Source organism: Rhodamnia argentea, chromosome 6 (genome assembly GCF_020921035.1).
Source record: "Rhodamnia argentea isolate NSW1041297 chromosome 6, ASM2092103v1, whole genome shotgun sequence".
Lineage (NCBI taxonomy): Eukaryota > Viridiplantae > Streptophyta > Magnoliopsida > Myrtales > Myrtaceae > Rhodamnia > Rhodamnia argentea.
The window spans coordinates 22,024,120-22,275,307 of record NC_063155.1 but is presented as its reverse complement, the minus strand read 5'-3'; the positions used below and the strand labels follow the sequence as shown (position 1 = coordinate 22,275,307).

At 40.8% G+C, this 251,188-nt stretch overlaps 29 protein-coding genes and 1 long non-coding RNA gene across 53 annotated transcripts; 17 read left to right on the top strand and 13 right to left on the bottom strand.

The window, feature by feature from the left end:
• Positions 1–12,226: 12,226 nt before the first annotated feature.
• LOC115734541 (L-ascorbate oxidase-like) lies at positions 12,227–17,227 on the top strand. The gene is made up of 5 exons (XM_030665389.2): positions 12,227–12,618; positions 12,771–12,863; positions 13,834–14,046; positions 14,821–15,018; positions 15,830–17,227. The coding sequence occupies exons 1-5, from the start codon at positions 12,313–12,315 to the stop codon at positions 16,799–16,801; spliced, it is 1,782 nt and encodes a 593-aa protein (XP_030521249.1). The 5' UTR covers positions 12,227–12,312; the 3' UTR covers positions 16,802–17,227.
• Positions 17,228–22,217: 4,990 nt separating this feature from the next.
• Positions 22,218–23,274, top strand: LOC115734512 (NDR1/HIN1-like protein 13). Its single transcript, XM_030665341.2, has one exon. It carries the CDS (start codon positions 22,350–22,352, stop codon positions 23,121–23,123), a length of 774 nt encoding a protein of 257 aa, XP_030521201.1. The 5' UTR covers positions 22,218–22,349; the 3' UTR covers positions 23,124–23,274.
• A 588-nt stretch (positions 23,275–23,862) lies between these two features.
• Positions 23,863–29,987, bottom strand: LOC115734508 (protein ALTERED PHOSPHATE STARVATION RESPONSE 1-like). Of its 2 annotated transcripts, XM_048280073.1 has the most exons (7): positions 29,784–29,987; positions 27,709–28,823; positions 27,442–27,513; positions 26,903–27,117; positions 25,562–25,800; positions 24,097–24,799; positions 23,863–24,057 (listed from the first exon to the last, which is right to left on the bottom strand). In XM_048280073.1, the coding sequence occupies exons 2-6, from the start codon at positions 28,820–28,822 to the stop codon at positions 24,112–24,114; spliced, it is 2,328 nt and encodes a 775-aa protein (XP_048136030.1). In that variant the 5' UTR covers position 28,823; positions 29,784–29,987; the 3' UTR covers positions 23,863–24,057; positions 24,097–24,111. The 2 variants fall into 2 exon arrangements, with proteins under 2 accessions (XP_048136030.1, XP_048136031.1); XM_048280074.1 differs by lacking the exon at positions 29,784–29,987 and adding an exon at positions 29,079–29,193 and having other exon boundaries at positions 24,051–24,799; positions 27,709–28,825.
• LOC115734510 (non-specific lipid transfer protein GPI-anchored 12-like) lies at positions 25,179–56,442 on the top strand. Of its 2 annotated transcripts, XM_030665339.2 has the most exons (6): positions 25,179–25,235; positions 25,269–25,298; positions 34,475–34,482; positions 54,573–54,976; positions 55,855–55,914; positions 56,185–56,442. In XM_030665339.2, the coding sequence occupies exons 1-6, from the start codon at positions 25,194–25,196 to the stop codon at positions 56,307–56,309; spliced, it is 669 nt and encodes a 222-aa protein (XP_030521199.2). In that variant the 5' UTR covers positions 25,179–25,193; the 3' UTR covers positions 56,310–56,442. The 2 variants fall into 2 exon arrangements, with proteins under 2 accessions (XP_030521199.2, XP_048136035.1); XM_048280078.1 differs by lacking the exons at positions 55,855–55,914; positions 56,185–56,442 and adding an exon at positions 55,061–55,156 and having other exon boundaries at positions 54,573–55,023.
• LOC115734509 lies at positions 34,743–37,550 on the bottom strand. The gene is made up of 3 exons (XM_030665338.2): positions 37,116–37,550; positions 35,735–36,062; positions 34,743–35,306 (listed from the first exon to the last, which is right to left on the bottom strand). Exons 1-3 carry the CDS (start codon positions 37,261–37,263, stop codon positions 35,096–35,098), a joined length of 687 nt encoding a protein of 228 aa, XP_030521198.1. The 5' UTR covers positions 37,264–37,550; the 3' UTR covers positions 34,743–35,095.
• On the bottom strand, positions 38,326–40,574 carry LOC115734511 (60S ribosomal protein L30-like). Its single transcript, XM_030665340.2, has 5 exons — positions 40,405–40,574; positions 40,105–40,210; positions 39,315–39,416; positions 38,697–38,765; positions 38,326–38,601 (listed from the first exon to the last, which is right to left on the bottom strand). The coding sequence occupies exons 1-5, from the start codon at positions 40,423–40,425 to the stop codon at positions 38,561–38,563; spliced, it is 339 nt and encodes a 112-aa protein (XP_030521200.1). The 5' UTR covers positions 40,426–40,574; the 3' UTR covers positions 38,326–38,560.
• On the bottom strand, positions 44,152–50,437 carry LOC115734507 (protein FAR1-RELATED SEQUENCE 3-like). 7 transcript variants are annotated; one of them, XR_004014665.2, is made up of 7 exons: positions 50,274–50,437; positions 47,000–49,316; positions 46,803–46,892; positions 46,428–46,577; positions 44,800–44,916; positions 44,377–44,528; positions 44,152–44,245 (listed from the first exon to the last, which is right to left on the bottom strand). XR_004014665.2 is itself a non-coding variant. In XM_030665333.2 (6 exons), exons 2-6 carry the CDS (start codon positions 49,220–49,222, stop codon positions 44,484–44,486), a joined length of 2,625 nt encoding a protein of 874 aa, XP_030521193.1. In that variant the 5' UTR covers positions 49,223–49,316; positions 50,274–50,437; the 3' UTR covers positions 44,152–44,483. The 7 variants fall into 7 exon arrangements, 4 of the variants coding, with proteins under 4 accessions (XP_030521193.1, XP_048136028.1, XP_048136029.1 ...); XM_030665333.2 differs by having other exon boundaries at positions 44,152–44,528; XM_048280071.1 differs by having other exon boundaries at positions 44,152–44,528; positions 50,285–50,412.
• LOC125315389 lies at positions 45,093–45,906 on the bottom strand. Its single transcript, XR_007198634.1, has 2 exons — positions 45,229–45,906; positions 45,093–45,197 (listed from the first exon to the last, which is right to left on the bottom strand). It is a non-coding gene; the product is annotated as an uncharacterized LOC125315389 (long non-coding RNA).
• A 155-nt stretch (positions 56,443–56,597) lies between the features above and the next one.
• LOC115734559 (geranylgeranyl diphosphate reductase, chloroplastic-like) lies at positions 56,598–58,348 on the top strand. The gene is made up of 2 exons (XM_048280076.1): positions 56,598–58,173; positions 58,225–58,348. Exon 1 carries the CDS (start codon positions 56,756–56,758, stop codon positions 58,118–58,120), a length of 1,365 nt encoding a protein of 454 aa, XP_048136033.1. The 5' UTR covers positions 56,598–56,755; the 3' UTR covers positions 58,121–58,173; positions 58,225–58,348.
• A 257-nt stretch (positions 58,349–58,605) lies between these two features.
• Positions 58,606–65,175, top strand: LOC115734230 (probable apyrase 6). Of its 2 annotated transcripts, none has more exons than XM_048280075.1 (8): positions 58,606–59,378; positions 59,912–60,024; positions 60,877–60,984; positions 61,730–61,784; positions 62,247–62,405; positions 62,672–62,769; positions 63,957–64,156; positions 64,664–65,175. In XM_048280075.1, exons 1-8 carry the CDS (start codon positions 58,760–58,762, stop codon positions 64,914–64,916), a joined length of 1,605 nt encoding a protein of 534 aa, XP_048136032.1. In that variant the 5' UTR covers positions 58,606–58,759; the 3' UTR covers positions 64,917–65,175. The 2 variants fall into 2 exon arrangements, with proteins under 2 accessions (XP_048136032.1, XP_030520752.2); XM_030664892.2 differs by having other exon boundaries at positions 64,646–65,174.
• Positions 65,176–65,791: 616 nt separating this feature from the next.
• On the bottom strand, positions 65,792–69,526 carry LOC115734231 (NADH--cytochrome b5 reductase 1-like). The gene is made up of 9 exons (XM_048280077.1): positions 69,481–69,526; positions 69,322–69,438; positions 69,021–69,162; positions 68,782–68,872; positions 68,597–68,674; positions 67,589–67,669; positions 67,377–67,466; positions 66,714–66,779; positions 65,792–66,274 (listed from the first exon to the last, which is right to left on the bottom strand). The coding sequence occupies exons 2-9, from the start codon at positions 69,428–69,430 to the stop codon at positions 66,095–66,097; spliced, it is 837 nt and encodes a 278-aa protein (XP_048136034.1). The 5' UTR covers positions 69,431–69,438; positions 69,481–69,526; the 3' UTR covers positions 65,792–66,094.
• A 1,257-nt stretch (positions 69,527–70,783) lies between these two features.
• Positions 70,784–79,875, top strand: LOC115734229 (nijmegen breakage syndrome 1 protein). Of its 3 annotated transcripts, XM_030664890.2 has the most exons (14): positions 70,784–71,099; positions 71,309–71,362; positions 71,671–71,935; positions 72,125–72,213; positions 73,132–73,259; positions 73,992–74,038; positions 74,141–74,249; positions 75,286–75,372; positions 76,241–76,403; positions 77,860–78,377; positions 78,750–78,811; positions 78,904–79,006; positions 79,073–79,131; positions 79,319–79,875. In XM_030664890.2, the coding sequence occupies exons 1-13, from the start codon at positions 71,063–71,065 to the stop codon at positions 79,124–79,126; spliced, it is 1,716 nt and encodes a 571-aa protein (XP_030520750.2). In that variant the 5' UTR covers positions 70,784–71,062; the 3' UTR covers positions 79,127–79,131; positions 79,319–79,875. The 3 variants fall into 3 exon arrangements, 2 of the variants coding, with proteins under 2 accessions (XP_030520750.2, XP_030520749.2); XM_030664889.2 differs by having other exon boundaries at positions 79,073–79,875; XR_007198633.1 differs by lacking the exon at positions 78,750–78,811 and having other exon boundaries at positions 79,073–79,875.
• A 3,730-nt stretch (positions 79,876–83,605) lies between these two features.
• LOC115734328 (double-stranded RNA-binding protein 1-like) lies at positions 83,606–85,737 on the top strand. Its single transcript, XM_030665063.2, has 4 exons — positions 83,606–83,865; positions 84,062–84,205; positions 84,591–84,826; positions 84,950–85,737. The coding sequence occupies exons 1-4, from the start codon at positions 83,640–83,642 to the stop codon at positions 85,535–85,537; spliced, it is 1,194 nt and encodes a 397-aa protein (XP_030520923.1). The 5' UTR covers positions 83,606–83,639; the 3' UTR covers positions 85,538–85,737.
• Positions 85,738–86,697: 960 nt separating this feature from the next.
• LOC115734393 lies at positions 86,698–97,322 on the top strand. Of its 5 annotated transcripts, none has more exons than XM_030665146.2 (14): positions 86,699–87,130; positions 87,215–87,937; positions 88,669–88,866; positions 88,973–89,284; positions 89,614–89,741; positions 90,701–91,840; positions 92,413–92,554; positions 92,656–92,812; positions 92,944–93,107; positions 93,813–93,895; positions 95,067–95,202; positions 95,896–95,957; positions 96,482–96,638; positions 96,847–97,322. In XM_030665146.2, exons 1-14 carry the CDS (start codon positions 86,960–86,962, stop codon positions 97,009–97,011), a joined length of 3,738 nt encoding a protein of 1,245 aa, XP_030521006.2. In that variant the 5' UTR covers positions 86,699–86,959; the 3' UTR covers positions 97,012–97,322. The 5 variants fall into 5 exon arrangements, with proteins under 5 accessions (XP_048136098.1, XP_030521006.2, XP_048136099.1 ...); XM_030665147.2 differs by having other exon boundaries at positions 86,700–87,130; positions 95,067–95,166; XM_030665149.2 differs by lacking the exon at positions 86,699–87,130 and having other exon boundaries at positions 87,683–87,937; positions 88,960–89,284.
• A 647-nt stretch (positions 97,323–97,969) lies between these two features.
• On the bottom strand, positions 97,970–106,474 carry LOC115734438 (kinesin-like protein KIN-12E). The gene is made up of 22 exons (XM_030665227.2): positions 106,084–106,474; positions 105,720–105,875; positions 105,536–105,619; positions 105,233–105,352; positions 104,879–104,992; positions 104,668–104,760; positions 104,136–104,225; positions 103,925–103,995; positions 103,759–103,833; positions 103,566–103,653; positions 102,871–102,929; positions 102,725–102,788; positions 102,379–102,444; positions 102,068–102,226; positions 101,879–101,983; positions 101,321–101,556; positions 101,094–101,163; positions 100,965–101,021; positions 100,813–100,875; positions 100,588–100,647; positions 100,413–100,492; positions 97,970–100,190 (listed from the first exon to the last, which is right to left on the bottom strand). Exons 1-22 carry the CDS (start codon positions 106,330–106,332, stop codon positions 98,105–98,107), a joined length of 4,245 nt encoding a protein of 1,414 aa, XP_030521087.2. The 5' UTR covers positions 106,333–106,474; the 3' UTR covers positions 97,970–98,104.
• A 2,373-nt stretch (positions 106,475–108,847) lies between these two features.
• Positions 108,848–110,447, bottom strand: LOC115734558 (probable carboxylesterase 15). Its single transcript, XM_030665414.2, has 2 exons — positions 109,667–110,447; positions 108,848–109,347 (listed from the first exon to the last, which is right to left on the bottom strand). Exons 1-2 carry the CDS (start codon positions 110,353–110,355, stop codon positions 109,041–109,043), a joined length of 996 nt encoding a protein of 331 aa, XP_030521274.2. The 5' UTR covers positions 110,356–110,447; the 3' UTR covers positions 108,848–109,040.
• Positions 110,448–111,550: 1,103 nt separating this feature from the next.
• Positions 111,551–126,207, bottom strand: LOC115734213 (ubiquitin C-terminal hydrolase 12-like). Its single transcript, XM_030664843.2, has 32 exons — positions 126,059–126,207; positions 125,641–125,710; positions 125,155–125,305; positions 124,907–125,064; positions 123,068–123,333; positions 122,756–122,974; positions 122,572–122,680; positions 122,374–122,489; positions 120,929–121,027; positions 120,375–120,484; positions 119,632–119,706; positions 118,169–118,247; positions 117,918–118,064; positions 117,473–117,553; positions 117,257–117,376; positions 116,610–116,732; positions 115,999–116,076; positions 115,824–115,912; positions 115,634–115,742; positions 115,342–115,410; positions 115,159–115,269; positions 115,004–115,059; positions 114,729–114,906; positions 114,536–114,637; positions 114,386–114,457; positions 114,137–114,202; positions 113,668–113,733; positions 112,942–113,028; positions 112,696–112,812; positions 112,449–112,523; positions 112,266–112,352; positions 111,551–112,123 (listed from the first exon to the last, which is right to left on the bottom strand). The coding sequence occupies exons 1-32, from the start codon at positions 126,086–126,088 to the stop codon at positions 112,082–112,084; spliced, it is 3,357 nt and encodes a 1,118-aa protein (XP_030520703.1). The 5' UTR covers positions 126,089–126,207; the 3' UTR covers positions 111,551–112,081.
• A 10,831-nt stretch (positions 126,208–137,038) lies between these two features.
• On the top strand, positions 137,039–141,074 carry LOC115734214 (fasciclin-like arabinogalactan protein 17). Its single transcript, XM_030664846.2, has 3 exons — positions 137,039–138,544; positions 139,990–140,108; positions 140,728–141,074. Exons 1-2 carry the CDS (start codon positions 137,203–137,205, stop codon positions 140,061–140,063), a joined length of 1,416 nt encoding a protein of 471 aa, XP_030520706.1. The 5' UTR covers positions 137,039–137,202; the 3' UTR covers positions 140,064–140,108; positions 140,728–141,074.
• Positions 141,075–142,991: 1,917 nt separating this feature from the next.
• Positions 142,992–147,944, bottom strand: LOC115734216 (protein STRICTOSIDINE SYNTHASE-LIKE 3-like). The gene is given in 5 exon segments (XM_030664851.2): positions 142,992–143,628; positions 143,931–144,098; positions 145,749–145,840; positions 145,842–146,025; positions 147,372–147,944. Coding segments are annotated over 5 exon segments (1,176 nt in total). The 5' UTR covers positions 147,701–147,944; the 3' UTR covers positions 142,992–143,225.
• A 1,145-nt stretch (positions 147,945–149,089) lies between these two features.
• LOC115734219 (methyl-CpG-binding domain-containing protein 11-like) lies at positions 149,090–170,342 on the bottom strand. Of its 3 annotated transcripts, XM_030664857.2 has the most exons (4): positions 170,305–170,342; positions 153,004–153,108; positions 150,261–150,411; positions 149,090–150,120 (listed from the first exon to the last, which is right to left on the bottom strand). In XM_030664857.2, exons 2-4 carry the CDS (start codon positions 153,085–153,087, stop codon positions 149,459–149,461), a joined length of 897 nt encoding a protein of 298 aa, XP_030520717.1. In that variant the 5' UTR covers positions 153,088–153,108; positions 170,305–170,342; the 3' UTR covers positions 149,090–149,458. The 3 variants fall into 3 exon arrangements, with proteins under 3 accessions (XP_030520717.1, XP_048136261.1, XP_030520713.1); XM_048280304.1 differs by lacking the exon at positions 170,305–170,342 and having other exon boundaries at positions 153,004–153,134; XM_030664853.2 differs by lacking the exons at positions 153,004–153,108; positions 170,305–170,342 and adding an exon at positions 150,761–152,729 and having other exon boundaries at positions 150,261–150,491.
• LOC115734220 (probable receptor-like protein kinase At1g49730) lies at positions 160,109–163,234 on the top strand. 2 transcript variants are annotated; one of them, XM_048280305.1, is made up of 7 exons: positions 160,109–160,291; positions 161,097–161,352; positions 161,618–161,685; positions 161,760–161,827; positions 162,317–162,406; positions 162,563–162,623; positions 162,726–163,234. In XM_048280305.1, the coding sequence occupies exons 1-7, from the start codon at positions 160,216–160,218 to the stop codon at positions 163,028–163,030; spliced, it is 924 nt and encodes a 307-aa protein (XP_048136262.1). In that variant the 5' UTR covers positions 160,109–160,215; the 3' UTR covers positions 163,031–163,234. The 2 variants fall into 2 exon arrangements, with proteins under 2 accessions (XP_048136262.1, XP_030520722.1); XM_030664862.2 differs by having other exon boundaries at positions 160,110–160,291; positions 161,633–161,685.
• Positions 163,525–169,574, top strand: LOC115734215 (protein IQ-DOMAIN 5-like). 6 transcript variants are annotated; one of them, XM_030664849.2, is made up of 8 exons: positions 163,525–163,894; positions 164,491–164,595; positions 164,822–164,934; positions 165,462–165,719; positions 166,513–166,740; positions 167,429–167,542; positions 168,330–168,804; positions 169,072–169,574. In XM_030664849.2, the coding sequence occupies exons 3-8, from the start codon at positions 164,854–164,856 to the stop codon at positions 169,167–169,169; spliced, it is 1,254 nt and encodes a 417-aa protein (XP_030520709.2). In that variant the 5' UTR covers positions 163,525–163,894; positions 164,491–164,595; positions 164,822–164,853; the 3' UTR covers positions 169,170–169,574. The 6 variants fall into 6 exon arrangements, with proteins under 6 accessions (XP_030520709.2, XP_048136259.1, XP_048136256.1 ...); XM_048280302.1 differs by having other exon boundaries at positions 163,525–163,905; positions 164,569–164,595; XM_048280299.1 differs by having other exon boundaries at positions 163,525–164,405.
• Positions 170,319–173,124, top strand: LOC115734217 (glycosyltransferase BC10). Its single transcript, XM_030664852.2, has 2 exons — positions 170,319–171,551; positions 172,653–173,124. Exon 1 carries the CDS (start codon positions 170,461–170,463, stop codon positions 171,532–171,534), a length of 1,074 nt encoding a protein of 357 aa, XP_030520712.2. The 5' UTR covers positions 170,319–170,460; the 3' UTR covers positions 171,535–171,551; positions 172,653–173,124.
• LOC115734303 (serine/threonine-protein phosphatase BSL3) lies at positions 170,332–192,382 on the top strand. The gene is made up of 22 exons (XM_030665028.2): positions 170,332–170,347; positions 180,658–181,306; positions 182,237–182,297; positions 182,389–182,467; positions 183,106–183,185; positions 183,267–183,361; positions 183,470–183,569; positions 183,689–183,758; positions 184,019–184,120; positions 184,200–184,281; positions 185,466–185,645; positions 186,767–187,037; positions 187,138–187,378; positions 187,483–187,653; positions 188,337–188,575; positions 189,598–189,682; positions 190,279–190,377; positions 190,466–190,665; positions 190,764–190,839; positions 191,044–191,179; positions 191,468–191,607; positions 191,715–192,382. The coding sequence occupies exons 2-22, from the start codon at positions 180,883–180,885 to the stop codon at positions 191,796–191,798; spliced, it is 3,015 nt and encodes a 1,004-aa protein (XP_030520888.1). The 5' UTR covers positions 170,332–170,347; positions 180,658–180,882; the 3' UTR covers positions 191,799–192,382.
• Positions 192,383–195,644: 3,262 nt separating this feature from the next.
• LOC115734398 (E3 ubiquitin-protein ligase PUB23-like) lies at positions 195,645–197,231 on the top strand. Its single transcript, XM_030665155.2, has one exon. It carries the CDS (start codon positions 195,671–195,673, stop codon positions 196,979–196,981), a length of 1,311 nt encoding a protein of 436 aa, XP_030521015.2. The 5' UTR covers positions 195,645–195,670; the 3' UTR covers positions 196,982–197,231.
• A 2,759-nt stretch (positions 197,232–199,990) lies between these two features.
• LOC115734399 (probable RNA 3'-terminal phosphate cyclase-like protein) lies at positions 199,991–204,042 on the top strand. Its single transcript, XM_030665156.2, has 6 exons — positions 199,991–200,253; positions 200,988–201,137; positions 201,281–201,459; positions 201,545–201,720; positions 201,868–202,081; positions 203,440–204,042. Exons 1-6 carry the CDS (start codon positions 200,049–200,051, stop codon positions 203,647–203,649), a joined length of 1,134 nt encoding a protein of 377 aa, XP_030521016.2. The 5' UTR covers positions 199,991–200,048; the 3' UTR covers positions 203,650–204,042.
• A 213-nt stretch (positions 204,043–204,255) lies between these two features.
• Positions 204,256–207,560, bottom strand: LOC115734400. Its single transcript, XM_030665159.2, has 7 exons — positions 207,240–207,560; positions 206,956–207,053; positions 206,748–206,807; positions 205,753–205,998; positions 205,235–205,396; positions 204,878–204,967; positions 204,256–204,587 (listed from the first exon to the last, which is right to left on the bottom strand). Exons 1-7 carry the CDS (start codon positions 207,524–207,526, stop codon positions 204,397–204,399), a joined length of 1,134 nt encoding a protein of 377 aa, XP_030521019.2. The 5' UTR covers positions 207,527–207,560; the 3' UTR covers positions 204,256–204,396.
• An 18,291-nt stretch (positions 207,561–225,851) lies between these two features.
• LOC115734270 (transcription factor LHW-like) lies at positions 225,852–232,602 on the top strand. Its single transcript, XM_030664974.2, has 10 exons — positions 225,852–226,608; positions 227,590–227,763; positions 227,856–227,937; positions 228,279–228,320; positions 228,402–228,461; positions 229,067–230,887; positions 230,981–231,082; positions 231,440–231,580; positions 231,660–231,785; positions 232,096–232,602. The coding sequence occupies exons 1-10, from the start codon at positions 226,514–226,516 to the stop codon at positions 232,267–232,269; spliced, it is 2,817 nt and encodes a 938-aa protein (XP_030520834.2). The 5' UTR covers positions 225,852–226,513; the 3' UTR covers positions 232,270–232,602.
• Positions 232,603–234,202: 1,600 nt separating this feature from the next.
• LOC115731486 (probable CCR4-associated factor 1 homolog 11) lies at positions 234,203–235,225 on the top strand. The gene has a single exon (XM_030662155.2). The coding sequence runs from the start codon at positions 234,334–234,336 to the stop codon at positions 235,183–235,185; it is 852 nt and encodes a 283-aa protein (XP_030518015.2). The 5' UTR covers positions 234,203–234,333; the 3' UTR covers positions 235,186–235,225.
• Positions 235,226–246,306: 11,081 nt separating this feature from the next.
• LOC115734419 (transcription repressor OFP6-like) lies at positions 246,307–246,975 on the bottom strand. The gene has a single exon (XM_030665193.2). It carries the CDS (start codon positions 246,896–246,898, stop codon positions 246,341–246,343), a length of 558 nt encoding a protein of 185 aa, XP_030521053.2. The 5' UTR covers positions 246,899–246,975; the 3' UTR covers positions 246,307–246,340.
• Between the last annotated feature and the right edge of the window lie 4,213 nt (positions 246,976–251,188).

The window sequence follows — 251,188 nt, the reverse complement described above, 5'->3', positions numbered from 1 at the left end:
ATGTGGTGTGTAGTTGAACTAGCTTAGTTAAGTATCGCTTGTCAAAATAGTTTGACTTCTGATGCGATTCTATAATCATCAAATAACATCATGCGGTTAATGTTAGTAATCCGAAGATTTTGGCAAGAAGAACACAAATACACAAGACATAAAGAGATATATTCAAGATGCTCTTTGCATATACTTTACTCGGAGAACATATATGCTTAACTATTAAAAAAAGACTTTACGACATTTTTATAGAGTGATTTCACCGCATCTTAAAGTTGCCCACTTTCCAACCAAAAAAAAAAAAAAAGTTGCCCACTTAAATTACATATGAAAGAGGCAAACCACTTGTTTATCCGTTATCTTTTTTAAGTCGGATATTAAAGGCATTCTTATCTTTTTTACGTAGATATAAGATATCATATTTTGACTAAAATAAAGAAATTAATCATTGGCAGCGAAAGAAGCCAACTTAGATTTTTTCCTTCTTTAACCAAAAGATCAATTTTAATTATCTCTAACAAAACTACCCTTCTAAATCAATACATACATCATTGATACAAACATACTTTTTCCTTCGACAAAGTCGCGAGCTGATCTCGTCTCGTAGCCATCCATCCTTTTTCCTTTTCCCACTCGTCTGGCTAGTGGCTTGTCTCCATTTTCTCGGCATGATTTTTCACTTGCCCACCTTTTGATCCCGCGAAGATGCTCAACCCTCACGACCCAACGGACGATCGGATGGCGGGGTTGCATTCGCCCTTAATTTGGACGCGCGCGCAGGCGATAACAGGCGCGCCCCTCGTCACCACCCGCGAATCAAAGCGCACGCTCAAAAGCGCACTGACGGCGTCATACTGTTCGCCTCGGACGCCCCTCCCCTCCGTAGCACGTCCCCGATTTTCCCAGATGGCTGGTTTTGGCCCCCGATGAATCTCCATAATGCCCGTTTTGTCCCCTTACGTGTTATCCATTTAGTCCCTTTACTTTACTTTTTTTTTTTTTCTTTTGGTCAAGATTTGTCCCCTTAGGACCGCATGATAATACTTTTTGAAGTAAATTTTTACTTTAAAAGCGCTTCTGGAATATAAATTCGTTTAATAATATAACTTCTGAAGCAGAAATCCGTTTGATAAAATTTTTTACTTCTGAAATAAGTTTTCACCTCTAAAATTATTTTTTCACCAGTTTAAGAAATTAAAAAAAAAATCTTAAATTCAACAAGTACTTTTCGCATCACCCTCTTTTTATTAGGCCATCACCCTTTTTTCGATTATACCCACCTTTGCCAACTTCCGCGACCACGGACCTTCGCCGACCGCCGCCCATCGCAGACCTCCACCGACCGCGTCTCACTACCATCGCCAACCATAGCCTACCCCCGCCCACCGCAGACTTCCTCCGACCGCCACCCCTCGACCGCTCCCAGTAGCCAACCGCCGCCGACCTCCGCCAACCGTACCAACGACCGCCGCCGCCGACCACCGCCCACTGCCAACCTTCGCCGGCGATTGCCGTCAACCAGTGATCTTCGCCGGCCATGACCGCCGGCCCCTACTACCAACCATCGACCACCGTGCCATTTGCCGCCGCTGATAATAATTTTTCATAGAATATTTTATGTTAATAATGTTTCAAAAATAGAAATTTTCAATATTTACCAAACGAATTTCTCCGATTAGAAATAATTTCTGGAGTAGAAGTAGAAAAATCAATGCCATAAGTTGATTTCTCAAGCAGAAGTGTCACCATGCGTGCCCTACTTGCAAAATTGATTTCCATTGAAAAGCGTGAACGTGTTAAATTCACGATGATTTTGAGTACCCCGTGTAGCGTCGGATCGAGTCGTGTTTAAATTTTTCTCGCTAAAATATGTTATATACCAATCACGCGCTCATGTTACATTTAGAAATCGTGACTCCCAGCATTGAGTGAGAGCATTGTAGCATCCGTTGCATTGTAGAATTTGTTATTGTTGATCACCAATAGATTCGAATCAAGGACCGTGCCAGCGTCAAACGATCATGATTTCATACGGTTCATTTTGAAATTAGGTTATTTGGTGAATAAGAAATCTATTACGTAGATTTCCATTCGCGCAATATCCAAATCCATATATGTTTTTATCAACCACAAAGGTCTTCGATCTCAAAAAAAAAAAAAATCACAAAGGCTCGCGATAAGATTCTCATATGTTAAATAATTTAATTTAAAAAAGGAATAAAATGTGGTTCATATGCTTTTATTTTACAAGCTAAAATATGATGGTACTTCAAGTGTGTATTTGTTTCATAAAAATGATAGCTTACATCGCCTACAAAAATAAACGAACTAAAAATATTTTCAGCGCTCACGAAAATATTAAAAAGAAAATATTTTTTATTGGTTAATTATTTCTAGTAAAATAAACGATCATTTTAAAAAATATATATTTTTAAAATTATTTATTTTTTGCGAAACAAATGGAACACGTAAATTGCATTATCGAAGGCAAAAGCACCGCGCGCGACTTAGTGGGGGGAAGCAGATGGGGGGCAAAATGGTAAATTGCTGCAACGCCCATGCATTTTGCCTAAAGGTAATAAATAGGAAAAACTTAATAATGAAGTAAGTGGGAAAAAGGTCGGTATGGGGTCGTCATCCAAAGCCCAAAGGGGCGGGTGGGGCCCACGACGTTAAATTGTTTATTTTTCCTTTTTCTTTTTGGGTCGAAAAATGTGATTCGAAACACCGACGTAAACCAGTAACGGGAATCCGAAATTTCTACTGCCGAGCCCACCTTTTTTCTTTTTCTTGTCCTTTTTCCTTTTTTTAATTTTCCTAGTGTCTTTCCTCTTTTCCCGCCAAAGTTTCAATTGGTGCTAATGGCGGAAATAATTAGACAATACTCTATTTGTACCCGAAGACTACATCAACAGGGGAAGGGAAAAAAAAAAAAAAAAAAGAGAAAAGACGAGCGCTTCTTGGAATGAGAAATTATCAGTTAGGTTGGGTGAATATGTGACATCCCGAATTTTTTCCACACTAAAAATAATTAAAAAGTAAAATAAATCTTCTTGATATGTTCGTTGAGGGACTTTTAGAATAGGCTATTCCGTAACTTTTCGAGAATTTTATTTTGAAATTTCTCAAGGAAGCTATTACTTAATTTATTTATGAAGTTTTCTAGAAAATTGTATTAGAAAATATGATATAAAGAAAGAGTTCTTGAATTGATATTTATAAGTTAAATAGAATAGGAAAGTAAATGCTAAGTCAATTGAGTTAACAGCAAGTCAATTTTTTAAAAGACAAGAATAAAGTTAATACTAAGTCAATTAGTCTTTCTAAAGGATAAGAAGAATTTCATGTTCGAGAAGTCAATGCCAAGTCAAGATAGAATAGATGTCACTTTCAATAAGTTAAAGCAAAGTCAAGAGGTAAGTGACAAATAGAAATACTATTTTTGAGCATTAAATGATAAGATAATATCAACGTCACTTTCGTTAGGAAAGTCAAAGAAAATATAAATAAGTTTGCACTAAAATATTGACAATGTCGGGAGGTTAAAATGCATTCACATTTGTAGAAAATTTTAACGAGCGAGTTCTTTAAGCATTTAATGTTGGGATAAGATCAATGTCACTTTCACTAACAATACCAAGATGTTATGAATGCATTCACAATTTTAGAAAAACTTAACAAGCAGGTTCATTAATGAAAAAACCAGGGAAGAAGTTGGAAAATTACTATGAATAGGGATGAGGTTTCTTCAAGTCCCATAACCACTGATCCTTCCTCTTTTCCCTCTCTCTCTCGCGTGCTCCCTCCCCCTTTCTCTCATGCCATCTCTCCCTCTCCCTCACGCCCACTCTCCTCTCCCTCACATGTTATCATGTGCTCGGCCACACTCTTGCTTGCATCTCATGTGTTCTCAAGTAGTTCTGCGTCAAAAAAGCTAGGGGGATTACTAGTTTTGAAACATGAATGTTAGTTTAATGTTCGTTGAAGTGGATGTGTGGTTATTCCTTACGAATGAGATGAAATGTGTATCGGAACATGTGTATAAACTTGCTAAAGAGAGATTGAGGAACAAGTCATTCTCGTGTGCATAAGTATCTATTGTATGTGGCGTAGCATTTTCTTATAAAGTTTCGATGGTATGATAATCCTAATCAAAGATAATAAAGACGACGAGTTCCACCGTTAGCGAGAAAAGCAATGATGCAGGGGCTTGAGGTAACAACATACTTTATTGGTCGTTGCTCATGACAATGGGTTTAAGTGTCGTCATTCGCTAAAAGTACTACTTGAGACAATGGCATGGACGTTGTTTATCTAATGATGATATGAAGTGAAAGTGCCGTTGTACACGTATAGCAACGACGTTGCCCGGTACTAGAAGTCTCGAAAAAAAAAAAGCCCAAAAGTGAAAAGAAAAAAAGAATGCTTGTTGCGTTTATTAAGTTTGCGCTGGACATTGTGACAAATGTCGCATGAAGTTATTATGAATGATGGAAGATTCGAGTAACAAACACTCGAAAGCGAAGAAAGAAAAGTATGCTGCATTTACTAAGTTATTATCAAATTTATGACTAATGTCGTGTTCGATGAATTTTGAGTAATGAATCACAGAATAGTTTTGTGGTTCACGACATCAAGTGCTATAACTTTTACTCTATCTTGGAACTAGTACTTTTTCTACCGGGCCATGTGCTCATCCATTATTTTTTAGGGAGTTGAGATGGCCTCGCCGCATCCTTATTGTTTGGATCGACGACTCATGTGGAATATTCCCAGCAGGAAGTTGTGAATGTAGAAATTAGCGTAAAAAAGTAGGTGGAATAATGCCCATGGATCATCTGCGCAATTTCGATGAATCGTCGGGTTTCTAAGGCGAAGCGACACCTTACAAGAGTACTTGAGTCAAGATGAGGAAGATGTCCTAACAATTTAGTAAGAGTACGGAGGGGTAGAGTGGCCATAGTCGATGGAACATTCCAAATTTTGATTGCACATAGTAAGGGAAGTTAGTGAACATTGTAAGACATGCTTGAGGTAAATGTGTAAAACTAAATATGTTTACAAATATATTGGAAGTTGCTTTGTCTGTTAAATTATGCCAGCTACTAACATTTTCGCAAATAAATAATAAAGGTTGGCAGAAAATAATAAATAAATTAAACAGAGGTAGAATAATGGGGTATAGTTCTTAGGTCGTCACAAGATATACCAAAAGCGATTCAAGAAATTAAAATTGATCGACTTATCATTATCAAAGTGAACTGACTTCTATTATTTATTTAATGTAACAAAGTTAATTAAAAAATATTTTTAATTAGATAGAATAGTTTGATACACGACGTTTGTTTTTTTTTTATTAGGAAGAAAGGCATAAAGTATTCAAAACTATGCCTGTTATGATATTTTTACCATGAATTTTTTTGTGACATGAAAAATCTAAATTTATGCCCTCGATTTTTTTTCATAACATAAAAAAATATCAAATTTGTACCTATGCGATACATTTACCCGGTCAAGGTTTTGTCAGATATTTTTTCAACCAAAGTAAGTTGTTTTTATTTCATTGGATCCACTGAGCGCCATGTCAACACAATCTTCTCTTCGGCTTTCATATTGGCATATTTTTAAGGGTGATCATTAATGGAACATTGATGGAGAGTAAAAATGTCACGCTTGTACATGTTTGTGATTTTCGGTGAATGTATCAAAATGGGCATAGTTTGAGGTTTTTTGTGACTTTTATCTTTTGTTTTTATCGAAAGTAAACATTTATGGGATGATTTGCTAGCTTTTCAATAGCTCAAAATCTTCGACCCCCCCCAAAAAAAAAAAAGAAGAAGAAGCTAAAAGTGAACATTTGATTCCAGTTCATGAAAAAGAGACGAAGAGAAATTTGGGACCTCTTCGTACTGGACCTCAAGCAAGCGTTGCATGTGCGCGTGGTCACTTTCGTGAAAACTTCGGTCGGTAGAAATCTGAAAAAACGTGAACACGAACAATTAAATGAGTATTGCGTGAGTCACGAAAGTTTTTTTTACGCATTATGATTGTGTTTGTTTCACGAAAAATTTAAAATTCAAGAAATACTTTCAGAAAAATGATCGGTTATATTTCTCAAAGAAATTAGTCAATGAAAAATATTTTTACTATAGATAACAATTTATGCCTAGTTATTTTCACGGGTGATGAACATATTATTTATTCGTTCTTTTTTTAGCGATAATTTTTTGAAATTTTTTTTCTAAATCTTGAATTTTCCGCGAAACACACGCACATTACAAGGATCGTGCTTGTTTAACATTTAGAAATAGATTGTTATCAACGATAAAACATGTTCTACTGACTAACGATTCTAAACACACAAGCTATCCTTTTACGAAGAATATTTTTCTAGTCAAACGGAATATGAACAAGAGAACTTGTTACTCTGTCGCCTTTAGAATGCGAAAACGAACGGAACTTAAATAAGAACAAAGAGATCCATGGAAGAAGATCCTCTTCCTTTCCCATTTTCGCAAGGAAATGAGGATCTGGATCCGGAAACATCACGAGTGTCTGGACGAATCCCTCGTCTCGTGGATTTGGAGGGAGACGGAAGAGTACGACGGCTCTCCTCCTTCGGCCTGTCAAATCCAGCACTTGGAAAGATTAACGTGTAATGCTGAACAACGTCAGGAAGCGATGCTGGGCAGAGCCCAGTCCGAATTGGGCGCCCAACGTTCCGATGGGCCGAGCCCAGTCCGAATTTGACGCACAAGGTTTCGATGGCCCAGCCCATTAGTGGTTCAGCTCATTTGTAAGTTCTAAGTGCTCTTTTAGATGTGTTAACACCAAAAAAATAAAAAATAAAAAATGATCATGCAGTCAATGAGCGCTTGCCCGGCATGAACGAGAATGAACATGAGAACGGGGCGCGAGCATAGACAGTCACGTGCACGGCACGTGAATTGCAATATGCATATGTCAGCTTAATCGACAAACGTAAGAATTAACATGTACGAATTACAAACATCGATATACAACGGCACCACATGTTCAGTTGTCGAAATACGACGGCGAATGATTGACAGCAGCTGATATGAGCACCGATGATGAGTATTCAATGAAAGAAATTCGAAATTCATATGCCGTTTTGAAACTTAAAATCGGCAAGAATATTGAGGCCAAAGGCGCAAGTTTCGGATGGAACAATTACCTCTTAAAAGCGAGATAACCATGGCAACGAGAAGACAAGTCGTGGAGCAGTTAACACGTAGAAAGGGAAGACGTTCGAGAACATGGATGCAAGATTTGCGAAAATACTTTTCTTGGGAGTATGGGGCACGCGTAAGGCCACCATTGCTACGAGAGAGGAGATCATGGGACAGTTCACACACTACAGGAGCAACTGTTCGAGAATATGGGTACGAAACTTGCGGAAACATAGGAGTGTGAAGATAATTGATGGAAGTTACACGAGGAGATGAAACCGCAAAAAACCGTCACAAGGTACTTAGATCATTATAAATCAAGCAAATTTTTTCTTTTATCTTTACTCACTCGATCATTCTTAGTTACAACTTTCAGATTCGCGTCGTCGATTAAATTCCGACGTGTGTCTCCTCTATTTTGACGTTGTGTCATTGATTAAATTCCGGCACAGTGCTTTTGTGTCCTCAAATTGTGCCGCCGATTAAATCCCGGCAAAGTTTGTTTACATTCGGTTACTTTATCTAGTCCGTATTATCAAATATTATTGTCGATTAGATTCTGGCACGAGTTACGTCCGTACGTTCCTGTTCAAATTAAATTGGTTGTTGTTTAATTTCCAGAGACACTTCTTATCCGGAATTAGCCTAGGTACCTCACCCTCTTTAATTAAAAGCCGAAGAATGACTTCCGGTGAAAGACACTTTCTTGCGGGAGACATTTCTGGTGAAAACATGTTGAGCAAAATGTCTCCAGCCAAAAAAGCTACTCCTTTTTCCTCTTCCATTTGGGCAATTCATGGGGTCCTGATGAGTGTGTGAGCGTTGTGTAAAATGTAAGGTATTATTGATGGTCGGGTTGCATCGAAAATTGATGGTAGCGCTTGTTTTTGAAGCATGTTGACTTTAGCATCATTCGTGACACATTCGATTCGATGATGGTCGAATCGTTGTGAGTGAGACATGTACTATGAATGGTTACGATCATTCATAATCTTAGCGCGCCAATTACATCTGCGGAGGTGGGAGTTTTGTTCTCTAAGCAACCGATCAGCCAACGCGAAAAGCTCGATTCGACTCGACACGATTCGTTCTCGAATGATTAAAGGGTCTATGTGAAAACTGCAGGTGATGATGCCAAAAGGCCACGACTCACGACTCACGACCACTCAACTGTGCTCCAAATCCGACCGCGACTCGTGTCTTTTAAGTCAACCCCCCACTCGCAAAGCACGACAGGACAGTGCAACGATCATGGATGGAATGGCTCCTCCTTAATCAGCAAACGTATGAACAAATTGGTGGTACCGGATCCTTGTGTTTGTGCGGCAAGGGCCCGACAAAACCACTACCAATACCACAAAGGGCTGCGTACCAGGAAGGGCGTTGACTTTTGTTCTCCTGTTTCCCCATTGTGGATACACATACACGCGAGGGCAACTTCTTGGTTGTGTATGATTTACTCCATTACAATGAGAGAGGGTGGACTCCAGGGATTCGGCATGTGTCCACCGGCAGCCCCGATGGTATTAGGTCCCTTAAACGTAGGATATACCTACTTGAAGGCGGTTCTACATTGAAAGGTGACGCCACTCTTACCAAAGAAGTCAAACGGGTCGGTCGGGTCGAATAAAGTTTCCCATTTTGAACTATTTCCACACAGTACAAATCTACCGACTCATATCCGACTGGATAATCCGGACCCATATTACAAAAACTTTCATATTTAATTTAATTTAGCAAAACGTATGTATGATTAATAAAAATTGCATTACTAAAACACTATGGACAATTTTATAATTAAAAAAATTAAAATAAAGAAATTGATTTTTAAGATAGTTAAGTAACCCTTTTATGATCCATTTAAAATTCATTTAAGACCCATTAAATTGTTAGTGACTCGTTTATGACCCATTTAAATTTATTAAGTAATCTATTTATGACCCACACTCTTGAATATGGGTTTTGTTAACACACCTTATTGGAAAGGAGGACGACTTATCCACTATACAAAAAAAGAGTAGCTATTTGATTATATGGCGGCCCAACTGCTGCCTAGCCAGTAACCGCCCAGCGGCGGCAAATGTTCCTACTAAGGAGAGGAAATTCCTATCGAAAGGATAAGCTCAATACGAGTTTGCATAAGACATCACTGCTCTAGCTACCAAGCTCATTCGCCCCCGTATCACTTATGGAAGCATCGGATGGTCGATTCGAGTCACAAACCCGAACACTTTTAACTTTCCTCAGGTGTGCATGTCAGTTTCTTGATCGGAGCTCCGTGAGACCATATTTGCGCCGCGTCATCTATAAAACTAGTCAGGTGCTCTAAGAGCTTCAGACATACAACAATACTACAAAATAATTACTACCCGATTATCATTCAAGAACGAGAGTTTTAATATTAAGAATCTCGAGGCTTCTCATCAATTTTATAATCGCGTTCATATTGTCGTGCGCCTCAAAGAAGCCCAAGTGTAAAGAAATACGTACGAGCTGTCAAAAAAATAGGCAAATAAAAGTACATTCGATGCTTGTGCTTTGGTTCCTTATGATAGAAATCCAAGCCAAGCTCTTGCCAGTTTGAATTATTATGTCACTTCTCGACCACAGAATCCTTTTGCCAGATGTAAAACGTTCGAACGCGCGACAACAATTTGCTGTCCCATTATCTTCACAAATCGCTTTTTCGTCTCTCCAACATTGTTTAAGGTAAACAAGACAACGCACTATTCTTTTTTAACTTAATATATGGTTGTATTTATGATCAATATTTTGAATCCGGTTCGATTGTAAACGCGATTCGGGAAAAGTGAACCGGATCAGTGGCCATCTTCCTTTGCCAAGGTGTAAAGAGAGTCCGTGTTCTTCCCACTACTGATAAAAATCATAGTATTTCTAATGAATTTCGGGGGACGGATTCCCAAAAAAAAATAAATAAATAAATAAATAAAACTTCAAAGCACGCATGTTCAAGGAGTTACGGTTGATTGAAAGCACGAAATTCCTATCGATGTTTGAATTTTTCGTGTACCATGCCGAGCTCATCACACTTTACACGTGCATTAATTTGCAGAGTTTTATGTTTGTGGAATGATGTGCGTGCATATTAAACATACCACTAATCCCACATTGAGTAATTTATGGGGAGTGAACAAGTTAATTAATTCAATTGATTCACTGTTCGATAGTTTGGATAATCGTGAACTATATCGGTCGGGGCCCATTTCCCGAATCTTCGCCCACAAGCCTATACAGTCATCTCGTGAACCTACCTCAAACCGGTCGGGTAATATGTCGATTCGGTCTAGTTCCCGAATTGAATCATCTAAAACTGGTCGGGTAATGTCGATTTCGATCTAGTTTTCGAATTGAATCATCCGAAACCGATCGGCTAATGTTGCTTTCGGTGCCAATTACTCGCTCTTAAATGCAATAAACTTTCTTGCGATCATGGTTTCATTTTCCTCTATCCATGATACTTAACCTTAAGTTGGATATAATCAAACAAAATGTCAAGCTAGCACAAGAAATTTGGCAAGTTTCAATAATTCACTCGATGATATATCCTATTGACTCTCAATATTTACTCGACATATATACAATAAATTCTCCTCACGAGTGACGCCTATAATTTTTATCATCACTAAAAATAATGTACAATCAACCACATTTATCCTTATCCGTGATACCTAACTTGAATTTAATCGGACAATAAGCAGGTCTAAGAGTAAAAGTTTCTATTTTCATCCTCCTTCACTATCGCTAGCCAGACCTACACGGTACAATGAGCCGCGTTTGCCCTTATCCATGATACCTTAACTTGATTTTGGTCAAACAAATGTCTAGTACATGAAAGTTGTCTGACTTTCAGAGGTACAATGAAAGAAAGGCATAGTTTCTTGGGCAAGAGGGAATTTCATGTTGCTTCCAATTGGAATCAAAATCTATATTACAATGTGAACGATGTCTATTGTTCACAATGTGATGGATTCGAACATTGCATCAACCATTATCGCCGGGTGAATCAATGAATTGAATCTTTCGTTCGACCAAAAAAACAAAAAGTCTCTATAGTCTTTGTGGTCCTTCCTCATTGCTAGAATTGTACACTGAATCATGTTTTCCCCCATATATCCACGATGCTTAACGTACAAGAAAACTTGCTCTCTTCCGCCCTCTTTGCCAAGTTTGTCTCTTGACGCATTAATGATTTCAAAAATCGAAAAAGCGGGGTCGAGATAGCGACATGGTCCCCGAGCTTGGGGTGAGCTCCCTTTCGAGACCGTGGCTCCGGATTTTCTGGCATTTGGTTCGCTTAAAATAAACTAGTCAAGGAAGAAATTTTCCACCAATGGAAAAAAACCACCTTCAAAAGTGGGATGGCCGGCTCTCTATCGGCAATCTTTGACCAAATGACGACGCAGAAAATCAAATGAGATTTTTCCCACCAAAAGAAGGTAAATATATTTCAGTTTATTTTCAAGTCTCGATGAAATACCGAAAAATATTCCTACTTTCCTGAAAAATGACTTTCCGAAAAGTATTTTTCGAAAAACGCCACATTTATCGCTAAACAAACGCATAAGATTAGTGTATCGTTGTCGCTAATCCTTTACTCCAACCCTGATCCAACGGCCACAATCTTAGTATATGTTATGTTCTCACGTGGCTTTGGAGCTCCAACCCAGATTTGCTCGCACGAGGACATCATAGGCAGCAGAGAGTAAACCCTTGACCGAGGAAAACAAATGCATTTTGTTTGACGTAATCGGCTGTGGTTAATCTCCCTGGGACTACTCAACAGGACTAAGATATGCGGGCCTACTTGTCTGCTTAACTAAGGAAATTATCCAAAGAGAAAAGGAAAATCTTCTAATCCTCGTTGATTAGCGACGCCTCCATCGTGCATGCTTCATCTAAATATTCCATCCTCACATGAAGAGGCAATAACATATTTAAATTTGGCACGAAGAATAGTTGTCCGAGCAAATTTAAAAAGCTCGACAACCCATGTCTGTGTATATATATATATCTGCTCACCCACCCACCCACCCACGGCGAATAGCGTCCATTGTCCCGTCCAGCTCCCAACTCACTCTTGCTTTCCTACAAGTTATTACATTGCTATCCGATGGTCGGCCCGGGAAGCGAATCGAGGCTGCCGAGATCAGATCTAGCGGCCAGATGGTGCATTGTGATGCTGATCTCAGCGGTTTTGGTTGGGCCGAGCACTTGTGCCGCGAAAACCAGGCACTTCAGATGGGAAGTGGATTACAAGTACTGGTCTCCGGACTGCGTCGAAGGGGTGGTCATGAGCATCAACGGGCAGTTCCCGGGGCAGACCATACGGGCCGTGGTCGGCGACACCATCTCTGTCGAGCTCACCAACAAGCTCAGCACGGAGGGGGTCGTTATCCACTGGCATGGGATCAGACAGGTAGGTAGTTAATCTGTTTAATCAACATGTTTGTCTATCCCCCCTCTCTCTCAAGTTTGTGGACGAATGATGGATGCTTGGAGTTGAAGTTTGAGAGAGAAAGGCCAGAGTTTGATATGATGATTTGCTCTTCTGTTTACTATATTGGTCAGCTGGGGACTCCATGGGCAGATGGTACAGCCTCCATCTCGCAGTGCCCCATCAACCCTGGAGAGACTTTCACTTACAGATTCAAAGTTGACAAGGTTATTATTCTCTCTCTCTCTCTCAACCTGCTCATTGGTAAACTTCCCTACTGAGAAAAAGTTACTGTCACGAGTTTGCGAAAGAAGAAGTGTATTTTGCTTCCGAAACTACTACGTCAACCCTTTGAAAGACGCATGTCATTTAGCAAGACGAGTCTGTATAAACAAAGCTTTACACAAAAACTACGCACAAACTAAGTACTTCGAACAGAAAAAACTCACATGGCTACGTGGGTTGTTGATTTGTTTCAATAATGCAAGTTGACATGGGCTCATGTCACGACAGATCACTTAGTTCTGTCGAGTAATAACAAGCATTTGTGCGCCGTCGTTTTGGAAATATGTCTACGCCGACACCATGATAAAAGAGTGTAAACGAAGCTTCCGGAGGATTGAGCGGATCAATGAGTAAGATCCATCTGAAGTGCCTGGTCTCAAGTGCTTGGCAGTTGGCCCCAACCAAAGCCACTGAGATCAGCACGACAACGCGCCTTTTGGCCACCACTGGATCTGATCTCAGTGTCCTCACTGTGTGCCTGAGTCAACTGGTGGGTCTGACCATTGCATATTTGATGTAATAAGCTTACACGAAACAAAGAGAAAGTTGGGAGCTGAACGAGACAACCAACGCTGTTCGACCGTTGGATAATGAGGTATCCCAGCATGTTTTAATTTGCTTGGACCATTGTTCCTTGTGGAATTTTAATGTGACCATCCCCCGGTGAAACCACTAAGGATGTTTGGAAGTCGGAACCTTGCAAAAACATTGTTTAATCACAATCATAATGCCTCGCGAAGGCGACCGATGTTTTGAGAAAGTCATTTCTAGTGAATCTCCTAACCCTATCTATAGAGGAGGAAGGTTCGGAAATGATCGGATCGGGATCTGTCTTTTGACTCCGACATAGCCTAGATTAAACGATGAATAACTTTCAAAACATTGAGGAGTTGCTGTGACGTTGGTTTGCAGGCGGGGACATACTTCTACCATGGGCATTACGGGATGCAGAGATCGGCGGGGCTGTACGGGTCGCTGGTAGTGCAGGCGGGAGAAGGAGAGAAAGAGCCCTTCCGCTACGACGGCGAGTTCAACCTCTTGCTCAGCGATTGGTGGCACAAGACCGCGCACGAGCAGGAGCTCGGCCTCTCTTCGGTTCCTTTCCGTTGGATTGGCGAACCTCAGGTAACCCTAAAAGCATACACCTCATGATCATAAGGCTAGGTACATTTTTTTTTTTTAAGCGAAGGTTACAGTGGTATATGATTTAAAGAACCAACGGCCACTACTTTGAAACGTGCAAGTTAACTAGTATATGATTTAATGGGCAATTGCCAGCTATTGTGGAATAAAATACTCAATCCGACAGCCACGCCCTACGACGACTTGCTTTATTTTTTTAAGGATTCATCCGGGAGATTGAGCCGTGATACTCTTCCCCACTACACGATAAGTCACTTTAATCTATTCGTTGCAGAACCAGAAACCAAGGAGACGAGACGACCGTTGTTGGTTTCCAAGGTCACCAGTTGTGTTGTGTCGATAGTTGTTGGAGATGGTTTCTTTATGAGATCATATCTCTAAGCGAAATTGTGGATAACGAACGTCAAGTCCGAATATCAACATACGCATGCAAACTTCTCTCTGAGACTATATTAGTAGTTGAGATCAAGCCACGGATCTGCTCACAATTAGAGCTTAAATAGACAAAGTCGGGCCAAAATCCCAATTTTGGTGCTATCTTTTTTTGAGAAATGTTTTTCTAACAGTATTGTCTTAACCGTAGATCCTCCTACCATCATCAAGTGTTTTGCATAAAGCACTCATCGATTGAGAGATCGTGTGGTCATAAATAATTAATAGTACTGTTAGACTGTTAGGCTAGAGGCTCCCATTTTTTTTTTCCCCACTGTTGCTATCGAAGTTATTTACCTAACAAATAATGGGTTTTGGATTCAGGCTCTGCTGATCAATGGAAGAGGGCAGTTCAGTTGCTCTTTGGCCGCAAGCTACAGCAACTCCACGTCCGCAGCTCAGTGCAAATTTGGAGGGGGTGAACAATGTGCACCTCTCATTCTTCCTGTGCTCCCAAACAAGACTTACAGGCTCAGGCTGGCCAGCACCACCGCCCTTGCTTCTCTCAACTTGGCCATTGGGGTACCCCCCTTCTCTCTCTCTCTCTCTCTCTCTCTCTCTCTCTCTCTCTCTCTCTCATGGTATATGAAGAATCTTACACAAGATCTTTGTGGGATAATATGATCATAATTCCATTTTGAAATACATTGTGATTTTCGAAACGATTAGGATCATCTAATCAAATGTAGGTTTTTAGGATTGTACTCATGATTGTAGCAACAATAGTCATGCACATCTTATCTTCTTCGCACTATGAGAATGAGTCATTAGGAATCACAACAAACGATGTATAACCAAAAATTATAAAAAGAGTCTTAAACATTTCGCGCTTTTGCTAGTTCGGTCTATAATCAATTTGTCTCTGCTTTTGTTATCCTCGATTACATGATTCATGACAATGGCATCGATGGCTTCCACCTGGAGATATCTCTCTTTTAGAGATATGCTAGGTTTATAACGACTAATCTAGAAAATCGATTCATTGACTGATGCGTTCGATCGTGTAAGCTTTCGAACAAATAAGTAGTGTTTAGAAAGTATAAATAGCTTACACTTCACTTAGTAAGTAAAATCACATCATAGAATTGTTTTAGTAGAAACATGGGGTATATAATTTAAAAGGGAAAATAAGAAATTCATTTAGGAAAATGATGCTTTTATGAGAAAATGGATCCTTTTTCCCCATAGAAATGCTTAAAAATGAAAATTGCCCTTGGGACAATTGTGAAAATGTTAGTCGAAAAGTAATTCCACGAGGATTATTTTTAATTCTTTATTTTCACAAGTCAAAACAGATCACGAGTGATAAATTATTTTCTTTCGTACTTGTCAGGGTCACAAGATGGTGGTGGTGGAAGCGGACGGTAACTATGTCCAACCTTTCACCGTTGACGACCTCGACATTTATTCCGGCGAGACCTACTCCATCCTAGTAACCACCGACCAAGACCCACGCCAAAATTACTGGATCGCCGTTGGCGTCAGAGGAAGGCAGCCCAACACCTCCCAAGCCCTCACCGTCCTCAACTACCGCCCCAACTCCGCCTCTAAGCTCCCCGCCTCACCGCCCCCGACCACCCCTCTCTGGAATGACTACAACCACAGCAAGTCCTTCTCCTCTAGAATCCTCGCCCTGGCCGGCTCCCCCCGGCCGCCGGCGACCCACGACCGCCGGATCTTCCTCCTCAACACACAGAGCAAGTTCAACGGCCAGACCAAGTGGTCGATCAACAACATCTCCCTCTCGCTCCCGCCGACGCCGTACCTCGGCTCGATCAAGTACAACATCCATGGTGCCTTCGACCTGAGGAGCCCGCCGGAGAGCTTCCCGGCGGACTATGACGTGATGCGCCAGCCAGCAAACCCCAATTCCACCGTGGGGAGCGGACTCTACACGCTAGGGCTCAACACGACGGTCGACATCATCCTCCAGAACGCGAACGCCCTGTCGGCGAACACTAGCGAGATCCACCCGTGGCACCTGCACGGGCACGACTTTTGGGTGCTGGGCTACGGAGAGGGAAAGTTCGCGGCGGAGGACGGCGACAAGAGGCTGAATCTGAATAACCCGCCGCTGAGGAACACGGCGGTGATATTCCCGTACGGCTGGACCGCCTTGAGGTTCGTGGCGGACAACCCGGGGGCTTGGGCTTTCCACTGCCACATCGAGCCGCATCTGCACATGGGCATGGGGATCGTGCTCGGAGAAGGATTGGACGCGGTGGGGAAGATGAAGATACCGGGCGGGGCTTTCGCCTGTGGTCTGACGGCGAAGATGGTGGCGAACAACGACGGCCATAGCTGAGACATGCCAAACGGCCACAAAAGATAATATTGCCAAATATCGTGTGGGGTTTGACAAGTATAGATTACTATTAAAGTCCTAAGTTGAAGAATTGCATTATTTGGAAAAATTAATTTAAAATATTGGTCTTTAGATTGAGTTTAATTGACGAGATACGTCTTCGGAATTTATTTTTTTTCATGGTGGAAAAAGGAAAATCTCTGTGGATCGAGATTTTCCGTCACGCATTTTCCCAACTAGGATTGAGTTCTTTTTTTTTTTTTTTTAATAGTAAAAAGAAAATGAGTGCTGAAAGTTTTTTACGGGGAATTTTTGCGAATATAGTCAGGTCGATGTTGTAATTTGTAATTTATTTGGAATTTGGGCAATTGAAAGTAGTAAAATTTTCTTATAGCTCTGTGAAGAATATTCATACGAGGCTTTTTTCCTCTTTAGGCAAAACACGATACGTAGAGATAAATCTAATTACGGGTTAGATGCGGATTTAATTTCTTTGCTCAGGCCTGTCCCGTCATTTTAATTTTTCAAAGATTCATAATATTCTCTCTTTGCAAGACGGGCCTAGCTCGGGCACAACTGGACCGGTCCAGGATTTATAACCCGGTGCCGCGCCTGGCCCAAGCATGTCGGAAGTGAACTTCGAGCCCATCCATGAGTTGTCTGGCCACTATTGGATCTAGAAAATGATGACGTCAAAAAAAAAAAAAAGACTCTTAAATATATGGTGAGGCATGAAATTAATTCCTCAATTTCTAAGTTTGTAATGAACAGGTCCAACCGTAAATTTACTTGTTTGAAACAAATTAAGTTCCCTTCACCTGCCCGGGCTTTTTCTATAATAATCATTTAATCCCCTCGAAAATGAATGATTCATTTTTGCGACGTCTCAAATTTGGTGTCACAAATAAGAAGTCCGACGAAATTATCATATAGGCCGAGTACGACATTGGACACCGCAATAATCATTTCAAGAATCCTGAATTCGATAGCGAAAGAACTTCTTGGTTTGTTTTATTGCATTGGTTGGATGATCTAAGAACACTTTAGCTAATTCTGTTCAAGCATGATTCATGTGTCGATTATATGTGAAAATAAGATTCAGTACAACTTGTGGGATTGATAGAATATTTCAACAACCTTTAAACAACCGAGTCTTCATGTCCCCGTGCAAAGGGAAAATTGTCCAAATAGTCCTAAACCTTCGGCGATATCGGATCAAAAGTACCTGGAAAAACTATCCTAGGAAGGACTCTAAGGAAAAGGGAATACTTGGCCGATCAACCCTAACTCAGCTCATTAAATGAATGTTTTTTTTTCGTTATCTCGTCACTATTTACGGATAATTTACATTTGCACGATCTCACAGTCAATCATTCATAATTGGTTAGATCATGGACATAAGTAATATTCAAATATCACATTGGCAAATCATTAAAAAAATTCAAAATAAAATTGACAAATCATGAAAAAAAAAAAGATTAAAATAGACCCCGGTCAATAGATTAGGACAATTTCGACAATTATCCCCACCACAGCCCATAGTTAACATCGAAGGAAATTCCAGAGGAAAAGAGAATTTGCCTGTTGGATACGACGAATCTTCCGTCCGCCGCCGCTGGGCGTGCGGAGAATTCCAAATGGCAAGCCAGCAACAGCTTCGTTTGTCCACTTCTTATTGCCGTCCAACCCTGATACAGCCAACAAACACGCGACGATGAAGCTTGCCCCCACGCAAAAACCCTGACTTTGGTAACGCGCTTCTTTCTATTATTTCATATTCTTTCCCCTCGGTTTTTTTTTTTTGGTCAGAAAGTGGTCATGTGGTTAATCATAAGGTATTGTTTTTAAGAATGCCCCAAGTGATTTTTTTGTTTGTCTTTTTCTTTTTGTTTCTACCTTTCCTCTTTATGAATACAGATCAATTCGCATTCGACGGGGTTGGCTGGCACAAAAAATTAATTCGGGTGGAAGATGCAACCCTAATTTGAAAAAATAACGTAAATGGTTTTTAGACTTTGACTCGATGTGTAATGTGATCTCCGAACTTTTGACTGGACTAATATGGTTCATGAACTTAGCTTAATGTGCAACGTGATCCTTGAACTTTCGATTTGACTAATGTGGTAACCGAATTTTTGAAATGTGTTCAACTTAATTATGAACTATAGGAAGTCTTTCCATTAATTCAAGTAAGTTGAACATCTTCCAAAAGTTCAAAGACCATATTGGTAAAATTAAAAGTTCAATTATCACGTTGCAAATTGGGTCAACGTCTAGGAACCGTTTGTGTCATTATCCCTAATTTTAATAAACAATTCGCAACATCCAAACTAAACATTTAATCACTCAGCTAGCACTTATAGATTATTCTTTAATCCTTACTAATTAAAATTAACATTGCATACACAACCCATGCAATTATTTTGGAGATGATGTACAAGAAAATGTCATAACCGATAAAAATGGTCCATGAACTATAAAAAATGTTCAATGTCGTCCCCGAAGTTGAGTTAATTGAAGGACATCATTGAACATTTTCATACAACCAGGGGCTAAGTTTAATGTGTTTCAAAAGTTCGAAAATCATATTAAACAAATTGAAAGTTCAGGGAGTCTAATACATATTGAGTTAAAGTTCACAGACCGCATTAAACAAAGCAAAAGTTCGGCGATCACATTGCACGTTAGGCTAAAGTTTAAGAATCATTTGTATCACTATCTCTTGCTCGTATCAACGGTACTGGACACAAAATATGTGAAAAAAGAAAATGACCACACCATCTTTATATCTAATATCTATCCAGTTACTTACATTGTTCAATTTCCAAAGTTCTTGTTGCAAGTTTCGAAAAAGGAAAAATGGTAATAGCCCAAGCTATTGGCTAATTGATTAAGGGCCGTTTGTTTAATTGAAAACTTTATGATAAAAACTATCATTTATTATGAAAATCAATTAATTTATTTGATTGTTTAGAGAAAGTAATTTCCTTTTTTGTCACAATGGGAAGCCGTTTTCTCATAATCTCAGTTTATTATTTTCAGTCAATGGAAAATATTTTTCGTAAATAGGTCACTTTTTCCATCATCCAAATATCAGAAAATCAAGAAATAATTTTCAAAAAAACAGTCCTCGTTCAAATAAACGTGCTTTCAATGTACGGTTCGAACATATCAATTCCCCTAATCAGATCACATCATGCCCCCCTCGCTCACACCAATCTCTCAAGAGCCACATTCCAGGTGGAGCCTTGCTAGACGCACGTGGGGGCGACACAAGTCGCACGTGTCCGGGGATTCATCGGGCCGAAATGTTTAGACGAAAGATGCATCCGACGCGGCCACGTTTTCTCGCTGTTTCCAGAGCGTTGATTCACAAGATTTCGCACTACAAACATCAGGAAAAAAAAAATGAAAAAATGAGGACCGCGTGCGGAATTATTTTAATGTGTTCCCGCGAGGACGCGCGAGAAGAAGGCGGACCACTTCCGATGGTTTCTGGGTTTCAGACATGTATGGTGTGGACGTCCAAGGATCGACAACTGTGTCTCCATTGGTTAAGAGCGATCCTTCTTCTTCGCATGCACACATCCTGTCCCTGATCCAGCTCCATCATCATTCCTCCACCATTGACTAGATTCGACAGTAGAGAGAGAGAGAGGAGCAGAGGAGCTGCTGCTTCAGGATCTTGATCTGGATCTCGCGACGTCTCAGGCTGTTCTAACGCATCAGGTATCGCGTTTTGCCGTCTTCTTGTTTCGTCTCAGATAAGATCTTGTTGGTCAGGCTTCTGGTCCGTCTTTCGACTTCAAATTCGTCCGGTTCGATCTCGCGCTACATTTGAAGCAACTCCATGCTCTGTTGGAGTGATTGGGGCCATGCTCTCTTTTTTTGCTCCGCGCGAGACGATGCCATTACCATATGCTGTTGAGTTTGAGAACTCTTTTGCGTTATGTGAAATGCCAAATCTAAGCTTTGTTCACGATGAAGTTCTTCACCATCTTCTTTTGAATCCCAGACTCTGAATTCAAACCACCATCTACTTTGTCTCGATGCGCTGGATACAAGTTGGGAAAATTGTCTAGAAAATTCGAAATGTATCGCACTTTTATCAATTTAGTCCTAAATCTTTTAATTTTACCAATTGAGTCCTAAGCCTTTTTCACGTTTTGCTAATTAAGTTCATCCGACTTATTTCGATCGAAAATGACTTGGGCGCCAGCTGTCCAATGTGGCACGGTTGATACCGATATGGACAAATGTTAATGTCTTTTTTGTGTTTTTTCTTTTGTTGTTTTTCTCTTTTCTTTTTCAAATTTTTCCTTTTTCCTACACCGGCCCTAGGAGGGGTCGCCCTCCACCGAGTCAAGCGAGGTCGGCCCTTCGTCGAATCGAGCGAGGGCAACCCTCGCTTAAGACCGGCGACCTCCATCAACCATTGACAATGCCCAGCGGAGGGAAAAAGAAAAAAAAGTAAAGAAGGAACAAAAACAAAAAAGGAAAAAAAAACCTTAAAAAATATTATTAAAATGTGTCCACAACAATAATTTTTGACCTAACTTGATCGAATGAACTTTGTTGGCGAAACATGAAAATGTTTAGAACTCTATTGACAAAATTAAAAATTTTATGATTGAATTAGCAAAAGTACAATATGTTTGTGACTTTTTACACAAATTTTCTCGTACTAATTCATCCGTTTGATTCTTACTATGTCATGTGTGTCTACATCCATTTTGTAAAATCAGGCCTCTCTATTAAGTGAAAATGTCATGAATACCCGATTTTAAAAGCACTTTCAATCTTTCGAATTGTCGTAAATACCGATATTTGTTTTCAACACTCATTATTTCACTTCAATCCTATCTTGCAAAACTTCACCACGTGCATTATGACCCGGCATTTTGAAATCAGCTTAAGTTTATTCAAACCTTAATCGGTACGGTCGTGATTTTACGAATTCATCGCCTTATTAATTGTCATATTTTCGTTTGAGACTTAAATTTGTTACTTGTAGTTCCTACAATATAAGCAAGAAAATTAATCAATTAAGAAATTACAAAAAAAGTATACAAATACATTTCATAAAAAGGTCAATTCGGGTAAATGCGTGGCCCAAAAAAATTCCTGGGAGACAAGCTTTCAGTCTCGGACAAGATGAAAGCCAAGCCGAAAGGAATCCAAATGCCGGAACGACTCAAATTTGATTTGAGCCACAACAGATGAAATATTTGCCTTTTCTTACCGAGTGCTTACGTGGCCTCGTATCATTGGGTCATTATGATGGTACGGACAACATGGCCAAGTGCCCTTTTCGTAATTTCACGCACACACTGCTATAACGCGTTTGTTAATGTCTCCTCACGCGCTCGACTCGTTTGGCCGCTCTATATATACAGAGTCACACACGCCACGAACAGTCTCAATATCTTCTTCTTCTTCTTCTTTAACTCCATATGCTCATACATTCTGCTCTCTGTTCGCCGCCGTATAGACTCGAGAGGTTTCACTTCTCAACTTTGACACCATAACGAGCTCAGCTGACTCAGCAATGGCCGACCGAGTCCACCATCGCGACTCGCCGGAGCCCGATTCGCCGAGGAAGCCCCTCTCCCCGCTCGAGGACACGCCGGTCCCTCCCCCGGTCCCGGGCACCTACGTGATCCAAATCCCCAAGGACCAAATCTACCGCGTCCCTCCACCGGAGAACCAAGGCCGCTACAAGCGGTACTCCCGCCGGGAGACCCGCCCCCTCCGGCGCTGCTGCTGCTGCTCCGTCGTCGCAGTCGCCGCGCTGATCGTCCTCCTCGCCGCCGCCGCCGGAATCTTCTACCTCGTCGTGAGGCCGCAGTCGCCGGACTACGCCGTCAGCGGCATCTCGATCGGCGGGCTCAACCTGACGTCCTCCTCGCCGGTCTCGCCGGCGATGGACGTCGCTGTCAGGGCCAACAACCCGAACGACAAGATCGGGATCTACTACCTCGAAGGAAGCTCCGCGGAAGTCTACTACACCGGCATCAAGCTCTGCGACGGCGCTCTGCCGGTGTTTTACCAACCGGCGAACAACGCGACGGTGTTCGACGCGGCGTTGAAGGGCGGGGCCATGGTTTTGACGAGCGAATTGCGGCAGGCGCTGGTGAGCGATCAGACCCAAGGGAGAGTGCCGTTGACGGTGAAGGTAACGGCCCCGGTGAAGCTCAAGTTGGGGGCTCTGAAGACGTGGAAGATTACCGTTAAGGTGACGTGTGACGTAACGGTCGATAAGCTGACGTCGACGGCAAAGATTGGATCCAGGGAATGTCATTATGGGGTCGATATATTCTGAGGAAGATGGTTTATTTTGTCGCATTAGAATATAATAATGACTGTTTAATTATTCTTTTGAGCGAAGCCTGTGACCTTTGTAGCTCGTCGTGTAAATTTCGTCGTACAAAAATCGACTTACGGTTAGAAAAAAAAGAAACGGATTTAATTAATCGTTTATTGGTATAATTAGTTGCTTAATCATTATGCATTTTTTGGGGTTTGACTTTGCCTGTGTGTAGTCATACATTCAAGGCGAGATTGATGGGAGATGTGACGATGGGGGGAACACTTGATGAACCGTCTTGGACGAAAGGAAGAGCGAGGAAGTATTGGCCGTTCCTAGAACAAATTTTACGCTTCGGCGTAAGGGATCGCGATCATCGGTTTTGGGAGTCGACCTGACGGGTTCGCCGTGATTACTCCCTCCTCCAAGCACTGGAGAGACCTGCTAAGAAGCTATTATAATCGGAGGCAAGAGCAACAAAAGGCGAACCTCATGCCCGGACCAATCCTCCAAAAATTCACCTTGGAGTTCATAAAAATGGTTCAGCCATTCAACTTCGACCGCAGAACTTCGAGTGTATCTCCCTGCTTATCCAGTAATCCCTTCCGTTGCTCACCGCTACGTGATTTTTCCTACACCACTTCCATGGTTTCATGGCCCCGACGAAGGTAATTAGCGCAGGGGGTTGGGGTGGGGTGGGGACGACCGCAATTCAGGAAGACGAACGGCATGCTTTCTCGAGTCATTGAAGACGTAGCCAACTGTAAAGATTTTATTATAACTTTATCAAGTTAACAAAAACAATATACAGGAAGCTCTATTGGCGAATCTCTCTTTCGGTCGACAGCATCCTAGCTAGAGCCGTAATGTAAACCTACCACCCTGTCTATAAACATCTCAACATACAAATTTCTGTAGACCCTTTTTATTTCCTGCCACAACATGGCAATGGTCCTCCCCTTATGGCTGGATCACGATTCTGTACTGAATCCTGATAACACCCTCATGCTTGGGACTTCAACTTATCATAATTACTCTTGGATTCTTGGATGGCCTTTTCAAGGGACGTGTACATATCGACAGATGACTCTGCGTACTTGTTCAACTTACCAAGAAATCCAACCAAGCTCGACCGGAAGCGGTCAACACCTGTAGTCCAGTCCTCCGAGGCGTAATCTCTCAATGTGTTAACCTCCAAATCAGCCCCATTTCCACCTTCCCAGGGTGTTGGTGGTGTTCGAGGATGTTTCGCGTTCTTTCCTTGGTTCCTTTCTTGACGTGGTAAAAACTGGTGAATTTCTGCCGCTAAACCTTTAACTGACTCTGCCACATCCTTGGAAGGCAAAGCCTCCAGCTTCTGCAGCCACAGTTCACAAGTGGCATAGATTGGTGGCCCACAGCTCCACAGAGGCCGTCGCGGCTTCCACCTTTTCCTCTCGGGAGGTTTTTGGGGAAGCAAGATGCACTTCCCGAGCCAATTGTTTATGGCCTCCAAGTACGTCTTCTGGGCTCCAATCCACTTTGTAAAACTTGAAGATAGTGAACTCAGTTCATTTTCAAGATGGAGGGTTATCTGCCGATGTCCTTCAGAGTACACTGGGATTTTAGTGTTGCTGCTGCTGTAAGCTACTGAGATTATGTTGAACTGAAGCTTGTGACACTCAAACATGACTTCCCACATCCGACCTAACCTGCATCATGAGAGGCAGCACCTGTAGATGAATCCCTCAAAAGAAGATCGAATTCATTGCAGATCACTGATATAGATACTTCGAAACGTGGAGACCAAGATTTTAGTAGGTAGGCACACAAATCAAGCAGAAGCAGCATATCATATCAAAGAGCTTCTACCAGCTACGTACTTGCACTCCTTTGCTGCACTAGAGCTTTCCAGAATCCAAAAAGATCAGTCTGTTATCAATCAAGTGCATCAGCGAACAGTCATCTTCTTATGATTTATTTGCCTAAAAGTTTATACTGTCTAAGCCATTAGTCATTATTTCCCATGTATGCTATCAGGTTAAATATTCAGCCGTCGTTCAATACAAATTATTGAGTTTTAGCGAGCAACACGCAGCGCTACTTATGGCTTTTCATATGTGCCCTCAAACTAGTATTGTGACTCCAAATTGTTTTCTCATTGTCCAAACAAAGGCATCTAATAAACAAAAGAGAAACAGTCTTCACAGAGTAAATTTATCATCTTAGGACTAATATGTCCTGGACATATTAAGTGTACTAACTGGGAGTTGATGTGATTGTTCCACCAATCCTCCAAGCACCAAGAGAAAAATAACTGACTGAAAAGCAACTATCCTCAGTCAAGCATGAGGTGGCACCTGCAACATATGACTGGCAGAGTACATTGCATCATAGTTCCACAACCGATGTGCACACAGGAAAAAGAACGCAACTACTATAGACATCAGAAAAGGAAGCCACCCAGTACATACCCTTCAATCAACTCTTCCAGCTGAGGTTGAAGCTCTTTGTCCCGGAGTTCTTCTAGTCTCTTTGAGATGGAGTCAATTCTGTGAATGGCAACTATGACCCTCGAGTGTAGATCCTTGATGGAAGCACGAGTTTTACCAATTCTTTCAGTTCTTTCCTTTGAATCCAGATGCCCTTTTGATTCCAATTGCCTCAAAAGTTTACATTTGACATCATAATCCCTCCTGATCTCATCACAAGCCTGAAATATCAAGCATTTTCATTGGACCATAATTTAAGTAAACAGCATAAAAAATTGAAGACAGGAAAGCAAAGTCATTCTCTACTAGAAGAATCCTCAAATAGCACAACAAAAGAAAACTTAGGGGACCCTTCAAAGCATGTTCAAATGCGGTAATAGAAAATAAAGTCAGTTAACATGGTATGCTGAAAAATATTTAAACTAGCAACTCAGTAAGAATCTAGAGAAGTCACTTATGGGTACTTCCACAGATAAAAGAAGAAGGAGGTAAAAAAAAGGACCATTGTTTAAAAGGCCGCCCGGGGAAGTAAAACTTCTCCACAAGTGACATTCATCACCATCAATGTGAATTAGTGAAATTGTGGATAGTTGCAACCGACACAACAGTGGTGATGATGCCATTTGCGGAGAACTCTTTCTCCACTGGGCAATGCATATTTTTAAGAAATTAGGAGACGGAGAGCTAGAAAATCAGAAATGTATCCCTTCACCTTCAAATCAGGCAGTTCAAACTTCTAAACCATATTTTGAGCGTTTATTAAACTTTCAATTTTGACCCCAAAAAAAAATTCAATTAGGTATCACAACCAGACCCAACAAAAAACTAAAAATAAAAATAAATAGGTATCACAGCAAGTGACAAGATTTGGATCTGTGCAATCACAAGAGATATACATAGTAAAGCTGCGGTGACAAAGATTACCAGCAGTCTGTCTGTTGTCAGAACAATAGCCACAGATACAACGACCAAATAAACTGTTTTACTCCCAGCACAAACATGGAAATCCAATTCAACTTGAATCAGATATATATCGGACTAGAGTCGTCAGATCAACTTCCAAAATACCATAGACAGCTCTCTGCAATTCAGTACTCATCTGTTGACCATTACACACCAATCAAGCCACCCTTAAGCATCATAATGATTATAGGAAAAAGGTATCCAAGAATCCAATCATACAGAGAAAAAATTTCTTCAAATGAGTCCACAAGCATTTACTTTGTTCTTGAGGACCACAAGAGTAAACATGCCAATGATACATATATAGGACAAAGATGTCACTATTATAGCCTAGTCACAGCAAGTAGTTCATAACAGTACCTTGACTTCATCATAGAGCTTCCTCTCCCAGGCATATAGCCTATCCAAGGTCGAGGCATGGCTTCCAGATATCATACAGAAACTGCCGATGTAATTGCCATTAAGCTCCTCAGTATCATCCTTTAAATTTAATCCTGAAGGATTCCTTGATGAAGAAGAGCGAGATGATCCCGTCCTATGCCATGTTAAGTACTTCATTGCCGCTTGAACAGGCTCTAGGTAACAAAGTTATGACAACAGATCAGTGACACATACGTAGCAGAGACAAGAATAATTAACTGTCAAAGAAGCAAACCATCATTCAACCAGACATTATAAGATATGAATAGTTGCTTTTGCTTTCTAGAACAGATCATAAAATCATCTCTACTCCATTTTTCCCCACATGTGCAGCAGTATCATGCCAAGATGGCCTACTTTTGACATACTCAACTTACGGAAAAAGATGAAAAAACAAGGAACCAATACCATTTCTTCATTAGTCCTCGTGAGTGATCACAACCTTATTCAAGGGTTACATAATTCTGAAAAGAGCATACCTTCTTGAACTTGCCGACGACCCTCCCCGCAAGAAAAACATGCCCTAAGGTAGACAGAAATGACTGGTGCACCTGCCACATCAAAGAGATATGCTGTTAGAAGTACAAAACTGCAACTCAGAAGAAAGCCAGACCATTAACCCCATTTTTTAGCTGAATAAGCATGGAACATAGACAAGATCATTGGTCTCACGCTTCACATGTTATGCTTGACATTTTTCAATTGGCACAAACAAAAAGTAAGTGGAAGAGAGAAGAGTTCTATACGTTCTTTCCCCGGAAACATTGGGCGAAAATGCAACTCGTTGGCTTCTAGCTTTCTTGGAACTTCTCTCCCAGATTCTGATGCTTTTATGAAAAGACATCCGATATCTTTGATGCTTGAAGAGAAGTCCTTTGCTGTAACCTTCTGTTCGTCACAGTTGTCTTTCACAGGAGTTCTCTTTGTCTCAGATGATGGAGCAACGGCAGCTGATTTGCCCCTTTGTGATGACACATCAGGACACTCGCCTTTGTCTCCATTCACAAATTCACCTTCTGAAGTTGCACTTCTCACTGAAGGCAAAGTAGGAGGGGGACTAGACATGGATTCATCATTTATCCGATTGACATTTTCAAATCTGCGAACCAGGGTCTCTGTGGAAGGCTCATCAAATTCATCATCCGAATCCTGAAATTCTTCAGTTCTGTCTATAGAACCCTTCTCGTCATCATCTTCCAACTCGGGTATCCCCTCCTCCTCCCTAAGCCTTTTAATGTCATCAGCATCTTCAAACCCCTGGTTCATACGCTTCCCCTCTTGAGAAGAAAATTGATGGTCGATTGGATGGAATAAACCAAAGAAATCCCATTGTGGCGCTCCAGGTGGAATGGGAGAGTCTTCAAATGCTGATGCTTGTGGTTTTTCAGTGGAATCTGGTGTAGCATTCCGTGGGGTACTAGAAAAAGTCATTGTCCCTGTGGTAGGTGATATTAACTTTTCTTGAACTTCTCTAGAATAGCTACCCGTGAATTTCATCTGATTCGCATGATAAATGGTAGAGGTAGGAGGAGGAGATGGAGATGGAGAAAGAGTATAAGCTGCATCTACACGATGCGAAAATGATGCAGAGGAGAATGAAAAATGTGAAAGGGACTTCTCCATCAATGGAAGTGGCTCCGGTGTTGCACTCGTTGATGCATACAAAGATGATTCCACATGGGCATCAGGTTCAACAAATTTCCCAAGAGCAGTTCCTGTGTTCCTTAGTGCCTGAATGTACATGACATGAGCCGCTGCAAGAGAGCACCTACCGTCAAGGGCTTGCCTAACAAACTTCCTCCTTTCCCGGCATAGCTGCAAGGCCTTATCTTCCTCGACCTTAGAATTCGTGGCCCCCATACTGCAACTGAGCAACGTAGATATGCTACTCAGCAAAATTGGATAAGCTCAAGACAACTTCCTAGAAATCCGCCCAAAAGAAAAAAGAATCTTACCATAAAAACAAAAGTACCACTTGCCAATAACTCGGCATTCTTAACTAAGTTGTACACCCTAGCTGAAAAATAAATCATGCCTAACTAGATAATATCTCGAGCCTAACTAAATAAATCACGTCATCAGGGGAATGTGTTCTAGCGATTGGGTAGTGTCATCTCCATTCCCTTTAGTAGAATTGATGGTAAATGATGTTAAAACTCGGCCTCCATGAGCCATGGAGCGTCGCCTGTATACTTTTGTTGATCTTGAACATAGCAGTTTTCACTTGGCCAAAGTTTAAAAAAAAAAAAAAAACAAAGCCTGGAAATTTGCAGAATTCGCCTCCTAAAAGAAGGAAAAGCAAGGAAATAGGGGAAATGTCCATAGAAATACACAAATTGCACCAATCCTAGGTCCAGGGCAAAACTGATAAATTGGTACAAGAAGCTACGAAACACCGTAAATGCGCAATCGGTCAGACCAAGTAATCTTTCTACACTCGAGCAATCATTTGACGAAGGGAAAGAATATTCCTGCCCGCGTGCGTACGAGAGAGAGAGAGAGAGAGAGAGGGAGAGATCACAATTCAACCGCAGCGCCCACGTAACTAATCTAAATCTGCGGAATTAGATACGCAAAGGCTACATTACATTGCCAAAATCCAGAAGACAGCACCGAGCGGGCCGAGAGAGATTCGCCAATTGCTATATCAAATCAGCAACACAGATCCCATTTCTGGTATAAAAGAGAAAAAATCAGGAGGCAAAGCACCGGGAATCCAGCGAAATTGAGGCTCCCGCAAGCCCACCGACCGCCGAAAATCGACCACGGCAAAGCACCGAAACGCGATGAGGACACCCGAAGTCGAAACGAGCTCGAGTACCTGAGAGAGGACTGAAGCTAGTCGGAGTCCCGCGGGCGAGAGCTTGAGGAATGCAGGGGAAGACAGGCCGCAGGAGAGAATCATCGAACCATGTTCACCGCCGTGAAGAGACAGAGACAGAGAGAGAAACGGAAGAACAATGAGCGGTTTCCGATTTCATGCAGACGAAGGGAGTTAAGTGAGGAGGAGAGAGAGAGAGAGAGAGAGAAGAACGACGAGTTGAGTGAGTCCGGGGGAGGGGAGTGGAGTGTGGGGGAGGGGAGTGGAGTGTGGGACCCGCCGTGGCCGTGGATCTGATGGAGATGGACCGTCACTATTCTCCTTTTATTTATTTATTTTTTTAATTTAACTTTTCGTTTGCGTTGCATGTACGTGCATTTCCTCATTTTTTTTTTTTTTTTTGTTCATCTTTTGTTTGTTTTGATTCGCCCGCGTCACCGTCGACTCGTCTGCTTCCTCGCCCACCTTTTGGACAATTCGCGGGGTCAAGACCGTACATAGTAACGTTTCTATTCCTGAAAACATATTTGGAACAGAAATATTTTTTTATATTTCCGTTCTCGACTACGATTTTCGAGAACGTAAACGCGTTTGGCAAATACAACAAAAAAAAAAAACACATTTTTCACCAAAAGGAACGATCAAGAATCGCCTGGCGTCCGCTTCAACTCCTCGCCGATGATGGTGGGCGTTGGTGGCTTGCACAAACTCGCCTTCGAGTTTTTCCTAAAAAGCATTCCAAAATTCAGAAACAAATTTTTTTTTTATTTCTCATTTTTGTTTCTTAAAATGAACACTTTTGAAACAATTTTTAATCATACGCGTTTTTGGAGTGTTACCAAACAGACACAATACTATTTCTCTCGTGATGCGACCTTCACGATCACGTCCATGTCCACATCCGCACATATTATAAAGGTCAGTCGACGTTTAGGGATTTTAGGGCCACATTATGAAAAATTAATGTTGTAAAATTTTCTCGGCGGAGATCGAAACTGCACTCCGACGGCTGAACTTGCGAAGAAGTCGCCACGTGGGAAGACCGGAGCCGAGATTCCAACCCGATGGACCGAAAAGTTTCGGCTAAGTCGTTTTCGCACATATAATGCTGTAAAAATTTTAGAGGGGTAATTATTTCATGCTGGGGACCATGCGGGGGTGGGATTTTACCGAGGGTGATCGTCTCGTAATTTAATCTCAAAGTCTTTTAAATTGGAATCGATCCCGATGCCACCCAACTTCGTCGTTGGGGCTTGGGGGTCCACATGATTTGCCCCTCTGCCTGCCTTGCAATTAGAATCTCTGGGCAATCTTAAAACTATTGTTTTGAGGATTTCTACGCAAAAAGGGCCACAAAAAAAAAAGGTGTAGTGAATTAATAGCAGAGGTTGTTTGTTGGATGCAATAACCTCAATTATCATCAATATCGAAATAGATACTGCTTGGTCGAATGGGTCTAGATTTTCTTTATGATTCGTATGAGATTACGAGTCTCGAGACTTATTTAAACTTTCTCTTATCTATACCTCAAGGGATATCGCTCTTGTTTGAATGCATGTTTGAGGGAGATCGATATCGCTATTCGTTAGAATTTCAAAATATCAAATCACGTATTTCTCTGTCATTTTTAAAACTTTTAAAGCAGTTCCATAAATTTTTGGCATTTATGGTTTAATATAGGAATGCCGGCGATATTACGAATTTCCTTCAAAAATATGATTTACTCGGTGATATCATAGCATTACATAAAATGTTTGAATAAAGCAGGAAGCAAATTAGCCTATTTCCTTCATATTTCTTTTCACAGGGAATGCTTGTTTACTCCGTTTGTTTCGCAAGAAAGGAAAGATATTTGAAAAGAATTTTTTTATAAAAATCGACCGCTTCCATCGCTTGGAATAATCAGTCAATCAATGAAGAATGTTTACATTATCGACAACAATTTATTTCCAAGCATTCTTATAAACATTGAAAATGTTTTCGTTCATTGGTTTGCTTAACCGTTCGAGGGATATTTCTTTTAATAATATTTTCAAAGTAGTTCGTCCTTTTTGCGAAACAAACGATACCCTTATCTCTCCTCTTCATCTCTCGGTGATTTTGCAACGAATCCCCCGTAAAGTCCGAACCTTTATTTTCTGGCAAAGCGGGCAGCAAGAAAGCTGAGCAAGAACACATGTAATTTTTGAAGTACACCTACTTTTTGCTTTGGTGGACAGAGCAAAAGAGGGAGAACGAAGGAGACAACTCGGAAAAGTCCCAAAGCCAACGAGGCGAGTGAATCTTTTTCATTGCACATTTCATTCGTTGATTAAGGTTGTCTTTTTTTTTATTGTTTTTTTCCTATTTTTCTCCACGGCTTTATGATGTCGGACGACCTATCTTTCCACGACCCTTTTCATCTGCCCTTCTCTCTCTCTCTCTCTCTCTCTCTCTCTCTATCAAAGCTTTTGAAACCAGTTTTGGATCGGGGGAAATTCACGAGATGAACGCAGCTTTTTTTGCCGGAATGGATGAGCTTTTCGGGAGAAATCAAAGCGGCGGGTGAGAAATTCTCTGGTCCACCGCAGGAATCATTAAGCAGAAGAAAATGAAATTTGTAATTGACATTGACACGACACATTTGGCAGATTCTCTCCCCCTCTTTCCACGTCATCGGAGAATATGGCAATTTTTTTTTGGCCATGTAGAGGATATGGCAAATTGAAAAGTATGTGCCATTTCATGACGTCGTGGGAAAGATTCTCATGCACTTTGGTCACTCCCTACATAGTCTCAAAGCACCTACGGATGGTAGAGGCGAGCGACGATGGTTCGACGGGCCGGCGAAAGGTCGCCGTCCTTTATGTTCACTCAGTGCTCGGCGTAATTTTAGTAAGCGCATTTCGTGTAAACCTTTTACATCCAAATCGAATCGGTTTCGTTCCATCCAAAGCCAAATCAAGACGAACGAGGCACGATTCATTAGAAATGAATGTTAATGGAAAATCCCTATGGTATGCGAGCGTGCCCGAACGAAGTATTGCATGGAAAGATGACCGGGTCGATTGATTTCTAATAGTTTTGACAGTAATATCACGACAATGACGTTGACAAAAGCATGATGGCTGGTGGCGAACCACGCTTACTTTTATATCTCGGAAAGAAGATTCGTCCACATGGGTTTGGCAAGTTGTCTTGCTCGACCACTTCCATTTTCTAGTCTATTTTTCACGTAGATGTGAACCCCTACGCGGGAAGGGTTGTACCCGACCGGTATCGAATGCTTTAAATGAAATCGGGTAATTGTTTAACAAGTCCTTAACCTAGAGGTCAATTTAGTTCCGAATTTTTTAATTTCGTCAATTTAGTCTTGAACATTTTGATGATTTGACCAATTTATAGCCTAAACCTTTTGAGACTTTGTCGGTGTAATCATTTCAGCTAATTTTGATCGAAAGCCATTAACGTGACGGTCGCGTCACGTCGGGCGGCCGACATCCGCACCGGCCAAGTATCAAAAGCGGCGGGAAGAACTGCATCAGAAAATCGTCAAAAAGTGTAGGACTGTATTGACCGCCGTACTAAAAGATTTAGTACTCGTCGGACAATTTTCTCAAATGAAATAGTTGATAACATTTGATGGTATGGTGTTGGTCGGAATGCCTAGGGAAATTTGATCACATCACCTATAAATCCTTGTGAAGTTTTTAGCTTCCGACGTCGTATGCCTCTTGCAATTGATAATTTGGTTTTGTGTGTGTGTGGTGTGGGGGCGGTGGGGGTAGGGGTGGGGGAAGTGAAATGTAAGTGAAAAGGCGAAGGAAGCTACGAGATAAATCTAAAAGTGGTCAGAGATGGAAAGCCGCTTACGATTAAAGAATTTTGAGGATGCATGTGATCTGAGTAGGATCCAAGCGGAAAAGGGAGAGAGAGAGAGAGAACCGCCCTGTCAGTAGAAAGCGTCGCTTGTCCGGTTTTTTAACCTCCTTAATTTATTTTATGAGCGTTAAGTGGAATCTTGTAGGCGTACGGAACAAGGGGCATCATCATTCCGAAAGGGAACGGCTAATTTCAGCAAGACTCCAACGTTAAATTAGGTCTGACTGATGCATCAGGCGAGTATTTTATTTCTCGCTAATGTTGTCACTAATTTTTTCTTGTTCTTTTGTTATACAATCGTATAAAATTTCGAGGAGTCGTTGTCGTCTTCTTCTCCTCTCTCTCTCTCTCTCTCTCTCTAGCACTGTAGGTAAACCCACCTGCCTATGAATCTCGGCCCATGTCCTTGACTTGCTGTTCAATTTAAGAGAAGCAACCATTCGTGAGTAATGCGAGATTCGAAACATGATCGACCGACTCCCAGACTAGAGGGTTTCTCGATGTAATTTCTCCACGAATGATTCGGTACGGACGGCTCTATATAAGAATTCTAATCTCCTGCGTGTAGAGAGAGAGAGAGGCATTGACCAAAAGGCATTCGGGGTACAAAGGAGTGTGGGATTAGCAACTCGAAATGTACGTCTATGTCGGTAAACTTTCGTCTTTCGGGGAACCGACCAAGATCAGCTCACTTTTGCCTTTTGTCCTTCAGCTAAAGAATCCAACCTACAAGCTGGCTTGCAAGCAGACTAGCAAAAGAAAGAAAATCATCTGCATCGTCATGATTTTTCCGTTCAGAAGAATGATTCGACTTTGTACATTTTCTCAAGCTCTCTCTCTTCGAAAGGGACTCGTGTGCCAATTTTGCAATATCATTCGGACAAGCAGAGAATTTAAGTACTTCTTCGGTTCTTCAGGCAGTAGAGGAGGGCCGTGGGAGGAACCAACCGGAGATGATCATTCTATCTAGATCATCAGCTGTATTTGTCGAAATCGGATGCGCTTCTGCCAGTTAATATTGAAAGTATTGCATGTGTGTAATAGTCGTGCCAAGTAATGCCTACCTGACAATTTCTTTCTTCCCCTAAATCACTACCATAAGCAAGAAATCATTTGGTTTACGTAACAGAACAAGTGGGACATATACATGCAACCCATTGTTCAATACGCAATCCAGTCGAACCAAATCCCGCCGTAGCAATTGGAAAAGGCAATTGAAGTTACACTTGGCTTCACTAGTATTATCACTTGAAAGAACATGGCACATGGACGTAACTAGTATTTCCCCTCCTCCCGAAAAGAAGGCACTTGAACGATTCCGGAAGGCGAGGGGAAATCAGTCTCCTAACTAGCTTGTGCCAGAACAAGCAGCAGTACAGGAGCAGGGTACAGAAACATTTTCTACACATTGCCAAATTGCAACGACATGCACAGAAAAAACGGAAAAAAAATCAGAAACCAATGACTTTCCTATGCACATGCTGTCCTCCAGAACCCACATCGGCATCATGATCGTGATGATGAAAAATGAGAGTTAAAATTCCAACCAAGCACAGAACTGAGCCTACAAGAAGCTTGTCATACCGCTCCACCCAGTGGAATTTCAGCTGGCTAGCTCCATAAAACGAGAGAGCCACCAATGAGGTCATCACCGTTATGGTGCTGCAAATCCAAATACATTACCAACAACCAGCAGTTAATCATCACTCTCCCAGATGGGGGATTAAAAAAACGAGAAAAAAGAGATTTCTACCCCAAGATACTGGCAATCTAAATCAGCCAAAAAAAAAAAAAGATATTGGCAATCTTATGATATAAAATGTCGTCAATCATCTGAATGCCAGACGATTGAATAAGCTACCGTCAGTATTCACACAGATGCACTGAAAAAAGCAAACTGACAAAAATGTAAGGCAACACCAAAGATTGTGTCACATAATTTTCAGGTTTAAGTCTCAACACCAAACATATAAAAAATTTTCTGTTTTTACTTCATAACTATTGCAGAGACCAGTTAGGTACTCTACTATCACCTCACCATTGTCAAAGGATTTAGATAAAAAATGCGAGAATTCTATGTCCAGTAATACCTGAAGAGCAGCACTACGATGGCAAGTACCATCATGGAGGACGAGTTTCCCACAGCAAGAAACACAGGAAGTGTGGTCGCACATGGAGATAGTGCTGGTACAAGAACCAGACCGGCAACAGCCATTTTCTCCATAGGTTGGTTGTGTGAATGACTGTGACCACCCTTTCCAGAAAGAAACAACAAGACGTAGCTACCACCGAGAATTACAAGCAAAAGAGAAGCAAGTTTATGGACTGTTTCTTCGCCAGCAATCGTATTTGCCATTGTAATAGCAGTGATGCCAAGAAGTGAAGTAGAAATTACATGCAAAACTGCCCCAAATGCAGCTGCAAGAGAAACAAGATTCGTTATAAGAACTACCAGCACCGTAGCAGCCTAAGCAACTATCATGTCAATAGCAAACTAGACGAGACTGAACCATGTTACAACATTTTTCAAACACCTGACATTTGTTGCTAAGAAGAACCCTTGATTCACATAACAAGAACCTTCCTGGGGGAGATTACCTCTTGCGAAACTTTCCATTTATTACCGGGCAGCCACCTAACAACTAGGCTGTTCCAGTATGCAAGAATACTATTCGCAGATTTGGTATTGGTAACCTTACACAACATTCTTAATCACAAAGCAAATCGCCGCAAATTCTGCAAGAAAGAGTGTCATAACATTCTAGATTTGTCTGCTTATCTTCACCATCAACATTCCCTTTTCAGGTTTTCCTTTCCCACGCGAAAATTCGACCATACGACCTTAGAGCCTAACCTTTTCCTATCCAAGTAGAAAATCCAAACCAAGTTCCCTCTCCATTTTTTCTTTCTTATCTCCAACAGAAACAATTCAACCACTCACTTCAAAAGAAGAACCAAGAGCCCATTAACCGTCTTCTTTGCAGCCTAAAAATGCAGTGCATTTCCTCTACGTATGTTCAGACATTCACATCTTCCTTAAAAGCAAAGCAGCAGAAGAGAAGCAAGAGAGAGAGAGAGAGAGAGAGAGAGATCGCGACGAATCTATCCCCATCCTTCACTGTGCATCTGGCACGTTCTCAAGAACGATCGATTTGGACAAGATAATAGATCCGCCATAAATCTCACCGCCATGCACAAGAATTCAACATGAAACCACAACCCAAACACGCAAGAGTAGATAAGCCTCAAGTAAGTGCCATCGGAACAGCAATAGTGACCAGAAATTGGAAAACAGCGAACTGGTGTAAGAGCTAAACAAGACTCTCTAACGCTTCTGCATCTACCAGCAACGAACTCAAACACAACCGCACGCGACATGAATCGGAATCAGGAACAGAGATCCGCGAGCAACGCGCGAACAAAAGACTCGCGAACGAAAATGGAGACACGGAGAGAGGAGATAAGACATACTGACGAGTAGAGTACGGGAGAGGTTCCACTTCTGGGCGCGGCCGACGATGGAGAAAGGGAGCCAGTGCGTGGGGATGAAGGAATGCAGGAGTGACACCGTCGCGATCCCGCCGATCGTCGACAGATCCTCGGCGCTGAAGCCTTCCATCCGATGCCCCTTTCCCCCGATTCTCCGAGATCGCTAAACGCGGAGAGTATGGAATCGCGATTGGGTCGCGGAATCGTAATGGAGTTGTTGCATCCGAGATGGGACGGGACCACAGTTCGAGCGCATGTGATAAACGACGGTAGATGTGACAGACGAGAGCGAGGCGGAGATCTATCGGAGCCGTCAGCTGCTCATTTTGCACTCCAACACGAGGAGAACGAGACAGTTCGTGTGGAGGTTCGCGACTTTTTTTTTTTTTGGAACTTCCACAGGAACAAGCAAAGGGGGTTTCGAAGAAGAAAGAGAACAGCGAGAGAGAATGAAACTGGACAAGTTATGCTCGTATGGGCCTCCGTCCGCGTTCATGGCCCGTATCGTGAAACGGGGCACGTCACGAGCGAGGAGGGATAAGTGATAACAAGTGCCGGTTGAGCAGCAACCGTGTTGCTGTTCCGTGCTCGAGACGGGGACTCCAACATCGGCTTCGGCGAGCTATAACTGCCATCACTAAGAAACCTACCGTTTGACGGGATCTAGGCTAGATAGTAACTGTGTTCCATGCTTGAGGCCCGGCCTTCCAATGTCAGAAGGGGGCAACCTATTACTGCCAGAAACAAGAGACCGATCGCCATGGCGACAACCAACATTTGGCAGGGCCAATATGAACCGAGACAGAGGAACTCTCAGTGCTAAAGGTGAGGAAATTGCACCAACAAAGCAGGCCGGAGCTTATGTCCCGATTTCTGCCCCGTTCATGTTGCATTGGTGAAGTAGACCTAATAAAAGAAAATGACCCAAGGTAAACCACCTTTAAATGAAATTAGTACTTAACAAATATTCATCGCCTTTCCTACCTCAAACGCCCGCATTCGAAGAACCAGCACCACATTTCAGGGATTGCTGATTCTAACATCGAGAATTGACCTCACAGAGATGGAAAATGGCATTCAATACCCTTAGCGAATTAAGATTATTGATACAAGAACACACCTTAACTTGACGAGGTCCTGCACGGGCCAATTACTAGGTGACGGTAACTTCCGTGTATAAAAAGGTCATGGCTGATCCAGAACTCTTAGATGATAATAATAATAATAAAGAGATCAATTGGTTCGTCCGTAAAACTCATTTAGACGCAATCCAACATCGACACATAAAAAAGCTACAAAAAGCTTCTCGGGTTTTACAATCAAACTTCTCTGATAAACATAAGAGCTCATCTGAATAAATGGAAACGCAATGCCCAGCTGAGCAAAGAAATGAAAAATCTAAAGTGACATCTAAGCATTCAAAAATCTCAATGCTCGCCAGGCATGCTCTTGATGATGTCAGAGTCACCTGAAAATCACGGTTTGTTCTCCGTCAAACCAGGTTATGTAAATCATAGAACCACAGCGGCACTATTAACCAACAGGAAGCGACCATCAACTTACCCGGGTCAATAATGCTAAGGCAGCATACCCTAAAGTATTTTCCACAGGCAGTGCCGAGGTCTACATTGTCTGATACAGCAAAGCAAGGCTTGTTCAGAAAAAATTATCAGAAGGCATGTTGAACACATTAAACAGCAGCAGTAATGTGATAATGGTCATTGCTCCTAAATAACTTGTCCATCTCTTAAAGAGGGATTCGACAGTCATCAAATTGTCTTGTTCTTGCTTTTAATTGCTAACATGCGAAACTGAACACTTCCATTCAGGTATAAAGCCTTCGCAGGAAGCATGGCGATGGCAAACAAAGATGAACCCAAGAAATGAGCGACACTCATTTACCAGCCAAAATTGTATGAAACAGACATGATCAGCATACTGCACTCAATAAGCAACCAATATCCACGACCATGTCAACCATTGAAGATAAATCTAGACAATTTAGTTCACGGGGTGAAATTGTAACCATACATACAAATCATAGCCATAAGTACTCACGAGCAAGATGCAAAAGAATACAACACACTCTCATCCATTATTTAAAGTGACTTTCGAAAGTGCCAGTGTCTCAACATGAGTACAAAGACAAGATAAGAGCAGCCTCTGAGGGAAAAGCCTTACTTCCATTGTAGTGATGCACTCCGACCTTGGCCAACATAGCATAGTACTCTATCTCGGACTTCCGAAGAGGAGGGCAGTTGTTAGCAATGATGACCAGCTTACCTGACAATCAACTTAGCTTTACATCACCAGCTCTAAATCCATAGAAAAGGCAAATGTAAAATTTCCCAAATTTAAGGGTCTGTTAGTTTCGAGAAAATAAATGATTTGAAAAACATTTTTTGAAAAATGGTCACTTGTATCTCTTGAAATAATTAATTAATAAAAAATATTTTCATTATCAATGACAGTTTAGGCCAAAACATTTTCTTTGACCCTGACATATTTTGCGTTAATTCATTTTCATATCGTAAGTTACGCAAGCGATGTTTTTCGGAAAATATTTTCCAAATCATTCATTCTCCTCAAAATAAACGGAGCCTAAACGCCATCATCTACCACTGAAATTAGCCTAAGCTAGTCAATTCACCCGGGTAATATGACTGTGAAATCTAGATCACCATGCTGTGCTACCCACAGCATTCAATCTCAAAACTATTCTAAATCATCAAATGAGGCAACAACAATTAGTATTGATGCACATATTGGGCTGTTACTAATGATTTCGTTGCTCAAACTCGTTATGCAGGTCCAGCAATTTTGCTTCTTGACACATAACAAAAGCCATTCACACGCTAATCATCCACCGTCTACAAAGAATCCCTACTCAGCACCACGGAGTCTCTCTTCAATAACTTAGGCAATCGCCATTAACATCCAAAACTCATTGATCTCCACAATGGAAACGCACCTTTGGAGTTCCTCAGAGTCTTGAGGACGGTCTTGTACCCCAACGTGTACTTCCCGCTCTTCATGACGAGAGCGAGCCTGTTGTTGATGCTCTCATGAGTCTTCTTCTGAGGATTCACAGATCAAACATCGCAGCACAAGAATCAACTTCCACCTCAAGCTCAAACACAGCGGGCATTACTCCGGCGAACAAAAAACCAAGCAAACTAACAGAAATGGTCCCCTTTCTCCCCAGTACGAACCGGTGACAGAGAGAGAGGAAATATGAAGTTTAACGGACAGAGAGAGAGAGAGTTATTACGGTCTTCTTCGCGGCCACCATGGTTGAACGGTTAGGGATCCGATCGGAGATTGAGGCTGGAGCACCGAGTCCAGTCCACCGCAAGCAAAAGCTTCGAGTATGAAGGAGAAGAGGGTGTTTATAACGCGAAGGAATTAGGGTTTGAACGGTGTTTTCCCTCTGTTTGTCTACGCAGATAGTGCGTGTTTGGAAACAGGGTTACGTGACCTGACCAAGGCTGTGCTGATCGTGGGCCGGTTTAGTGGACTTGGTATAAATGGTATGACAGATCCATAATTGTATGGCCCATCGACTCAATCCCATGTTTTTTAAATGGTTAAGTACAGATTTAGTCATCTAAAACTCCGTTTGTTTCGCGGAAAATATGATTTTTTCGAAAAATATTTTCCGGGACGTCATTTTCCAGGAAAATGACTTCCTTTTCCAGTGTTTGGCAAAAACTTGAAAATGTTTCAAAAAATGTTTTCCGCCGTTTGGTAAGGAAAATTTGTCTTATTTTTTTCTTTAAAATAGACTCTGGTGGTCACTTCTTTTAAAGTCTCCTCTCTCTCTCTCTCAGCTCTCATTTCTAGAGATAGAGAGAGAAATCCGAAAGAGATAGGCGTTGCGCATAATATAATCCCCCGCACCGAGCAATAGGGATTTTGATTTTGGAGCGCACGCAAAGCACGCCATTGATGCTGCAGAGGAAGCGTGAGGCGACGGTGCTCGAAGCTCTGGCGCCGTCTCGGCTCGCAATGCTGTTGGCGTTCACTGGGAAGTAGGTGGTCCCCGTCGATTGCGTCGCGGAGGTCTCGCGGCGTCTCCCGGAGGCCACCCTCGGCGGCGACTCGGAATTGGCCGTCGAGTGCCTCGCCGACCCGCTCGTCAACGTCAACTACGTCGTAAAATCCCACTCTCAACACGCTTCAATTTTTTTTTCCTTAAATTTTTTGTAAAATTTCTCTACATGAACTCCACACAATATGGTGTAACAACAAGAAGACGACGATACCAAAACTGGGAAAAAAAGGATGATAAAGATGTCCTCAACAAAATCGTGAAGCGTTCACGTTATGGGACGGCGGGATCTCGAAATGCCAGAGCCTCCCCATGCGCTCCACCTTGTACTTCATGCGCGGGAACTCCTCCGCGCACGCCCTCTCCACCCGCCGGTTCACGTCGTGCGGGAACACGTGCGTCACCCCCTCCCCCACCCGCCTCCTCGCCATCACCGCCGCCGTGAATATCGGCCCCATCCTCCCCGGCGCCTCCATGGCGAGTCCGCCTCCGAGGTCCGCGTGGAGCACGAGGAGTTCGATACGGACGTCATAGCTCTGCTCCTCGCTATAACTTTCCTTGCTCGAGGCCGGCGACGCCAGGCCTCACCTGGCCAACCACCGGCCATGGCCATGGCCGGCGACCAGTCGAGGGAGAAGAAGGAATATTAAAAAAAATAAAAAAGACGAAAAAAGGAAAAAAAATAAAGAAAGTAATTAAAAAATAAATTTTATCCGAAAAATAAAATTGAAAAAATAAATAAAAAAAAGAAAAGAAAGCAAAAAAATAATTAAAAAGAAAAAATAGTTGAAAGAGAGGAAGAATGAAAAGTGTGGAAAATGTTTTCCTCTTCTCAAAATGAGGAAATCATTTTCCTTAGTTTTAGAAGGTTTTTTTGTTGACTGGAAAATATTTTCCGTTGACCGCTAATTTTCCGCCCCCCAAACACCAGAAATTGGGGAAAATGTTTTTCGGAAAAATATTTTCCGTGAAACAAACGGAGCCTAACTTTTAGCGTTTTCCAATCGTCCCCTTTCCCTTTCCCTTTCCCGCCCCCCTAAAAAAATAAAAAATAAAAAATCGTTCCCTTACTTTTATTTTAGGAAAAATTCACAAAAAAAAAAAGCCTAAAATGCCTTTATTTTCTCAAATAAGAGTCCGAAATGGTCCTTGTTTTAAATAAAGCTCCGAAGTGCCCTCATTGTCTCAAATAAGGATATAAAGTGGATATTATTTCAAATAAGAGCCTAAAGTGACATCATCAATCTCAGAAAAGGGCCTGAGTCACCGGTAATAGGGCATTTTAGTCCTTTATTAAATTTTTTTTATTTTTTTTATTTTTTTAGTTTTAAAAAAAAACTTAAAAAAAAGGATGAAAACACAAGCGGGAGGGCTTGTGGCCACCACCCCACCGGTGGTGGGGTCAAGGCTTTGGCCGGGTCGACGACCACTCTTGCCTCGTGTTTTTCTTTTTTTTTTAGTTTTTTAATTTTTAATTTAATTTAACTAAAAATTAAGTTAAAAGTGTATTTTGACAAAAATATCCCCGATCGATCGGAATTTTTAGCGAGCCGGCGAGGTGAGACTCTTCTTTGAAACAGTCATGGCCACTTCAAGCTCTTTGTTTGAGACAATGAGGGCACTCCAAGCCCTTTGTTTGATACAATGACCAATTTAGGCCTTTATTTGAAAAAATGAGAACATTTGGAGTCCTTATTTGAATTTTTTTAAAAATTTTTACAATTAAGTCCTGTAACTTTTTGGATTTGGGCAATTTGGTTCTCTAAGCTTCATTTTGTGCAATCGAATCGTCTAATTTTCCTGATATGCACAATGAAGAAATTTGTTCACTCCCCATGACCAATAATGTGAAATTAAGATCTTTTATTTCCTATTTTTCCCGTCTGTGTTTTGCTCATTTGGCGCCTAGTTAGTATCAAGTGTCATTTTTCCAGACATAAACACTGCCACATCATTATTTGATTTGACAATTTAGTTAGAGTGGTCGATCGAAGGATTTGATTTCACAAATTGAGAAAATTGAAAGACTTGATTGTACAAAATAAAACTTAAAAGGATCAAATCCAACAACTCCTAAAAATTAGTGAATTTAATTGAGTAAAATAAAAATGATAACCACCAAATGACACCAATTATTCATCGAAGTGCTTTGCATCGTTCCTCTTCCTATTTGACTCAAACACGTTCAAAAGAGTCGAGACATTTCCATTTTTTTTTTGACACAGACAAAGTTATGAAAAACTTTTGAAATTATTTCAATATTGGACCTTGGACATAACATAATCCTGAGTCGAGTCGAATCTCTTTAGTAAGATATTTTATCCTATGGTAACATCCTCTGAAAACTTTTTGTTATCTAGTTAGCTATACACCAATTTATCTCATTCCTCTTCTATGACCTCCATGCGACTGTAGTGATCATTTTGAAACACATTTCAATCCAGCTTGTGATATTTTGAGTCATAAATTTTAGGACTTGTTCTTGACACCCCCCCTCCCCCCAAAAAAAACCCCCAACACCACAACCACACACCCACACAACAACCCCCAAAAATAAAAATAAAAATAGGACTTGTTTCTTCATGGCTCCTTGATTTTGTATTGCCCAATAAGAGATGGCATTTCAGAAATTCACGCTTCATGAGATTTCAGTAATCATCGTTTTGCATGTTGTGATCATGGAGGAGAACGGGGTGCCATTTGCAAGAACCTAAACCCTGATAATCAACTTGAAACCACAGGAACAGCCTCAAGAACAACAGAGAAAAGATTCTTACCATGGACAAAAAGGGAGATGGGAAAAGTGAATCCTTTGTGCATCAGAACTTAGCATGACAGGTTCCACTCTATTCTATGCAGTCTGAGCTCTCTCCCTGGCATGAAGATTGGGATAACAAGAAAAAAGCCATTGCAGTCTCATTGCCCAGCACTAAATTCTGCCCACTCCAAATTAAATTGGGAAATATGTGACAACCCCAACATGCAAACAACTAACTCCAACCCTCGGATCATATACGTTACAGGGTCCCTGAGGAATGCCCAAATTGTGCACTCTTCAAAGCTTTGGTATAGGGAAAAACAAAACAAAACAAAATAAAAATAAAAAAAGAAGAAGAAAACTAGCTACATTTACAAAAATGCAAAATTTACAAGGTTTCAATCGAAACCGAACTAGAAGAGAGAAGGCCATACCCAACTTGATGGGAGTGACTGAGCGCTGGATGAACAAACTTTGCCACTGCTGAATCACAACAGTGAGATGCCTAGCTAAGTAAAAGAAAATTCACAACTTCAACTATTCACTTCCGCTGCTTTTTCACCGGGGTGTCAGACTGGGGCTCGACCTATCACAATCCATATTGAGAAGGGATCAATAACACATACATATATGATGAGATATCTGGCTGCACATTCACTGAAATCGTCTCGGATAAATGTTTCAATATCCATATTCATTTGCTTGCAAAAAGCAACAGCGTGATGATATGCTTAAGGAATAATTGTAGCGTCGTATCTACTTTAAACATGAGGATCAACTGCGTTAAGAAGTTTGTGGTCCTGCAATTTTGGTAATTCAAACAGTGATCCTTCCAAAAAAGAAATTGAAAAGCTTACATCATTTGACAGTTGCTCGCGTATATAAGCCATAGATCTTAACATGGCACCCAATGTATCGCGAGACACTTGAAATTTAACCTCCGACTCTCCTGATGTTGTCTCTGTATCTTGGAGCTAAAAACAACAAAAACAAGTTTGTTAAGCAATTGATCGACCCGTTGAGCAATAGATCTAAGTGTGATTGACATAAACAAGGTCGTCATACACAGATAATAACCGTAGATATAAACAGTACAGTCTCAATAAGATGTGACAACAGAAGAAAATGAAACTTCTGCAATTCTCTGTTCCCCTCAGATAAGTACCAGATTGCTTAGTTCCACTCCACATTTGAAGACTATTTTATCAACGATGAGAATATTCTCCACCAAGTTACCAGTAGTTGGTTCCTTGACCTCAATAATGGGACTTATGTGAATTTATGACATCAGCAATGATGGCTATGTGACTGGAGATCCCATGAAGTAGGTTCATCATAATAAGTCACTTGTTGACACTGTAGCACCAATGACATGTTATTGGCGCTAAACTGCATACTAGGGTAATGTATTTCATCTCCCTTATGGGTGGTGTATTTATTTACAGAGTGCACTTGATGAAGTCACTCGCATGAGTGTGAAGTGAGGCTGCTCCCATGAGATTCATGGCTGAATCCTAGAGCACTCATGATTACTGAGTGCACACGCGGCCAATTAACACAAATCCACATTGAAAAGCAGAATTTGTGGAGGTATAATATGATTATCGATAACTCTAACTGACAAAATGAATCATTGGTTCATAGAAGCTATAAGTTCTCCATTGGTTCAATAGGTTATGTCTTATTTTTCCTATCTGGTTCACAGTCCAAAAGAAACTAGATTCGAAGCATAACGCTCCAGTGTGAGACTAGCAAACTTCATTTCTCTCTATTCATAAATCCTGGAGGATTGTTGTATGGAGATAGCTATTTCAAAAGGCTCATTTATTTCTTTTAACTGAAATTTTTTGGTGGTACATTTCTTGGCAGTGGAAATCAAGCAAATGAACCATGAACAAAGTCAAAAAATTTGCATCATAAGAAGCAAATTTGAGGTGGTGGTAAAGTGCAAGCAAGCTGAGAATTTGTACACGAGAGGTGGCCAAATCCGAGAAGGATGTTAGCTTGAGAAGCCAGCTAGCACCAAATGCAATCAACATGGTCATTGGCGGCATCTTGAACCATAAGAAGCAACATTTTGGTCATGAAGGCCTGTAGTATACATGGGTGCGTTTTCGCTATATAGTTCTCTTCAGAAGTCACACAAGCATATTTAGTTTAAAAAATAAGCTCAAGTGCTTAAAGAGAGAGATTTGTTGTATGTAAATAGAGAAGTGCACGTTATGTAGGTGGCCTGTTGTATCCTACAGTATAGCCGCAACACAGTCCGAATTTGTGAAGGCTGAAATCTATCCTTGAGAACAGTGTTTGCACGCCTCAGTCACATGTTTTCTACATTTTCTATTTGGAAATTCTCAAAATTTTTCGTATGGATTTCAATGATAAGACCACCCTGAAGGAACAAAGTATTCTTCAATCATTTTAACAGCTAAATTGGAAGATCTATTGACTAAATCGTTCGATGCAGGAGGAAAAAATTAAATACCTTCAAATTGATCACAGCAACCCTGTTATCCGGCGTTGAGAGCTGCTCACTTATGTATGCCATTGATCTCAACATGGGCTCTAGTGTTACTCTTGAAAGCTGAAACTTAACCTCAGCTTCTGCTGTTGGACTTCTGCTGTAATCTTGCAACTGCATTGCTTAAGAGAAAATACTTAAGTAAGATAACATCTGAAAGAAAACAAAGTAACAAACAAGACAAATAAATCAAATATAATCATACGTAATACAGCGATAACAAAATATATGTGCCAATCATTGAAAGTTTACTGTGGGGTAATAATATCCATACATTTTGACTGATAAAACAATATTTTCCCCTGGATTTTAGAGTTTTAAGCTAAATTAAGTGCATACCTTTAAGTTTATGATGGCCACCCTATTCTCTGGCGTTGAATTCTTGTTCTCCATCACCCAAGTCATTGACTTGAGACAAGGAAGAACCGCCTATCAAGATAAGGCAGGCAAAAGAAAACCGAGATCAAGGACTCAGTAGTTGGTTCTATTATCATAGAGAAAACAAATCAATAAAACGACATAGTTTTTTGTCTCACCATGTTTTCCGCATGAACGTCATCCCGATGAAGAGACAAGGGGCCCATGCGAGGTAGATTCAAATCAGAAACATTCTGAGTTGGAGCACTAGCATCGTTAAGGTTAAACCTTCTCGTCACCTCATCTTGCCTTGGCCAAAGCAAAGGGGTCATGTCTGAGGATGATGAGCTCTTACGGTCATCATAACCACCTCCACCAATCTGAGAGGCTGGGGGAGGAACTCTAGCAACATTCTTCTTCACCGCAGAAATTTTTCTCCCGCCTTCTTTAAGGGCATTCATTGCTGCATTATACGTCTCTGAAGCTATTGCACCTTCTTCTGCATATTTCAAGGCTTCCCGACATAAGTTATTATACTTTACGGTTAAAGATTCGTGTCCCTGAAGTTCACTAACGCGATCATCTAGACAAGTCTTGGCATTCCGGGTCCACCGTTTCATAATGTAATGGGATGGCAATGTAAGAACATTTGACACCGTGAAGACAGTCAAAACATGCCTACACAGAATGCCTGAGTACTGAAACATTTGGCAACTGCAATTTGCCCTCATTTCAGAATGGTTCAATGTGACAATATATGCCTTGCTGTCATCTTCAAACTTTGCGACTCTAAAAGTGCTCGTTATCCCGTCGCCCTCTATTCTATTTGCAGTATAAACAAAGGTTTCGACCAACTCTTCTTGAAATTTAGCAAACACTTTCCTTGTGTACAGATTTGCAGCCTGTTTCTCCATGGGTGATGGTGTTCTTAGTACTGGTGAGGTGCATATAGTATCGAAATCTGCCTCTATTTCCTTTTCAAGCCAGTTCTCAAAAGCTCTTTCATACTGCCGGAAGAACATGGGTAATGTCGTCTGTTGATTAACATAACCATCAAAGAAGGCACTATCAATTCCTTGATTTGGAGAAATAGCACCGAAAAAGGAATCACGGAAGTACACCGGAACCCACTGTGCACGAGCATTATATATTGACTGAAGCCAGTCATTTCTCCTAAGGTCATATTTGTCAAGAATTGAGTTCCATGAAGATTCAAATTCATCGATGGTTTCGGTCATGTTGATACAATTATACAGTTCCAACTGGAAATTTGGATGTGCATGACACACGTGAGCCAACCTCTCCTCGCCTTCTCTTAAAACGTGCCACTTACTAATACAGTGGCGGGCTCCAGGAAAGACTTTAGAAACTGCAGTCTGTATAACCCTGTCTTGGTTGGTGATTATGGAGACTGGAGGACGATCACCCATTGCAGTAAGAAAAGTCTTGAAAAGCCATATAAAAGAAGCCTCGGAATCATCTAGCAGCAGTGCACAACCAAATAAGATGGTCTGGTCATGATGATTCACGCCTGTGAACGGAGCAAATGGCACTCTATACTGATATACTCGATACATCGTGTCCAGTGAAACTACATCTCCAAAATGACTGTAAGCGGACCTTGACCTTGCATCAGCCCAGAAAACATTGCCCATGTGATTCTCTTCGTCAAGTTGAATTGCATAGAAGAAACCCGGATTTTCAGCCTGCATCTTCTTAAAATAGTCCAACAGGTTCTGAGCATCCCTCCCTAAGGTTCTCTTTTGACTAGATGGTTTGACAACATGATTAACAGTCCCAGCATTCTTAACGGGACGATTTAATTCGACACTTGGCGAACTTGTAGATCCATGATTAACCTCACGATTACCATCCATGGACACATACATAACACCACTAGGAACTACTGTTGTCCCTCGGAAATTATCAGCCATGTTTTTTGTTGCACCAGCAAAATGCCGGCGAGGTCGAAGATGGTGCACTTTACTAGGACTAACCATAGCATGGTTATGCTCCTTTACAAATTTTGTCAAGACCCATTTGAATTGACCTTTCAACTCGATTCTAATCATAGCACTGCAACTATCCACAGATTTTCTTTTCAAGCCATCTCTGGCACATACAAACTCCCGCGCAACAACTACTCCTCCAAGCTTAGACTGGCTGGATGGACCAACCTTGGAGCTAAATCCTTCTCGTCTAGCATATTCATCATAAAAGGTCTTGGCAGCATCTTCAGAGTCGAATTCCATACCCACGTGGGGCTCGCCCAACCCATTCTCATCATGAACTGTTGAGTTTTCGACATTACTATGATCAGCTTCATTTGTTTCAACATCAGCCTCGTCTACCCCTGCAGCATGCCCCACACCATCTTGCACTTCAATCATGCCAACCTCCATTGAAATTCACATATATTCCCAAGGTAACCGATCCATTGATTAGCAGCCAAACTTTATAGCAGTGTCCTGCATGGTATCCAGGAGCTTGTACAATCTGCGCAAATAAAGGAATGCTACATCACAAAGTAGCATATCCAAAACCAACAGTCTAATTGCCAAGAAATCAGAAGGCAATTCCCAATTGCACATCGCCTAAGATCTTGTTATGCTATAAAACAGAAGGAAAAGAACAGATAATGTTCGCTAAAGTTTTAAGTGGCAACCAAACCATAGCTTGCCAAAATATATTGTATACAACCTTCAGAAGAAGTTATCATTGTCACTATCAATTTCGTCCATCATAGAACCTAAAAGAGGATGTTACATGGAAGAATTACAAGGCTAGTACCAATTAATCAGCTGTATATGATCAGAAAAATGAGATCTAGCAGCTTTATCCACCCACGATTAAGAAAATCCCACGACTGGCCTGGAATGAACCTTCTCAATTGAATATATGTCAATGATCACCGCATATCGTGAAAAATGAAAGAGAGTTCAAGTTATCATGAGAAATCAACAGTAAAATTTCAAGTCGTACTTCGATCGACCAACAAAGGATAAAGCCTCCAATAAAAGCTTCCAAGAGACAGGTGCTTTCAGCTAATTAAGCCAGCCCAAAAAAAAGCCGGCAGGACAGAACCATGATCCCACTATGATCCACGGAATCACAATAAGCAAACTCCAATACGGCCAACAAACAAAAGGCACTGCCTCACGGTCTAAGCACACATGTCCTTAGTCAAATGGTTCCGATTCAAAACACGCTCGGAAGTCCCACATTCAGTATACTAGTGACCAGGACATACTAAACAAGCAACAAAGTACGCGGATGCACGACGCTTTCTCAGCTCGGAGAACCGCGAGGCCACCGAGACAGCCAACTAAAGCTCAAGGCTTCATCCAAACCAAGCCATGATGTCCCCTCGGGATCCACAAGTGATCAAGCACTAACTACGGTACGTGAACGAAGAAAGCGCGAGCGAGTATTGAGTACGCAATCGCAAAGTACCTGAAAATTACGTTTGGATTCACGCTTTCCCTTGGAAATTTTTTTTTTTTCTTTCTAGGGTTTCTGGTCCAGCACCGGCCGATTTGCAGAGCTCGACGGGGAACGAGGCGAGCGAGCGAGCGAGAGAGAGTGCGAGTCCGATGGATGCATTCCAGATGACATTAAGTGGACTCGCGTGTTCTCTGCCGCTAGATTTGGATCAGATGGTTCGTGTTCGTTCGCAACTGGAAATCACTTCGACTCCATCGGGAAGGACCCCGTGGGCCCCGCGAGTTGCGAGTGCTGTGTGATACATGTCGGTTCTCAGCTTGAACCTCGTAGCCTCAATCATTTGCGATTTTTATTGCTCTCAATGCTCGGTGGCAAAAAAAAAAAAAAATCAAAAATCAAAATAAATGGCCAGTCAAAAAATCTCAGCTCCATTTAAAATTATTAATTCAAAGAAAAGAATCATCTCCTTATATTTTGATTTTTGATTCGGATCCCATAGTCTGTGACTCGAATTTGAAAATTTGACATTGAAAATCAAGTCAAGACACTTTAACCAATTTGAGTTTGGATGATGAAATTTGTCAATTTCCATCCACTAAATTAACGGAACACGGCAAACTTGACATAGTGCACGAGAATAGGCGATTGGGAAAAAAAAAAGTTTAGATTTTTGAGGATACATCGGAAATTTATAAATGATTGGATCACCATTCAATGTGTATATGAAATGAGTAGAAGATAGTGCAAATGACATAATGCGACAGTTAAATGGGGAAATTACCAAGAAAGTCCTAAACATATTACAATTATGTTAATTCAGTTCTAAACATTTTACAACATTTTTCGCTTTTTGCCAATTCAATTATAATCCTTTTACAACATTTTCCTTTTCTTTTCTTTACTCTTTCCTCTAAACATGTGACGCCCTCGCTGGCCCTAAGTTTAAAAATAAAAGTAAAGAAATGAAAAAAAAAAATATAAAAAAGCAACAAAATATTGCGATATTATTAAAAATTATTCACGTCATCTTCGTCACGCTACATCGGCCGTGTCACATCAGCGCCGATCGCGCCAAGTCAACGATTTCGGATCAAAATTGGTCGGATGGGCTAAATTGACACAAATGAAAAATGTTTAGGAATAAATTGAAAAAAAAAAAGATTCGAGATCGAATTGACACTATTACAATAGGCTTAGAATTTTTTTTTTTGCAATTTTTTCAGAATTAAATAGGATGTGCTGGTCAATTACTAAATTGCTCCCTAAACGAACGGTGGTGCCCCCTTTTTTTGGGATTTTTTTTTTTTTTTTGGCAAATCCCATTCGATCAGCAGCATATAAAAGTCGAGCAGAGCATCCATTCAAATGATGACCTCCAATAAGAGCACCTACGTCTTTAGTGGTCGTAGTCCAATCCCACATCAAATATGTTATCCTCAATTTTGTTTATTGACATCCGGAGATCAGTGGGACTAAGAACCGAATGATGGCCGACGAGTGATGACGCGCGAGTAACGTCACTTCGTCTTTTTTCTGCCTAAAGTTTTTTTTTTTTTTTTTGTTAGATTACACAAATGGTCCATGTTAATGGATTCTCGGGTCACGCGACCCGCGCGAAGGTCGCTCTAAACTGCCCATTTCCGTCCAACTCCTTCATCTTTGCGAACTCAAAATTTGCATAGGAGGTGAACAGTCGTGATGATAAAATCAAAATATGAAATTATACGTGGGGTAATTTGTGAAAAGAAAAATCATTTACCTTTGGGACCAGCCTTCTAAAAATGGTAAAAACCTAAGGCATGACCTATCTTGGACTTTGAACTTTGTTACCGCCTTCTAAACGTGCTGAAAACCTAAGTCGAGAACTGTCTTTTTATTTCAAAGAATGACCTAATTAAAGACATTTTTGTCATTTTCTCTTTCATTTTTTTTATTTTTCCTTTTACATTTCTTTTATTTTTCCTTCATTTTCACCAGGAAGTAAGGAAAAAAAAAAAAAAAAAAAAGCAAATGACGAAAATGCTCTTGATCATGCTCTTTTTTAAAGCAAATAAGGTACTTCAAATTTTTATTTGAAATATGAGTCCGGATCGATATTCGAGAAAGGAAGACATTTCAAGCATTTATTCGAAATATAACAAGAGCAATTTAGGGAGGAGGAATGGCTATTAAAAATACTTTTAAGATATATCTTTCGTTCATTCATACTTTCTAAAAAATACAAGCGATCGATTTTTGAAATATAAACGGACCTTCCATGAGGCAGCTAATGGAAAACCCAGCATCTAAAGCGGCAACTTGTAAGGTGAAGGGCGAATGGACCCCAGCCGAATGCGGTTCCAGCGCGGGAGTCGCCCCAAATCAAACGTAGACCCCACAATTGGAGGCAGACGATAAGCTAAAGAGGAGCAAAGAGCATGTGCACTTGTAGGGAACGACATGTTACAACAGATGCGAGCTCCGAACCCCTGCACCAGCTGGTCCATTACTCATCTCCTCAACCTTCAACGCGTCGGCGCCCAACCCAACCCCACATTAAGACCGGGACATTCTCGGTTGGGGGGGCCCACTCCCACCCACATCATGGAAGCATGGCGTTTCCACCTCGCTCGCGATGCTGCCGAGTTAAATTTTGTTTAACGCGGCCAGAGGCGAGGAGGGTCGGCGAGGTAGACCTCACCGGCCTCCGGCGGAGCTCGCCCTCGCCGACCACTGGCGAAGCCTGGAGAGACGCGACCTCGCTGGCCTATCAAGAAGCTCGCCTTTGCCCGCCATCACAATGATAAAAACTGAAAACCGACCCACCGAGCTTTCTTCTCTCGATGGTTTACTTCACATGCTTCGTCTCCCAGCGTAGCTGAGCTGCGAATCCCATTCCCATGGAAGTGTGGTCACCAGAATTTAGTTTTCATTTCAAGCAGAAAAGATTCTCCACGGCTCGAAGCATTCACACTTAGTGGGACGGCGCCCTTTCTTAGTCTCATCCGCAATGAAAACGCACGTAATTCGACACGACAAACCTCCGCCGGATTCATCAATCCCACGCCTTCGGACCCGATCCCTTTTTGTGCACGACACGGCACGCTTTTAAAACTCGCGATGAACGTACGGTGTCTCCACCTGAATCTCCTGTCCTCGCAAATTGCCCTCTTCACGCAAATGAATTCCGTGTTCACCAAAATCCACAGGCCAAAACGAATAGGCATCATTATAGACAAAATCAGAAAGGAATAGTAGCGCAAATGATTCCTCCAATTTTGGTTCAATGTATGATGCCGTCTTTGAACTTTTAATTCATTGAAGTTTTTAAATTTTTATCCAGTGTGTAACGTCGTCCCTAAACCGTTAATTTATTTAATGTGGTCCTTGAACCATTAGTAGACATTCAATGTAATCTCTAGACTACATAAAAATGTTTAAAATTTTATGGACTATATTTAATATTTATCAGTTCATAGATCATATTGAATAAATTAATTATTCACAGACAATGTCACACATTGGACCAAAGATAAAAAATCACATTACACGATTTAAAAATTTAGAGACATTTTCACGTTGGATCATAATTCAAAAACCATTTCACACAACACCCTTTTAAACTTTTGATTGACTTGAATCGCTCGTCCTTGCAAATTACTCGTGCTGAGCAAAAAAAAAAAAAAAACGTGTTCATCAAAACCCACAAATCTAAAACGTATAGGAATCATTACATAGAGAGGGATAATAGTATACACGATCCATGAATTTTGATCAAAGTTGCTATGTCGTCTTTGACTTTTTAATTTGTGCAATGTGATCGATAAATTTTAGTTTAATATGTAACATCGTCCATAAACTTTAATTTGTGTAATATGATCCATGAACTATTAGTAGATATTCAATGTAATCTCTAAACTACATAAAAATGTTTAAAAGTTCTAAGGCTACATTTAACATTTACCAATAGGCCACAGATCATATATAACATATTGAATATTTAGGACAATGTTACATACCGGACAAAAGTTTAAAAATGACACCGCACAAATTAAAAGTTCAGAAATGGTATTTCACATCCAATCGAAAGCCACAAATTATTTTTGTCATTTTCTTGAGCGGAAAAGAGCATAACGTGCATTTACACGAGGACGCTGGTCCGAGCGCCAGCTGGAGGTGGTGGTGGTTGAGTCCATTTATTATTTTTCGACTCATAAGAAAAAAATGGAATTTCAATTCTGCCTTTTACCATTTCATTTAACACTCGGCTCTTATAACCCCGTTCCCGCACCCAATCCACCTACACTTTCTCCATTTTCTCTTCACGGACTCCCTCTCCCGGCACTCTCCGATACACCCCTTCTCTTCCATCGCAGGGATGGCCAAGACGCATGCCGCCGCCGCCGCCGTTCTAGCGGCCGTCCTCCTGGCGACGGTATGCAGCGCTTCGGCGCAGATGCCGGCGGCGGCTCCCGGGCCGGCGGTGGACGAATGCCTCAACAACCTGCTGAACGTGTCGGACTGCCTGACTTACGTGGAGGCAGGGAGCAATCTGACGGCGCCGGAGAAACCGTGCTGCGGGGAGCTCGCCAGCCTGGTGGACAACCACCCCATCTGCCTGTGCGACCTGCTCAGCAAGGGCAGCAGCTACGGCTTCAATATCGACGTCAACCGGGCTCTCAAGCTCCCCTCCGTCTGCAATGTGGTCACCCCGCCGCTCAGCACGTGCGCAGGTGCGTCGCCGGAGCCGAGACATCGGCTCCGGCTTCCATTCCCATGTCCCCGTTGCATCTGTAAATCGGGCAAAGTTTTAAATCCCTCTGTTTCAAACGCGAGACAGGACAAAACAGAGTGATAGAATAGAAACCCCATCAGATCACAGCCTCCGACATCTCTGAACGAAGAATGCTCCCGCACGATCCTCGCACCAGTCGAGGAACGTAATTTTTTTTTGGAACGAGGAACGTAATTTTTTTTTTTTGGTAAGGAACGAGGAACGTAATTTTTTTTTCCTTGAAAAACGAATTTTCCGCAGTGACTTTCTGGAATTATTTGTCATAACATAACGTTTCTTCCCATTTTCTGCATGACTACCAAAGATAGCATGTTAGATCTATCGAGGAAGATAGAGTTTTGGAGACTTGCTCTGTTCTGGGAGATGAATTCGATCTATTTGTTAAACATGGAAAGAGTTAACTCACGAAAGATTAAAAAACATAAACTTTAAATATTTTCTTCGCATGTTTTAGTGGTTACGGTTGGATTGGATTGGATGCGGACGACGCCGCATCACGTTACTTTCCACCGGACCCGAGAACACGCGAAAGCGAGGCTGCCGAGTTTCCTCTTTGGCCTCAGCACATGATGCTCTGCATTTATTTCCTCACCGGCCTTCGCCCCACCTAAACCACGCATCTATTACGCATCTGTACGGACACATGAAGACGGTTTGATCTGTTCCCAACGCGGACCGTTGCAAAACATGGTTTCTTCGAGGACAAATTGACTGCTGATTTGGTCTGACGACGGGTGTGATTGCTCTGAACGGCCGGTCGAGATCACGATTCGAATGAGTTTTTGACGTGGTTTTCGGCATCTTTTTGTTTTGCAGCAGTGGGAATTCCGGTCGGGGCTCCAATGGCGAGCGAAGGGCCTTCGGGTATGACACCAGGTACTTGCTCTTTTCTTTCGGGGTACGCCTTTTCGAGTGAGAAATTGATCATCGAACAGACACGTTCTAGGACACTAGAGACAACGAGCCAAGGTTCAAATTATCTCGAAACGATGGCCCGTTGTTCTAAAGTTCAATGTGTCATGAGTTAGATTTCGTGTTATTAGATAGTTAATTAGACATTTTATTGGACGACCTTCAAGTTAGATATGCTGGGCGTTGCTGTAATTGGGACACGCTCTTTCTAATAATGGAAAAATCGAAACGCAGGTTCTCTTCCGCCTTCTGCCATCGCCGCTTCTCCGACGCCCGGGAACACAGGCGGCCGGGCTTCATGGAGCACCCTGCTTTTAGTCACCAGTGTAGGCGCCGCGATCCTCCCTGTGTTCTTCTGATTCTAGCCGGAGGAATTTTCTTTACAGATTCTTGCTCGCGATTTCATGATTGTATCGGACACTTAGCCATGTATTAACGTTCGGATTCGTGGTGACTTGCAAATAATAATTTCCGTCGTGTGATTTCATTGAAGGCTTGATCATGATGATTGGGTTTGCATCTCGTCTGCTACTGCTAGTGCCTGCCTATTCCAGAGAGAAATCAGAAAAAGCTTGTATTTTAAAAATAACAATATTCTGCTAACCGCAAAAAGAGTCCGACAAGAATAACGTTGTGAAGAGTGAAGACCGCCTCGTTCGGCAACATTTTCTTTGTCTGTCCCTTTCAGTTTTCTCACTAAGCACGGCTCTCTAAGTTATTTCCGATTTTGCCCTTGCTCCTCTTCACTAATCCAGTCGGCGCTCACTCTCTAATCTAAACCCTAGCCAAAACCCCCATCCCATCAATGGCTTCCCAATCTCTTCACTACCATTTCACCTCCCTCCACCTCCACAACCAACAACCGCGCAAGACCCCGACGAACCCTTCCCCACGCCCCTTCACCATCGCCGCCTTGAAGAACCGGCCCCTCCCTGGCCGCAAGCTCCGCGCTGCGGTCATCGGCGGTGGACCCGCCGGATCCTCCGCCGCCGAGTCCTTGTCCTCCGGCGGCGTGGAGACCTTCCTCTTCGAGCGCAGCCCCTCCGCCGCCAAGCCTTGCGGTGGTGCCATCCCCCTCTGCATGCTCGACGAGTTCGACCTCCCGTCCAGTCTCGTCGACCGCCGCGTCACCGAGATGAAGATTATCTCGCCGTCGAACCTCACCGTCGACTTCGGCAAGACCCTGAGGCCGCACGAGTTCATCGCCATGCTCCGCCGCGAGGTCCTCGACTCCTTCCTCCGCGCGCGTGCGGAGTCCCGTGGCGCGGAGCTCATCACCGGCCTCGTGACGGATCTGGAACTCCCTCGCTCCTCTGCCTCGCCGTACGTCGTACACTACACGAGCGGCGGCTCGAAACGGAGCCTCGCCGTCGACGTCGTGGTGGGGGCCGACGGCGCCAACAGCCGCGTCGCAAAGTCCATCGGCGCCGGACACTACTCGTATGCCATCGCGTTCCAGGAGAGGATCAGGCTCCCGGACGAGAAAATGAAATACTACGAGAACCTGGCCGAGATGTATTTGGGAGACGACGTGTCGCCGGACTTCTACGCCTGGGTCTTCCCGAAGTGCGACCACGTGGCGGTCGGGACCGGCACGGTCCGGTCCAAGCGCGAGATCAGGGCCTACCAGAGGGGGATCAGGGAGCGAGTGAGGCCGAAGATCGAGGGCGGAGAGGTCATCAAGGTGGAGGCCCACCCGATCCCGGAGCACCCGCGGCCGGTCCGGGTCAGGGGACGGGTGGCGCTCGTCGGAGACGCGGCGGGCTACGTGACGAAGTGCTCCGGCGAGGGGATCTACTTCGCGGCGAAATCGGGGAGGATGTGCGGGGAAGGTATCGTGAGGGCGTCGGAAGGAGGGGCGAGAATGGTGGGCGAGGAGGACTTGAGGAGAGAGTACTTGAGAGAGTGGGACGACAGGTACGTGGCCACGTATCGGGTGCTGGATCTGCTGGAGAAGGTGTTCTACGGGAGCAACTGGGGGAGGGAGGCGATGGTGGAGCTGTGCGGGGGCGAGTACGTGCAGAGAGTGTCGCTGGAGAGCTACATGTACAAGAGGTTGGTGGAGGGCGACCGGTGGGAGGACGTGAAGATGGCGGCGAACACGGCGGCGACCTTGGTCAGGTGCAAGATAATGGGCCGCGAAATGCGGCGTCTGAAGGCGGCCGCGTAGTCGGAAGGAGGAGGAGATGGTGTTTCATCTCTTCTTTTAGTTCACTGGTTCCTCCAGTTTCCCCGACGATCATCTCTTATGAAGAAGCTTCGCACTATTAACAAAACAACTTCGGAAATTAGTTTGGGCAAAAAATGTGGGGAAGTTGAGAAGATCAATGGAAGTGACCAAGGTCTTAAAGTTAACATGCGGCTGAAAAAATGTTCTTTTACTGTTTTATCCCTTCGATTTTGTGTGCTAAAATAAATGCAAATATGAGCGTTTTATCGGGAAAGAAGAAGGAAATGGGCGGCGAGAATGCTCACCCCATCGCGTTTTTGGCGAAATCAAGAAATCGATATGTCGGACTCACAAATCCCATCCAACTCCGATTTCCCATGCCGAAGCATCCGACCCGTCTAATTGTCGGGCCTGTGGTTTAGATCCACAACCGCAAACGTTTCGGGCTTTTCCTGCGCATGGGATCTCAGGGTCCGGCTCATTGCCGAAACTCCCAACTCCCACTCATCTCCGTCTCTCTCTCTCCCTCCACTGTCCGGAGATGGGACGCTGCATTTCCACCGCCGATCTGCAACTTCCCAATCCGTGCGACGAGACCTCCATTGAAATGTGAGAGATCGCCCTACAGGCGCTGGTTCCATGGACTCCTCAAATCTGCAGTCCAGAGCTTCGTCTTCATCTTCGCACATCCCTCCTCACCGCACTCAGCTCCACCCTCGCATGCACTCCTTCCCTCCTCCCTTCCCTCCCCAGCCTCACCCCAAGTCTCGCCCCAGGTTCCTCGTCCTCGCGGCCTCCCTGTGCATCGCCCCCTTCCTCTACTACATCTTCACCACCGCCCTTAGCATCCACAACTCCTCCAAGTTCGCCGATCCGAACCCCAGGTTCCGCGGCCTCGTCATCGACGCCGCCCCCTCCGGCTCCCGCATCCGCGTCTTCGAGTTCTTCAACGAGGGGGCGTTCCCGTCCGTGGCGGCCGTCGACGGATCGGGGAACGAGTCCATGAAGGTCCGGCCCGGGTTGGCGGGTTTCGCGGATGACCCGGAGGGCGCGGGCCGGTCGATCTCCGAGCTGATCGAGTTTGCCAAGCGGCGGGTGCGGAAGAAGGACAGGGCGAGGACTAAAGCTGTCTTGGCGGTGAGCGGGGGTTTGGAGGGGTTGAGTTTGGGGGTGAGAGGGCGGATAGTGGAGTCGTGTAGGCGAGTTCTGAGGAAGTCTGGATTCATGTTTAGAGATGAGTGGGCGCAAGTGATCACAGGTTGCTGATTTGATTATTTGATTTCCATGCTTCGGAATGTTTTGGCTGATATTCGCTGCTGGAAATTATGAATGTGTGAACTTATTGTTTCTTATTACGAAGTTCTTTTGCTGAAGTTTGGGAACCAAAGAGCGGTAGCAATCTCTATTCTAGCTTTCTTATTTCTTAGACTTAGTATAATCCTAAAATCCAATTAGCTGAAGTGAGACCTGTTTGGAGTTGCTTTGAGTTTCTCATATTGTTATCTGGAATTGCGAATGTCCTTAGAGTTGTGGTGACGTTAAGCCAAGGTAATCTTCTTGTGCTTATGTGATTTCCTTTGGCTCTAATTATCTTCTTCGTGAGGTATTGGTTTGAATGAATGGGGTTCTCCCAATCCTTTCTGTTATACATTTTAGTATACACTGTCCAAAGCAATGTAGATTGGTGATTTACGTAGTAATCCATTGACTTTTCTTCTGAATAAACGATTAGTATTGGTGCCTTTCCTATTGGAATTTTAACATTGGTCATGGAAAATGATGTGGATGTAGGGGAAGATGAAGGGATTTTTGCTTGGGTTGCTGTAAATTACATTCTTGGCTCCTTGGGAAGTGAATCTGAAGATACCACCGGGACAGTTGAACTCGGTGGCCGTTCTTTGGAGGTTGTGCCTATTAACTTTTTCTGATTTCATTATCTCTTCGAGTGAAAGTTGGCATTTGCATTCTATGCAAGGTTGGTATATGGAGATGCGTCTTGTTGATTCTCGATAGCATCTTTCTGACAAGGACCTTTTTCATAGGAAGGTGCTGCACAATGAGGCAGAAATACTACAGTAGACCAGTTTCTTGTAGGCGACGCATGTTGTTGAATTCTTTGGTTACTCTCTTAAAAAACTCCATTTATGGCTCAGATGGATAAGCAGCAAAGAAAAGCTGCCTCCTTGACGCAGCTGTATGCAATGTAAAATTAGGGTCCTATACTAACTCACAAACACAACTTGAATTATACTTCAGAAACTCGATATAGCTTTTCAAACTCGCTTTTAAGTTTTGACCTTTCAGCATATTCTCCCAATTGATCGAACAAAGATGAGTCAATAAGGCAAGTCCGTTAACCATGGACAAATGAAAACTTTTGAATCTCCTTGAAGCAATATTTCCTATAGAATGAATTTTCTTTTTACCTGCATTGCCTGTTGCAATGTGCATTGTAAGAGGTTTCCCCCTTTGAAAGGTTATTCGGCAGTTCATTTGAAATTGAACTGCCTTTTTGAAAATGAGCTACAAATTCTTGCTACTCTGCCCTCTGGAGATGTTTAGATATAAGCTAATATAATCAATTGTGGACCATCCAGGGCTTCTTTCTGCCAATCTAGTGATTATCTGATCTTTGGCATTTATGAGCTATATAATGATGGATCATAATTCTAGCAAAGAGCATGCATACATGTGTTGTCTGCTGGATATCTGAATATGGATGACTTTTGTTTTAAGTAGTTCACTGGTACTTACAGGTTACATTTGCTCCTAGAGAAACAACTCAAATACAAACTTCCCGAGTTGTCAAATTGGGTGGAACTACCTACAATCTCTACACGCTAAGCTTGCAACAATTTGGTCAGGTGTTTCCATGTAACGTCCAATATTTTGCTATTCTTTGCCTACATTTTCTTTAGATATTTGTCCTCATATCTCGATTCTGTGTCTCCTTTATGCTTTGGGAAGTAATGGATCAGTATTCAGTACTACTCTTCTACACTGCCCTCATTGCTTTTTCTAATTTTAAGCAACCAAAATCATGATTAGGTTTTTTGAGAAGTACTGGCTGTGGAGATGCCCAAATAGGCATTGCTAGCAATCTGATCCCATTTGATCCAGCTTTTACAACATACATTCAAGAGTACAGGTTAAACAGGGTGAAGAAAAGGTATAAATGTGAAGTTAGAGATGAGACAGACACTGCGGGAGCAGTGTTGTCATTGAATTATTGATAGTTCATAGTCATGTTTAAAGTGACCTAGTATTACTTAGGAACGTTGAGGTGGACAATTTGCATTGGTGACAGTTATGGCAGGATATTGATATGTTGAGGCGAAACCTGTTATAGTTTCCAGTCCACTGTGAAAACTTTGGTTTAAAAGGTGATCCTCAGAGCTAAGTAACCTTGGTTTTCTGTTTCTTCTTGTTGTGCCGAAGCTTCCTATTGATGTGGATGGAAGTGGACATTAGTGTTATATCTCTCTCTCTCCCTCTTCTCTCTCTCTTCCCCTCTGTAACCTTTAACTTGATTGGTTACTGCTGTATGTCATTCTTTGATCTGAAGATGCAGTTGAAGTTACCTGACTGCAAATGATTATTTTTATGCAGGATGATGCTTGGCGATCTTATAATGAACTTCACAGTCCTAGGGAGCGGAGAACTGGTGAGTTGATGAAACATATATTTCTCTCGCAGAGCAGCCGGCTTCATACTGTTTTGAATTAGTTTGAAATTTGAAGAATCCATTTGAAGATGGCTACTGTGACTGGTGGTTAGTTGAAGAGGATGCAGACTGGGATGAGATATTTCCCAATTTCCCATAAATTTTTCTTGTTTCCCGGAAAGATGGCTGCTCATCAAAACAAATACCACTGCCTTATTGAAAATGTTCAATTTTTCTTGCATTACTGTACATCTTACAATTATTTTCTGCATTCCTGATTCAAAGAATAGTTTTAATAATACATAACCAGTATGTTTTTGGTTTTTCTGTGACGAGGATGAACATCTATGTATGTATATTCTTGGGATATCAATGCTTCTGTGTGATTAAGATTCTCACTGACTTAATAATGTCATTCTTTACTTTGCTGTTGAAAATGAAGATGTTTTATTTGCCATGCAGCTTCAAGTTCAAATGATAAACATGTTATGAACCCGTGCCTTCCCAAAGGATATGGGGTGACATCAAAAGTGAGAGATACAAAGTCTCTTGCATCATATCCTGCTGGAAACTATTCCGCCTGCAAAAATGATGCCTTGGCACTTTTGAGAACAAGAAAAGGTGCCGTGCCCTCTTATCTCCTAACCTAAAGGTCTAAACATTTGTGTTTTTTAACTTCTCTAGAAGAATGTTGTTGTCATATAATTATTTAATTAGACTATTTGAGATGACTCAAATAAAAAGATGGAACAATCAATTGTATAGTTACACATATTCCATTGACTTATTTATTTATTTATTTATTTTGTGCTGGTATATTGTTCTTCCTGCAAATGATTTTGTAAACAGTACGATTTTCAAGTGTCCATTTCATTTTCTGGATGCAGATAAATGCTCTCACCCACCCTGCAAATTTCTCCTTTCTTCTGTTGGGAATCTGCAGGGCAGTGCAATTCCACTGGAAAGATTCTATTATACATCTGAGGTATGTAAAAAAGTGTCGTGTTTAGTAAACGAGTCTCGAATAATTCAGTCAACTTGAGTTTCTTCATTGCTAAGTGTAACTCATAGGAAGCAAACAGAAAGCCGTAATACAAGTGTATGTGCTTGTGTATGTTTGAACGAAAAGGTGTATACTTGAATGGGATTTCCTCAGAGCTTGAGGTTTCGGAACCACTTTTGGGAGGGTGAGAACGTGGAGCATTCTTCTTGTATCCGACAAGACTTATTCTGTGACCTCTGGTCAGAATGGAGCAATTGCCTGAGTGGAATAAATATGTTAGGGTAAAACTGCCATGCGTGAAAGCTATGATGTTGACAGTGCAGTAAAAGGTAACATCATGATTGTGCATTTGGCTGTCCCAATTAAGAGTAAGGTTTGTGGTTACCGAGTCATGGTCAAACCTCTCCAACTGTTCATAGATGCATTTTAAATGACGAGTCGAAGAAAGATTGTAGTCTCTTAAAACCTTGCTTTTTGGTGCTAGCCATATTGTCCAATGAATTTCATGCAATATATATATATATATATATAGATATATAGAGAGAGAGAGAGAGAGAGAGAGAGAGAGAGAGAGAGAGAGAGAGAGAGAGAAAAAAAAAAGCAAGTATTTTGCAAATCCTGTGCAAGAAATCTGAAATCATCCTTTTCAAGATGAAGTGAGCCGCAAGGTAATGTGCAGCACTTGCTAAGTTTAATATTGTTGCCTGAACTCCAGTTTCGAGCAGTAATCCATTGCAAAGATACCATTGTTTTCTGTAGAATAGCAGAGTAAAGATGCAACTACATGTCCTCTGCTTCTTGTTTTAATGATTGGTGTATGAAATTTCACATCTCACTCCGAATGCAAGTCTATTTAGTTTTTAATTATGTAGTAAGCACACATAAGCAAATCAGAAAGAAATGGGAAGACGTCATGCAAGTATATTAACCTACCGAGTTCAAATTCATTGAGAAGCGATCAAGTGATGGATCCAGGGTCATGGTTACTCTCATGCTCTCTTACCTTTCACTAGGGTAACCCGGCAAAATATACTATAATATATTGATACAGATGTGTGCGTTTGATAACTTTCTTTAATATTGCTTCTATATTTAATTGATAGACTCTGCTTAATTATTTCGCTCGAGTTATAAGTTAGCCATCCATCCCAATATTGAACCTTCTACAGTTTTTTGGGATGTTCTCTAGGGAGGGTTTGCTTGACTTGAGGCTAGCTGGTGACCGTTATTGTGGTGATGATGATTGGGACAAATTGAGCAACAAGCGAAATAGCATGGAAGACCTGGATTTGTCCAGATATTGTTTCTCTTCAGCTTATGTTGTGGCTCTACTGCATGACAGTCTCGGAATTCCATTTGATGAAAAAAGGTGTGGTTGCTCTATTCTTCCAAACTGGATTGCTCCATATTTCTGTTCGACCACGAACGTAGAAAAACCTTTCATTTCGAAACTGAAAACTAGATCTTGCGGGTCAACAACTAAGATGTAATGTACTTCGGATGTGCTATCTTTTAGTACTTCGTTTGCAGATTGTGTTCTTAGCCTGCGCTCTCATTGTCAATCCAAGTTCAAGAAGTGTTTCCCACCTTTGTGATAGTTTTTCCTTGTTGGCCTTTACTTGGGATTCATGTTCCTTGCCGAGGACCATATCTCTGATAGGATGTTTTCTGTCAGTTCCTCTTTCTCCATCATATGTGACACAGTAGGCGGGACTTTTTCTCTTCATCTTATGAGGTCCTTTCTCGTAGAAGTTGGCTGCAATAGAAGTTTGTGTGCAACAGTACATGTGTAAATGTGCAATTTATGAGTTCCTCGTGTATAGCGTTTGATGTTCCAACTTGACTTAATTAATCACAGGGTTCATTCTGCAAATAGAACTGGAAGCATTCCAGTTGACTGGACTCTCGGAGCTTATGCGGTCCTGACAATGCAGGACACTGTTGCATATGAATCCGATAACTTCGGGGAAATTGTTGGAAATGAGTCGGTCACGTACTTTTCATTATTTGCTGTACTTTTGATAGTTGTACTTGCCGCATTTCTCGTTTCGCAATGGCAAAAACCACAGTTAAAGACAATATATGATCTGGAGAAGGGACGCTATATAGTAACACGCGTGCCTAGGTAACTAGTTAGTCTTTTTTATTTCTCAAGTCTGTACATTCTTATGGAGGGATTGATCAAGAGAGGACATAAGCAGAGCAGGGTGCTGCGTCGAACAATGCATCGGAAATTGCTACCGGGGACAAAGCAGAAAGTTCGTCCAAAGTCAGAAAAAAATATAAGGATCTGCACTCATTTATTGGTGTCAGCCCGATTTTGTGATTATGAACGAGTATATATAAAAGTTTTTGCTTCAATTCCTTGCTCCTCTCTCTCTCTCTCTCTCTCTCTCTCTCCCTCAATAAATACCACTTCATTGGTATCCCATCCATATTGAGAATCTTGAAACTTTTTATTCTACCTTAAATACAAAAGATTTACTGAAAATCCATGTTGGAGTTTTATCTGTTTTGGTTGATGCCAGTCCTTGGCAGGTGGCTACGACTACGACCGATGACTAGAGGTTGATCTATCAGTGGCAATGAGCTTTTCAAGCGGTATTATTTTTTATTGGTGGGAAACTCTTCCAATCCGACTAGTTTAGCAAACAAATATTGACCAAATCATTCTCTGTTATTTATTTCAAAAAAAAAAAAAACCATGGATTTCTGTATCTAATCAAACTCCAAAGTTGGGAAATGCTAAATTTTGGCAATGGGGTTATAGATTGTATAGACAGCCTCCCACTTGTGAAGTCCATCTTTTTGGAGAAGTACTAAACACGCACCATTGTCTCCATCACTGTCGTGCCTCACAGAACATGATAGGAAATCACGTTCATGTTCATGTTACGTTTCAGAACTTGGAGAAGCCAGGGCAAGGTTGAGGAAGCAGTGTCTTGGGTTCAATGCGCTTTGCAAGTGAGATATGTGCTAAGTAGTTGGTAAATATGCCCGTACATGAACTGTAAGATAAGGATCTCTTTATTCCATAATCCAAAAGTTCTCCAAAATAAGCGTAAAGAGGATTTCCCACAAGGGTGCCCGAGTTGCCACGGGTTAACGGAAACACTGCTTTAAGAACGATGAAAGTTAATCACTGGAAGACTGCATCAACAAGACAAGAATTTTTAATTGCTGAAGTACTGAGCCAACTTCAGCAATGCTATCATGCAGTCCATAACCTAATCGATGATCAACCTGAGATGAATCTTGTAATAGGCTTTGACGCTACAAACAGATGGAGTGGTGGAGTGCCGTGTACCTAAAACTTGAACTGCATCTTGGATGTGTATTCAAGCTCATCGAGGTAAGCAGCCATCGCTTTGGTCATCGGTGGTGGTCCGCACCTCAACACCTGAATGTCACTGGCTGGTGCAGGGCAGTGAATTTGAATCATCTCTTTAGATACGAAACCAACGCCACCGTCCCATATTTCTGGCGGCTGCAACAGCACATGCAAAGTGAATGATTTCATGACTAAAGCAGTAGCGTCAAGAATGTGAATGGTCTGATCAACAAAGTACAAGTCTGAATTTGCTTATTATAGGCACCAGAATATGCAGAACTGTGGTAGCAGAGTGAAGATACATCTTTTGTAAAATACTTCTGCTACCAAATTGTCTGTCCTGAGTTTTTCTTCTGTTCTCTTTTTGGTCAAAAGTATCGTACAGTGTTATTCATGGCTTAAGGAGACCAGAAAATCCATCAAACAACATCTGGAAAGATAGTTCTGATTCATGTCGGACGGAACTAGGAATTAGAAGTTTAGGCCCCAAGTTGTCATATCTATTAGAGAGAATGCACTCTTTGGCTAGATGCATGCCAAGAAAGGACAAAAGGAAAACCAAAAGATTAACCAAATAAATAGAGAGGCACAAAACCTGATTCAAGACATAATAGACATGGAACTGATCAGGAAAACTCTGGGCAAAATTATCCAGCTCTTCCTGCAAAACGTGTTGCTAATGTTATTGACCCACCTTAATATACTAAGATTAGATGATCTCATGCAATTCATATTTAGTGAGGTACTCTTTAGATACATATCAATTGGCAGATCGTGTGCAAGCAAAAGAGAGATCAGCAATGAAAGATTATTTCCTGAAATAAATAATGTGCTAGGCCCTTGATGATACAAGCCACTGGTATAACCCATCTGTCTTGTGGCTCTCTGAGCACTTTGTTTGCACAAAGGCTAGGTTCAATAACACCAATTCAAATCGAAAGCAAATGAAATGACAAAAGGGTTGCCCAAAATGGTTCTGATATTACAGCCATCAGTTATGGCCTAGGTTGCTAAAACTTGAAAGAAATGATTTCTGAAATGATACCCTCAAAGTAAAACTTTACTACCGTATGAAGCTGAATCACGCATTCAAAAAGATGTCTCCGACAGAAAATTAATGCCTATTACTACTATTCAACTTTATGACCAATGCCTCTGATTCCAATTCAAGATGAAGACCAGATATTGTTCACGCCAAAGATCGAAAAAAGTTCAATTTAATAAAATCGCAGAGAGAGAGAGAGATAGAGACTACGACCTTCAAAAGGATGTCCTCGTATGTGACATTGGCATAAATGAGGTGAATCTTGGTCTTGTCATGAGGATTTTCTAATATGGCTCTGGCGACCTAAGTGCATCCAAGGAAAATAGTGGCAATCATAAAAACCAAATCTTTTGGCATTCAGTATCATACCATCAGATAGGAAAACTATCTGCGTACTGCCCAAATTTGTCATCCTACATACACACCTGAAACATTGGAGTAATGCCAGTACCTCCAGCGAGCATCCCAAAAGCCCTCACTTGGCCAGGTTGATACTTGAAGCGACCCTAAGAAAACAATAAAAGTACACCGAAAATAAATCTATTATGACTATCACCAGCAGATAAAAACTTCTGTTACACTTTGATTTTCGAGCATCAGACTTTGGCAAAAAGAATCAGCAGTGGACTCGTCATCTTCGAAAGGAACAGTAACTAGGACTCTTTATGAGTTTCATTAATTTATTTATGCTGCATTGTGTACAATCATCAATATGAAAAATCTTGTCTTAACACGTGGTGTGCAGCTAAAAAGATGAGCATTCAGATATATTCAACCCAATGGGCCACAGGCATACTACAACTGTGTCAGAAATGTAAAATGTTTACCATGCGTTATCTCTAACGAGAGCAGTGAACAACACATCCAAACTCATATTTATTTTGATAAAGCGATCATGTAATTCAAGAGGCTTGACACAAACTTGACACAAACAGCTTTCATGAAGGAGCAAGCTAGCCATCTAAGGAAGCATAGCTATTAGGAATGCAATCCTGAAGCAAAAAGTTATACACGGTCTAAAATTTATAATCTCTTCTTTGGTGCTTTTGTTGTTAGCCCAAAACATGTGCTTTGCCAGGACATAAATTCTAAGTCGTAGTGAATGGTCTTCTGCTAAAGGCCCATAGTCTTTAGCGTATGACCTCAAAGGCAATTGAAAGAAACTCCTCTTAACTCCCTGAGGAGAAATCGGTAAAGCGAGTATGATATTCAAATTTTTGTGGCTACTAAGAAAATTATCTCTAGCTACCAAACTAGTACGCCAACTCCCATCCTGCTTTACATTAATGCATAGAGAATTGAAAAAAATCCAAAAGATTCTTCACTTGCCTACAGCCTGAAACCATCAACAATCGGAAACAAACTATATTCTGAAATTGATTCGGCAAATGAAAACAACCTATTTTCTGAACTAAATTCGCTTAAAAATTTACCTTAGGCCCCTTCACAGCCAAGTGATCACCTTCACGCATTTCCCGGAAATGGTGGGACATCCTTCCTTGGGGATACATCTAATCACAAAGAAAAGAAAAAAAAACGTGCGATGTTATGAATGTGTGGAAAAGGAGGGAAAGAAAGGAACCACATCTGCCTCCGAGCTAATTGATTCGGCCCAAACCTTGATAACTAGCTCAAAGCATCCAACATCAGAATCCAAAGTGGTCGGAGTGTAAGGCTTTATAACTTCTTCACCGACACTATCCTTTCCTCTGTTATGCAAAAACATAAAAAATTCTATAATCAATGCCTTATAATATCCTTGCGCGCAACTCCACAAACACATACAGAAACCAAACATAAGCCACGCATCGCGAACTTATCCTAATCAACCAACCGAAAAGGTCAACGAGCTGAAACCTGCAACTCATATGCTGTCCAATCGGAAGCCCCAAGACTGAACTCGGAGTAGGAAGAGCGAATCTAAACTTAGCGACATTGCGGTTGAGCTGCGTCCTCTTGACAAGCTGAAACTCCTTGAAGTTCTCGGGATCAAGACAGCCTGACACATTCCAAATGCTTAAGTCAGTCGGATCGAAGGACGCCAAATGAATCCTAATCTCCGAAGAAGCCGGAAAAAAAGAAAAGGAAATACAAACAGCCAACGAGCACGGGAACAGCACGTGAACCAGAGACGTGGATCAGATCCCGCAGGACGTACCTTTAGGTTTCTTCTGGAGGTAGAAATAGTAGGCGGTACCAGCTCCGACGACGACGACGGCGACGGCGATGCTCAGCATTTCGACGCGGTGAGATTGCAGAGGCTCCATTTTTTGGAGTTTCGAGAAGCTGCAACCAGAGACTTGAGGAAGACGAATCGCGCAGAGAGAGAGAGAGTCGAAGCAGAAAGCGAGCTCTCTATGGGCTTCGCTCCGTCTCTTTCGTTCGAGTTTGGTCTATTCAGGCGGCCATCAATGGTGGCATTTATAGGGCGGACTTGACACCGGTTGCAGGATAATCGGAAAAGGCACGGTTTCAGGTGATTCCGCTCTCATCCCCCGGTTAAATCTTTTTCTTAGGCTTTTCTTTTCTTGCAATTGTAGAAAGTTCTGCAAAAGAACATTTAACAAAAGTTGATGAACAATTTTGATCATTTTCATTATAATTCATGAGCTAAATTGAATAATTATTAAAATTTTAAGAATCATATTAAATAAATTAAAAATTCAAGAGCATAATTGCATATTAAGATAAAGTTCATGGATCGCAATATTGCAAATTGAAACAAAATTTATAAACTATTTGATAGTTTGTTTGTGAAATAAAAGAGGAGCTGTCTTCTTCCACTGAGTTGTGCTTTATTAACGGATGTTTTCTCTCACTTTGTTGTTACTTATTAGCCATTACTTTAAAAGGGATGCAACTTTTGCAAGATCGTGTTTTTGAGGACACAACCGTTTAGCTTTTAGAAGGTTATGTTTATTCGGATACAATTTCTTAACCTTTGAGTTTGAGCGGTTGTTTGTATTCAAAGGTTTTCACTATAAATTAATGTGTTTAATCCACAATTTAAATTTCCATTTCCATTTTCGTTTTCTTTTCAATTGTTTCACTTTTACAGTTCTTTGAGAAAATATCAGAATTGTTATATGATATTCTTAATCCAAGACTTTGTTATATTATAGAGGATTTTTTGTTGTAATTGTGAGGCAAATAATCTCTTAAAAAAGAATATTATCACGTCTCAAAATCCGATGCCATTTATTCCCATTCATTCTCTAAATTTCCTAACACTATATGTGCAATTATTCCTTCTTAAAACAAGAAAAATACACGATCAAGCTCTTCACTCATTGGAATTTTTTACAATCAACTCCCTCTGTGTTCAATTATGATGAGTTTGAGCTGATGTGACGCTGGAAGATGGTCCAAAGTAGAAGGTCAAATTTTGAAATAATCAATGAGACTGATCAGCTATAAAAAAAAACTTGGTTGATTATTGTTTTACCTTGCTGTCTGGCCGGCTCCTATTTCCCGAGATCATTAGATCATTTTGAATTTCATGCTTTCATAGAATGGGGATGGAGGGATGAAATTGAAAAAGTTGATTAACTTGGAGGCCTCCCCTGTAATATTTTGAAATTCGAGGTGTGGTCCGAAATTCTTGCCAAATTTCAGGTGATTCAGCCGTGACACCGGGAGTCTTGAACTGCTCGAGAATGCAGCTGACAGCGATAGCGACGGCGAGCGGCGAACTCGTTCATCGTACGCCGTGAGGGTGGCCAGGTCCTAAGCTCTCGTGCTCGGTGCGTTCTCAGCGGGGTTGCGACACCCGACCCGAATCTCTCCGGAGCCTCCGATTCTGCCCGGATTTCACCGACGTCTTCGCCTACCTTGGCGTCTCTGTTTCGATTTTCGAAGCATTGCTTGCCCGTAGGCACGTCGAAAAAAGAAAGAGAAAAATGGTGTGGGGACTTTTCCCCGCGGATTCACTCTCAGGTAACACGTTTCTAGTTCGTGCGTGGAGGCACTCCCAGTGTGCGAACCTCGGAGACTAGTCACTCTCTGTTAAAACAGGCTTTGTACTTCGAGTGCGATGACATAGACAATCGCTCGCGCTATCAGCGATGTGTTCGAGCTTTGATTTTGAATTTTCATGGCCGAATTGTTTCTGACGAGCGTTGTGTGTATATCTGATCGCGAGGCAGGTGAAGAGAAGTACTATGTCTTCAGTAAGGGGACTTATAAAGTGGGCCGAAAGGGTATGTGCTGTGAATCTAATTCTTGAAAATGCCTCTGAGTATGCCGGTTTGGTATTGATTATTTTCGTGTGCGATCTGCATATGCACCGTTTTCTCAAGGGGACCATTCTGTTTGTTGAGAAACACGAACTAACATTCGGCTAAGCTGTGTAACATTGGCAATCATGCATATATATAAGCATCGCATCTGAATGTCGGCGCTAAAAATCCTATCTTCATGGAAGAATGGGGGGCCATAACTCTGAAAATGTCTGTTGGCTGGTTCTGAGTTTTGTGGTCGTGATTTTTTCCCCTTGCTGTTATTACAGGTTGCGACATAATTATCAACAAGGACAAAGGAGTTTCGAGGATTCATGCGGAGATAACTGTTGCTGCAATGACTAACACGAGTCCCTTGGCAATCGAGTCTTCCGCCTCTTCTGCAAAGGTCCTGATAAGAGATTGCTCGAAATATGGTACTTTTATCAACAAACATCTTGGCTCCCCGGAAAAGGTTCATGAGTTTCCTAACAAGGAAGCGACTTTAAAAGATTGCGATATGGTTTCTTTTGGAACTGGCAATGCAATCTACAGGTAACTTTAATCTTTTTTGCTGGTAAGAAAATTTGGTCTGTTACCATTTCAAATTGAATAACATTTGCTTTTGCGTAGTCTTTTACGTTAAGGTTATGGATTAGTATTTGGAAGCTCAAGATTGACACTGTTGAAAGTGATGATTTCTTCAGCAACATTTAGTTGATTATGTCTTTTGAAATCTGGCAGGTTTTGTTTTGTCCCGCTTGTATTTTATGTCGTCTGCTCGGAATCTCCCTCATCATTTCACTTTCTGGAAGAAAAAGTATCATCAATCGGTCAGCTCTTCTTTTCTCTTTTTGAATTCCATAAGCTAGTTGGTTTGCTTTATGATGTAGGCTTGTCTGTCATATTGATTTGCTTTCTTTATAATTTCTGGATGCTTTTATTAACTTCTTTTGAAGTTGCAAAAGGTTGAGGAGTGATAAAAAATATCCACTGTGCGTTTAGAATTGTAGTCCATTGCTTTTGTTTGTGGACACAACCCATGCATAATTTTAGCAAGGGAATGCAATGCAGCAATGAAGTCATGAATAATGAGATGTCATTTGGTGAACACGGTAACTTGCACAAGTTGAAATGCTTGGTCTCTCTCTCTCTCTCTCTCTCTCTCTCTCTCTATATATATATATATATTTTGTGTTTGTACATAGGATTGCTTCATATTATTGACTTGAGAAATAGTGGTGATTCCAGCATTCTTGGATGGTCCCTTGCTGTATACGGTGTTTCTGTTGGTGCATATCTGGACTGAACAAATAGCATTGAAGCTAGCCAGTAGTTCCTGAAGTATCTAGCCAACTGGTGAATCCGTAACCCAGAAAACTCATAGGAGTTTTGTTTGAGTTTGAAGATATGAGAGTCTCACTGTTCCTTCTGATACTGTGGTTGCGCTTTTCATATTTTCAGATTATTAAGTGAGAGTGGCCCTTTTCAGTTTATATCCATGTATAGGTATCTTAGTTGTCTCTGCATCATAGATCATTTACCGGCTGCGCTTCTCTTTATGTAGATTTGATCATGTCCATAAGAATGACCTTTTGTTCATTCTGCATATGGTTTGGACTATAGAGATTGCTTATCTAGATGGTTTTTTTGCCTTCTACTACGTTAATTTAAAGTAAAAAAGATGTTCAATTGGTTACCAAGATATTTTCATTTAGAGTTACAGTCTCATGTTTAACTATCTGAAGCAGGTGGTCTGGTAACTGAGAACTGTAGAGATTGCACACATGTCCTTGTTGATCACTTCATACAAGTTGAGGAAAGCCTTCTTGATGCAGTTGTGGCTAAGAAACATTTCGTGCTGAGTAGCTGGCTTGAGGTATAATTATATTAAACATCTCCGAGGACTTCTTTCTGCTTGTCACTTGGCAGTCTAGTTTTTGATGATTTTCTATTTTCTTTGTGGATTTAATTTGACAAACCTACTTGGATTCATCTAAGGTCTTCACAATAGTAACACTAATTGTGATCAGTCTCATGTGCATTCACATATTTCTCATGGTCTAAGGTTTCTCTATCATTATCTGTTATTGGTAATATGGATCCATCTCTAGTTCTTTGGTTTATGTAGCTAGCTGTTTGGTGGATCCATCTCTGGTTTTCTGTTTACTTTTTAGTAAAGGTTTTTGCCCTCCATCTCCTATATTTTATTTGCTTTCTGGATTGACCCCAGACCGCTTTTCTTCTTCTTCTTCTTTTTTTTCCAATCCCACAGTCCTTTATATATTACTACTGTCCTTAATTACATACAATTTTCTTTTGGGAAATTGAGGCTTTAATCTTTTTCCGACCTTTCTCGCCTAAGTGCATTTTCTTGCTTTTGGTATGTAGCATCACTCTATTTGAATAATACAAACTGTTTTTATTGAAACATCAACTGTCAGATGTCAACCGGAGTCGAAAACTGGTCTGCACTTGTTCAATCATACAAGTGCCATAGGAATAGGATATAGGCCTGATGGTGGATTATCTTTAACAAGAATCTAAATGTCTTAGATATTTCGCCTGTCAAAATTGTTTCTGCAAGTCTCTGATCAATGCTTCATTTTAGTATCTTGCAGAAAAAAAGGTCCTGAATGAGATCCCTAGCTACACTTCGTAAGTTTATTCCACTCTAGCTTGATTGCACCTGGCCTTCCCCAATATAATTCTATGTACATGCATCTCATTTGAATAACCACAATGTTCATTTCCGATCAGCCACCTTCCAACAATAGTAGCTGAAGGAGCATCAGTCAAAGTCGCCGAACCTAAAACTCGTGAGACTTGTTTGGGGGGATATACTTTCTTATTGGAACCAACGCAAATGGTACTTCATTATCCTTTAACCACTTATAAATACTTTCAGGTCTCGATCTCAATTTATTTGTCCGTTCAACTTTGTTGCTTGTAATTGTTCCATTGAAAAATATGGCCCATACTTCCATTTGTAGTTTGGACTTAGAAACAGGGATGGCCCCTCAATATTATAATTTGGGCACTTGCCCCCACTGGGTTTATTCTTCTTTACGGATTTTGTGTATTTTTACAAAGAAAAAAAAGGTTGTCCGCATGTTTTTTTACCTTTGGCCCCACTAAATATAATTCTTGTTAGCTTTGACTTATGTAACTTGTACTATGCTTCACATACGTGTCTTGTTTGTTAATTTTGCTAGAATTTGACATAGTTCTATGCTTTTATGCTTTTCCAATGTATGAAAAAGGAAAATTTAATCCAGCTAAGATAAATTATCATCATTATATTATTGCACCCACTGGCAACGCAGTCTAGCTTCATCCGTGCTTAGACATGCTAAAATAGTTCCATCAACTCATTCTTATTGGCACTGATTCCAAGGCGTGAAATAGAGGTGACTACTTTGACCCAGGAATACAACATGAAATTGACTTCAAATTAGTGTTTCAGTTTCTTAATGTTCATTGTATGTGATCGTTCTGCCTTTAACATGATTGGCGAAGAATTCAAGTCTAATGTTTTGCAATATGTAAGCTGAGATATTCAAGCCACTATTTCATCTGTTGATGCCATTTCATTTTGCACCTTGTGGATATTCTAGCAATTGGATTGTTTCATGTCAATTAATTGTTTTAACTCGGAAAAAGGAGTTATCTTTATTGCGTTTCCTGTTTATCCAAATGGGTCGTGTGATATGGTTGGAGTTCATATATTTAGTTAACGCTTGTGTATCTGATTGATGTATCTAGGCATTTACCAACTCGGACTAGTCAAAAGCATGACCATGAATGTGTTAAGGAATGCAGATGACCATTTTACCATATTAAACTATCAAGAACTTGATGACCTCAATGTGATATTGAAGTCATCTTTTATTCTCAATGTGCAGTATAAGTTTGGAGATAGACTGCAGATGCTGTTGGGCGTAGCTGGTGCAAAGATTATTTCGGTGAATGAATTTCATTTTTCTAGCCAAGTATGTATTTCATCCGCTAGATATTGTCCACTTGTTAGTAAACCGAAAGCTTCTAATAATCTGCTTGTGGGTGGTGAGAACTACATAGGTAGCATGCCATCTCTAATGGTATTCATTGTGTTTGTGTAACTATCACATTTAGATGCTGTCACTATCTGGGTCCCGGTATTGTTAAGTTAAATGGAACTTATCTAGCCATTTACAAGCAAATACATGTCATGGTAACAATTACTTTTGGAAGTTCAAGCTGTCTGTGAAGATATTGCTTCTGACATCCATCTACCAATATTTAACTTTTCCATTAAAAGATCTACAAAGCATTCAATTGTCAACTCCAGCAAGGATGGAGCTAGGACATCCAGCCAGAGTATACACTAAATTGATGTGGATATTTTGTTACTCATGTTTTCCACTAGAGATATTTAAGGCTGCAAAATTTCATATTTGAGATCATAAAGAAGTTGCTACATAAAAAGTATGCTAAAGGGTTGAAGTTTAAAACCTTATTATTATTATATCACATTTGACTTCTCAAACTTTGCTGTGCATGGAATCATCATAGTTTAATGTGATCAAAGCCTCCAAGTAATGAATCATTAGCTCCGTGTGAGGAAAATAATTTGTGTAATTAGGTTGAGTTCAGCTCCAGTGAGGGCAGCTGCCCCAACTGAATTCCACTGCACACATTCTGAAAGTCCATCTGAGCAAACATACCTAGCAAGAGAAAACTTTTCCTGTTAAATAGCATGATTGATGTAGCAGGAATAAGATCTTGTTACCTGTGATTATAGCACTTGCTGTTTTCTGTATTTTCCATGCCCAAGTTCCTGCTGACATGTTTCATACACGCCTTTTGCTTGTATTGTAGGCATCGGAGTTTGAGAATAAGCAAGTTGTGTATGTTATGCCTAGAAGAACTGTTGATAGTCGCTCCAGCAAAGTCAGTTTATTGTTTAGAGTTAATGAACTGGATTTGGTCTGCGCTGTTTTGTCTGGGCATCTGGACACTTCCTCACTTATATCACCAGCTGGTAAGGCCTTTGAATAATAATTTGACGATACAATGTCAAAAGAAATGCACTATTACGCACTCAAACTACTTATCCGTCTATATTGGTATATATTTACACAATTTGTTGACATCAGCCGACACCCTTATCAGTTAGCATTACTTTAGTGTATATTATTTTTCCTTGGAAAATTACCATAAAAGCTGAACATGGGAAGGCTGGTGGGCTAACTTTAATGTTGCCAATGGCTCTGAATACAAATTGTGTGATTTTAACAGGACAGAATTCAGTGGGCTCAATCTTGTGAGCTACTGGGCTCTTGATAAGAGCCGAGAAGAAAGAGAAAGTGATTGAACAGATTTTAGAAGTTCTTTCAATATCCTTTGGTTGAAACTCCTCGTTGACCTCTGATGCAGAGTTTAGACTGTTAGAAAGTACCAAATTGATGTTTCCCACAAAATTCAGGGTTTCCTGGGCTGTCTGATCTACTATGTCAAGCCATCCCAAGTAGTTGAAGAGATGCTAGATAAGATTGGCAAACAATAGCCCAAAGAAGTAAATCTGAAATACAGCTAGAAACTTAGGAGGAACCATTGTCTTCCATATGAATGAAATTCAAATTCTTAATTTGTTATGCCATTCAGTGGATAAAGTTTTATCGCTGCTTGGAAAGGTGACTTGCTAATTTCACAAAGCTTTCAATTTGAAAAGATAACTATGAAATATCTATAATTGTGGGGGAAGGCGTTCTACCGTTTTGTTGATAAGCTACATAAACTATAAAAGATATTCTGCTGAACTCGATATGTTGAGGCATTCAATTTTATGCTATCCGTAGTACTCCAATTATGTAAGTCCATTCTGCTGTTCGTTGTACCTATTAATTAATATTTTATCAGGATAAGTGTACCGGAAGTCTTAAAACTTGTCACGATGGTGCAATTGAGTCATAAAACTTTCAAAAAGTGCAATCAAGTCCTAAAACTTGTCAAGTTGGTGGAATGAAGTCCTTCCATTAATTCCGCCCCACTTGACAAACGGAAAATGTTAAGAAGTTGTGGGATTCGATTGCACCAACTTGACAAGTGTTAGGATTTGATTGCACTTTTTAAAAGTTTTAGGATTCAATCGCATTTTCGTAACAAGTTTTAGGACATCCAGTGCACTCATCCCTATTTCATCAAAACAATAGAAAGATGCACAGGACTGTTTCCAGGTACCTTGTGTCCCTGACCATGTTTCGTGAGATTTGAGATAGGAGACTGACAGCTATGGATATCTGTGTAGTTGCGCTTGGTCGTGCAGTAACATTGTTATATCTAAAGTCTGGGGAGGGTTTGTATGCTGCTATATGGAACAACTAGTCACTACTCATGAGACAGAATATCAAACAATGAATAATTTTGTTTTAGTGTGAAATTCTTTGCCACTTCTGAGTCATAGTATGCATTAATGGTCAATTCTGTCCTTTTTCCAGTGATTGTTTCGTCTTCCTGCTCTACGGACGAGACAGTGGTAGCTGACTCAGAGGCGGACGATGAAACTGCTACGTCGATGCATGTTGCTTCCCCTGTTCATCTAGAGAAACACGCTGTGCTTAACCATTCAGGAAAAGCTTCCCCAAATGGTGTTGTAGCTGACTCAGAAAATGACGATGCTGTGGGAAATAAGTACAGCTGCGACGACATTGTGGCTAAATGTGACAGAACTGCCACATCAATGCATCCAACTTCGCCTGTTCATCTAGAAAAACCAACCATGCCTAAAGATTCAGGAAAGGCTTCCAGAAATTGTGTTGTAGCTGTATCAGAAGATGACCATGCTATGCGCGAGTGCATCAACAACAACATTGTGATCAAAAGTGACAGAACTGATGAGTCTGCTGAAGGATCTTCAGATATTATCTATAGCCAGGATTTAATAGTCAGGCGCACTACTTTACCTGCAATAAGCTCTGTGGATGGCTCTGGAGTAAACTTTAAATGCTTTAGAAAGGTATTCATACTCCGATTCATTTATGCCTCTACTATTTAATTTTCAAGTTAGGTACGGTTTCCAATCTATGCAGCAAGTGGAGATTCTAAGTTGTGTATTTTGTTGCCATTTATGCTGTTTGTGATCTTAATTACAACCTAGTGGTTTATTCATAGTTGGGCACCTTATGTTGCTTTGCACATTCCTGACGGAATAAAAGTTTGTTGGCCCTGTCTTGGCTTATAAAAGTGACAATATTTGTAGTTGCCAGTACTATCTTTTCCTTCCCACAGCAAGTTGCAAGTTAGGCATATGTTGGCATTTTGTGGCAGATTTGGTTTGCTGGATTTTGGGTATGCATGTGCCTAATTTTGTGCTGCAATTTGATTCTAGAAAAATACTCCATCGGGGAATAGTTTTGACAATCTTGTTCCATTTTCAAAGTTTCCCTACAAGTAAGTACCTTGCCCTTAATAAATTTTAGCCGCTTGCCTTGTCAAGGCCTATATCACATTAATCCTCGCATAATTCATATTTTGTGGTGTAGGGAATCAGACTACGGAAATGAACAACTGGAGGAATCAGTCAGGGAAGAAAAGAAGAGGAAACAGATGGAAGCCATGGCAGAAGACCTATTTAATAATGATAAGGTGAACCACTTATACTGAAGATGAATGAGGGAGATGGCTGAGAACTGACCATTTCTAATTGTGCAGGGAAGAAAGCGTGGGGTTGCGGGTTCCCTTCGCAGGCTTCTTACGCATAGTTGACCTGGGTAAATATTGCTGATGCTATTTCTAAGGACATTGTGAAAGTTAAGGAAAACACTTGAGAAATATTAAGCACTAGGTTCATGTCGGTCGTCATGGCTTGTAATTTTGAGTCATGTTTCAGACGCGAATGTTTTACGTGTTTCAAACACCCACATAGGCATGGATATATGCAGTTGTAGACACAAACAATTAACTCGATGTTTGACTATGTCAGGCTGGGAGAACAGTCGCTGCTCACGCAACTTTTGTACTGCTTGAAGTCGGAGCTTCCTCTCTGCATACGAGCGATTTTGGTTGACAATGGGAAAGTTGGCTCTGAATCGACATTGGAGATGTGGAAACCATTCTTGCCACACCATTTGATCCTTCAAGCTTGGAAACCACCTCCAGTTAAAGGAACTTCTCAGTCATGGATGAACGGACTAGCTCTCAGTTTTGGAGGGCTTGGAGGCATCCCTTCCATCATTCGAGACCTCCGTCACATGAGCCGTTGCGTTCTTTTCTGCGTTATGCATTTTCTCGATGTAAAGTCCGGTGAATATCTATCTATCTATACGGATCTGTTGCCTCGGGAACCTAGGCGACTGAGCTCTTGTTGCTGCTTCGTCACATTGGCCACTGCTTTTGCACTCATAAATTATCTCCGGTGGCAAGAGTCAAATATAGCCCTTTGCCCAGTTGACTAGCAGGATTCTCTTCCTTCCTTTTTGTTTTTGTGAAAGTATAAATACCAAATATTTGACTCTGTGACCACCTTCATAGCTCTAGTTTTCAATGCACCAAATTCATAACCGAGTTTTTTTTTTGGAGATCCCATTGAACTTTCACATCAATTTTAAAAAATGGAAATATATATATATAGTAAAAAAGGCACATGGATTAAGTAGGATGGTCGGGCGCTGATTAGATCGTCACGTCTAAGCGATTTTTGGCTAAATTTACCTAAAGGATTAATTTGAGAAATCACTAAAACGTTTAGGATTAAATTGATAAATTGTTTAAAAAATTTTAGAATTAAATTAATACTATTAAAAGATTTATGTTTGAATTAACAAATTCTTTCGAATATTTAGAATTAAATTTGCGCAATTGAAATATTTAAAATCGAATTGATCTGTAATAGATTTGAGACTTTTCATATAGTTTTTCCTTATCCCTTTGAAGTTTGAACGACCCGTGTGGCTTTTGGCTGGTCGCGTAGGTAATTTTCCTTTCCAACGCGATTGAGACCTGTGCCGCCGATGGAGCACCGACCCATGTCTCAATTCGTTCCCTCCAGTCTTATGAATACGCCGTCGGAACTAAATTCTAAGAACACCCCCATTCACATTCAGGCTCCCCTGTCATACCTCTTCTGGTAAATATTTTCTGCACTCTGTATAACTTGAGTTTCAAAATCAAATAATGAGACAGCCTTTATTTACATACGGGTATTCGAAGGCCGAAATTTGTGTCGAAACGTATACAGAGATCTCTCATCCCTCGGTGGTATCAAGAATGGATTTTTGGTACTCTCCCCTTCCTTCGAGGCTAAGACACCCCGTCGGCATCGGTCTTGCGAAGTTTCGCCTCGCGAGTTCGCCTGCTTTTCTCCCCGATCGCCATGGATCTCCTCTTGCTCGTGCCGGGGACTTCAATCTCGCAATCAGATAGAATCTTTCCACACCACGGGCATTGCCTGCAACGGTAACGCAACTCCCTTAGGAAGAGAAGCAAATCAAAAGGTCCGTTTCGGGCGATGTTTCGATCAAAGATGGAGAGAAACAACTCACCGGAGTACATGCTTCATGCTCTTGGTGACGGCATGACCCGGGTCGACATAGCTCAAGCAGTGGCTGCACCATTCCATGACTTCAAAGTGTAGAAGGAAGAGGGGATTAGCACGTTTATAAACAAGTCGTGTATCTCTTGAATTTACTTTCGGATATTACCAATTAGGTTTTGCGGATATTTATGTTCTGAGTTTCTTTCTTGGGACCCAAGTACCGAACTTTGGCCATTCTTACTACTTTGTTTGACTTTAGTTATATGATAGTAAAGCTTCTTGATTGCTCCGTAATTCGGACTTGGTCACCAAGTTTCGCCAGAAGAGCAAGAACATAGTTTGCCAATTGGGGCATCTTCTGCTATGCAATAAATCCGAAATCGAGATATGGCTCCGTTTTATGATTTAAAAAATATTTTCCCGAGAATGATCGCTTATATTGTTTGAAATAATTAAATAATTTTTTTTGTTATTATCGATAAGAATTTATGCCTAAATATCTTCATGGACGATAGAAACTTTTTTCTTTTATTAATTTGTGAAAGCAATAAAAATAATTATTTTTGGAAAAAATGAATTCCAACTCAATTATTTTCGACCAAAGAGACGGAGCCTACGCATGGTAAATACAGGAAAGAAGGGCGAAGAGTGGGCTTCGGTATGATTAATTGAGAAGTGATTCCAAGAATTAAAGTTTAGAGGAAGGAATTAAATATATATATATATAGTTAGCTATTTTGCGGGATAATCTTTTTTATTTGAGGAAGATACAAATTCTCGAGTTACTAATGCTAGTTTCCACCGTCCTAGCGTGAGCATCAAATTCACTTCAATTAGGGAATCGGTCTGGCTTTTGGGTCTAGAAATTGAGAACCAGTTTAAGTCGGATAGGGTCTCGATAGTCGATTTTGAATAGGAGATTTTACCCGAGACCGGTTCAAAGCTGATTCACCTCAGTATAACTAAAGGTGAGCAAAAGGAACTGTTCGGCTCGGGAATTGCACGAACTAGACTGATTTGGCCGGTTCTAGGTGGTTCCTAGTTTCAAAAAATTGGAACCGATGATTTTTTATCCGGTTCCCGGTTCCATAAATGGAACTGCTAACTTGGATCGAACCCTTTTTTTTTTTTGTATATTTCTTACAAATCTGTAAAAAAAAACATAATCCTTCACAAACCTTCCTATCAAGAACGCCGTCCTCGGTTTGTACCCTACATCCACAAACCTCAGGCACTTACGCTAGCTTTTCACAATGGATTATGGATGACATGCTAAAAAAAAAAAAAAGAACGTTCCAACGGTTCTATCGACCCATTTAGGAACCAGATTGATCCGGTCCTGTTCTAAAACCTAGTGGATTGGTCCTCGATTCCGGAAGGGTCCGATTCCCGGTTCCCGGGTGGGAACCCGACCACTCAGGAACCGATCATCCCTTGGTAGAATAACCCTTTCAACCAGCCCAATGGGTGCTTTAGATATATTCTAAAAATAAACGAAAGTGACTCTACTACTTTGGAGACTACTTCTTTGAGTTTCGAAGATAATATGTGCACCGTTGCTTAACCGAGACAGCTTCATTGAAATACATTAAATCTTGCTATATTTATAAACTGTTAACAAACCGAAACTACTCGGATTCGGGGTAGAATATGGAACCGACCGGTTAGGTTCCAAATCTAGCCGATTCGATTGCTGGTTCACAGATTTTTGAATTGAGACTCGCAAGGTTGGTTCCAAACTTTAGCTCTATTTGATCACCTCAATTTGATCATACCCAATCGTACAATTAGGGCCAATCAGTGATCTCCTATACAAATTTGACCCATCTTGCCAATTAATTGAATGCGTGGTGTACGCCCTTCGGAACAAATCTATCACTTTGAGAAATCTTGTCGGGAACTTGGTCCAAGATTGATATAACCATGGATCTGTTGTGATAACATCTTTTATGCGAAAATTCCGTATTATAGAATGAAGATTAGAGAGATTAAGGCATACCTTTATCCATAGCAATAATCTTCAAAAGCAATAAACTTGAGAAAGTAACATCCAAAACTTCTCTATTGTTGCAAAACTAAGAGAAAATGAAGAAATATGGTTTCTTTCCCTTACCCGCTTGTCTCTTAACGTACTTTATAGGATATAATACAACTTTCCTTGTGTTGGGTCGAGAGAAGACCGGACTCTTTCTATGTGCTATTAATAAGCATATTCAATGCGTGCCTTCCATCAAAGCATATTACATCTTCATAAGGGTTATAATATTTGCTAACCGAAACTCAAATCATTAATCATGATAGGAGTTGTAAATTTTAATAGCCAAAACGTCCTTAGCATTAAATAGTTATTATATCATTAATTAATTATGTCATGTTGGCCATGGTATTTTTACAAACGAATCCGGTCAAACAACTATAATGAATTTGATCCAGCGGATGAGGATCGAGACGAGAATTTTCGTACGACTCGCGCTTTTCACATGCCCCGTCCGTTTGAGCCAGTGAGGAAATGAAAAGCTATCGGGCGCACCTAATACAGTAAGCCAAATTCATCCTAACCGTTAAATAGTGTCGGATCCACGTGGAGCTCGTAGCATCCAGCGATGGATGCACTTAATGGTTTTTTTTTTTAATACTCTTCGTCACGCGAAACGCATCGCCTTCGCGCCAATAAAGCACGCTCCTCAGTAAACCTCTCTTCTTCTTCTTCTTCTTCTTCTGGTTTGGGGGGGAGAGAGAGAAAGCATGTACAAGTGCAAGTTGCAGGAGGAGTGCCAGGCAAGGAAATGGGGATTGCCGAGGTACTCCACGGTCAGAGACGGACCAGAGCACAGGCCACGCTTCCGGTCCTCCGTCTCCGTCAACGGCCAGTCCTTCGACTCTCCCACCGCCTCTGATACTTCCAGGCGCGCCCAGGACGAAGCTGCCAAGCTCGCTTTCCTTTCCCTCTCTCCTTCGCCTTCGCCTCCAGGTAAGCACCTGAGTAAAGTTCTCTCTCTCTCTCTCTCTCTCTCTCTCAAGTTCTAGTCCCTGTGCTCGGTTTGTTCCAGGGCTTTTACATGTATTAGCTTTCGAGTGTGTTTTACGGTCGTGAACAGTTGTGTCGAAGCTTGTGTTCCGTGTTACTCATGTTCTGTCCGATGTTCATCGCTTCTGAATTCGGGCAGAGGGAAAGCCAAGCGCCAATGATTCTTCCACCGCTGCAAAACAGCAGATCGTACGACTGTCCGACGGCAATCACAATGATCAAGACGACAACCGTGACGATTTCCCTGAAACCAAGTCGAAGGGACTCGGTTTCTTGGGCAGCGGTGAGGGTAGTTTCTCTCCACAACTTTCATTTCTTCGGTATGGACTCTTTGGACCAAGAACAGAAAAGGGGACTCTGCCAATTCCGTGTCTTTACTCTATTTTAGTCTGTTCTTATTGTAATCCTCCGACCGTCGATTGAATCACAAGAAAGGAGAAGTGCTGATGCAATCGCTAGGAAAACTCTGGACCAAGATTGTTGCTACAAAAAAGTTAAGAGGGCTGAAGCATCTACTGCATCTCATTTCTTGATCTGAACACTTAGTTCTGCTGATCAATCTTGCTGCATGATCATCAACCGATTAGTCCATTTATTCTTGATCGAGGATAGAGCTTGCTATCTTGTATGACTAGTTCTGCTTTCGCTGACCCACCTTACGTTTATAGATTTGAAAAACCAGTGCAAGAGCCACCTGCAGAATTATACTCAGCGGAGAAATCTCTGTTTGCCTGTATATTCCTGTACATGTGATGGACCGCCTCATGCCCGTCGATTTCAGGCCACAGCTGTAGTTGATGGATGTACATTCGAAAGCCCTCGATCCTTCAACACTTTGAAGGAAGCCGAGCACGCTGCTGCTGAGGTTGCTCTGATGTTGTTATCGGCCGATAGATTTCAAGAGGTGAAGTTCTCCATGCGATACTCCTGTGTTGCGGTGCTTGTTTCACCGTCGCAAATCTAATCCACGTCATAATCTCCGTAGGTTCTTGATAAATTTTGTATGCCCTTTGATCTTTGCCTTCAGGATGTCTTGGATTGTCACAAGAATCTCTTACAGGAGCTAGCACAAAGAGAAGGGTTACCCATGCCAGTTTACAGCACTACAAGAACCGGTCGACCTCACAGTCCAATGTTTGTGTCGTCTGTCGTTGTAGGGGGAGAGTCATTTCTTGGGAAAGAAGGCAACTCCAAGAAGCAAGCGGAGATGAAAGCTGCTCGAGTTGCTTATTCCGTTCTGACAGAGAGAATCGGCGAATTTTCAGCCGAAGTAGGAGACTCCGAGCCTGAGACCAAAACCATCCCCACCGGGATCGACTCATCTAGTCGAGGAGTGTGCATAGAGAAAATGGCTGAAGGTGGAAATAATTCCTTCTCATCCAAAGCACAAGTTTCTTCAGCCATGGACATCTCAACTTCTCCTAAACCGGCAGAGTTTGGCCGTTCGGCAATCCCATTTGCAGGGTCGAGCCGAGGGACAAGGAGCTACTTGCTATGTGACCGGGTAAGGGTTTACTCGGGCTTTCCGGATATCGCATTTCCTGAAGGCATTACTGTGGTACCTATAGCCGATGACAAATGGGTCGCTGCGAGCTTGGAATTCCCAAATGACTAAGGCTGTCGGTTTTGCGAAGTTCCTCGATGATTTTCTTCTATGACATCGGACTGACATAGATATCGGTTAAGCCTCTGTATCGCTGACCAGTTATACTTGAAAGGATCATCTTTGGACTCTAGAACTCTGTCACAGGCATTGATTGGATTTCTCTGTATAAGCCTTTTAGATGCAAACTACAGTCATCTGATGTTACTGTTCATCGTTCTCCGGACATCTTTTGATGCAAACCATAATGTAGAATTGCCGGCTCGATCATAAATTTACCGTAAGCGACTGATGAATGATGAGCACTCAACCGACCATGCCAGTTATCGGAAACTCAGAAACCTCAGACAGCTCAAGGCAACATGGAGCAACTCCTGAGACAGCAAGAAGCTCCGAAGCAATTTGATCTTAGAAGAACTATAGGGCATATTATTCTCCTTTGCTTAATGCTTTCAATTAGTGTTTTAATTTTTCTACTCACTTAAATATGCAAAAAAGAGAAAATAAAGTCTCACAAAAAAGATGAAAATTGTTAACTACAACGGCATGATACGTATAAATTTCAATGAAAGATGCGATGATTTCTCACATTTTCCCCCAATTTTATGGATGTGCATGGAACGGTGCTATATTTTTAGTGCACTGCTAAAAATTTTAAAAAAATGCAATCAAAATTTAAAACTTATCACAAAAGTGCAATTGAGTTCTAAAATTTTCAAAAAAATGCAATCAAATCCTAAAACTTGTCACGAAAGTGCAATCGAGTTTTAAAACTTTCGAAAAGTTCAATTAACAGTAGGACTTGATTTCATCAATTTGATAAATTTTAAGACTTAATTGCACTTTTCAAAAGTTTTATGACTCAATTGCATTTTCTGACAAATTTTATGATTTCGTTACATTTTTATGATAATTTTAGGACTCAATTGCTCTTTCTTAATAAGTTTTAGAACTTCCACAATACTTATCATTTTATTATATTTTTAATTAATGACATTTTCGGAAGTAAGCATAGCTCTCAATTTCACTTGCCACGTGGAATTTTAGATTCTCCGGAACTATGAGATATCTTTTTCTTTCGTTTTGCTTTTACTTTTTTTCCCTTTTACCCGAATTTCTCATTCTAATTCAACTTAATATTTTTCCCGGTTAATTCAGCGGCTCTAAAAAGTAAAAACTGCGAAGTTCATCGCCCCAAAACCTCTCTTCTTTTTCAAAAACTTTGCCTCCATCTTCCTCAATTTCTTCGTCTCTATCGACCTTAATTTTTCCTGCATTCTCGTACAATCCAAACATGACATCGGAGAAGTAAGCGGCGCTCACTGGCCAGAAGCATGTAAGATAGTGTCCGCGCAGCCGAATTGGACGCGGATTGAGGGAAGACATCCGATCCACAGGCGTCGGAGCCTTGCAGCTGGCGGCGGGCTTTTTGAAATGGCGGAGGACGCGAGCTTGGCTTCGCTGTACGAGAAGCTCAAAGTAGAAGATCCGTGGCTTCCTCCGAGGACTTGGGAATCCATCCCGTCGCAAAACGGGCACAGTATTCATCCTCGCGCCGGCGATCCCTCTCTTCGCCGGAGCCTCTTCGATGTCAAAGCTGTCTCTGTGAGTTCACCTGTCCTGATCTTTTTCCCTTTTTTCAATTGAAGTGTGTTCTTCAGAACGTTTTGTTGAGACCCTTTTCGACAGGAGGCAAGTTTGGTGAGGCTGGCGATGAATGCACTGCAAGGAGTGCAATCAGCAGTTACCAGTATTGAGAAACTATCTGCTTCCTTTTGTTCTGATCCAGCCGACCGGTCCTTCCACCGGATTACCAGTCTCTGGAACCGGACTTCAAGCACTCATTCTCTGGGGATGATTCTAAAATCCATTGGTCATTCGGGCTGTCTAGTTTTGCTTCTCAGGAAGTTTGTGGAGTATTTTGCAAATTTGCATCCGGATATTGGGCCGACAAGAATTAGGCATGGAATGGAAGGACAATCAGAGGGCCGAGATAAATGCCATATCAACATTGAAAACGACGAGCATCTTCAGGGCAGTCTTGTTAATCAGGCATTTGCAGTAGCCTTAGGAAAAGTCTTAGAGGGATACACGTGCTCTTTGGGCACTTTAGGTGCCTCGATACATTTGAGGCGGTCAACTGAGGATGATCAGTTTCCTGCTGATGCATCTTCTGGAGTTGGATGTCTGACAAATGTCATGCTGTTGGATATATCACTATTGGAGGTGCATTCTCACACAAAGGAACTGAGGACTAGGATAGAAGCTCTTGGAAATATATGTAAGCTGGACAATGTTGCTCTTTGCTTCTCAGAATTGCCCCTTGAAGATCTACTTACTAAAACAACAGCAGAATTTCGCAACTTCCCCAGAGGTGGTGATCTTCTTTCTTATTTGTATGAACAGTTGCAGGTATGATTATGCCGATGTTCGACTGCTCTTGTATCATCTTCTCATACCACTCATACTAAGGGTCTTTTGAATGACTCCAGCAATAAACAAGGATAAGTATTTTTAGTGCTGCGAGGGTCCATACTAAAGCAGAAACCGTGGATATAGGAAGATGTAGCCAAGAAGAAAACATATGCACTTCCTATTATTCCTTCCATTTTCCCTGAATATGCAATTATTACACATATTGTTGTATTTCTCTCTAGCTCATGGTGACAGAATCTAACATTCGCTACATTATCCTTAGTCATAAACCTCAATCCTTGTTTTCACCTGTATTTGTTGTCCATTCCATTTCATCCAGTTTTGAAATTGTTAAATGATTGTATGATCATCTCCTCATTGGAATGTAGTTGCTATAAGCTGATCCCTATTGTTTGTAAGCTCTCTCATCCTTGCTGGGAGTACCTGTTCTCTTACTGATGCTTTGTTGATCCTCTTAGTGTTGCTTTCTTTTTGCTGCTTCACTTCCCTTAGGTTTATCGATTACCAGGCAATGCAATCATATGCAATAAGTTATATAGGAGGAGTACCTAATCCACTGTTCTCCAAAATATGAGATTTTTTTTTTTTTGGAAATTTTCAGTCTCACTTTGATATTGTACTTATGCTTCTTTTAGTGAGAATATCTTTGATATTGTACTTATGCTTCTTTTAGTGAGAATATCTAAGAGATTGGTTCTCCTTTGTAGGTTTCTGATCCTGCTCATAATATGTTACTTAAGTTTCTTTTTGTACGTTCTTGTGCTCCGTTCCTTGGGTTCGTCAGATCATGGATTTACCAAGCAGAAATTAATGACCCATACAAGGAGTTTTTGGTGGAATATGTATCTGATCCTGCATTTCATCCACCATGTAAAGCTGCTAATACTCATGTGTCATGTATTCAGGTAAACCCATGGCATCTATAAGGCTACTTATTCGAATATTGATTCGTACGCTTTTGTGGTTAGTGCTTCCTGGCTATTGATAGTGATTTACAGCTGTGCTCTACAGGTGCAAGAAAAAGTTGCTGTTCCTTATTTTCTGAGGAAATCAGTGGTTCCACTTGTTCGAGCTGGGCAACAGCTTCAAGTTGTAATGAAACTATTTGAATTGTGTAACTATGTTTCTCCGGGAAGCTACACCATTGAGGAATTTTTGCCCAATTGGAAAGATTTTTCGAGCAACCATTCATCCCACGCTTCTGCTCTGACCTTTGACAAAGAAAACATAGAGGATCTTGTGAATGTGAGGAACAATTATTACATTGAGATGAATGAAAAACTTGAGAAACTCTTGACAAAGTTACAAGTCAGATATAAGCAGGTAAAGCCTTGTAACTGACTTATGTGTGGTCTATCTGAGCATTTTCGTATAATTGCTCAGTCATTGTTGTTTTCTGATGATAGCTCAGTTAAGCTACGAGCAAAGTATACCCATTTTCATGCTTGTATATTGACTTCATGATAGCTCAGTTAAGCTGAACTTTAAAACTTGTCTACTATATCCTTTTGCTTGTTGCATAGTGTCGATATGGATATTAATGTTTGGGTGCTTTGTTTCATTGGAGCGAGTGTCATATCAGTTTCTTTAAAAGTTTAAGATGTTGGAAACGAGCCCAATGTATCTCAAGCATATTGGCTTGGCCTTTTCAGGTTGCTGCATTCAACACTATATCGTTTGCCTCTTTGAGCAGTTGGGCTAGTTCAAATGCTGCTGCTTCATTGTTGCTGAACAACAGCTTTGGTGCTCCTGCCATACCAGTCGAAGAGGGATCGACTCTGTAATCTCTCTCTCTCTCTCTCTCTCTCTCTCTCTCTGTGCATGTGATCTCTCTATGGTTGCTTTATGGCACACGCATGTGCTTCTGTGCCTTTCTTTGGAAGAGGGGGTGAGGGAAGGCCAGCGTACACATATAAGCCCGTTAATTCCAGCTTTTTCCTTCTTGCCCAACTTCTCACTTATAAACTTGAAATTAATTCTTGAAGAGAAGGCTTTCGCTTATAAACATTGGTGAAGAGAAGCTTTTTGGCTTATAAACATTGGTGGAGTACCATAATAATTCTTAAAGCATGTACGTTGAAATTAGTATACAATTTGCTTTGTACCTTCTGGAGTGACAATTGGAGTCCAACGTCACAGCAGCTTTACCTGTCAGCTTGAGCTCCAGCTTAATAAAAATTAAATCTTTATGAAAGTAAATATGCTTCTTTGGATGTTAATGTCTCTCAAGCAAGCTGAGATTGTGTTTTAAGGGTGTGTATCCATCTGAATGCTGGCACTAAAAAGTTCTCATGGTTCTGTGGGGGCTAAATAGCTGGATGATTCTTCAAGAGCCAGGCTGTGAGATTGCATGGCATGCTGAGAACCTTACTCGGTTCTGGAGTTTTCATTTTACTGCCACGTAGACATTAGCCAGTAGTTAGTAGGTGGTAATAAATATGGAAATTAGGACTTTGTTGGTGTCTCTCATGCTCTATATAGAGTCATCTTATGTACTCTTTCATTAAGTTATTGAGTAAAATTACAGCTTTTGGGTATTTTCTCTCTTCCTCTCCCGTGGAGATCCTAGAATATTTACACTTGCTATGAGATAACCATGAACACAATTTCTCATTTGGTTTGAAAGTAAATTCTGGAATCCACTCTTCCTTTTTTGGTTCTTCGGCTTCTAGTTCTTTTTCGTATCTGTTTTTCATTCAAATGTTATATTTATTTTATTGTGCTTACTTCTCCTTGCAGAGTTACTCGCCATAACAATTACGATGAGGAGGTATGTGAGTCACCTGATTGCTTATCTTCAGATAGCTTGGAAGAGATGTCTGATAGTGAGGAGCTGATTGAACAGCCAAATAATGCATCTCATTCCGAACAAAAATACTTTTCTGCTCTAAGATTCCTGTCAAGTACTCTAACTGCTAGTTCATTGCGGGAAAAAAAAGATCCTAACGATAAGAAGATTGATTTGAAAGGAGATTTTCAAGAAGCAGATCTGCCATTGGGTGTTGTCTCTTCAATTAGTAAATCGCATCGTGTTGAGTTTGGGGACCCTGATCGATCAAAATTATCTACAGATCAGATCACAAATTCTCCACCTGAGGGTGGTTTTTCAGTTAGTGGCCTTTTAGAGGATCCTAGTGTCATTCATCAAGGATATTCAGAGGAGCATAGATTAAGCACACCAGGCTGTTTTGGAGGTTTAAGCAAAAGAAGGTTGGAATTTGCAGAAGTTCTGCCATTTTTCAGAGGAAACACTGCCACCAGCACTGTTTTAACTGACAGAACCTTATGCATGGAAGAGAATGGCATTGGGACTCATTCTTCTTCCATACTGTGGATGTTGCAGCCTTTAGATGTTATCCATCACCGTAATTTTCTCAGCATGAATCCTGTGCTGACCAACATCACCCATACTCCCTTCAAAAATAATTCTGGAGTGAAGGACAGCATATACGGTGGACAATCATTGCCTTGCTTTGACTTCACTTCAGTAGAAGACCCTTTTAAACTATGTCTTGAGAAGTTAGACACCATTTCTAGGTATCAACGTGGTTCTGAGCGACCATTCTTCGGGAATTCTAGTGCTTCGACAATTGTTATTAAGAAGCATCGCCGTGGTGAAGAAGAGCATGGTCTTGATAGCTTAGTCAGTGCTAATAAGAAAGGGTCATGCATATCCTCACCTCTGGGTTCAAAGGGCCAATATCATCATGCAGTTTTGACGAATGTTTCGGGTGGAAGCAGTTGGGAGACTATGCTGGGCAGTTGCAGAAACAACAGCATTACTGGTGTCAGAGACCAAGGAGAACATTTGTCTGCCAATTTCAAAATACCACTTGATATAGTCATTGAAAAATGCATATTGCAGGAAATCTTGCTCCAGTATCCTTTTTTCCATGCTTACTAAGAGATGTTGATTTCTCCTTGTTTTGAGTTTCCAACTATCCAGAGTTTTCATTTCATGGTAAATGTGCTCACTAGTCACCTACTTTCTCACCATTTGAGCACATCTTAATTTGTGCAGTTGTGTTATGTTTTAAGTTCCCTGGAATTTGATATTTTGTGTAAAAAACTTTAAATTTGCCTGGATGTTTGATATAAATTGATGATCTATTTAATAGATAATAGATACCTGATCCCTTGTCGGAACTCTTTGCGAGTGATTTTAGATAATTTTTATTGGTAGAATCCACCAAATGACCAGAACGTAAGTTTGACGTGATCCTGTGGAAAGTAGTAGGAGTCATCGGTTTGGAGAAAGTTGAGGCAGTAGTGTGGCATATTTTCACCACATTTTGATTTATATTTTGTAGTAACATAATACGGTTCTCGTCAATCTTAATTGCGGGCACACAGTTTTTTCCCTGGTACATGGAAGTGAAAACCTGGAAAATTCCATATTTTCTTGATTGTTCTGGTTTGCATGTGGATTCTGCTTTCCTCAATGATTTTAGATACAGGTATGTCAGCAGATTAACAATCAAGTTGCTTGAAGAAGGTTTTGACTTGCGTGAACATTTGCTTTCTTTACGACGCTATCATTTCATGGAAAGAGCAGATTGGGCAGATCTTTTCATCATGTCACTTTGGCAGCATGTACTTCTTTCTGAAAAATTGAACGATAATATGGTTTTTCTCTGCTGATGAGTTTTTTTTAGTTTCTCTTATTCAATTTCTTTGTTTTGTTTTGACTGCAGAAGCAGTTCTCTACAGGCATAGATCAAAGTGTTTCAGATGTTCAAGAGCTTCTTGAGATGTCAATTCAGAGGTCTTCATGTGAAGAAGACAGCAATAAAGATAGGTTATTCGTTTACACTACGGAAAATGACAGATTGCCTCAGTCAACTGCAATTGGTATCTTTTTGTTGTATTTTATAAGCAATTCATTCCTTTTTCATCGACAGTGTACTTTTCTGTGCTTTCATCTGGATGCAGTAAACTACCTTTGTGAAACTTGACTAACCTTGGACTATCAACTATCACAGGAGTCCATTCTTTTGACTTTTTGGGATTAGGATATCGTGTGGATTGGCCAGTCAGCATTATTTTGACTCCTGCTGCACTGAACATATATGCTCAGATATTCAATTTTCTGATAAAAGTGAAGCTTGCTGCATTCTCATTAAGTAATGTATGGTGTTTGTTGAAGGTATTTGTTCTTGGCTCTGGCTCTCTTATGTGTTTTGAGTTTTTTTTTCCACGTGTAAAAGCTTGTACTGAGTGCTTCTTCTGCTGTATTCATGGAAATGCAACTGACACTTCAGTACATGTTCAATAATTCACAAACTGAACTGTTGATTGGTTGAGCTTTAGGCAGAAAAAACTGTTCTAGGAGGATCATTTTTTTTGGCTATGTAGGTCTAGGAGAATTGACCTGCCTCTCATACGGTTAACTGATAATATTGTTGTTTTGGTCTAGATTTTGGCCTTTTGCACTATTCTTTTTCCTGTGCTTCCAATTGTAAGTAGAATTTTTGAAATAGCTGGAAGCTCATAAAGGTGCCTTGTTGATCAACTTTGTAATATGCAATGCAGCTATATATTTTAATGATATGCAATTCATTTCTTGTCTGCCCTTTACCAAAGTTTTTTTTTTTGGTAAGGAAATTTACTTCTCAAAGTTTATTCCTATTATTTGTTCAAACTCTCAAAAATTTTCTTCCGTACTCCAAAATTGATATGCAACGATATTGAAAAAGGAGCTAATTAGTTTTAATGGAGGTAACAGAAGCAGTTCAAGTTTTTGTGATGGTCGTTCTTGTTGCTAAAGTCAAAGATATGATTGTTAAAGGTTCTAGAAATTAGATATTTTGTGACGATCACTCTGTATGATTTGTTTTTGAAATTTTGACAGGGTGCAAAGCATATTAGTCAAAGCGGGAAATGTGAACTGCAAGCTGGGCAAGTTAATTGTTTTACTAGCTTGATGAATATGAGGTAACCTGCGCTGTTTTTATTTACATCTTTTAGTGCGATCAGTTTGCCAAGGTGTTGTGTTTAGCCAGCTGAGCAAAAGATTTTCCTACATGCCCTCTGGCATATGTCTTCCACTATTTTCAATTTTCTGAAGATTTAGAGCAAATGAAACACTAAGGGCTCTTGGAAGTTCCTTGTAAGAAAACTGATGCACTGACTGCCTGTTACTGTTGATGAGTTTCTTTTATCTTAATCAAAACAAATTAAGCTACTCAGCTTCACTGATTTTATGCGTTTCTTTCAGATGCACGTAAGGATTAAGTTGAAAATAGTCTTCTGTTAGTCTCGGAAGCCCATGGAAAAGATACTGCACCATTAATTGTATCGTTTAACAGGCATAGTGCCGTCTCAGGATAGCAGGAAGTTGATTTGCCTTTTAAGGTTCATTTCTACATGATTTTGGATCTTCTACTTGAAGGGGGTTTTAATAGGCATGAAAAATTTCTCTGTTTGTTCTCCTTTTTCCCATCTGATAAGTTTAGTAGGTTTTCAATGACACCTATTTTCGAGGCCAAGAAAATTAAAATTTAAGTAATACCATGGGTGGCTTTAGTAAGTATGCTCAGTGAGATAGAGGCTTCGAGGCCAATTCATTGAGTTTGATTCCAAGGTCTATTACCTCTGTGAATGGTCTGATTTGGCATTCTGGTGGAAATTAAGCACCATGGGTTTCTAACTCTGCATCCTCCTGTCATGGTTGATTAATGCTTAAGATAGCTCCACTCTCCTTGTAGATGCTGGAAAGACATTTGAATACTGGTTATTTCTTTGTTTTATGTCCGTCCGGAAAAACAAATGCTGTTTTACGGCATTTACTCCTGAGCTTACACAAGACCTCGTTTCTGATCTTTAGGTAATCATATTCAACCGTTATCATAATTCATTGAGACTGACAATTGAGGAAATATTTCATGATAGCAGATGATGCATGATGATATATCTGTTCATGTATTGAGAGTTTAGCATCTTGGACTTTCTAATTGCAATGATTGCAAATTTAGATCTCTCGCTTGTTAATTTTTGTTCAGGGGTCTATTAGTGGCACCGTTTTCTATTTGATAGTATCTCTCTCATGTTGTGGAAGTTCTGTTTGAAACTCATAAAGGAAGTTTTCTTCTCTCTGTGATATCAGGCACCAGTTGAATCATTTCGTATCCATGTTACAACAATATGTGCAGTCCCAGTTATCTCATGTTTCGTGGTCTGGTTTTCTCCATTCCCTTCAACATAAGGTTCTCTCAAATATTACAAGAAGTGCATTTCTGGCTGTAAATTTCTGAGAAATAAGTTTTAGTTCTTCATTTCTCTGTCCAGCTGGTGGATGAGGATCCTATGCTGAAGTTTGCTTGTGCAGCCCAACTAATATTTATGCTTTTATTTTTTGGCATGTTTCTTTCCAATCTTTTTCTAAATAATTCCCATACACTTTTAAATCATGGCTGGGTGGCGGAATTTAATTTCTCTTTTATAATAGATATCAGATAATAGAAACTGAGAGCACTAGGGAAATTCTTGATGTGAGGCGTGAGAAAGTGTTCTTGTGTGTTGCAATAGTCTTTCTCCTCTTTGAGAGAGAAAGATTAGCAGTGATGTTTTGTAGCCTGGACCTGCAGCTGCTTACTTCATTGTACCCGTGTTTGCGTTTAAATTGCTTACTGTATGTTAGGCTGTTAGCTTTAATTTTCACTAAGCTTTTGTGAGAGATTTGCAAAGGCATCTATCCTTTTAGTGGATGTGTTGTCTTATTTCCCTTATATCATCAATCGTCTTGATGTTTTATGACTTGCAGAAACTGAGCTGTCCATGGAAGGGTTGCTGGGCATGCATCATGCATCTTTGTCATGTAGATTACCCATGCTAAAATCAATGAACATGCATTTTTGCTTTTTCTGCCTCTTTCTCCGAAATTACTTCCTACTATATTCTTTTCGTTAGCTTGAAATTTCCCATGGTTGACGTAGGTCAAAGATATGATGGATCTCGAGTCAGTGCATATGGAATATCTTGCCGAATCACTTGACATGTGAGTTTGCATTTCACTTTGGTTCGAAGTTTTTAGACTTTTACTTCAGAAAGATCGTCGTAATTGGTCATTTTTTACCTCATTCCTTGCATGACAGTTGAACCTCGCTGGGTTTAGGACGGGAATAGAATACAAATACTTGACTTGGTTTCTTTTTGCTTAGCTTACAAGCAGTAACCAGACTGCCCAAAATTTGCGGCAATATCACTAGGTTCAAAGCGATGTTTAGTTGTTTTATCCACCTGGGATACAATTTGGCCACTGATGTTTAATTGAATGAAAGGGAAATTACTGAGTTAACTTAGTGGTTGATGCCCAGCTATAATGGCAGTTGAAATGGCGAGATCGATTCATGTTCTACTGATTCACAACAGCTCTCTTCCTCGTTTATCTCTTTTTTTTTTATCCTGTCCAACTGCAACTATCTTTCGACCAAAGAAAAAGAATCAAATATCTACAGTGGTAGCCATGGGAAGATGTGACTATATATTCTAATCATAAAGATGAATGTGATCTTTCTTCAGCTGTCTTCTGTCCGAAGAGACACAGGAAATTGGTGGCATAATACAAAATATTTTACAGTGTGCCGTGGACTTCCGTGGTACCTTATACGGGGGTGCATGGAGTATAGGAGGACAAGGAGACCTATCAGTCAAACAACCTATCATTAATTTTTCCCAGGTAATGCTCACTGTTAGTTGAAAGTATTCCTCCTAGTTTCCCTCTATAAGGTCCTCTCATGTGTGTACCAAGCAAGAAAAGGATCCTGCATCTGTGCTCTTGAATGTAATCTCTATGAATATGAGAATCCTTGTCTTTGATGATGAATTTTAGATGATTTTGTTTGTTGATTATGTTTTCACCTTTTCCCGGGTGTTTGCTTTTACAGGTGCGTGCTACGAAGGAAAATTTTGAGAAAAACCTGAAGGAATTACACCTTATATATCTTAGGTCTGCCAAACACGGGAAATTCGGGCTCTCTAAGTTATGGAGCTATCTTAATTTCAATGGCTATTTCACGAACTCAATTACTCAAGATGCTTTCTTATGGTGATCTCCGTGGCAAGCCAATCCCATCGATTGGCGAATGTGAATCCTGAAAGACCTCCATTGATGTCCCAGAAAAAATTGTGTTCAACTGGACGCCTCGTATAAGGCATGTACTGTTAATGTCTTCCGACATTGTGGAGCATTTAATCTTTGATACAAATGAAGATCCAAGATGTATCATTCACAAATTATATGAATGCTTCATCATCAACGCCAGTGCTCGCATGCAGTAGGGGTGTGGCGGCATGCATGTTGGCTTCTATGTACATTCTGTCTGTGACCTGCAATCGCTTATAAAGACATTCATTCACGACATACCCAAAATATTTTTCCTTGCTTCGGGTGAGATGCAAGTTCTAACTATGGGAAAGGGCCATCTTCTTTCTACTTCTCCCGATATATTACCTAACTAGAATGTCTCTATTACTTTGGTAACTTTCCAAGTTTGACAATACCTTACAACTATTAGATATTAGAAACTTTTTAACTACAGTTTATTGTTGGTAATTTTGCAAATGAGAAGTAAAAGGTTTTAATGACTTTCTTTATTCAAAATGTCAGTTCGCTTCCCATAGGTAATTTGCATTTTTTACGAGTTTAGTAGTCACTTTAAACTAATTTAAACCATTTAAAGTTGATAAACTTGAAAACCTATTGGTAATTTACATCCATTAGTAATATCTTCGTGGGCCCGGGCAAGTTGGTGACGTCGAAAAGGAAGTAATAGTCATTCGATTAGTCTCATTTTTCAACTATAGTCTTCCTATCGTATTGCAATCGAGGAATTATTAGGGAAAGAGGTCCGTGGGGCGGTCTAAAGACTAAATGAGTTTTGCCTTGACTCGACTCAAATCCATAATGACGCTTACTGAGATGGAAGCCCGATGTTGACCTCGCTTTCTCTCACGTTAATATAGGCACGAGCAAGAAAACATGTTAGAAGGTATCGACGCTTTCTCTAGACTTCGAAAATGGTGCGCTCGATTGGCATTCCATTGACAGAAAGGTCAACAAACGTGACGAAGGGAGTGAATTTTACAAGGAAGTAATTTCAGGTACAGAACAAATTATCAGACTTCATAATTTCCGGGGTGGAACTAAAGCAATGATTTTGCCTCCTGAATCAATGCCATGGCATTCCGAATCTCTAATTGCATCTTCCCTGATAAACAGGAAGAACCACCAATCTCCCCTAACAGCTGCATGTTTCGCTGTGAAGTTATGGCTTTAATTTGTTTGAGTTCTTCTAGTCTTCTGAGACTCTCATGCATTTCCTCTTGCAGAATCTCCACTTCTTTTGCCCTCAAATCTGCTTCACAAACATGTTCGTGGAAGGAGAGAATTAGACTCTGAGTATCATGCCATGCATTCTCTATAGTCTCGGATAAGCTCTCTCTCTCTTTGATGACACCATGAAGTGCAACTTCCATCTCCTCCACCATACTTGAAGCTTTGGTTATCTCCATTCGCACAGCTCGGATCTCGTCATCCACCTTCCCACAGTTCCCGCTCAATTCCATGTATTCCTTCTTTATGACCCCAAGTCTTTCTCGGCAGCAGTTAATCTCAGTTTGTAGCTTGGTTTTTTCTTCCTCGGATTGGAGTAAATCTGTGGCTTTACTACCCCAGTTCCTCTTTGTGGGATCAGCTCTCTCGACATTGTCTATAGCAAGAAGAACCTTTTCATTTTCTTGCTTTCGCTTCTCTTCTTCAAGTTTTGATTTTAAGCATGCCAGCTTGTTCCTTAGTTCTTCGTCAGATTGTTGATTCTTCCTCAGCAGTACCTCAAGGTCATCCTTGCGGGCTTGAAGACAGGCCATTTCATTATTCTTCTGGTGTAGGTATGATGTTGAAGCATTAACCCTTGCATTGGCGCGAGCTTCTCGTTGTTCAGAATACATTATGGATGAAAAGAAACTTGACAGAGAATACTTATGAGCAGAGAACTTCTTATCAGTGAGTGATACTCTCTCTTGAGCTTCTGATAAAAGCAGTTTGCGTGATTCAAGATTCTGCTGATCAACTTGGATGCTGGCTTCCATTTCTTCAACTTGTCTTGAGAATTGACCAGCCTCAATTATTGCTTTCTCAACCAAGTGAAGTTCGTCAGCAGTTCTAGAAGAAAAACTGAGCTTTTCCTCTGCACTTGCAAGATTCAGTTTGACCAGATTCATTTCTTGTGGTTGCAGGCTATGAACAGCAGAGACAGTTGATGGATCAATGTCCATGTAGCAATGTGAATCTCCTTGATAATCATCAAAGCATTGTTTAGACCCCAGCTTAGCATTCGACACAGAGAAGCCAGAATGTTCATTTAGTATATCTGATCCATCAAACAGGAAAGGCTTCATTAACCGAGCAGCTTCTTCCATGGAAATACTGATATTAGAATTACAGGGAGGTTCATCTGCACCAGGTCCACCATTTAGTTTTTGATCACCTGTTTCCTCCAAGAAAACTTCTGATTTATCATTGTTGCTGCAACAAATCGCCACTGAATTTCTCTGTGCTTCCCGGGAAAATACTCCAGCAACATGGGTTTCCTCAGCAGACACGGTCGCCTGACTTGATTCATAGTTATTACCTGCATCAACTTCAACAAGCTTTTCTGGACAATCAAAGTCTCTTCTAGTTCCAGATTTGACCTGCTCATTTGCATAAAGCATCCTTTTGAAGTCATCCCGTTCCTTCATTGCTTTTTCGTACAAACCCATCAATTCTTCATTTTCTTCGTGCATTTCCAGGAGCTGATGTTCCAGACTCTCCACAGCCTTTTTCATCTGAGTGAGTTTCCCTTCTTCTGTCTCGGTGATAGCATCACTTTTGCAGACTCCAGTTCTCTCTTTGTGAGTACTATCAAGAGAACACGATTGTGATTCACTCCTTTCTGCAGATGCCTTCTCGTACAATTCAATGAGCTTGTTGTTATCCTCAATCAATACCTTCAGCTTCATCCGAAGCTCGTCATTCTCTTTAGACAGGATCATTGCACTCTCGTGAGCTTTCGCCTCCCTTTGACTTGCAGCAGCAATAGCATCCACCATAGTTTTCAGCTCTATCTGATCATCAAAATTGACTATGTTGACACCAGTTGAGGAAGATGGAAGCCCAAGTTGCTGGTTTCCGTCAATAGCTCTTGAAAATTTCTTCTCTTTAAGCTCTCTTGACAGATCATTTACATGCCTGGAACAATCAAGAGCAAACTGTGAGGAACGGTGGAAACACAAGCATGCAATTTGCTAAATGAAAGTTGGAAACCTCATAAAAGTGCAGATCATTTACATGCCTGGAACAATCAAGTGCAAAATGTGAGGAACGGCGGAAACACGAGCATGCAATTTGCTAAATGAAAGTTGGAAACCTCGTAAGAGTGTGTGCACACGCGCGCGTATGTTTGTTTAGTACCTCTCCAATTTTTCTTTTTCCTCAAGGGAGAAATCTAGTTTCTTGTGGAGTGCGTCCAATTCTGCCTGGTTTTGGATAACCTGAAATAAAACATAGTTTCCGCAAACATTATTTACTCATTTCTGGTCATGCAGTTTTTAATGACATGGAGACCCTAGGAACAAGAAGTGGTTACCTCCAAACGGAGGAACTCATTCTCATCACTAACAGATGCATGCCAAGGGGATCCTCCTTCCTGTACAAAAAATGGATGAGGAAAGAATATTTAAATGTCAGGAAGCTACAACAATTTAATAATTATATAAAACTGCAACGAAAATTTATGGGGAGAATCTGACACTTGAAGCGAAGATGAGAAAGTAAGCTGCAGAAACCACAACCACTGACTCGAAAACCTAACCTTACGAGATAGAAGTAGGGTTTCATCGCCAAGAATGTGAGTTGCTGCATCTGAATTGGGCTTCTGTCTCCAAGTATTTTATAGTTAGATCAACAGGACAACCTTCCCTTCATTGCAATTTGTTTAAAATTTAAGAGTGTTTTACAAATAACCTGTACTGCTGAGGCATCTGAATCATGCATTAGTTTCCAGTCAAGTGCTTCTAGCAACTGCAGTAGGTCTAAACTGTAAGTGTACGAACACAAAGATAACCAAAAAAATTGTTACAAGGATATGCCCACCTTATTTTGTAACACCCTGATTTGTTCATTCGTCATCTCTCGTTCTCCTTCCACACAAAATGACTTCAACCTGTCCGTTGGAGTACAAGAAAGCAAACCCTTTCAAACAATTCTTTTTGCCAAAAACAAGTTTGTCTTGTCATTTTTAGAATACGCCATGGAAATAGAGAAGAAAGGCTAGTAACACCTGGAATAGATATATCAAACTGGACCTCGATTCATCATACCTTCTGATTTCTTCCTTCAACTGCAAATTTTCCATGGCAAATCTGGTCACTTCTGGGTTCCTGTCAATCTGAGATCGTAAAACTTCAATTTCCTTCAGGAGTTCTTCCTTTTCTTTCAGCAAATGGGTCTCAGCTGAGATTCTTCCTGCAGCAACAGCCTCTAACCTCTTGAGTCCTGCTTCACGAAATCTTAACCTCATTTTCAGGCCTTGAATTTCATCTTCCCTTTGCTTGGCCTGATCCACCAGAGATTATTAACCTTCATCAGTAAATCCTTAAATGTCATATTTGCTCTCCTATGAAGCCAAAAGAGACCCAATACGAAAGTATCTGAAGTGTTTGGTGAATATCTACATAAAAATAAAAAAAAAACCAACGTTTCAACAAGAAAAAGTAAAAAAAAAGGGTAAGAAAAGGCGGGTCCTCATTTGTTAAAGTTGTTCGTCCATCTATGAAGAACGAAATAATAATTTGTAGAAGCATATCAAAGTTGTTCGCCCATCCATGGCAAAAGGCAAGATAAAGGAAAAAAAAAAAACTTTTTTTTCACTCTCATACCAGCTGCAAAGCTGCCTGATTCTCAGAAGCCAGTGCCTGTAATGCAGTTTCTTTGTCCTTTTCTCTTCTAAATGCTCCAACAAGAGCCACTTCATAGTCTTTCTTCTGAACAATCAATGGAATGATAAATGATGAGGAGAAAGTAGCAAAAAACAAGAAAATAATTTGGCTAATAAAGACGGTTATTACCAATGTTGTCCTTTTATCGGATGTAAATGGACTAAAAGATCCATGAAGCCCTTCCCACTTAAAAAATCCTGGAGATCCTGGAAAGGTTGTTGATAGACTATCACTTTCAAAGTTCTCTGTTCCTCCGTTTTGCAAACTTCTTAGACGAGAAACCTCTTTCTGAAAAGATATAGAAGAGATTATATGAGAAATTGCAAAAATTGGAAAGCCCTACTTTCTAGGAGATATGGGACTGTAAAGTATATGAACTAGGGAAAGTTGACTAGTGATTCATAAGCTAGACCATGTTACCAACAAGTCACACACGGTACCTTTAGCTGTTGAATTTGCACACGCATAGCAATTACATCCCCAGATGCATCTTCATTGATAATTGCCTGAAAAGCAGCACCACTATGACTTTCTGGTAGCACTGGTGAAAGTAATGAAGAGAACAAAATTCAAAGAGCTAATGCAAACCTACTACAAGATCCCCTACGCCAGATAAATTCCGAAATATCGAACTACTGACTGAAGAATTAAGGAACAATTGGGAAATATAAGGACTTGAACATTTTCGCAGAAACATGCCTTTGAAACAAAGCAATTTATAGCACTCTATGATTCCTAGAGGGGCATCTCTAAGACACAAGCCTCATGTTCAAAGCACATACATACATTATTTTTAATAAATTTAGCACGTTGCGCAAACTTCAGAGTGCTCAGAGTCTCCAACGAACAGCTGCAACAATCAAGAATTGTAAAATTATTCATCAACACACACCGTTTCAAGAAAGAAACATAAGTGCACCAAACTCACTAACCTGTTGGATGGACTGATATTTGCAATTATAATTGTCTTTGAATTTCCTCCAAGCGAATCCTGAAAAAAAAAAAGCAAGATTCTTTTTGTGAAATTTCATTCATCAAGACTTTCTAAGGCAACTTAAAAAATATCTCAAGGAGTACTTGCATAGGATAAATCATAGTTTATCCACAACTTGCAAGGACTAAATAATAGTTTTAACTGCTAAAGCTTTTTGCCTGGTCACACCAAGTTGTAGTTAATACCCATTCAAATCAATCTGAATTTAACAGTAATAAGCCTTGAACCCGAGAACATAATGTAAATCTACATGGACACAGGATGCATCGTCCCAATGATAAGTTCCATTATAACAAAAAATTTGCAACATTGACTACATGGAAGCACAGGAAAGCTATTTGAAAGTTTGGAACCTCAAATTCTCAGAGAGGTTTGTGCACTAAACTGGACAATACAATATACCAATAATTTGGGACATTTCTCTCAAAGTCCACTCCTTTAAAAGGACATTTTATCGTTCAGAAAGCACGTATCTGGACTTTACATAGTCATATAATCAAATTATTTGCAAGCATGTATCTGGACTTCACATAGTCATATAATTAAACAATTTTCAAGCATCGTAGAACCAAAACGAGGAAAGAAATTAATAGATAACTTCATATCAATAGAGTTTCTCAGAAGTCAACTGGCCTGAAGCAAAAATGTAAGTTTTGAATCTCGGTAAGGAACATGGAGCGACTTCCCATTGGATATGCTCACAAGATTCATGATCACAAGTCTGCACAACAGAATTATCTCATAAAGTGAGACACCATATTAAAATGGCCCGAATACATGGACATGATCGAGAAAATTTTAAGAATTTGCATATACGATTACCCACCCCAAGGTTGAAAGAGATCTGTTAATATTTGTGGCTTCCTTAAGACGTTCTCCCTCAGCACCAGAGCTTTTTTGTCTGTGAGAAAAATATTACATAGCCTCACATTCACATAACTTTGTGAAAAAGTATCTACTCTTAACGGCAAGCTGTTATGGTTCTCACATACCTTTCCGACCCTGCTAGATCAACAAGATTCAGCCGAGCAAATCTGTGGTGAGTAACACCTTGGGACTCCCACTGAAATTGAAGGCTCAATTAGAACACATAACTAAGTAGATAAACAAGAGTATTAATTGGAGCATCCAAAACACTATCTTAAGTAGGAAACAATTGAGTAGATATTGGAGGCAAATAGAGAAAGAAAAGAAAATGCTAACCTTGCTTTCAATAGCACATGTAAATACACTATGAGAACGACTGCTTGCACGGTTCATGTTGGTTGCAGCAACCTTTCTATTGGCAGCTCCCTATAGAAGGAGTAGAGATTAAAGTACATTAAAAAACCTTTGATGTGGTGTTTAATACAGTTCCCCCTCTATCCAATTGGAAAAAAAAAAAGCCTCAAATCATCACGGGTCATCTCAAAAAACATAGTATTGCTTGGTATTCCAAGAGCATTAATTTTCTTCTAGTTCTCTTCTTGCGAAAGATGGACTACCATCATGATTAGCTTCAACTTCCCCAACATTAAAGTATGTTTTCCAATATAAATTTATTCAAAAGGCCTAAGTTTATCCATATATTCTTGAAAAACAACAGTCAATCTAGTTGACCTTGAGCCACACAAAAGAGAAGTCCTTGTAGTGTTTCTAAGTAGTGACTAACAATAAAAGAACTAAGTAATGATATAGCTCAAACGTTACTTCCACTAGTCAGTAGAAACATTGCACTACTTAGCAGTTCCCATACTTGAATCAGCTGAAGGATCACTTCTCGTGCACTTGTAACTTCTATCTCCTTTAGATTCTCGACATGAACCCCTTTCTTGAGGTCTTCCCTTATCTGTAAAATTGAAGGTTGACAGTTTCACAAAGTGCAAATAAAGTACAAATTGGAATTGTTTAATCATTGTAGGGAAAATTTTGGTAACGCAAATAAAAAGCCTGATTTTAATCCATACCTGTAAATTGCTAGCAGAAGGATCCAAAAGATCTAGAATCTGTTCATTGTATATTTCCAAGAATGAACACTTACAAGTGAATCGTAATTTATCCTCTTTGCGAGCCTCTTTTTCCTGTCACAAGAGAGGGAGAATAGCTTTCATCAGATATATGTAATATGTCACATGATGTTACTGCATTGGTATATGAGAATAGTTCTCTCAAACATTGAAAGAGAAGAAAGCAATCGCCAGAAAGATAGTGAGATCTTGGACATAATACGATGCAACAACTCCCAAAACAAATTTTTTTTTTCTTATTTTCTCCTTGGCCAAATAAATGGTTTCCTTTTCTCCTCATCGAAGGGCATGAACCTTTTGAATCCGTGAGAATAAATATTCAAAAACTCGGGGTGTCATCCCACAGTTAACACTATGTCTACGGCTTCCTTCTTCGATGTCTCCAAGCATTGTGTGAGTCTTCCCACTTCCAGTCTACACGCAGAAAACAAAGCCAGTTGGTGCCATAGAACAAGCAAACAAACTAGACAAAAGATTGGCTAATCAAATCCTCAAATTTACAACGGAGGATGTTCAGTCTAAGAAAATCATCAGTAATTAGAAGACCCAAAAACATCCAGATCATAATGAAGGGTATTGTTGTGGTATATTACTTACTTGACCATACGCAAACATGCAACTGTTGTATCCTCCCATGCAATTTTCCACCATAGGTACTCCAGCCACTTTGAATAACTTCTCCTGTGATATTGCTGATTTAATATTGGGCATCGCAGGATAGACATCTAAGAACATGAAAATTCCCTATAGTTACAAAAGGTATGGGAAAAGAGACTTTTACCTGGCTAACGTTCTCATCTGCAACCAGATCAAAAGTAAACCGTGACTCGGGATGCCCGGTCCAGGTAACAGTTTGACAGCTCTCTTGCCTAACACACTTGCTGTAGCCTTGCAGCGATATCTCACTGCTACTAAGAGGTCGAATTCTGATGATTACCTATAAACGTGCATGCATAAAATTATCATTTCTCTTCTTTTATAGTAGAGAGGATAAGAGTGCCAATTTCAAAGCATAACTTCAAGTTTTCAAGCAATAGTGAGCTCACGGCCCGATGCAGAGGAAATTCACAGCTAAATAAATCAACCAATCTAGGCTAGGAAATCGATATCCGAAGAAAACTCAAGTCATTGAAATTGACACGAACCTGTACATTGTGGTCTTTCCAGAACGAAGGATCCTCGCGGAGCTCGAAGCCCTGGGACGACAATCCCGAGCCGCCAACTCCGCCCTCGTCCGGATCTCCGTTGCTCCGAATCACCAGTGCCTGAGAATGAGCGACATTCTCCCTCGACGTCGACTTCGCCGCGAGGTCGGGAAGTGCGGGATCCGAAGAACGGTCGTGAAACCCGAACCGGCTCTTGGTGGCGCTCGTGGTGTCCGAAATAATCACCATTATCGGCCAACGAAACGACACGAAGGAAACGAAGGAGAAGAATAGGGTTTTTGAGCGGCGAAATCAGAGGGTGAAGAGTCGAAGAGAAGAAAGTGAGGGAAGAAGAAGAAGAGCGAGGAGTGACTTAAAGCGTCGTTGCGAGAGAGAGTGAGGGGATGCAAGAAGAAAGAGAAATGGTGAATCTCTGCGTGGGAGAGATCGGAGGGTCGAGAGTGATTGGATTGGACGGTGGGGATCCGCTCGCGGATTTGAATTGAATGGACCGTTTGGCTTTTGGGTTTTTGAAAAGAGGAATTTAGAGGGCACGGGAAATTACTGTTAGGTCCCTGAGGCAAGCAATGAAACGCACCGAATTTGTATTCTTGAGGACCGTAGTGCAGAGACGAGAGATGAACGCGTGTACGTATAATAATGTAATACCCAAAACAGCAACTTGTTTTGAGATTTTTACTTTTTGTTAACATGCCAGAGAATTTGTTTATTAATTTAAAATGAATCTAATCATGTTGGTTTAATTTAGGGATAATGACATAAATAGTCCCTCAACTTTGACTCAATATACAATGTAGTCCCCGAACTTTTAATTTAACTAATAAGGTTTGTGAACTTTAACCTTATGTGCAATGCGGTCCCTAAACTTTTAACTTGATTAATATGGTTTCTAAACTTTTAGAACATGTTCAACTTAGTCCCTAAACTTGAATCAATAGAAGGACTACATTAAACATTTTCATATAATTTTAGGGACTAAGTTGAATATGTTCTAAAGTTTCAAGGACCATATTGGTCAAATTAAAAGTTCCGGGATCACATTGCATATTTTATTAAAATTCAAGGACCTTATTGGTCATATTAAAAGTTCAAGGATTACATTACACATTGGGCTAAAGTTCAGGGACTATTTGCATCATTTTACTTTTAATTTAAAATAAGTTTACTCTCGTAGATTTTAAGAAAAAAGATATCTTATTGAGTCACTATTGAATTTACTTTATGAATGAGCTGGAGAATATATCAAAATGACAGGATATATCATTTCTCAAGTTTGCCTTATCAATTCGATTTTTAGAGGAAGCAATTAAACGCTGTCTACGAACTAATGTGAATCTAAACCATTGGAAATATGAGATTTAGGTAGTGGTTGGACCGCTTTCACAAATCACTGCTTATTCCAGATATTAACATTATGTAGTATAATAACATCAATTGGCGGGACGAATCCACTATTTCGTTCTAAATAACACAGACCTCTTTTCCATGTGATGAAGCTCCGAAAGAGCTGGTAAGTGTCAAAAAATAAGCGTAATTACGAGAACCCGATTTCTTGCTGGATTCGAATCGTCTAACATTGGGGTTTCTATAACATGCTTAGCATTACTCAAATCAGGCCGTCCAAATGAAAATGGACGGCCCGATATGAAAGAGGATTGAGATTCAAAATTTTTCAAATCCCAAAAAAATTCTTGCCCAAATTTTTTTCCTTTCCCTCAACAAATGATGTGGCCCATTATTGGCCGTTCATTTTCATTTGGACATCCTAATTTGAGTAATGGTAAGGATGTCATGAAAACCTCAATGTTAGGCCATCCAAATCCTTTCTTGCTAACATACTGGTAACTCATGAATGCTTTCATGAAACTACAAAAGTGTTTTGACAATTTACAACGTATCAACTGTTCATGTCTATTACTTGCTTTTATTTGTCTCTCTTAGTAACGCTTTAACTTATCGGCTTCTAAATGAATATACCAATCTTTAATCACTTACTAGCATTGTTCAGATTAAATTAACATTTCATTTTGGATTACAAACTCTCATTTGAGTTACTGTTTAATTTACCAAATTTTGTTGAGTTTCTACTTTTATTTGCTTTACTTATAGGCCATTTTCTACAATAAATTACCGACTGATTTGCATTACTAGGTCTTAAATAAGTTAATTCCTAACGATTACTTGATTATTTTTACTTAGCAACTTTTCTTATCTCCGACAAAAAAGTCTCTTATTATTTATTAACTTCAATTTATTTCTCTTGGTCAGAAATAACCGACAGTATTGTCAGATTGTCGGGCTAGCGCTTTTCTAATCCAAAACTAGTTCATTTTATTATTTAACCGGATAAAAGTTGGTAAACTACTCAAATTGACATCGGTAGTGTCATTCAATAGTTTCCAAACTGGAAGATGGTAAGTTACACAAATAAAAATATGTAACTCTATACAAAAAATTGTTTAATTTCCAAATATTCATATAGGCTTTGGTAAGTTACAGACAAATTACTAGAGAAAAAGTACAAAGATTTTACTTGAAAAATGATCGAAAGATGGTACCATCTCGTTTTGCAAAGTAACGGTATCATCCGCACCACACATCAAGTGTTTCGCGAAATTATCACAATTGAAAAAGTTTACTACCAAAAATGATCTGACCACGTAGTAAGGAGAGTACCGTCGCTTTGTGGAAAGGGACGGTACCATCCTCTAAGCAAAACCCATTTAATTTTATCAATAGTTGTTTTGACAATTACCAACATTTATTTAAATTAACCGGTGCTAATAAAGATCCCTAATCTTTGGGCATAATACAATAGAATTCCCCGGGACAACACAACAACTAACAAAGAGAACTTCCGACACCAAGGAGAAAAACCAAAAAACACCAAATCACATATGTAAGACCGGATAATAAAACATCAAATGGGTGGCCCATCAGTTGGAGTTGTCGGCGATGAAGCGCTTGATGATGAGCATCAACCGTTTTGAATCCCCCGAGTTGGGATCGATGGTGAAGAAGCCATGTTGCAGCCCTTGGAACTCCACGTATTCCACCTTCTTCCCCCAAGCTTTGAGCTTCGTCGCGTACTCCTCGGCCCTGTCTTTCAGAAGGTCGGCCCCGCCGACCACCACGAGGATCGGGTCCAGGTCGAGGGGCTCGAGGTCGAGGCTTGACGGCCCGAAGGGGTTCACCAGTGGGTGGTCGGTTGTGTCTCCGGTCGGTATCGATAGCCTCCAAAACCTGACCAAGCCAACAAGATCGATCATAGACACACTGTCGTGACGTGGCAATGTGTATAGTAAGTCAGCATTCGAATACACGAGACAATTCTCTCTCAAGGGACTCGGCAAAATAGCACAAAATAGTCCCGAGACTTAGGGAGAAAGGGTGCCTCCTCACAAAGGGGTCGCCGTGACCAGGCCCCGGCGACTTTATCGAAAACAAACGCAATTACGATAGTACCATGCTTCCAAGCTCACCTCTATTAAAACAACTATATAATCACTTAGACCCAGAAAGGCAAATACTGATCGAACGATTGTCATTGTGTCTTTTGTACCTGTCAATGAGTTCCAAATTGAGGAAAGCATCTTTAGGACCCTCAGCCTCCGACTTGGACCACACAGTTCCCCCAAAAAACGGCGCCAAAAGCACATAGCCCCTCACCAAAACCGGAGCCAGCTCCGGAGCTCCGGCTCTCAGCCGAGCCGCCAAGTTATGAGCAATGTTCCCGCCGGCCGAGTCACCCGATATGAACACCCTCCCGAAGTCGGCCACGTCGGCCAGCCACGCGTCGCTCATCTCCAGAGCCTGAGCTTGGAGCCACTTCACGGCAGCGTAGCCGTCCTCGATGGCGGCCGGGAGCCGGTTCTCTGGGGCCAGCCGGTAGTCGGGGGACACGACAACGGCGTGGAGCTCGGAGGCGAGCTTGAAGCAGTAGTTCTGGCAGTTGGGCCAGGTGCGGGAGCCGATGCAGAAGCCGCCGCCATGGATGTAGTAGACGATGGGGAGCTTGGCAGACGAAGACGAGGCGGAGGCCGGCTTGTAGAGGCGGAGGCGGAGGTCGTGGGTCGGGTCAAAGAGGACGTCCTTCCAAAGGACGGAGCCGTCGTCATGGACGGGGACATCGAAGCTCGGCTTGGAAGAGCGAACGATGGAGCCGTCGCTGTAGACTCGGAGGATGCCGCGGCATTCGTCGACCTCGTAGGGAGCGGCAGTGTCGGAACTCGAAGTGGTGGTAACTGCCATCTCTCTCTCTCTCTCTCTAGAGTGTTGGATGCATGAGGAGAGTCAGTGTGTATGTGTTGAGTGTGGAGGTTATGAAGGAGAGAAGAGGGGGAGAGAGAGAGAGAGAGAGAGAAAGAGAACAAGGGAAGAGTTGTGGGAAGAAGGGCGTTAGGTTGAAGTTGGATGTATGTGAAGGAGGCGTTTAGCTTCTTGTCTTTTTGCTTTTGCATGAGTCGAATTTGTCAAATTGGTACAGAAGGAAATTGAAGTAGAATTGAGTTCGTTTCTTCCTTGTGGGTTGCAAAAAAGAGAAGGGAGTTCCACTTTTCGTTTTGGCACCACCTTTGGGTGACGTGTTGTTTTTCTACCAATGACTCGACCATCCTATTATTTAGTGCAGCCGGTGGACCACATTGGAATGAATGTTAACCTTTTCCATTTTCTAAGATGACGTGTCCGTAGATCTCATTTGATTCAAGAGCTAGTGATCAAGCCGGTCGTTTCTTCTCTGATCTTGATGTGCTACGGACTCGAACGAAGTGACTGAAAGCGCCTCTGAAACCTTTCAATTTGGATAACATCAAGAGTCGGTAGCATCTGATTCATTCTTCCGACCAAAAAAAAAGCATCTGATTCATTCCAGGCAAGACTCATCTAACTTCTGTTCTCTACGTGTCCATTTGTGATTTGTTGGTCGACGACCCATCACGTACCGAGTGATCTAAGCTGTTGGATCTAATCAACCGCTCGAGACAACCACATATCTAATGGTTCAAATCACTCGAATCACAATGGACTCAATCTAGCAAAGGAATTTGCCACTACTCAATACCCACAAAGAGTCTTTGCCCAAATCATCAAATGAAGCACGCGACACAAGGTGTAGAGATTGTTCTAGCTTTTGGGGCCAAAAAAGCGTAGAAATTCTACTAGGCGCCTTTCTTGTGAAATCTGAAATGATTCCTCCACGCCAAAAATAGGTGTAGAGATTGTTCTAGCTGTTGGATCTAATCAGCCCCTCGAGACAACCACATATCTAACGGTTCAAATCACTCGAATCACAATGGACTCAATCTAGCAAAGGAATTTGCCACTACACAATACCCACAAAGTCTCTTTGCCCAAATCATCAAATGAAGCAGGCGAAACAAGGTGTAGAGATTGTTCTAGCTTTTGGGCCAACAAAGCGTAGAAATTCTACTGGGCGCCTTTCTTGTGAAAATCCAAAATGATTCCTCCATGCCAAAAATAGGCAGAGGAGACTAAAAATTAGAGTCCATCAATGAAAATACAGCATCTTTCAAATTTCCTTTACAAATCAAGAAAGATGCTAAGAGTACCTATAGGTCACTACAGAATCCCCCATCTTTTCTAGACATAACTCCGGTAATCAAAAATCGAAGAAGCAGATGAAGCAAAATATAAAGACTAAGGCAACCTACTATACCATGTATACAATAACCAGTCCAAAATCTTTCGTTTATGTACCGTTAAAATACACTACCAGTGACAGCCCACTGGAGATCGCCCAAGACTCCATCTCAAGAAATGGAAGCGGTATGTGCGCTCAGAGAATGTAATTTGCTTCAGGCTTAACTTCTCCATCCACATTAGAAACAAACGAGCAACAAAAACATCAGATCAACCGAAATCATCTTTGACCATAACCACCTCGCTGATTTTCCACAAACAAATGGTGCATCTTGTATCGAGCCAATACAGTTAAAGAAGATCCAACCATCGGATTTCAATTATATATTTTCACTGGTTTCTCAAACGTGTGGCGATTCTGCAATACCGAAAACCGCGTCAGAATTAGTTATACCCAGGTATACTAGCAGGATGTCGTGATCACACATGTAGCAGGTGGCCATTATAGAACTAGTATAAACAGACTATGGACAGATAGGCTACAATAGCACCCCATTCACCTGATTAGCTGCATAAGCTCTTTTAGGAGCAGTGTCAGAGTGCTCCAATCCGAGATATTGCTCCCAAGCACCATAAACATCTCGTCTCTATGGCAGACAATGGAAGTCAGTACACATTATCCAGAACATTGATTTTTAATGAAAAGGTGCAATAATAGAGAAATTCACCACTTAAGTTCAGACCTGAAAACGATTTGACACTATATCATGATCCTGAAGGTACTCTGGACGACCTAACGAGAGGAATGCAAACCTCCACTGCAGAAACCCAGGCATTAAAATCAAATGTTATGATCTGTGATTGATGTACATGACACATCATGTTATAGACGGTTAACACACAAAAATAGCAAGCATATGACATCTATTAGCAAGCAATAATGACTAACATCGTCAAAATAGAAAATCTCTAAAATAGAACTCGACAAACCTTAGCAAACTCCTCATCTGGAACTTGCAATTTCTTCTGTACACGTACTTTTATTTCAGCCAAGGTCTCACCTTCATGTATTACCAAGAAAAAGGGTTCTCCAAAGTTCTGAACTTGCTGTTTAAAGTAAGAAAAGGAAAACAAGAAACAATGCCAAAATGAAAACCTTTAGAATACTAGACATTCTAAAAGCAATATCATCTACCAATGCCCACGCAAAAATTGACTATGTAATCAAGTAATTACCATCTGGTTCTGAGCGGTGTCTTTTGTGAAATGGTATACATGGATTAGACGATCATTTGGACCAAGATGTTTCTCTTCTTCCGGAATCTACAAAATTAGAAAAGGAAAAGAAATTAATATGCATAGATCTATCTAAAGAAATGAAACCCAACCAAAGAGTTGATGCTTTGTCTTATTACACTCATGTTCAAAACAAAACAAGAAAAGCCTTATAGCTAATCATTAAAACGAAATAAATATTTTCCACCTAAATGCCATAACAACCATGCTTGATGAAGCATAATCAAAAGGATATTAGATACTACAAACAAAGATACTGCTCACCACAATGCATCAAATCAGACAATAGCCTAGAACCCCATACAAAATCCCCATACTGTATCTTCATTTCATTTTAAGATTTACGAAAAATGCTTTTTTGCAGCTTCTAGGACACATAAGGGATACGTGTTAAGATTTACCATATAGAGAAACATTGTTTAGTACTTGAAAAAATGCAATCACAATTATTAGACACTGAAACAAGCAAAAATTACCTATTTACACCCAAAAAATAGCTTTTAAATTCTCCTGAAGAGCACTAATTAACCTTTTTTGTAAAAGAAAGCAACAATTAACTGCTTACCAGATCTTTGTGACCACCCTAGAAGGTTATATCTCTAGATTTACATTTATAATACGAGGTCATATACCATGCATACAATTGCAAACCAGGGAGCCACCCACCTCTTCTGCACGTAATGTCCAATACTGATCATTTATGTTCTCAATTTTCTCGTTGAGGGGAAAGATCTGCATGTGAGACAGAAACTTAGTGAGACCCCTTAGACATTTCAAAGACGAGAGAGACAAACGAGAGGGGAGACAACTGGGAGATGTTTGGAAAATGCAATCTGGTAACCAAGTATAACATTCACTTGATAGGATAACAGAAGAGGTAGGCTTTCAATGAGATTGATAAGCCTCAAGCATTGACGCCCCAACTACCAGCCTAATTATTCCAAAGTCAATGTTACGACATTGGGAAAATTTCATGACATCAGGTACGGCTGCAGAAATTAAAAATTAATGACATAAAGCTCCATATTTTTGTACAATCCCCTAATTTCCACACACAGCAGGACATAGACGTATTAGTGTTGATACCATCAGCAACAGCATCTAATCAAGATATTCCTGCAGAAAAAAAGCAAACCTTGTAGATCTTGTGGTAGAAAACTTCAAGCAACCTAAGTTCTGCATTAGCTTCAGATAACTCAACCTGGTGTATAATGCAACAGATGGTGAGAGAAAAAAAAAGAATAGGAAAAAAGGCACACGAGCCAGTAGATATTTCCTAAATCAAAAAATTAGTGCACACTTAGTTACAAATTTCCACAAGCATATGTGCTATTGAAGTTAAGGTAAGAAAGGCAAGAAATAGCACCAGGACACCCAAACTTACCTTTGTCTTGAGATCATTGAGCACATCCCCAACAGTACTCTGCTTTGGAAGTCTGATTGTATGGATGACCACCTACAAGATACAGAAGCAGAAACAACAAAAATCAGCAGCGGACCAATGCGCAGTGACAAGTATCAATCAGATACTTACTTCATCCTTAGTAGCATGATGAAATGCTACTTTCAAAGTTTTTAAACCTTGTAGTTCTGGAAGAGGGATATCTAGCACTTCATAGTACAAAATATCCGAACTCTGCACGAATGTGGAAGTGGAAGACAACATTTCAGCTCCTTAAATTTCAATCCATCAGAAGTCTCCAATGGATAGGATAAGAATACTCTACCTGGTTATAGTGAACCAACATATCAGACAAATGATCCACTCCACGATACTTTATAGGATGGGGCTTGGGTTGTTGAGAGTAACAGTTGTGAGATGTGAGCCTGATCTTTGATGCATCATCCAAACCAAGCTGCTGAGCAACTCTTTCCACAACATCATCATAGGTATACAGCTTAGACCTTGAATACAAAATTTCATATCAATCACATTGATTTCAGTGGCAATATAAGTGCAAGCAATGCAGAAAGGCTAAGAAAGAACTGTGTCCATACTCACATCTCCAAAGAGAAATCATCCTCCTTGGGTTTATCAAGAGAACGGAAGTGGACAATCTACAATACATGAAGTTGCAGGGGTATTAATCCATGCCTATGGAGAGAGCAATATCTTGAACCCATAAATAAATAAATAAACAACCCCGGGATACATACTTGACGATTGTGCACATATTCCAGAAAGGAAGGGACATCTGGATAGGAAAATTGTTCACCATTTTCAGTTGGAAGAGATTTCTGGAAGCATAGGATATCTCCATCTTCAAGCTGCAGGCAATACGATAATTTAATTTGGAGACTTACTCAGGCAACTATGCATTTGGAGGCAATCACCCGTACCTGGCTAGCTCGAAATGTAACTTTCTTGTCAACGGGTTCACACATGACATTAGGCTCGAATTTTATTTCCTGAACAAGATACAAAAAAGATACTCCAATCATGTCGCACATCCATAGACAATAGGGCTTGTCAACAAAATACAGAGTCCCCATCAAACATGTCAACATAATTAGGATATCGAGTGTCAACACAGGCCTTAAAATTAAAAGACCCCCGGTTTTTCTCATTAATATGATTAGCTGAATAAGTATGAATTATGTAAATGCTGTAAATCTATTGATGAAAACAAACCTCGTAAAGTTCAATTTCTTGGTCGGGAGAGTAACCAGCCATTTCATTTAACTTGGTCAAGATTTCAGCAGGTTTACCAGTACCCTTCACGAAAAGCCTTCCAACATATCTGTATCGGAACGAAGTGACTAGTGATTTCAGTTTTAGCTTTATGTGCTACAATAGAATGTTCACAGAGGCAATAAGTTACCGCAGCTCTCCCTTCTCAGGATCATAAAGCTTGAAAAACAATAGTATATCTTCCTTTGACTTGTCAGGCGGGGCAATGGGGTGCATATCCTGAAAAAATACAGCTCAACCAAATGAATGATGCCACCAAGGATATGAAAGCCTTTTATTGATCAAGATGCAATGAGAAATTTTACCAGCCCAAGTTCTACTTCCAAGAACAACTTCAATTCGGCATTCGGAACTTTATTTGACACTTCTCTCAACTGCCCTACCTACAGTATGGAGAAAAGAAAAACCAAAAGCAATGAGAAAGAAAGTAAAGACCCAAACCAAAAGGCATTGAATCAATCGATACAGCATGACGAAATGAAAATAAGCAAAACAGAATGGAAAAAAAAAAAAGGAGAGAGAGAGAGGAAGCAACCCTGCCAAGAATATGCAGAATCAAAAGATATCCTTCCAATGCAGGTAAGTGAAATTAATACCTATCACTCTGAAGAACAATTAACTCCTACATGAATGCTGAACAAGCATCTTCCCATTATTTTAAGCTCGTACACAAAAATAATCAACTAAGTGATAATAAAAACTCAAGTTCCAGATAATAGAAAGCAGGTAATGAAGCACACTAACACAACATTACGTAGACTAAATAGGCTAACTGATTACCCAACTGAAGTTAAACAAAAGTTCAATACCCCCAACCAACACCCCCCCCACAAAAAAAATAATAATAAATGTGCATAAGAAACAGCTATAAGGACCTTCCCCATCTACCCTGCCCAGTCACCTGTCTTGTACTTACAGATGGTGTTTCCTCTGCCGGAGTCAATGGCCGATTAGGACGATAGGTGTGGTTCTGGCGTTTTGCCCAAAGCCAGAACCGTTGAAATTGCACCGGAACGCCGAATTCTTTGGCAACCTCCTCCTGCATGCACCATTTAGGCCACTTCATACAAAAATCTTGATGACAACAGAAGCCAGAAAAACTTCATAGTAAAGTAGGGCATGGAAAAGGGTCAATAAAGTTTCAGATGATTATTCAGAATATAATGGCATTAAAAACAGAAAGCAGCATCATATTACCATTTTCCCAGTCCATCCTGAATTTTTCCCACATCGCTTGTGCACAGAAGTTGGATATACCGAGAAGCCAATATATAGGACATTGAACAAATTCTACTACGGCAAAGATACTGATGGGCTAATGAAGTATTTTCTCTTGGCCTTCAAAGCCATACAAATAATTCAATTTAATTATGTATGCTTAAGCCAAAAAGAACCTTAATGCTGACTCTCTCTGTATCGAGCCTGGTGTCAAAAAATAGATGCTCTCATTCTTCTCATAAGCTAAAGCACTGGAACGCCATTCTTTTGCTTTAAGTGGCTAGTGAAGTCCTCAATGCCGACATTTTCAGGGAAAATTAAAGAAACCACAATCTAAAAGTTGACCTTGAAGTTGTTAAAAGGCATCTGCTTTGGAATGCGGAAACTTCTAACTTTGTCATGATCCACCAAGTCAAAATAAATATCCCTTCCAATCTGTTCAGCGAGGTCTTCATCCCGCGCAACCTATTAGCACCATGAAGTTGATAAGCTCCCAAGCTCAAAAGGCATCCCAGATAACCATAATCAAAGCAGGTGGCTCAAGGCTTGAGAAATGCTCACCTTAATGATTGTGTACAAGTGCGCCTCGGCCTTCTCTTTCTTCTTATGTTCCTTTTCTTCTTGTTCTTTTTTCAATCTCTCCTAAGAAATACAAGGAGTATCCTCTTTTGTAATCTTGCATTAGAAAACTTTGGTAGACAATAAATCTAGAGAAAGCTAGACACTGAGAGAGAGAAGGCACGAAATTTTGACTTCACATCAATCCTAACTCTGCAAAGGGCTCACTCTACTTTACATGGCAAGGAAATGAAACAAGCACAATGATAAGGTAGCCCAATAGATTTCTTTTAACAACTCAAGCGACATACTACTCAGTCCAAAAGGATCCTGAGTTCTTGAGATTAGCTAATTATAGGGGACCTATATGAGATATTTGAGTCCATCAAGAATCTTATCACATAAATACTTGTGATCTACAAGCTATCTGAACTTCCAAGCATCTTACCCTCAGATGTTCGGCAATGTCCTTCTCATCCACATCGCAGATGATCTTGTCCTTGTCACTCTCACGTATATACACTAGCATGTATGCATTTGAGTATTTGGTAAACTTAAATGGAGTGTTGTTAAATCCGGGATTTGTTGGCGGCAGCTGTCAAGTCAAATGAGGTTGAAAGGTGAAAAGGAGGCAAGACTAAACATCTATCAAGGAAGCAAAATGATTATATGGCTGCAAGCAATGCTCCCTCTAATTACCTCTTCCTCTCCACCGTATTGCTCCTCTAGTGCTCTCTTTATATCTTCTTTTGTTACTCTCTCATCATCAAATTTATACCTGATCAGCGGTCCAAACGAAGAACATGAGCAATAAAAGATTCCTTAGAAATGAGATATAAGGCATTCATCCATCCAGTGAAACAGAAATAACAAATCCTTACGGCCCACCAAATCTTTATGAAATTTTTATTTTTTTATTTTTATAATTTCTTTTCCCTCAATCGGTCTTGCTTTTTTTATTTATTTTTGGGTTCATCGACCGCCTACCCAACTAGTTTGGGATAAAGGTGATGTTGATGTTGATGTTGATGCTGAATCTGGAGACCAATAAACAGCCAAAAAACCCCAATCTTATTTAGTCCATCAGTCTAAAATAAAACCGGACCCACATGCATCTTTTTGTATCTTCATAAGGGTACTTACGAAAAAGTCTAGATTACTAAAAGAAGTGTAGGGATACTTAAACCGCAGGACAGAAAAAAGGGAAGGAATTCTAGGAAAAACTATGCTTGGCACTTGAATCATGATTTTGAAGAGAAATCATTTGAGGCAGCAGGGTTGGTGATGAGTGATGGCAAAACCAGTGAAGAGGTAATGATAGTGGTGATGCTGATAGCCATGAGACATGGGACATGACAACTCAACCAGCTAGTTGGGATAACAAGCAGAGAGGATAGGCAGAGATCACTGATCAACACATCAACATAGATCATACTAGAATAGGTTGCTTAAGAAAACAACTAATACTCCGAAGAAAGTGCACTGGTTTATCATTTGATGAGTTGTGGAAAATCTCTCTCACAGACAGTCCTCATTGGCGGCATCAACACAGCAAAATGAGAAAAGCTTCCCCAGTTTCTAACAAATTGTTTATTTTGAAATAAATAGAGCCTAAATGTGAGTAACCCTCGGAAAGTATGGATATCTGCACACCCCAGCAAACATTTATTATTTTCACTCACACGCTTCAACCTATAATCAACATAAACTGAGTATTCTGCAGACTGGAATTTCCTATAGCATTGGGAAAGAAGAAGTTGAAAATTTAGGGAAAATTTACAGCTTCAAAATTCAAAATTTCAAGTTAATAAAGAAATCACATCACTGTTGACAAACGCAAAGGATCCCAGGAGATGTGTGACCAATTATCCATACTCCACAGAATAAAGAAAGTGAGCCAAATTAGTGTTCAAAAACCCAGCACCTCCAAGCTACACAGCATATTTTAAATGCACCAACTGCAACTCTGACACATAGAACTCTAGTTCAGGAATATCGGACAAAGAAGGTAAACCATAACAAGGGAAAATAAAAGAAATGACTTCGCCGTTTCGAATTAAAAGCACAAGAGACGAGTTGCAATACGATAACTTTTCATAATACAAAGAGAATCAGTTCTCAATTATCAAGTGAACAAATGAAAAGTAGGAGAAATAGCCTACCATTGGTCAGAAAGAGTAGGTCTGATAAATGCATAATAATGTCCACCATGCACCCCACCGCTGTGAACCAGAACACTGAAAACGAATGGATTGATCAATAGTAGCGCAGTGACAACAACTAAACAGCAGCACAAACTCTCCAAAAATGACTTCTACAGATTGAAAGTAACTTCACTATTTCCGGTAAGATAACATAGAAATCTGGCAACCATGTCAGTCTTGAAAGGTTTGTTTTCAAATGTTTTCCAGGTGAAAAGTATAAGGCTGATCAATTGAAGAATGCTAAGAGAGAACATTCCGGGAAAAAGAGGAGAGGAGCAGGGTAGAAAGGTCAGGAAAAGGCTGCATCCTGTAACCTGACTATAACAGTATAGAGTAACAAAGTATCACAAAACGATGGTGTGCAAATCGTTACAGAACTTGCAACAATCATTGAATGTTGTACTGTGCATATCATGATTAAAAGCAGCAGCTTAGATAAGCAAAGCCTGCAGCATATCCAGGAAAGCATCACTTGTCACTTCAGCCACCAAAAGGCATTTTAAGATTCGAGTGTATGACTGACAGACTTCAAAATATATATCACAAGGCACCAATCAAAACCTAAATACACCACAAGTTGCAAGATACCCATTGATTTGAGGAAGGATCACCCATTCGAGGCTCAATTTGGTGATATAACCGCATGTCAAGTCATTAATTAATATGAGTACAACATAGTGGCAAATGAACAATACTTGTACCTGTGGAGTGTGTAGAGATTGCGAACACTCCTATCAGCATCAGGAGACAAATATTTACCATCCTCGCGGTCAAGATCAAGTTGCAGAGGAAACTCATAGCGATCATTGATCTAAAAATACAAGCATGAAGATCCTCAATGACAAGGATAAAACAATGCCTACTCAAACTGGAATGGTACTGCTAACACGTTAAAACAAAAAACAGGAATCAAGCAAAGACCAGTCGCATTATCATGCCTAAAATGAATCCAGACAATACTTAGCACATAAAAAACTAGCCAGTGCTTCTGCCTGTAACTTAGCTAATATAGGTGTACGCCTCGCACTTTTGCAGAAGTTTAATATCTTGTAGCAGTAGGCCACCAGGGCCACAAATCATACCCACATGGAAAATGAAGTCCAATGCAAACCAAAAATACAAAAGAACCCAGAACTCCTATATAAGTTGAGAGCACTCAGCAATCATTAAGGCAGCACATAATTTCAAGAGGTATCAACCCCCCGCACTACCAAACAAATCAAAGAGTTGTTCAATGTTTATCTAAACGACTGACCTTCACCATAGTGTCCCGCATAAAATCATATTCAAATCGTTTCAATTGGAGTTGAAGAACAGGGGGGAAGTCAATGAACAAAACCCCCTTTTTTGCATCCTGAAATGACATAAAAAATCCATACCATCATCATCAAGTAAAAGCCAGAAGAATATAATCTTCGACTAATAATTAAAAAAAATTGAGGAAGCTTTGGTAATATTAGATAGCCTATAAGTGATCAACCTGTTCAGTTCTGATTGTGCTGATAAAATCCCTAATCAAGGAATAAAGCCATAACGTAGACTATGAGCGTAACCTAGAGTCAATACTTTTAATGCCAGCATCATTCTTTGGTGACTGCTTTTGTGGAAGTTGGATTGTGCACTACACACATCTGAATGAACAAATAGTATCGTTGTCTAGGATTATCACATGGCAAGTCACCTGAATTCTGCAGGCTGCCGTACTTATAAGAACTTAAATTTAGGCCATCATTCCAAAAGTGAACTAATTGGCCATCGAACCCCCAATCAGACTATTACTTAGGTTCCGACCCAAAAAAAAAGATTATTATTTAGGCATATACCCTGGATGCGTTACACGGACATAATCTAGTAGTCCTTGGTTTAAAAAACTAAAAGGCAAGAGTGGGAACAGCTAGAACTAAATAAGATGACAATCTCAAGCCTTTCAGCTATCATAAAAAAGCAAGAATGTGAACAGCAAGGAAACCACATCACAAAAGAGGACACTATGGGAATCCTAATTTCAGGTCTGATAAAAGAAAACTGTGACTCGGAACAATACAAAGTATATTATGTGATAACTGAGTAAAAGGTCTCCCTTACAGAAGAAGGAGAAGGGTGATCAGCTAATATTGGCTTTAGAAGCCATTGACTCGTTGAATATGTCGTACAAGAGAGATTACAGACTAGACATTCTGTATACATGAAATATCAACCTCTAAAGCAAATTATCGAAAAGCAATCGCAATGGAAAATCCAAGGCACAACTCTCAGCTACACTTTAAGGACTCGATACACTTTAAGGACTCGATAGAAAATTAGCAGTTCCAAAGGTTTATTGCGAGTTAATTTTCCACTAATTACACGTATTGACCAAATCTGGCCATAAATGCATTCAGGTTTGAGAGGTGAGTAAACAAGGTTTGATTCAGAATTTGAGTCTCAAAAACCAGAAAACCGTTCAAGAGACGTAACTGATCAGAAAAAAACAAGCATAATCACCTAATGATTGATCTAAAAAAAGTAAACCTTGATAAAGCATCTCCAGAAAAATTGACATAAATGAAGGCCCTCAAGTATGCCTTCCAGTGATTGCTTGCATGCATAATACTTAAAGCAGGAGCAACTGAAGGAGAATGAGTGTTTGTGTCTGCTCGAGCGTGTTCACAAAGTGAACCATCAGTGATTACAAAGATTTCCTTCGATAGAATGACTAACCTGCAACCCATATTGCTCAGCATGGTACTTATTATCACCCTCCAGGCGTTCAACTTCAACATACTTATCAAAAGAAGCATAAACGTCTCGACAGCCTTTGACATCAAGCTGAAGGTCTTCATATCATATGTGAACAGATTAGCATCAGCAAAAGAAAAACCCTAAAAAATTGCTACGATCAAAATGTTAAAACAGTACCATAAAATGACTCCTTTCTAGTAGATTTGTAATCTACATTGATGCATTCGATGTAATTCATATGATGTCCTTCAAATAGTTTCTGTATAGTACCCTCGACGACAGTACCCTGTAGAAAATGGTTCCCATGAATTAGTACATATCAAGAGAAGTTCGATACTTTTAACAAGTTCACTTTTTTCACCTTCATTTTGTCTTCAAGCTTTTCGCACAGAACCCTATTTAGTTCTTGCACATCATGCTGCATGAAAGAATCATATGTGTCCCATCCAAAGGACTTGGTCAACTCTTTCGTCGCTACACTGCTGTCGCTGTACTGGAGCTTATAAAATAAACTCTGGAGAGCCAACGGAATACTTGCAGATGGCATATCATTCTCAGTAGTAGGCATATGGTACACAGCCTGTAACATACAGTCCAACCATTCAAATTAATACAAAGTGCTACAGCTTCATGTTTGAATGCTAGCCAGAGTAATCAATCAGTGCAGCTTTACCTTCCTGAAGTAAGGAATATGATAAAGTGTCTGGAGGAGAGAGTTCATATAACATGTTGCTCCTTGGTTCTTGAGACCAACATAACCAGTCTCTTTTTTGGAGTCATATGTCCAGTAATCTACAACTCTACGAACAATAACCTCAGCTTCCACTATAAGAGTATCGTTCAACAGATAACCTCTAACAGGATCATAAAGTTCACTAAGAGGCATAAAGGATGTGAAACCCCAATCACTTTCCCGGGCATTGAACTGGTGTTGCGTATCTGGCAAAAAAAAAAAAAAATTGGAAAATATCCTCTTGAGTTGGAGTAAAATTCATCTGGCACAAGTCCCCAACATTCTATGGTTACATAAGGATCCACTGCATGTCAAAATCCAAGATTATTTAACAATCATAAGGTGCATTAATTCATGGTAGAGACCGATGGCTGCTTAAATATTTCCTCACTTCTTTTGAACGACAAGCAACACACCAAAGCTAGCAAAATCACCTAGTAAAATCTAATGTCTTAAAATGAAGGGCAAGATTAAGCATATGTCTTTCGAATGGAATATTCATATACAAGAAAAGGGTTTTCCTAAGCATAATAAGAAACCCTACATAGCTGGTCCTTATCCAGTAACATATGCATAGCCCCCAAGATATAGTCAGACATGTAGCCAAACTCGTAATATTTTTAAATTTTACTTACATGAAAGTTCTTTGAAGTGCATGAAGGGGAGCACTCATGGGTCACAATCCATATTAGAATATGCTAGCACCAAAGTTGCAATATTAAATAAATGAAAAAAAAAAAACTAGATTTTACAAGATATGTAAAACCTTCAGATAGAAAAGAAACCATCGCCACCTTGCAAAGGAGAGAAGCCAACATTGAGAGTACGATACAATCTAATAGCCAAACAACTCTATGAGCATATAAACAAAATGCTCAAGCCTATTTCATTTTACTAAGTTCAAGTTAGATGATCATTTGTCCCACAAGAGACGCATATAAAAGGTAATGAAGTTTCATGAGTAACTTTCTCTAGTCATACAAGATTGAAGTAGATGTCCTTTCAGTGAGACGGTGAATGGGAGGGGAACAAGGGAGGAGGAGGAGAAAAAGTCATACTTAGAAAACAAAGAAAGAAGTGTATACATAAGTGAACATAAACAAACTGAAAAAAGGATCAAAAGTAAGCTCTCCATTTAAAACAGCATGCTCTATTTAGAACAGTGTGATCGCTCTGCTACAAACAGCACAAGATGGTCAGCCAAAGAAGCAGAGATTATGGGATTGAATGGACAAAAAGAATACATAAGCTTTCTATTTTTACTACAGAAGAAAACAATTCATCTTGGGGGTGCCGGTGTGTAAGATGAGTCATGCGTAAGCCATCAGACCCAAAAGATCTGGACGATAACAGTAGATTGAATAATCAACCATAAACACTACTTCAAAAGCATACACTGTCTATATGCGAGAATTTCTTTGCCTGACGTCTCCTGTTTTTCACATAAAAGACTACAAAAGGGGCTAATAAGCCATAACATTGTCGTCACCCAGATCATTTAGCTGCCAAGCAGCTTAATGAGATTGGATATTTTCTGTATCTATCATCATTGGAGAAAATAATACTGCAGTGTCTCATTAGACATACGAGTTTCCTCATATACAACCAATACCTTGCAGACAAATACAAAGTGGACATTCATAACTGAAATTATCATAGTACGCTGATTTTATGGTAAATATCTCAATGACTTCAAGATGTCAGATCATCAGCAAGCACATTTAGCAACTACATAAGATAACAACATATACAATTTCATCCATGTGTTAAAAGATGTACCTTTTCTGACAGTATATTTGTTATGTATTTGATTTATAACGCCTAAACTGAACTGCGCATATCTACTCCATCCATATGGCAAGCTTGCCGAATCAGCAACGTCCAAGTACATAGACAAGTAGTCCACATTGTTTCCTTTTGGGAAAACAAGTACCCGCCTGAAGTAAGCAGGGCAAGCAAAGAAATGTTCAATCCAAATATACAAACTGCTCGTAAATTAAGACATTGAATTTGCATTAGTAAAATACCATTTATAACCACCAACTATGAAAATGTCAGAGTAAAGCTTCTTAGTGTTCATCCTAGAGAAGTTGTCAATCCGCCATGTAAATCTTGATGGGGGAGGATCATCCACTGGCTGATTGTCCGCTGCGTTTGTGGCTTCAGCGGGCGCTGCCACTAGTGATCGTCACAAAGAGAAAAGGAACAATTAGAACCCAAACTGACAATAGAATGGGTAAGACATCTACCCGACAGCAACCAGAACTAAAACTTCATTAAAATGCTATCCAAGAAAACTCTAAGAGAACAATTCTCGATCCTGCATGCTCCCAATAGGCAAATTCTGTGCCCCCAGCAATTAAAGTTCATTTGAGATGGGAAACCAAGATGATTACAATAGTTAAGGGAACAAAAATAGCAAAGCAAAGATACATTTGGGCGCAAAGGTCAAAGGCCCCAATGACTGGAGAGGGAACTACTAACAGTACTTGACTACGGATCCAAAGAGTCACCTTCCATGGGTTGGTGATTGTTCTCAGCCAAATCCGAGTGGGGAACAAGCATCTCCTCATCCTCCTGTTGCTGCGACCACAAAGCAAAGCCGAAGTGACCATCCTTGCGGATCCACCAAGCGCATTAAAAACCCTACGGATTTGCTCAAAAACCCCAACAATTGACAAACCAACGGGAGAGGGCGTCCAGATTAGACCCACCCGCCGCACACGAATCAACACCAAAGCCCTAGCGGTGACTAGCGCACCTAGCCAACCCCCGCCATCGGCGGCGGCGCCGTGGCGCGACGAACGGGCGAGTGAATGTCGGACCGGCACACACATTCCCGATGCATAAAAACTACAGACGCACGCAGATTGCACACGAACACGCAAGAGACACGATTGCGGGTATGAAGCGAGTGATTCGAGGACGTACATCGATAGGGGCAGGAGTCATGACGGTCATGAGTGGATACGAGAATTGGTCGCTTCCTCTCGGGTCCTGAACACAGAGACGATTGAGAACGAGCAGCTATTTGACTGCACAATACAGAGATAGAGAGAGAGAGAATGGGAGTGCGAAGGAGGAGATCACCAGAAGCTGGTCGTGGTCGAACTTCGAAGGGGGAGAGAGAAAGGTCTCGGTCTTTATATGTGGAGGGATGGGTATTTTGGGGATTTCTCAACATTTAGCCCCGGGTATCGTATTTTCGTTCCGCCATTACAGCACCAGCAGCCCCCAAATCTTTCTCTTCACTTTTCATGGATTTTGAGCAGTATAAAAACAACCTTAACAAGGTGCAAAAACTCTTCCTAAATGAGCAACAATGCCCAAAAAGAAAAGCTTATTTCCAGTTTTATTTAGCAACAAAAAAAATATATCTGTCAAATTTCAATTTATTATAGAAAACAAGCAAAAGAAATGGACCGGATCGCCATTGCCATTAATTAATTGATTTGATTTGATCTTCGTTACTTACATATGCTATACTTTTAACTTTTCTTCTTTATTTCTCGAGATTGGAGTTAAAATTCCGTATGTTTACTTATCCATTTTTCGAGACTTTCGCAGTCACCGTGATAAAAAAAAAAAAAAGTGCTTATTGATCAATGTTAATCAAGTAAGTAATGAGTGATATATAAAAAACATTCAAATATGCACTCAAGCTAGAAACTTTATGGATTTTCACTATTTAGAACACGCCCCGTACTATACTTTTTGAAGGCAATGAATATCGAGAAAGATGGATAAATAAAATGCGGCCATCTTGTAATAAAATTAGTGCACTTTATCTTGTCATAATGCATTTCATTTAGAGACTTTTTTTTATGGGTGATTAGACATGGCAGATTTTAAATTTGTATGTTGGGATCTGGGAATGGAGTTGTGTTATGCACGTTCATGTCATAAAACTTCGACTATACTTTGGTTGTTGGTCATCTGTGTTATTATAAAATTACTTGCATTTTGAATGAGAATATCTTGATAAATAAATCAATCACAATCCTTTTATTTCCTAAAATACATCATTTAGTTAATTTATAAATATTTGTCATTGAACCAAATCAAAATTATATTCTATATCTTTTCTCGCCTATTTCAATATTATAATTACAAACAAATTTCATGTCTAGTGTTCACATCACGTGGATAATTTCTTTGCCAAAGATATATAATTCGCATATTCGCAAGATGACGGTTTTGCATAATGCCAGGGAAAAAAGAAAGAAATAAAGAACTAACTCATTAGTGAACCAATCTATCTATTAACAATAGAGAAAATGGACTTTTAAACATCAATTGTGTATACTTTGATTCAATATCAAGAAAGGCGAAGTTCATTATCGAAATAGAAGAATCAAAGAATTGTGATCGGAGAAAAATAACCGAATAATCATTTTACGATAGAAATAGAATATAAACGCCCATCTTGTATTGCGTGCATACCATATATACATTGTCCAATTAGATAAAAAAAAACAAAAAATTCACGTGTCCATTTATGAGTTTTTAAATAAATATCCGAGATAAGGAGTGAAGCGATCTAAAACTCGAAAAGAAATTTTGAATTCAATTCTTATCTCCATCAAAGGTTGTCTTTCCCAGAAAGAAGGCTATAGCAGAACAGAAGAGTGAAAGCTCAGCACCAAAACTGCAAAAAATGCAAGAACATTGACAACTTAAAAGGCACGGGGTGTTCACCTCCGCTCGCTGCTCACTATCTTGCCATGAGTCGTCTAAAGATCGAATCGCAGTACATGTCGGTTCGAGAGTGGTTGCCGACAGCACAAGCTTCAGTCTGCTCGTTCCTTTCTTCTGGATACAAATAGGGATGGCCCCAGGGGACGGAGTGGACGAAGCGACGGCCGGAGAGGGAGCGGGTCGATGATCCCGTCAAACAGCCCCTTTGTCTTCCACTGCATTGCTCATTCAGCCAGGTACACTGCCTCTCTCGGGAGCGCGGCCTTGCACATAGTACCTCAAGTAAAACCACCTCGAACGAGCGAACATCGGACTAGTCTGTCATTGGTTGTTCCCAAATAAACATCGGCGAAAACCCCAACGCAGATCACTGCATTAGAGTCAAAGTTCTCGGTCGCTTCTTTTATTTCCGTGAAGGAGAAGTATGGACCGAGTACGAAAGTGGGACTGGTAGAAATTCCAGCTGTGGGATCATAACGTGGTCTTGCCGCTCGTGACGCTCGTGCTGCTGGTGCAGGTCATGGTGAATCCAACTGTGGCAGGTGAGTTGCGAGCAGATGGTGTAGCCTTTTGTCTCCCATCAACCCCGTCCAATTTATTCACAGAGTTGCTCTTTATCAAGATCTCCACACCATTCGAGATGGCGTTCCCTAGGCCGATGACTTGATTCATCGGACTAACTTGAAATTTTAGCCCGTCGATCATCCGGGTAGATAATTCAAACCCAATATCTTTACAGTCAACAAGTCCAAACCGGATATCGGTGTCTTCCGTTTGATAGACACGTGGAAGTAGAGGTCATTGAACGGCTTGTTTACCGTATCGCAGAAGTCTAGCCTGACCGCTTAGTCAAAAGCTCGCATTGGTATCCAAGTTCCAGTTGAAGTTCGGTCTTTTGTAAGTTTTGCATTATCCGTCTTGATGGCATATGCATACAAGGTGGTCAGGACAATCGACGGGTGCACTATCTCGGGATATTTGATGACTTTGGATCGGACAGAAATGCTTTTGGCCAGGAATTTGTCCTCGAGATGCTTGGCATCGGTCAACCAATACCTCCCCAATGTGTTTTTCTGCGAAATGACGATGGCTCTGCCCGCATTGAGCCTATAAACACATTGGTAATTGAAAGCACCAACTCTGTTATAATCTTCGAGGGGAAAGAGCGCCGTGCCCACGCGTTGGCAACCAACAAGTCTTGAGCCAAAACCACATCGCTCGTCTGTACAGTAAACATTGCGGTTTGGTTGTCGAACCCAATGCCACCCCGCACTAGACAATCGAAGGAGTACATGGCGGCATCCAGAAACAAAGATCCTAGCCGTGAAATAAACAGGTGACGCAGCATCTGCGGAGGCGACCAGAATTCGAATGTGGCCGTCCTTGGCTTCCAAGTACCTGCAGAATCAACGTCAGCCCTTGATATCCTTATATCTAGGAGGGTTTCCAAAGAATTAGCTCGCGGTCGACGATGATGTTGTTCTTCGGCGAAGACGGGGACCATCGGCATAATGCAGATGTTGGGTAAGTTCAAACGAGCAGAGAAAAAGGACCAGGCTGATCTTCCACGTTGATTGTGATGGTGACGTTGAGGGGACTAGCAAAGGGTCGAGTCTGGGCTTCGTGGGTTTCCATCTCCTCATGGACCCCTGGAGGAGAGAACTTGAACCAACACGAATTTTCCCAGAAAATGCAAGAAAATTATTGCCTGAAGTGAGTTTTGTTTTCCCGGATTGGTTACAACTTGTGTGGAGCACGGGTAGAGCCTGGAAGGTGACAGCGGAGCTGAACTGTGTTCGCTAAATCTGTCTGTGAGCTATTAACGTGGAGAATCCTTAATAGGAAGAAAAATATTATAGGGATCACGGATCATGCTGATCAGATCGATCTCAACCATTGATCACGATGACTTTCGTGACGGGATTCACTTTTGGTAAAAGGAAAACTAGGCGAAATTAATGTGTTCTATGTGATCAGGAAAATGTGGAGTCGGACAATAACTTTTTTTGGTTCTTTCGGTAATCATTTGGAACATCTGCATGCTGATACATGCAAGTTGAAACTCCACGTTGTTGAGCCGAGACTTCCTTTTCCTGCTTTCTGTGTCTGGTCAAATGAAGACCTTTCTTGCTCTGCTTTGCCAGTTGTAAGCGTGCAACCTCGAGATTCACAACATGTGATGGCAACTAGGAGACTTCGCATGGCAACGATTCTCATCAGAATTCTGATCCAAAAAAGTGCCTTTGATCAAAATTAATTTTTTTTTATTTTATTCTCTGGATAAGTTTTAAAAAATCAAAATACGTTTGGTCACCCTGCACAAATGCATTTGGCAACTACACGGAATTTTTATTCTCATGAACAATTTCTCTTCCCAATTATTTTCTTCAAAGTCAAATGATTACATCATGTCGCTATGAAATCAACATATAAAGCATAACTAATAAAATGAATACAGATTATTCATAATTCATAATTAATCTATTTATTTCGTGGAGCATAAAGATATATGAAAAATTCATAAGTAAAAACATAAACTTAATGGGCAATTTGCACTTGAATTTTTGTCATGAATTTGCACTTAAATACTTCTATATTTAACCAAACTCATACCCGATCTGACCAGTATTACTTAAACATTTCTATGTTTAACCAAATCAAAGCATATTTATTTCTTATATTTTGTTAAGAATGCAATACAAATCTAGAGAATTTTTTTAATTTTTTTCAATTTTTTATTTTTTAAAATTTTGTTTTTTCCTAAAATATATATTTTTATTAAATTATTCTATTATTATAAAAAAAAACTATTGTTTTTATTACTAAAGTATTTCTTATTTTTTAAGTATTTTTTCTTTTCTTTTCTTTTCTTTTCTTTTCTTTTTCTACTTTTTTTTTTTTCCAAAAAAAAATTTGATTTTTTTCTTTTTTTTTTTTTTTTTTCTAAAAGTGGTTCTAGAATAGAGAATCAACTTGTTTTTATTCTTGTTTCTGCTCTAAAATTGTTCCGGGATCAAAATCGAAAAATTTTAGGATTAGAATCATGTACGTTACCAAACAGGTTTCTCATCATTTTTAATTTCAGGGCACGATATCATAATATGTTGCCATGCACTAGGGGGGTCCCATTGAGAACCAAGAACCCGACTAGAAGAATCGGTTCCCCGTTTCTGGAATCGGGAATCGTAACAAATGGTCCTAAGATCAGGCGGACCCGGGTCATTCCGGTGCGATTCCCGGGCGGTCCAATGAAACCAATTGATTATTAATAGGGGTGAGCAATGCGGACTTTAAATTTTAATAAATTAATTTATATTAGGTTGCATTTAAGAAATAAAACAATAACCAATGGATTATTAGGTTTCATTTAAGACATACAAAAATAAAATAGTAATAATAATAATCAATCGGGCCCGAGCAATCCGATTCCCCCTGAATTTGGGAATCGGGTTGAAAATCATCGATTACAATTTAATGTTCGGTTTGATTTGGACGATTCCCAATTCCGTTGTTCCGTCTTGCTCGCCCCTGATGGCTACTTCAAGATTGAAAAAAAAAATACACTATTTGCTTTGTAGCAATGGTTATTAGACGAGGATCCATGTCAATTTTATTGCATAAAATAAATGATTATGTGACTATCATTAATTTACTATGAGATTAATAGTGTATTTTAAGCCACACAAAAATAAATAACAAACATTTAAAAATTATTGTGGTGTCTACTGCTTCGAGGATTTGTGGCATGCAACATGTTATTACTCTAGCAATCACCCAAAGCTAGCAAGACCCATGCCGCCCCTATTATTGTTGGATTCAGGCTTGTAGCAACCCAATCCGACAAAAGCGATGAGTGGTCGCCAAGGCCGGAGGGTTTTGATAAGGAATGGCTCCTAACAGGCTTCTAGGATGGCAAAAATGGTGAAAATGAACCGACTTGTGTACCGAATAGGGGAAGAGTATATATGCAAAAACTGAAATTAATTCAAGAACACGCATTTTGTGATCCGGAATAAACTAGTATTCTCACCGGAGATTAAAAGATCGTCACTCATTTCTCTATCAATTATGCCATGAAGTTATAAGCATCGGTAATCTAAAAACTTCTATTTTTATTAGTGATGGGTATTAATAACAAAGGAATTATACAGCAATCAAGATGATAGTGATTAAACACTGAAGAATAAACCGCTGTTATAGTTGTGTGGCGTGGCTGCACTTACAGTTTTTCATGCCATATAATTTGATATTACATAAGTTACGCTATTTTTGAAAATATAATTATCACAATGGGTGGATACTCGTTTGAGTGCTATTGAGGACTACATAAAAAAAAATTAGTTAAATATTTAGACTCCATTCGTCTTGCGGAAAATAAATTATAGGAAAATATTTTTCAGATTTTATGGCATTATGTTCACGAAAAATAAACGAGTCGAGGAAAATATTTTCCACTCGTGAAAAAAAAACGCCTTCAAAAGTGAGAAAAATGATTTCCTCTTTTTGAGAAGAGGAAAACATTTCCTCATCTTTCCTTCATCCACTCATTTATTCGTGGAATTAGCCAGGTTCTCAAATATACATGCTTGTTTCAATAAAAAAAAATAAATAAATAAATAAATACATGCTTGTGCCCTATGTCGCAAGGGGCAAAGGATGTTGGTCGATACCGTGAACAGTGTGAAGTGGCTCATTGGGCTCATTATAAGATTTCTAATTGGACTGCTATTGAAAATTCTTTCTGGGCATACCTTTACCTTGCCGAGCCCAGCCATTGTGTTTGTTTTTTTTTTTCTTTTGAGAAAGCCCACCTTGGATATAAAACTCCAAACTTATCAAATACTTCGCTAACCCTATGGATCAGTTAAGACGCGAGCTTAGAGATCCAAATACGAGATTGTTCGCACTTGTTGATGTTGGGATCGAATCGTATCATGGTCTTGATCACATGCGTCGGATCCTTAGCCACCAAAACCAATCAAGGGGATACTAAAGATATAAATATGGGATCGTATAAGTTACACATACTAGTGTCATTGTTTTAAAATTAAATGCTTAGTTTGGGTGGAGCAATAAGGATTGAACGGAGAAGGGAAGAGAAAATGGTTTGAATGGAAGAAAGGAAGAGAAAATGGTTTGAAATAATTACAGGAGAAGGGAAGAGAAAATGGTTTTCGCATATATTATCAAATAAGAGATACAAACGCTTAGCTTAGTTTAAAATAATTACTGGAGAGGGGAAGAGAAAATGGTTTGAATGGATTGAGTTATAATGTTGTTTGGGTGTTGGAACAAATCATCTCTCAATAAATCGACGTAAAATAGTAGTAGAAGCAAGAAAGAATAAGCTCTTTTCCCAATGCATGAATCCCTTTACACCCCTTCAAATTTGTCCAAGGAACTTAAAATGTATGTAGAATCGACCAAATCGATTCATTGAAATCTCTTTGGGAGAATGTTGTAAAATTTCATAAATCAATATCCCTGTATTCAAATGTCAATTCATAGTCGTAGACCCCTTTTTTTTTTTTGCTAGAGTTCAGTTCGAAATCCCACTTTCCACCTTCCCTGTGCCAATTAAATCTTAAACATTCTATTGATGCTCCAAATTTAGTCCCAAACCTTTTTTATTGTTGCCAATTCGTAAAAATCTTTTACCTTTATACCAATTGAGTTCCACGGCCCAACTTTGACTTTTAAGAGCTCGTTACGCCTGGCCATTAATTGTCGTGGGCCGGGCCACGTCTTGAATGGCCCCAACTTGCCATTTTTCAATCGGTAATCAGTTATTTTATTATTGCCATTAAATAAAAATTTAACCGCATTTTTTGTTTTTTCAAAATTATTTTTCGCGAAGCAAGATTTTTAAAAAATATCAAAAAAAAATTAAAAAAATAGCACGACGTGCGCGAAAACGTCGACCAATAAAAAATTGACGTCAAAATGCCAATAAAAAGAGAATCAAAATTAGCCGAGGGACTCAATTGAGTATAAATGCAAAATTTTTAGGGGTTAAATTGGCACTGTCGGAAAGATTTAGGATTGAATTGACACCTAATAAAAGGTTTAGGAACTTAATTGCCAATGCCCAATTTTAAACGACGCTGCCGTCCGAGACTGGCATAAAAAGGTTTATGACTAAATTGGTACTAATACAATAAGTTTATGATGCGTTATTTACGCTTCATTCCCAAATCTACTTCTAATGTCTCCCCGGGGATCTTTTGATGGCCAAATCAATATCCCTACATTCAAAAACGAATGCATATCGAGACCCCATGAAATTAGAGGCTAGAGTTCTCGAGTTCGATTTCCCATGCTTCCCTCCCGGCTTCCTTTTTCTTTTTTTCTCACGAAATCGATTCCCAATTATTTTTTTTTTCTAAAACATCTTTTCCCTGCCCGAGCAGACATCCACGGCCCAACTCACTTTTAGGAGCTCAGTTACGCCTATGGGCCGAGAACGTGAAGTCGGGGCCGAGCTTTTGGATGGCCCCACCCACCATTTTCCAATCGGTAATCAGTTATTTAGCCATCGTCGTAAAACAAACGATTAAACCGCACTCGACAAAATTATCCAACGCGAAGCAAGAAGTGTTTAGACCCAAAAAAAAAAAAGGAAAAAAAAAAATAAAAGAGCAAAACGTACTCGAAAACGTCGACCAATAAAAAAAAAGGGGCAAAAATGCCAATAAAAAGAGAGGGGGTGTGGCACTATAGAGTGCCACCGACAATCTGTCGGGGCCCATTCTAGCGTCGGAAAGGTCCACAAGAAGACACCGCCCCGTTTGGTTACGAAGCTAAACTCCCACCGCCCCTGTTTTAAACGACGCTGCTGTCCGAGACTCGCATGTAATTTGCTTCAGCCAAGACAAAATCACGAGGTTCGATATTGGCGTTCATTCCCATCCACGCCCAAAATTGCACGCGTCACCTAACCCCGGGGGGATCATCCGACGGCCGAGATGAAGCCAAGACAAAATCGGGCAATGAGAACGACCCGCGGCCCTCGAGCAGGAGAGACGTCCCCGTCGGGGAGAGAAAGTCCCTCTGTTTCGGACACTCCCCTCCCCGGCTCCCCCGTCTTCTTTTCACGCGTTTCGCTTTCGCTAATCTATTCCCGTAACGCTAACGCTAGACGCGACGCGACGTTGGCTTGTTGCCCGACCCCGGGAACGTGAAAACGGGGCCGAGCTTTTCCGGGTTGGAACGAGTCGGTCAGAACAGGGTCAATCGGAACGAGGTTCGCGTACATTTTACGCAAGCGACGGGCATCACGGCCAACGTCCGTCCCCGATTCTTCTCCGGAGCGGCCCGAACCGCGTAATGGTGTGCAGATTCTCTCTTCAATGTACAGTGGAAATAATCTCCCCAAAAAACAAAACAAAATCGAAGGAAAATGATGGGGGACAACGACAGCTCAGCTTCTGCTGGGAAAATAAAAGCAAGTATGAATCTGTGGGCAATTTTGCCTACGACCCTTTATGGTCCTCTCTATTTTTGTCCTCTCTATTTTTGTCCTCGCCATTTGCCAGCTCTCCCCGTTAATCATCCATTTTCAACTCTTGCATGCCCATTCTCCGAAAAAATATAAAAAATAAAACATAAATATGAATATTAATTTAAATTTAAATTTTATATAAATAAAAAGAAAGAGGAAAAATACAAATAATCTCTTGCTCTCTCGTTTTCATATGGCGACGTTCCGAAATAATTAGCCGAGGCCCCACCTGTGAGTTTTAGCGTCGGTCGTGTATGGTTCGGTCAAGAGAAGGGAGCTACCAAAAAAAAAAAAGCGAAGCATAGGATGCTTCCTGTAGATTTGTCCACGAGCGTGCATGGATCGTGCTTTTCTTCTTCATTTTGCCATCATTAACCGCGACTTGAATTGACCGATCTTAAACCTCTCTCTCGTTCTAAAAATTGACTCAAAAAATAAGATCTTTTTTCATACTTATAAATCGACTACCAGCTCTTTTTATAATCGATGTGAAATAACCCCAACAAATCTTTCCATCACATATCGAGCTTTGTGTCGGAGCCGCAACAATTCGAATTTCTCTTGTATGACTATCGAGTTCAGACTTGTTGGTAACCCGCGCTTTAATACCGATGTTGGGTGATTTTTGGCCTCTCTCGTTCTTAAACCTAGATTAAAAGATGATGATTTTTCTTGTATTTATAAATCGACCATCGGCCCATTTTACAATGTGAAAAACCCCAACTCGAGAATATGATTAATAACCATCTCGAGCGTTCGTTCAAATGTTGGGATTATGCGCATAAACACAACGAAATAGAGACTCAAAATTAAAAAAAAAAAAAATCGAGTCATAAAATTTATTTCGATTTACCCTTAAACTAGAGCTATATCTAGTAAAAGATTTCACTATTGCATATCCCCATTACAACTCTCGATTACAAAAGAAAGAAATTATGTTTAATAGTATGTATTCGTGAGCCTAGGCCCAGAATATCAATAAAATAAGGGTTTGAACTATGAAAATTCTCTAGCGTCACGAGACCGTTGTCCCTTGCCGCTCACGCCGAAACAAAATCCCACGTCTTTCTATTAAATGGTAATACGAACCACATCCTAACATCGACTTGCAAGTCGGAGCGAGAAAAGCATTTTTCCGAGAGTTGCTCGACTACGGAGTCCTTGCTTAATATATAATTTTATTTTTTTGATTAATATATTTGAAAACCACGTAAAAAGCACGAGGGGAGCGAAAAAAGAGTTAGATAAATTAATCACGTGAACCGGAAAAGCCTGGATTGGAGCCCAAGTCTCGAACCAGAAGCCCAAGCGGGGAAGGGGGAATGGGCGTGCTTAGAAGCAAAGGCAACGTCAGGTCTTTTCGTCGGCCAGTAGGCGGGTCCCGCTCAAGGCCTTTTTGACCTTCTCAGCCGGTAGCCCGTCCAAGCGATTATCTTTGCCATGAGCACACAATGATTAAACTTTAGAAATCATTTCCTGAGATTATTTATTTATTTATTTACAAGCATTTATTTAGTATATTCTGTAATTCGAAAAATGGAAGGAAAAGGGGAAATGAGGGCAGTAGAGTCACCGCACCGAAGTTAATGAAAACCGAAAACGACAGGCCTTGAAACAACAAAAGGAAAAAACAAAAGGACTAAAGAGCAATAAAATAAATTTAGATAAAGGCCCACATGAACTATCCTCCAGGCAGCACTCCCAACTGTAATCTCTACACCAACCACGAAGCCACGGAGAAAGAAAGAAAGAAGAGCGAGACGGCTCTCTCTCTCTCTAATAAAACAGCACACACTCTCACGCCCTTGACTTTCTCTCTCTACTGCGGTTTCTTCTTCCCTCCCCCTCCGTTCTGAATCTACATTCCGTTCTCGCCATGGATGTTCGCATCGATGGCGTCCCTACCGTGTTCTTCTTCTTCTTCGCCTCCCTGGTGTTCCTCGCCGGGATGTGCCCCGCATTGCCCGAGCATTCCCACCCCCGGCCGACGTCGGCCGCCACCGGCTCCGGCCCCGGCCAGATAAACTCCAACTCCATCCTCGTGGCATTGCTCGATTCGCATTACACCGAGCTGGCCGAGCTGGTGGAGAAGGCGCTGCTCCTCCAGACCCTCGAGGAGACTGTCGGCAGGCACAACATCACCATCTTCGCGCCTAAGAACGAAGCCCTAGAGCGAGATCTCGACCCGGAGTTCAAGCGCTTCCTGCTCGAGCCGCGGAACCTCAGGTCCCTCCAGACGCTGCTGATGTTCCACATTGTGCCGTCCCGGATCGACTCGGCCAACTGGCCCGAGTCAACTCAGTCGGCTGCGGAGCCCCACGAGGCGCTCTCTCTGTCCAGCCACCGACTACGCCTGGCGAAGCGGGAGTCCGGGGAGAGGGAAGTGGATCGGGCGCGTGTGATCCACGCCGACGCCGTGACCCGCCCCGACGGAGTGATCCACGGCATCGAGCAGCTGTTGATCCCGCAGTCCGTGCAGGACGACTTCAACCGGCGCAGGAGTCTACGCTCTATCACCGCCGTGAAGCCGGAGGGAGCTCCGGAGGTCGACCCTAGGACTCACCGGCTCAAGAAGCCGGCACCGCCGGCGAAGGCTGGGTCGCCGCCGGCGCTCCCGATATACGACGCGATGGCGCCGGGCCCCTCCCTCGCGCCTGCGCCGGCGCCTGGGCCCGGAGGGCCGCACCACCACTTCGACGGCGAGGCGCAGGTGAAGGACTTCATCCACACACTGCTTCACTACGGGGGTTACAACGAAATGGCGGACATTCTCGTGAACTTGACTTCTCTAGCTTCAGAGATGGGGAGATTAGTGTCGGAAGGGTATGTGTTGACTGTCCTGGCACCGAACGACGAAGCCATGGCCAAGCTCACGACGGACCAGCTCAGTGAGCCGGGCGCGCCGGAGCAGATCATGTACTACCACTTGATACCGGAGTACCAGACCGAGGAGAGTATGTATAACGCGGTCCGGAGGTTCGGAAAGGTGAGGTATGAGACGTTGAGGTTGCCTCACAAGATGGTGGCGCAGGAAGCGGATGGTTCGGTCAAGTTCGGGCAGGGCGAGGGTTCGGCGTACTTGTTCGACCCGGATATTTACACGGACGGGCGGATTTCCGTGCAGGGCATCGATGGGGTTTTGTTTCCACCGGAGGAGACGACGGAGGCTAAGGTCGAGAAGAAAACGCCCACCAAGGTTGTGGCCAAGCCCCGGAGAGGTACGTTGCTTTCTCCTTGGATGGTACGAACTCATTGTTGATGTCGTTTAAGGATCTTGTCTCATAGCACGCAATTTTACCGTTGAAGTTCATGCTGATTTACGCTCGAGATTATCTGAGGCAGCTTCCTAAATTTAGGACGACTTTGTTTTGTTTCCGTACTGATCTCCGAAAAGAAGAACGGAGCAGTTTTGGGGAGTTTATTGGCTTGAGGTTGCGACTGAATACAGCGACTGGCATGTTGATATTGTGAACTGTGGCCTGAAGTTTCTGAGTATACTGAAATCACAGGAAAGTTGGAGCTTAAACATTGTTATGTGCTAATAATCACAGTGAACTGGCTTCAGTTCCTTTAGAACAAGAGAGGTGTCAGAGAATCGCGGAACATGGTTTCTCCGGTCATTTCTTAGATCAACTATCCTATTAGCCTATTAAAGTGGATTTTTCGAAAACCTCAATTTAGTAAAGAAGCAGTTCTTCACTGTTTGATTACTTGCACCCACATTGTGCTAAGGAAGATTATACCAATATATGGACACAGATTACCCGGCCTGCATCATTGTGTCGCAGAGATTGCAACACTTCACAGTTTCACAAAGATGTGTGGCTTGTTTCCGTCCAACTTCTTGTCATACTCTAGGTTACCGAAAGGTTTCTTGGGTCTGTGCACTCATTTAGTTTGAAAATGGTTGCAAGAGGCAGACACATAACATGATTAACCTAAAAATTAGTGCCAAATGCTAATTCTGTTATCGCTGTTAAAGGTTAAGCCCTTGAACATAAAGTTGAAGTAGGTCCAAAGGAAATGAGGAATAGGACTTGGGTAGTTTCACCTTCATGATCTCCCGGAGAAATCGGACTGTTAGTATGAGAATGCCTTGAGCCCGCTAGTTGAGAACGGGCCTTCTTCCTTCCCTTGATTAATCTTAATGCACGAGCAAAGGGATTGTCAAAGGAAAGACAATTCATGTCTCTCATTTCATTGTGCCAAAACTGATGGACCAGGTCATTATCTTATCTTCATCTTCTGTGAAATACAGTTGCGATATGAAACCCCCGAGCAAATGCTAAAGTACCACAAGAGGCAGGAAACTGAGTTTAGTAGATGATAATTACTTGAGCATATTTGAGATCTTCCGCCATTTGTTTGTTGGAACCTTCTTACTTACTAAAGGAGATGCAGATTACTTACGGAGTTATATGATGTCTACGCTACACTACAGGAGTTTATTGTTTCCAATGCCACTGCGATTCATTTGGTAGCCTGGTTTAGAAAGCTTTTGGTAAATTTCATGCCAAGATATAGATTTATTTTTCTGCTTCATCTGTGGTAATACGCTTCATTGCATTTAAGATCAACTAGGAAATTTCCTCCATATTCTTTAGATGATTTCCATAAGCACAGTTCCTTTTTTGCTAAATTCTAAGAAAATGTGTTTTGGCAGGGAAATTGCTGGAATTAACATGCCAAATGTTAAGCGCCTTCGGACAGCATTCTCGACTCACCAGTTGCCAATGAAACTCAACCCCTGCTTATACACAGGCTTCACTACAAGCAATTAAGGTTTGGTTTTTGAGTTGCTCGACTTACTCTAGCTCTTTTTTAGATCCCATTTCTTTCAGCCCCCATAATCAATGGACAAATTGAAAACTCAGATCTAGTCAGATACAGTTCTCGAAACTAAACTAGCTCAATTACTTCTGCTTGATCTCTAATGTAACAATTGATCCTGAAAAGAGCAGCTCAAGATGTTATTCCCAGCTGAGCTCCCATGGTTTTTCTCCTACCCTTCATGTTTACAGATGGTGGTTCTTTAAGTAAATTTGAATGCTTCTTTGGACTCGTGTTACGACAACCAAAGCAACAGAAGGATCAAATCCTCACATCTCAAAAGTTAAAAAGATGTAAGAGAGCAACATCCAGTGGTTAGAGTGGCCATTTACACACCAAACTTGGAATTTTATAAATGGTTCATTCACCATCAACTATAACACTCCATTATGCTAGAAGTACTTGACACCATTCATCAAAATTTAGCATGTGATAAGTATCTCGCATCTACTCATGGTCTAGTGGTTTAGATAGATGGTAAGAAGTATCACCTAAACTTTGGCAGCCTTCAAGCTGCTACTACTCGCTTTTCCTGCTCTGATTAGTTCTAATTAGCTTTCTCTTGATGCAGATGCGCTGAGAATGACTGGCTAAGGATGTAAAAAAGAAAAAAAGTAATGGAACAGGTGGCTGCACGTCGGAGTTGAATCCATTTCATCATTTTCGTTTCGGTTTCGTCTTCTTCCTTTTTGTCCTTTATTTTTTCTGGGTGGATGGTTCTCAAAAGAGGGAAGGAGTTCTAGCATATATACTACTTAGTACATAGTGCTTCTTTTTAGGTGGTTGTGAAGGTGGGTGTTTTTGGAAAGTGTGTGTATTCAAGAACAAACAGGGCATCTCCTTGCACGATGTGATCTGCCCTTCTGAATAAAACTTTTACAGAAACGTGGAACTCAATAAAATGATTCTTTCCTGTAATAACAAAAGCCAGTCGAGAATCTTTTCCCCTTCATTATTCTTTTCAGTGCTTACCTGAAATTATTCTGTACTGCCCCATTCTTCTGGATACTAGAGTTCGCAATGTTTGACCTTTTTTGAGGAGATGCAATCGGGCCTTGATTGGATTTTAATAATACAACCTTTGACAGAGTCTTGCCTTACAAGCTGCTGTTTTAACAACTACATTATGTTCTTTCTGGTGTCCACTGCAAGTGGTTCAGAAATCTCTCAGAGCAGAAGTTATACAAACTTAAAGAATGATATGCTTCTTTGTTTTTAACATGATCGTGGGTTTGACATGAAAGAGAATCCATATATTTTATTCGAGGGAAAGAGTATACTTGCACGGGAATTAACACTGCTTAGTTGGGGAGAGGAAACGTGGAGGAAAAATAATAGGAAAGCTGTTCGTGCTTTGACAGTTATGGGAAAGGAAGTATCTTAACTACTAACTAGCTGAAGTAAACCACGTCCCTTCAAATCTTTCCTTCCTTTGCTCAGTTCAGAAAAGGCATGAAGCCGAGGAAAGTGAAGTAGAGTTTGGGCATGCATGTTCATTTCACTCAATGTATAGTTAATATTACGAAAAATTTCAAATCAGTACACTTATGATAAATTTACCTAAAATTATTTTGACTGCAAAAAATCTCAAATTGGTACATATGTGATAAGTTTACCACAAATTATTTTTTTACCACAAAAAAATTCCATACCGGTATATCTGTGATAAATTTACCCTTCGTTAATTTCAGTTAGATTTTAACGTTAGATTACCGAGTTGGATGACCGGTGGCTGTTGGCGGATTTACCAATTTGAGGTTTTTACCTTCTGTTTGTCACAAGTGTATCGGTTTGGGGTTTTTCGTGATATTAACTCAATTTAATGGAAACTAACGTAGAGTAAATTTGTCACGGGTGTACCAGTTTGGAGTTTTTTATAGTAAAAAATTTATATTGAGATAAATTTGTCTCATGTGTATCAATTTGGAATTTTTTATGATAAAAAATTTAGCTTGAGTTGAATTTATCACGTGTACCAGTTTGAGATTTTTATTGTCAAATAAATAATTTGTGTAAATTTATCACGGACGATTGTGGTTTTCGAGTATTAACCCCAAATATATGGGTAAACTAACGTAGAGTAAATTTGCCACACGTGCACCCGTTTGGAGTTTTTTATAGTAAAAAATTTATATTGAGATAAATTTGTCTCATGTGTATCAATTTGAAATTTTTTATGATAAAAAATTTAGTTTTAGTTAAATTTATCACGTGTACCAGTTTGAGATTTTTTATTGTCAAATAAATAATTTGTGTAAATTTATCACAGATGTATCGATTTGTGGTTCTTCGTAGTATTAACTCCCAAATATATATAGGTTCTGAAAGCTCAAGCCGGATCCGACCCAAAAAAAAAAAAAATAGCTCAAGCGGGTGGGTCCCTTCAGCCTCAATTTCCGCATCATTTCTGTAAATCACACCATGGTTTTCTAGCTAACCTGCGCGTACATTTATATTCTTGAGAATGAGGATCTACTTGCAAGATCGGTTTTTCACCATGTAACGGTCGATGCCGGCCTCAATCCAAGCATCACTGCCCATCACCCGACTGTCACTAGCTGAGCAATTGCCCCAGAAACAAGAGAAACCTCCCAGTTAACCCCAAATTCTCAGCTTCTTAGCAAGAGTATTCGAAGTTCCGACAAACTCTAGCTATTCGAGTTCTTTATAGCGATCTCAAGAATTCGAGAATGAAGGTGACATCATTCGACTTCGAAGAATAAAAGATGGATCTAACTAGGTTAATATTTCCGAAGTTGATAACTGAAAACCGGACTCCAGTTTCGGGCTAATGGCTATATACGTTCACCGTGCATTGCCTGAAGCAATAAGCTGAAACTCGGAAAAAATTCGTACATGATAATATCCTCCATTATGACCCAAGTATAAACACCCTTTCTGTGTCAAACTCACTCAATCGTTTGTAAGTTATGCTGAGCAAAGGAACAGAACAGAAATAAAGCAACACCTATGCCTTTGTTATGAAATGGCTAACCCCTGAACTGGAAGTGAGCATATGATGGTTTATTTTGGCCATTAGAGTAATAAGAGCAAGAACAGTTTCTTGGCTCAAGTTAAACTGTAAACAGCAATGAAAGGCATGAGAACGCTGCCTATCCACAGCTTCCCATCCTTCTCTTCCACTTCACTGACCGATCTGACGACCTTTCCTTCGCTGTCCTCCAGTATTTGCACGAGCTTCCCATCCGGGCTGTACTTCACGACCATGGCATGGGGCCGGCCACCGATTTGGAATTGGAACTGCGTCTTTGCTGAGATGGGGAGCTTGAGCCAGAGTTTCCTGAGTTTTGGGTAGAGACTAGAGTAATAAGAATATATGCTTCGACGACAGTGGATTGCCACCCAAAAGTCACCGTCCTTGTTAGTTCTGACATTATCGGGAAACCCGGGTAGAACAGCAAATACTTCAGAAGTCCCTGCCTTCTCGCCTTTTAACCAGAACTTCCTTAATCTACAACAGCCGATAGAAAATGAGTCCATGTGAAACTTAAAGGACTAAAATTTTAGTAATCCCGTGCTAAAAGTCCTTTTCTTTTTTCATCACATCCTTACATTGTGACTGGCTCCAAAATTTTAGAAACTGGAAGTCCCACAGTTTGTAGAATTTCTGTCCAATGTTTACGTGGGAGAAGAGTCTCAAAGTTGCAAAACAACGAATTCTTGGAAGGACATCGAGAATTGGCAAATGAGGAGAGAGGAGGAAGTGTGGCATTAAAAAGATGCACTCTTCGGAACATATGGAACTTGACTGACCTGCCAATGGCACCTTCAGAAAACACCAAGAAGGATCCATCCTTGCCTAATGACACACCATTTGGAAACTGGATGTTTCTCATGAGGACCGTGGTCTCCTTCATGGTCGGATTGTACTTCAGAAGCCTTCCACTACCTTCTGCTGAAAAAACCAACTGCATGAAGTTCCTGATGAATAAGTTACTAGGTCAGACCGCCAAGTTGAATACCATTAACAATGCAAAGAGAGAAAATAATGGATAACTCATTTTCTGGGCAGAATTAATGTGTGTTGCTCCTCTCGGAGTTCAGTGGTCTCCTCAGATCCAACCCAACCTAATAGTGTCCTAATTACTTGACATGCGATTAACATGTTTGTTATGATAAAATAGGAACAGAGCCCATGACACATCAAAGAAAAGGTCCCAAGAAAAAGAAAGGGATAATGACATGGGTGGTCTCTGAAATTTTCTTTAATGTTCAACGTGGTCCTTGAACTTTCTTTTCAATCTACTTCTTGAACTATTACAATTATTGTAGTCCATTCAATATTCTAACACCATTAGCTGACATGACAATAAATTCAATTAACTTGACATTAGATTTGCCATGCAGGAGTCCACGCCATGTTATATCTTTCTGCTTCTCTTTATTTTGCCCAAAAGAAAGGGAAAGAAGGATTTGATGACTCGGGAAGATGATGTGGCAGTCCACATCATTATTTTGGCCCAATAAACACCGGTGTGGTAGTCCACATAAAAAAAAAATGCATGTGACATGGTGATACACTTCATGAAGGGACTACATTGAGCGGATTTTTGACAGTTAATGGATCAAATTGAATCAAAAAAAGAAGTTCAATGACCACATTAAATGTTGAAGAAAAGTTCAAGGACCACCCACGTCATTACCCCAAAATACAACTATCTTGACACCTTCTCAACAATCTAGAGGAATTTGAGAAATCATTGAAATTTTAGCTCAATTTTCTTCTCTCACCGATACCGTTAGAATGGAGTCGACAAAACATTGAGCTTAAGGTCATTAGCTAGGAAGCACTAACGCTCTCCGAGGCCCTCCGTGTAGTGTTCGACACTCTCCAATACTCCGACACTTTTTCCACATGCAACCGACAAGTGGTCAGCACTCCGGACAAGCCAGCAATACACAAGCTCAGCATTCCAACACGCCATTTCGACACTCATGAGATCAATTTTAAGCATTTTCAATAAATTAGAGGTCAAAAATATACATATTTAAGTCATGTACCTAGCCACTCCAAAATTAATATACCAAGCAAGCCAAAAAAATAATAATAATAATTGTGAATCCCTAATAGATTTATCATGTATATATAAGAATATATATTTAACATACAATGTGTCCCAACGTGTCGAAATTCTCTATTTTTTGAGAAATGACATGTTGAAGTGTTGTGTTGTGTCGTGTCATGTCGAATCGATGCTACTTAGTTCATCAATAGTCTAAGAAAAGAGAAACCTGATTATTAACAAGAGACATCATTGGTAATCTGGGTAGGTGGTCGAAATAATAAGAGGGGACCTATGACCATACACCAAAGTGGAATTAGTGAATACTGATTATCGCCTCACATCCACCATTCCTCTCTTACACTCCAAATTTTAGCACCAATACTCAATCCAGGTTGGCCAAACTCAATAAATAGGCATCTTAATTGGATGATGTTAAGTTCTTCAAGAAATAAGGTATCATCCACCTTCACAGGTGGCAGTTTCAATCAGCTCAAATCAAAACAGAGAAGAAGCAATGGGGAAACGAATCCAAGATTGGGAAAGGTTGAGGAACGGCCATTCTTACCTCCTTTGGTACTTGGTACTGCTATCTGTGAAGTAGACATTTCCTTCTTCATCAATGTCAAGATCGTTTGTGAACCTTAAAGGAACTCCTTTAGGCTTCAGTTGCAAGTGAGGTTGCAAATCCACCTTCAGGACCTACTTTCACCAACCCGAAATATGCATCTGCAATGTATAAATCGCCAGTTCTCTTGTCGAATCTAAGACCCAAGGGCCTTCCACAAATGTGCTCATTTTTCAAGTAACTCAAAGGTGATGGCTTTGGATCACACAGACCTGACCTGAAATTAAAGGCAATAGTGTTGAAAGACAGAATGCATCCGGAGAGAAGTATGTGATAATCACACTACATGAATGAAGTGAATTTGGTCAAACAACTGTGCCTGATTTATGACCAGTATCCAAGTGCCTCAGACGAGACTAAAACAAACGCAACATTTCACCATCGGAGAGAAGTAGGATAATCACACTACATGAATGAAGTGAATTTGGTCAAACAACTGTGCCTGATTTATGACCAGTATCCAAGTGCCTCAGACGAGAGACTAAAACTAAACGCGGAACATTTCTGACTGATCATCACCTACAAATACTTAATTCCAAGAGGGAGCATCTTGAAGATTAAAATCATGGTGACACATTGAAACTGAAATGGTTTCAACTAGAGTGAGTAGCTCATGAAACTTCATTAGACATTCTGATATGTGCCAGCAGCCATCAAATTGACAAATAACAACAACAGTCCAGTTCATATTCATATTCACAAATACGGGACTCAGCATTCCTCAGTGAATATTGGAACTATCAAGCACCGGCTTATAGACCAAGGCAGTGACAATTGCCAATTACTTGTGATCAGAATATTGTGCGTAATAAGCATGTTGAAATGTTCATCCAGATTCAGCTCAAACTAACAAGTTCGATCATCCTGGCTTCAACATATGATCACGGTGAGAAAACTGCATCCTATGGAATAATGCAGTCATACCACATGGAATGTTCCTCAGGTGATATCATCGTAGCTCGATTCACAGTTTCTATACATGTCACACTCGGCTTCTTCCAGGGAATAATTCCGAGGAACCGTGCTTATGACAGAGTGCACAAGTAACCAACTTGTTCGAGTAAAAGTAGACATGCAGTCACATGCCCCAATCTATGTTGAATAACAACTGGTGAAACAGGGGCAGAACATAGTCATGACCCTTAACTTCTATAGAACAACAACCGCCACAGATGTAGGCTGATCCCGCTTTGAGCGGCCATAGCCTTCTTGTTTTCACTTTTAACTCCTCAATCTCAAGGCTTCTGTAGCTTTTATAACTTTGTCAATGATTGTCTGCTCTGAAAGCATTATGCATATAGTGAACACGAGGACTAAAACAGTATGCCAAGTCCATGTATCACACTTCAAAGGATTAAACTTAGCCTTTATAGTTTAGTTCTAAGTGAAGTCAGAAGCTTTACTGGAAAAGGAAAAAAATTCGTACTTTGAGCCGTCTTTCCCTCTCTTTCTCGTTAAAGATCAAAACTTGCACAGCTCATGGTTCATGGTACAAGCAATGACATCGACACGCCCTCGAGAGCCTCAATCTGCAAGAAGCTCAAAAAGTAGTGACAGACTGACCTGTTCCCCGAAGTGTAGGCAAAGTCCTTCCAGGACTCGCCGTCCCAGAACAGAACACGGCCATCGGCGACGCCGGTGTAGGGCCCGCGACCCGCAGGATCGAAGGCGATGCTCTCGGGTCCTTGTATTTGGTTCAGGAACTTAATCTCCGACCTCTGCAACAGGTTCTCGGCGTCCTTCTCGGTGGGCACATCCGACCAAGGCGGCATGTCGACCTTGTACGCCTCGAAGTCCGGGAAGTTCGCCACCGCGCTCCGCCCGAGCGGGTCGAGCCCGCAGTAAAGGGCCGCGAGGAGACATATCCCGGCGAGTATTCCGGCCGGCGACATTGGAGGGCGTATGGGTACAAAGAGAGAGAGAGCGAGAGAGAGAAGGTGCGGTCTGCTCTGGTCTACTTGCAAGCGGCGTGCGTGCCACGTGTAGAAGTAGACCCAGCAGGCGAAAATGACTGGTTTTGAGGAGGGAGTTGAAGATGATGGAAGATGGGCAAGGTGGGTAGGTAGGGGATAAGTGGTAGATAGACAGACAGTGAGTTTTGGTGGGTCGGAGAAGCTACACCTACAGTGAGTGCATTTTTATGGATTTAGTGGAGAGTCCCAAGAAGAAGACACCATTGCAATGGGAGAAAACATCAAGGAGAAGAAGAGAGGAGGAGGTTCGAATTACAGAGAAGCCAATTTGGATAAATCCGGAAGGATTGCAAGAGCAGAGCACCGTGCTTGATGATAGAAATCATGCCTTCTTTGCAGATTGCCAGACGCCTTAAGGTAGAAAATGGAGCCACTCAAAATAAGATTTTCGTAAGTACTTAAAAAAAATTCAACCAACTCAATAATCTGCCGATATTATTTTTTTCTGATTAGGAGTTACTAAACTCTCATTCAAAAATACCCACTTTAAAGTATTGAATCGAAGTTCGTCAAGTTAAAAGATACTATCTTTAATCATTCACCAACCTTTTATTTTGTCTCTATTTCGGAACGTATCCACATTTCTTGACTCTTCAAATATTTTACCGACTACTTTAATAACTTAATGTGCTATATAAAATTAGGTGAAATGTTTTGGATTGGTCAAAATATTAAGTAATTTTTTACGTATAAATAAACATTGGTACATGTCATCATTTATTGATGAGTTACAAATTTTATTTGCCTGTTACCAGTGCCAAATTGGATTTCACTTTTAAGTGCGTATTGATATAATAGCTTTTCATACAATCTTTTGCCATAAGACAATTTTTAAAAAACCAAAGTCACTTTAGTTGATTTTTTATTAGACAATTTAATACTAAATTAGTGCCGCATAATATTTTTAGAAAATGACATTAGTGCTGCAGTGAAAATATAAGTGTTCTTTTTAACGATAACTATAAGAATATGAATGGTGTCATAACTTTAAAAATTCTCTAAAATTTCTTGAGAAATGATTGATTTTAATAAACTCAAACCCTTGCAACTACAAATTTCAATTGAAGAAAGACATGATAACAACACAATTTGATGAAAGATCTTTCCCCGTTAGAATAAAGCAGTAATTGACGGCAATTCGACTTGATTATCCCACTCGTCTGAATGTGTGAACGACCCACGTATCAATTCATGATCATTACAGGGAAGTCATACCAGTCTCATACCACGCGAGTAGGAAAGAACCGAAAGTTTACGCCAGAAGAAATTGGTGATGCTCAGGAATTCGGCTGCAAGGGATTCAGGCCATTAACGAGGATGCCAAGATGTAAAGCTTCACTGAATTTAGAGCAGATTAAAATGTCTAAGAATCACGTGTCTCGATTCTAGGATACAATACAAAAATTAACCCGACAAAAGCACCATAAACAACTCCAACTATTGCGACGACCATGCTACGGACACAGGATATCGTCGTCATCGCTGCCGCCTTGCTATGGGATGGCAATAACTAAGGCCCAGTGTCAAGATCCGACTTAATGAAGTTTGGAGGATGATGTTAACAAAGAAATTAGTTCTAAGACTAGCAAAATCTCTATAGATAATAACTTCATGACCTACGCCTCGTATTAAATATCCCTGGAGGTCAGAGTGATAATCTGGAAAGCTTTTTCCATCTCAACTCGCCTTATTTCCATCGACACCGACTTCTTCTGGATGAAGGTCCCTAACAGCCTTAATATCAGCACCAGGAAGTCCATCTTTTGCACATTCCGGAGGCTCACTTTCCTTTTGTACAGATGGTGCTTCAGATTCTGCTGGCTTGTCCTCGGATCCTTCCTTTTTATCCACAGAACCTACAGATGCGGGTCCTTCACTCCCCATGTGCTCTTCCTTTGCATCAGAAGCGGTCTTACCTTCAAACTCAGGCTCTGCCAAGTTATTTTCAGTATCGTCCTTAGCTTCCTCTACTTGGGGTGCTTGAGACTCTTTGTCAAGCTGCTCTTTCTCGGCTTCACCAGTAGCTCCTGGGTTCTCTACCTTCTCACTGCTCGTCTCATGCACTGCTTCATCAGATTCTTTATCAGGAACATCTCCTTTGTTCTTTGCCAGATCATCTTCAACTGCATCTTTCATTTCCACTTCCTCGCTTGCTTTAGTTTCTTCCCCAGCTGCAGCATCTTCTTTATCTTCAGCATCCTCATACCCTACTTCAGTATCTTGTTTTTTAGCTTTCACCCCCTTCTTTCCGCTGTACCGCTTCGGAGGGGGCTCATTTTCAGGGGTCTCTGTTGCTTTCACTTTCTCGCTAATCCTCGTAGAACGCCTAGGAGTTTCACCTGATTCCCACACCATTGAAAATGCATGAAAAATACAAAAGCAACACAAAATCCACCCTCTATGCGCGCGTGCGTGCCCATGTGTGCATGCGTGTGTGTGTGTGTGTGAGAGAGAGAGAGAGAGAGAGAGAGAGAGAAACCTGTGCTCCAGTCGAATTCAGAAGCTGACGGTCCTCCAGGATGAGATTTGAGAAAATGATCCAACTGCCTCTTACTCTTAATCTCCTCACCAGTAGGTGAAATAAAGACTATCTCGTTTCTCCTAGGCGTCCCACTTTTCTTTTGAGTGAGCTGCAGGCACAAGGAAAAAGAGTAGATGAAAAGGATTGCTAGCTGTGGTTGGTAAGATTCATCATGTTGCAACAAATTACGTGTTGGAACTAATGGGGGTGGATCCGTTCACAACGGATGTCCGACTAATGGGGGTGGACCCATCTCATGTGCCAGCCGGATTACAAGTGGCACGTGGAAATTGACTAATGAGGGTGGGCCCATATACACGAACTATATTAACTCTGATACCATGTTAGAAAATCCAACCCAAAAGCTTAAGCTGATAGGTGAAGGGAAACTACATGAATATAAAGAGCATACAAGGACCCATTCACAATCGATGTGGGACAACAACTACTTCAACAACATGGAACCACGACCCACTTTTCTTTTAGGAAAAACTGGAAAAGAGAAGGACGTAACATGAGAATAATAGACAACAGACATATGCCTCTTGTCAATTAAATAATCGCTGAGAAGAGATGAGACATCTATATAAAAGCAGCGAAAAGAGGGGCCTTTCACATTAGAGAAACGAGAAGGATGAACTCAACTGTATTCAGAAAACACGCATACTACATTCACTGAGGCAAATTCACTTTGTTTCGTGTTTACTTTCTATTACTTCTTACTCATTCATCCTTTGGGGGTTCCCAAATTTTCATGCCTGATCAACCCAGAGACCTTGAGTCTACAACATAAGAAGTCTGTCCTGAAAAGGGCTTTTCAGCAAAGAGCAAAGAGAGCAAAGAGAATTGTTCACAATCAAATCAGTATCATGACAATGTTTAAAGAAAACTTAGCTGCTTGGCTTCAAACTTACCTCACTTCGAGTTCTACCAGCTTGAATTTTTCTTCAAATCTAAAGGCACATCAATTATCTCAAGAAGTTGCCAGTATCACTTCTCACACATGTATCAGGCCTTTAGAAAGGCAGGGCAGTTCAATCTAAAATGGGAGACTACTTTTAAGTTCTTTGCATGCAAACCATTAAGGACATCCTCTTCCATGAAATTCAGACAATATCCCTATTCCATGTACAAATAAAACAGTGTGAATAGTCAATGACTGAATGATACCACTACCGAATTAATATCTTGAGAAGCATAATCAATCAAAACTGTCAAATTTAAACACATAAAAAGTTGATCATGTCTTTGACAGATTTTCGATCACAAATTTTGGTTTACTACCCGTAATATGATGTTAAAGATCATCAAACTTTTGCTCTTCAATGTTGTTTTGATTTACTCCTACAGCTAAGACTCCAAGAATTATTTTCCTGCACTGCTGATAAGAATACCTGAACTATAGTAGGTTAATAAGTTCATTTTTCAGATGGGACGAGATATTGCATGTTTGTTCCACTCTTGCATGAATACAAAATAGACCCACTAAATAGCCATGAAAACAATATACAGTGTTGGGGGAAGAAATTGATTCCAATATTATGATATGGAATTTGAGGCAGCATAAATGTTTAATCGTTTGAGATTCGGGTAATTCGTGCCATTTCGAAAATGACGAAGTCAAGCAGTACATAAAAGTGTTTATATAGTTGTATATGTAAACATCCTTACGTACTCTTCCCTCGAGTCAAATATTCATATTCAGCCCATGATGCAAAATCTACAGTAACATTCAGAGAAAGCAATGCGGCATGAGAAATTCACAACATCACTGGTGCAAGACATGGTACGCATTTCCATTCCTTCTAGATTAACATTTCACATGGACAACCAACTTAATGGTGAAAATGATCACTTGGAAAGAGTAGGAAGCAAGCACGTCCTTTGATGAGTTGGAGCAGATCCGAGTCTCGTCATAGACTTCTCTAAGTAAAAACGATAAAGAGCATGTACAGAAAAACAAAAGTTGGAAGTCCCTAAAACAAACACATAATCTATCTTTAAGAAAGTTCCAAAAAGTAAACCAGCTACTGAACAATGTGCCAAGTTATGGTGCTTCAGACTAGCAGCAAACAGGAAAAGATACCAAATTAGCCAAAACAAGATCGAAATAATTACTTTACTTTTCTTTTTCAATTTCTTTTAGGGAAAAACAAAAAGAACGACTTTTCATGTTGGACTAATCCAAAACCCCCCCTCGATTCAATACAAGGAAATTGAACAAGAATACTACACCAACCCCACACAGCCCATCAAAAAAAAAAAAAAAAAAAGGAAAGAAACAACGACAGCTGCATTAATCATTGCGCAGCTACAGAAGCTGTGGAGCAATCAAAAGAACCTTTCTTCAATCCCATGGTTCTCGAATCCCACAGATGTATCAGAAATTGAGCTCAATAGAGAACCAAAAAAAGAAAGAAAAACCCACAGCTGTTACGTGACTTCATCAACTGACAGACGCCGAACCTCATCCGGGTACGAAGAACAGGAAGGAACCCGACCACGCTCTCGATTTTGCAAAAAGAATCGCTATTACTAGCACAATCACCCACATTTTCAAGGATTCCAACGAAAACCAGCTTCCTCCTGGGAGGAAAAAAAACGGAAAACCTAACGCGAGGAAATCCAGCTCTCGGAGGACAAATTAGGGCTAGAACCTAACGAAATCGAAAATCGCAAAATGAAAAACGCAAAGAGTCACCTGCTTCTTCCAGCCCGACGGAGCCGGAAGCTCGACGGCGCCCTCGTCCTGCCTCTCCACTGCATTCAGCTCGCCACTCGCCATTTTCGCGGAGCTCCTCTCTCTCTCTTCGTTCCCGCTCTGCGACTCTACACAGAGAAGAAGAAAAAAAAAACCAAAATCCAACAAATGAAAAGAAGCAAAAAGAAAAAGAAATGCACGCCAAGACGAGTGTTATCTTGATCCTGGGCCACGGTCGGTTTCTAGCGTCCGTTTGATTTCGAAGCGCGAGGGGGACTTGGGCTCTGGCTGGGGGTTGCGGGTGACGTACACGTGGCGGTTTTGTCTGGACGTCACGCGAACCTACCAACTATTTTGGAAAGTCGGAGCTCGCGTCCGGTAAATTTCAACGGTTTCTCGGAGCCCGTGTCGAGGCTAACGAGGCATGATCCCGGCCGTCGATCTTGATCCCCCGCGGGCTCATCTGGTCCCCCTGTCCCGCCGTCCGTTCATGCTTCGCCGGTGCGGCTTCGGGTGGCGACATTTGAATTTACCACCATGCCCCTATAACGTCGCCTGGAATTTTTGTCCGCTCTATATTTTTGCGTAATATACTGCCGGTGTATTTTTTTTTGTTGGGGTTTGAGTTTTTTGTTTTTTTTTTGGGGGGGGGGGGGGGGGGGTTTGGACACCACGTATGCAATAACTAACTTCCGATGATTCGAAAGTTGCCATCTTGAAAATTACTGGACGGTGACACGTGGCAGGATTGAAGGAAAACATGTGTAGTCCGTCTAGTTTTTCGGCTTCCCAAATTGGCCCTTTCTAACTAGAGAACATCAAACAAAAAGACGAGGATAAAATTGTAAAATTCTGTGTTTTATAAGTGGCAACTCTATCTTCGATTGAAGGTGTTCTTCCCAGCCATGCTTTCTTATAACTTACCTCCGAGCGATTACAGCCAACGATTTTCATTTGTCATTTCGATTTGGTGGTGGGATTCGCGGGAGAAAAGATAGTTTTTTTTTTTTCAAAAAGAAATTTTCATTTTACTTGAATAAGAGAAATATAATTTTAAGATAAAGATGAAAATCAAACAGAAACGATAAATTGGAAAGATAAACTTGCTCATTCTATAAAAACGGGTATGTCATAGCATCAATGTATAATCGGCGCCCAATCGCAAAGTCTAGCATCAACTTCAATAATGAACACACGCTGAGATTTTCTTTTCAAATAACCATAGCTTTGCCAATAGGTGGTGCTCGCCTAAGTACGGCGTCCTCGGTACCATAACCGTATAGAGGCAACAACAACCGACGGGTTGGAAAAGCATGGAGAATGTCTTGTAAATTCCAGATTTATTTCTACATCGAAATAGAAGACCCCCTCCCCCAAATTTAAATGTAATTCTAGATTAGAAAAGTAGACCTACAAAACCGATACCAATTAATCACAAAATTACTTTTAGATAAGTCGATTGCTAAAGCAATAGAGAAGCAACGCTCAACTATAAAAGCAAACACCAAAGTCGAAGCAAGCGAGCGGATCCGGAATATCGAAGTCTTTCAAGAAATCGATGCGCTTCGAACTTCTATGCTCGCCAAATAAAAACTCTTCGTGTAAAAGAAATCGAGCGAACTAGTCCTCGAAATAAACAAAGAAATCTTCCAAAAAAAAATGGAGGAGATAAAGAAATAAGAAGATAAAAAGAAAACGGGAGAAGGGGAGGGAAGAGGTCTTTCCCTATGAAAATTTGCTGCAGAAAACAGGAGCTTGGGCGATGGCTTGTAGGGGTGAGCGAATCAGACCACTCAAACCGGGATCGCCCGGACCGGTGGTCCGGTTTCTGGTTCTAGAGGGAGCGGTCCGGTTCTTGGTTCTAGGATCCTAGGACCGGACCGATTGAATTTTTTTTTTAAAGTTACCCTCTCTTTACTTGTTAAGGGTGTCCAAGAAATTTTACCAAATTGAGAAGCTATTGACACTTTCTATTTTTTATTCTTCTATGTAGAAGTCTTTTTAGTTACATTCTGTTTTATTTTTTGAAAGTAACCAAGCTTATTTGCTCTATGTTAGGAATGGTGAATTTTTTTTTTTGGCATGTGTCCGATCCAATGGAACAGCCCGGGAACCGGATTGGGCTGGTAGTTCGGTTTCGGGTTCCAGAAAATTGAGAACCGAGATCACCGATCAAGTTATCGGTTCTTAAGGGGAACCGGACTGGACCGAGAACCGATCACCTCTAATGGCTTGAGGAGGAGAGAAACTCTAGGGGACGGGGGAATTCGAAAAAAAAAAGATGGGTTGAATAGAGGCAAATCAACGCACTCTTCTCAACATCTTATTGTTGTTCAATTTTTATTTCGTGAAGAATAAATAATTTCACCGGAAGGTGCTTTTTGACATCGGCGATGTGGTAAGTGAATGTTTGGAGCAACGGTAGTTCAACCTGGCTCGTGTCTCTCCGAGAGAGATCTTATGAAAAGGAAAAAAAGCATGTCCAACCCGAAGTCGGTTTTATAATTTTTCAAAATTAAGGTTCTGTGTGTTTCGCAACAATTTGAAATATATTATTTTCTAATTTTAATCATTTTTATCGCTTATAAAAATAATCGATAAAAAAACATTTTCGCCATAAACACAACTCATGCTTTGTGGATAATGGAAGTACTTTTTAGTTATCTCTTTTTCTAAAAGGCTATTAATGGGCAAAATTACAATAATATTTTTTTAATGATTGATTTTTTGTAAAATAAATTGAGCTTAAGTGTGCTTTTTTTAAAGAAAAATTAATGGTTTGAAAAATATATTTGTGGAAATGATTATCTATATTACTCGAAATAATTAGTCAATGATTTTTTTTCATTATTGACAAAAATTTATGTTTGAATATTTTCGTTTACGATAAAAATATTTTTTAAGCAATCATTCTTATGCTCATTTTGTTCCACAAAAAATGAGTGATTTTGAAAATATTTAACAAAAAATGGTCGCTTATCTTATAAGTTGACGAAAATAATTTCTTCCCGTCGCGACATAAAAATCAAGTTTCTAGGCTAATGGATTATCGGGTCAATTATTCAACTAACTTAACTCGGACTCTCCAAAGTCCATACCAAATCGCAACTTAACATGCAAAGATATTTGAATTGGAGTCGCCACTAATCGTTTTTGGTAGGTCGATTAGAAACCTAAATAAATTAGTGAGAGAACTAAATTACTTCTACGAACTAGAGATTCCAAGTCCGGGGACTTGATTACGCTATATTACTCTAACGCCCTTTCGGTACCATTTTATTTCATGAAAATGAATTTTGTCAAGCAACATTAATTGATTTTAACCAAAGTCATAAACAAAGGTTATCATGCGATTGCACAATCAATTAATTGAACATCCAGAAGTCAAGGTAATTGCGGGAAGCATACGCCAAGATAAATTGTTCTCACTTTTGAATTTTTGCTTTTTAATGGGATAAAGACTAACCTATATGCAATGCATGAATTTAATCTAAGATGCAAATGAATTAAATTAAATGCAAGGAAATCCTAAGCATGCGTATGAAATTAATTTAATTAACTACATGACTAACCTAGATGACATGCAATTAAATGAAACTAATGTACAAATGATGTTACGGTCTAATTAAATTGACTACATGACTTACGAATTAATTTAAGACGTAAACATGCAAATTCTACATGATCTAAACCTAGCATGCAAATGACATATAAAGCTTATTTTATTTTTTTTCGGATTAATGAATGACCCTAAATAAAACTATGTCTAAGGATAATTATCTTACATATTTTATGGTTCAAGTTTGCCTAATCCCCAACATATTAAAGATAAATTATTTTAGACATGAAAATCTACTCAAATATGCGGATTCTATCCTAGAATGCAAATCAAAATTCACTCATTCTGAAAAGTAAATTAACGTGCAAATATCTACATGATTTTAATTTAAAATGCAACGCAATATCTTTTAAAATTTTAAATATCATGTAAGAGAATATTCGTTCTAAAGATATCACGCCAATCAAATCAATGAAGTGGTTATATCAACTGATTTTTGAATGTATTTCGCGAATATTTGAGTTAATATTTAATTCGTAATCATACGATTAACGATTGAACTCAAATCCTTACTTGTATGGCAAGTTGCGGATTATGAGATTTTCCTAATCGATCACATTTTGAAAGATTTTTGGTATCTTGAGTATCTTCAAGAAATTTTCAAAAAAAGATTTTGAAATTTTCATATTTTATTCCAACCAAATCTTTCAAACTAGGCAAGTCATATATTGCACAACAAAAATCCCAAAATATTCAATTTAGACACGCAATCCATCAATTCAGGTAATCGAGTATTGCAATATTCTAAATCAAGTAACGGAATTTTAAGATATGCAATCTAACATTCAATCCATGCAAAGTAGGTATTTCGCAAGGATGTTCTCCAATTTGAATTTGCTCCAAAAAATTGCGATCCAAAACTTGGGCTGATTGGCTCGATATGGAGGCTCATGTGATTCGATGACCGCAAATTTCTTTGGAAAGACTTGGGAATCCTTTCGCTTGAAAGTTGGTCGGCTTAGGGTGCGTATGGTAACGTTTACGTTCCCGGAACAACTTTTGGAACGGAAACACTTTTTCTCTGTTTACGTTCCCGCCTACGATTTTTGGGAACAGAAACGCGTTTAGTAACTACAAAAAAAAAATGTGTTCAAAAGCTTTAATAAAAAGTCGTCGTCTTTGAGAGTGTGAAGGAGTAGTCCAGGAACAGAGGGTTGCAAAAAGTGTTCCTCTTACGTTATAAAATGTGTTCAAAAACTTTGATAAAAAGTGTTCCGAGAACAAAGAAACAAGTATTTTTTGTTTCTCGTTTTCGCTCCAAAAGTGTTCCCGTTTACGAAAAGTGTTCCCGGAACACTTTAGGAACACTTTTTTACCATACGCGTTTACGTTCCCAAAGTATTCCCAGAACACTTTGGGAACAAACACACTTTTTCTGGAGCGTTACCATACGCATCCTTAGGCTGCGTTTGGTCTTCGGGATTTCCGGTCGGGATAGGATTGGATATGATAGAATAAGAAATCTAGGGATTTGGCCATATCCTATCCACCGCTTGGTGAACTACGGATTTAAAGTCGGATATTCTCATATCCTATCATATCCCGCATTTGGTAGAAACTATATATAAATATAAATGACATATATGCCCCTACGTGATGCTCATGAAATATTCCGATCTTATTACTATAAAAATAACGTTCTCATACACAAAAAAAAAATTGAAAATATACACATTTTATTAGATTTTCAAACCTCTTTGCAAAAAAAAATAATAATAAAATGAAAATATAAACAAATGAGATAAGAAAGTTGTCATCATTTTAAAAGTTAGCTTTTATATAACGGATAAGAGAAATCCTATCCGACTTTATCCTACCCCCTCCCCTTGGATTTTTTTATCCGGGTTATATCTCCTCTATATTCGACATTATACTATCCGGAACACCTACTAAACACGGGATAGGATAAAACATATCCTATCTCGAGTTTTATACGGACAATCGAACGTAGCCTTAGTGTTGGTGCGAAAGAACTTGCAGAGCCTGGTTTGGGATTGGAACAGCTCAGGGCAGCGGATGGCGTGGCTCGTGATGTTGGACGGTGGTTCAACGAGCCTTCACAGTAGGGGATTCATCAATGAATGAGATCGTGGATTTCATTCTCCTTTGCAGGTTCGGGAACATGCAAGGCGAAATATTCACGAGTCAAGGAAAGGCTCGTTGGACTGATTTCCTCTCCCGCGGCAAAAGGTTGGTCTCCTTTGTGCTCGGCACCGGGCTTCAAGACGGAGGATTCGTCTGCACCGCTTGGGCTGAAATTGTTAGCAAAGGAACCCACGGCAAATCTGCAAGAGAAGCACCGAAGAGGAACAAGACCTTTTTTGTTTTTTGTTCCGCGCCTAGAATGATTCCGTGGATTGCCCAGATCACTTTTGATATCCCACAGTTTCAGATTTCTTCCAATTCCTTAGTGGAGAGAGAGAGAGTGAGTCCAAGGGAAGCTTCTTCGCGTTCCGTTTTTCTCTCTCTTTGGGAAATGCTTCTCTTCTATTCTCGTTGCGCCCACATTCTTTTCATTTTCCTATTATTTGATAATATCTTTTCTGTTCCCAAAAATCTTGCTTCTGCCCCCTTTCATCATCATCATTTTTTTTCAAAAATTCCACGCCCCAAAGATCCCATTTTGTCGTGCAATCCTTCGCGATATTTGACCACATGGAGGATATCGGCTTGATTGATTTTCACATTCTTGCGAGCTTAATCCAAACTGAATTAATTTCATCCGATGTCGGTCCGACTCAAATGCAAATGTAAGTGCATGCTAAAATAAATTAATCTAAGTAATAACTATATAAAAATGATTTTAACATTTTTGCTAAGGACTAATGTTAGTCCCTAATTTTTATGCCATAAATAAGAATTCAAAATTTAGATGTCTAACACTTCCACAAATATTTAAATACAAATTGACTAATTATTTTAAGTGATTAGTGTGAAAAATATTTTTCAAATCATTCATTTTCGCGAAAGACTCCGATTGTTTCACGAAAAATGAGACATTTTTCAAATAGAGACGGTTGGCGATCAACCACAGCCAAAGGACGAGCTCCAACTTGCGAAAGGTCGAGCCTCGCTGGTCTTTGGGTGAGCTATTCCCTTGCCTGTGATCGATCGACCTAGGAAGGAAGAAAAATGAAAAAAAAAAATTAAACAAGAAGGTAGCTGAAGGAGTGCAAAGAGCAAAGAGAGAGGAAAAAGAGGAAATCATTTTGTATCAATAAAAATATTTTTCTTAATTAATTTATTTTTTGTTAATTAAATGCTTGAAAGTTCGATTTTTTTTTTTTAAGTTATTTTTGGTGAAACAAACCGAACGAGAAACGGCCGGAGTTTTACTCTTTTACCAAAAAGGAATCGGATAACGGCAGGCGTCGTATTTTGTTTTTACCGAGCTGGCACCTCTCGCTCAGAGACACGCGGCCGGTCGCTGGGTCTCGCAGTCGCCCACGCGCAGAGGTGAAAGAGTAGGCAAGACGAACATGGCGTTGATTAAAAGCAAACCGACGCACTGAGAAACTTCGCTGCCACTTGTACTCTTCCAGCTTTTGCGCTCTCCTGTCTTCCCCAGTAAAGGGAGAATTCGCAGAGGATTCATGGTGGCCACGGCTGGTACGGATCGCTTGATCCGTAAGATCCACGCTTGCTTTCGCCCCGCTCCTCTTCCCCCAGGTTGGTGTACTACTACTACTACTACTCTCTCTCTCTCTCTCCCTCAGCGTGCTCTGTGATCCGGAAATGAAGAGCTCGCCGCGCTTGATTTGTTTTGTGACGTTTTAATTCAAGAGCAATCCGTGGTTCTCGCGTTGGAGTTCTTCGGGCGGTGAGCAATTCGAGTCGGGGTGGAGGTGATAGCTCGTGGCTCTCCTTTCCCAAATTTCTGGGTTCGTAGTGTGTTGCGTGCCTGGTGTTGGGTAATTCGCCCCGGTTGCTGTGACTTGTGAGTTCGTGCGTAATTAATTAGCGGGAGCGGGTCTCTCTCCCTCTTTGCGCGATGGAAGATGGGGAGCTCGTTAGGGCGGGAATTCCCGTGGCTTGATGAGAAAAGTGGAAGCGGTTCTGAAGGATTGAGTTCGAAAGGCGGTGAAGGTTTGTGATGTGGAGTTCAGTATGGATCCCAATGTCGTAATGTTGTGACGACGGTAGAAGCTGTTTGCTAGTTCCCTGTGTTTATTGCGACGATCGTGTGTAGTAAAATGTTGTTTTGAGCTACTTAAATTTTGATCTCTTCTAGAGAGGTCAAATGGAGTTGCCACGATGTGCCAGTTCTTTTACTTGAAATCAGGTGGCAAAAAGGGATTGTTTGAACTATGCAGCCTATCTAAGATATCATCTAACAATGGTCTCGGTGAAATGATCACTGAATTTGTTGATGTGATTGGCAGTGCTTAATTCAATCTTCTTCACTTGACGTTTGCTCGGAGAAGTCTTTCTTACTGTCTATGTGCACTCTGTCATTGCCATCTTATATTTACAGGTCCAGTTTCTTTTGTGAGGCACTTCTCATATAAGGACATAAAGAAGGCAACGGACAGCTTTTGCAGGATCATCTATAGCGATGCTCATGGGGCGGCTTACAGAGCCAACTTCAGTGATGCGGGGCTTGCGTTGGTGAAAGAGGTTAAGGAATTTGATCAGAGTAAAGAGGTCTTCTACAGAGAAGTGCAGCTCTTAGGCCGTTTGCATCACCGCCACCTCCTTGCACTTAGAGGGTTCTGTATGGGGCAAAAAAGGTATGGCCCTCATTTGAGCAAATGTTGAAAACCTCAGTGCTGTACTTCCTTACAATATTTTATTTGTGCATGTGGATAACTGGTCTTTTAATTTCTCTCCTGTTGGTGATCTTGCTTGTTCATCCAATGTACCTTGATTGAGCAAGTATCCCTTCTCCTGTGATTGAGAAAAAAACAATATCTTTACTTCGAAAGAAGTTATCTTCTGCTGAATGGGGAATGCAACTCTATATGTTTAATTGGCTCACAATTGGATGACAAATAGTTCTACACCTTGCAGTTTGTTAGTGTTCGACAATGTTGAGAATGGTAGCTTGAAGGACCATCTCAATGGTAACTTTCGGTTAAATTTTTTTTCTAAGTGGTGGCTTGATAAATTTTGGTCTAAATAAGGAGGCCCTTTGCAGATCCTCTTAGGACTCCTTTGACTTGGAGAACGAGACTACAGATAGCCAATGGTGTAGCGGCTGCATTGGTAAGTCATGGAGTCGTTGTAACTGTCAGCTTCAGTTTTCATTTCTTATGAAGGAACAGAGACAAGTCAAATTGGGAGGCTTTCCTAAGAATTGGAATTTGCTTCCTTAGTGTACCCTCCAATCTGGAATGGTCTCTGCCAGACATGATCATAAACCTTGCATGACTCTCGCTGGAGAGCTAGTTACCTGATGACCTGAGACATCAACCATAAATCCGGAACTTATCCTTGGAAAAAAGTATCATGATCCTGGATGATTGTAGAATCCTGAATGACCATATTGACATTATCAACCTTTTGGTACAGATGTTTTATCTGTTGAGTAGTATGACTTACAGCTCTTAGCACTACAAGATGTGTTTGGCCAATCCTTTGTCATGCTGAATCTGCTGGGGAGGAAACTAGCTTCATCTTATGAGTGCATAAGATAGTTTTTCTTATTGGGGGTAAATCTGGCTTTAAGTTGACAAAGTCTCAATCTGTCTGCAGGAATATTTGCTCCTATTTAATGATCCCCCAGTATATCATGTATCTGTCAGCGCAAGCAATATCATGTTGGATGAGAACTTCATTGCCAAGGTAGTGATTTTTTTCATTTCTGTCATAGCATTAGTCTAGCATCTTCTTTGCATTTTCTGAATCGAATAACAGTGAATCTCAACTCATAAGATCTTGGAATTTACTGTTACCATATATAGTCACTAGCAAAATGACATTTTCCTTGATTATCCTCAGCTATCCAATGTTGGTTTTCTTGGTTCTTCTGGGAATCACACCGGAACTTCTCATCCCACAGGTGATTTGTCATCAACATATTCATCGCCTTCGCAATGATACAAATGTGCATCCTCCTATTCCCATTGCTTAACATTCTTCGAATCCCTCATTCTCATTGCAGATTGTATCGAGGCAGAATGCAGAAACATTATTTTCCAGCTCGGCGTGCTGATCCTGGAGCTCATCACGGGACAATCATCTGAAAAGGAAGGGGCCGATCTAATTCAGTGGGTTCAAGAAAATCATTTGGGTAGCTCCATCTATAAGCTGATAGACCCAGATCTCGGAAATGACTACGATTCAAGGGAGCTAAGAAACCTCCTGGACGTAGGGAGACTTTGTATCAAATCAAGGGACAAGCCGGTGTTGTCGCCTGCCAGATTGTTTCGGTACCTCCAGAAGAAGATAGATTCTCCAATCAGTTAGTTCTTGAAGCCATTCGTTTATATTACTTCGTTGGTTGTGTAAATTCATGCCTATCATCTCTAGCTGTATCTATCTTCTCTTTCTTTTCTTCCCCTTATTCTTTCGATTTGAGAATTAGATGATGATAAAGCACATGCGAGGGCATACTGCTGGGCATGTCACGCAGGTTTATAGCAGATAATGAAAGGCTCTAGCGACTGATAAGAGGCTTTGAAACGCCAAAGACCCAAGGTGTCCCTCTGAAGAATCTACCTTGTTCTTCACATCAAATGCGACTTGCGTCTCACTGGTTTTCTAAAATAAAAACACAATGGAAGAGTTCACTTTTACGTCACCGGAAAAATATATTTTTTAAATCGATTCTCTAGATTTTTATACCCAGTTAAATTTATCCATTAAAAAATGCACGTTTTTCTTTTTTCTTTTTTCTTTTGGGATGATGGGTGAGATCTGCTAAGTTAGACAAAAGAGAGCATCCGATGCGTAGGAAGGAATCTAATCACGCAACCGGCAATTGACCCGTTTAGTTTGTTTTGTTGCGTGTTCACCCGACAGCAAGTCGACGTCGCCGACGCTGCTTTCCATTTTCAACATCTGTTTCTTTTGTCCTGTTTCTACATTCGTTCTTCAACTTCATCACGACCACCTTCTTACATTATACCCAGAGAGAGACACCCATATCGCTTTGAAGTTGAATTTTTTTTTCCCCTTGGTTCGACAAACCTTTTCAGAGAGAGAGAGAGAGAGAGAGAGATTTCTTCGCTTGGTAATCGATTGAGACGGAGGAAGAAGAAGGGTATCACCGTTGCGCTATTGTGCTCGTCGCTGGTTATCGGGGGCTTTGATTCCGGAGAATTGAGCTCCGTGAGCTCTCTGTGCTTAATGTCTTATCTTTTTTTTCAGTACTCGTTCTCCGTGTGGCATTTGCGAGAGTTTGTTGTTTCGGTTGTTACTGATGAATGGTGGCTTTTTTTTTGGGTCTACCTGCATGCGGTGGCTAGCTGCTTCTTGATGGCTTTATAATAACCTCGTTTTTGTTCATGGAGGGGAACTTTCTCAACGTATGGATCGATTCCTTGTGGTCTTATGTCCATGTATGAGAACTGTGAGGACGCTGGTTGTGCAGTGGTCTGGGCAACAGTTGCTGGGATGCAGTTTGTAATGGATTTGTCGCTTTCTAGTGTTCTCTGATAATTCTAAAGTGACTGTTGATTTCATAGCGCGTGCTGTTCATGTCCTCCTCTGCAACGATTTTCTTAGCATTACTTGGATTGAGCAATTGGATGTGTGCTCTGTAGTCTATGCAGATGCTGTACTATCACTGTTTTCATCGGATGAGGCTTGCCCAAGGGGCCAGTTTATCTTTTCACTCGTGGTAGAGCTATTTTAGAAATTGACATTGTTGAGATGACATTCGATCTGTGAAAGGCCCTCGTATTTCTCCCATGTTGCTGCTTCAGGTTTGGAGTTTTTGTTAGGGTTCCATCAACGAGAGGCTGTTCATTGCAATACTGAAGTTACTGTAATTTAGCTTCTAGGAAAGGACAGTGGATTTGCCTTAAGAGGTAATGCCAGCTTGGACTTGTAAAACAATGTAGTAACTTGTGAGAGTCGGCTCATGATCACGGTGAAATGTCCATGGCTTGAAATCGTTACCAGTTTGTGTGTAGTTCAAGAAATTACAACTTTCTTTTGGATACGTTTATTTTTTTTTAAATCCTTCATCCCTTTGTTTCTGCTATAAGGTGCAAAAATGTGGTTGCAATGGTCACAACCATCTTTTCCTGGCAGGTTCTATTGATTGACCCGATCCAACAGGCAGAATGGGCGTCTCTGGAAAATGGATCAGAGGCTTGGTGGGTTTAAAAAAATCACAAAAGTCACCTTCAAATAAGGATGAAGAGGTGGGTTACCATACTGTTGAAGTTTGTATGTGCATATTTGCAAGCTTGGTACTCGGCCTTAGGGGCTGCCTTGTATACTTTGTTCTGTTGACTGAGTCAATTTGGTGCGAAACAGACTTGTTACGGAGGAATAAGCAAAGCACGAGTGAATATCTTGTAGCACCCTTCGAATGACCCACAAAAATGAAATGTATAGTTTTGGCTGGAGGGACTCCTCTTGTACCGGATGTTATTTAGGATATATGGTGCTCTGTGTAGTCAATAAGTAAACCAGACATTTGTCAAAGCGGAAAGGTCTGAATACCGAGAAGATACTGTTCAAGTCAGCAGAATGTAAAGTTAACTCGTGGACTAGTATTCCAAAAGACAGACGCTGACTGCATAATATTGACATGCTAAACAATAAAATCTTGTTTTCTTTGAAGTCATGTTGTCCTAAGCTCAAACATCACTTCCTTTTTAATTACTGTAGGTTTTCTGAATTTCGGCCTCTTAATAACTACAGCATGATTTTGTACCCTTAACAGAAGGCGAATAGTAGCCAATCACATTCCAAGTCTCTGCATTCTACGAACTGTTCAGTTGGTACGGAGACTGAAAACATCCAAGACCAGCTTAATCGCAATTATGCTTCTCATGTTGGGGATACAAATGAACATTTCATCTCTGATGCTGCTTGTAGTCCTTCCACCTGCGTTAAAGTACAGAAAACCGATCATCACCAGCAAATTTTAAGAGAAGAGTTGGCTGCAACACGCATCCAAACAGCTTTCCGTGGTTTCCTGGTATTGATTTTTGCAGCCAGTTCAATCTATAAATGATCTTCAGTCTTCTATTGACCTGATAAAGAGGCTCTTGAATAGAAGTTTTTAGTAATTCCCAAGATTGATGGGATGCCCGGTCAGGTCAAAAGAAGTCACTTTAGGAAGTTATGGAAGCTCTTTTGTTCTGCTCAGTTATTTTATCAGTTTCATTTTCCCACTTATCATGTATTTATTGACAGTCAAGAAATAGTTATGGGCATGTCAAGGCATTTCTAGTCCAGGCATCTCAAGTGACTGAAAGTTCATGCGGGATGATCATGGGAAACAGTGAATTGAGAGCGTATTTTGGATGTGTCTTATAAACGGTCGGCAATTTTGGGCTGGATAAGTATATAGTGGGTTTAACATATTGAGCTACATGAGCAGACATAAAACAATGCTAAAAATGAAATGGACATCCCGGCATGATAATTATTTTCACCAGTAAATGTATTCAGTATCTGAGTCTAAATTCTCAAGGGCATTTCTCTTACAATCTTTTGAAACAGCATAGAATGGTATCATCCGGATTCTGACAGAATATATGAAGGTACCTCTGCTTACAAATCTCTCTTGCACCATAAGCGTTTTCTTTATGAACACCAGCTGCTAATGCAGAATCTCCTAGTCAGTCACATCATTCTCTTTCTAAAACTTGACGACAAATCTCTCTTGCACCATAAGCGTTTTACTATGAACCGAAGTTATTGGCAGAGTTATGGTTGTATATCTCGCAACGTAGTCTGATTGATCAGTTTTGTGGCTTCTGCACCAGGCAAGAAGAGCTTTTAGTGCTTTGAAAGGGTTGGTGAGGCTTCAGGCCCTTGTTAGAGGTCATGCTGTTAGAAAGCAAGCTGCAATGACACTGCGTTGCATGCAAGCTTTAGTAAGAGTTCAAGCCCATGTACGGGTGAGGCGAGGGCGACTAGCATTGGAAAGTCAAACAGCAGAACAGAAACTTAAGCAACAAATTGGAAAGGAGGCTCAAGTTCGGCAGATTGAAGTAGGCTGCTATTATTGCTATTCTCGTAATGCAGGGTCTGCATTTTCTTCCTTGTTTTATTTATATCGTGATAACAATTGAATCGCCAATGGAACGTCAGAATTACGAAGCTGCATCTTCAAGGTCTAGTTCTGGTGTTAATCCGTTTAGAAATTAGAATGATTAAAGAACATCATACTTGACCACAGTAGGACCACATATGCAGCAAAGGAAATCATTCAAGTACTACAATTTCTTGAGTTGGGTTGATATAACTGCTACAGTAACTCATGGGAGATGACAACTTACCAGATTTTCTTTAGATAGTTCCGATTATTTCACTTTATGTGCTGTCTTAAGGAGTCAGTCATTCTCACACGTTGAATGCATGCCTCTGGATGTAGGTCCTGGACAGCATCAATTATGGTGGAAACAGTTTCGGAGGGATGAAATTTTAGATTTCTACTGATGACTTTCCCTCCTTACTATGAAAATGTAAATTATGAAATGTTTAAGGTGCTCGCATCAATTTTGTTTCCTCACCTTCACTGGTGGTGCTATTTTGTTTGAGAACACAACGCCCCTGATTATGGTTTCAGTGCTAAATTATCAAATGATGAGTAAATGGTATCACATGAACATAGGAATAACTATTTACATGGTCATGCACTTGGTTTATTGAGTGGTTGCATTTCTTGTGTTTAAACAGGAAGGTTGGTGTGACCACGTAGGATCTGTAGAAGAAATTCAAACCAAGTTAGTGAAGAGGCAGGAGGCTGCAACCAAGCGCGAAAGAGCCATGGCTTATGCTTTAGCTCATCAGGTAAGCTATATTTGATATTACAATGGAATCGTACCTGTGAACTATGCTTTTCCTCTGGCTTCTCTGGTGATACCAGATTTTAAACTCAGTTTATTAGAAGCTGTTTGCATCTTAGGCTGCAAATCCAAGTGTGTAAACTCAACAAAAGGGTGAATTCAAGACGGAATAACTGAAGTAGAAGACATTGCATATCTTCTCCATGTCTTTATGGCATAAGTATGACCTAAGAAACCAGTTAAATTGAGTACCATATAGTTCAGCCCTCAACCAAAATGGATGGGTTCTTCGTAGTTTATATTACTTTCAACTTTCGGTGCAAAAATTTGCGGTATCATTTACTCTCGACCTGAATATGGGATGCATCTTCTCAGGTTAACTTAATATTTGCATCATCAATCGATGAAATGCACGAGGATTATGTATGCTGTACAATGTATGTTTGCATCACTAAATTGTATGCTATATGTAAATTACCAGTATGAATTCTGTCTCCCTGAGGTGCATGAATTGGTAAATACAAGTTTTCCTACTGGTAATTTACTGTGAACTAAGCAAGTATTATAGTATATGCTAACGGAAGTGGACTCTATGCACGATCACCATCTTTTCTCAACTTATAGTGCATCATGTTTTGTGTGGTTACAGCCTGAGACAATCAACGCAATCAAAATTACTGTCACAATCTAGCGTCGGGTTTCATGAGCCTGAAACTCTCTCATATAGTACTATGCAGTGGCAATTACAATCTCTCTCTTCTTTTTACTTCACTGGCCCTGTATTCATGCAGTGGCAAGCAGGATCAAAACAGCAGGCTGCGCCTACCGGGTTTGAACCAGACAAAAGCAGCTGGGGATGGACCTGGTTGGAGAGATGGATGGCAGTTCATCCATGGGAGAACCGATTTCTTGACATTAATATCGGTGATGGAGTGACAGTTCAAGAAAGTGGCTCGGCACAGAGTGCGGATGACACTGGAGCCCAGTCGAAGTCTGCCAGCAAGAAACCGGTTTCGACAAATCTTTGTAATCAGAAGAGGGGGCCTTCTCAGACTAGTGATGTTGGCTCTTCACCTTGTAAGTCATTGAATATGATGCCCTCTGATCAGGCAGTCCACTCCAAGCTAGAGTCAAAGCTTGTCAAGGATGTAATTCAAGTGGCCCAAGCCAGGTCTGGTCGTGGTTCCAGATCGCAAAGTAACCCTAAAGAGAGATCAGCGCAATCTGATAAACGGGCGAAGACACGATTCTCTCTGCCTAATTCTGGTAAACTATCTCTCTCTCTCTCTCCAGAAGCAAATGCAGACATGTTAATGCGCACAGAGAGATGTATGAATTGCATTGAGCAACTGCTGCCTTTATTGTAAAAATTCCCGCTTATCTGCATCAGACTTGCGATGCACATTTTCTACTTGTAATGCCGTGTGTCCGTACGTTTAAACAATGCCTGGAGGCCAGTCTTGTCTATAAACTTATAGTCCTAAGACATCATCAGGAAGTTAGCTCATCTCTCAGTTGAATTATTTTTATAAGGGTCGACTGCCGGGGCGCCAACTGCTAAGAACCCCAGCAGAACTGCTGCATCAAGAAAATCCGGTCCGCTGGCAAGATGTGTTTCCAAGGAAAGCTGATCGGATAACCTCTCAAATTACGAAGGAGGAAAAGGGCCCAATCTCATCCCGTCTTAAGGCTCCTCGCATAATGCACGAATTGCAATAGACGCAAGCAACTGCTTGGAGCCCCCGCGCACCTCTCCCGTCGACTTGCCAAGGGGCGTTTCCAAAAAATGGCAGAGCGGGAGAGATTTTGCTTCGGCTTTGTTGGCGGCAAGCATGGCGTCTGCAGCTCTCGTTCTCGCCCCTGATGCCACGACCGCATCTCTGTGTTTTTTCTTTCCAGTTTCGGTTTTACTCGGCCAGTGTATTCGTATCCTCGGGAGCACCTTTACCCTTTGCTGTCGCCGAGACACGTCATTATGTATGTTACTGTTTTCCTGGTCTTTGTTTCTAGAAGGGATTGTGATTCCTGGAGTCGTTTGCTGTCTGTTCGTGCTCTCTCTGGTTTGGTTGGGGGGGTGGGGTGGGGTTTGTTCAATTTTCCTAGACTTCTTCTTCTTCCTCTACTCCATCCCGAAGAAAACGAACAATTTGATTTTTGGTTTTTCTGTTGTGGGCGATTGGGGGGTTGGCCTTCGATTTGTTGGTTCGTTCATGATCATTGATCACGACCTTATCTTCGGGATTCCTTCATGGTTTACGTGCTTTCCTCTGAAGCTGCGGCAAGTGGGGACAGCCAGCACACAACACGACAGCCCATCTTGGTCCCAGATCTCGATCTGCTCAACCCGTCAGCGACAGCTTCACCACACCTCACCCTCCCGACCAAAACCATGCGGTTAAAGTTATGGTTCCTATGTTGGATTTATCCTTTAAATCTTTTGATTAAGAGTCCTGTTGGTCCTTAATTTGGGTTAATTACCAGGAGAATTCTCACTCAGTTCAATTAATAGCAAGTAAACAAAAAAATCAAGAAAGGAAAGGAAAAGAAAAGAAAAGGGGTGAAAAGAAAGAGAAAATCCCCCCCGTGACGCCGTCAGACAGAGAGAGAGAGAGCGAAGAGGGCTCCTCCACGCCAAAAACCAATCCTGGTTTGGCTTCATCCCCCCACCCAACGCTATCGCCATCACTCCTCCTTCCTCCCCCCCTTCCCTTCTCCTTCCCTCCCTCCATCTCCATTCTCCATCTCCGTCTTCCAAGCACCAAAAACCACTCTCTCTCTCTCTCTCTCTCTCTCTCTCTCTGTTTCTCTCTCTATCTCTATAACCTATGCCCTCCCACCAAATCCAAACCCTAACCCCCAATCGTGGCCGGCGCTCTCCGCCTCCTCCCCTGCTGCATCGCCATTGATCGGAGGCAATTCTAGATGTACAGATCTCCATACATTCTCTCCCTCACCCTTCTCCTCTCCCTCTCCCTCCTCTTCTTCCTCGGCCCCCGCCTCCTCCGCCCAGTTCCCCCCCTCCCCATCTCCCCCTCCGACGAGCTCGACGACCTCTCCCTCCTCCGCCGCGCCTCCTCCCCCTCCTCCCCCTCCCGCCTCTCCTCCGCCTCCCGCCGCCCCAAGATCGCCTTCCTCTTCCTCACCAACACCCCCCTCCACTTCTCCCCCCTCTGGGACCGCTTCTTCTACGGCTCCCCCCGCCACCGCCGCCTCTTCAACGTCTACGTCCACGCCGACCCCTTCTCCAACGTCACCGCCCCCTCCGACGGCGTCTTCGCCGGCCGCTTCATACCCGCCAAGCGCACCGCCCGCGCCTCCCCCACCCTCATCTCCGCCACCCGCCGCCTCCTCGCCACCGCCATCCTCGACGACCCTGCCAACACCTACTTCGCCCTCCTCTCCCAGCACTGTGTCCCGCTCCACTCCTTGGCCTACGTCTACCGTTCCCTCTTCGAATCCCCCCGCTTCGACCTTACCGACCCCGATGCCGCCCGCAGCCATGGCGTCCCCCTCCGCTTCCGCAGCTACATCGAGATCCACTCCCGGTCGAAAAGCCTCTGGAAGCGGTACACGGCCCGGGGGCGGTATGCCATGCTCCCCGAGGTCCCGTTCGAACAGTTCCGGGTCGGATCCCAGTTCTTCGTCCTCACACGCCGCCATGCCCGTGCCGTCGTGAAGGACCGCAAGCTTTGGAGGAAGTTCCGGCTGCCCTGCTACCGGGAGGACGCGTGCTATCCTGAGGAGCATTACTTCCCGACCCTTCTGTCCATGGAGGACCCGGGCGCTTGCACGCATTACACGCTCACCCGGGTCAATTGGACAGGCACGGTCAATGGGCACCCCCACACGTACCGGCCCCCGGAGGTCTCCCCTGACCTGATTCACCGGCTCCGCGCGTCGAATTACTCGGACTCCTATCTTTTCGCGAGGAAGTTCTCGCCGGATTGCTTGGAGCCGTTGATGAGCATCGCCGACAAGGTCATTTTCCGCGACTGACCTCTTTTGCTGCTCAGGTGAGTGAGTAAAAACCGATCCAACTTTCTAACTTTTTGTCCTCTTTTTGCTGATTGATGTCTTTGCTGAGTTTTCGAGTTGAGTTGAGTTGAGTTGGGGATTTGGCGGGTTGGTTTCAACTCAGCGAGTCTTGTCGGTGACTCGGTTGTTGGCGCTTTTTCTTAAATAGGTGAGGGGTGGTTTTAGCTAACCCTCGGAAAGTTTGGATCTTTTGAGAATTCTTGGCCCGGTCAATCGGCATTTGTTGGTTGTCTGCTTTTTGGCAGGATTTGTTTGATTAGAAGCTGTCTGGCAATTTTAGATCGGATGATCCTTTTTTCTGAATATCTTTGGACTTATTATTGGATGATCTCTTCCCTTTCTCTTAGATGGGCGATCTCTATTCTTCGGCTCATTAGCTAAATGCATCTTTTGCAAGTAGTAGTTCAATTCCTAGAATGTGCAATGCACCGCCGTAGGTTAACCATTTGTGAGGGTGCATTAGTTGGAAAATTAGTAGTTGGTAATCAAGACAATGCCCTTTACGTTGAGAGGCCTAACAGCTGTCATGGGGCTAGATAGATCAATCTTTTCCTCTTATTTGAAAATCCTCTGTCGAGGCTTGCTGCAGTGTCTCTTTACTCTTCTTCAGAGGTTTAAACTGTATTTGCAGGCGTTCTTGTATGAGCAACTGATGTTGGATTCAAGCAAGAAAGCATCTGCAGGAGAATGGATTCCGAAAATTTGACAAATGGGGTTGGAAATGAAAATAAGCGTTCAAAATTTAGCAGTAACGTTTACGGAAGCAGAGACCATATTTGAGTTGTAAGAAGACAAGAGATTGGTGTTAAATGATGCTAGTCGAATTTTGAATGATATTTCGATGTGGGTGGTAGCTTTAGGAGGTAATAGGCGAACATAATAGACCCCCAAAGATGCCGAAGATGTTTTAGCTCTATATCCCAGGATGATGCTACTAATGCTGTTTAATTCTTCATTATGGCATTTCTGGGATCATATAAATCATGTAATTCTGTTCGATGTTCTTACATCTGGTATGCATTTCCTTAGGGCATGGTCCTTCTGTTGCATTTTAAAGTAAATATCCCTGTCTTAAGCAGGTTGACAAAGATGCACGGGTAGAGTTTTGTGCCTAAAGCCTGCGAGGATGATGTTGGAGACAATGTGTGGGGAAAATGGTTTGAAGCGGCGTCGACATGCCCACGACCAAGAAAACCTGCGTGCTCCAGCTTGAGTTTCTTGCATCAAAGAGATGAAAATGTCGATTATCGGATTTAAGATGTCCGAGCAGGTACTTCTATTGTAGTTCAGAGAGTGCCAAAAAGAAACTTATGTCGACAACGACGATGATATGCAAGTATTGTAATTAGGCTCTTTAGAGGTAAATTACCTCACTCTTTTTGTACATAACCTATGGGGAAGAAGAATCCTCCTTGTACTCTCTATTCATTCAAGAGGGAGAGACGAGCAAGAAAAATGGTGTAATGGGAATTTGAGAGAGAAAAAGTTTAAAAAAAAAAAAAAAAAACCGATGGGCTTAGAGTGACAAACGGTGAAAAGGGCAACTCCGAAGCTTTTTGTTGCCTGGTGCTTTCCTTCTGCAGGTGGACAATCTTCTTCCTAAAGTTGTTCCTGATTCCAGTTCTCTGTCTCTTCTATTTGATGTTTTTGCCCTTTACGAGTTAGCTCGAGAGGGATCATGGGGTGTCTTGCATCAGGTGTTTTGACTAATGGAGTTGTTTGTTGGTGGGTCTCTTTAAGCTAGAACTAAACGAACATGGTATCTCCAGTTTGCAACCTAGGTGTTGGTGCATTCCACACTGTTTAAGACCAGGAAAAGAATTATTACTTTTGTATGGAGCATGTTTAACAAGTGCTCGGGAGGGCACTCGTCAACCCGAATCGGGTCAGGTTTTTTCCTGGTTTTTAAGCAATCAATTTTGCTGCTGAGGGTGGATGACTGGATGGTGTGCCTTAATTGCCCAGATTGTGGATTGTTGGTCAGCAGTTGGTGGTGGGGGTGGGGGACTTAAAAGACCACAAAGACCGCCGGTAGATGCGCTGGTCTTGAGAATTTCATCATACGACATGTTTTGTCGCAGAGCCGCTTTGATGGCAAACATGAAGCTTCAGCTTCGGGGAAGCTCTTTTGCTTCTAGATGGGGGTTTCATTTTCTCCTCTTTGACTTTGGCGTCTGTTTCGTTCGAAATATACGAACGTTGAAGAGGAAAACTTTTGTCGGTGACTGTCCTCCTGTTCCTTCTTCTTTTATTTAATCAACTAGGATGCTGAACTTGGACTAATAAGAGGAGGTTCTTCAGTCCATTGCCCCCCGCCCGCCTCCTCCTTCAACGCCTTTTGACTTTTGGGGGGCTTTTTTTTCCCCCTTTTACAATCATTTCAAGACATGCGTTTTTTGGAGGGTGGGGACGGAAATCTTGGCGTTATTTTTTCAACGTGCCGGATATTTGGTGTTGGGCTGGTCGGATCTGCGATCCTCGCCGTCGATCGGAGATGGATGCTGGGATGGGGCGCGTTAAGAATAGTACTCAGAAAAGAGCCCGCCCCTGTCTTTAATCTAAATTTCCTGTGCCTCAGTCTGCTTTTTTTGTTGCTTCCTACATGGGGGGGAATTGGGTTGAGTCGACAGGATTTTGACTTTAATTGTCCATGTTGGGTCCCAAAAATTTCCAGTACAATGGGCTTTATGGGTATTTTCTCTGCTTTTTCTTCTTGGTCATATGCCAGAGGAGGGTCGTGGCTTTTTGTTGACCAGGGGCGTCGATCGTGACCGTTCGATCTTGCGAGATCTCCACAAAAAGAAAAAGGGGGGAGGCGTTGGACAGGGGCCTGGGATCGACTCGCTCGAGCGGCGAGACGACGCAGTGTTCTGTGTTTAGTGACGTCACATTTCACTTTTGGGAATCAATTCCTCGCGACGCCAGGTAAATAGTGCGTCGGATATGACGTGCATTGTCCTTGCTGTGACAAATCTCCGCACGTACAAAATCGTCTTTTTCAGTGTTGCGAACTGCGAAGTCGCACGAACGACCCGACCTCTCTGGCTGGCTCGCTCGCTCCATCGCTCGCCGAACCGAATCGGGGCTTTGCCGGCCTGGGAAGGGAACCGGCCTCGGGATCCGTGCTCTTTTTGTTGGGTGTTTTCCCCAGTGCCGAGGAGGACAGGATCCGATCCACCGTCAAAACCGGGTCCCACCCTTTTGTCGTCTAGCGAACTATAATAAAATAAAAAAATAGAGTGGAAAAATCGGGGGAAAAAGAAATAGTAAATCTGAGTGACGGATGAGTAATCCCACTCTTTAGTTTTAGACTAGAATAGACGGTAGACGGTAGAAAAGGATGGTTGGACAGATGGATTGGATGGGGACCGACCGGGTCCTCCCTTCCCCATTGTCTTTGGTGAGACAACTGTTACGCAATCCTAATCTTTCTGCAAACCACAAATCCATCGAGCCTGTCCCAACTTCCAACACCACCAACACAACCGCCCACTCTTTCTTTTTTTTTTTTTTTTTTGCATTATCCTATTTTTTCTTGAATTAATAATACAAGTAAACATTCCACCCTGGACAAAACCCGTTTATTCTACGTCACTTTGCTAGGGGTGGAAAAAAAAAATTGAAACAGATGTCCTCGTGACACTTTTATCTAGAAAAACTAATATTCATCTCACCAAAAAAAAAATAAATTCAAACTGATATTCTCGAGTCAAATCCACCCTTTGATAGTGTTTCCATTTAAACATGTGTCGAGCGCATGACCGATGGCCGCAATACGAATGTGACGTGAAGAATGACCGATGTGGCATGAAAAAATCCATGTGTGTTAATACGTGCGCATTTCCACGTACGTGAATTTGGAGCGGTGGAAATTGGTATTGGACTTTTTTATAAGATGGAAATTAGTTTTGGGGTAAATATGTCGTGAGATAACGGTTTGAGATTTGTTATGCGGGGAAAGTTAATGTTGAGGCAAACGTGTTATAAAGGTATCGATATTTTTTTAACATTTTTTACGATAATAATCCTTCTCACTTTCATGTTCCTTCGCCTATGCGTCGTATCGGCACAACTCCAAAACTAAAAGTCTGATTTGACAAGAAGAAAATAAGTTGCATGTTTTTTTTTTCCTTTTTCTATAGAGATAATTAAATTCCCGAAGTTAAATTTCAAAATTAAGCTAATTGACGGTTTTCTCTCGGGGTGAACAATTTGAGGGTAGATCAATTTTCACATTGAAACCAAGAACCAAATCGGATAGGTCAGGACCCAACCCTTTTTACCATGGAATAGGAACAGACTTGGTCGGTCGGTCCCCACACGCTTCTCGAGACAATGTGATGTTATTATCATGATTATCATTTTATGATTCTGCTACAAATACCGTCCTCAAAATTTTTGAGGTTTTTGCTACAAAATACTATACTGCACGTACATACTTCGGACTGGTTTCTCCGGTTTGGTCCGATTGGTAGGGTTGCTCCCCATGAACCAAAATCCGGACCGATTATTATTGATCTCATATTTTTAATATTTTTGGAACCAGGAACCGGCTATGTTCACCCTAGAACAACATCATATGATCCTATTATGGTTATAGGGTCATCCCAAATACCAGCAATGTTGTATTTTTTTTCTTTATGATTTCTGCAATAAATACTTTGTCTTCGAGTTTTGTCCTTAAGAGGTTTTTTCTGTATAAAAAAAAACTCTTTTTTTTTATGATACGACGTATAAATGATGAACATTTTGATATTGGCATGAGCTGAACATTTTGTCTAAGAAAACTCTTTTTTTTTTTATAATTCCGTTATTTATTATGATACGACGTATAAATGTACCGATGAGGCAAATAACAATCTTCACCGAATAAAACGCATTAAAAAAAATTGAAACCTTGTCCCTTTTTTTTTATATAACTAAGTACGACAAGTAGATGGGTTATTACTAATTTTGTCGGCTCTGATGGGTTATTACTGATTTTGATTCTACGAATAACACGACAGATCAGTGGGCCGTAAGCTTCGCAGCTAGAAGAGCACGCAAATGGGCTGGGCCAAAGCCCGTTCTAAATTTCCCGGTTCGTGGAGGAAGGAGAGGCGTTCTTCTTCTTCTTCTTCGTATCTAAACATCGCATCCCCTTATTAGCATGAAAAATGATGTTCGTGTGGGAAGGTCGATTCGATTACATCCCATGGAAACGACCGTTGGTGTTGAGTCCGATTCACACTCCTTCACGCTCCGTGATAAACAGCTGAAGCTCAGACTTTCCTTGCAACTTTAACTTAAAAAAAACAAAAATCAAACGCTTGAATTGAACCCGTCTGATTGCACCATTAAAAACATCGGTGTCCTTCCAAAATGCTTCATGTTATTTGGAGTGATTGTAGTGCCGATTATTGCTTTAACATGCGTATTTATACAAAATATCGAAATAAGTACATCTAGTCGGGTCTTGAGTTCCGCATAATTAATGGGGTCGAGAATGGTAATCGACGTATCCGGGTAATTGGCTAACGACTTAGTGGCGTAAACTATTTAGTGAAACTAGGTCTGGCTAAATACATGATTTCTCAATTCCACATCATCAATCTTGATTTACTAATAAGCTCATGATACTTGTATTTTTTCAACAGGAAATTGAGTTATACTGCACGATTGACCAATGCGTAGAAGCTTCGGAGGCGCATAACAACGCTTTTACTCTAGAAATCAACTTATGGCCATAAATTGATTCGTATACTTCTGCTCTAAAAGTAGATTTCCAATCAAAGAAAAATGTTTGATAACAGAAGGGCCTTTAAGCCCATGTCCATACTCGACGAGGTCGTGCTTGGGGCATTTATAGCCCCGCAGTCTGTTGGCGAGGTCTTCACGGTTGGCATGGGATGTCGCAACCTATTTTTCTCGGCATAGTTAGAATATCATATGTTTATGGGTATTGCCCAAAAAGTGGCCAATCAATTTAGATGAGGGCTCTCCCAAGCCCATACCTCGCGTGATGTAGGATTTCAATATTTACAAGAGTCACCACTAGCATATGAGAGTCAGCTAGAAACCAATTGAGACGTGAGGGTGTCACCTTGATTTCTACATGATCATAGATTCTAAGATCGGGAGCTTGTCTAAGTTAATAGCCTAATTAACACCCTTTTGATACCTACCTAGTTGGTTGTTTTTCAAAGTGATCATGCATTATGAATAGCCATTTAATATTGGAGGAGTCACCAATACTAAGTAATCATGCAAACGTTTTTGCGATTTTCTTTTTATCGAGATTATAGTCTAATGTTAACCTAACTATAAGAAAGCGATTAACATCCAATTTATTGAAATACAATACAATAAGTAAGCACCGAAATATTTAAAACATCTAACTAAGTGCTGGAAATGAAAACTTGTAATCCATCAGGTATATAGTTACACTACCGATCAAAAACCCCGAGACGTGATCGGATGTACAAAAATGAGATCTGGTTGGACACTCGTCCATCATCACGGAACAAGTATAAGAAAACGCTAATTGGACTAAAAGGCAATAAAAGACATTTTCCTAGCATATCCTTGTTTTTTCATTTTTTTTTCGATTTTTTTATGTTTTATTTTATTTATTACTATATAGAATTGTACCTCGTCAAGTTTCCATACTCGGACCAAGTCAGGCTTGCTGCATTGTCTCTTTCTGATTTTAATTTATAGGGAGAAGTAAATTTCTTTTTTTTTTTTATTTCTTCAAGCGACTCTAAAATTACTCTCGGAGCAAAAAAGCTTCAGAAATTAAAAAAAGAATGAAGTTGTGTAATCAAATGAATTTCTGCTCCAAAAGTATTTTTGTAGCAGAAATTCTACTAGATAACTGTTGTCATGCACACCCTTCTTTACCGTCAAAACGACTTGGAAAAGAATAGTTCTCGAGAGTCGCTAAAAAAAAAAATAATAACAAGATCTTTCCGGGTCAAGGCAGTTCGGCCCGAACTCGAGTCACACGTGTCAGGATAATTAGACTCCATCGTGGCGGGAATTAAATTGGAAAATTGCTGCTTCTTTAATACCAAGTGCAAAATTATATATTTATTATTATTATTGTATTTTTTTTTTTTTTTAAGAGAGAAGGGCATTCAAGAGCACAGCAAAATGAGAGTTATGCTCTGTTTTTTGGCTAGGCACGTGTCAAAGATTCTCTCTCCATCCTGACGTGTTTGAATAATGAAACTGAAACTGTCCACCTACGTTCGAGGCCAGGATCGGAGAAGTAGGCCCAAATTTGGAAGTGGTCGTGCCTCTCGCCATGTCGTGCCATCTGTCGCCACAAAGCCCCACCATGCCCATGCCCCCCCGCGTGAACGTTTTTCCCCATTGTCCCCCCCCATCACATGCCGTGCATATATGCCTACGGATGAGATGGCGTGTCGTTGGGAAAAAAAAAAAACATCCGACAAGACTCTCCGAATTATATCTATTACGACACGTTTATATTAATTTTTTTTTTTGTGATGTCAAGAGGCTTTAAACTATGTCCATTGTGATGTATTTGCTATGAACTTTTTCTCGTGACGTTAAGACGCTCGGACTTGTACATTTGCCCCATATCGAGGTTTCGTTACATGATTTTTCGATCAAAACGATGTTGTTTTTATTTGACTCGAGCCACGTGGGCGTCATGTCGACAACGCTCGTCTTCCGTCATTTAATAGCTGTTCGTTGATAGAATCGTGGCGGAGGGTAAATGTGCATGTACAAATTTATGATTTTTAGTGTCGCGATAAAAGTTTAGGGTAGATGTGATACAATGGACATAATTCGAGATTTTTTTTTTTGTGATTTTTACGGTAATTGAGAGTGGAGACGCATAGTTTGGTCAGAGATTTACTTTTGAACTCGTATTTAGTAGATATAATTTGTTGAAATTGGAAAAAATTGGATGGTTGTGTGTTTGGAATAGCAAAGCTCGTGTAAATGAAGATGACATGACCGGCGCTTGTTCATCATTTGATATGTAGCTCGCTTGGTAAAATATCGGTTGTTTCCACATCACTCGTACTGCAGACCTAGCAATATTCGCTAATCACTTTTGAATAAGTAAACTATTTATGTCGAATTTATCCGATGTTGTCGTCCCAAAAACAAGAAAAAAAAAACCTTGTTTAGCTCCTAAAATAATACCGACGCTTGCGAAAAGCAACGTCGCTGCGCAAAATGGTGATTGGGCACGAATTTGCTGCTAATTTCCAATCAAAATCGTCACCGAAGATTAAAAAAAAAAGCGCAGAAAATTAAAGACTAAGCGTTGACGCGTTTCCAAATAGGAACCAACATCCCGCGGCTTCATCGCGCTCGCACGTGCCGGGTCCCGCTGGCGCGTGCACCGCACCTCCCGCCCCGCCGAGCGTGGTTTACGCGACTTTTCCCCCCAAGAAGGCATACCGTTAGCTGCCGACCTCGTCCCGGTTCATCCGGTCACGATATGTCCCGCTCCCAGCGCCGCCCCACGGCGGCCCACGCCCCGTTTCGGTACGCTCGTCAACCGGTTCGTCCCGGTGGACAAGTCCCCCCCCCGCCCTAATTCGCAAGCTTTGCCGCTCTGGACTGAGGAGGGCGACGCCCGGTGGGCCAATCAGCGACCGCGCGAAGAGAGAGAAAGACGGAAGAATAATCAAATCCAGTCTTTCTTCGTCGCAAGAGAAAAACGCGGGCGTTTAATTTTTTAATTTTTATTTTCGCGAAAAATAAAGGGCAACTTTATAGAAATCAAATTATTTTAATTATTCAATTATGTTGCATCACTGTATCTACTTAGCCACTGCGGTTTTTAGATAGAGGAAAATCTGAATGAAAATACATGCAATTCGTTTTCCGTAGAGAGAGAAAGACAGAGGAAGAGAGAGAGAGGGGGGGGTCGTTTTTGGGGCTTCGGCTAGAGAGAGAAAGTGATTTGTGTGTGTGCGTTTTCGGAGTTCTTCTTCTTCTTCGTCGTGATTGTCTCCGTCCCCGTTCTATTCCTCGTCTTGCCTCTAGAGAGAGAGAGGAGGGGGGAGGGAGAATTGGCAACCTAAAACCTAGAACCGGCGCTTTTCTCTCTCTATACTTTTTTTTTCTCTCTCTCTCGGAAAGTTTTTTCCCCGGGAAGCTTTCGTCGGATTCTGCATCCGCCGCCGAGGAGTGGTTGATTTTTTTTTTTTGGTGTTCGCGTCTTGCTTAGGGTTTTTGAATTGGCGGAGTGGATTGGGGAATGTCGATCGGGAGCTCCAATTCGGGGAGCTGGTAGTTCCGATCTCGAAGTTAGGGCTTGAATCGAAGGGCGCGAATACGATGGAGGTCGATTCCTCGATGGCGACTGATGCCGATCACGATCTGGCGGTCCAGAACCACAACAACGGTCCGTCTCAGCCGGCGGCGATGAGGGAGCAGCAGCAGCTCGCGGAGCAGCCTCAAGCCGGAGGTGGATCTCCCGGGGCCGCGGCGCCTGGGCAGCCGCCGCAGCCGGTGCAGCAGAGCCCCGTGGTTGGGCCGAGGCCAGCCCCGACGTACTCAGTGGTGAACGCGATATTAGAGAAGAAAGAGGATGGCCCTGGGCCAAGGTGTGGCCACACGTTAACTGCGGTGGCTGCCGTCGGAGAGGAGGGGGCTCCGGGTTACATTGGGCCGAGGCTGATTCTGTTTGGCGGTGCCACTGCTCTTGAGGGCAATTCTGCAGCTTCAGGAGCTCCGTCATCAGCTGGAAACGCCGGAATCAGTAAGCTGTGACTTTCTATGTGGTTTTTGTCGTATCTCTTTCACCTGTTTGATCTAGTCTCGAGAATGCCTCCTAGCTGCGGGAAGCAATGAGCTTGTTTGGCTTATGGATGCCATATTTATTTGTGTTCGAACTCTGGTTTAGCTTTTGATGAAAGTTACATAGTTTTGCTTGCGGTTTTATATGAATGCTTCATCATTGCTGCCTTCACGGCCATGAGTTCAAGTTTTCGTTGTGTTGGTCATTCAAGCATCAGGTTTGGACGTTGGCATTTTGACTTTATTTGTGGTTGTTGAACTCCTCACTGGTGCTGAATCTTCATGTTCTATGTGCCGTGGGACTTGGTTTTCTGCTTTTTTATTTTTTATTTTTGGATTTGTTATGACTGAGCATCGTATGCATTTCATCTTACATCGTAATATAACAGTTGTTGTCTTGCTGCATTTTGAGCTCTCCATGACATCCTTGCGCAGAGTCATTCCATATCTCTTAGGTTCCAAGAAAATCATGTTACATCTGCATTCTTTTCGTGAACTTCGTTTAGTTTCTTCATGTTGCCACCTGTGTTCACGTGCTCATTTAAAGTGCTGTGTGGTAATGTTACTTATGACTCTTGAGATGCCCATGTACTGAAATTTGATTAGTTGTGGAAGGAACTGTGCACGACCTTTTTGTTCTGCATAGGGACAAGTGATTTTCGTCGAGTCCTTATTGGTTATACTCCTAAAATGAAACCATGTGAAATTGAGGACCTGCATGCTAAAAATCTAGAAATGTCATGGTTAAGTTATACTGTCTATCAATGTGTTGGTAAGCAATAGGCTATAGCGTCTTATGGGCGAGACTGTTATCCATGAGAAATTTCTTATTCCAATTTCATAGAAATGTTTGTGCTGCGAGATGTAATGACCATTTCTGGGTGGGTTGCAGGACTTGCTGGTGCCACTGCTGATGTGCACTGTTATGATGTCTTGACAAATAAGTGGTCTAGGTACACCCATGAACTGGGATAATATTTTCTTAATATACTCTGGGATTTCTATTCGTCAAGATTTTAGTGCTTATTTGATGCTATTTTGCAGGATTACTCCATTTGGAGAACCACCCACACCAAGAGCAGCCCATGTGGCTTGTGCTGTGGGAACTATGGTTGTCATTCAGGTTAGCATATGATTCATCCCTTGAAGTTCATTTGTCTTATGTAATGTTGACTCAATCTCTGCTTGTTATATATTTTCATCAAATCTTTTGTCTGCTTAGTTGGATTTAAAGGTCTAAGAACTTGTTTCAAGAGAACACAGTTTGTGCTGCAAAATGCTGTTTATAGAGCACAACCCATTAATTTTAGTCTTCTTGGAGGAAATGTGATGCGTTTGCCGCCCCCAACCCTGCTCTACTTTCTAGGCCAAAGCTCTTTATAATTCTTCCACTGGAACCATGAAGAATTATTAACCTTTTCTCTTCCACTTCATAATTCTTGGAGGAAATGTGATGTGATGTGTTCACTAGCATGTTATCAATCAGCGCCTTCGGTTCAGTGAAGTTAAACAAAGAAATTGCCCATTCACGTGCATTCTGATTAGGCCTTTTATGAGGATAGCATGAATAGGGAAAACTTTGTCTTTATTTTGACTTCCCCTATCAAAAAGAAAGCAATTCTCTTAGATGAGAGGATTCACTTGAAGCAATAACAGGCTCCTAATATCTAGGAAATCATTCAACATAACCTATTGTATTTGACACTAACAAATAACTCAAAATTTTGAAATTCTCAAATTGAAGTGTTTCATTGAACACAGGGTGGAATTGGTCCAGCTGGCTTGTCTGCTGAGGATCTTCATGTTCTCGATCTTACACAGCAAAGACCAAGATGGCATAGGTTGGATGCAGAGTGCTTTCATTTATGAGATATCTTTTTGTGATTACATCACCTCCTTATGTAGCTATTGGTTCTATCCAGAGTTGTTGTTCAAGGTCCTGGCCCAGGGCCTCGGTATGGACATGTTATGGCCCTGGTGGGGCAAAGATATCTCATGGCAATTGGCGGAAATGATGGTAAGTCTTTCTATTGGATGGCAGTTATGTTATTTATTGTAGATCAGTTACTTAGCTGTTTCTGTGGATTTCAATAATATTGTGGTGTTTTTTTTTTCCCTTTGCCAGGGAAGAGACCTTTGGCTGATGTATGGGCCCTGGATACTGCTGCCAAACCCTATGAATGGAGGAAGCTAGAACCAGAAGGCGAGGGTCCACCTCCTTGCATGTATATGCCCAACCCTTCTGCTCCCCCCTCCTCACCCACCCTTGTTCACATGGATTATCTGCGTGTGCATATTATGACAATCTATTATCCTTGTGCTGATGCTCTGTACTTGTGCTTAGGTATGCAACTGCCAGTGCACGTTCCGATGGTCTTCTTCTGCTTTGTGGAGGGAGGGATGCAAGTAGCGTGGTGAGTGCAAACTTTCCCTCTTTCCGACCTTCTTTCTACTTGCTACCCTCCTCTCTCTCTCTCTCTCTCTCTCTCTCTCTCTTACATGCATCTGGATGTGTATTTTTATTCATCAGTTCACATTTGCTTTAGCATGCTGACTGACCACAGTGCCTGAAATACTTGCTTCAGCTAACTAATATAACTATAACAGGCCACTTTCCATTTCCTCCAGGAATAGAGTTGATTTTTTGCCTTTGGTGTTCCTCTTGCTTTTGCAGCCACTGGCAAGTGCGTATGGACTCGCCAAACATAGGGATGGCCGATGGGAGTGGGCCATTGCCCCTGGTGTTTCCCCATCTCCGAGATACCAGCATGCAGCGGTGGGTTTTTCATGCATTTGTACGTGTTTTTGTTAGTTTGGGGGTAAAACTTCTCATTTTGATCCGGTCATTCATTTAGGTCTTCGTTAATGCTCGTCTCCATGTATCTGGAGGTGCACTTGGCGGTGGACGAATGGTAGAGGACTCGTCAAGTGTTGCTGGTACTTGATTATTGCGTCTTTAATTTAAGAATTCCGTTCCTTTGGTATCAAAAATTGGCATTTAAAGGATTCACGCTTTAAATAATCTCCAAGAGTTAAAAGCGGAAATAGATAATTTGCATGTAGTTTGGCATTTCCATTTCTTGTGCGTGTACTGTATTCACATTTCCTCAGGTTTGCAATTCGTTCACTGCTGCTTTTTTGCTGCAAATCTGATTCTCTTAGGCTTCGTTTGTTTTGCGGGACAGGAATGAGTTTGAAATATTTTTTTCTAAAAACGATCTTTTTTATTGCTTGAAATAACTGGTCGATGAGTTCATTCTCGACAGCAATTTTCGTCTAAACATTTTCGTGAACGATGAAAATCGTTCATTTATTTTTGTAAGAGATACTAGCGAATATTTTTAGGAAAATATTTTCCAAATCATTAATTTTCTGCGAAGCAAACGTAGCTGTAGTTTGATTGTTTTTTCCTGGTTAGATGGAAATGAATATAGGTGATACCTATGTAAAGTTATTTTCACTAAACTTTTCAGGCTGTAGTTAGTCGTAGAAGAGTGACTTATGGTGTCATTCACTTTCTGTTATTCTTCGTCTCTTGTGGCTCAATATGACATCTCTTGTGGGAAACTATTTTAGGTCCAGCTGATTTCTCATGCATAGAAAGATTCATTGCTTCTACTGGAGTTATTTTCACTTGTTAATTTGAAGATTGGCACTCCTAAGCACTCTAGAATTGGCCATCTATCTCAGTCCCTTTACAAATTCTCTCTCTCTCTCTCTCATGCCCGCACACTTGCATGTGTATATAGATACATGTGTGCTCTCTGCTGAAGGTGTCTCTGTATATACTCTCTTGCGTGCTCTGGGAGATTTTTATTTGGTTTGATGTTCACCTGCTATGTAGAGGACGTGACTAGCATTCTGGAAAAAGGTCAACAAAAGAGTTAGTTAAGTCTAAATGATTCACTTCGGGATCATTATATCTCTGTAGTTTCTATGTTGTACCAATGGTACTTAATCTTCCATTATGAAACATTGGAAGACGTACTAGGATTTACAAAATATTCTGCAATGGTCTGTTTTGTTTTCGTTGTATGTTCTCATTTGATATAGTTGTACATTTCAAGTGTGTCCCATTTACAACTCATGCTGATTATTAAGTTGCTACCTTGTGTTTGTAGTGTTGGATACTGCTGCTGGTGTTTGGTGTGATACCAAGTCTGTCGTTACTAGTCCTAGAACAGGCAGATACAGTGCTGATGCAGCTGGTGGCGATGCTGCAGTTGAGCTGACAAGGCGCTGCAGGCATGCAGCAGCTGCTATTGGTGATCTAATATTCATTTATGGTGGCTTGCGTGGTGGTAAGAGATGATTCTGCACATTGAGTTATGTCTGTCAATTTTGCCCTTTATTTGCACTAATTGGGATGTTATAGGAATAACATGTCATGACTCATGGGTCAATTGGCTTGCTCAAAACTAGACGATATATCTTCTGGCTAGAATGAGCCCAAGGCTGGGCCTAAAAGTCTCTGTCCAAGCCTGCCTAGCATAATGAAATCAAAGCCCAATTCAGTGGGCCTTTGAGATGATAATTTGCGTGCCTGTCTTCATTTTTTCACATGGCCTTGGTGTTCTTAGCCAACGGGGCATAATCATGTCTAAGCCCAGCCCAACATATTGGGTGAGCCTAATGGAGTGTTTGCTCGGCAGGCCTATTATAAGGTCTACTGTTTGTTTGTATCTCTTAGCTTCTATTGTATGCACTAGTTTGATAAGCACAGAAAAATCTGAAGATTATATAGTTCCAGATCATTTGGTAAATGTTCTGTAGCATGTCTGTGCTCTAACAATGGTTATGCGGAAATCGAGACCGATGATCTTAGGGTTTGGTTTTGAGTTGGGGTATAATCGCGGATTATGAATTAATTACTTGCAATGACTTTGGAAAATTGTTTTTCGAATGAGTTAGCGATGCACACATTAGATGAAATGTAATAGGAAACACTTGATGCTACTCTCGAGTAAAAGTGAAGATAGAAAGTCAGAAGATTCTTTGAGCGGACCTTAAGGGAGCCCCCTTGCGGCTTTGGTTGTGATCATGAGTTTTCACTTCCTCTATTTAAGAGATGGAGAATTCCCATCCCTGCAAGTTTGTGTTGTAAGAAAAAATTTCTATGCTGCATCAGAATTTATCTGGTTCTGAGCAGATGTCAAATCATTGATTGCACATAAAAAATAGTTGTATCCATTGTCTCTTTAAAGATCCTCCTTACTTTTCGATTACTGATCAACTCTCTCTCTTGCATGGGGAGATGACAGTTTTGTGTACTCAACAGGATTCTTGGGTGAAGATCCTGTTTTTTGTTTGGCATTTGGGGTAGTCTGTCAAATCTTGATCTGAAACTGCAATTTGTTCTTCTACTGCAGTCTGTATAGTGATATATCACACAGTAACACGGTGATGCGTGGTATTGTGATAGGTGTCTTGCTGGATGACCTGCTTGTTGCTGAAGATCTGGCTGCCGCAGAGACGACTACTGCAGCTTCACATGCTGCTGCTGCAGCTGCTGCATCGAATTCTCAATCACCACGGCTAACAGGAAGATATGGTTATGTTGATGAAAGAACAAGACAGATGACTGAGGCAGTCCCTGATGGTGCAGTTGTTCTCGGAAACCCAGTCGCTCCCCCTGTAAATGGTGATATGTATACTGACATAAGCACTGAAAATGCCATGCTCCAGGGATCACGGTAAAGTAGCATTCTACCATTTTGTGGTGTGACATTAAAATCACACTGCTTTTGTCTCCTCAATTAATTCACGGAACTAATGGTTGGTGATATTCTGCAGGAGAATGGCTAAGGGTGTTGAAGACTTGGTTAAAGCATCAGCAGCAGAAGCTGAGGCTATTAGTGCTACTTTGGCAGCTGCAAAGGCCCGGCAAGTTAATGGAGAAGTTGAGTCACCGGACAGGGATCGTGGTGCAGAGGCTACTCCCAGTGGGAAGCAATTATCTTCTTCTATTAAAATACCTGATTCTACTGGTCCAAATAACCTTGCCCCAGCTGGAGTGCGGTTGCATCATAGAGCTGTTAGTATCTGCCATTTCTCATTGTAGCAATGGGTTTCATAAGTTTATTATCTCGGAAAGTAACTTGCATGTTTCTCTATGTGGTTTTCTCTATAAATTTTCAGGTGGTTGTAGCTGCAGAAACTGGTGGAGCTTTAGGTGGCATGGTTAGACAACTTTCAATAGATCAATTTGAAAACGAAGGCAGGCGGGTCAGCTACGGAACGCCAGAGAGTGCTTCTGCAGCAAGAAAGTTGCTAGATCGACAAATGTCAATTAACAGTGTGCCCAAGAAGGTAGCGAGGATTATTTATAATCATGTGCTTTGACATTTGATGGGCTGTGGCAAACTGATCCATGAATTGGTCATAGTAACTAGGTTTACATCATTGACATTTGAAACATCTGTGAGGAACTGATCCATGCAATGACTGCAACTGGTTATACTTACTAGGTTTATGTCATCATCACCTCTAGCCTTGATGAGATAACTCCTCTGGTTTGTACTTCACGTTGTTTGAATTCTACAGCACTAGACTTATTGAATATTAATCTTCCCGTGGATGCTTTAGCATTTTGGGTTGCATGTTTTGGTCTCGTTGATCCTTTGATATTTTGTCACCAATCATCGCATGATCTTTCGTGATTCAGTTATCTATTCCTGAATGAATATAAGCTGGGCTTGCTGTGGTTTTTGTATTTATGGATACACAATTTTGAAAATTGCACCTGCGAAGTGGGCATGGAGAAGACTGCTTGGATACATTTGAGTGGCCATGGTTAAATTTTCCTTTTGTCAATATGAGGGTCAACTCACTGTGCATATTCCATTTTGGACAGATGCATGATCCATTTTGGACAGATGCCTATAATTGATAATGGTTATAGTTTTCATTGAGAATGCTATTCAAGATTGAAACTAAGTTGCTATTCAAGATTGAAACTAAGTTCGTGTGTTTTTCTTGTTGCATCAATTAAGGTCATTGCACATCTCTTAAAGCCTCGTGGATGGAAGCCTCCAGTGCGCCGACAGTTTTTCTTAGATTGCAATGAAATTGCCGATCTTTGCGACAGTGCTGAGAGGATATTTTCTAGTGAACCTAGTGTTTTACAGCTTAAGGCTCCTATAAAGATTTTTGGTGATTTGCATGGTCAATTTGGAGATCTCATGCGTCTTTTTGATGAGTATGGGGCACCTTCAACTGCTGGGGATATTGCGTAAGTTTTTCTTCACAGATTATTCCCTGTTCCTAATCTGGATGTCTAAATTTTACCCAGAGATGTTATTAAATAAATAATGTGTCACTTGCTAAGTTTTGTAGTGTCTGATCTCTGATCTGGTCATTATGTACATCAATGTACCCACGAACTGTACATTGCCCACTGAAGTTTTCTTCCTCGTAGATTGAGGAAATGTAAATTATGTTACAAGTATGATGGGACCCGTCTTGGTACACAGTGCACAAGCTTGTGAATAGTCTATGGAGATACTAAATAATTGGGATTACTGGCGTTTGGAGCAACTTTGTAGTGATGGTTGTTGCTGGTTATCTTTGCAATGATGTCATGAGTTTGTCTATTCTCTGGCTTCATCCTTTGATTCCTTCTTGTTGCTTTGACTATTTTTATCTCATGCTCAGACACTCCTTTAAATCTATGCATATGAAATATTTGATTGTACTATGATGCTTAGAGTCTGAAAAGTGTTCTTAATTTCATGGTCAACCCGGAGGTTAAACATGACACTCCCCTTTTAAGGTTTGTTATTAATTTTTGTTGGCTGAAAGTGTCTGATCCTGTGAGAACTGTATGAGAAGATATTCATGAAAGCAACATGAAATTGTGAGTCCACCTTTATTTCATGGCGTTAGATATAACGGTATGCCTGTTGCACTCGCAATAGATTCTCTTTGAGACTTCTTAATTGAACATTGTTCAGAATAGGCAATGCAGTAAGTATCCTTGTTATGGACGCACCCTCATGTTCGAGTGATCTTATTTGGTTTCTACCTCTTAAGTAACTATTTATTTGTTCATGCCTGCTGGCTTAACTGCACCAAACATATATAAATATCCATGTGTCTATGCCTAGCGGTTGTGTTTATGGAAGAAATGTTTCATTTGCTAACAGATGCAATCCATATTAACACTTGGTTGTTCTTTGTCATCGTGATTTTTAGACTTTGGAATTACTAATTTCAAATAAATATCTTATAGAAAATGTTGATGAATGAATGCAGGTATATTGATTATCTATTCTTGGGAGATTATGTTGACCGTGGCCAACATAGTTTGGAAACCATCACTCTTCTGCTTGCTTTGAAGGTACTTTCTTGGAATAGATGATGATCTCCGAAATATTGTCCATATAACATCACAAAGTTATCAGCTTAACGAATACAGGGGATATTTTTCGAGACAAATTAATTAAGATTGATCTCACCTTGAAGAAAAATAAGCTGGAGAGTCAGCTTTTTTTATCTACTATAATGAAGTGTACTAATCTGAGAACGTTTCTGACCCCAAAAAGAAATCAAAAGGTTTTGAGAAAGAACAAAAATTGAAGCGAATCTTTCTTAATAAAGTTTAGCTAAATAAAATAATGAAAAGAACAATTTCTTTTTCTTAGATGAAAGATCAATTAAGATATAGGTAAATAACAAAATACATTAATTAAACTGAAAACTGAACCCGAGTTATTCTGGTATGACAGTGAAGAAAAATAGTAACTCATATATGAGCAATATGATATGAAAAGATGTAAGTTACCTAGATTTTGAATTCTCTCTTTTTTTCTTATATCAATAAGTTATTTTGAGAATTTTTGATCATGCATTGCCAACCCATGCTATTAGCTTACTTGTATTTTATTGTCGTTTAGCTGAATGGCAAAAGAGTCACCCCTTGGTTCGTTGTCACAGGTTGAGTATCCTAGTAATGTGCATTTAATTCGAGGGAACCATGAAGCTGCAGATATCAATGCTCTTTTTGGCTTCAGGATTGAGTGTATTGAGCGCATGGTACAGGATATTATGCATTGGAGGTTGTCTCTTATCTATAATAGAGTAAGTATCTCGCGGATATTAATTTTTGTGACTTGCTGAACAGGGTGAGAGAGATGGCATCTGGGCATGGCATCGGATAAATCGTCTGTTTAATTGGCTTCCTCTAGCTGCTCTAATTGAGAAGAAGATCATTTGCATGCATGGTGGTATTGGACGGTCCATTAATCATGTGGAACAGATTGAAAGTATCCAACGTCCTATTACCATGGAGGCTGGGTCTATTGTTCTCATGGATTTGTTATGGTAAGTGGCTGCTTACCTTAAATTGTCTGTTTAATTGGCTTCCTCTAGCTTCTCGTGTCAACCCTATGATTTACCTGCAATTTGTCCTTTCTCTTCAGGTCTGACCCAACAGAAAATGATAGCGTAGAAGGTCTTAGGCCAAATGCCAGAGGTCCAGGGTTGGTTACTTTCGGGGTGAGTGTTAACTTGCTGATCATCATGCATAGATCTCCCTTTTAGTATGAGATGGAGGTGAATATTCTACAATTGGTATTACCAATGTCTCCTTAATAGATGTCTGTTGCCCTACGTCACAGGCAGCTTTATTATCCTATGAGCTGAATATCATGCTTCGTTAGTCTTTATCTTGTCACACGGTCTGATGAAATTTGTTTGCAGCCTGATCGAGTGATGGAATTCTGCAACATCAATGATCTGCAGTTGATTGTGCGCGCTCACGAATGTGTGATGGATGGTTTTGAGCGTTTCGCTCAAGGACATTTAATTACTCTATTCTCGGCAACGAATTACTGTGGTATGGTCCTAATTGGTATTTTGGTCTACCCAAAGTTGCACATGGAATCATATTTTACTTTTTTAACTTTTTTACTTATGTAAATTCTGTTTGATAATGAAGGCTTTGAATTTTTAAACTCACAAGTTTCGATATTTAAGTCACTTGAAGTCATGTAGGAATTTTTCACGTAAAAGTTAAAAACACTATTTTTTTTTTCTTTGGGAAAGTCAAGATGTGCTTTTCTGCTGATAATAGGCCGACCCAAACAACTTACCTCCTGTTTCTAATGTGTTCCTGTGCTAACAGGTACTGCAAATAACGCGGGGGCAATATTGGTTTTGGGAAGAGATCTTGTTGTCGTTCCTAAACTCATTCATCCTTTGCCACCAGCCATCTCATCACCAGAAACATCACCCGAACGCCATATAGAAGACACATGGATGCAGGTACAGCCACCTCTATAGCTTTTTTTCTAGTCATAATCTCTCTCTCTCTCTCTCTCTCTCTCTCTCATGTTTCACGTTTAACTAGTTGGTCTCTTGATGAGATGCAGGAGCTCAATGCAAATAGACCTCCGACACCAACCAGAGGACGCCCTCAAGTCGCAAATGATCGGGGTTCTCTTGCTTGGATTTAACAACAGATGCTCTAGGTTGTGATTGTATACTCAATTCTGGCCTGCACTCCTCCCAGCTGTGTGGTCCACAGTGTATGGAGCATGGCGATCATATCATTGGAAACACGACTTGTAATTTTCAGTCGATGGGGGAAGTTCTGGCTCGGTTGAATTGAAATTTTGCCGTGATGGGTGGTGCATCGAGATGAGAATACAAGCTTGTGGACGAGTTGCAGGCGGAGGATTAGATTTTTGTATGTTTGATGTGCCGGGAGATGCAGTTTGGGTCTGCGCGCCACACTGTAAATTGAGCCACAGAGTAGAAGTTACAGTCTTGGTTGTTGTTCATGGGGTTTATAATGGGGGCGATATTCTTCCCCGTCAGTTTTATAATTTTTTTTTCTTGTTTTTGGTTTTCCTCGTTTAGGCCTATTATTCTTATAAATTTTTTTTTTTTTTCACAAACGTTCAAGAGGACTTGGGTTGTCTTGATGAGATATAATTATAGTCACCGTTGGGAGTCTTATGTATCATATGATGGGTATTGCTTCGTGTAATTTGTACAATGTAACTTAGTGTGAAGGACAAGGAATTGCTTTTGTTGGCATCGATTTGGAATCTTTGATTTTTGGGTGGTCCGACCTGTTCATTTCGCAGGTGGTGTCGTCGTAAAAGTTTGAGCCTAAGCCGAAGTGTTAAAAGGGGAATTCTCTGGTAAGTTCTGTGACCTAAAATGTCTGTCGTGCCATTTTTGGTTCGGTTGATTACCCAATTTACTCTTCTCTACGGATTGATGCACGGACGACCTTATTTGATGGTATGTTCATAGTTAACCTTAAAATCTAATAGTTTGACAAAAAAAAAAAAAAACTTAACATCTAATTTTTTGGGATATTATCGTATTTTTTAAACACTTCATCGTTTTTATATTTCGTGTTCCCTCTTTTCCTTGTCTTTGTTCTTTCCTCTTTCTGTCTGAGAAGATTTTGCCTTGAGATGATGGACTCGGTAGTTGGGTAACCTTTTAAATTAGTTTCCTAAAATCAAGAATATATAAATCGTGTAGTGGCCATCGGTATTATCGTACGAGCTCGGATGAAGGGGCAGAAACATTTAAAGGCTAAAACGATATCCAAGGTGAGGGCACAGTTGCAATTGAGCTTTTTGCCCCCCGCGTTCAGCCTAATGACCACCCTCCCGACCAACGACACCCCGGAAACACGCCCGTCGTTCAAATCTCATTCTCGTCCTTAGAATTCGGAGCGTCATTCATCCGAGGAACCATTTTTTCCCGAGTCGGTTGTCATCGCTATCATAAGAGAATAGTGAACTTCTCTATTGTAATCTTTCAATTTACGAGGCTCTGATCAAACCTATGTGATCACAATTGGTTACTACCCCTGAGATCGATCCTACATGAAAAGCCCAGTATTTTCTCCTGGCGCATCAGACCAGTGATTCTGTCCATGAGTTTGGTCCAAACGCAACCTCCATTTAACAGCTTTCGGCACGCAATAATGGCCTGATGTTTCGTGAAGTATAAGTAGCAAGAGCTAGAGGGAGCAAAATGCAAGTTGGGCTTTACTAACATAACAAATTTTGAGTGATCGTAAGAATAATAACATATCGCGGGTCACAAATTCATAAAGGAGTGATCGCCACAAAAATTTCTAATTAGTTGCTATTTATTATTATTATTTTTTTGTGGCCTAAAACAAGCTATCAATCTCATATTGGATCAAGAACAGTCACATATTCATGCCTCAAACTTGAGATAGGCATTGGCCTTGCAATTTGCATGGCATGGTCCTTGACGTGAAGACCCATCGCTCCTCATTTATGAGAGAGAGAGAGAGAGAGGGAGAGAGTCTTAAATGGAATTCACGCCATACTCCATAGGAGTGATGCAGAGAGAGCTGTACCCACGTCAAGAAATAAATTGAAAGCCGAAACCTACACAAAGCAATAGGATGTAGCATTATGATTGCATGTGATTGCCCTGTTTTATTATTATTATTTTTTAATGGGATGTCCCTCATTATATCGCAGAAGTTTTTTTTTTTTTTTGGGTCAAAATATCGCAGAAGTTTGAAAAATTGTGAATTGGATTAAGGTCTTCCAATGTGCGAACCATCTCTGTACCAAATGACCTTCTCTTCAATAAACATTGTCTAACCCTAGCTTTTGAATATGGATACTTTGTTTGACACCGGGATCGATTTCCCAGTTTTTTGAACCTTAAACTTACCTTGTCAATCGCTTTCAAGGTCTACTCAAGAACCGGCCAAATTTGTTTTCTTTTTTGATTTATTTTTTTTGTTTCATATTTAGTTAAGCAAAATGAAAGTAAACGTAAAAACAAAAATCGCAATTTGTCAATAATGATAATCCATAAACACTAATGAACACGTAAAAGTTTCAAACATATCACATAAAAATGTTTCCAATTATTCCCGGTTTAGTTTTTACCCAAAAATCGGGAACCAAACCGTGATACCAGTTTCACATTTTTAGGAATCAGGAATCGGGAATCGGGAACCGTGAAAACCTGGAACCGTTCCGTTTCGTATGGCCGGTTCGTTCTAGTTCCAGTTCTCAGCTGCGTAGCTGTGATTGAGGCAACGTGGTATGGCTCGCTGTTCGTGGAAACTGTAGCAATCTATAGTTGACGAAGATGCTCCAAAAGCGAATGACTACCACCGTTGACTAAAGATACAGTGGATCCCAAAAAGTTCCCAGATCTTAAAAGGGAAACAAAACCATCTAAAAAGTTAACACCCCCAAATAAATTAAACCTTGAATTGGCGTCCAAATCCATGTACTTGGCAGTTGGCACCTAGTAATCAACGAAAAGATGTCGAAAATGTCAAACGAAACCCTAGCGAAGAAGAAGAAGAAGAATCATTCAAGAGGAGAGGCAAAGCCAGAGAAGTTCGCGGGGGAATTCGCACGAGCCACATGAGACGTTGTCGGCGACAGGGCATGGTGGTGCTCTCAGTCTCGGCACAGCCCCCATCATTCAATATTTATCGAGAGAAAGTCAAACGCCGAATATACTTCGTAATTCATGCGAGCCCTCAATGAGTCATCGTCCGTTTGTGTCATTTTAAGAGTTAATACAATCAAAAATACTAAACTGGTATCCTCAAGCCGTATTTAGTCTAACTAATTTTGTGTCACAAAGAACTCGAAATCGACACTCGTGCCATATTTACCCTAAATTGATATACTCGTATCATGTTTATCCCGTGTTGCGGTAAATATTAGATTTCTTTGGGAGAGAAAATGTGGCGCATGTGCACCAATATGAAGCAATTAGGGATAAATTTTGGATTTTTTTTTTACGTAAACTTCCAAATTGGTATATCCATGTCATATATATTCTAGATATCGAGGGTGTGGGCAAGGTTGTACCGTCGGGAGTTTTCGTGACACAAAAATGAATTGATGGTAAATACGACATGAGAATACCGATTTGAGAATACTTGTGATATTAAGTTTTTACTTTAATGTCTTGAAAAGCGGTGGCGGTCTCAGCGCTCTTAGCAACGCCGACGCTCCTCCCAAATCATCCATTAATTGCTCCCAACTCTTCCAAAAGGAGAGAGAAAGTGTTTATTAAGTTGGATCTTTTCTCCCTCCAAAGCCTTGGAATTGGAAATGGTCCCCCCAATTAATTCTCTCTTCTCTCTCTCTCTCTCCTGTTTTTTTCCCGAGTGTTGACTTTATGGTTTTGAACAACAAGAAGGCAGGCAGGCAGGCAGTCACCTTTTACGTCGCCTGCAATGGAATGAAGAAAAGAAAAAGCTCGCGCATTCACAGTTAGATCTCCACTCCCAAACCTGCATTTATAACCGACCAAGCCTTATTCAGAGTTCGCAGCTGAGGATCCGATGTGCGCTTCAATGGAGGACGGCGACCACGGCGGCGACGGCATCGACGTGCCTACCCACTTTCTGTGCCCCATCTCCTTGCAACTCATGGCAGATCCCGTCACCGCCTCCACCGGCATAACCTACGACCGGGATAGCATCGAGCGGTGGCTCTTCACGTGCAAGAGCAGCACCTGCCCCGTCACCAAACAGCAGCTCGGCTCCGGTGCCGACCTCCTCACCCCGAACCACACCCTCCGCCGCCTCATCCAGGCCTGGTGCACCCTCAACTCCTTCGACCGCATCCCCACCCCGAAGCCGCCCCTCGACAAGGCCGCCATCGTCAAGCTCCTCGATGACGCCAAGAAGTCCACCCGCGCGAGGCTCACGTGCCTCCAGCGGCTCCGGTCCATTGCCCTCGGGGGCGACGACGGCGCGAGGAACAGGAAGTGCTTGGATCAAGCCTCGTCCGGGGTCCTTGAATTCTTGGCTTCGATCATCAAGAACGACGAGTCAACGCTCATCGTGGTCAGTGGTTCAAGCGACGGTACCGAGCTGGCGCGGGCGAGCGACGAGGCGCTCAACATCCTATGCCATTTGAACGTCGCCGGATCAGATCTCAAGAGGCTAATGATAAATGACGACCTCACGGGATCGCTGATGCGTGTGCTCAGAAGCGGAAGCTATCAATCTAGGGCATACACGACGATGATCCTGAAGTCGGCCTATGAGGCAGCGGATCCGATCCAACTGATGAGCGTCGGACCCCAATTCTTCGCCGAGCTGGTCAGAGTTCTCAAGGACCAGATCTCGCAGCAGGCATCGAAAGCTGCATTGAAGCTAATGGTGGAGCTCTGCCCGTGGGGGAGGAACCGGATCAAGGCGGTTGAGGGCGGTGCGGTCCCAGCCCTCGTCGAGCTCCTGCTCGACACGAACGGCGCATCATCGGCAGACTCAAAGCGAGCCTGCGAGCTGATCCTGACAGTGCTGGACCAGCTGTGCGGGTCCGCGGAGGGGAGGGCGGAGCTGGTGGCGCACGCGGCGGGGCTGGCCGTGGTGGCGAAGAAGGTGCTGAGGGTATCGCACGCGGCGAGCGACCGGGCGGTGAGGATACTGGCGTCGGTGTCGAGGTTCTCGGCGAGCGCTCGAGTGCTGCAGGAGATGCTGCAGGTCGGGGCGGTGACGAAGCTGTGCCTGGTGCTGCAGGTGGACGGTGGGTCGAGGACGACGGAGAGGGCGAGGGACATCCTCAGGCTGCATGCTAGGGTTTGGAGGAGCTCTCCCTGTATACCACCTCCCTTGCTCAGATCTTATCCAACACCATCTTCTTGATCAAGCCATGTGTACAGATTCATATATGGTGGTTTCAAATTTTTTTGGTGCTCTCTTCTTCCTTCATCATTGTGAGAGCCTCCATAGGATTCTACTGCAATGCAGTAGGCAGACTGAAAAATCTGAAAGCTTCAATTCTTCATTGTCCTTTTTGTCTTCAATGGCATAAAACTCATCTCTTAGTTGGAATATCTGGGGAGCTGGAAATGTCATAAATTGGCAATAGAGAGTTGATCTCGTTGCTGTCCCTTTTCTTGTAAGCGTTTTTCCGGTTTGTTAATTGAGTTGGTAATTTGCTGTTTTATTGGGTTGGTCTAATTAAGTTCGATATAAAAATTTATAATCGGTATAATATGGGTCTGACTATTGTAAGTCGAGTCGAGTCCGGCCCGTGACAAGAGGACCCGATTGAAAATTCTATAAATAGCGCTCAAGTCTCTCTTCTAAGCCTAACGCTTTACAAACTTCCCCACCTAAGGAGTGCATAAAGATCCGCGTCATAAGGGGCAATTTCATCGAGCCATTGGTTCAAAGGGTGATAGAGGAGATAGACTTGAGCGTCGGATCGTCGCCATTCTGCATCAAGAATGATGGGTTTCAAATCATGTGCACAAATCTCTTTAGACCATTATTGTGTTCCTAGATTCTAGCCACGTCAAACATAAATTGCCGTTTTCGCGGCTGACATTTCTTCTTCTCTGTATTTCTCTCCCTTTCTTCCCTCATTATTTTATTTCTTCCTGTGATGACGGATGAAAATGTTGACAAGTGCATGGGTACTTGTTTAGCTGTCTGTTTGAACTGGCAGAGCGATTCAACTCGAGCAACCTGATCAGTGCAATCTCAGCCTTTCTATGTCTACTCCTGCTCAAATCCATCGGTAAAAGGAAAAGGAGAATGAAACTGATCTCAAGTTTGACCTTGAGCCGACGAGTATTTGATAGAGATAAAATGAAGTATGCCAAAAAAAATAATAATAATAATAATAAAGTCAAGGGCATAACCATAAGTTGTTCATGTTTTGTAACAAGATGTTCCTTAATTACAAGTTTCCAACATAATTGTTGCGGAGTATGTACTATATCCAATGTACTGGAACTCGATTAGGGCCCTAACATGATATTAAAAATTGAAAAACTCTAGATCGACTATGTGTTCTTATTAAGATTCGAGAGTTACCGCTCGAGTCCACTCGACTAAATTCCGAGGTCCCAGACCCAAAAAAAAAAAAAAAAAAAAGAAGTGCGAGGTCAACTTTTTTCCTCATCTTTTCTTCGTACTTCTAAATCTCTTACTCAGAACGTGAAACCCAAATGAAAACACACACTCTCTCTCTCTTCTCTCTTTCTTTCTATTGTAATTCCCTATAAGTTTCTGTACTGAAGGAATTTATTATTATTATTATTTTTTTGTGCCAAAGACAAGGCAAATTAAATGAAAGTTTGACTTTGAAGGAAGCTTCGAAAGAAGCATGGACTTTTTCCCCAATCCTTGGAGGAAAGTGGGGGAAAGGAAGAAGCATTGACCTTTTACAAAATCGAATTGTTTAGGTAATTTTTAAGATTGATTATCTCTGTTCCTCACGGATCAAATTGTAATTAAGGAAAACCCATTTGATGGTGCTTGGGAGCAACATGCAATTATTAAGTGATGAACGAGAGGAATGGTTTCATGATGGTGCTCTGTCCCATGGTCCTTTGCTTGTTAATCGCGTCAGCCACTTTATCGCAAAAGCTTCGAGATTTCATCATTTCATCGATAAGTCAAAAGCCGGTCGATTTTTGAACCGGGTCAAATTGAGAGAACCGGTTGAGAAAATGTCAGCTTATTATACAGTAACGAAGAAAATTAACCGTAAATGAACGACTCGATGACCCTCTTTTTTGAGTTTTTCACCCCTAAAACCCGTTCAAAAAGATGGTCAGCAGCTCCTAAACTTCCGAATTTTTTTTTTTAGCCATGAGGGTCTCATATTATATATATGTTGCAATTCCAGTTTTACCCTTTTAAGGCAAATAAAAGAAAAAACAAAACTCTAATTCCGATCAATTTTACGTTTTGGAGAACATAGACTAGCCCCCCCTCTCTTCATCTGTCCTTTTTCTTCTTCCGCCTTCAACTTCGTTGCTCAACCGCTGCATATTTGCATCGCCGATGAACGTCGTCGGCGCCGGCTTCGCCATGCGAGCTTCAATCATCAAGTCGTTTGTCAAAGGTGAGAATCGGACAACACGGGATGAAGAGTTTTTCTAGGATGAGAGCCGTGGCTCGGTCTTGTAATGAGTCAAAAATGACCTCTCGGTAGTTGCTGAGGCGCCAATTAGAATACCTTCTCGGCCCGAAGAACCGCTAGAATTATACATATCACATCAAGTTAGTCGATGGACAACGTGCGAATATTCATGTACTATCCCTTGTGGGTCTTGAGAGATGGAGGCTAGATTATCCGAAAGCGTAGATACCTATCAAAATGAAACAACTTACACTAGTAATTATAAGTACAGAAAAAAAAAAAACAACAACTTTTTTTTTTTGTAGTTCGGATGATGTAATTAGAGCCGACAGAAAAGAGTCAGGGTGGTCAAGTCCGAAGAACCCCGTTTCTTACTATTGAAGCAACAAATCCTAATATATAAAAATATCTTTTATAAATAAATTTATATATTCGGATCAAAGCTGAAAAAGCGATTTCTCATGCTTCGCGTCAAAATCGAATCGACTAGGGCACAATAGAGAGAGGGGCAAAATAATATGCAACTAACCTTCACATGTACAAGACAAAAATAACCTTAAAGTATCACACGAGTGACAAAAAAATAATTTGAAGAAGAAGGGTATTTTAGTAAGTTCACGCGAAATTGGTAAGGGACATTTTCGTCCCTTCATTAATATAATAAAAGAAGTGAATGTAATGGGCCTTTCATTTGAGGACCAAGGCCCAAAATCAGGTTGGGTCACTTTGGGCTCGGCCGATCTTCCGGTTTAGGGTTTTAAGCTGAGACTGCATTCTGCAAAACCCCGAACGCTGAAGAAGAAGAAGAGGAAGAAGAAGAAGAAGAAGGAATCGATGGGGAAGACGACGTACAAGAGGGTGAAAGGGAGCCAGAACCTGAGGCAGAGGCTGCTTCTGTCTACGCTCGCCTCCACCGCCGTCATCGTGGAGGACATCCGCTCCGACCACACGTGGCCCGGTCTCCGCCCTCACGAGGTCTCCCTCCTCCGCCTCCTCGAGAAAGTCTGCGATGACTGCGTCGTCGAGATCAACGAGACCGGTTTGTCTTCCGGCATATATCTGCTTTTCAAAGTGCGTTTCGTTTACCTAGTTTTTGCTCGCTCCAGCTTTAGAGTTGTAGGCCTGGTAGGAGAAGGATGTTGCACCAGGAGGTTGGAATTATCGCTGGCAAAATTGTCGGGAAAGGAAATTGAGCGACCGCGTCGCTTCGGTTGCGAGGCTGGCTATTAGTTTTAGGTGAAAGGGAATGCTGATAAATTGAGCTAGTTGAAGCGTGTACAGAGTTTTTTTTTTTTTCATATGGGATTTAGGTTGGTTGGCTCCGTGAGTTTGCTATGAAGAGTATTCTGTGATTAAGACCTTATTTTGATTGTGTTCAGTTCTAAGAGGTAGCTTATGAAAATCATCTTTTTAAGAAATTAGGTGCCAGTTTAAATTTAAAATTGCCAAATTGCAGTACTAGCATTTGTCTCAAGTTGGACTTGTCTTCTTAATTTTATTGCCCCATGTATCCAGGAATTAACTTACCGGTTCTGATGGAGAGAATGTGCTAGACTCATAGCCAAAGATATTTTTTGTTGTCATATACATTAGGGACATCCTGGCACGAAGGATCGTTGCCTTGTTAGGATGTTCAGTCAGTTGGATGAAGGCCCTCCCTGTGAGAGGATCTTTTGGAATTTGCAACTGTCGTTAATAACTACTTCAATCATTTCTAGGAGTAACCTCAATTCTGTTTGTTATAATTAGAACATGGTCCCTTTCTTGTCACAGGAACGAAACTTAAGTATAAGCCCGGTATCATAATGGGCGGGAAACATCTGGTGCATGATTGTGGTGTCAGCCGTTCTATTGGTTATTTCTTGGAGCCTTTGATTGTACTTGGCTTGTTCGCAAAGAAACCTTTCTCCATAAGGCTCAAAGGTACATATTTAACCAAACTTTTGAAGAGGCTGCACTTTCAATGTGTTACAACAGAACCCAATGGATGTCGTAGAATATCGATTTTGCATACTTTTTCAAAACTTTTAGGAGGGCTTAAGTATTTGTATCTGTTGCTGTGACAGGAATCACGAATGACTCTAAGGATCCATGTGTCGATACATTTCGCTCCACTACCTTACCCTTGCTGAAGCGTTTTGGAGTTCCTGCTGAAGGTTTGCAGTTAAAAATAGAGAGCCGTGGAGTGCCGCCTCATGGTGGTGGAGAAATTGTCTTGTCAGTTCCCAGTGTCCAGAGTCTAGCAGTGAGTTCCTTCATCAAATCTTTTTTCTATTTTACGTACTAAAATATATGGCACATCATATCGCTAAAGTTCTTTCGGTTAACAGGCGGTCACATGGATCGATGAAGGAATGGTCAAGAGGATTAGAGGGGTCACTTTCTCTACACGTGTTTCTGCACAATTTGAGAATACCATGATACATGCGGCTCGTGGAATATTCAATCGTCTACTTCCGGATGTTCACATCTTTACTGATCACAGAGCTGGCCCACATGCTGGAAAGTATGTCTCTATTTTTATTGTGAATTGTACAGAGCCATAATTTTCTATTCATAGCAATTTGGAAGTGCCACTTGATGGTCTGTGTTTATCTTGCCTGCTTTGTTGTTTTCTATTGTGTGCTGATATATAGAAGTTATCTTGTGGCAGATCTCCTGGTTATGGAATTTCATTGGTTGCAGAAACTACTTCTGGTTGCTGCATATCTTGTGATACTACGATATCTTACGGGCTAAAAGAAGGGAATGAGATTGAAGGGGAGGAGAAAAAGGAGTTAACACCTCCAGAAGATGTTGGTGAGCAAACTGCCTCTGTTCTACTCAGCGAAATTGAGCAAGGTGGAGTGGTGGATTCGACACACCAGGTGTGTTTTCTCTGCTCACTCTACTCGTATACCATTTGTTTTCTGGAATATATTACTTTAGAAAATTAGTTTCAATGCTCAGTTTACTTGTCATTCTATGATTACGGTAATTTTTTTTCTTCTTTTTGTAAGATGAGGGGCTAACTTTAACTTAATTGGAGTTATCAGAAATCATGCTGCAGTGAAGAATATGCCTTTTTGCTTGTGTTACCTTCCTTTATCTACTGTGACCCTCCTGTTTCATCCCCTGCTGTGTTGTGTTTTGGTGAAATTTATGTGTGTGGGTGAAAGGAGAGATGGTTCGCATGTAATGGAAGCAGCATCGAGCTTACCTGTCGGGCGCATACGCAGAAACTCAGATGTTGATAACTTTAACTATTTCCATTCATATTTTTTTACATTCTTGCCTGTGATGTGTGTTGATAAATTTCCAAACTCCCTCACCCCCTACCACACAAACACACGCTTGGGCATGCGTGCGCGCACACAACAAGACCTTTGGACTCTATATTCAATCCATGTCCTGATATTTTCAGTAACCAAATAAGCTCATTCTTTCGGGGGAGAAAAGACAAAAAAAAGACCTCTAGATTTGAAAGGAAAGCATCTTTGATGTATGAGCTAATCATTGGCTATCATAGGCAATAAGTTCCTTTCTTGAATAAGACAGTAATTTGTAAATATGATCTGAAAGAAACGTACGGGTTTATTTTCACCGATCACATTAGGCTTCATTTCCCATTACCCCTGAGAACACAACTGGCGGACATCAAGTTTGTACTGCCTAAGAATTAATCCGTGCTTATGTATGTGGTACTGGTGAAACTTAGTTTCTCTAAAGAGGAGAATGCTTTATCTTGGCCCTACCTAATTTTCAGTTCTATGCTCATCTCTAGCGCATCAAGTCTCTTAAGGATCTTTACCGACTCCATTTCATTTGTGAAATGCTCTCTTTGCATAAAGAATAACCTAGCTAGATGCAACTTGTAAGTACTTCTCTAAGTGACCAAGTTTTTAGATGTTTTCATACAAAACTAATGGATGGAAGCTTTTGTGAGTTCGTAATTCCTAGTTTATACTTTATTGGTACTGTATAAGCAAATTTGTGAGCTGCAAGCAGCTGGCTTTGGCAGCTTCATTCTGCTTATCTTTTAATGGAGGTTTTCTTACATGAGATTCTTTAGCTTGATTGATTGCTATGGCTAAGGTGTGGATTTTTTACCAGATAAAATCATATGTTCAGTTGTGATACTGAGCATGTAGCAGTGGTGACAATGCCCCATGATGAAGATGCTATAGATACTTTCAGCCACTTACAATGCCTCGATCATTTTTGACATATCTTCCTTCCTTTTCAGGGTCTATTGTTTCTTTTGTGCGCGTTGTGCCCGCAAGATGTTTCGAAGGTTCGTGTTGGCAAGCTTTCACCTTATGGAATAGAAACTCTCAGGAACATCAGAGATTTTCTGGGGGTCAAATTCGTTATCAAGCCAGATCCTTCAACGGAGACAGTCATACTTAAATGTGTTGGATGTGGAATGAAGAACTTGTCTAGGAAGGTTTCTTGATGACAATTTGTGAAGAATCTTGTATCTAAGGCATGCATTGGTCTTTGCTTGATGGAATTGTGCGAGGTCTCTGGTGGTCCTCCTGTCGACCAGAATGTATCTTCCTCGGTCCCTGCAGAAGAGAATTACTATGGTCATTACACCATAGGTGGACCACAGCAAGCGTTCCCCCATGGCATACGGAAATTGAGTCATAGGAAGCCATGCTCATGTTATATTTTTGTCTTCGGTCAGCGGGCTGACTGCTATCCAATTGAGTTATAGCAGTACGGACGCAAAAATTTTGTTCATTGAAGTTTGGTTTGGACTGTCGTGTAAACATCTTAAAAGTTGTAATACGATGTTGAGATACACACTCCGGAGAAAGAAGCATAGCTGGCTATTTAGGCTTCAGATTGCATTCTCTCCTTTTCTCTACCATTCGTCTTTTAAGCGCAGTTACGTCACGATGAATAATGAGAATTGAGTTTCTACCTATGGAGCCAACATGGTAATCAGGTGATCTTGCTCCTCGCCTAAAATTGCAGAAACAGAATAGGACAAATGAGAAATAGAGAGATGGGCATTGCGAAATTGGTTCTGGGCAGATTGAATTTCACGCTGAGCGATGAAAATGCCTTCTGATTCAGCTGGGAAGACCCTCGATGTGCCAAATGATAAGATCCCCTCAAAGGAGTGCTATACGACGCATGTAAAATGTGTTTTTACGTCTTTTCAAGATTCATCGATTCCATGAAACCTCAATTTTCAGTCTTCACCCCAAGCATCATCTCTCAGCTTATGCCTCCTCACAATCCGGTCCTTTCGGGCTTCTTCCTGTTCCCTCAATTCTCTTGAACCAAAGGACGAGGAAGGCAACTTCAACCCCATGCTCTGAGCAATGAGCCTCTGAGCAGTTCGGGCGGATGTTTGTGGCCTTGGCTTTGGAGGTTCCAAGTCTGAAACATGAGACAAACAAAATGATTGTTCTGAGGAAAATCTACTCCACGGCACATCACACTCCTCGGAAACAGTATAAACACATGCCATTTGGCATCCAACTCAAAGTTCAGCGAAGCGATTTGATGAATGAGCCTGTCACCGGTTGTTGCAGTCAATGATTTTTGTAACAAAGGCATCGCAGCAAACAGAATAACCCTAGGTTCTTCAAGCATGTAAAGCATATTAACCCCAAATTCCAACTTTAGAATGGAACTTTTTAAAAGCAGCAGGACAAAGAGTAAATTACCCGTTGCTGGAACTGAACTCAAGAGAGAATCCCCCTCCTCCAGTATTCGTACCGTGAACGGAAATTGAATACTGCTAAGAGCTTCGAGTGCTGCATTAGGCAATTGGCATTTTCAAAGAAGGTTAGAAGGACTCAACACATTAACAAACTGAGCTTATAATTTTTTAGAGAAATTTGCAGAAAAAAAAAAAAGGATGACAAACTAGTGGAAATTGAATATGGCAGTCTTGTGGAGCTTGCAATAAATTTGGACTCCCCACCACGAGTATCCAATAGTATCACATTCAAACATGATGTCAACAAATCATGCAATCTAACACCAAGAACAGAGTAAAGAGGATAGCAAAACGTAATTACCAATTGCTGGTGTTCGAAATACTGCAAGGGCAGTAGTATCATTGACCCACCGAATCACTACTCCTCGATTTATGAAGTCCTCGAGGAGCTTCTCTAGCTCTGTTGTTCTAGTGCTTGGAGGAAACCCAGCAAGAACAAGAACATGACTAGTGCCATATCTAGCTGCACAAAGATTTTTATTCCCTTAAGCCCATCAAACTCTGAACTCATCTAAAGTATGAGCAATTGATAATGGCTTATGTCCTACAACAATCTTAAACAATCCAGGTCTTGGCAATAGCTATCCATATAGCAAGCATGTTTTCCTAAAATGATGCACTACAAAATGCTAGCATGACATTTCCTAATATGCGCAAATGGAAGATCTAGTTATCAAGTAAAAGAATCCAATCGATTTATATTTTCACCTTAGAAAAGCAAACTTATAATCACAACTGAGACAAGTGTCATGACATGCTCTAACAAAGAGAAGAAACTAACATTACACAGCTTAAGCTGAATGGGCGACACTGACTTACAGGGTCTCAATATAGGCTTTTCTTCTGAATTATGAGATTGACCTTCATCATCCACTTCATCAATGGTCAAATCGTCTGCTACCCGATCACTATATAATTCATCTTTCTTATAAGTAAAAGTGCCCCTTCCACGCCTTTTAGGGGCTTTAGTATTTTTGCTATCTTCCAAAGAAAGCTTTGACACTTCAGGTAAGCATTCTGCAGGGAGTAACTCATTTGGAGAACGATCTGCCAAAGCTTCCCAATCTGCCATTTTTGTAAGTGAAACACAACAAATAAACATTTTAAAATCATGCGGATATAACTTAGAAAAAGCATATGTTTGCTGCCATTGGCTTTTATCTTGGCTAAAAAGTATCAATCTTGCAGGGGAAACCATCATTCTCGATCATCGTGAATCATGAACTCGCAATCACCACCCAAATAACCATAGACAAGTGAAAGTTCCTTTCTACACGATCTTCTTTCCCTTTGATTCCATTATTGATCAACAGAACTAAAAGTTTTGACTTCATATAAGTATATAAGTTCCTCAAATATCATTGCTCATGCTCAATTGTTAAGCTTGTGGGTTGACAGATCATCAATCTATTTATACCATCATCTAACATCATACAAACTTATAACTGGAATGGGTTTATCCATTCAATTCTCAGTGGATAATACATTGTGGTGTTATTAACCCCTAAGAAACCACAGCAAGTATTTTGAGTTGAAGGTGCCGTGTGAAAGAAAAGTATGAAAATCACAAGTACACGTGCAAAAAAAAATAACTTCACCATCTTGTTCCATAACAATATCCCCCAAAAAACCTTGCTTATAAACGTGAAGTTTGCACTTCTGCCATACCATCGCGCTTTTGCCCCATAATCTTACCCAAAACAAAGGCTTTTAGCCTCGAACAACGATGAAATCTCTTCAAGACGCCACATTCGATCAAGATGAATAAATGCAAATGATAAGTGAAACAGTAATATCAGCATGAAAAAACGCACCATCCTCTGAAGTTGCATCGCAAGCTGCTTCATCATCACGCATCTGATGCTGAATGTGCCCTTCGCGAAAAAGAAATCAAAACAAACCAATAAATAGTTGATTCTTGGGCAAGCGATCACTTAAAAGACCTTGGAGAAACAGGTATTAACTTGATTCACACAAACGGAAATGACTTTCGACAAACCGACCGGAAAACGTGAAATGCACCTTCAGCGGAAGATCCCAAGGAGTCAATGCAGGTCAGAGCAGCACGCGGCGATGCACCTCGATCGTCCTTCAAATCCTCCGTGGCGATCTCTACATCACTGAAAAATCAGCAACAGGATCAAGAAACAATGTCCAAAGCAATACACAGAGCGCACAGACTCAAGAAACCACGCGGTCATTTTAAATGTCGAGAGAACAGCGATATCCACGAGTCGCTCGTGCCCGCAGACGAAAAAACATCGCGGGGAACAGGAGGAGGAGGAGGAGGAGAAGGCGACGAGTACCGAGAGGATGAGCTGCCGCCACCGCGTTGTTTGAGGAGGGAAGATCGAGCGAGGTGCTGATCGGACTTGAGAGAGAAGCCCTGGGAGGAGTAGAGACGGGCCAATTCGGCGAGAGCGGAGGCCAATTGGAGATTGGAGGATGGCTCATCTTCTTGCTGCAATTCGAGTTTGGAGATGAGGGACTCGAGGAGGGAGACGGCGGAGGAGACTTCGCCGGCGGACACCAAGTCCTCCACTTCTTCGCTCCAGTTGGTGGTGGCGGTGGGTTCTTCTCTTCGAGTCCCCATTTTCGCTCGGGGTACGATAAAATGAGGGAGTCGCTCCTTGTTTGATCTTGTAGTGGGCTTTTTATTTCGCCTCTTATTCATTTTCGTGCCCATACGACGCCGTTTCGAACGTGTGGCGCAATCATTTCGTGATGTTAAATAATACCTTTGTGGCCTAGTCTCATTCGAAAATATAGCCAATAGTACATTTCACGTTCTGATGAACGAAATCGATCGGTCTCTTTCCGAATAATCGAAACGTCTCGCTCGATATTTAACCGTTTCACCAAAAATGCGCCGAGTTCTCTAACCTTTCCCTTCATCTCCCTACACCGTTTCGGACGCAAACGTAGAAGATCCTGGCTAGAGCCTACTAGAACCACCCGCCATTCCCTAATCGATTCCTGACTTGGACCTTAGGCGCATCAATGGTGTCAATCTAACATACATTATTTTAAACGTGACTTTCGAGCCGATGCCATTGTTTTTGTATTTAAATTATCTATTTAGTCAATCCTATCAATTATCCTAAACTTTTAACCTTGAGACTATATTTGCTCGTCTAAATTTCTATTCATGATAGGACTTGATAGGATATAATAAGAAATTCGAGGACTTTGTCATATCATATTTACTGTTTGGTAAACCGCGAATATAAAGTCGGATAAAGAGAGGTAAGGTGCAACCGAGATTCACTCCGTTTTTCTAAAACATTAGAATGCTTTAGAAATTATTTAATAATGAGTTTTGATGAGTGAGTAATTATTGAGTAGAGGTTTGTGCCATTTAAATTCGGGCACCACATCGATCGAGCATACCCAATAGAACCATGGGTCTTGATTTAGAGTCAAACCCTTTGAGAATAGCCTACACTGATTTTGCTTATTGTCTTGTCGAGTGAGTAAACAAGTGCTAAATAATGAAACTATTCAACCTTCTTTTCACAAGTTGAAGATGCATTCATGTGGGTTGTCTAAAATAGCCACCTTAAAAGCCAATGATCTACCTCAAGTACTTCATGACATGTCAAGAATCCTTTCAAATGTTGAAAAGATTCAAGTGATTAAAGAACGATGACATGATTTCATATTACACCAAAATATCAATTAAAGATTGAAGTTGTGGAGATACTCGGCTTTGCTGTGGAATACCCCGACCTAGCGCCGCCGGAGAGGCAAAGAGGCGTTTGACTATGGAAAAAACTTGATTCTCATCGTGTCCGCTTTCTTAAGAAATCCTATTCGGATCTATTCCACCCTCTCTCTTAAAATATTTTTATTCGGGTTATATCCCATCTATCTCCCATTTATCCTATTTTGGATATCTACCAAACACAAGGTAGGATGAGACATATCCTATCTTTATTTTTATCTTGACGATCAAATGCAGCCTTATTGTTTCTCGATATTCATACAATTGGTTCACATGGATTCTGAAAAATGAAAGAAAAACGAGATCTAAAGAAAGATATATTTTCGAAAGATCGCATATTGGGCCGTGACTGTCTCCAATGCTCACATGGATGGGCCACATGAACCAAATTACATTCTGGTTCTAGGGCTCTAGCTTAGCTTTTGTCCCGAGTCCAATTGAAAGTTGCATCTCCCCCTAGAGCTCGGCCGTCGTCCACTTCAAGTGTGCTCCCACTCATCACAGAAGAGGAGCCAGTCTCTCTAAAATATCGCATGGGACGTCAGCGATTCATGCAAACCCTTTCGAATTACGTGACCTAAATTTTTCAATTTTGCCAATAACTTATATTTTTCGATCGGACTTAACGTGTGACGTCGGATTCCTGGACCGCGTCTCGTCTCGTCTAATGTTTCAATTCCCATGCGGGCTCATCCAACAGGAGTTTCCCACTTCGAGGCGACAAAATGTTTTGGCATACGGGTCTCTAAATTTAGTTTACTCCGCTTCGGATCACGGGTCCGGAATGGGCTGGGTCGGTTGAGAAATTATTCGGCTAGCCATTAGCACGCGTAATAAAATGGAATCTAAATAGTTAGGTCCGGTGGATGAGGAGTGAATCGTTTACAGTGGCTCGGATTCGACTCCATTACCATTGAACTGTACTCAGTGTAGTGGTAGAGCAATTTGAAGGTGAAACACTCGGAATTCACACAACTCAAGTCTAATCAAGAGAAGGAGACCAATTGACAATTTTCACTTTTTTTATTTCACCTCAATGAAATAATTACAAGACTTGCCTTTATATGAGCTTATTATATGGCTCTTACTTTTACTCTTAAATAGCTCATAAATGCATATAGTATTTTAAAGAGATAGAGTCCTCAACCTCACAAACATTAAATTGGACATAAAAACACAAAGAGTCACGATGCGTGCATGTTTTACTAATAGCTATACTTGTCAAAATGAGTGACAAGTCCGTTGCTTAACCCATATATGATGGCCAATATGTTATATGTGCTAGTTGAATCCAATAAATAAATCGTAAATGGGTTTAAACATAATATGAATATTGAATGAATTATAATGATTTTGCAACTTATTGAGACTCAACCCAACTCTATGGCTTTCTCTTCGCTCTCTTTTGCCCTCATTCGATCTCTCGCTCGCTCGCTCACTCATTCTACACTCTCACCTCGGCTTGGATATGAATTTTCCTCGATTAGATTAAATCTGGAAGTGATTTAGAAATACGGATAGAGGCGGATATCATTTTGGGTGTAGGTCGGGTCAAGTATGAATAATTATACTTGCATTGCAATAGATGGATCATAAATGGATATATTTAGGACGGACCATTTATAACCCGACCTAAATATAATTCGCCTCGCCCTTTTGACAGCGGGCCTTCTACCGGTGCAGCGATTACTCGAGTGCGGATCTGAGTTTTTGCACGAAAAGGTCGAACGTGAAAGGGAGAGAGGGCATCGTGAAAATGCAGGTACGAGCACAACTCTGGCAAATGGAGACAGAAGTGCAGTAAGACCATGCGACGAGCAGACGTGCAAAACACGGGAGCAGTCCTCTTGAGTCTTGAGGGGCCTCCCCACCCCCCACTATCTCCCCCCTTTTTCCTCTCTTTTCTGTTCTTTTTTCCTTTAGCAGCTCTTCCGCACTTGCCGTCTTTGAATACACGGTCCTAGAGAACTGGAATAAACTAGTTTCTGAAATCCAATCGCGTCATCCGTCCGACTCTTCTAATTTGCCGATAACGACTCACTCGTTTTGTCCACGTCGGCGCCGGTCGTGTTACGTTAGGACAACCGACGCCCATCTCGGTAATTTCCAATCAAAATTAGATCGAATAGACTTAATTAGCAAAACGTGAAAATGTTCGGGACTCAATCGGCCAAATTAAAAGGTTTAGAATTGAATTGGCAAAAGTATAATAAATTTAGGGCTTTTCGGGCAATTTTCCTAGAGAATTAGATAAATCAATTTATGAAATTGAGCTGTGCGATCCATCCGAACGCGACTCCATCGTTTCGGATGCTTGCGATCAGCTCGAGGGCCCGTCTGTCGTGACTTGACTTCCTATGCGAAAAGAAAAGAAGGTACTTGACTTTCGTGCGAAAATAAAGATCAGAGTTTTCGCAAGTCCTTTTCACCTCATTAAGAAGTCCCACGTGATTTTATACACCACCTTAAATGTCGCTGCGCATGTCCCTTATAGATATCGAACATCAGAAGCGAGAACGAGAGCGAAAAGTCGAAATCCAAAAGTCACCGTGAACGAATACCTTACCGATGAAGAACATGTTAGTAGCTGACCTAAGGAGTCCATGGCAGATCAATGTTCGAAACCAAATAGGTTATGATTCGAAGCTACGGCTGGGATGGCGATGGTTGCGTTAAAGAGACGTTGTCGGAAAGGCATTCCTTAGCTATCCCTCTGCATGCATGGCGAAACACAATCATACGCCATCAACCTTCCCCCCTTTCTTTACACTTTGTTTGGATGCCATGAGGAACGTAGCAAAAGACAAGGAACAAAAACGAAACCCTACTTCGTTTGCTACTTTAAAAAAGCAGCAATAGTAACTTGGAAATGGCAGAAAATTATAACCTTGAGACCCTACAAAGATGCGCATTTTTCACATTATCTCCAAAGGCATAATTTGGACAAAAACTATAATAAAAAGAGAGAAAAAGTTGAGCGTGTGTGGAGGAGAAACAGTGCAAGAATTCGCTCCCTTTGCCCGTTAGCCCTCATTGTAAAACAATGACTCCAATATTTTTATACTTTGGTCCACTTCCAAATCCAAGATGCTGGGGTATCATTCTCTTTTCCGCAGTTCCATTTTTCCCTACGTTTTTCTCCCGGTCATTTGCCGCCTACGTCTTTAGAATTTCCAACTCAAAAACTAAAGTATCTAAACAGAGGGAGAGCATATAAATCCAATAATGCCAAATAAACTGTGACGGAATTCGATTTCGTTATCATGTCACAATGTCCAATCCAAAAAGTTAAACTTGTAAATGAAGTATATTATCGTAAACGAATGTATGAAAGGGCATATACACTTGTGGACAAGCGATGCGAGATACCCGAATACTAATAAGTCAAGCCAGCATTGGCATATGCTTTTGCCGGAAAAATCCAATCAATCCTAGGTTACCCTAACTTTTCTTTTGTTATTATTATTTTTTGGGTCATACCCTTTGGAATGAAGCATGTTGCAAGATCATCCGTCAAATCAAATTTGGAATATGTAGTCGAATATAGCGATTTCCTCGGATATGAACGAACCATGCATATCTCAAATTTTGTCCTGACTTTCGGAACATGATAACGTAGGGCCTTTGGATTACGCAAAAGGAACGACCACTTGCGCATTGGATGAACATTAAAGGAAAAAGATGACCCGATCACCTCAAAGAACAGATAACACCTTTAAGAGAGTGGTGATAATAATTTTTTTTTTTGCAAGTTTTCTTTTCTCGCCGATGATCTTACACGACCTCGGATGTCATTGCGCATGTCTCTGTAGGTTTCAAATGTTCGATATCAAATCAAAGCCAAATACCATTAGCGAAAAGGTGGAATCGGAAGGTACTCGAGGCACTTATGCAACCGGAAATCATGCTGGTCGCGAATTGAAAAATTAAGTCCCGACCGACGGAGTCCATGGTGAGGAACCTTCAAACCGAGCAGGTTATGATTTGAAGGTACGGTTGGGATGGCGATGGTTGTGGTAAAGAGACATTGTCGGAAAGGCCTTAGCCTTTTTTTTTCTCGTGGCTATTTCTGAATGCATGGCGAAACACAATCATGCACGGTCCCCTTCCCTTCTTTACACTTGTTTGGATGCGATGATAACGTAGCGATAGAAGGAACAAAAACCCTACTTTCTTTGCTACTTGAAAATAGCAGAAAACATCTTTTAGACCACACAAGATGCAAATGTGCACGCTATCTCCAGAGGCATAATGCAACAAAAAGAGACAAAAAAAAAAAGTATAGTTCGTGGAAAAAAAAATAGTGCAAGAGTTTACCCCTTTACCCCATTACCCCATTACCCATAATTGTCAAAACTATTGAAAGAAATGTACTTTGGTCCACTTTTAAATCAAAGATAATGGCGTATCATTCTCTCTTTTGTGCAGTGTCATTTCCACTATGTTTTTCCTTCCATCATTTGTCGGCTACTTCAAGTTGCTAAATAGAGAACTTCAACTTATAGACGAAGGAAGACCGCCTGTATATAAGAAGCGCATAAACCCCACACATGAAAAATATATTGGGGCAGAATCTGATTCCAATACATATTAGATTGTTCCATGCAAAAGCTTAAACTTATCGGCGATGTAAGTGGAGAGACCACATACATGCATATATACTCGACGTGGCATTAGCATATGCTTGTGTTTAAAAATCCGACCAATTCTAAGCATACCTAATTTTTTTTTTTTTGGAGCACACCCTTTAGATTGTAGCATGTTACAAGATCATCCATCAAAACCTCAGATACGAGCAGCCACGCATATCTCTAATTTTGTCCCGACTCTTGGAACACAAAGTAAGGTGGGGACGCTTTTGGATTACCCAAAGGAACAACCATTGCACAGTGGATGAACATTAGGAGGTAGACAAAGAAAGTTAAAGCACCAACCATGTCAAAGCATGTCAAAGCACATGTAGAGATAGGGATGATCGGTTTCCGATCCGGTCCGGTTCTCCTCAAGAACCGGGAACCGGACCTGACCGTTCCAAGGAACCAATAACACGAAAAATTTCTGCACGTGCCCAAGATAGAGAGCATCTTTTCCTTTTCCAGGATTCATCGGTTAATGTTTGCATTTCAGCTGTGCGATGAGAAAAAGTTCACTTTGAAGCTTAAAAAATGAGAATATGTTTTGAGTTGGGAAACAATTTTCAAAGTCACACTAAGCACCTCAAATTCTCAAGAACCAAACAGGCCATAAAGCGCATGAAGCATAGGGCGATTCTGCCAGACTTAGTTTTCCTGTTTTAATATAGTTGGTGAACGAGAAATTACTCGTTTGGTTGCACTCGATGTTGAGGGTGGATATTGCAGCATGTCTCTGCAAAATTTCTTGCCATCTCCCATTAATGGAACTGGTCTAGATGTGGTATTCAACAAAATATCGTGTTTTCTTTTGAGTACTCAAGACATATCCTGTGCCAAGCTCCAAGTCTCTTGTTTTAAAATTCGACCGGTCCGGTCCCGACCGGTTCGCCCGACCACCGATTCCAATACTAAGAACCGGGAACCGGACCGGACCCATCTAGAATCGGGAACCGGACCACCGGCCCGGGCAATTCCCGATTCGGGCAATCCGATTTGCTCACCCCTAAGTAGAAATGTCAATATGGGTCATTGACCCACTTTTTAACACGCTTTTATATGCTTGGGCTGCGTTTGGTCGTTCGGATTTCTAGTCAAGAGGGGGCTGGATAAGATAAGATAATAAATCTAGGGATTCGATCATCTCCTATCTCCTGTTTGCTGAACTACGGATCTAAAGGCGAATATTTTTATATCATGTCATAATCATTGTTTGGTAGAAGCTGGATATCAATATACTTGAATTGCTTGGGATTGTGAGTTTGTGGTTGTAAATTTTTTGAGAAATGAAAAGAAAGAAAAAAAATATATACAAAAAAATATCCAAACCTTGTTTTTGAGTTAGTAGAAAGTTCTAAAATTATCAAACTAAGGAACAATTACAACACAAATTTTGGGTGTAGTTCATTGATGTTGTCGTGTCTAGTTTCGTCCTCGTTGCATGTTTATCGTTGTAATTGAACTCATGCCTTTTCTGCTGTACCAGGATGTTCATGAGGTCGTGCAGAAGGCTGAGGATAATGAAGAAATCGGGAGCCAAGGACTTTGCAATGCTGCAAACCATGGACTTACTCAAAGGCACCTTGAAAGACGATAACTGATGAGAAGAACTAGCTACAAACTTCTATGATGTGGAGGAACTAGACATGATTCCCCTCATCTTCGTACGTCTTCAAATTAGAACTATGGTCTTAGTCAGCTAGTGAAGTAGCCAAATATTCGTCAAATTTAAGTTTGGATGTCTATGGCTTGAAATACTAGCCGGAGAAGTTGCCCCCCCCAAAAGAGGCGAGCCGCCACAACCGAAAAGGTGGCCCGCTACCGGAGAGGCGGCTAGGCGTGGCGGATAGGTGGATGGGCCATGGCGGAGAGGGAGTGACTTGAGCAATGGATAAGAGAAATTTTATTTGGCCCTACCCCACCCTCTTCCTAAGATAATTTGTTCCCCCTTATATCCCCCATATATTGTTATGGACAACTACCAAATATATGATATGATAAAACATATCCTATCATGAATTTTATCCGAACGACCAAACGTAACCATGAGTCATATATGGATTCACTAAATTAAAAAAGTGGGTCAAATATGGGTTCAAGATTATAAAGAGTATTCAAATATAGATTTTAACTCAACCCATTTTCGATCCATTTTTTACCCCATGAACTATAGCTTTCCAAGCCCTCCCATTGCCACCGCCACCGCTCGCCCGCAGCCGCCCGTCCACTACCGCCGCCACTCGTTGCAGCCTGTCACTGCCCCTCGTGCCACCCGCCCCCACATCTCACCCACTACCGCCGCTGCCCACCACCAGCTCCCGCTGCTGCTAGCCAGCGCCAAAGTCGATATTAGTTATCCGGGATTGCATCCACGTGACCTCCAAGGTGTCCAAGAAGATTGCGTCACCGTCAACGGCGTCCCAGAGACCGAAAGCATGTTTTACCTCCGCAAGCTCAACCCTATCCAGGTAAAACGCAAACCTATCCTCTGTTTTTCCATTCTTTTTTTTTTTTAGGTTTTTTTACTGTACTTCATCCTTGGATGAGCATGACACCTGTTAACCCATTTTAAAAACGAGTAAAGGAAAAAAAAACTTTCGTTTCCAACAAAATTAAAATTTTCAAAAAACAAGAAAAAAATGCTAATCAAACGATGAACATGTTCTTTGGTTTTTCCACAACCAATAATCGTCCAGATATCATAGTCATACAACTGTCCTGTTTTTTTTATCATGTTTCTTTAAATTGATTGCGGGTCCCTCTCTGGTGATCAAGATGGTATATTTTAAGTTTTAACCATGGTTTTGCTCAGTAGTTTCCATATATTTGGGGTCCGTATGGTAACGTTTCTGTTTCTAGGAATATATTTGGAACAGAAATATTTTTTTGTATTTCTGTTCCCGGTTACGATTTTCGGGAACAGAAACACGTTTAGCAAATACAAAAAAAAAATATACTTTTTTCACCAAAAGGAAGGATCTTCAACCGGTGGCGAGCGGCGATGGTGGGGGCGCAGCGGCGGCGACGACCAACCGGCGACGCCGGCGGTTGGCGACCGGCGACGCGATGGTGGCGGCGGCCGGTGGAGGTGGCGGTGGCGGCGACCACTTCAACTCCTTGCCAACGATGGTGAGCGGCGGTGGCTTACATAAGCTCGCCCTCAAGTTCTTTCTAAAAAATGTTCCAAGACCCAAAAATAAATTTTTTTTGTTTCTCATTTTTGCTCCAAAAGTGTTTTTGTTTCTCAAAAATGTTCTCGAAACACTTTTGGAACAATTTTTTACCATATACGTTTATGGAGTGTTACCATACGGACCCTTAATATTTGGTGCTTCATTTTTCATTTTTTCCATTAAAGTGGGGTACAAGATGAGATGGGTCGAGATTCCATTAAAGCGGGTGGTGAGTAGCCTGCGGTAGTGGCAGGCGGGTGGGTGGCAACAGCGGCGGCAATAGTGGGCGGACGTGGGTGGTGGCGGAGAAGGGCAAGAAGTGTCAATATAGGTGGGGTCGGGTATGGATCGGGTCGGATATGGGTTATTGAATTTACATCGCATGAATATGGGTCAAACCGTATTCGACCCAATCCAAACCCGACCCAACTCACCCATTTGACACTTATAAGCACAAGAAAGAAGGACACCTTCTTATGTTTCATGAGGCTCCATGCAAACACCCCCCCGTTCGTTCGATTGCCGCACCGTGCCTCATTATTGTACGGCAAGACAAAGGAGAGGCCAGTGCGTCTTTCGACGTACTTTCTTGGCCATTTAGGCTGCATATGGTAACACTCCATAAACGCGTATGGTAAAAAAATATCCCAAAATGTTTCGGAAACACTTTTGAGAAATAGAAACACTTTTGGAGCAGAATTTTTAGAAACAATTGGGAACAATTTCATTTTAAATCATTTTAGCCAAATTTTTTTACTTTTAGAGTCATGGAATGAGACTTTGATACCTTGCATCTCATTTCAGTCCTCATGTTTGGAAAAATTGCACAATTGGACTAAAAGGACTTAAATGCACAAATATTTTTCATTTTAGTCCACAATTTCATTCAAAGTGTAATTAATATTTTTCTAGGGGTCACCATTTAAATGTAATTATATTTTTAACTACTTGAAAACGTTTACGTGTGACTCATAATTGTAATTTTTCCTATTTATAGAAAACATATTTGATGTTCTCGTTGTCCAATTCCAATTCATCTTCTCTTTCATTTTTTTTTTATAGTTGATTTCATCCATATTATAATTTGATAAATCGTGCATAAATTACTTATATATATATTGGTCTAATTTGATTTAGTAAATTGAACAAATGAGATTTAATTTTATTTAGCAAGCTAAAAAGATAAAGACATCTTAATTTTAATATATATAGTCCCCTTAATTAAATGGAAAAATTAGGAATGATTTTTTTGCGGTTACCAAACACGTTTTTTTTTTTCTTTTTTTTGTTCGGGGAACAAAAACGTTATGTAGTTACCAAACGTGTTTCTGTTCTTGTTTTGTTCGGGTAACAGAATTTTTTTGCGATTACCAAATGCGTTTTTATTCCCAAAAATCTATGCCGGGAATAGAAACAGAAAAAATTATTTTTGTTCTAAAAGTTATTCTCGAAACAAAAACGTTACCATACGCAGACTTAGCGGCCACCATAGCATGTGTGCTCGTCTGTTTTCTGGGTTGGAAATGAGGACGTGTGCTGCTATGCTCATCTCTTGAAGCATTGGTTTTCCTCTTTCTAAGTTTGAATTATTCTCCGATGCCGTTGTTATCGATTAACATCGATCGAGCAATGGGATTACAATACTGCGTCTCGTGTGCCCCGTCGCGCGAGCTTAATTATGCAGCTAGTAAGCATGGGGAGGCATCACGAGCGGTTATGCTTGAGCTCTATCCTAGCATAACTCGAACTAGGAAGCGGAGCGCGTGAGGAAAAGTGTGAAGGAAAAGGGATGGATGGGAAAATGGGGAAAAATACTAAAAAAAATCCCAAATATATTGTTTTTATACCAATTCAATCCTTAAACCTCTCAATTTGACCAATTTAGTAATAAATCTTTTCTCATTGATATCAATTTAGTCAATCCGGCTAATTTAGACTGGAAATCGTAGACGTGGACACCTACCGATGTTGATATTTTTATTTTTTTTTTATTTTTTTCCTTTTCCTTTCCTTTTTGCTAATCAACGGCCATGTCGGTGGGGGTAATTATCAACAAAATCTCAAATCTATTATAATTGTGTCATTTAGTCCTAAAATTTTCTTTTTAATACCCAACCTTTTGTTATCTTTGCCGATCGGTGCTAACGTGAATAATTTTATTTGTTTTTCCTAATCCTACCGTGGCCAGCGAAGATCGTCGGAACTTGTCGGCCATAGTAAGATAGGAAGTAAAAATAAAAATAAAAAAAATATTATTAAAAATTAAATATGTCAATGCCGATCGACAAAATAAACTGAATTTGTATAATTACAAAAGATTTAAATCTTTTTTTTATTGAATAAAAGATTTAAAACCCAGTTGATAAAAAAATTAAAATTAAATTGATATAATTATAAACATGGAATCCGACACGACAGTGACGCGACAGAAGCCGCGAGTCCAGCCAAAAAACGATGCGAAACGACCGACCCGAGAATGACGGCACATGGGAAAATCTTGGATAGACAGAGAGAGAGAGAGAGAGAAAGAGGGGCACGATCCGACCCGTCAAGTCCACCATTAACGGCTCCCAAAGCTTCCTTCACCGACGACGGGACGCCGACCCAATCGACGAAACGATATTGCAATTAAAACGTGTCCGATGATTATCTCTCTTTTCCTTTCAATTTTTTTCCTCTTTAATTTTTAATTGTGGTGGGGTAGGGTTGCCCACGAAGCAAAACAAGAACAGCGACCCGAAACTAGTGCGGGTGGAGACAGAATTGAAAGATGCAAGATCCGAATTGGATTTCGGGGGTTGGAGATGACGCATCGGTTGTGGCCCGATTTGGTTCGACGGAGTCAAGATTCTCAGGCTAGGCTTGTCCGTTTGTGCGTTACTCTCTCTCTCTTCTTCCCCCCGGGGGCCCGGTTCTCTCTTCTCTACGCGATTACTTTTTGCCCTTTTTTCCCCCATACATTTCATAATGAGCCTTTCCCGACATTTAGATTACCTTCAAAACATACATTGCATCTAATTCTGTCGAGATTTAAAAGGACTGAATTAATCATCATTCGATAAAATGGAAACTACATACCAAATTGGCCATCGACCTAGATCGGTTTCCAATGTCCTAGTATCTCTAGATCGAAAGAACAATATCAAGACATGAAATACGGACGATTTTTATATTTTGAGTTAATACCACAAAAAACTTCAAATCAATATTTGTGATAAATTTATCATGAATTAATATTTTAACCACAAAAACTAGTAGACATGCGACAAGTTTACCTTCGCTAGCTCAACAAACGGAGGGTACAAATAATAAATTGGTAAACACATCAACTCCATGTGCCATCTAATTCAACAATTTGAAAGGTTTAATCCGAAACTAACAAATGATAAATTTGTCTCAAATCTACCAATTTGAGGTTTGAGATAAATTTATCACAAATGTACCAATTTAAATTTTTTTTTTGTGATATTAATTCTCATTTTTTTAAAGCCGTTTTGAGGTTTTTTTGTTCTTTGGCCAAATGGGTTTCCCATACGTAAATGATGATTCAACTTATCATAAGAAATTATAAGCTGATCTTTTCCTCTTCTTTGATCTGGTGCAAAGCCGATGAGTGATTTGACTTTGTTAAGCTCTGTGGGTCATGACCATTCCACTTTCGATCCATTCTCTCCACCCTCCCTCTTTTTTTTTTTTTTGTGCTTGTGGGTCAAGGTTGATCGGCCAGGGGATTCTTTAAGACTAATTAAGTAATTAGCACTCGATTCTCGTTGGACGGACGCCTAAATCCGACGTGGCACAGCGACTTCCTACGCGAGAAAAAGAAAAGAAAAGAAACATGGCCCCGTCTGCAAATTCAACGAACTTTATTTCCCTTTTGCTTAGCCGAATTTCTGTTCAAGGACAATCTTTCGATTGCTACATTGGGTCAAAGGATTTGATTTAGATTGTAGACACGAGAATCGACATGATTAGCCTTTTCCCCCACTCTTTCTAGCTGATTTGATTTAATAATTCGACCATTAATTGCAGATGATTATCTTCCAAATTGCGTGGCAGTGGATAACAACGAACTCAACTCGATGCGCTACTTCGCCGCGGACACCTAAAAAGAAACTTTCGATCTTATATTATATGTACTTATGAAAATGACCGACACCCATCCTGCAACGATTTAATCCACGTTGGCAAAAAAAAAAATTTTTTGATTGTTTCAAAAGTACCGAGAATCCTAAATTTAGAGAGTCCTAAAATGAGCGGTTTCGAATTAATCCTAAATTGGCAAAAAAGAAAATAATTAATCCTAAAATTTAGAGAATCCTACTCAAATTTGATTATGATGTACTGGAATCTCGTGCACATCTTGCCAAGCATAGGATTCCGAACAAATTGCCCAAAGAGATTATGAGATCTTAGGAAAAATGGAACACACCAAACAAGTGGACAGAGCAGCTACGATTGGCATGAAAAATGATTTTTGTGAAGACAACAAGTGTACAGTTAGTGGAATTAAATTCGGATTTGTCTGCGAAGGTGATGTTGACATTGTCCATAGAAAGGACAACGTCAAAGATTCGATTTGATTGGATTTGCCGGGTGCAGTCAACATTTTTATTTATTTATTAAAAGTACCATTTCATTTCATTACATTTCAATTATTTTTTTCAAAATAGAAGTTAGAAATATCGTAATTTAATTACAAACTAAAATACATCACAGACAACTTCAGAACAAAACAAACTACAAATAACGAGAGAAATTATCATAATAAGGTTATGGGTTACAAGCTCAAAGAGCATGTCTATGGCTTCTTCGTCCGCCGATTACCGAATCCGTTTTCGGTAATGAGTACACATCGAGAATTTCATTTGTGACTATGGCGTAGGTTTGGCATCCCTAGCACCATCACTAAGTGGAGTAAAAATGTTGAACCAGCATAGATTTGATACGAGTAAAACTTTCATAAAGCTCATTTGATCCCTTTCAAACCGAACTTATTCTTTGACCATACTCGAGAAGAGCAAAACCCCGAAACCATACACGCACAAAATCCCAAATCTAAACTAGATCGGAATAAAAATCTTCAAAAAAAAAAGAAAAGAAAAAAGCTTTCAAATATAGGTTAAGTCTGGAGAGAATAGCTCCCAAATAGGAAAAAAGCAAGAAAAAGAAAAAAGAAGATTAAAATAAGTTAAGAAAATGATGAGGGGAGGGAGAGCCTCTGAAAGGGTTTTGGCGGCTAGGATTTTTTTTTTTTGGAGGTTTGAAGAGGAGGGACGGAGGGGAGAGTCGTGGGTGAAGTCAACATTCAATATAACGTTTTTTGAGAAAATGATAAAAACAATGCTAGACATATTGTCGTTATATCGACTTAATTCTAAGCCATTTTAAATTAGCCAATTTAGTTTTAAACATGTTGAACTTATGATAGTTCATTTATAAACCTTTTTAATTTGATTAATTAAGTCCCGCAACTTTTGATAATTTGCCAATGCAATCGTTTGTATCAATTTTGAACCGAAAATGCCGGTTTGGACGCCGACGATCCGATGTGGCATGGTTGGCTTTGACGTGGACATTTTTTGTAATTTTTTTTTAATTTTTAATTTTTTTATTTTATTTTATTTTTTCTTTCTTTTCTTCTTCCATGTGCCCTTGCCGGTCTCGAGCGAGGGCCGCCCTCGTTGAATCGGGACAGACACACCCGGCGAGGTTGACCCTTTTTGGCCAACTCATTGAGCCCTCGGCTACCAGCAAGTGTGATTCCCCTTCCGCTAGTCCAGAGCTCTTCGTGAGCCCTTAGCTCTCTCAGCAAGTTTTCTGCAGTCCATCTCGGTCCAACCTGGGAACCGACCTTGCCCAAGGTGGGAGCCAACCTACCCTAGAGCCGATTGCCCCTTTAGTCGGCATCGGCTGTGGCACATAAGTCGTCATCTTCCCTTTAAAAATATGGTTACTAAGCCAACACTCAACAGGACGGTTGACGTCTACATCAGCGATTTCGGGTCAAAAATCGTCCGGAAGAACTAAATTGACAAAGGATATAAGACTACATAGGCCAGATTGAAATGTTTATAATTGAATTAGCGCAAATACAATAGATTCAGAACTACTTTTGGTAATTTTTCCCTGATGGGTGACCCCACCGATATTAATTGTTAGGTAAGTTTATCATGAAAAATAAGTATTTGTTGGCAGTTTTTTTAATATTGGAATGTGCTCCATCTCCCAGCTCCGTTCCATAATTACATCCATCGAGCGGTGGGAAACTCAGTCAGCAAAACGAATATTATACATCAACTTCGAGTTCACTCATTCACACTCCTTTGAAGAGGAATCTTCACCCGCTTCCCCACAAACCAAAACAAATAAACACATCAAAGACATAAAGTTAAAGTAAAAACACACATTAAAAGAAACGGTCTCATGTGCCTCCAACTAGGTTTTCAACTTTTCATGTGCCCCACTTGTTGTTGTTTTTTTTTTTTTTCAAATGTTGATGGAGTGGCAGATGCTCAGCAGATTAATATTATTGTTAATAGGTTTCTTAATTTATAGTTTACTAATGATTAGAGAAGAAAATGAATGACTGGTTTCCCGTACGTGAGCCAACACGATAAAGCCCGAGAAGGGAATGAAACCCCGTGCATGCAGATACAGAATTAGAAGAACAACTCACCAAAGAAGAAAAAAAGTTTTTGTTGTCTTCCGAGCTTGTGGAAAAGTAACAAAAAAAAGTTTTAAACACGTTGCATTGATACAAATCCGATTTTAACTTCTCAATTTGATTAATTTAGTCATAAATCTTCTCACATTAAAATCACTAACGTGGACATCAACCATCCTACCGGCATGGTCGGCTCCGACATAAATATTTTTAAACAATGCTTTAATGATTTTTTCAATTCTTTAGAATTTTTTTTTTGTTCTTTTCTTCCCTTTTTGTCTTTCGTTTTTTCCGACCATCTTGTGGTCGAAAAGGGACCGGGCTGGCCAAAATGGAAGGAAAAAATTAAATATTTTTTGAAAATTTTTAAATTGTAAAAAAATGTCCACGTTAGATTTAACCCGTCGTGTATAATTTCCGAAATCCACGTCAACGATTTCCGGCCAATGTTGCCGAAATGACTAAATTTGTACAACTGCAAAAGGTTTAGGACTAAATTGATTTAATTGAAAACTTAAGACTGAATTGGATACTAATGTAATAAGTTTATGATTTTTTTTGTGGCTCTTTTTCTCTAAACTTGATATTCTAAAATAATCCAATAAAAGTATTATCATATATATGCACATATATATACAAAAAAAAAAGGATAGATTCTTTACCAAAAAAAAAAAAGAAGGGTAGATTACCACCCCCATGTGCATGAAAAATACAGAAAGTCTATGGGGAGCCACCCCTAGAGCTACTTTCCCCCTACCCTATGCTCTAACCTAGAAGCATGTGTTGGGAAAAACCGGCTCTTGTTCATAGGATAATGCGATATACATTAAGGTTCCGGGCTGTTTTGTTAACTTAGTTGTCCTAAGCGGGCGACGTGGCGCAACCGTGTTGGCCGACGATGGATAGTTGCTCAAGGGAGATAGATTAGTCTTATCTTAATGCACCGTGATTATTAATTTCGGCCAAAAGCCAAATGGGACATGCCTTCGAGCTCAAGGGAGCACATATAATATTGTCTGCTCCGGTATGGAAAGGAGTGCTCGAAGAATGTTTTATCCTTTGCTAGCTAAAATAAAATAAAATAAAATAAAACGAGTTAGAAAAAAAACATAAAAAAAAAGATCTTGGGCCTTTCCCATTTTATGTCGTAGCAAAGTCCAAGCATCTTTATTTCCCTTTCGGTTGGGGGAATGGAGAAGGTCCGTGGCGTCGACATAGTGCAATAGATTTGATTGTTTGATGTTCCTTTTCTTTGTGGGTTCATCAAGCCGTTCAAAAGCTAGCAATGCCGATTGGCTAACATGAAGTGACTTTTGAGTTCTTACGTTCGATTTCGTCACCGAGCTTTTTAATTATGCAACGTGGCCTCTCGACTTTGGCTTAATGCTCTATATCGTTATGGACTTTTAGTTTGTACGATGTGACGCTTGGACTGTTGGCAAATGTTCAGCATAGTCCCTAGACTTTAGGGGGTTAGGGACTTTATGTTTAAAAATTCAATGACCATATTAAGTATTGGACCAAAATTTAGAGGTTACACCGAACAAATTAAAAGTTCAGGAACGATGTTGCATATTAAAATAGAGTTTGGGGACCATTCGTGTTATTTTTCATTATTTTTTCATGGGTCAAAGTGCTATCTTTCGAAAGTGCCAAATAGCTATTAATCTCATTGTGGTGTACTTATTAAAAAAAGTAACAGCCCGCTAGAGGAACAACACTAGAGAGAGACTGCACGTACTTAACATGTAGTAAAGAGCCAATCTTAACAAGTAGTATCGATTCATGTGATTTGTCGCGTTCTCCCGAGAGAAGAGTCTCGTAGATTAGATTACACCATCGGTCACTCTTAAAGTTGGCTTGGCACACATTTAAGAGAAAAGAAAATGAAAGTGTCCGGCCTGTGATATTCAAATTAAGTGAAAAAAAGGGGAAAATGACATAAATAGTTCACGAACTTTTAATCTGCTCAATGTAATTTCCCAACTCTAGCCCGATGTGCAATATTCTTCCTGAAATATTAAATTGTTCAATGCGATCCAAGAAATTTTTTGATAATGGTACATGTTCAATTTCATCACCGAAGTAAATGAAAAATGTTTAACTTCGTCATTGAACTTGAATTAATAGAATGATAACATTAAACATGTATAAAAAGTTCAAAGATTACATTGAAATAAATTAAAAGTTTGGGGATCACATTGTATTTTTATCAAAATTGAAGGATCACATTGTTATCCCTGGAGAAGGAGGAAAAGCGAAAAAGAAAAAAAAAAAAAACAAATCAAAAGCTGGCCAGAGAGGAACCGCGCGTGGCAGCGCGGTGAATAATACCGCCAAAAGCAGAGGCCAAATCATTAACGGGTCGTCGTCAACGACGGTGAACACCAACTATCAAGTCGTCGTTTTCAGCAGCAGACGGACCAACGCCGCTCGTACGCCTAACCCCGCACCCGAGCAAAGCCCCCGATCCGTAACCGACAAAACGGGCGGATGGACGGAAAAACTGAAGATGAAGAAACAAATATTAAAAGGAAAAAGAACGAGGAGGCGCCCACACGCGACTTTCACTTTCACACTCAGCTAGTCGCCAGTGGCATCCCCCGTAATTTACCCCCAAAACTCGGGGCTCTTTCCCAACCCCCGGCCCCAACGTCCCTCCCCCGTTAAATATGGCGCACTTTAGCACGGAGAATATTTCACCCTCCCAAGGGCCAAAACACAGACACAGTGATTGCGAGAGAGGGAGAGAGAGTGAAGCGTAGCCAAACTTGCCTTTGTCTTCTTCTTCTTCTTCTTCTTCTTCTTCTTCTTCGTCTCGCTCTATCTCTGGGCACGCCGCAGTCGCTGACCTCGCCCTCTACTGCCCCTGCATTCCTGCGCGCATCTTCGCTCGAGGTCTGTTGCCTTCTCGGGAGGCGGGAAATGGAGCTAATCGAGGGCACGTACGGCCTCCGAGCTTTCGGCTTCGTGTAGAGCCTTCGACCGAGGCTCTCCCCGCGCCGACAAGCGCCAGCCTGTCTCTCCCTGGAGTTGTCGGCGCTTTCTCTTGCTCACTGGGTTTCTTCTCCCTCCGATAGCTTCGCCGGCGCGGCTCATGGCCTTCCGGAGACTGATCGCCGTAAGCTTGGATCCCGAACGGAAGAGGAGCGGCGGATTGAGGACGAAGCAGGCTGGAAGAGGATCGTGTCGCGGGAGTTAGACCTGCAGCGAGCTGCGTGTCGCCCGCCCGCCCGCGGAAATGCGCAGTGGCCAGCACAGATAGTTTGTTCGTGTTTTTTCTCTTCTTTGCCCTAATTGCCAGTGCCTGGTCGGGGAATTGTCGAGTTTGTGCTATTGTGAGTTTCTCGACTTTGGAGGTTTCTCTTTTTTGGGGCTCGAGGCGATGGGATACCTATTGAAAGAGGCTCTGAAGACATTGTGCGGAGTGAATCAGTGGTCGTATGCCGTGTTTTGGAAATTCGGCCATCAAAATCCCAAGTGAGTTCGTTGTTATGAAATTCTCCTTTTCCTTCTTGTTTGACTTGCGAGAAAGCAAAGGAAACCACTCAAAAACCTGTTACCGACATTGATGCTTCTAGGAATTTGTGTAAACGTATGTATGTTTGCTGGAAGGTGTGCCTCTGAAGGACAAGACATTCCATTCCTCGCATTCTTTAAATAGATGGAATGAATTACAAATTTCTATCTGTGTTTGCTTAAATAGATCATATACGGAATGGTCTTTTTCTTGTTTAAGAAATCCGCGTAGACTTTGAAATGTTGCCCTTTTTGTGTTTTTAGCTGAAGTAGGCTCTAGGATGTTTTTTTATGCGATTTGTGATTTTCTTCGGTAAGTTTTGTCCAGAGCCTTGTTTGTTCGCCATTGATGTTTGTTGTTTTGTTTTCTGTTCTTCCTGCTTTGTTGATTGTTTCAGTTCATTTCTTCTTCTCCGGCCCCACCAAATTAGTCTCCGCCCTCTGCTCGGCAACACAATTCCCATGCTCACATTCAGTTAGAGATGAATTAACTTAAGCGACAACAATGGCAGCTTGTGTTGTTTGGCAAGAACTACTTTTGGTTAGTCGAGTGTCTAAATGTTTCGCTGGATGATTCTTGCACCGTTTCTTCCCTCTGCAAAGATACATTTCTCGCCAATCCACGTCGGATGTTCAATGTTAGCTCAAACTCATTTACCCTCTTATGACCTGCTGCACCTGGAGAGCAACCTTAACATGATATTTGGTTTCTTCTTTCATGGCTGCTGCTACTAAGAAAAATGAAGCAAAGTTTTGAGTCAATTGTCCCTTTCTTTCTCCTTTCCTTGTTTACATATAAATGGTCTATAGTACCTTCAGCTGAACCTTCCACACGCTGCTCTCCATTTTGCACAGAACTTGAAAGGAGGTCCCTAGTTGTAGCATTAAGGTTGGAGCTCTTTGGTATTATCCATGCTGAAATAGATAATGTTGCCATGGCAGGCTGCTGATTTGGGAAGAGTGTTACTACGAGCCCATGACATTTTCTCTTCCTCCCCAAGTTTCTGGTTCTGGTCCTTCTGAAGCGCCAACTGGAGGTTGGGAAGCTAAAGATAGAGTTCAAATGCTTATCGAAAGAATGATGACCAAAGCTCAAATTATTGTCGTCGGTGAAGGGTACGCAACTCTTTTTTTCTTCCTTTCTTTTTGCCCCATTTAATTTTGAGTAGGCTATTGCATCAAATGCAATTTCTTTTCTCTTGCTCCAGAATAATTGGCCGGGTGGCATTCACGGGAGATCATGAATGGATTGTTTCAACGAGTTACAGTGGACATGCCCATCCACCTGAGGTATGCTTTCCATCTTTGCAGGGGCTCGAACATATTCCAGTGTGTCCACGTAGTTTTAGCTGCAAATTCTCCGGTTTAATAGTAAAACTACTTGAAGATGGGGTCTTGGTTTTTCAGTCTTTTGCCAAGGATAAAGCATCTTGCGGATCTTCAGCTTTGCTTAAATGGTCTTAGAATACGATGTGTAAAAATCTTAGTAGATGAAATATAGGTGCTTATATTTCTCATCTCTTCAGTAGTTAGGCTCGAGGGGCTAAGTATAGTCAATGTTCATACTTCATAGTGCTGACTGACATTTGAGCATTGTTTATTTGATCTGTTGTTTGCATTCACACTTCTAGGTTGTAAACGAGGTCCATCACCAATTCTCTGCTGGCATACAGGTTTCCAAGATCCCCCTTTTCTTTGCTTTCATTTGTATCTGATGCTCTTGTTTCATGTGATTGATCTCACCGTTTTTGCAGACTGTGGCAATTATTCCTGTTCCACTTCATGGTGTTGTGCAACTTGGCTCTTCCATAGCTGTAAGTGATACCTTTTCAGATTATCTAATCTTGGTGGAATGTTGGAAGTATAGTCAAAATTAGTCTCTTTGCCAATTAAAGTTGGAGTTACATGATAACACATATGATGCAAGTGTGTTTTGCAAGTAATTGTCCTTTCTTAGTCAGAGTGTATTTCAGGTACCTCATTTGATAGATTTTGACGTGGTGAGCTGTTCAAACCATGTCTATCCTTTGTCTCACTTTTATTCTCTGGCTAGTTTTACGTTGGGAACTTGTAGTTTTAGTATTGATTCCTGAATGCACTCACGTTGAGAAATGGATGTACCATTCTTGGCCGGATCTTGCATGTGTTGACTAAAAATCCAGCCATGTGACCGTAGGGAGCACATTCAGTGAGAAGAGCTCTATATTGGTGTTGCTTCGCACGCAGTTTGCATCACAATTCATTATGCTTTATAGCATAAGTTAGATTCTAAAGAAAAATCTTAACAAACATGCATATTGATCAGCTTAGGTTTTATTGGATATGCCAAGCATCAGCTTGAGCATCTTTTGTTTGTCTTATAGCAAAAGTACTGTATTTTGGGATGTATTCGTGTAACTTCTTGTCCCTGCTGCTGCAGATCATGGAGCACTTGGGGTTTGTAAATGATGTAAAGAGCTTGATCCTGCAAGTGGCCCGCAGCCCTGGTGCTCTATTTTCTAGGAGTTCTGCTGGAAAAGCTGGGATGTTAGGTTATCCTGGAACCCTCACTTCCAATCCTCCTGGAAATTGTCAAGTGGTTGGCTGGGAATCTTTGATGAGTAACAGCTGCAAAGATATGAGCAACTCTTCTCGCACTTCAGGGCTTGTTGGACGATCTTCACCACTAACTACTAACACAGTGGATAGTATGCAGACTACTGCATCTACATTACTTAACCTTGAAAAGGCCCCATCCCTAGCTGAATTCTGTAGTCACCCCTCCAAACCTAGTTGTGTGTCGCTCATGAAAACTGGCCTTTCTCCCAGGGGCAAAGTAGATTTGGGGCTAGCAAAAGCTGAAGTTATTCCTGCGAATCTTCATGCGTGGCTGAACCAGCATGCTGTCGCATGCAATTTGGGGAATGACAATGGAGGTCAAACTGCTCTTGGTCCAACACATGGCTCATGCAGCATCTTTGAGCCTATCAGAAAGAAGATATCAGCAGGTGTTGTGCCTGCGAAACCTGACAATAAATGGACTAGTTTTTTGAATAGCACTGTCACTGCCCAACCTGGAAGAAATGGATGTTCAATTGTTGACCCGTGCAAAACTTCTGATGCCACTCAGCTGCTTCAAAATGCTAAGCTGCTTCACGAAGGAACTCGTCCTCTTAGATCAAGTTCTGTTTTGTGCTCTCTTTCTGAACCTGTCTCTAGGAATGTGGTTGGAAATGTGTCATTTCAAGACGGTGATTTTACTAAATTAGAGGGCATTCCACTGTTTAACTTGTCAGAACAATTGCTTTCTGGAGCCTCTGGTCAGAGAAATCATCTAATGAGCACAAAACGTGCTCAGACTGAATTGCCTTCTAAGAAACAGAGGATGGTCGATAATTTTTCTCGACAAGTCATGCTACCAAACTGCTCAAATGTATCTTTGATTGAGCAGAAGCCTGAGTGGGCTCGTGCTTCCAAGAAGCTTGAAGGTGGAAGTCACAAAGTGATTTCCACATGTAACATGTATGAAAATGCGTCTGTCCAACAATTAGTAAGGAACGATCTTCTTGATATTTTGGGAGCAGACATGACAAATAATATTATTGATGGTAACTTAGAAAGTTTGCTGACTGATGGGCCCTGTTTTGATGCACATAAGTCAGGTGCAGAAGCTTCATCTGTTGTGGACATGCAGGAAGCACTGACAGATTTGGGTTCACTTAGTGAAGGTTTCTCAGAAAGTGGGATCTTCTCCATGACAGCCGTTGATAATCTTTTAGATGCTGTTGTTTCTGGGACTTACCCTACTTCAAAGCCGAGCTCTGATGACAATGTCTCGTGTAAGACATCAGTGACAAGAATCAGTAGCTCTTCTGCTCCCAGTAGTTCTTCCTTAAATAACAATTTCGATATGCTAAATCAAGAGCACAAGGACTCCTTTGGCATTCAGAATTCTCTTGTAAAAGCTGGAGTGTCTGATTCTGGTTCTTTAAGGTCTGGCTGTAACAAGAATGGAGCGGAGACATGCTCTTTGAGTAACTCCTTTTATGGATCACACATTAGCTCTTGGGTTGACCAAGGTCACAGTACGAAACAAGATAATACTGTTTCAACCGGGTATTCCACAAGGCAGGATGGGATGATCAAATCAAATCGGAAGAGGCTAAAACCTGGTGAAAATCCAAGACCAAGGCCAAAAGACCGGCAGATGATCCAAGATCGGGTGAAAGAGCTGCGTGAGATTGTGCCGAATGGAGGAAAAGTAATTTCCTTTCTTCTGTTGTCTCATTTGCCATCTCATCTAATATTTCAAACATTGATGACTTTTTTTTCTTTTCCCTCTTGCATTCAACAGTGTAGCATTGATGCGCTGTTAGAACGTACTATCAAGCATATGTTGTTCTTGCAAAGTGTTTCAAAGCATGCTGACAAGCTAAAACAAATTGGGGGATCCAAAGTATGAACTCTCTCTCTCTCTCTCTCTCTCTCTCTCTCTCTCTCTCTCTCATACTTATGCTCGCAAGATCATCCATATACATTTCAAAACAGCAAAGTATAGCTGAAGTTCACTCAGTAAAGCTTGTGTTGCCATGCTTATGATAGGAGTTACATGAACATGAAATGCCATCTGTAAGAGATCAAGTCTTCTGTTCCTAGTAAAGCTTGTGTTGCCATGCTTATGATAGGAGTTACATGAACATGAAATGCCATCTGTAAGAGATCAAGTCTTCTGTTCCTAGTTTTATCAGGTGGCATTCGATATCTCACACGATGGAATTGGGAAAGTAACTTTGGTTCTTTTGTTGTCTTATAGATCATCAATGAGGAAGGTAGATTTCTCCTGAAAGACAATTTTGAGCGAGGAGCGACTTGGGCGTACGAAATTGGTTCAGAGTCAATGGTCCACCCCATCATAGTTGAGGATCTGAATCCACCGCGTCAAATGATTGTGGAGGTAGATGCCGCGTCTTTCATATTAAGCTCAATTTTGGATTGTCCATCCATCCTTATTGAATCTGTTTTTCTTGTCACAGATGCTTTGTGAGGAGCAAGGTTTCTTTCTAGAAATAGCTGACATGATAAGAGGATTAGGATTGACCATCTTGAAGGGTGTGATGGAAACTCGCAACGACAAGATCTGGGCTCGTTTCGCTGTGGAGGTAACATCTGAGAGATCTTTGCATCTTTTTCATCGGCAATAGGCTAAGCCTACAATGTTGATTTTGAGATAGTGGCTAGCTCATACTCTGGTATTTCAGATGGGTTCTGAGTATTTGACACTTTTTGGACAAAGAAAAAACAACAGATTGGATTAACATCCCCTTGGCACATCTTGAAAATCAAATGAACTATAACAAAGAAAAGAACGAAAATCAAACGAACCATTCTTCTAAATGCATTCGGTTTCAAATCTTGGGGTCTGCTGCTTCAGGTTAAATGTAGTGACAATTTGTTCTCAATTCTATACAGGCTGACAGGGATGTTACGAGGGTGGAGATATTTATGTCACTAGTACGCCTTCTCGAGGAAACCATGGAGAGCAGTCCATTGGCTGCCAATGCCATTGATGGTAAAACTCCGATGGTGTGCCAGCCCATCGCTCGAGCAACCTCTGCGACAGGCGGTCACGATGTTTTGCAGTGAAAGCCTTGCCTCAGCTCGCGATTTGCCTCCTCCCGGACATGTTGAGAGCGAGCCTTACTAATGGCTTGCGATGACTGACATCCACTCCAGTCTCGAACGGTCAGATGGTTCCAACCTGGAGGAGCTCATCACAGCTCTCTGAATCATGTCTCCGCTTCGGAGAACCGATTTCGTGATAATAGGAGCTCTATGCCAAGTAAGCCAAGATAAGCCCTGCGAGCTTTTTTCCTAAACCCTGTTGACATCTGGGAGGTTTGAGGAATCAAAGAGTCGTGTTCAGAGATGTATAGAGAACGTGTACTGTGGCTGGTCAATGTGTTTCTTTGCTTCTTCGGATGCTCTTGCTTAGATGAGTACGACGACCGACCCATTCCAAGTCAAAAGAGGCACACGATACTCGTGTCCAAGTAAAAGGATAAAATGGGCTCGTATCAATAATAAAATAATACTCCCCAAACTTCCACACGAGGATCATCACTCGGTTGACCAGCGAACCTTCTTCCAGCCGGCTTCTCTAAGTTAATCATAGACCCTATTTTAATCCCAGCGACACGACATTGACGTGCTTTCAATTGGCGGCTGAGCTCACTACCCTCGAAGTTTCCTGTGGAGATTCCTCCTTGCTTCCGAATTTCGTCTTTGGTCCCCTGAACAAGGTCCGTGATTGGTAGGTCGTTATCCGAGTTCATATAAAAATTGAAGATTAAATTGAAGAAATTGAAAAATCATGTCTTACAATAAATTGTAGACTAATTTGAGTCATTTTTTCCCAATAAATCACTCACCATTTAATTAATCATTAAGAGTCGCTCGCCGTAAAAATCTATTGGGTAAATGACATAAAGTCCCTGAATTTTGGCTCAATTATGCAGTGAGGTCTTTGAAATTTAAATTTATTCAATATGCTTTTTGAACTTTAGCCCAATATGCAATGTCATTTTTGAAAATTTTAATTTGTTCAATGTGGTTTCCAAACTTTTGATACATCCTTAACATTGAATATTTTCAAACCATTCATGGACTAAATTGAACATGTTCCAAAAGTCTAACAAATTAAAAGTTCAAAAATGGCATTGCACATTAGATTAAAATTCATGGACAATGTTGAGTAAATTTAAAGTTCAAGAATTACATTGCACATTATCCCAAATCCGTCCGTTGAAAGTTCTTGTCCTCATCTTTGACCGTTAAGCTGGCAATAAGCACCTCTTATCTTCTTGCACAAGGATAAGTTGTCGCTAACGGGATTGGTATCCTATTAAACAGCTATTCTATCGTGGCTATACCATATCTAGACTTGCCATGTTGGGACAAATAGCTGCTTCAATGCATGGGCGAAATGGGACTTCATTGAATCATCACCGTCATAACTTGAAGAATCCCACACCGTCTTTAAAATGAAACCCACATACATGTGCACACAATTAAAATTTCGACATGCCAAAAATAATCTTTGCCTCTGTAATTTTAGGCGGCCTCCTTCATTTCGAGTAGGAAGGATCGCATGCGCATTTCGAAGATAAAAGAGTGAATCAACAATTCTAGGAAAACGAAATTGTAATCCTCCATGTAAAAGCACATGATGTCCCCTTTTTTTTTTTTTTTGTGTTGGCTCATAACATGATATCACTTCTTACACCACATGTGAATTGACAAAGTTGGTGAGGCCTCCTTAATGATTGACGGATTTGCGAGAGAGATAAGGCAGGCAGGCAGACCGAGTCTCTTTGCTTTCGTCCAGGCGTTACTCAAAATCCCTCACTCTTCTCTCTCGGTCAAATGCCGAACGCGTTCAACTTTGACTTGACTCCCCTCCTCTCTCCCTCTTTCGGACACTGATTCCACACCCACACACACTCTCTCTCTCTCTATAAAACCCCACCTTCTCCCCTCCAATCCAAAAGCCAAAAACACCAGAGAAAGAAAAGAAAAAGAGGAAAAAAAAAAAACGCAGTCGATAGAGCTCCACCACCACCGCCTTCTCCTCCGCCGCTCGATCAATCGAAATCTGCCGCTCTCAGATCTCTCAAACCCTAGAAGAAGCTGTCAAGACTCAAAGAGACGATGTTCGCGAGACCCAAAGTCGACCCGACCTCCGGACCCGTCGTGATCCGCGAGGTCTGGGCCCACAACCTCGAGTCCGAGTTCGACCTCATCCGCCACGTCATCGACTCCCACCCCTTCATCGCCATGGACACCGAGTTCCCCGGCGTCGTCTTCCGCCCCCCTCCGCCTCCCCCCAACGGCGGGTACCGCCGCCTCCGCCCCTCCGACCACTACCGCCTCCTCAAGTCCAACGTCGACGCCCTCAGCCTCATCCAGGTCGGCCTCACCTTCTCCGACTCCCGCGGCAACCTCCCCGACCTCGGCTCCTCCGGCGGCTGCCGCTACATCTGGGAGTTCAACTTCAGGGACTTCGACGTCGCGCGTGACGCCCACGCCCCGGACTCGATCGAGCTCCTGCGCCGCCAGGGGATCGACTTCGAGCGGAACCGGGAGGAGGGGATCGACTCGGCCCTGTTCGCCGAGCTGATGATGTCGTCCGGCCTGCTGTGCAACGACTCGGTGAGCTGGGTCACGTTCCACAGCGCCTACGACTTCGGGTACCTGGTCAAGATCCTGACCCGGCGGGGCCTTCCCGACCGGCTCGGCGAGTTCCTGGACGTCCTCCGGGTCTTCTTCGGGAGCCGGGTGTACGACGTGAAGCACATGACCCGGTTCTGCAACAGCCTCTACGGGGGGTTGGACCGGGTGGCCAGGACGCTGGAGGTGGACCGGGCGGTCGGGAAGTGCCATCAGGCCGGTTCGGACAGCCTGCTGACGTGGCACGCGTTCCGGAAGATGTGGGACGTGTACTTTGTACGGGATGGGCCGGAGAAGCATGCCGGTGTCCTGTTTGGGCTAGAGGCTTATTAATGATGATTGATAAAAAATTAAATAAATGAAAAAAATTCGTAGATGTCTGAATCGCATCACTCATGGCAATTGGCATCCTCGATAGATTTAGAACCCAAAGACTCCGAATTGTGCAATGACATCGGAGATATCTGAATCGCTCCTCTTTTTACATTCGAGCACCTAAATTTTTTTTTTTTTTGTTTAGTGAAGGACGACAACTTCTCAAATTTGGATCGGTGTGAGGTGTTTTTTTGTTAGAATTGCGGACCAAAAAATGCCAGCATAGATGCTAACGTTGTTAATGTTGGGACTTTGAAACCAAAGTCCCATAAGAAGTTGAATGAGAAATGAATGATGGAGAGTCCCATATGCATAAAAGAGTAGATGGAAGATGAATTTAAATATTGGAACCTCACGGATGGGTTTAGGCCCCAATGAGCACTCCATTTTTGTGGAAGGGAGAGGATCTACACAAAGCTAGGTCGGTCCACACGCGTGTGCCGTAGGCCGGGTCTCCGCATTCCTATTTTTTTTTTTTTATACCTATTAGTTTTATTAAAAAAAATTTATTTGATTGATTGTGTTCCTTCATGAAGGTTCGTAACCCTTCATCAACCATACAAATTTGTTGACGTTTTTAACCTTTAGTTCGTGACTTTTCGCATCATTGTCTATAAATAAAGCATTGACCGTCGCATTAAAAGACTACTGCCATTTTCATCATTCATACTTTATTATTTATCAATTGTACGATTATTTTACAAAGTGCGTTCGAAGGTTTCCTCTAAAGAAGTATCGCTTTAGAGGAAAAGGCGATCCGCTCTATCCTACGAGGCAATTGTCCAAGAACTTTGGGTACCGATTGAGGGGACAAATTTGTCTTAAGGACAGTCATTTCGTTGGGCTCAGATCATTTCTCTACATTCAGATTACTCATTTGTATTTGGATTCGGGTTTGTTGATCGATGTTATTCTACATATACGAACATCTATAGGTAACAACAGTTAAATAACCATTGAGTGTCACCATTGATGTTCGATAGGACCGCTTGAGATGATGTCACGTTAGTAGAGACATATTAAGCTGCTAAGTAAGCCATGTCTACAAAATCATATCCCTGAAAATATATTTAAGGAAGGGCTCACATTAAGCGAAATTTTAAAAGTTTAGATACTTGATTGAAAAAAGAAAAAAAAGAGTTAAGATACTTGTTTGAAATGTCGACGGAATATCTTTTAGTAATATGGATGGATCGATACGAACCAACACAGTTTGTAAGGGTCATTTTGGACATGAAAGTAAATGACAAGAAATTTGGAAATATGAAATTTGGAGGCAATCATGGCCAGCTATGTAAACTGCAAGACGGAAAAAATGAAGATAATTGTGAGGGAATGTTGAATTCATTAATTGATTTAGGATTTTTTTTATATAATAACACACTCGGGCTATCTATAAGAGACGCTTACTTAACTTAAATAAAAAAATAACTTCATAATCCTATTGGTGGTAACAATTAATTACATGATCTCCTATTATCTAGCAACATTTATCCACAACAAGCCAAAAAATTTCTACAACAGAGATAATAAAAATAACCACCTAGTAGTTACGTTTTCGTATCGATTGCCCGCTGTCGATAACTTTGTGTATTAACTTCCTAAGTCTTGATAAAGGCTCTCGTAAAAAACTTTCAAGATGTTGTCGATAACTACTTTAACGAGTTATTGATTCCTTTTAAGTTGTTTATTGTTCTGTTCATTATTGACCAAGCTCTACTCTTATTAACTAAATTTGATACTTGCCGATAATATACAAAAGTTATGTCATTTTTGGATGTCAACATATGCCCTATTTGAAATAATTGAATAATTATCAATCATTTGATTCTTTTAAATTAAATAATCAAGAGAATCATACACCCCTTGTCATTGGAAAAATTGATTTTTCCTTGCCAAATTGCGCTTCTTAAATTGTTATCTTTAAAAAAACACAATTAACTGTGTTATTGCTCCATAAGAGGTGCCGGTGGCAATATTTTTTGTTTGCAAAATCTCCTTTACCCGGAGTAACTTGGACTTTAGTTAATTTAATTAGGCCATCTTTCCAAAGAAAATCGAATTTCATCCAACTTATTAATGTTGAATGACTAAACTTGAATGTCTTTGGCCCTAACTCTTCTTGTGTATTTTATTTTGGTAGACTTTAAGGCACAAATATAAGGCGCATTTATTTCAATGTTTCCTTCGAGTCACATTCATATCTTAACTCATAATTTTCCTTTAGAGCCACATTTTGTGTAAAGTATTCATGTGGCCCTTTATCTCTTCATCTTTTAACAATCACTCATATTTAGACACTCTCGTTACCAATTAAAATAAATCAACAAAGTCTCAGCTTTCAAATTTTCTCACTAGTTAAATTATAACCCATTAAAAGCTACATTCATGAATGCTTTATTTGAAAGCGAAGTGAGAGTTTAGCCTCGTTAAATCGAGCTATAAATTGATTGATCGACTGATATTATATGAATAAAGTCTAGCCAAATCAACAAACCGACGCTTTGGGTATTGTTCTATATAGTTTATAATAAAAATGTCTTTTCATCTCTACCCAATTACACACCGAATTAGTTGTGTAAATTAGTGTACCAAGTGAAAGCAACTGTCAACAAAAATAAAAGAAATAACCTAAGTCTTAAAGACTCATTTGTCCCTGTTTCCCTACAATGGGGTATAAATAAACGTGTTCGATGATTGATTGCTTATTATTGATGGTAAAAAAAGCAAAGTCGGACATTTTGCAACCTCTTGGAAAAGGCTAGTTATTGACACATTTGGGATGTTGTTTCCTACTCACAAGTATGATATATCCCATGCCCAACCCTAATAGTTGCTGATCTTTTTCAATCAAATTGTGCGGGGTTCATGAATAGGTTTGGTTGGCCATCTTGCCTATAGGCCGTGATCCTGGTCTTGCCAAATTATTTACATTAATAGGCATGTTAGGCCCAACGAGAATTTTCATATTGAGTGGTACCAATGGAGCTACTGGCCTTACATATTCAACATTTAGCGATTGATCGCCTTGTCAACTGGTTTGATTTGCTAAATTATCATTATTAATTTGGCTATTTTGACTAACATTAGCCTGATTATTCTATTATGCCAAAATTGTTTAGAAGATTCAAACCTTTTCATAATTCTTATAAGGGATTGTCTACTTTGACCAACATTATCAACATCAATAAATGGAGAGAGACTAGAAACGTACCTTTGGACAATCCTAGCCTCGAGAGGGCGTCATTTATAGTATTGATGACAAGCGACTTGATCGTATGGGATATATGACTCATAATGTAACTGGTCATATCATTTTGTTGCTCTTCAAACGTTCTTCTCATGGTTGACATCATGTTGAGATTTGGTACAACCTCTCTCAATTGCTCATTGATTATGATGCATTGAAAGATTAACTTCCTTACTTCGATTATATTCTACCACTTTCCAGTGTCGGATGCGCGACCGTCTCATTGCCAATTTATGATAATGTATTCTTGTTTTTTTTTTTTTGTAAGGGTATAATGGATTATTGTTGACAACAACATTGTCGGACAATTGGTGATTTCTAGTTCTTGCCATCATAATCTTCTTGAATCAACAAAATGTATCTCACTGGGTGTGCAAAAAAGACATTTCATTGAAAAGCCGACGAAATACCTTTTAAAAGTATATATGGATCGGTATGAATAGACAAAAGTTATGGAGGGTCCTTTGATGATTTCGCACAAGAAAGTAAATGGTAAGAAATTTAAAGGTACAGAGACTAAAGGCCATCACCGCCAACTATATCATTTCCTAGAAAGTAAAGATAAAGATAAATTTGCGAACATGTTGAGTGTTTGGTTGATTGGAGATCCTTTTAAAATGAACACACTTGGATTGTTTATAACTCTTTTAGATGGTTATATATGACAGTTACGTACAACGATTACCCAATTGAAATAAAGAAATAACTTCGTAATCCTATCTATGGTTACGGGAAGTTACACTATCTCTTATTATCGAATAACACTTTTCTACAATCAATGACTTTGTCGACCAACTTCTTAAGTCTTGATGAAAGCTCTCTCGATAACTTTCGGGATGTTGTCAATGACTTCCTTCATAAGTTATCGATTCCATTTAAGTTGTCAATTATTCTATTCATTGTTGATCAAACTTTGTTATCATCGACTAAGTTCAATACTTGTTGATAATGACCAAATGTTTATCATTTTTTGAGTGTCAACAATACTTAATTATATGAGGGAAAAGTTCAATTACTTGGTGTCATTACCTCTAATATCATCACACTTAGCGATTCACAAGTTATATTAGTTTTTAGATCCGATCCTAACAAATATTGCTAAGGGCCTCTTTGGTAACGATTTTAATTCCTTGACTTTGTTTTTCGAAACATAAAAAGATGAGAAATATGTTTGGTAATATAAATGATTTTGATTTTCAATTTCTCGAATCATGTTTCCAAGAATAGATTTAGAATAGAAATAAGAATAGAAAAAAAGTTGATTCTTTGTTCAAGAATCACTTTTGAGAAACAAGACCAACTAAGTAAGCCTCGAGGAAGGCTCTCACTTTATTCCCTTGATTAAAAAAAAAAAGAATAAAGCCTTAGGGAAGAACATTGAACTAGCTAGCTCCCCTCACTTATCCGTGGCTCCCGTCGCTTGACCACCCCGCTTCACAATCACCATTCGTCGCCCTCATCGTACAACTCCAATGAATTTCATTTCATTGTTCAGCTCCCTCATCATCTTATCATTCAGTTCCCTCGTTGTCATCTCTTTCCCAAAGATCTTGCTCGAGGCGGCTCTCATTGATCCGGGCGAGGGCCTCCCTAGTCAATTTCGGGCAAGGGTCTCCCTTATAGATCTAGCACTCATCCTCCTCCTCCTCCGCCAGCAAGCTCCAAACGCTTTTGCTTTCGTAAAATATCATAGGATAGTCATCGTCGGGAGCCGCTGTGAATGTCACACCCCGATTCCTAGCAGAAAAGGGGGATGACATGACCGTTCTTTCACTCCGAAGAACGCAGTCTCAAATCACCCAAAATTCAACTCCCAAAGGTCCCCCATCGATAACGCTCTCTCTATTGGTCACTAATCAAGGAACCTAAAAAGATTGGGAAGGAAAGAGGTGATTAACTACAACTCTGTGAATAGTACATTTCTTCTAAGAAGATACATTTCTTCTAAGCGGATCAAATAGTCACTATGCACGTTTATAAACCAATACCACAATTCATATATTTCAAAACTAGAATATTGTATATTATATAAAACAAAAATGGATAACATATAATCAACAAACTTTTTACTTATGAGATCAATAATAATGATAACTCAAAAAAAGAAATCAACTATCAACAATCTATTCTATCGATCAATCTCGGTCAAGTCAAAGCGTCATCAATGGTGCATTGCATCGACTACTATATTGCTCAACATTAAACTATGGTCACGTTTAACTCGTGAAAAGGCTACGTTTAACTCGTGAAAAAGGCTACCGAGTTTACCCCTTGGCTAGGTCTATCACCCACATCGGTTGGTGGTTGGGCCTAGAAGGACGTCCTGAAATAATATACGTACTATCCCTCTCAATGGGTTCTCATCATAGCGATATGAACAATATCAATCCATTTTTTTCTCTAACAACCCACAATTAGCACTAGAAAGCCATTTCATAATCCGGTTTGACAAACCAAATCACATAACAATTCCATTTATCGACCATAATGCATTTCATAAAGCATTTCGCAATCAATACTAACAGCTTTAGCAATTTCCTTCACAAAACATTTAACCAAAGCATTCACAAATGTCCTTTCAAATTACTTCATAAGACTTTCCAATGCCTTCTCAATTAATTAAGATGCAGTAAAAGTTCGATCTAATTTATGCAAGAAATATGCTCTAACCACCACTTTTTTTTTACAAGAGAAAAAAAAAATCATGTGAGTACTCTTTAACTCAAAGTATATTCCGATTATTTTTGAGACATAATTTTCATAAAACCAAATAAGAGAAGTACCACTCACCTGGAAAGCTAAAAACCAATCTATGATGGTTACTCCAATCGATATACTCAAATTCCTAATAAATAATTGAAAAATGATATCAACAATCGAGTAAAACTATGTTCTAACGAACGAACTCGACTAAACTAAGCCTATTTGTCAATATAACGACACCTACGTGCCAATGAAAAGCTCGTCTATTGCCAAAATTGACAGTTTCAAGAAAACTTACGATCTATAGAAATTTATTTCAGTAGACTATAAAATCCTAGCCTTGGCCGACCCAACATCTAGCCGAATATCGCCAAAAATCGGCTTAAATGCTACCGTTTGTGCACTATTCAACACGCGCGCCCGACTCCAAAAATTCATTTTAGGCAAATCGTAAGTTCAAATCGAGATCCGTCAAATTCCACAGCTCTACAACACTATAATCTTTCATTCTTTTACACACATATCCTCAAACACAATAACTTAGAATTGACATAGGTCTGAATTGGTGTCCTAACTCCGATGATTTCTCTTTCTATTTTCTCCTTTATTTCCTTCCATGAGCAAGCTCTCTCTTCTCTATTTTTATCAATTTTTCAGTTGATGGTCTGCTTGCACTATTTGTTAAAAAAAAAAGAATGGAAAAGAGGGTGAGTTTTAGGAGACATGGACTGTGCTTAAACTTTAACAACACGGGCTGTGATTGGATTAAATAAAGATTAATTGGGCTCTTATTATAACAGCAAAAGAGAGGGAAGGCGGAGGTGGAGGCGGAGGTGAATGACGTGTTATGAGTGAACGAATCCGCGCTAGATTTGCAATGTTTTGACTTTGTATAAAGGGGCGATAAGTGTGCTGGACGTGAACGCTGGTGAGGGTGGTGTTGACGATGTGAGTGTAGAGGTTGTCAATGATGGCTTTGGGGGTTCTTGAAGAAGACGAAGATGAAGGAAGAGAAAGGTTTGGTAGGCTGTTTTCGGATTTTGATGCTTGGGTAGGACCGACCATGATTGATGTTGTGAGGTCCGAACTAAGATTCTTTTTTCTCCTTCCTAAGATGCAAGAGTTCCTAACAAATAATTGAAAAACGATATCAAAAATCGAGTGTGCTAAAATCGTTTACGCCGTAACTTCTTTCGTCGAACTCGGTTTCAAGTAAACTTACAGTCCATAGAAAGCCCTTTTAATGTACTACAAAACCCCTAATTTGGCCTACCCAACAACCGGCCAAAAACCATTGAAAATCATTTTCAAAGCTACTATTCGCGCACTGTTCACGCGACTTCTATATTTTCTTCGTAGTTTATAATAATTAAGATATTAAGTTAGCGAGAGCTATTGAGAAAATAAAGTTAGTTATAGTAAATGTCAATAGGGATTGATACACTTTTGAATATGTATCGAATAATTTTCAATTGTTAAAATTTTATTGAGTTTAGATGTTTTTAGTGTTCTATACCGTTTGGCAACATTTTTAGTGGTTCCAAAATAAATTTCTACTTTATTGAAGTTTCAAATGAATACCGGTTTCCCTGTTTATTTACCACAACGTTAATCATCTACTCAAAGTAACCTCATATCTCAATCTTTTTACCCCGAATTATGACATTTGTCTCCTTTCTAGTTTAATAAATGCCTTAATTTCTACCTTTTTAATTTTCACATGCCCTAATTGAATCTATTGAACCTAGCATTGATGATATCATGCATGAGATAATCTTTAACTCTAGTAATTTTATATCTACTATTAACCTTAATTAGATCTTATAATTATTTTTAACTCAAGGTAATTAATGTGACTTGAAACCACTCTTCATTGTAGAATAATTGTGGAAAACAGGAGATAAATATATTCTTTCTCTTCCTCATTTCCTACATGAACTACCTTCTTCATCTACAAGTTCAAAATTTTCTACTTCAAAGCTCTTTTAAGACAAACAAAGTTCAAAACACTCGATTTTAATCTAGTATTTCCTAAAGTAGATTCATGAACTTTACTCTTTCAAGTTATTTTTGTTATTCTCTAAAAAAAAGAGTTGTTAATTTTAATATTTGTTTGATTTCAAGCTGATTAAAGGCTTGCTTTATTGAAGATTAACTCAAGGTAAGTGAAAATCCTAATAACTTAGCTAGAAGAATCTACTTGATACTCTTTATCTTGGTTAATTGATTGTATGTTCATTAGTATATATTTTATTCTATGAGTGGTTAATTTTCAGAAGTTACATGATAAGTTCTTGTGATTGTTAGGCTTGAATTTAAAATCTTTCCACTTGCCTCGGATGTCTTTGAGAGATTACTGAATGGTTTTGTTATATTTTGAATGGGAAACGTATGAAAATGGTGAAACTAGGCAAAATAAGGGTATTTTCGTCAATTTTTAAAAACTTTAGGGGTAATTTTGAAAATTATAGAAGTGGGAATGGGCAGATAACAGGACTAATTATTAATTTTTAATGTAAATTAGTGATTTATTAAGTAACATTAACTAGAAAAAAACAAAAACGATTAAAAAAATGGGTTCAGAAGTTTTAGGCACAAATATGTAATTTCACCAAGATGGACGGATTTGCAGATATTGAAAGTTCTAGGGACTTTTCATAACTTGAGGAATCTTATTAGGATATGTGGATAAGTTAGTTTTTAGAGATAATTTCTTAATTTAAACAATGTGTCCAATTATGCAAAATTGGAACAAATTGTAGCAATTAATGTCATGGCCCTTATAGAAATGAGGTGGGTTCAGGAGATATGGGCTGGGCTAAAACTTTGAGGACATGGACTGTAATTGAATTTTATACACATGTATTGGGCCCATATTATAAAAGCAAAAGGGAGGGAAGGCAAAGGAGGAGGAGAGTGGCGGGTCGTGGGTGAACGAATATGTGCTTGATTTGCAATTTTCTGGCTTAGCATGAAAGGGCAATGATTGCGCTAGAAGTGATCGAGGGTGTGGGTGGTGTCGATGATGTAGGTGTAGAGGTTGTCGATGATGGCCTTGGGTGTTTTTGGAGAAGATAAAGATGAAGGAGAAGAAAGGTTTGGTGGGCTACTTTCAAATTCTGATGTTTGGGAAGGACCGATTGTGATTGATGTCGTGAGGTCTAAACTGAGATTCTTTTTTTCCTTCCTGGGTTACAAGAAGAGAGAGAGAGAGAGAGGAGTTTATATTGGTAGGGGCGAGTTAACCTCCTCTCGCTAATTTGTATTCATTTTAGGGAAAATTTCAAAAAAGACTTAAAGGGCTTTTATTTTCTCAAATAAGGGCCTGAAGTGAATCTTGTTTCAAATAAGGGTCTGAAATGCTTAAATTGTTTCAAAAAAGGGTTGGCCGATGGACATTTTTGTCCTTTATTTTTATGAATTTTTTTCTTTTTTTCTTTTTACCTTTTCTTTTTTGTTTTTCTTTTTTTCCTTCCCCTCCCCTCCGCAGGCCATGGTCAGCTTCAGGCAATAGAGCTTGTAGTGGTGTTCGGTGCTCACAGCAGTGAACTCGAGATGGCCAACGTTCGTGCATACCAGTTGCTGCACTTGGTGATGACCCTGACTTTTGGTCGAAATGTGGGAAGTAACGCAAGAAACTGAAGCTCGGATTTGGACAGAACCTAGGGAACGAACACCATCACGAATAGTAGCTCCTTTTTTCTTTTCTTTTCTTCTTTTCTTTCTTTTTTTGCTTTGGTTTTTTTCCCTTAATTTCGCCAGCTGGCTAGGCCACCGGCGAGGGATGGGCAGCCTTGCTTGGGGCAGTCGAGGCGAAGCCACCCTCGATGACTGCGAGTGACGGCCTCATGGCGCAACAGGCGAGGCAAGCCCTTCCGTAGATCTGGCGAAGGCTTGCCTCATGGCCGTTGAAGGCACCTCATTTTTGTATGAATTCAAACAAAAATCAAGTGAATTAGGAGATTCATATGAGGTTTCTCAAAATCTCATCGATTCAAAGGTTCAATTTGCCAAAATCAAAGCGTTCTTGAGAGGAATTGCAAGTAAAGACAAGGAATTCGTCGAAGAACATGAGGAGGGGGAATGGTGAAGATCGAGAGGCAGAGAGCGATCGCAGCATCCATGGAGTTCGAGAACAGCGGATTGCAGCCGCGTCGATGGCGGACGAAGCAATATCCCCGATACTACGACTACGGAGCGAGAAGAGCTCGATCGAGATGAAAGCCAATAAGGACCGCCGGCTAGCGGAGCAGGGGGAGAGGTTTTCGGCGGTGGTTTAGAAAGAGCATCGGTGATACAACTACTAGGAATGGAGATGGAGATGAGGAAGAAGAGGAGGCCCAGGAAAAAACCAAAGGGCAAAAGGAAAAAAAAAAGAAAAGAAAGAAAAGAAAAAAATAATAAATAAAAATAAATGACAAAAATGCCCTTAATCAAGTCTTTATTTGAAACAAAGAGGCCACTCCAGTCCCTTGGTTGAAACAAGATTTACTTCAAACCCTTATTTGAAATTTTCCCTTCATTTTATTAGTGATGCTACATAAATTGACTTTATAGTGACAAGATAATTATTTGACCTATATGAAAGAAAATGGAAAGAGAAATTGTTATCGGGGAATATAAATTTTGTATAGTCATCAAATGCATATATGTTACGGGAATAAAAACTTTATGCGATTACCAAACGCCTTTCGATTCTCTAAAACTTGTACATGGAACAGAATAAAAAAAATCAATTCTCTAAAACTCGTATAGGGAACAAAACTGATTTTTTGGATCATAATCATTGCCATACGCACTCTAAAACTCCCAAATCCTTTTCAATCCCAACCCTCAAAAACGCATAATTTTTTTTTTTCCCCGAAAGGGCAATTAACTCAAAGTGACTCGAGCATCACAGATGAAAGAATAAACACTAGAGCAAGCTCAAAACGTAATAAGGGCAGATAAATCGATAACTTGAACAGAGATTACATATGCATCAATTGTGGATTATGCTTTCACAGATATGCACGTGAGAAAGATGGATATACTGTTTACACGCTTAACTCGGTTACGTCGATCTGGAAAATAAAAAGCATACATGCATTTCGATCCCAAGCCCTAGTGATAAAGTTACTCGCTCCTCTGGCCAGACCAAAGCCACGCTCGGGCTCAGGATCACGTAAAGCAACTCACCATGCCGATCCGAGTCTCGCCCTTGTTCGTCTTCTTGGATACGACGTCGTTCCAGATCTCGGCGAAGGCCCGGGAGATGACGTCGTGGTGGGCTGGCGGGTTGAGCTGCAAGAAGCAGTTGAGGAGCTCCCGGAGGTCGTGCTTCGAGTGGATCTCCTTCTCGAAAACCATCTGCAGCATCGACCGCTTGAAGTCCTCGTACGGGTCCTCCGACTCCTTTGCCATTGCTACACTGTTGGTAATCTTCCTGCACGGGCTCACCACATACATCACGTCTGCCGCTGGCTTGTCGTCCCAATGGTCATCGGCCCCAGGGAAGAGGCGCGGGGGCGTTGAGGCGTGGAGGGAGATCCTGGCAGACTCGTAGTTGTCATCTTCAGACCCGTAGAAGCCCGGGAATTCCTGACAGGAGGCATGATCGGGGCGTTGGTGGGCGGCTTTGGAGGCGTTTGGCCTGGCGCAGCCACTGCAGACAAGGTTGGCAAGGAAGAAGGGGAAGAAGAGCTTCTTCTTCTTCTTCCTCCTCCCCTTGGAAGCCATTGGTGATGAGACCGCGTGCTGTTATTCGTCGAAATGGAACTTGTTCAAGATTGGAGTATATGTCTGGAATGAAATTGTAGGTATAAAGGGAGGAGTTTGAAGGGATTGGAATTCTTTTAGAGGTTGTTGAAACGAGTCGTTGTCTGTGTTGTTGTTGAGTTGAGACATGGAAGAGTGTTGTCTTGGCGGGCGTAACTTAAAACTTGTGCAGTAAATTGTAAGAGAGTTCATGTCTGAGTGGTGTGCCTGTGACGTCTCAAGAAAAAAGAATTCTCATTACTGAGAACTCCTATGATCAGGATTTGATATTTCATCTAAAAATTGAATTGCGTAAACATTAAAAGTTAAATTTTTAGCTTTAGAAAGTGCTTTAAATATTAGTACTTCACTCGTGATAAAGTTTTCAAATCACACCATCAAATGATAACGCTCGAGAAATTTCGAACCGAAACGAAACTAGCGATCTCGATTAGGTTTTAGCGCACTTGTTTGTCTCGATTCGGATGATCCTTATCTTCTTGAAGAACCGAATGAGCTAACCTATGAAAGCAACAACAGTAAACCATCTGCAAAACGCACAATATCTTGGGATCTGCCTCTACATGAATCCTCCGGTCTGATCCGAACTCCGATCGGGTGTCCAGATCGATGGGGACTCGACACAATTCGGTTCGGTTCAATAATCTAGAGGTGGGTTAGAGATTTGATTATAGGGGGTGGTCTAATCTCGTTCGTATTTCACTGTCTTGCTGGCGGTTGAGATTGGTATTCGAACGAGAGAATATAGCTGTGAACCGGATTTGGTATAAAGATTGAAGCGCTTGCATAAGATGACTTCCAAGCTATGTTTATCTTTAACAGAGTTTGGACTGTGACGCCTAACCCGATCATCAAGTCATAGATAATTCCCAGATAAGTAAATTATTGAACTCGTGATTTTTATTAAATTGGGTATCGACCAGGCTGTGCAAACGTGCTTATACTATAAAGAAAAATTCAAAATTAACTTCATTTTTCGTGGAAATTATTATGTGCAACGACGATTATTTTTGCAAACTGGATATCTAGGGTTTTGGCAATTATACAAGTCAAAGTTGTGTGCACACAAAGAAAGATTCTTCCCCACAAAGTCGTGTCTTGTCCTAGCGGAGAAGGCACTTGCTAACCGCCAATTAGGATGCCAAGTTGATTAATTTCTCTCTTTTTTTTTTTTCTTAATTCTGCTAAAAATACTGTATAATTGTTTATTTAGTAAGAACATTCGATGTATCAACAGTGAGACGAGTCTTTTTTGGGGAATTTTCTTTCGTTTTGGCTAGGAACTCTCTTGCACGAAATTGCATTGTATTTTCAGCACAAATTAGAGATAATATAAGGGATATGCTTTCATGACAGATCTATAATCCACATACCATCACCACGTGTTTTATATAAAATAAGAAATAATGATAGTACTTTCAGACTATCAAGATAGTAACTCCCTATAATGTAACTTAGCAGATCGCGAAAAACTTTGCCACATGGGATTTTCATCATCCATAATCGAGTTTAGGGCTCGCTTGACCGAAATCAAAACCATTCTTTTTTTTAATCAAGAATAAAAACTCAATCGACTAATTGATGAAAATATTAAGTCTTTGTTCGTATGTATAAGATAAAATAATCTCATTCAAACGTTATTCAAATTGCAAAAACATTAAAAAATTTATATGCGTACTTATGTGTCGATATTCATGTAATTTTGGATGTTTTGGGTTAAAAAGGTCAAATGCGTAAAATTGATGTTACCACTTATTAGTAAGATAGATCGAACAAATCGCTATACTTTTTTCTTTTGCAATTCTCAAAATGTAAATCTCATTGATTATTAATTTATCAGAATCCTGATAGAAAATGAACGATTTGTCTAAAATACAAATTGCCCCCGTCATATCGAAAGCAATAAAATCATTCGAAACCAGAAGCATTTTATAATTGTTTTGTTTAGATGATAAATAAACCTATTAAAGGATTAGGGGACGAACATGTATGCTCATAGAAACTCTCGTGCATTTGCGTATTTGAATACGATGAAAGCTTATACACGTGTAAGCAGAAAAACATACGTATAAACTCAAGATCAAAAAGATTTGTTCATTTCAATTGCAATTTCGAATTGCATGAGTGCGAGACCCCTAAAATCTGCCTAATGCCACGTCAGCCCTCCTATGGAATCACCAAAATGCAAAATCTAAAGCTATAACTTAAAAAAAATATATAAAAAGAAAAGGAGTTATTTGCACTCGGTGAGAAGGTCAAAACCATGACGGAATTACCAAATTGCCCCTCCGTGTCAGCCCCAAGAGCCAGTGCCAGATCCCATATGTACAAACCACTAGAGCCTCGAGGCGGTCCTTTGGCGCTCAGCACGTCACGAACGGAAGACGCCCGCGCGGAGTCGCGTCTTCTTCGTCCTCCGTCGCCTGAACCGCTCCGATCAGCCGCTCAAAGGCGCGTCTTATCGCTGCCACCACGTGCCTGTTGAGGAACTCGAGGGTAGTGTCGGCCGGGGCCCGCAGCCCACCCGAGAATCGCCGGAGGGCCAGCCCCTTCGACCGGAACCTCGGAGGGTCCGGGATTGGGAGAAGCATCGCCAGCGCGAGCCTCGTCACGAGGCTGTCGGCGAGCTGGGGCCCGGGCTCCGGCCGGCTCCTGGGCTCGCGACGCTGGCGGCCGTACGTGCAGCTCGGGCACGTGCAAGGGATCTCGAGCAGGTCTTGCAGCGAGGTGTACTCATGGGGTTGCGACGGCGCCCTGTTCTTCGCCGAATCGGGGTTGGTCTTGCCGTTGATCGGCGACGAAGGAGGATCCGCCGCCATTGTTGTGCTGCTGTCGTCGCCGCCGCCACAGGAGGAGCAGAATCATGGATCCGAAATCCGATCCGAACGTGAAGATAGAGGGCGAGCGACAGATTTTATAATGGATCTGATGCGCAGGGGAATCCGAAAATTCGTAGGATAAAAACGAGAGAGAAGGAATTTGTAAGTTAGATTCTGATAGAATCAATTATCGAAATCAAACATCTTTTTTTTCTATAATTTTGAATTTTGGATATGGATGATGGACTGGCTTTGGCTTTCCTACTTGCTACTTTGAATTAGGTTTTAGGATATCCGACGGTACTTTTAATTTTCTGAAAGTTCAATTATCATTTATCACAAAGAGTAGATCTGTCCTATATACTAGATTTGGAAAGCATTATCGGTTAATTCACGTTGACCGGCGAAGATTTGGGCGGCTAGTGTGCTCGAGCTCTTATCCGAGACTAATTCGGCCACTTCATGTCCTCATTTAAAATAAAATCCACTCCGAACCCTTTTTATGAAAAAAAAAAATTTATCACATTTCATATCCTTATTTGAAAATTCTCATTTTCATTTGATTGGGTAGTCGGGCAATACCTACAAATTTTTTTTTTTTTTTTTTTGGTGTAGGTGAGAAATTTACTACTTTTCGGCAGAGTGGATCATTAGACTTAGTGGGGCTTATCGTAGGACTCACCAGTTGCAATAGTTTGGAAAGAGTCTTCAGGAATTTAAAACCATAGTACATGACATACCGCATTATTTATCAACCCTTTTGGTCTATTATCACCATGAAATCCACCTTAGATGCTCGAGAAAATGCCTACACTAACTTCACGGACTAAGGTTAAAGCGAGCTTAGCGTCCGAGTGGTTGTGGTGGCCGAACGGAATTATTCACATTCGATAGGGAATTTAGGGAGTATCAAGCCTCTGCCGTGTGCCTAATCTACACCGACAAGTCCATTGCTTAGCTGCGAATTCTACTCGTGGGTTAATATTAACCTAACTTCTCTTTTGGAATAAAATTCACAATCAAACCTCCATTGTTAGTTAATAATTCTTTTTTCCCATGCAGCAATTGGCTTGATTGCATGGATATTCACGTGATACTATTGGGAAATTTTAAAACATCGAGCAAAGGTCACATAGCTAGGCTAAAAGATCATCACAGCTTCAAGTAATCTGCCAATCAAGAATTGCTTATTCACAGGAAAACAATCTAACTCCATCCCCCGACCCTATCGAAAGATGGAAAAAAGAGAACAGAATGAAATATAGCCATCGAGAAAAACTTCTTCTCCGTCCATTTCTTCTATGCAATTAACGGGCATCTTACGAGACCGTCGCCGACGAGCTTAGCTTCTTCTGCATTCGAAAACCCTAAGCTCAAGTTCCTGCACAGGTAATAATCGCGCTCCCTGCCGTGTTTGGCCACAAACTGGACC

Bases quoted from the DNA above. Each gene is read 5' to 3' on its own strand.
- LOC115734541 (XM_030665389.2), top strand. From the start codon at position 12,313: ATGGTCGGCCCGGGAAGCGAATCGAGGCTGCCGAGATCAGATCTAGCG. The intron at 14,047-14,820 runs GTAACCCTAAAA...TTTTGGATTCAG, and splicing joins GTTGGATTGGCGAACCTCAG to GCTCTGCTGATCAATGGAAG. The intron at 15,019-15,829 runs GTACCCCCCTTC...CGTACTTGTCAG, and splicing joins CTCTCAACTTGGCCATTGGG to GGTCACAAGATGGTGGTGGT.
- LOC115734512 (XM_030665341.2), top strand. From the start codon at position 22,350: ATGGCCGACCGAGTCCACCATCGCGACTCGCCGGAGCCCGATTCGCCG.
- LOC115734510 (XM_030665339.2), top strand. From the start codon at position 25,194: ATGGCTTTTCATATGTGCCCTCAAACTAGTATTGTGACTCCA. The intron at 25,236-25,268 runs AATTGTTTTCTC...ACAAAGGCATCT, and splicing joins AAACTAGTATTGTGACTCCA to AATAAACAAAAGAGAAACAG. The intron at 54,977-55,854 runs GTGCGTCGCCGG...TTTGTTTTGCAG, and splicing joins GCCGCTCAGCACGTGCGCAG to CAGTGGGAATTCCGGTCGGG.
- LOC115734508 (XM_048280073.1), bottom strand. From the start codon at position 28,822: ATGGGGGCCACGAATTCTAAGGTCGAGGAAGATAAGGCCTTGCAGCTA. The intron at 25,801-26,902 runs GTACTGTTATGA...TTGATATTTCAG, and splicing joins AGCTCTATGATGAAGTCAAG to GCTTGTGATGAGATCAGGAG. The intron at 24,800-25,561 runs GTATGTACTGGG...CTCATGATGCAG, and splicing joins CTGGAAGAGTTGATTGAAGG to GTTAGGTCGGATGTGGGAAG.
- LOC115734509 (XM_030665338.2), bottom strand. From the start codon at position 37,263: ATGGAAGGCTTCAGCGCCGAGGATCTGTCGACGATCGGCGGGATCGCG. The intron at 36,063-37,115 runs GTATGTCTTATC...TTTCTCTTGCAG, and splicing joins CTCCCGTACTCTACTCGTCA to CTGCATTTGGGGCAGTTTTG. The intron at 35,307-35,734 runs GTATTACTGGAC...TTGGATTTGCAG, and splicing joins ATCGTAGTGCTGCTCTTCAG to CACCATAACGGTGATGACCT.
- LOC115734511 (XM_030665340.2), bottom strand. From the start codon at position 40,425: ATGGTGGCCGCGAAGAAGACC. The intron at 38,766-39,314 runs GTAAGGCTTTTC...TTGCTGTATCAG, and splicing joins AGTGCATCACTACAATGGAA to ACAATGTAGACCTCGGCACT. The intron at 38,602-38,696 runs GTAAGTTGATGG...CGTGATTTTCAG, and splicing joins CCTTAGCATTATTGACCCGG to GTGACTCTGACATCATCAAG.
- LOC115734507 (XM_030665333.2), bottom strand. From the start codon at position 49,222: ATGGAGGTTGGCATGATTGAAGTGCAAGATGGTGTGGGGCATGCTGCA. The intron at 46,893-46,999 runs GTGAGACAAAAA...TTATCTTGATAG, and splicing joins ACGTTCATGCGGAAAACATG to GCGGTTCTTCCTTGTCTCAA. The intron at 44,529-44,799 runs GTAAGCTTTTCA...GGATTGTGATAG, and splicing joins GCGAGCAACTGTCAAATGAT to GTCGAGCCCCAGTCTGACAC.
- LOC115734559 (XM_048280076.1), top strand. From the start codon at position 56,756: ATGGCTTCCCAATCTCTTCACTACCATTTCACCTCCCTCCACCTCCAC.
- LOC115734230 (XM_030664892.2), top strand. From the start codon at position 58,760: ATGGACTCCTCAAATCTGCAGTCCAGAGCTTCGTCTTCATCTTCGCAC. The intron at 60,025-60,876 runs GTTGTGCCTATT...TGGTACTTACAG, and splicing joins TCGGTGGCCGTTCTTTGGAG to GTTACATTTGCTCCTAGAGA. The intron at 62,770-63,956 runs GTATGTAAAAAA...AACCTTCTACAG, and splicing joins GATTCTATTATACATCTGAG to TTTTTTGGGATGTTCTCTAG.
- LOC115734231 (XM_048280077.1), bottom strand. From the start codon at position 69,430: ATGGAGCCTCTGCAATCTCACCGCGTCGAAATGCTGAGCATCGCCGTC. The intron at 67,467-67,588 runs GTGTGTATGTAG...GGATGCACTTAG, and splicing joins GCATTACTCCAATGTTTCAG to GTCGCCAGAGCCATATTAGA. The intron at 66,275-66,713 runs GTTTTGTGCCTC...GTGCTGTTGCAG, and splicing joins TCTATTATGTCTTGAATCAG to CCGCCAGAAATATGGGACGG.
- LOC115734229 (XM_030664890.2), top strand. From the start codon at position 71,063: ATGGTGTGGGGACTTTTCCCCGCGGATTCACTCTCAG. The intron at 71,100-71,308 runs GTAACACGTTTC...ATCGCGAGGCAG, and splicing joins CCCCGCGGATTCACTCTCAG to GTGAAGAGAAGTACTATGTC. The intron at 76,404-77,859 runs GTAAGGCCTTTG...TCCTTTTTCCAG, and splicing joins CTCACTTATATCACCAGCTG to TGATTGTTTCGTCTTCCTGC.
- LOC115734328 (XM_030665063.2), top strand. From the start codon at position 83,640: ATGTACAAGTGCAAGTTGCAGGAGGAGTGCCAGGCAAGGAAATGGGGA. The intron at 83,866-84,061 runs GTAAGCACCTGA...GAATTCGGGCAG, and splicing joins TCCTTCGCCTTCGCCTCCAG to AGGGAAAGCCAAGCGCCAAT. The intron at 84,206-84,590 runs GTGAGGGTAGTT...TTACGTTTATAG, and splicing joins ACTCGGTTTCTTGGGCAGCG to ATTTGAAAAACCAGTGCAAG.
- LOC115734393 (XM_030665146.2), top strand. From the start codon at position 86,960: ATGGCGGAGGACGCGAGCTTGGCTTCGCTGTACGAGAAGCTCAAAGTA. The intron at 87,131-87,214 runs GTGAGTTCACCT...CCTTTTCGACAG, and splicing joins TCGATGTCAAAGCTGTCTCT to GAGGCAAGTTTGGTGAGGCT. The intron at 93,896-95,066 runs GTAACCTGCGCT...CTGTGATATCAG, and splicing joins ACTAGCTTGATGAATATGAG to GCACCAGTTGAATCATTTCG.
- LOC115734438 (XM_030665227.2), bottom strand. From the start codon at position 106,332: ATGGTGATTATTTCGGACACCACGAGCGCCACCAAGAGCCGGTTCGGG. The intron at 104,761-104,878 runs GTATGGATTAAA...TCAATTTTACAG, and splicing joins CTTCTGCTAGCAATTTACAG to ATAAGGGAAGACCTCAAGAA. The intron at 101,984-102,067 runs GTAATAACCGTC...TTGATTGTTCAG, and splicing joins CCGATAAAAGGACAACATTG to AAGAAAGACTATGAAGTGGC.
- LOC115734558 (XM_030665414.2), bottom strand. From the start codon at position 110,355: ATGGCAGTTACCACCACTTCGAGTTCCGACACTGCCGCTCCCTACGAG. The intron at 109,348-109,666 runs GTACAAAAGACA...TGGCTTGGTCAG, and splicing joins AATTTGGAACTCATTGACAG to GTTTTGGAGGCTATCGATAC.
- LOC115734213 (XM_030664843.2), bottom strand. From the start codon at position 126,088: ATGACCGTCATGACTCCTGCCCCTATCGAT. The intron at 116,077-116,609 runs GTAAGTACAAGA...TCCATACTGTAG, and splicing joins CGGCAGAGGAAACACCATCT to GTAGGGCAGTTGAGAGAAGT. The intron at 113,029-113,667 runs GTGGGTGGCTCC...CTAATTTTGTAG, and splicing joins GGACATTACGTGCAGAAGAG to ATTCCGGAAGAAGAGAAACA.
- LOC115734214 (XM_030664846.2), top strand. From the start codon at position 137,203: ATGGATGTTCGCATCGATGGCGTCCCTACCGTGTTCTTCTTCTTCTTC. The intron at 138,545-139,989 runs GTACGTTGCTTT...GTGTTTTGGCAG, and splicing joins TGTGGCCAAGCCCCGGAGAG to GGAAATTGCTGGAATTAACA.
- LOC115734219 (XM_030664853.2), bottom strand. From the start codon at position 150,818: ATGTTACGTCCTTCTCTTTTCCAGTTTTTCCTAAAAGAAAAGTGGGTC. The intron at 150,492-150,760 runs GTTGTTGAAGTA...TAGTTCCAACAC, and splicing joins AAAGTGGGTCGTGGTTCCAT to GTAATTTGTTGCAACATGAT. The intron at 150,121-150,260 runs GTTTCTCTCTCT...TGTGGGAATCAG, and splicing joins TGAATTCGACTGGAGCACAG to GTGAAACTCCTAGGCGTTCT.
- LOC115734220 (XM_048280305.1), top strand. From the start codon at position 160,216: ATGGTGGCCACGGCTGGTACGGATCGCTTGATCCGTAAGATCCACGCT. The intron at 160,292-161,096 runs GTTGGTGTACTA...TTATATTTACAG, and splicing joins CCCCGCTCCTCTTCCCCCAG to GTCCAGTTTCTTTTGTGAGG. The intron at 161,353-161,617 runs GTATGGCCCTCA...GATGACAAATAG, and splicing joins TTCTGTATGGGGCAAAAAAG to TTCTACACCTTGCAGTTTGT.
- LOC115734215 (XM_048280301.1), top strand. From the start codon at position 164,854: ATGGGCGTCTCTGGAAAATGGATCAGAGGCTTGGTGGGTTTAAAAAAA. The intron at 164,935-165,461 runs GTGGGTTACCAT...TACCCTTAACAG, and splicing joins CTTCAAATAAGGATGAAGAG to AAGGCGAATAGTAGCCAATC. The intron at 168,805-169,071 runs GTAAACTATCTC...TATTTTTATAAG, and splicing joins ATTCTCTCTGCCTAATTCTG to GGTCGACTGCCGGGGCGCCA.
- LOC115734217 (XM_030664852.2), top strand. From the start codon at position 170,461: ATGTACAGATCTCCATACATTCTCTCCCTCACCCTTCTCCTCTCCCTC.
- LOC115734303 (XM_030665028.2), top strand. From the start codon at position 180,883: ATGGAGGTCGATTCCTCGATGGCGACTGATGCCGATCACGATCTGGCG. The intron at 187,379-187,482 runs GTTAGTATCTGC...ATAAATTTTCAG, and splicing joins TGCGGTTGCATCATAGAGCT to GTGGTTGTAGCTGCAGAAAC. The intron at 188,576-189,597 runs GTAAGTTTTTCT...GAATGAATGCAG, and splicing joins TCAACTGCTGGGGATATTGC to GTATATTGATTATCTATTCT.
- LOC115734398 (XM_030665155.2), top strand. From the start codon at position 195,671: ATGTGCGCTTCAATGGAGGACGGCGACCACGGCGGCGACGGCATCGAC.
- LOC115734399 (XM_030665156.2), top strand. From the start codon at position 200,049: ATGGGGAAGACGACGTACAAGAGGGTGAAAGGGAGCCAGAACCTGAGG. The intron at 200,254-200,987 runs GTTTGTCTTCCG...TTCTTGTCACAG, and splicing joins CGTCGAGATCAACGAGACCG to GAACGAAACTTAAGTATAAG. The intron at 201,138-201,280 runs GTACATATTTAA...TTGCTGTGACAG, and splicing joins TTTCTCCATAAGGCTCAAAG to GAATCACGAATGACTCTAAG.
- LOC115734400 (XM_030665159.2), bottom strand. From the start codon at position 207,526: ATGGGGACTCGAAGAGAAGAACCCACCGCCACCACCAACTGGAGCGAA. The intron at 207,054-207,239 runs GTACTCGTCGCC...CTGATTTTTCAG, and splicing joins GGCGGCAGCTCATCCTCTCG to TGATGTAGAGATCGCCACGG. The intron at 205,999-206,747 runs GTGCGTTTTTTC...CAAAAATGGCAG, and splicing joins CGATGCAACTTCAGAGGATG to ATTGGGAAGCTTTGGCAGAT.
- LOC115734270 (XM_030664974.2), top strand. From the start codon at position 226,514: ATGGGATACCTATTGAAAGAGGCTCTGAAGACATTGTGCGGAGTGAAT. The intron at 226,609-227,589 runs GTGAGTTCGTTG...TTGCCATGGCAG, and splicing joins TTCGGCCATCAAAATCCCAA to GCTGCTGATTTGGGAAGAGT. The intron at 228,462-229,066 runs GTAAGTGATACC...CTGCTGCTGCAG, and splicing joins AACTTGGCTCTTCCATAGCT to ATCATGGAGCACTTGGGGTT.
- LOC115731486 (XM_030662155.2), top strand. From the start codon at position 234,334: ATGTTCGCGAGACCCAAAGTCGACCCGACCTCCGGACCCGTCGTGATC.
- LOC115734419 (XM_030665193.2), bottom strand. From the start codon at position 246,898: ATGGCTTCCAAGGGGAGGAGGAAGAAGAAGAAGAAGCTCTTCTTCCCC.